This window comes from Vipera berus, assembly GCF_964194415.1.
Source record: "Vipera berus genome assembly, chromosome: 4".
NCBI classification, from domain to species: domain Eukaryota; kingdom Metazoa; phylum Chordata; class Lepidosauria; order Squamata; family Viperidae; genus Vipera; species Vipera berus.
In genome coordinates, this window is record NC_138206.1 from 50,612,321 (window position 1) to 50,900,678 (window position 288,358).

At 39.1% G+C, this 288,358-nt stretch overlaps 5 protein-coding genes across 15 annotated transcripts; 2 read left to right on the forward strand and 3 right to left on the reverse strand.

Moving 5' to 3' along the window:
- Positions 1-2,778: 2,778 nt before the first annotated feature.
- On the reverse strand, positions 2,779-17,614 carry MRPL39 (mitochondrial ribosomal protein L39). 2 transcript variants are annotated; one of them, XM_081327930.1, is made up of 10 exons: positions 17,515-17,614; positions 15,681-15,887; positions 14,626-14,765; positions 13,497-13,596; positions 12,287-12,354; positions 10,936-11,048; positions 10,212-10,274; positions 9,063-9,216; positions 4,813-4,860; positions 2,779-2,905 (listed from the first exon to the last, which is right to left on the reverse strand). In XM_081327930.1, the coding sequence occupies exons 1-10, from the start codon at positions 17,561-17,563 to the stop codon at positions 2,840-2,842; spliced, it is 1,008 nt and encodes a 335-aa protein (XP_081184056.1). In that variant the 5' UTR covers positions 17,564-17,614; the 3' UTR covers positions 2,779-2,839. The 2 variants fall into 2 exon arrangements, with proteins under 2 accessions (XP_081184056.1, XP_081184057.1); XM_081327931.1 differs by lacking the exons at positions 2,779-2,905; positions 4,813-4,860 and adding an exon at positions 5,406-5,603.
- Positions 17,615-33,464: 15,850 nt separating this feature from the next.
- JAM2 (junctional adhesion molecule 2) lies at positions 33,465-69,617 on the forward strand. Of its 3 annotated transcripts, XM_081327404.1 has the most exons (10): positions 33,465-33,548; positions 43,300-43,365; positions 46,982-47,095; positions 48,157-48,309; positions 49,672-49,877; positions 50,309-50,411; positions 63,287-63,394; positions 65,630-65,645; positions 66,327-66,366; positions 67,539-69,617. In XM_081327404.1, exons 1-10 carry the CDS (start codon positions 33,488-33,490, stop codon positions 67,569-67,571), a joined length of 900 nt encoding a protein of 299 aa, XP_081183530.1. In that variant the 5' UTR covers positions 33,465-33,487; the 3' UTR covers positions 67,572-69,617. The 3 variants fall into 3 exon arrangements, 2 of the variants coding, with proteins under 2 accessions (XP_081183530.1, XP_081183529.1); XM_081327403.1 differs by lacking the exons at positions 63,287-63,394; positions 65,630-65,645; positions 66,327-66,366; positions 67,539-69,617 and adding an exon at positions 59,672-63,137; XR_014026393.1 differs by lacking the exons at positions 33,465-33,548; positions 43,300-43,365; positions 46,982-47,095; ... (5 more) ...; positions 66,327-66,366; positions 67,539-69,617 and adding exons at positions 52,579-56,377; positions 59,672-59,772.
- Positions 69,618-70,539: 922 nt separating this feature from the next.
- Positions 70,540-84,638, reverse strand: ATP5PF (ATP synthase peripheral stalk subunit F6). 5 transcript variants are annotated; one of them, XM_081327411.1, is made up of 4 exons: positions 84,522-84,638; positions 79,384-79,575; positions 72,407-72,531; positions 70,540-70,651 (listed from the first exon to the last, which is right to left on the reverse strand). In XM_081327411.1, the coding sequence occupies exons 2-4, from the start codon at positions 79,551-79,553 to the stop codon at positions 70,623-70,625; spliced, it is 324 nt and encodes a 107-aa protein (XP_081183537.1). In that variant the 5' UTR covers positions 79,554-79,575; positions 84,522-84,638; the 3' UTR covers positions 70,540-70,622. The 5 variants fall into 5 exon arrangements, with proteins under 5 accessions (XP_081183537.1, XP_081183534.1, XP_081183538.1 ...); XM_081327408.1 differs by lacking the exon at positions 84,522-84,638 and adding an exon at positions 84,297-84,514; XM_081327412.1 differs by lacking the exon at positions 84,522-84,638 and adding an exon at positions 84,154-84,212.
- Positions 84,639-84,670: 32 nt separating this feature from the next.
- GABPA (GA binding protein transcription factor subunit alpha) lies at positions 84,671-105,805 on the forward strand. Of its 3 annotated transcripts, none has more exons than XM_081327405.1 (10): positions 84,671-85,056; positions 88,221-88,321; positions 91,594-91,738; positions 93,054-93,138; positions 93,544-93,789; positions 95,930-96,124; positions 98,062-98,118; positions 99,671-99,811; positions 101,377-101,569; positions 103,286-105,805. In XM_081327405.1, exons 2-10 carry the CDS (start codon positions 88,245-88,247, stop codon positions 103,512-103,514), a joined length of 1,368 nt encoding a protein of 455 aa, XP_081183531.1. In that variant the 5' UTR covers positions 84,671-85,056; positions 88,221-88,244; the 3' UTR covers positions 103,515-105,805. The 3 variants fall into 3 exon arrangements, with proteins under 3 accessions (XP_081183531.1, XP_081183532.1, XP_081183533.1); XM_081327406.1 differs by having other exon boundaries at positions 84,783-86,032; XM_081327407.1 differs by lacking the exon at positions 84,671-85,056 and adding an exon at positions 87,523-87,541.
- Positions 105,806-107,224: 1,419 nt separating this feature from the next.
- On the reverse strand, positions 107,225-221,661 carry APP (amyloid beta precursor protein). 2 transcript variants are annotated; one of them, XM_081327413.1, is made up of 17 exons: positions 221,412-221,661; positions 190,490-190,657; positions 173,777-173,906; positions 162,282-162,394; positions 158,401-158,594; positions 154,503-154,699; positions 144,335-144,502; positions 136,602-136,735; positions 132,062-132,136; positions 130,155-130,313; positions 128,454-128,582; positions 124,705-124,804; positions 124,035-124,256; positions 117,208-117,261; positions 111,744-111,844; positions 109,976-110,122; positions 107,227-108,543 (listed from the first exon to the last, which is right to left on the reverse strand). In XM_081327413.1, the coding sequence occupies exons 1-17, from the start codon at positions 221,469-221,471 to the stop codon at positions 108,442-108,444; spliced, it is 2,253 nt and encodes a 750-aa protein (XP_081183539.1). In that variant the 5' UTR covers positions 221,472-221,661; the 3' UTR covers positions 107,227-108,441. The 2 variants fall into 2 exon arrangements, with proteins under 2 accessions (XP_081183540.1, XP_081183539.1); XM_081327414.1 differs by lacking the exon at positions 117,208-117,261 and having other exon boundaries at positions 107,225-108,543.
- Positions 221,662-288,358: the final 66,697 nt, after the last annotated feature.

The following is a 288,358-nucleotide window of genomic DNA, read 5'->3' on the forward strand; positions in this document are numbered from 1 at the left end:
ACAGCAGGATAGTTTAAGTTTCCTTTTAAAAAAGAGACACATTTCAAAATTTCCATACTCCCACCTATCCTTTTGCATAGAACCACTTTTTCTCCTTTCACTGTTTCAATGTTTCCAGAAACTTCATGTTACCTAACTCACTTCCCACAGTCTGAGTTTCAGAAGCATGAAAGTTCTGCTATTTCAAGAAGACAATAAAGGAAACTTCAGTACTGTATAGTGCAGGGGTCTTCAAACTTGGCCCTTTTATGACATGTGGACTTCAACTCGCAGAATTCCTCAGCCAGCATGCAGAGCTGAGGAATTCTGGGAGTTGAAGTCCACAAGTCATAAAAGGGCCAAGTTTGAAGACCCCTGGTATAGTGGATCAGAGATCACCGAGATTCAATAAAAATGTTTCAATTGCAGCCATCATACGCGTAGATTAATTCCCTCATACACTAACATGATTTTGCCTATATAAAGAAGAGCCTTATTATCTGCAATCCACACAACATATTACAGAAATGTAGGGGTATGTGGTTAGAAACTATGACTGGTATCAATTCTTGAAAGCAATGGATATTTGATTTGGCTTCAGGATATTTCCAAGAATTAAGGATTAATACAGATAATTCAGGCTACTCTTTCTGAACAAGGGGACCATGGCAATACAGACTGCATTATGATAACCCCCCACACACTAAAAAGCCAAATATTAACATAAAAAAGGTAAAAGCCAGGCCCATACACAATTAAAGTGGAATAATCTGAAATACATTTCAGGCTGATGAATTACAAGATTGCAAACTACAAATTAGAAATTCCTTTTCGATAGCCTCATTGCGTCCTCAGTTAATTGGTGTTTCTCTTATATTTACCAGCATTTAAATAATTGTCACTAGTAGATGGAAATTTCAACTTTGAACTTCAGAAAATTCCTGTACAAGCTACAATGCCCTCATGTGTACATGCAATAGTGGTACAAACCCAAATTAAAATACGCTTGTAAAATATCATCTTGGTACAAAGTATGTCCACTGTAGCTACTACTGAAACAGTACCAGCATTTACCAATACACAAATGTCAATTTGAGCACTGCAATCTAAATACAAAGATTAGATCTGATCATGCAACTTGGTGGCATTGCTCTAATTAATACCCAATTTTTCCTATTTTATTCCTCCCAAATATTTGGACTGGGCAACCCCTGGAATTCAGTCAGACTCTTGCAAGTTGAAATGTTTAGGAATGGACAGTTCAGCACATCTGAGAACATTAGAGACTAAGGAGGTCTGGTCTAAAGCTTTGGTTTTTAATTAGAGGAAGGTTCTGTAAAATAATCACATCGAAGCACATTCAGGAATCAATGCAGGGAACCACTTGAAAGCAGCAAATCAAACTAGATGACTGTGAAGCACACTTTGTTAGGCTGGTAAAAACACTCTAGATTTTAAAAGGTCAGTAGCCAGTCCAAATTCTACCAAATGTTTAACCTCTTATTACCAGAGCTCTTTTGAACTGGTAAGCACTTCATTCCCTCAGCTCTTAGCTTCTTTAATGTGGTCAGTTTCAAAACTAACCTTTGTTCTCTCTCTCATGCTGAGGTATTAAACTTTGATACTAGTTCTGCCTACACAACTGGTTCAACTCAATTCTCAGCATTCTGAATATGGTCTCAAGGCTGGCCAGTCAGATTATGTATTAATGGCTGAAAGCTAATGTTTACATTCAGTGTTCTTTGGAAAAATTTAATTCTTTGTTAAGAACTAAAAGGGGACCATGGTAATAGAGACATCCAAACATTTACTGATTTTTTTTGAATAAAGATTATAAGCATATTAAATAAGTTTTTCTGTGCCAGCCTCTTTCTTCTCAACTGCCTACCTCTATAGAGTTGCATTTCACCAACTTAGCCTATGTCTGTTGCCTCCACCAACAGTTGCCAAAAAGACACAATTGAGTCCCACTAAGGAGGAAAGGATTCTTCCCCAAAAGCGGCAAGGTCATGCTGATATATCTATTTTTCTAGCACTCCTGCAGATAAAGAGGTAGAATCAGCATTTTTTTAGTGTCCTGGGCAAAACTTGGCACTCCAGAAAACAAGCATGTATCTTAAAATATTTTCTGAACATGTTTATTTTTAAACTGGACTAGGGCACTTGCTGCATTGGTTCAGTAAGCACAAGTGAAGCTCTCTTTGCCTTCAAAGAGGTTCAAGAATATTATTTCAAAAATATTTTGTAACATCCAGCTGAAGCATGACAGGGTTAGTCTATTGAACCTGCTATTTTCATCTCATTCAAGAATGAACATCTGTGGGTATTTCAATGCTTTGCTCTTATAGCCCATGGATAAATGTGTTGTTGTTTTTCCTAATCTCTATCCCAATTATTTAAGTAGTTCAAATCAATTTGGCTCCAAATTGTGAGGACAAATTCAATCACGCCCTCTTTGAATCTTCCACTCAAACTGAATTGGAGTGATGTGTATGGGCTTGTTGCTCATATTCATTAATTGTGAACTGTAGAGGTATTAAAGCTGTGAGGAGAATCCTCATTTGCCAGGATTAGTATCTGAACTCCTCTCTCATTTTGCAACAGGCTTTGAGTGCCTGCAGATACTGTAAAACACCCCTAGATATGCAACCTTTTCTATGTACATCTATTCTATTATGTCTACATTCTGTTTCTATGTACATCTATGTTCTAATCTGACAGAGCAAGGGTGATGTTCTGTGAGTCTCTGGAAACCTTCTCTCGAAGAATTTTTCAAGGTATTGATCTGAACAATGAATCGGTACTTTAAAACAGTCTCAATTTAATTCTTAGCATTTCCACACATACAGATTAGAAAGGGTCAGGCTGGTTCAATGTTTGTAATTTCATTTCCATCATTTGTTTCTTTTGGTCTTCTTTCACTGATCTGTAAAACACAATAGATTCTTGAGGTAAAATATGAACTTTCATATACCTTTTGCTCAATCCCCAAATCCATTCCAATTCGTCCCCCTTATTCACTGTTCGTACTGATCACCCTGCATGTTGGCAGCCACCCTCTGATTTTCTGAATGAGAACTCCACGGATAAACTGCAAAATCTAGGCAGACATGGTCACATTAAAGTGGTGGTTTAAGCCTCGTGGGAAAAATATAATTCATTTCTCATTAATTTTTGCTTCAGAATACTACTGAAAAAAACACACATGGAATGTGATTTGGTTTAATATTCAGACAAGCTGGAAAGAAAGAGGATCCAGAAATGCTTTAGAATTATGCTTACTAGTAGATCTTCTAAGAGATGTATTAATATACAGGATATTACTGAGCATTTAGGAAATGCATATACATATATAATTTTATACATACATAAAAATTGTATACATACATAAAAACATGAAAGTAGTACTAAAATTTGAAATCTTAGTTTTTTGGCAATAGTTTAAATTATCTGATAACATTTGTCTGACAATGCCATGAATCTTAAACCCAATTCCTACTACTACTTTTATACAATCAAATCAAAAATTAGTTTTCCAATTCAGTACTCTCCCTATTCCATCCATGGGCAAACTAAAGCTTCAAGACTCTTCAAATCATATATGTGCAGCTCTCACTGCTGCTTTTGGTCACAATTGTCAAATTTGCCATCCAAAGATGAAAATCCCATGTAAACTATAAATACAAGAAAAATAGACACTCTCACAGCCCCAAACCCACTGGCAGATGGGTAAGAATAAGTCTCTGCTTTTTATAAACAGCAAAATGACAACAATAATTTTCATTTCATTTGTATACATACATAAAAACATGAAAGCAGTACTAAACTTTGAAATCTTAGTTTTTTGTCAATAGTTTAAATTAGCTGATAACATTTGTCTGACAATGCCATGAATCTTAAAACCCAATTCCTACTACTACTTTTATACAATCAAACCAAAAATTAATTTTTCCAATTCAGTACTCTCCCTATTCCATCCATGGGCAAACTAAAGCTTCAAGACTCTTCAAATCATATATTGTATGTGCAGCTCTCACTGCTGCTTTTGGCCACAATTGTCAAATTTGCCATCCAAAGATGAAAATCCCATGTAAACTATAAATACAAGAAAAATAGACACTCTCACAGCCCCAAACCCACTGGCAGATGGGTAAGAATAAGTCTCTGCTTTTTATAAACAGCAAAATGACAACAATAATTTTCATTTCCAATGTCAAAAAAAGAAGTGTGTACACAATATAAAAAGTGGTTCGATATAACATAGAAAGAATAACAAAATAGTGCTATGCTATTGCCATTCCTTCCAGGCCCAGGAACATAAAAAATAGTTTTGTCCCTTCCATATTATGAACATCTTATGAAATGCTCTTCTTCACACATCGGTACATACTAGGTAGTCCTCAATTTATGACCATTAGTTTAACAACTGTTTGAAGTTACAATGGGACTGAAAAAAGTGCCTTAGAACTGGCCCTCACATTTACATCAGCGTCCCCATGGTCAAGTGATCACCATTTGCAACTTTCCCAGGCTATAATCAATGAGAGAAGCCAGATTCGCTTAATGACTGTGGCAAAAAATGTCATAAAATTGGATGCCACTTAATGACTACATTATTTAGCAATGGACGTTCCAGTCACAATTATGATCACAATTATGCTAGGAAAAAATCTAGAGTAGCAGAGCAAAACAATGATTATAATTTCTGGTGCATTTTTATCTGAAATATTGACATTTTACATTACATTTCTATTACAGGATTGTGCTTCTTCATAGCTTTAGGAAAAATAAGTCATGCAAATATAGTGATTATTCTTTGAGGTTTAAACTTACTAGTTTCTGCGATCTTTTCCGCAATCTGTGCCATATAGTATGATAAAGCTGTAATGAAACAGAATCAGTCAACCTATAAATCATTATTACTATTTTGCAATGAAAATGTGCTTGTGTGTTGTGTATTTATGGACAAAATGTCATGAGAGGATCAAATAACCACATTTCATAATCTTTTAGCTTTTCTATATAAAACCTCTCAAAAGTTAAAGAGGAAAAGTCAAGTTGTATTTCTTAAGAATAAACATTATATTCCATTATTTTGGGCACTAGTAGGATGTGTGTGTCATTAAAATTTAATGTTTCTCTGGAAGACATTTCTTTTCTCAAATATATCAAGCAGATGAAACCGTTTGGGTGAAAGTCTCCTCCAAGCACATCCCAGCACTATAATTTTGAATATTGGATGGGCTTGGAAGTTATCTTAGAAGATATATCTATATTGTACCCTCAGTCCATAATGGTATTATTAGGAGATCTGAACGCTAGACTGGGTCCCTCTCTGTATGAGCTTGCCCAGAAGAAGGGAATCCCAGGGGAGTTCTTTGATAACCATCCTCAGTGGCTCTCAAGAGACTGTAAAAGTAATGCCGCTGGCCTGCTCCTAGTCTTCTTAATTTTTAAGGGTAATCTCCAAATTTTGGGAGGTAAGGACAAGAATTATACATACCCTTATACATACCACTCAGCCAATTCAAGTAGTGTACTGGATCTCTTTTGTGTGTCTAGAGATAAGGCTGACCTCTTCTCAGAGGTCACAGTACACCTTAGCGACAATAGCGACCATCAGCCTGTAAGTGTGACATTGCGAGGCCGCTCAGATTTAAGACCATATAACATGGCTGACAGATGGCTCACCAAAAAGGTAGAGGTGACCCAAAATAAAAGGTTAATTTGGGCCAAAGTTGATAATAAGGCAATATTAGAATGCCTTAAAACAGAGAATGCTACTAAGTGGGCTAGAACAATACAGTCATCTACTACTGACTGGATGTCAGCCTTCAATGCATTCTCCAATCTGCGTAACATACTGAAGAAACACCTAACAGCTAAACCTACTACAAAAAGAGCCCAAGTGGGTAGACCTCGCTGGTTTGATCCTGATTGCCAGCGACAGAAAAAGAAATTGAAGGCAGCCATGAGGCTTGCCCAGAGGAATCCTACTGCCCATATACAAGCTAAGATGCTGCACACAAGAAGGGAATATAAAAAAAACTATAACATTAAAGAAAAAATGTTTTGCCATTTCAATCTGGTCAGAACTTGAGTTGGCTGCCAGAAGTCATAATTCAGTATTATTTTGGCACTCAGTAGCAGGTATTCTGAAGGAACGGAGATTTGCATTTGACATACCAATCTCTGCTGCGGACTGGGAGAATTATTATCAGTGCTTGTTTGCCCCCACCGAACCGGTAAAGAAATTATTTTTAAACAGTGATTTGGTAAATCCTAGAACTCTCCCCCCTTGGCCACCAGTCTCAGAAAAGGAGATACAGTCCATCATTAAAAGCTTAAAGAGCAATAAAGCCCCAGGCGAGGATTTTTTACCAGCAGAATTATTTAAGAAATTTCCCAACTGGTGGGGCCCTGTATTAGCAGGTCTTTTTACACACATAAATAACACCTGCCATATACCAGACGGGTGGAAGATGGCAATAGTTGTCCCCATATATAAAAAAGGGAATAAAAAGGATCCTAGTAATTATAGGCCCATCAGCCTGATTGACATTGTAGCAAAAATATATGCTAGGTACCTTTTGAACAGAATTGAAATCTGGGTAGAGGAAAACAACATCCTCACAGAAGAACAAGCAGGTTTTAGACAGAACAGATCTACTATTGATAACTGCTTTGTTTTGAACCATCTAATTGCCAAATATGCCTATAAGAGGAGACCCCTGTTTGCTGCTTTTATAGACCTTACAGCAGCATTTGATATGGTAAATAGAGACGTACTATGGAGTAAATTGACATCTCTTAAAATAGAACCCAGACTTCTGGCTTTGATTAAAGCCCTTTACACAAGTACCTGTTTGAGGGTGCGGTATGGGGTTAATGGGGCCCTGACTAACAGGATTCACACAAATAAAGGGATAAGGCAAGGGTGTATCCTGGCCCCATTATTATTTAATTTATACATCAATGACTTGCCAGGGTTAATGAAGGATACCATGGTACACATGCCGATGATCCTAAATACTTACTGTAACAGCTTGCTTTATGCTGATGATATGATTTTATTATCATACTCACAAGTAGGATTACGTAGGCTATTAAGAAGATTCAGCTCTTATTGCCAGGATAACTCCCTAATTATTAGCAAATCCAAATCAAAAATAATGGTGTTTGGAAGAAACCATCAGAGACATAAGTGGCAATTAGACGGTGAACCAATTGAGCAGGTTAATACCTTTGTATATTTGGGAGTAACTTTTTCCAAGACTGGATCTTGGGCCTGCCATCATCAACAAAGTACATTTAGAGCAAAAGCCCGTTTGAATTTATTGCTCAAACTAAAGAACCATAGTTACCCAGGGTCCCTAGCTCCACTACTCAAAATTTATAAGGCTAAGGTTACGACAATGCTCTTGTATGGAGCAGAAATTTGGGGTCTTTATTCAACCACAGCTTTAGAACGAACACAGTCCCAGCATCTGAGATGTATTTTGGGTGTAGATCCAAGAACATCTGCTGCAGCAGTTAGAGCTGAATTGGGAATTCATACAATTCAGGCATTATCTAAAATTAGAGCTTATAACTACTGGTGCAAAGTTAATGAAATGGAGACTGATAGAGTCCCCAAATTATGCCTACTAGAGCAAATAAAACTGCAATCACAAATCTCCTGGATCACCAAACTAACAAATTTTGTAATAAGCTGTGGCCTTCCTGTTTCTTGCGTAACAGGAGAACAATCTAAAAAAAGAGTTGCCCAAAGAATTAAGGATATAGAAGCACAAACTGATATAGCTATCCTTAGTAAGGTGGGTAACTTGAAATGGCTGAGTAAATACAAATGTACTTTTCAAGTGGACAGTTATTTGAAGTCACAACTCCCAAAACATCTTAGGGAGATATTTACGAGAGCGAGATTTGAACAGCTGGACACAATGGTCAGATATGGGAGATTTCATGCTATACCGTACAATGAGCGTCTCTGCATTTGCGGAGCGGCAGAGGTAGAGGACCTGGCTCACATCCTATTTGACTGTTGTTTGTATAAGAGGGTGAGAGACAGGTATCTTGGTCTATATACCAAACGAATGACCCATTGGGATCCCCATATCAAAATAACTTACCTTATGTCCGGCCAGAACTTGAAAATAACATCCAACGTAGCACAGTATTTGAACAAAATGATCCAGTTAAGATCTGCATATGTGGGACTGATTGGGGTAGATTATAAGGGCGACTCCGAAATATAATGTTTCCATATTTTATCTATATCTTAAATTTGTATTTTATTACTATTTTAACTTAAATTGTATTTTAATTCCATTTTAAATTGTATTTTATCAAATTCCATTTCGGATTGCTTTTATCTAGTTTTGGTGACGGTTTGTTGCTGGAACTTTGTACTTTGATATGGCCCAAGGGCTAATCAATAAAGTTGTTGTTGTATATTGTATTTGTATACAATATATAATATTTTGTTTGGGTGAAAGTGATGTCACATTTTGTAAACAAATTTGAAAAGTTTGGCGGAATCACTTCCACTAAAGTTGAAAACTCTAAGATGCTGGCTTTGTACTATTTATTTCTAGTAAAAGGAGGAACAAGAGATGGTTTCCAATTCCCCATCATTTTTTCTTTAATTCTCCTTATAGATTCTAAGCTATGGAGTACGGACTAGTTAATAATTACCTTTCCTTATAATTCTTACATTAATTGTTGCTGGTGGTTGTGCGGCATAAACCCATATGTAGCCCTTGCTTTTTTTTTTTTTACTGGCCCTGAAACTCTTCAGTATTGCACTACAAAATTGAAAGCATGCTGTTTTTCATTCTTTAAAAAAAACTGCCAAAAACATGGTTAATTTTTCAAAACATTTAATGTACTTATTTTATATTTTAAAAAGACCTCAAAAATTCCCCAGTTTTAAAAAGGGCAAAAGATTTTCTCCTGCCTCATGAGAGATGTTAGTGAATTTAGGATGAGGAATTTGAAAGATATTTACTGCTCACCACCCTAAGTCTATATTCTCTTTCTTATCCTAAACAAAAATACTGGTAAATAAATAGATTACTAACCTTTAAATGATATGGTATAGAGATACCTTGGAATCTTCTTCTTAATTCAGACTGGCTGCTTTGAAGATTATGAGCTGCTGTTACTTCGTACTGATCACACAAGCTAGTTCTTGAAATATGAGGTCCTTCGCTAATGTCTACAAAATCACCAAATCTGGTTGAAAACAAAACACAGAAAGCTTAAGCAACCCCAAAATGTGTTAATAATAGCTTGAAAAAAATGCATCTGTTAACTATCGGGTGGGGTGATAAGCTTCCATTTACTGCATGTGTTGATGTGAAACTGGATAGATAACTGGAAGACAGACTAAATTTCTTAAGTGTTCCTTTATTTGGATTTTTGCATAAGCATGGCTTGGAATCATGGCCTAAATTACTGCTCTTCTGACAAAACTCAAAGCTTCTTGAGTGACTGTCTTTAAGGATGTAAATGAAGTTCTCTCCGGCTGAAAATATAATGCAACATTAAACCTGTATTTTTTTTATTTTTCTACATATTTTGCCTTTTAGACGTGCTAAAATAAAATCTTTTAATGCCAGTTAATCAACATTTCTAAAATATATTATAGCTTATGAGTGGTGATAGACTTCTCTACTGAGATAACAGGCCAAACACTGCATTGAATTGCACATGCCAATATAGTAAAATATAAACAGAATAAAAATATATTAAATGTAACATCAACATTTAGATGCATATGTGAATTAAGATTTCCTTCACACCATGTAATTTTCAACTAGAGGCTTCCAGTACAAAGGATTGAGGCCTTATCTATCCTTTGGAACTTGTAAAATATTTGCCCTGGTCACAAAAGATAATTCCACGAGTTCTGAAAGTGGATTGGGTCACTGAACATAATGCATTTTTAGTATATTTTCATTATAATTTTGATGACAAACCACGAACCCCAATGAGTCAGGAATAACCAGTCTCTTCTTTGACATAACTTTAAAGAAAGAGGGAGAGAGAGAGAGAGTGCAAAAACATGACTTTCTTCTCACTGAAGCCTTAAAACATTGCTCATTTCCTTACCTCTTCATTTATTCTCCCTGTGGCTATGAAGAATATTTCACTTCTGGTTCAATAAGAAGACCATAAAGGGAAAGAATTCTAGCTATAAAAATAAGGCTGGTTTATGTTTTGCTCACCTATGCAGTGTTACCACTCCTTTGGAATTTTGAGCTCTTTCTTCAACCATATCCTGTTTGTACCTAAAACACAAAGAAATACATCTATACCTAAATTTCCTATAGTATGTAATGTAAAACAATGGTAAATTCATCTAGAAAAGTATATACACGCTATTTCGTTTTTTTTAAATCACATGTCAATTTTCCTTCCTACATGCCAATTCTAGTAACAATGGGCTAAGGAATATTTTTCTTTCTTTTAAAAAACTGAGAAAACCTCTTCCCTTTATTCTCACCATTAAAGCCTTTACTACGGCTGCTAGTATTGCTTCTAGTGGAGTTGTTCCTAAAACTTCAAAACCCTATTCTCATAGGATACACGTTGATGAATTTAAACATATTCCATTTTATTCATACTTTACTCTTCAAAGTAGAATGATGTGCATTAACTATCATACAATAAAGAATATACAACCTATGTTAAGTATAGCTGCAACATATGGCTATTTATTTTAACAGGAGTTATACATTGTTCAGCCATATTCCCTTTCATTATCAGTGGCATACTAATAGACAGGAAAACCAAAAGTAAATGAATAAGGAGCTCTTTATTTTTTTAATCTCAAATTATAGATCTTCTTAATGAAACACTGATTTCAGATTGTATACATGTGAGCACAGATAGATACACATCTTTTCTGAATGACATTTTAACTCTGGCATATAGATTGCTAATACTAACTTGTTATACTCAAATATTTCAAGTGCCACTTTTGCATCGACATCCAGCACTTCAAACGGCAAATCTTTCTGAATTAATCTGAAAGCATCTTTTGAAAGAGAATGGAGATTTTCCTTCAAAAATGAGAAAAAAGAAATACTGAGCTTATACAGACTGACATGATAAACAAGAAGGTTCAAATAATTTAAGTACCTTAAATTCTTGGTGTGCAATATTTAATCGTTATTTTGGAGACTTTTCAAGCTGTAGCTATTTAAGGTAGCTCTGTCTCTGCAGGAATATAGTTAAGCATAAAAAACTGGAACTTGTTTCATATTTACTATTCCTCCTTTCGTCTAAGCTTAAAAAAAAACTCAATATCCTCCATCTGCCCAGCAGTCTGGAAAATTATTTGGCTTAATCGAATTAAATATATCCATATAGGGATATCCCTTTATTTCATCCACAATACAGAAGGAAGTTTATGAATTAACCATTTTAGCATTTACAGCAAATATTATAACAAATATTTGAGGAATAAAAGGGCAAGCTTGTAAGGCCATCCAAATCCAATTGCTACAGGTTGAAACACCATACTTTTCAAAAGGCTATTATATTAAGGCAAGAGTGAGCTTAAAACTAACCTGTCTCCTTGCATTTTTCTACATGTTACTGATTTGTTGCACAGTCAGCCAACTGGATTAGGTATTTTATCCGCCTATTTAGTCCTGGGATAGGCAGATGTGGATGTTTAATGGTATTATTATTGTTGTTGTTTATTAAATTTATATGCTCCCATCTTGCCTGTTCCAGAGGGTGGAGCAACAGCAGAAAAAAATGTTTTATAATAAAAATATGACCAGACTAAATCCAGAGCTGAAGAAGTTCCAGATTTGGTTTTATACCTTTAACATTATATGAATTAAGGTCTGAATCCAGAACAGAATCTAATATTGGCTCTATCATTATAGGAGGATTGATCAATCAATTTCTGGTCTGCTAATTCTGCATACATTCGTTCACAGGTTTGTTGTTTTCAGATCAATTTGTACAAAATATTTAAATATTTTCTCACAATATACACATTTTAAACATATTTTATCCAAAAATTAAACATTTGAAACCCAAATAAGTATTAGGCTTGATCCAGCGTCTAGGAAGTGCAGTTTAACATCTACATTTATAAAAAAAAAAACTGAGGTTCTCAAGTAGTTCAAAACAAGTTTTATTACATAAGAGCAAAGGAAACATAGGGCAGAAACACATAAAGTTTTGTGTGAATACGAATGCCCATTGCAATTTTTACATTTAGCCATTATTCTTTTCATATATTGGATGTATTGAGTTGTCCATTAAACCAGCTTGATCTTACCTCGGTTGGTGTCCATGCATCAAGTTTGCTATCCAAGATTACATCATAGCAAAATGCTCCAGATGTCACTATATAGCAAGACAACATTTTGAAATATTGCTATGAATAGATTTTTCAAAGTAAGATATTTAAGAAATCCAATGAGAACCAGCATATAGTTACGGCATCAGAAATTTGGCTGTACAATTAATTCTAAATTCATAATTAGGCATTTTTTTAATTAAGACCAAGCAAAATGTCAAACACAGGATACAAGTTTTTGGGTTATCCGGAATTCTTCATTAGACAAGATATTATCAAAACAAATAAACCCAGGATGAAGAAATCTAAATATTAGTCTAGATAGTTAATTATTGGGTTCTAGACATCCCACTTTTAAACAACCTGCCTGATGAAAATAATGAATTGTGTGCAAATATCAATATAGGCTTTTAGGTCTTCCTCCACCATTGACACTTGCCCTGACAGAAAACTGAAGAAAGGTCTTTGTGAATGACTGAATGTCTTTGGAACTTTTTCACAAAAAAGTTCACCTAACACTGTTTTAACTTCTCTTTTTAGTCAAGTTGCAAACCCTTTTTGAGGGGTGGGGTGGGGTGGGGTGGGGGTGTTATAATGCAACTCTTTATATACACATACATAAGTAAATTTCTTCTAGTTCAATGGGGTAAAATCTTTCAGATAAATTTGACCAGAACTGCAGACTTAATTTGAATATTAAAAGTAATATTCAAATTATATCTCCAATTCTGTTCTATTTAAACAAGAATTTTACCTGTTCTGCTATAGTATGCAACTGAGAATTGAACACTGGTTAATAAATCATTTTAAGAAGTATGCTTTCTCCAGCATTTGGTTGTTAGCATGGCAGTTTTGAATATGGCCAATTCTAAATAAGGACCAACTGAAAATAACATGTATACTATCTTCAGAGAAAAAAGTAAATAGAGTAAGTATTTACCATCATAAGAACTTTAATATTAGATGAACAAAAGATAGTTGACAGTGATGTAATGAAACTGGTAGTTTAGTAAATTGTCTATTATAATTTTCTTCAGCTTTGTAACCTTCCAGTGGGTTCAGACTATAATTCAAAGTATTTCGCATGCACTTTGTCTCCAAATGCTACAATACCTACATTTTTTAAAAGAGTAAATTACAGAGATTTTTCCTATGTTTATCCTAGTATTCTTCCAGAGAGTTATATTACCTGGTACTTCTGGAGCTTTAACAAGAGTAACTGAATATTCATCTTTAAATGCTTGTTCTAAAATACAGCCCAGAATCATGGCACAAGAACGCCAATAAGCCTGCAATAGATTATTAATTCAAATTATCTCAAGATAGTTCAATGTAAGCTTCAAAAGCAAATTTTAAATGACTCAAGGCATAATTTATGAAGTTTCATGTTTGATAGCAAATGGTATTTAAAAATGCAGCCAGACATAAAAGATATTTGCCTTGTATTCTGTTTCTGAGGAATGTCACTTATTTGATGAGTCAAAAATACTCCACTTGTATTTAAATCTGTAATTAATAGAAAGCCAGAAAGATGAAATTCTGTACTAAGAGAAACAGAACATCATTATATTCAAATCATTTTTGAATTAACTTCTCTACAAGTTGTTCTTGGGTTATGACCATGATGGTCCTGAATGAATGGTATACGTACTCGGTTACTGAATTTCCAGCTGCCACAAGAATCACAATTGTGATTCAAGCATTGGCAATTGCCTCATTCTTATGACAGTTACAATATTCTAGTTTTTCTCCTGAGGAGCCCTGCTACAGAGTTAAAAGATCTGGAAAATCTCACGTTCTGTAGCACATGCCCACTTGCAGCGATCACTGTATCTTTACTCCACAGTATATGCATACCTGACTGGGCCATAGGCCCCCTGCAACTGTGCCAGGAATGCAAGACTTCTGCCTGGCTGCACTCCCACCACAGCACCCTAAACCCTTTCCCACCTGCCCACTGGCCTGCCTGCAAGCTACCAAAAGAAAAGTTAGTAACAACTAGGACTTGCAACTTCCTGCCTGCTTCCCCTTTGGCTTTGCTTGCAGGAAGTCACAAGTTACAGTCACGGGATGTCCTTGCGTAATAACCCACGATCCTCACCTAACGACTACAACCACAATTGCCATCACTAAATGATGTGGTCACATGATGTTGCGCTTTACAACCGCATTGCTCAGTGACAGACATTCCAGTCCCAATTATCAAAGTTAAGCAAGAGCTACCTGTATTTACATTCAAACAAATTTAAACCACGCATCCTTTTATCTCTCAGGTTTAATACAAACAACATAAAGCAAGAAACCCAGAATTGTTATACTTTGTTCACTTCTTCTGCGTCTTCATCTTTGAAAGTAAGAAACTGAATTTCACAAGAATGAGTCAATGGTCTGTACATATCCCAGTACTGCCCATCTACAAGGGCAAGCACAGATCTCTTAGTATACCATTCACTTAAATCTGGAAAAGATAAACAAAATAAAATAAAAATTAAACTTCAAAAATTATTACACCGTGCTAAAATCAGATTTTATTAGTGAAATAACAGTCTAAAACAACCACCTATATATTACCTAAGGTAAAAATTGTTTTTAAGAGAGGCAGCAAGGTTTCACCCATGGTTTTCTTGAACGATCTGCTATTTTTACTTATTTTCCTGTTTTAATCCTACTATGAGACACTATCAGAATCTTTTTTGGTTAACAAGAAGAAGCCAGGATTTTTAACCCCTGTTTTTGATCAAGTTATAAATTATTGCTAAAGAGCATGATGACTTGGAATATTTTTCTCCTTTAATAAAGCTTCATGGGGAGTTAATAAGGACAAGTGAAACTGATTTAACAAAACTGAAAGTTCCATATTGCTAGAGATTAGGTAGAAACCAAGAAATACATTAGGGAAGCAAAATGACTGGTGATCCCAAGTGAACACTTACTAGAGTGAGGAAATTTAACATTATGTATTTGTAGAAGCACAACTAACTAAACCAAAGTTCTTCTTACATGAAGCATATTTGCCTTGGTGGAGCAGTGGGCTAATGCCTCCTTAAGTAACACCAGCTGCCTGCAATCAGTGCAGGTTCGCATCCCACCAGGCTCAAGGTTGACTCAGCCTTCCATCCTTCCAAGGTAGGTAAAATGAGGACCCAGATTGTTGGGGGCAATTAAGCTGACTTTGTAATAATGCCGCTTGGGGGGTGTATGAAAGCCCTAATAAGCAGGCATATACATAGAATGAAGGCTACTGCTAAGCTTGTAAGCCGCCCTGAGTCTTCGGAGAAGGGCGGGATATACGGTAAATGGAATAAAAAAAAATAATAAATAAAAAATATTTCAATTTGTTACTCAACCTAACAACACCATTTCAATTACTTACGCATAGCACAACTGTATGGAGTGGAAAGTCCTTTGTTCATTACAAATAAGGTGCCAGGATGTGATTTACCCACATGTTTTACTTCAATTTTCTCAATCCGTGGATTAAGAGACAGTTGTCTTTCTTTCTCTTTTGTGAACAGATCATTGCGCCTTTGAGCAATTTCTGCTGTTGAAAGTTGAGGAGTAGATGCAATGGAAATAAACCCTGAGAAAAAAGAATTTTTTTTTGTTAAAATACATTGTTTTAATTGTCCAGTATCTTCTTTGCTAATACATTTATATGAAAGTAAGTTCTATGAATTGTGATTAAAATTAATGAAGGAAAATATTCCTTACTGCAGGACCTATAAATAATATCTGAGGAACATCTCTGGAATCTGTGAAAGTGCATTTCCTTTACTCAAAACCTAACCAAAATAATCTTTTAAGAGAAGTAAGTTCCTGTGAATTTGAGGTAGGTATGTATATGGGGTAATGATAATATCACATGCCATTAATATCTATCATATTACATAATAAAATAATTATTTGAGTCTTAATAAAATATGCACAATGATGCTATGAACTTCACTGTGCAAACACCTTACCATACACAATGCACACTGCTCCTCCAATATATCAGACCTGTCAACCCTGCTTTTCTTACCACCAACAATTATCAAGAAAATATTCTTCAACTTAAGGAGCATTGAATTTGAAATGTCAGGGTACAAAATCTCCAAGGTCGAAAAGAAAGGCACCAGAATCACATAAAACAAACTGAAGTCAATCTTCACAGTCCTGGAATCCATTATTAAATTCCAGGTTAAACTTGGAAATGCAAGTCTTTTTCTCGATACTATGCAAGTGGTTATCTGACTTTCACTAATTATTTAAAGCAAACAGTCATCTCCATGCTCAGAAAGCTGTTCTTGCAAAATTTAAGAAGGACATGAGGAGTCCTTGATGCTCTCTGAGATTGTTTTCTTGCACACATTTTGTTACCAAACTAGGCAACATCATCAGTCCTAGTAGGGAGTGGGGTTTGCTCTCATTTTATATTCCAGTGGCTTGACCTGTCAGTGTTGGTGGGAGTGATCTTGATTGTTTTTTGGTCCCAACCAAATGTTAATCTTGTTAATCTAATGTTAATCTTGGTGTTAATCTCTACTCAGCTGGGTGTTGATTGCTGGTGAGGAGGTGCTCTAGTCTTTTTGTTCCCTTTTGGGCTGGTTGATTGTCTATTTTGAATGGTATATCAATGTTCTCTGTGCCTGCCGATGGCCAATTTGTCAGATTTAGGGCCATCAAAAGGCACACAGATATAAACAACATCTACATACCAGTCAAAAGAGACAATCAATGAGCCAAAAGGGGAACATTAACATTCAGATTAATATTAGACCAATAATCCAGACGCAAACAATACCCCAATCAAGGAATTGCCAAACAAGCTAACAGCAAACAGGCCAACCAAAGAACCACAAAGACCATCCCCACTAACATTGACAGGGCTAGTCACTAGAATACAAACTGAGAGCCAATTTGTATTCTACACCATAACCAGCAATGATGATGCTGCTGCCTGGTTTGGGTAATGAAACGTCTGCAAGAAAACAATCCAACTCAAAAGAGCACAAAGGGCGCCACATTTCAATTCTGAGCAGATATTCTGCTCTTATCGTTAAGCAGGGCAGGCAGGCAGGCAGGCAGGCAGGCACTGCAGTATTTTAATCTAAGCAATACCGCAGCTAAGACCCATCGAAGTCAACGGCAATGTAACCCTTCCTTAGTTGTATCCCTTGAACCCAGAGCTTAAACCAGCCACCCCCCGGGTTCCTCTGTAGGCTTACTTTTGCTGCAACCCCGCCACAGTCCGCCAGCCAACCAAACTGAAGCCATCGCGGGTTCGCCTTCCCTCGTCCTCCTCTACCTTCTCTGAGCGGTCCGACGCACTTCGCGTCCTCCGGAAACACCGATCGCGACAAAAGCGTTCCGTCTCTCGCGGTTCCTGTCTCGCGCCTTCGCTTCAGCGATAATCGACGCTGTCTGGATCCTGATGCTTTTTATTTATTTTTTTGGCATAGCTACGAGAAAAGAACTTATTTTGAGGAGGGGGGGAGGGGAGACTTATCTCCTAGCTGTAAAGCCTTCTTTTCTAAGGCTACCTTATCGATGCTACGAAGACCCGAATAGCCACTCAATAAGAGCCAAGGAGTAGCGATGATTTTGTTGCGGAAAGAAAGAGAGGGACCTCTTGGTGAGATAGACTCCGCTCAATCAGAAGAGACGTGCGAGAGAGAAGCTAAGGCGACCGGTGGAAACGAGGCATTGACACCGAGGAATAAAGTTGCACTAGTGGAATTTTTGCTTGGAGGCACAGCTAGAAGGAGATTTGTCAGGAGGCCGGTGGAAAGCAGCCACTTTCCTATCTGTTTGAACTGTGTGATCTTGAACCATAGACAAACGTTCTTTTATTTATGACATGGATATGCAGCACTGCACCGTCTGGAGCCTGTATAGTTTGCTTTGAAATCCTGGGTAGTTTCTCGTTACTTGGAGACGCAAATAGGCTACCTTGCACCAAATTCTGCTTGTTTCCTATACGGAACTAAGGGTGAGATGGAAAACTGTGGAGTGTGCGTAAAACTGGCTCCAATTAAATTATGATGGTGATGATTCATATTCGTGTTCATTCTGAAACTGCAATCGTAAAACCCTTTACTGCGAAGTAACTCCAATTAAAATAAACGCAATTTATTTCTTCTCGATAAATATAAATGAACAGGAAGGGTCCCAAAGGAGGGAGGTTGTCTTCAAAGATAGATGCGTGCCTTATACTTTACGGATTTGTCATCCTAAACATAGGGTTTTCATGGCAAAGATACTGGAGTGGGTTGCCATTTCCTTCTCCAGTGGATCACGAGAACTACCAGAAGTACAGGCAGGATTTCGAAGAGGCAGAGGAACTAGAGATCAAATTTCCAACATACGCTGGATCATGGAGAAACCTAGAGAGTTCCAGAAAAAACATCTACTTCTGCTTCATTGACTATGCTAAAGCCTTTGTGTGGATCATAACAAACTGTGGCAAGTTCTTAAAGAGATGGGCATACCAGACCATCTTATTTGTCTCTTGAGAAACCTATATGTGGGCCAAGAAGCAACAGTGAGAACTGGACACAGAACCACCGATTGGTTCAAAATTGGGAAAGGAGTCCGGCAAGGCTGTATACTGTCGCCCTGTCTATTTAACTTATATGCAGAGCACATCATGAGAAAGGCAGGGCTAGATGAATCAAAAGTTGGAATTAAGATTGCTGGAAGAAATATCAACAACCTAAGATATGCAGATGATACCACTCTAATGGCAGAAAGTGAAGAAGAACTAAAGAGCCTCTTGTTGCGGGTGAAGAAGGAGAGTGCAAAAGTTGAGCTGAAACTTAATAAGAAAATCAAGATCATGGCATCCGGCCCTCTCAATTTCTGGCAAATAGATGGGGAAGAAATGGAGGTAGTGACAGATTTTATTTTCCTGGGCTCCAAGATCACTGCAGATGGAGACTGTAGCCAAGAAATTAAAAGACGCTTGCTCCTCAGGAGGAAAGCCATGACAAATCTAGACAGCACACTAAAAAGCAGAGACATCACCCTGTCAACAAAAGTGTGTATAGTCAAGGCTATGGTCTTCCCAGTTGCAATGTATGGCAGTGAAAGTTGGACCATAAGAAAGGCCGAGCGCCAAAGAATTGAGGCCTTTGAGCTATGGTGCTGGAGAAGACTCCTGCGAGTCCCTTGGACTGCAAGGCGATCAAACCAGTCAGTCCTAGAGATCAACCCCGACTGCTCTTTAGAAGGCCAGATCCTGAAGTTGAAACTCAAAAACTTTGGCCACCTAATGAGAAGGAAGGACTCACTGGAGAAGAGCCTAATGCTGGGAAAGATTGAGGGCAAAAGAAGAAGGGGACGACAGAGAATGAGGTGGCTGGATGGAGTCACTGAAGCAGTAGGCGTGAGCTTAAATGGACTCCAGAAGATGGTAGAGGACAGGAAGGCCTGGAGGAACATTGTCCATAGGGTCGCAATGGGTCGGACACGACTTCGCAGCTAACAACAACGTCCTAAACAGAAATTAATTCTACCCTTTTTAGGGCTGCAAACTCAAAAATGACCACCAGATGGCAGCGATGTGTTTCCTGTATCTCTTCTTTGGTCTCTTGTATCTAGAGATTTGTAATTAAGACATGACAGCCCTAACCTACTACAGTATGTCTAAATAAAAGACAAAAGGAATTTTTATTTTTATTTTACATATAATTGTGTTTTACAGCATTGACAGTGGTAAGCAGCAGTGATATTTTCAGGATAGTTTTCAACTTTCTAAAACAAAGTGGTATGAAATAAACAGTCTTCATCTGATCGCCTATCTTATTATAGTTTTCAGTTACACTTTAGTGGGGATGGTATTCAAAGACTAGGATACCACAATTGAAAAAGCTCATTTGTCAGCCACTTGCAAGACCCTGCTTGGAAGGCCTCAGCAGAAGATTTGATAGTCCAAATAAAAGAATTTTTTCTGACATTGTGGCTCAAGCTTTTACAACTTTCAGAAATTAAAACCAATGACAGTCGCCAGGCAGGTCTTCAGTTCAATGACACAGGCGTACAAGAAGACAATAAGTGACAGCATGTGCATTAAAATCTTGTCCTCAGGTTGGCATTGGTGCCTCCTTGTGGATTATGGTTTCTGATGTTTTCATCCTTTGGTTGAACTTGGTACATGAAGCTCATTTGGCTTTGGTCTGTGTTCTGTTTAATGTATATTTTTGATGATATCATAATAGCTGCCATAGATACCTGCTTTATCTTATCATGTCTAATAGAATACAAAATAGAAGGGTGGCCATCACTTGGTTGTGATGAATTTGTATCCACGACAAACCTTGCCTGGCCCTGGCCATCCAAAATAATGTTAGTGTGAACTTTAGCTTCCCATATTAAAATAGAAGCACATACAGATTGTGACTACTGCTGTTTTGAAGTTTAATTTTTGTTTCCCATACCCTGCAACCTTCTTTCATAGAATGCATAGAAAACCTCTTGTGTGTGCAAGTTTTCTTTAAAAAAAAAGTATATTATCCAAGGAAGATTCCAAGTATACACATACAGCAAGACATAACATTTGAATTTTATGAAAAATATGTGGACAGAGGATGTGTCCACTCAGACTAATCTGTATATGCCATTGTGTGCTTAATCTTGGGTAGAGGAATGTGAAACACTTTCATTTTTAAACTTTACTAACTGGAATGTCCCATTTCATACCCAAACTGCATTGTGCTGCTATTAATACATTCTCCAGGTTACCAAAACAGATCATTTTGCATTCAAGACAACTCTTTCACATGCACAACATGGTGTTTTAAATTCAAAAATGGTTCAAACATTAGATGCTTTGCACATTCTTCTGTAAATAAAACAAAATTGGAAGAGCACTGGAATGCCACATATTTAATATATTGCACACACTGTGAAAATAAGCTTTATATCATGGCTGTCATAACTTTTGGCTTGCCCGGCCCACACTGAGTGGAGGAATTATAAATATATAATATAATTAATGTGTATAAATATCTATCTTATCTTGTGGGGCTGCATTACTCTCAGGGCCACATGCATCCTATGGGCCGTGGATTGGACATACCTGTTTACCTGCTTTATATGGATTTATTCAAGCAGAGATCACATTGGAGATAACGTTCTATAAAGTCACAGAATCTAATACATGGAACAATCCAATACTTCACTTGAAATATCTACTGAAGTCCAAGCAACTATGAATGCAACTTTCTTCCAATTTCCCTGCTTAGTGTGGCAGTTTAGAACTGAATGCTGTAGATTTAAAAAAAAACTTGGCTTTTTAGCACGAGGGGCCAGGATTTCTGCTTTGAAACCTGTTTGTGGTAATCTTCAGAATTTCCTTATTGGAGATAGAACAATTTTCCATTTTTGGATTCCATGATTGTTTCTCTGACGCTGCAGATCTTGAATCACCATTGTGGCTCCTGAGGGCAACGGTGGGCCTGCCAACTTCTACTTCCTTGACGTTTAGCAGATTTCCTGTTCCTTAGTTGTGTTTTGTTTTGATTATTTTTAAATTATCAGATTGCAAAAACGGTGTTTATCCTGAAGCATAATGCGTTATTGAGCAATACCTCTGGGCCCCACAAAGTCCTTAAGAGGCCCTTTTAGTAAATTAAATGGGGGGGTCACTGTAGTTCAGTGCTTTAGGTTCCTAGATAGAAGGGGAATGTGGGAGAGATTATTATTATTCCTTGAAGGATGACACCCTCTTATTGAAGGTCATGGACTCTAATCCACCATGCTGGTCCACTGCAGGTTACAGTAAAATGTTTTTTGACCTCGCAATCTAGAGTTGAAAGTGGCTCTTCCCTAGGACTGGCAGAACACTGGATAAGAAAAGCCTCAACCCAATGAAATCTGAGTTAGGGATTAGGAAATTATGCAGCAAAACTAACAACTATTGGACATACATCCAGTATATATTTGTTTTCTATGAGCTGCTGGGATTTTTGCTGTATGTGGGTATGTGTGTGTGTGCACATGCGCTAAGTGCACTTTTGTGTGTCCTGAAACTGGCTGAATTAAATCTGTTTTGAAGTACTTGTTCGATCATCTTTTGCTACTTGTTTTTTTTTCAGCTCCTTCTTTGACTTTGATACATACAATAATAAACATCTGAATTATAAATGAACTAGCAACACTCAATTTGAAAGAAGAAGAAAAAGATATTACCCTCACCCCCATCAGCTACTGGAGAAAAGGCAGGGAGATGGTTACTTATCTGCTGCTGAATGAACCGGTCCAGAGAAACATTTCCCCAAAGTAAAGTGGTTGGTGGCAATACTGCAAAATAGTACTTGTGGAAGATGTAGTAAGATTGTGAGTAAAAGTTTCAAAGCCCCTGCTTGGCAGCCAATACACAGTCTACAGCCCATACGTACTGTATGTTTATGTCTTAAGTCTGTTCCTACTGTACACTAAATTACAAAGTAGCAGTTAGGCATATATCGAGACTCATTTAAGAATATTTGTTTTATTTACAAAACAGAACCTACAATGAGACCTTATTTAAGTCTTCTTCATCTTGTTATTATAGTTCTTGTTGGTGATAATGCAAATCTTGGCCGATGTCAAACAAAATTAAGAAAAGTCAGACCTGTACGTGATGACTAGGTAATCTCAGGATGTAGACTAGGAGATCAAAAGAACACCCTGGAGAACAGCAAGGGCAAAGACTTCTATATTGTGGCCATTTAAAAAAAAGAAAGAAATTCAGCAAGTAAATGTTCAGCTCTATCCAAGAGAGACTTTTCTTATATACTTTAATACATTAAGAAACCCATAATTTATATTTAAATTTAGTTGGAAATTTTAGTTATTTTTGCATGCGTCTGAGATTTTATGTTCTCTCTTTCATACAGATACAGCCCAAGCAAATATTGATACGATTTTTAATTATTTGCACATACCCTAAACTGAGCGTCACATTTCAGTAAGCACTTACAAACTTTGGCTACATCAGCTAGTCATGTGGATAGCAATTTGACTAACCTAATAATAAAAGCAGCCAATGATGATATGGTGATGACCTCAGAAAGAACCATGATTATATGGTTGGATATCTCATTACATAGCCAGAGCAGTAGTGAAACTCAGTGAGTTTGCATTGCTCTTTCTTACAAGCGTATGTATTACTATTCTGTAGTCTCAAGACTGAGGATGTTGTTTAATTTTACCTCTTAATATAGCACATTAGGTAAACCTTGGGTACAAAAGTGTATTTATTTAATGTATTTATTTATATTATTCCACCTTTATTATTGCATAAATAACTGGGTGAACATACCTAAAGCCCCCTATTTTCTCCATAACAAGAATCCTGTGAGATGGGTTGTGCTGAGAGATAGTGACTGATACTGTATATACATAAAACACTTCTGGAGTCTTCTAGAATCACTTCTAAGCAAAAGTGTTCATTTATCCCAGGGTGCAAAAACAGGACACCGCACCACGTGGTGCAAAAATGGGCCACCACTGTACCTCAGGGTGAGAAAATGGGATGCCGCCACGCCTCGGTGCGCCTCGGTGCACAAAAACAGGCTGACGCCATGCCTTGGGCCGCAGAAACGGCGCTGTGCACAAGAATGGGACAGGACTAGTGAGAATCACACAAGCACTAGCCCCACCCCAGGGGCTACCACAAAGAAGAGGGAGTCAAGCTATTCTCCAAAGCACCTGAAAGCAGGACAAGAAGCAACGGATGGAAACTAGTCAAGGAGAGAAGCAACCTAGAACTAAGGAGAAACTTCCTGACAGTTAGAACAATTAACCAGTGGAACAACCTGCCTCCAGAGGTGGTGAATGCTCCAACACTGGAGGTTTTTAAGAAGAGACTGGACAGCCATTTGTCTGAAATGGTATAAGGTTTCCTGCCTGAGCAAGGGGGTTGGACTAGATGACCTCCAAGGTCCTTTCCAACTTTATTATTATTATTATTATTATTATTATTATTATTATTATTATTATTATTATTATTATTATTGTCACCCGCATGGTTGTGGCCCTGTGCGCACACGCACATGCATGTGTAAAATGCATCCCCCTCCCTTTCCCTCTGGACCACCAACCAAGAAAGGTTGGTGACCTCTGATTTATCTAATGGTACAAGACATGCTGATGGTACAAGAAAACACATAGCCAAAGGGCAAGGTCATGCAGTCCCACCACAAAATATGTGAGTGTTCTTACCCACAGTTTTCACTTTCCATAAAAGCAGTATAAATCTGTGCAGGTCACTGACATTTAAACTTATGAGATAAAGCATGTATTATTGAGATAGACTACATAAACATTTTAGTCAAAATCTCAATCATAGGAACTAAAAGGGGGGGAGATAAAGGGAACAAGGGATGTGAAGCAAATATGAATTGATAAAAATAAAAAAAATGGGCATAGAAAAGGATCAGACAAGAATCAGCAGCTCATTCCTTTTTCTCACCTGTCACAGCCCTTTTGGTGGGACAATCCTTGAAGAGTGGCTGGTGTTAGATGGGAGATTCCAAAAGCAGTGGGGGGAAACTTAACTTAGAGTATCCAGAAAAAAACTTCACCTGGAAATTTTTTCTAGATATTTTCTTAGAATAACTTGGTTGATGACTTTTGGACATATATTGATTATGTTATTAGAATGTTGTACTTCCCTTGGTACTGCCTCTGATCTCTTGCCGTATGAACTGATTACCGTATATGTTATAAAAACTGAGTCATCTATGGAATGTTAATAAGGATAGCATGAGATTACATCCTTAAACTAAATGATTTTTACAAAAAAAAGTTTAGTTACTTTAGTAAATTATCAGATTATATACATATTTTTCATATTTTTTGGTTAATTAGATTGAGGGTTTGTTTTTGTTTGTGTAGTAGAGGTTTTTTGGGTACAGCTGTTGACCTAGTATAATTAGACTAAATATAAACATTATATTTATATGTCATTCATTGAGTACAAACAAGGTATCTTAAAATATTCAGAGTCTAATCCAGACATGTCAAACACAAGGCCCGGGGGCCGGATCCGGCCCGCGAAGTGGTTTCATGTGGCCCGCAAAGCCATCCTGGAAACAGTGAGGGAACGGCCCCCACTGCCTTGGCACTTGCCCCGGTCCCATCTCCTTCTGCCAGAGACCCTCAGATCTGTCCCACTCCTGCCCAAGCCCCCATAGGCACCCTTGATGTGAACGATGTAGAGCTGGCCATGCCCACCCAGTAGGCCATACGCACTCTAGCCACGCCTACCCAGTAGGCCATACCCACCCGGCCCCCTGAGGGCAACTGCAATGCTGATGCGGCCCTCAAGGAAATTGAGTTTGACACCCCTGGTCTAATCACTGGCAATATGTATTTTCACGCATTTGGTTAATAAACATATTTTTATTAGGACATTAGAGCTAGTTTCAGGATATGTCTGTTCGATTGTTTGATGTAACTAATCAGAGTACACAGTGCTGATTTTATGACATCACCTTTGGCTTTCCAGTTGGTCTCTGTGCCTAAAAGAGTTCAATTTTAAAGCCTCATTTGCACAGTATTGGTTGTCCTCAAATCACAACCATAATGGACCTTAGACTGTTGTTGAGTGAATTTCACCCCATTTTACAACCTTTCTTGCCAAAGTTGTTAAGTAAATCGCTGCATGTTAAGTTAATAATAGCATTATAAAGTAAATTTAGCTTCCATCTTGACTTTATCAGAAGTCACAAAAGGTGATCACATGACCCCGATACTGCAACCATCATAAATACATGCCAGTTGCCAAGCGTCTGAATTTTGATCTCATGACCAAAGGAATGCTGCAATGGTCATAATGTGGAAAGTGGTCATAAGTCACTTTTGTTTAGTACCATTGTAAATAAATAAATGGTTATGAGTTGAGGGTTAACTGTACACTGGTGGAAATAACACTGCACAGTGGTCCTCAACCTTACACATAGCCCCTTTCTACTGAAAGCCACCAAGTACTGTCAAAAAGTCATTCGACATTGGCCAGCTACAAGATTTAGACCAAGTTTAATACACTCAATAAGGAACTCTCAGGAAATTTAACCCTTGTGGGAATCTGTTTTGAAAAGTGGGCAGAGTTTAAAGATGTCATCAAATAGACTTCAACAACTGTACTTGAACTGAAAACCAAGGGCAACAAGATTGGTTTAATGAAAACTACAAAACCACTTCAACATCCCTCTGGGCCAAGAACAAGGCCTACGCAGACTGGCAGAGCAACCCATCATCTGTTTCAAAGAAAGACAAGTTTAAGCACCTGCAATCGAAAGTACAGATGGAACCACAAGAAATGCAGAATGAATGGTAGCAGAAGACAGCTGAGCAGATATTCGTGCCATCAGGGTGTTCTTCAGTTTGTGGTCTTCTAAATTAGAGTACAGCAGGAAAGGATGGCATTCCTGCTGAGTTCCATAAAGCACTAGATCCAAATGCCGGTAGACCTTACAAGACATCTTGGAAGACATCTGATCCAGAGAGGAGAGGCCTGATGACTTCTGGGATGTTCTCAAGAGCTGCTGTATAAAAATAAGGAAAGCAAGAAACGTGGAAACTACAAAAGTGTCTCAATCAGTGCTTTTTTTTGTAAAAAAAAAATGGTGCCGGAACTCATGCACAGCTCCGGCTCCAGTCGAAAGCCCTTTACGAAGCGGTGGGGGAGAGAAGAAACCACTTTAGGGAGCTTCTGAGGCACAGATCACATGAGCAGCATCAGCTGATGGACGCCATTGCCACGGCTTTTGAGAGGGTGCTTGTTTGGAGCCGGCATGTCTTCTGCCCCTTGTCCTCCTCCACCTCTGATGACACAGAGGCTTCCTCCGGAGCCCGAGTGACCAAGGCGGCGGCAGCACTGCTGCTTTGGGACTGTGCCTGGTCCCTCAGAGATTCGCTCCAAGAGTCAGTCCTGGTCGCTGGTGGCCAACATGGGGGTGAGGACAGGCAGCAGTAGCGGCAGGGGGAGCCCCATGAACCAAGGCAGAGAAAAGGGTCTGTTTTCATGGCTGTGGAAGTGTTTCTGGGTCAACATTTGATGCCCCCGATTTCCCCAGGAATCTTCCTTTCACCGAGCCAGAGCTTTACAAGTAGTCCTCAAATTACGAGTGTAATGGACCCTGCCCATTCCACTCGTAAGTCAAAAACTCGTAGAGTGAATCTCGTTCCTTTAGCGAGATAACTCTCTTGCTCATTAAAACGCATGCAGCTCATTAAGTCAAGGACTACCTGTACTTCATCACTTTTTTCCTTTTGGGGGGGTCATCATGTAAGCCGCCCTGAGTCTTCGGAGAAGGGCGGGATATAAATGGAATTAAAATAAATAAATAAATAATAAATGTTTGTGACACCTTGCTAGGTGACTGGTGGTACTCGGAGGTTGCCATATCCTAAAAGTGGTACAATGGGTGAAAAGGTTGAAAAGCCCTGGTGTATATCACACTAAAGGCAGAAATCATGTATTGTATATATCAGACATGTCAAACACAAGGCCCGGGGGCCGGATCCGGCCCGCGAAGTGGTTTCATGCGGCCCGTGAAGCCATCCTGGAAACAGTGAGGAAACGGCCCCCACTGCCTTGGCCCTGGCCCAGAGACCCTCCTCCTGCCAGAGACCCTCAGATCTCTCCCACTCCTGCCCAGGCCCCCATAGGAACCCTTGATGCGAACGATGTAGAGCTGGCCACGCCCACCCAGTAGGCCATACGCATTCTAGCCATGCCCACCCAGTAGGCCACGCCCACCCTGGCCACACCCACCTGGCCCCCTGAGGGCAACCGCAATGCTCATGCGGCCCTCAATGAAATTGAGTTTGACACCCCTGGTATATATTGTAGACTGCTGTAAAATAAATGTAGGCCTAAAAATCAAGTCATACGGAACTTAAAAGATAAATGTTGAAAACAATAATCAAAATAATTCTACATGGTTTGCTGACCTTGCATTCATTTGCTATACTCAACTGGCCTGTATTCAACTGGAACTAAATTTAGCTGGAGCCCATCTGAGTATGTTTGTTTTGGTGGAGAACATGTTGTATATATTTTCTTTTCTTTTTTATACACATTCTATAATACCTAATATGCCTTCCATTTTGCAATTTGTCTTTATTTTAATAAATGTATTTTAATTCTATTGTACATGACACAGAATTGCTTTTTGAGTGAAATGCGTGATCTCTAAATTTGATAGATAAATAATAAATTTCAGGTTATTCAAACAAAATATTTTCTAATGTGGCTTACATGAATAGGAAACTTATGTCATGAATTGATTATTTTTGTTCATGATTTTATTGACATTTTAAATGGAAAAAACTAGATAAAACAAACAAGGTAACAAAATTTTGCTACAATATTAAAATGAACAAAGGAGCAAAGTAATTCATGTTTTACTCATGCATGCACTGACAAATACAATTATCTTCAGCACAAACAGAAAAGTTGAGAGTGATATGGTTAAAACAGATGAAACTGAGCAGCTATGTGGGTTCTTGTTACTTTTTTGCCTGCCACTACTGTTCTCATGTCCAAAAGGTTTTAACCCACCATGCATATAATCAATTGGTGCAAAATGCTTCTTGCGATTACATCACGGGTACATAAATTCACAGAGGTAATCACCAATCAATCCTGACCCAACTCACCCATTTAGGGGAGGGGTGGTGGTCAGAGCACTAGATAACCAAAATAAACAGACATAATCAAATGATTTATGAAACTCACTGCCAGGCAAAAAAAACTTGTTTGGCAGGCAAAAAAGTAACAAGAACCATTACTTGGATTTCATCCTTTATCTGAAATAGGGCTTCACTTCCTAATCTCCTTCATCCACCTATCTCATGAGCCTCAGCCCTCTTTTAGAGGATTTCAATGTTATCCAGCATGTTTAGAGGAAGAAAGAAGAAATGTTCCTCTAGTTAGTTAGGCAACTTGGTGCCTTGCAAACATTTTGGATTAGCATATCCAAGGTCATCAGTGGCAATGCTGGAAGAAAGCATCCAAAAATATGAAACTCTTATTCTAGCTGAGGCTATTACGCCAGTGGCATGATACCACCAAATACAATGCACAGGTGTTGGAAGGCAGAAATGAATTGGAATTTTTCTTAGCTTGTTACACTCCCTGATTCTTATCCTTAGCTGTTCTCCTGATGCCTGGAAGAGACCAGCAGAAAGAATGAGAATTAAAGATCATAGGAAGAAGTGAAAGATGGGACTTTTTTGCCTGTGAAAGAGCAGGTGTTCGACTCTTGAGAAAATACAAAACTCCAAAATCACACAGTCCAAAGGCAAAAGCTGGCTGTGATATAAATAGGAAGGAGGACACTGTCTTGATCCCACAAGTGTTTAATTATACATACTTACATACACACACAAAAGCAATTTCTACTTTTATGGGCACAAAAATTATGGGCTACTAAAGGAGCCGTTTGTAAAGTATAGTGAGTAAAGTATTTGATATGCAAGAGTTACGGAAATAAAGCAGAAGACATTATAAAGACACCTGATATCAACAATCAACAAGGAATTAACAGGGAATTTAGAGCTGAACCTACTAAATCTACTAAGAGAGAAAGAAATACTGCTGAGGGTTTAACTCCCAAGAAGAAAAAGGGCAGGGGTGAGATATGTGCAGATCAGTCAGATTACTTTGCAGATTTTTAATAATTGAGTAAACAGAGGGTGATAAGACCTTCAAAAAGATAGTTATTCTGCCCTAGAGGAAGCTGCCCCACCAAGACAGCTCTTTGATACATCTATTACCGGTACATATCAAATGGCTGTCATTCAGAAAAAGCTGCATGTGAATTTTGCTAACTTTTAAGCAATCTACAGTCTCTAGCATGCTTTTCAGAATGAAGCCCTTTCTAATCACGTTCTTATATTGCCAGTATAAGACTTCTGATCAGAGAAAGCTACCCCATTTTTAGATCAGTTTACCCAAGAGGACATTACTACTTTAAAATCTAAGTGTAACATATTGAATCCAGATAATTTCAGGGATTTCACTAGCAGTCTTGTGCTGGTTAATTACTGCAATAAACTTAAGTAGTAAAGTTTGCTCGGCAACAATTTTGAGAAAGAAGAGCTCTAATCAGCAAACTGCATTACCTACAGCTGAAGATTCTGCTAAGGACTTACAAGCGGTAAAGTTGATTGGCTTATTTGGTGCATTGCCAGATTCAGAGCAAGCAGACACCACGCAGAGATTGGATAAATTAGGACAAACATTGGTAATAGCACATTCCAGAAAGGCACGATTAATTAATTTGGTCCTACTATGTACTCAGGATTGCAGCAATAAACTCCAGCAGCATATTGCTAAGGCTGCCAGAGCGACAAATAGCCCAGAACACAGATCACCCTTAATGTCTATCTAACCCAGTCCCTTTGTAGCTTGACAAAATGCTACATTACTCAGGGAATCTAAAGTACACAGACTCCAAGAAAAAGGCACATTTCTTGCCTCATATGATTCCAGGCATTGTTTTAACACCAATATGCTCCTATAGTGGAACTACCCGGTTGTATTTTGCCTCAACTACTTGTTAAATCATTGTAGGGGTAGATGGGAATGCTGAAAATTAAACTGAAAAAAGGAAAATCTTATTCCAGCATATAACCACTCAGAAACAGAAGTCTGGCTTTGGGTTTCATGCCATCCCTGGAAGTGTTTTTTTTAATAGATTTTTTTTAATCCCACCTTATTTTTTTTATAAATAACTCAATTTATAAATAGCCTTATAAATAACTTTTATAAATAACTCAACACGCCTGATATGCCTTCTTCCTCCTTCTATCTTCCCCACACCAATCACCCTGTGACTTCAATTGGGCTGAGAGAGATGCTGGTACAAGGTTACCCAACTGGCCTTCATGCCTAAGGCAATCACAACTCCTAGTTTTCTGCTTTCCAGCCTGGCGTTTTAACCATTAAGACCAAACTGCCTCTTCTGATATGGATATCATTTCCTCTGAAATCCAAAACATACCAATTTTGTCAACACCTATTCTTAACACCAAACCAAGTTGAAAAGGCTAGGATATGTAGCTTGGTGCAACACCAAGTATCAGCGGATAACTGCCCTCTCTCTGCTATAGAAAAATCTTTGGAATCCTTCCAGTAACTGAAAGCTCTGTTTGGTCTGAGTGCCATTAGGAATCTGCTACAACTTTTCATCTTCAAACCAAGGGGGGTCTAAGCTGGGAATTAAAACTTTGACCTTCATTTTATCAGTACACAGATTAGCTAAACTGATCGACTATTAAAAAGCAGAGACATCACCCTGTCAACAAAAGTGCGTATAGTCAAGGCAATGGTCTTCCCAGTTGCAATGTATGGCAGTGAAAGCTGGACCATAAGAAAGGCCGAGCGCCAAAGAATTGAAGCCTTTGAACTATGGTGCTGGAGAAGACTCCTGCGAGTCCCTTGGACTGCAAGGCGATCAAACCAGTCAGTCCTAGAGGAGATCAACCCCGACTGCTCTTTAGAAGGCCAGATCCGGAAGCTGAAACTCAAATACTTTGGCCACCTAATGAGACGGAAGGACTCACTGGAGAAGAGCCTAATGCTGGGAAAGGTTGAGGGCAAGAGAAGAAGGGGACGACAGAGAATGAGGTGGCTGGATGGAGTCCCTGAAGCAGTAGGTGTGAGCTTAAATGGACTCCAGAAGATGATAAGAGGACAGGAAGGCCTGGATGAACTGTTGTCCATAGGGTCGTGATGGGTCGGACACGACTTCGCAGCTAACAACAAGGTTTTCTCTAAGACAAACCATCCACCTAACCTGATTTTTTAAACCTCATTACTCACCACTCCTGTAACTGAGTCCAACCCACTTTTCCTGTTGGTCAACCTCTCTCTCCTCCTCTTTCCTTCCACCTTTCCCAGCATTAGACCCTCCTCCAGAGAGCTGGGCCTCCCTACTCCTGCTTATTGGCCATTGACTTCAATGAGGAAGAACAAAAAGCTACAGATAAGGCTAGCCAGCAATATACAATTTGGCTGGTGTTACAATGAAAAGGGATGCGGTGGCTCAGTGGGTTAGGACGCTGATCTTGTCGATCGGAAGGTCGGCAGTTTGGCGGGTCGAATCCCGAGTGCCGCGTAACAGAGTGAGCACCTGTTACTCGTCCCAGCTTCTGCCAACCTAGCAGTTCGAAAGCACGTAAAAATGCAAGTAGAAAAATAGGGGCCACTACAGTGGGAAGGTAACAGCGTTCCGTGCGCCTTTGGCGTCTAGTCATGCTGGCCACATGACCACGGAGACGTCCTCGGACAAGCGCTGGCTCTTCGGCTTTGAAACGGAGATGAGCACCGGCCCCTAGAGTCGGAAACGACTAGCACGCATGTGCGGGGGAACCTTTACCTTTACCTTTACAATGAAAAAGGACATCACAAAAAGGCAGAAGCCCAAGGAATGTATATGACAGATGCAAAAAAAAACCAACCCAAAAAACCAAAACCAGATGTTGAATCAACTTCATTTGAAATATCAGTAACAATTACGACAATTATACCTACAAAGGCACTTTTTTGGCACGGCAGGTTAAAATGAGGCTGGCTAGCCAGAGCTTTGGGTTAGCCCAGGGGGTAGGCAGGAGTTCTGGGAGTTGAAGCCCAAAAGTCATAAAAGAGCCAAGGTTGCCTACCCCTGGGTTAACTTAACCCAAAGCTGGGCACAGCATCTTCCATGGAGCATTTCCACACCGATGCTTTATAGCGCCTTCATACCACCACCTAACCCCCAGTTGGAATGGCATAAAACCTGGACGCAACCTCGCTGCTTTTGGGGGGGGGCTTCCCCCAAAGCGGTGGAGGGGGTGGGGGGGGTCAGCTCAGAGGCTCCTCCGGTTCCCGCTCGCCCCACTTGGCTTACAAGGATCCGGCCCGCCGCTCCCTTCACTCTCGCTTTCTTACACGCTCCCAAACCCTGGCCTACTAAAGCAAGGCTCTCCCCCCCCCCCCGGCTCCCATTCCCTCCCCTCCGCGAGGTGCGCAAGCGGAGGAAAGGAGGAGCCGCGGGGAAGCTGGAGCCAAGGCTTCCAGCTGCATCTATTTTTCTCTCCCCCCTCCCCTCCCCTCCCCACGTCCGAGGGAGCCGCCGCCACCCGCCAGCCACTTTTCTCGTTTGTCTTTCGGGGGTGGGGGGGGGTGTGGAGGGGAAAAAAAAGCAGCTGTTGCTTTGGAAGATGGCGAGCTGCCGTCCCCTCATCGGCTGGCTTCTCTTCTCCCACTTGGGGTCCCTCGGCTGTAAGTCTCCCGCGGCTTCTCCCCTCTCTTCTTGGGGTGTGGGTGGGTGTAGGGGGGTGTCACTTGATTTCCAACGTCCGAGCGGTCAGCTCTGGGCTGCGAGGGACGAGGGTTGGCCGGGCTGGGGGTGGGATGGTGGAGAAGAGGAGTCTGGGCTTAGAGAGAGCTGCCAAATTCGACGCCGCCTGAAATCTGCCCCTTTCGGCGAGGAGCATCTTGTGGCGGCGCGGAGGCGCTCGGCGAGGCCGTTTATTCCTTCGCGGCTTTCCGGGCTGTTGTTTTTTTTTCCTCTCCCTTTTGGAGGACGGAGGAGCAAACGCAGCCCGCTCCCTCGGCTCTCCCCACTAGGCGAGAGCGCCGCTTGCGAAGGCGAAAAGGGGTAAAAGGGCTCCCTCCCTCCCAACCCCCGGCTCGCTTTGATTTGATTATTAGCGCAGCGTTTTCCAACCTTAGGAACTTGAAGATGCGTGGACTTCAACTCCCAGAATTCCCCAGCCAGCATAGCTGGCTGGGGAATTCTGGGAGTTGAAGTCCACGCATCTTCAAGTTCCTAAGGTTGGAAAACGCTGTATTAGCGAGCTTGGCCGTTGCTGCCGAGAGACCTTCGCTTCTCCCGGCAACGACGGGAGGGGGGGGGGAGCTGCGCCGGCCGGGTTTGGGCTCCGGACGGTGTGCGGGCAGCCGGCGGGTGGGGGTGGGGTGGGGTGGAAACGAGGGCACTTTCCGAGGCGTCACAAAACAAAACAAAAAAGTTCCTTGGCTTGGCTTGGCTGGAAAGCTGCAAAGGTTTCCTTCTCTCCCCCCCCCCCGCCAGCCGCCCGATTCGGTGGGGCGTTTGTGTCTGCTAAGGCTGGCCCAAAGAAGTCGAACTGGGAGCGAAGCTTTTTCTCAACGTGTTGATGAGGCTTCTTCATCCTCCCGCCGGGCTTTGAAGTTGGCAAGGTACCTTCTTCACCAGGCAGGCTGCAGCAGGATTTGTCTTGGCTGCCAGAGGGGATCTTGCTCCTTCTGCCCCCGTCCCCCCAAAAAAGGCTGACCGTGTTAGCCAACTATCTAAGAGAGGAGCTCTTAGGCAGGCTTGCGATGAAGTTAGGAGACCCTAGAATTCGGGAGCAGGATTTGTTACACCTGGCTTTAAAAAAAAATCGACTTATGTTTGGTACACTTCTAAGAAATAAAAACCTTTCAAATGCTAAGCACATTGATTTGTGCTTCTTAGATTGTAAGCCGCCCTGAGTCTTCGGAGAAGGGCAGGATATAAATGGGATTTTTAAAAAAAATGGGTTTCTGAGTGAAAGTGAGGTAGAGGAACCCTTACCTATAGTTCTTACCCATGATCCCAACTCATTGGGATGGATTGGTGAGGAAGTATTTGTAGAAATTGGCAGTAAAATGGTTTGGGTTGCCTGATCCAGTCTGTTTCTTATTCTAATGTAACTTCTGGTGCATGTAGTAATGCTGCTTCCCAAATAAAGGAATTTATATCTTGGGATTCTGACAGAAATTCCTTTATTTCCAAATAAATTGTGTCTGCTGGATTTAATGGGATCGCTGGATTTCTAATTAGCTTGCCTTAGGCTTGGAAGTACAAATGGAATATAGTCCGTTGCATGTTTATGCTCTGAATCCATGCATATTTATTAGAATTAAATGATTGTACGTACAATTGTCATTTGTATTATTGGCTATCAGGTATCCATTTGCTTTTGTGTGTCCCTGAGAGATGCTACAAGATCGTGCAGCTAACATAGAGTAGCAACCTGTCAAAATACGACCATATGATTTGCTTATTCATAAAATAAAGGGGGAAAAAGCAAACATGGGATTGACTTAATACACTATTATAATTTTTTTTCAGAATCCAAAATTTTTGGCTCCATACTTTCCAATGCTGTAATTGTATTAGCACCATCTCATTGTGGCAGCCAAATACCAAATGTGCATGTGTTTTAATTGCCTCCATTGCAAAGATATATGTTTATTCACAGGAAAATTTTCAGATAGGCTTAAAGAGATTTGCATTCTCAGTAGGGCTGCAGTCTTGCTTAGAAGCCTCTACTTAAAACTGTGTAATCAGGATAACCCAATCACTTCCAAGCCTTTTTTCCCACTTTCGAATGGTTCCTACCATCAGAAGATTTTTCCAAATGTTTAGGACTTTTTTATCCCTCCCCCTTTATTGCACAAGATATCACACTAAAAAGAACAACATTTAAAGTAATAAGTAGAACAGAGCCAAAACTAACAAAATGAATTTCTATTGGGAAAAGTATACAATTCTGCGTTTTAGTGGGGTATCACTAAACCTGTTGATCTGTCCATCAACCAAGTGATGATCCATCAGATATTTTTTAAAGTTTTTACCATTTCCTCTCAACTGCCCCCTTTTCCACTGTAGATTATTGCTATTCAAGAATGTGTCTTAATAATGCCAGTCAGTACAAAATAGAATGTTACCTATCCTATTAATGATTAGCAGAAATTCTTATATTTTGTTGCTGCTGCTCTGAATTAATATTTAGTTTGTGCTTTCTCAATTCCTTAATTGTCTTCTTATGGACTACAGTACAACCAATCAACAAATCTGCCAATATCATGCATGTGATACCTCACTAAAATGCAGAATTTTATACTTTTCCCAGTAGAAATTCATTTTGTTCGTTTTGGCTCTGTTCTACTTATTGTTTTAAATGTTGTTCCTTTCAATGTGAAGTGTGTGCAAACTTGATAAGCTTTATCTGTACTTCTTCGTCTATGTTGTTTGTAAAGATGTTGGAGACATGAGCACAAGATGGTCCTTTTGTACTTTATATGAAATATCTGCTAGTCATAGATACATGTAAAATTAACTTTGTTTAGTTTACATTTGGTAATTTTTTTAAGTGTGGGTGTGGATATCATTGAAAATGTTGTTGTAAAACCCACTGTAAATTTCTGAGCAAGTCTGGTTAAATAGTCACAGAATTCTCCTAGAAACAAATTACATCAGATGTTTCAAAATATTGGTTTGTAGTATTTTGATGTTCATAAAAAATGGATATAACTGCTGAAAACTAAAAAAAAATCACAATAATAGAATAGAAATCACCACACCCAAGCAATGTGTTGATCATAGATAAGTGAAGCTGGAATGCACAGCTGTCAAAATAGTTTACAATGAAATATGCTGGTTCATAGTTCCATGCTAAACTGTAGCATATATGATATGTTATAACCATGCTAAAATTATATATTACACTTTGTCTGCTTAACATTGATGTGATTATGTGAGAGGTACCAACTAAGATGATCAAAGGCCTGGAGACTAAAACATACGAAGAATGGCTACCGGACTTGGGTTTGGCTAGTCCAGGGGTAGGCAACCTTGGCTCTTTTATGACTCGTGGACTTCAACTCCCAGAATTCCTGAGCCAGCCATGCTGAGGAGAAATGGAGAGGTTTCCAAGCTGAGCCATGTTGGCTCAGGAATTCTGGGAGTTGAAGTCCACGAGTCATAAAAGAGTCAAGGTTGCCTACCCCTGGGCTAGTCTAAAGAAAAGAAGAAATAGGGGAGACATGATAGCAGTATTCCAGTATCTGAGGGGCTGCCACAGTGCAGAGGGGGCCAGATTGTTCACCAAAGCACCAGAGGGAAGGACGAGCAACAATGATTGGAAACTGATCAAAGAGAGAAGCAACCTGGAATTAAGGAGAAACTTCCTGACAGTGAGGATAATCAACTAGTGGAACAGCTTACCCACCGAAATTGTGGGCACTCCATCACTGGAGATTTTTAAGAAGAGACTAAACATTCACCTGTCTGAAACAGTATAGGTTCTCCTGCTTGAGCAGGGGGCTGGACTAGAAGACCTCCAAGGTCCCTTCCAGCTCTATTCTATTCTGTTCTGTTCTGTTCTGTTCTGTTGTATTCTATTCTATTCATATTAGAAGGATTGAAATCATGGCGTACAAACACACAGAAAAAGAAGGGCAGAGAGCAATTACAAGTTTTCCACCAGTTAAACATGTTTAATTCTTGCAGTTACCTTAGTTACAAAATAGTCAAGAAATGTGCAAGTGTCTTGACTTTCACTTTACTGTCATTTTGTAAAGTGGCAAGGTAACATAAAGTCCATTTTTGAATAATGTCTATGTAGTAATTCTTCTGTTTTAATAGAAGTCTAAATAAAAATCGAAAAGTTCTACTATATATTTACTGTTTCAAAAATGTGTAGTTGCCTGAAAATTGTCTTCTCTGTGATTTGGTTCTTTAAAAATTTTTTAGAATGTCTTGTTGCTATTTGTTTGTAATTTCAGTCTAAGAAGGAGGCAGGTGCCATAGTTCTGTTGTCCATCTATAAGTCCTCTGCAGGCTTTCAGTTGCTTAGGTTTTAGTAAAGGCCTATAGGAAGGAACTATCTCATGATGGAGGTATACCTTTGGAATTGTATTAAAATAAATCCAGGTACATTGCCACTTTATAAAATGATTGCAAAGTGAACATCAGGATACCTGCACGTTTCTTTTGACTATTTTATAACTGCAAGAATTCCTCTGAACTTTCTTTAGTTTTGAAAAAAGTAGTTTCATTTTTTCTTTAAAAAAATATGCTCATTTTGCTAGCAGTTTAAGAAGCAAAACGCTAACCTCGAAGTAAAAGCCTGCCCTAACTTTCTAAACATGGCCAAGGCAGGCTTATACTTTGGGGAGCTGGTAAGCATTGGGAAGAGAACTTCATTTTCAGAAATTAAATGTGTTGCGATTAAAAGACAAGCAGCTTTGGTAGTATCACCAAAGAACAGGGTGGGGGAAGACCTGGAAATGCTCACCACTGCTGGCATTGGTGAAAATGTCTAGACTCTAGAGCAGGGGTCTGCAACCTTGAAGCTCTGCTGGCTGAGGAATTCTGGGAGCTGAAGTCCACAAGTCTTAAAGTTGTCAAGGTTGTAGACCCCTGCTCTAGAGAATAGCAACAAGTGCTGCTGAAATAATTTCTGGATGCTTTTTGGTTCTCAAGACTGCAAGCTGCATTGGAAGACAGCACTGCAGCTGGAGTGATGACAACATGTTCAAATAAGGGACACTGGGCCTCTGTGGAAGCATTTGTAGTCTTTATTATGAAGTGCGTGTATGTTTAAGTAGGAGTCTGCTTGTGCTATGATGTGACAAATTCTTCATCAAGGATTTCTGCAAGTCCCCATTCCCTGACTTATCCTTGTCTGAAATACTCATGGTTTGTGCTAGATCAATCCTACTTAAAATATGCCGGGTCTGATGATTAAATCACACTTCCGAGGCACATTTTATCTAGTAAAAAATGCAATAGAAACAATAATACGTGAGAAAAGACTATGGAACTAAAGAGCCACACTAGGCATGACAATTTTTATGTAGTTTGATTCTGTGAACATCTGTTTTGAAACAGATATCTATCTGTACAAAGCATTTTCCTAACATAAGTTATGAAACAGATATCTGTACAAAATAGGGCAATCATTAAATACTATATAAAGTCTTTGTGCCTTTTGATTCATAAAGTAAAATTTCTGTTGATAGAATAGCTATGCTACCCTTTGCACAAGATACCATGTATAAACGAGGAAAATTCTACACTCTGGTCCTTTTTGGATAATAGTAACACTGTAATTTGCAAAGTAAAAGTGAGAAAGCAATTACAGACCTATTTAGCATTTGTATTCACTCTACTGATAAAAATAATTATTTCATTCTGCCTGACATAATCGGGAACAAATTTATGTATCCAATATTTAGATATGTTTATATCTTTATACTGTATGTGTTTGTGTTGATATGAGTATGATCTGTCTACTGCATTGGATTCACTTCCATAAAGGTGCTTCAAAGTATTTGGAACGATATATTTTTCTGGGATTGCTTAACAACTCCTTTCAGAAGTTTCAGATCTGTTCTACTTTGATGCTCCCACATGTTCCAGAATATCTTTTTTGGAATGGAATTTGAACCATTGCACAAACCCATGTGATATAGATGTAGATGCAGATATGGTATACAGCAGGGGTGTCAAACTCAATTTCATTGAGGGCCGCATCAGCATTGCGGTTGCCCTCAGGGGGCCGGGTGGGTGTGGCCTGGGTGGGCGTGGCCTACTGGGTGGGCGTGGCTAAAGTGCATATGGCCTACTGGGTGGGCATGGCCAGCTCTACATCGTTCGCATCAAGGGTGCCTATGGGGGCCTGGGCAGGAGTGGGACAGATCTGAGGGTCTCTGGCAGGAGGAGGGTCTCTGGGCCAGGGCCAAGGCAGTGGGGGCCGTTCCCTCACTGTTTCCAGGATGGCTTCGCGGGCCGCATGAAACCACTTCGCAGGCCGGATCTGGCCCCTGGGCCTTGTGTTTGACATGTCTGGTATACAGAGACATATATACAGTATTCTCACACATATTATTGGATGCAATTTATGTGAGACTTGTTCTAAAACTATCTTAAGATGTATCTACTTCTTCACCTTAAAATGAAAAATGCATACTTTTAGGCATTTTAAACTTGTATTTTAAAACTATGTGTGTATCTGTGTAGATTTATTTAGCTGTTCATCAGAAAAGAAAACTATGACATACAGTATATCTCCCCGTGTCAAGGATAAACAATAACCCCACTCCCCCAAAACATAGAACAATAGAATTCATCTACTCACTTTGAATGAAATGCTGGGAAAAGAAACTTTGATATATATGTTTTATCAACTAGTAACCTTTCCAACAATCTTGTCATTTTAGTCCTAGACTATATACAGTATAACATTATCTATCCTTTTCTAATGCTAAACCAATTAGCTTATTTTCCTGTTTATTTTCAGGAAAACAGTATTGGCAGAAAAATTCTCAGTTTAAAAAAAATAACTATCAACATATTTACCCATTACATTTGTCAAAATAATTTTTTGGAAACTGTTTAAAACTGTTACAATATCTATAAAGAGACATGGAAGACATAGCATTAAAGCTTCTCAAGAAATATTCTAATTGTTTTTGGTTACTAAAAGAAATAGCCTATAGTTCTCAATTTTTGAGGATATTTGTGTAGGTGATGCTCACTGAAATTTAAAACTATTTTCATTCTTTCCACTAATTTTAATCGGAGGATTGAGCATTGAACTCCTTTTTTCTAGTCACAGTTTTGTAAGTGATTCTGGTTAGATATTTTGGAACTTGTCCATAGTTATGAAAGATCTTTCCAAATAAAACAAGGTGAAAGGGTTTATATAAATATTTTTTTCTTTGGAAAAAAAGGAAACAAGGAACAAAAGTGTTCACAAAATGTACCACATTTATATGGGTAGGCATTTTTATACTATATTTTATTATACTTTCTCTATTGTAGTATGGGGGGGGGGACCAGACTTAGCTGGTTTGACATAAGAATCTTAAATTAAAACAGAATAATAAATGTGTAAATGGATGCCATAAGACTGCTTCAAATATTTTTTTAAAAAAATGCATATATGTTGTCTAGATAAGTTTGAATCTTCTCTTAATTTGTCAAAATTAAATTTGTGTGTGTGTGTGTAAATGAATCTAAGATCTCACTAATCTACATACCGAATGTAATAGAGGAGGTTAAAATATCATATCTAGTGTATATGTCTTATATAACTCAATGTTTGTTTATTTGTTAAAAATACATGTATAGCAGCCCAAGTTACAAACAAGTTACTGTGGGTGGCAAACAACAGAACTAAAAACAATAAATATGTATAAAACTATTGTTATGGGTTAGATTGACATTTTTGTCCACCTTTGAGTCCTTCCAAACAACTGGGATAGGCTGTTGTGATTCAGGGTCAGCCTGTGGGTTCGGCAGTTGGGTCGGACGACTCAGAGGAGGAGGAGGGGGGTGTTGAAGACCTTGCTGAGGGGGTTGAAGATCTTGCTGATGATAGCCCTCAGCCAGGCCCCTCCCACTTGGTCACCACGGAGACCCAGCTGTGTGAGCCTGACAGCGTGGATGAAGATGACCCACAGCTGGCCCTGTTCAAGGACGCCCGACGCAGGAGGCAGTCAATTAGGAGTAAACAGAGGAAGGCAATGGGGCTTCTCGGAAGGAGGCAGAGAGAAGCCACGCCCTGAACTCTATATAAGGGGAATGTGTGGGGAGGGCTGGTTTGCTGAAGGCAACCGCTTGGATAGTTCGTGTTCCTTAAAGCTCCTGTTTCTTGGTTCGTGTCTTGTTTGTTTTTGTAGCTATAAATTTGGCAGGCGTAATTCCAGCCTCTTGCCGTTTGTAAAGGGGTTGTCCCTGCCTTTTCTGCAGGGCCGGTAGCAGGCTGGTACAGAACATAGGCAAATGATGTTGTTTTATGGTATTAAAGGTATCGTCACACCATATAAGCTGTTTCAAGTAAAGCTGCTGTCTGCAAATGACTGATAGGGATTTTGTCAATACCAGTGGTGTTCAAGTGATGCCCTGGATGTTTTGGAATTGCACGCAAAGTGCCTATTGCCACTGATGCTGTCTTTGCTTTCTTCTGTCACAGTCATTCTACTTTTATTTGCAGGTCTTTGTATTTTATTATTTTATCAGTTTTCTCTATTCTTTCTCTTCTGCTGCCTCCAGGTATTTTTTTTCTCTTTCTTATCAACAACTGTTAAGTCTGGGGTGTTGTGTGCAGATGCTTGTCTGTGAATTCTAAAGTCTCATATTTTGTTTGTCTATTTTGTGGTCCCTCCAGTTGTTTCTTGTAGGCAAGTGGCATTTCTTGTAGGTACTCCTATGCACCAAAAACAATGTTGATTGTATCCAATTAATTTTCGGAATCCATCCATTTATTTCATAGTAATTGAAAGGGGAGAAGGGGGTTGATTTATTCTCCATAGGACAAGAAGCAATGAGTGGAATCTTACCAGAGAGAGAGAAATCCAATCTAGAAATAAGGAGGAATTTCTGACATTGAGAATGAGTAATAAATTTAACAGTTTGCCTCCCGGAGTTGTGGGTGCTCCTTTGCTGGAGGTTTTAAAGAAAAGATTTGACAACCATTTGTCCCAGATGATATAACGAGGTTGTTCCAGAAGACCTCCAAGACCTCCTTAATGGGCACAGAGGAAGCAACTGCATCCAACTAGTTGGGTTCTGTTCATGTTCCTTGCATTTTTGTCTTAATATCCAAGAAGTTAAGTGAGGTTGTTTTTTTGATCTTTCACAACAATCCCCCGTGAATTGATATGGGCTCCCTGTGATCAAACAGAAATATCTTCTGTATCATACACATTGTCTCAGTTTGGGCAATGGTTTTTGAGAAGAGCGGCTATTTGACTTTAAAAATTGTTTGGAAGCTATGCCATTAGAAATAAACAAAGCTCTATCTCTGTATACTCTGTCTCTTGTATGTTTATCAGTTCTTCTTTTGTGTTTCCTAATAATAAAAATAATGTGATTTTTTAAAATCTAAAGTATTTAAAATAATTATGCAAAATGAAGCCTAGTTATTCTGACATAGAGCAAGTTCAACATCTTAAAATGAAAGAAGAAAATTGATGTAATTGCAAATAATAGGGTTGCCTTGTAACATAACAAGAAAAACCTTTCTATACAACATGAAACCTAGTTTCAAAAAAGAACAAGATACATTTTAGAAATCTAAACCCTTGATTCCACACAGGAAGCCATAAATTTACCATAAATGACACCAAGCAGTCTTGATAGTATGATTGCAAAGAAAGGGAAGGGTTTTTTGTGTTTTTCAGTATAAAAAAATAACGAACATTTTAATGTAACCCTTTTCTTTCTTTTCAGACTATAAAACATATGGAATCACTGTGTACTCAGACAATGAACGTGTTACAGCAAGAGAATTTGAAGGTAGAGTATGTCTAGTATTTAGATATATAGAGAGAACTGTTCTGAGAAAAAATATTTACAGTATATTGAAAGCATAGAAATGCAGAAACAAGATCAGGAGTCAGGAAGGCTCATATCATTAAAGTATAGTAGGTTGTAGAAACATAAAATATCCATCAAGATTCATTTAGTTACTTGATTAATATACTTGTTTCAAATGTTCTTTGGCTTTTTTCAAAGGTGACCAGCCAAACTCAAAAATGTATTATGTCATATTTATTTAATAGAAGAAATTAAAAATATGCTTAAATCTAGTTGAAAGCATTCATAGCACTAACCTTGGATATATCTTTTTAATTATTATTCACAGTTACTATCAGTAGATAAATTATGTTACTGCTTGTTCAAATCCTTATAAAACAGGGGTGTCAAACTGCCGGCCCATGGGCCAGATGCGTCATCCCAAAACCGCCCCCGCCCCATTGCCGGCAATGGAGAAAAAGCACTGATACGTTGTACGACGTCACATGACGTTGCACGTTTGACATATCTGTTCTGAAAAAATGAAAATGTTTTGATTCAGGGTCAGCCTGTGGGTTCGGCAGTTGGGTCGGACGACTCAGAGGAGGAGGAGGGGGGTGTTGAAGACCTTGCTGAGGGGGTTGAAGATCTTGCTGATGATAGCCCTCAGCCAGGCCCCTCCCACTTGGTCACCATGGAGACCCAGCTGTGTGAGCCTGACAGCGTGGATGAAGATGACCCACAGCTGGCCCTGTTCAAGGACGTCCGACGCAGGAGGCAGTCAATTAGGAGTAAACAGAGGAAGGCAATGGGGCTTCTCAGAAGGAGGCAGAGAGAAGCCACGCCCTGAACTCTATATAAGGGGAATGTGTGGGGAGGGCTGGTTTGCTGAAGGCAACCGCTTGGATAGTTTGTGTTCCTTAAAGCTCCTGTTTCTTGGTTCGTGTCTTGTTTGTTTTTGTAGCTATAAATTTGGCAGGCATAATTCCAGCCTCTTGCCGTTTGTAAAGGGGTTGTCCCTGCCTTTTCTGCAGGGCCGGTAGCAGGCTGGTACAGAACAGAAAATAAATGTATTATACATAATCCCATACATTGCAGTGGGTGAGTTATTATTTGGGAAAGTCACCTGCAACTTCCTCTCCATCTTCCAGACTTCCATTCTGTCATTCCTATTATGTCTGTTTTTTTTCCTCAATTTCATTGAATGTATATGCTTTACCTTTTGGAAGTTGGTATTCATTTGTTCACATTACAAAATTTAGATAGGAATGTGTTTCCTAAACTGATTTTTTTTCTGTTCCATCCTAGCTTTGTATGATATTCATGTTTTAGTTTGATTTTTAAATCTGACATTGTTAGCTCTTCTAATTCACAGGTAACAAAAAATGTCATTGATGGAGATCTCTCCTCCGTCAATGTGGAATCTATGGGAAGTATTTTCTCAATTCTTTAAAGTCTTCCTCTTACCTCCATGGGTTAGAGAGGTTCTTTAAATATTTTCTTTTCTACTTGGGTTTCAAGTTATCTAATCTCACAATAAACCTACATTTTTACTACAGTCTTTCTCCTTCAGGAACATGGACAGATTTCTAACATTTGAAAATGTGTCTGTTTTCACCAATTTTTGTGAATTTGCTTAATTTGGGATTATTGCTATAATCTGTGTGGTATATTTTGGCACGTAACTTCTGAATAAGTATCTGACCTGTCTTGCACATGTGTTTAGGGTTGCTTCCAGTAGTGTGGACTGTCAAGAAGGATTAGTAGAAATCATTTATGTAGTTATCCCATTTCATCCCATTTCACCTTGGTGAATTGCTATTAGAACAAAGAAGAAATTAGCATATGACAAATTCTTTGCGGAAGAATTGCTATTCTTTGTTTATGATCCATCTCTATCTTTAAAAAAAATAGTTTGCCATTTGATAAATATTTCATAAAATTTCCTACATCAGGTTTTTCCTTTCAGATCCAAGACAGAAACAATATTGGCTTCTCTGTAAGATTTCTGTTGAAGCCCTGTCTTTCTAACACAAGCTCTTATCCTTACCTTTGTCTATGCCCATCATGGTTTGCTGTGGGCTTCTGATTAACAAATCACAGTTTGGACATACATTCCATCTTGTTACATGATAGTTCAAGCAGCAATACCTTGAAAGGGAATATATAAATGGAAGATTTATAAGGAGCTTCAATCTATATCTGCAGAACAATGGAATAAATGGAATTTTAGACAATGCATACTTTAAAAAATATTTCAAGTATTTTTTCATTAATTTGGGAAACCTTAGCATTTTGAAAGCTTGGACCTAGAATCACTTTATTCTTTTTTAAAGAACAGATTTAAGGAGTCTGTTTTCTCAAAAATGTCTCCATCTTTCCTTCTTGAAATTTTTGTTGTGAATTCTCCATTCCAATATTCACTTTTTAAAATGTTTATTTTGCTTTTTTTATCCTTGCATATTTCAGAAACATTTTTGCTTGGTTTTTAATATTATATAATACTGCATAATTTTCATTAAATTGTTTAATTCCGTTTATTTTTCCTTAAGAAATGCCACTGAGAAATTCAATTTGAAAACACATTTTTTGTGTGAAGATATGTAAAAGAAATTAAGGGAGGTTTTTCCTTTGTGCATGTTAAATGATAGATTTTATATTGTCTATTTCATCAGTCCTCATTAAAATACACATACACAATACAATCATTTTTTGTTAAAAAGACTAAAGGAATAAGAAAAAAAGAACACTGTGAAAATAAAAATGTTTTGATTAATAACCTTTATTCTTGAAAGAATAAAAATACTCTGACCTCATGGTAACTAGATTTCAGGAAAGGCACCCACCTGGCCGTTTCCACTATTTGGCTCTAGAAGTCTGCTGTAGTAACATTGTTTATATTTTCTAAGACTATAACATCTCATCAGTAAACCTTCTTTAAAAGAATGCCTTTTGAAAACAATGTTTGAAAGAGTGTTCCTGAAAAATGACAGCATGGGTATTCCTAGTGATCTGAAGTGCAGGAGCTCTAATATTCAAAAACAGACATAACTGCAAGATGAAAACTTTAATTTCCTGGGTAGCCAGAGTTTCCCCCACATGTTGCATAGTAAATCCCATATTAGTACACTTCAGATGCAACGGACAAAATTTGTCCCATTCCACCATTTTATAGTATATATGCATAAAAATTTGTAAAACTTGACAGACTTCTACTTTTAATGGACACCATCCCCTACTTGAATTAAAGTTAGGGTTTGCTTATACTTCGAGATTTATATTCTTACCCTGTCCACCATTGTAAGTAGACATTGTTTTGATTACTAAAAGTTCTGACTAATGTATTAATTTAAAAAAAGGTCTAAGAAAGAATGAACCCACCATTTTTAAAGGACTTACAATAAATTACGTGGTATTTCAGACGTTATGAGTATGAAGGTATGTTACATTCAGGTAACTAATCTCTGTTCAAAATATAACTTGTGAAATGGCATTCAGAATAACCTGATTGAAATCAGTTTTTATGTTATGCCGGTTGTTTGCATTGCATAACTTTAATAAAAGCTATACCAGAACAAACAAACAAAAAACCGTCTTTTTCTCCTCTTCCTTGTAGGGGTGTATCTGAGTTGTAAGCACAATGTAAAGAAGGAAATTGGTGCAAGGGTTGAATGGAAAAAGATTAAAGGCACCAGTGTCTCATATGTCTACTTGAATGGTTTCTTTGTAGGTAAGCAAATACGTTGTGTTTGTTTATTCTTCAACTAGCTGTTTGTAGCACATTAATGATCCCAAATATAGGATCACATAAAAGTCAAATAAAGGCTATCTATAGATTTTATTTCCTATATTTCATCATCCTCCCAAGATTTTCAAGAAAATACATTCTTTCCCCATTTTATCCTCACCATATCCTGTGAGAGGTTGGGCTGAGAGATAACTATTGGTCACTCAATAAGTGACGTATCTGTCTGTCTGGAAATCTGAATTTGACTGACCTGGATTGAGCTTGGGCTTTAGGAGCTATTTTGATAAAACTATCACCATGATTATTTGGAGAAATGACTGCTGACTAATGTGAGCTTAACCAGATATAACCTTTTTTATTTGCATGCTTTCAGGTGCTTAGAGGAATACACAGAAAAGATAAGTATTGCGGCTTACATACGTGAAGCCAACTTCAGTCCAGTTAAAGCTTGGCTAGGATGCTCTGCCACTGTTTTTGTGGGTCCTGATTTAAGCAATTCTGTTTGGGGAAGGGGCTTTACTAGAGTGGGGGAAATGCAGAAGATTTGGTAATGAAGGCAGAAATACGTGTCTGGATACATTGGAGAAAGATTATGATATAATATTCACCTTAAGAGAATTTTAGTGAAAATATAAAATGCAGTCCTGATCCTATCCTACCCCCCCTCCCCACTTAGAATATGGTTTGAAAAGACAATACTAACTTTATGGGAAGAACTGTGGAGAGGTGCAAACAAAAAAATTTTTTACAGCCACTGCTTCATCTGCAGGCAGCAGGAAAAGAAAAACAGAAATGTAGTTTCATCTGTGTTGTCTGAAAACTCTAATTTTGATTTTTTTAAAAGCTAATCCAAAATGCAAAAACTGTAAAATAATTTATAAGAAAACCTCCTTTGGAGAATGGAAAGCAAGTGTGTGTTATACACTGGAAAAGTAAGCCACTTTCGTATCAATCTTTTACACAGAAAACAGTTATCAAAGAGTATCTAGCTGACTGCCATCATCTCCTCCTCCACCCCTCTCATTTCTTTCAATGTTTTACAGGTAATTTTAAAGATCGAGCTGAAATATTGCACTCAAGCATTCAAATTAAAAATGTGACTAGAAAGGATTCTGGAAAGTATCGTTGTGAAATTAGTGCACCTACAGAACAAGGACAAGAAGCAGGGGAAGTTGAAGTCTCTCTCTTAGTCTTGGGTAAGAAATCTAAAGGTCCTTATCAGCAGTTTAAATTAAATTTCAATTTTAATTCTGAAGGGCAGCTTCATTGATACAGATGAAATACGGGAATATTGCAATTTTATGACAAAAACCTTGTAAGCCAAATAAAGGCATCTATTTGACTGAAGATAATTAAATTAATGACTGTAAATGAGAAAGGTATGAAAAATTAGGGAAAAGTGTTAGACACTTTTAAACATTAGCTATAATTTGTTTAAGAGGTGTGGTGGCACAGTGGTTAGAATGAAGTATTGCAGGCTTGAAGGGAAAAAAAAATCAGACGAAGGGAAAGGAATTCAGACCTGGGTCGATAGAGTTGTCCTGAACCAGCCAGGCAGCCTCGTCTCCAAAAATAACTCCCCCGAGCACTGCCCGCTGAACTTTTATTCACCTCCATCATTACAAAAAGTTACATCAGTCTCACACAAAAAAGGATAGATAGAAATAATTGGATTACTCAGGTGCTGATGAGATCACACAAAACAAGGTACCATAAGATGTATGTGAAGGCTTTATCATAGCATTTCCCAAACCTCCCACATGCCAGGCTCCCCGCCAGCCAGGAGAGTGTGCCCTCATTGAAGCTAACAGAGAGGCCCAACTAGGGGGGAACGGAAAGGCTGAAAGGTGAAAAACCAAATTCTTGAGAGACCAAATTCTGGCCGTTCTCACATAGGCTAATTCTGCCAACTGCCAGCAGTTTGATTCTCACTGGCTCAAGATTGACTTAGCCTTCCATCCTTCTGAGGTTAGTAAAATGAGGATCCAGATTGTTGGGGGAAATATGCTGACTCTGTAAACTACTTAGAGAAGGCTGTAAAGCATTATGGAGTGGTGTATAAATCTAAGTGCTATTGCTATAAAAATAAACAAGTTTAGATGGCAAAGCATCCTATGGAAGATTTTAGTCTCTAAAAGGTTCTAGAAGATGATTTCTGAGCATGCCAGCCTAATTTTTAGAGGGAATCTATTCCACAATGCAGGTGTCATAACAGGGAAATAATGCTTTCTAGCCTCAGCATCGCTTGCTCCCCTTCTGCTTACTTGAGACAAGTATGGTACCATGAGCAGCTTTCCCTTGTATTATTTAATGCTGTGAAAGAAAATGCATGTGGAAAATACAACTGATACACTGGTATTTTGTTATTAACTGATTTCAGATTATAATCAGCAAAGTAGCAGATGTAATACAAATTGTTAAGCGATTATGTATGTATGTATGTTCTCTATATAAACACCCATGCATACCATTCAAACTTTCATTTGATTAATTTGTGAACAAATATTCAGATTTAGAAATACGGGGATTTGTCTTAGATATATGACATAATTTTCTAGTGCCATCATCTGCTCCTGTTTGTGAAGTGCCCATTTCAGCTCTGAGTGGGACAGTAGTAGAATTGCGATGCAAAGAAAGTGAAGGTGTGCCAGCTTCAAAATACAGATGGTATCGGAATGGTGCTATTTTACCTGAGAGCCCATTTTTTTGGAGGTTCAAAAAAAGGAACATTTCTTATACTTTGAATACTACGACAGGAACCTTGGTAAGTTTACATTTCTTTAGTGACACTTAGTGTGTGACTTTCCAGTCCACAAAACAATTCAAACTATATTATAGCAACGCTGAGGAAATGCAAAATGGAATTGTAGAAATAACCAAAAAAAAAGAGGAAAGCCAACTGCCAAAACATTCACATCATGAATATTTTTTTAATTGCAAGTTCAGTTATGAGGAAAAAAATGCATTTTGAATTAAATAATTGGGAATAAATTGATGCAAAAATGGGAACAACACTGAGGAATTTAGTTATTTTAGAAAGGTTTTACATATTGATGAATTAAGCATTTTCAGTACTGGAAAATGTTGACATTGTAAATATTTAAATATTTTTAAATAATGCAAAGGAATACCGGTATATAGGAAATTTATGGACTAATTGTTCATGAATACATGCTTTATTTTCTTTTAAACTAGCTGTTCAATCCTGTTTCAAAGAATGACACTGGGGAATACTACTGTGAAGCTTACAATAAAGTAGGACGGCCTCAAAGGTGTCCTGTGAAGAAGATGCAAGTTGGTAAATATCAAATGCAAATAAGGCCAGAAAATGTTTCTATGAAATTGTCATCATTATAAGACAAAGAGGATTTATTGTCCAGAATCAGTTTAATTTTTTTTAAAGGCACTATTTTAACAAGCTTATCATTTACATTTTGTAGGTACCAATCTTATTTTAAGTCTGAGGCTTGTACACAGAATTTCTATCAACTAAATTTTAGGGTAATGAATCCTAATCTTAACACATTACAAGTAGTCCTCTAGTTAAAACTGTTCATTTACTGACATTTTGAAGTTAGAATGACATTGGAAAAAATGACTTATGACCAGTTTATAATCTTCGAAAGGTTAGTGCTGGTCCACTTGAAAACCATCACGGATCTGCTAATAGACCCCTTTCAATTTGCCTACTGAACAAATAGATCAGCAGATGTTGCTGTTAGTAGGGCACTGTGCTTCATCTTACAATGTATTGAATTTCCAAGAACCTATGCAAGGGTCCTTTTTGTAGACTTCAGCTCATTATTCAATACCATTATTCCAGATATTATTCTTACTAAATTGACTCTGCTAGCTGTTTCTGACCATACTTGTAAGTGGATCATAAGCTTTCTAACACATAGGAAGTAGCAGTTGAAGCTAGGCAAAATCATATCAGTTACTGTGGTGATTCAGTATCAGCCTGTGCTCCCAACACCTGAGTCCGATGAATCTGAGGAGGAGGAGGAAGAGGGGTTTGGAGAGCCTTTGGTGTCAGAGGGAGGCTCTGATGCACTGCAGGACTCTCAGCCTGGCCCCTCCAGTCATGTTCCTCATGAGGCTCAGCTGTGTGAGTACGAGGTGTCGGACTCAGAAGAGTCACAGCTGAATCTGTTCAGAGACGTTAGAAGCAGAAGGCAATCCAGCAGAGCAGAGCAGAGAAAATCAATGAGGCAACTCAGTGAGAGGAGGAGGAGGCAGTGAGAAGCCACACCTTGGGACTGATAATAAAAGGGGAAGGTGTGGGAGGGCCTGGTTGCTGAAGGCAACCGTTTGGAGACATTCTAAGAGAATCCTGGTCTGTTCTGGCTACTTCTGTTTAACTCTTGTTTGTTGACTCTTGTTTGATATTTTGATTTATTTATTGAAGGAAATATTCTGTTGCTTTTTTGTTTGAACTGTAAATAAATTTGGATTGGGTTTTGCCAGCCTATTGACTGTAAAAAGGAAAAAGGGGTTGTCCCTGACACACAAACAGGGCCGGTTGTAGGCTGGAACAGAACAATTACCCAAACTGTTAGATGATTAGTGCCAGCCATTGGCAGTTCCCCAAAAGGGTCATCAGATGGAGGCAAAGAGGCTTCTTTGCCTCCACTGATGAGCCAAGGGTCTCGGACCCACAGCCCCATTGGCGAGAGAGTTTTATGGTCAGGGAGGGACCAAGACCCCCCATAAATACCTCTGCACGAGGGGCTGCTCTTTGTTCTAATTCTTGTTCCAGTTCTATTCTCCAGTTCTATCTCTACTCCTAACCTCTATTTTAGTCATGTAATGCTAGCTTGTTTTCTTTTATTTTATTTCTCTCTCACATGCAGGCATGAGTGCTTTCATGCCAAGTATTTCTTTCTCTTTGATCTATCATGAATAAAGCTAATATGATTGCATCTCTGCGTGATGCCTTTGCTTGGAAGCTCCTTTAACGATTCATTGTGAGAACACCTCACAAGTTGGTAGCAGAGAGGATGGTTTAAAGGAAAGCTTCCAAGCTTGCAGAAGATTTGAAACTGAAATGGATGGCCGCAGATCCCAGATCGTGACCAGGAGTCTTCAATCAAGATCAACAGCCCCAGCCCCTGAGGCAGTCTCGGCTACAGATGAAAGCGCAAATGGCCTTCATCCCGTCAGAGGATCCAGCAGAGCGTCTAGGACCCCTTCACATGCCTCTCTACAACTGAACGCCACAGAGGAGAGCATAGAAGGTTTGCAGACTGTCCAAGGCTGCTCAGATGCTGCAGAGACGGACCTGGCTGAAACCAAGCGCCGCGTGAGTAAGCTGACTGCACAGGAACGTGAAGAGCTGCTTAAAGAGATCTTTGCAATGCAGGAGGAGGGGGGGACAGCCCAGGGAACAGCTCAGGAAGCCTCCGAACACGCGGTGAGTCTTTCCCTAGCGGCCACGAGGCCTCCAAATATGGCGCCCGCCACCCTTAGTGACCCCGGGACCCCAGAGCTTTTGGCGCGAACCCCCCCTCCCAGCTGTGAGCTACAGCTTCCTGGGGCAAGCGGAAACAAGATGGCTCCACCCACATGGTCTGGCACAGGAAACAAGATGGCGGCCCCCTATAACCCCACACGGTCTAACAGAGACAAAGACTTTTTAAGCCTGGAAAGCCAGCAGTCCCTGGCATCCAACCAGAATAGCCAGCAGTCCCTGGCATACAGCAGAAATGACATGCAATTCCTGACACCCGACCAAGGCAGCATGCATATTCCTGATTTCTCCCCCCCACAAAGCCTAAAATGCTATGATGACAATGAGGTCTGTCCAGCCAAAACTGTTACAACGGCTCTCCAGACAGCCATGCAAGCCCTGGCCACTGCCTTAGAGGCCAGCAAGACAGCGGCGCCAGCATCAGGGGTGCCCAGCCCCCCCCCAAGGCCCAACTGCCGGGGGGAATCCAGCCTGCAGCCTCCCAACAATCAACCCCCGCGGCCTCCCACCTTCTCTTCAGGTCTTCAGGACCAGCCAGGCAAGCCAGGCAATGCTGAAAATCCATGTGCTTTTGATTCTCGGGAGGATCCATTGCGGCAACTACGAACTGGCAAATCTGGGCTCCGCCCCCCCAATGCCTCATGGGAAGAAGGGAGAAATCCTGAACAACGCCCTCCCCCGGATCACATGGTTTCCGGGCACGCCCATCTGGAGTTAATAAATAGTCAAGAAAGGATTCCCTCCTCGACCACTAGAGGGACCCCTTTCACTGTGGAAACCACTTTCCCACTCCCATTCATGTCAATGGACACTTCAAAAATTTTTGAAAGTGGGTCTGATAAGGACTATATTCCGGCAGCCAATCTGCCAAATGATTTTAAAAAACTACAACTAGGAGGGGAAAATTATAGCAGTTGGAGTAAAGATATACAGCTATATCTCTTAAAGAATGGGACTCTACAAATGGTCCAGAAACCACCCCCTCCTCCATGGGGACGTCAAGAAGAGTGGCGACATTTGCAGGCTTATTCGACTCTGCTCAGTTCTCTGGATAATAACCTGTTCTCCAGCATACCAGCGGGGCTCAGAGCTGATGAAGTGTGGCGGCTATTATACAATTTATTCAACAGCGATACCATTGGTTCCATCACCAGACTTACAACTGAGCTTTATTCAACCAGACTGAGGTTTGGTGCCAGCATGCCTGAACATCTTGCAAAATTAAAGGCACTCAGGTCAGAATTAATATCCAGAGGCTTTCCTGTAAATGATGTGAGCATGGTTGCGGTCATTTTCGCTTCCCTGGACAGGAGTTGGAGCAATTTCATTGTTTCACTCGAAGCGGTCAAGAGGGAAAACATAAATCTGTCCTACCTCACAGGAAGACTGATCGAAGAGGATAGAAGGAGAAGAGATGCCGGAGAATACGCCAGAGTCACCACTCAGCAGGCCAGAAAGGGGCGCCACAACTCAGAGCAAATTAATGCTCTGCTTAAGTGTTTCATCTGTGGCTCTGAGGAGCACCTCAAGAAAGACTGCCCCCATCAACATCAAGCCCCTAAACGTGGTCCCAATCAAGTAAAAGGCAAGGGGCAAGGAAGGGGGCGTGGCAGGGGCAAGGGAAATTCTCTGCATACTTGTTCCCTCTCCCCCATAACAAAGGCTGATAGCTCCACTGACTTATGGTTACTGGACTCTGGAGCTTCTTCTCACATTACTAATATGAGTCAAGGTTTTAAAAGGTTAAAGAAAATTAACTCATCTGTCAAAGTGGCAAATGGAGATACTGCTTCAGTTGTTGGGGAGGGGTTTGTTTCTGTACCTGGTCTTGGGAAAGTTGAAGGTGTCTTACACGCCCCTTCCATAGCCAACAACCTTTTAAGCATTACCAAATTGTGTGACGATGACAAAGTGGAAGTCTTATTTCGCAAGGGGGGAGGTCATGTCACCCGGGACCAGAGGGTCATTGGAAATGTTACAATCATAAACGGCTTACCATATTTTTCTCCCAAGCCACCACAACCTGCCCCAAGACTTTCCAAGGGCAGTGTGGGCAAGGAGCCTGAATCTCAGCAGGCACCTACAGCACCACTCAAAGCAACTAGAGCCAAGAGGGTGTCAATGGGGAAGCCAATTCACGATAAGTGCGCCCACTTATTGCACAGAAGGCTAGGACATGCAAGCTTCCCTGTGGTTAAAAAGATGGGAGAATTTGCTGAGGGAGTTCAGCTCAAGGACTGTGACGTGTTTCTGGACTGTGCCATTTGCAAGAAAACAAAGAGGAAGGCTGCACCTATCTCAAAGGTGTCATTACGCAAGACTCAGTACCCGTACCAACTAGTACATGTTGACCTAGTTGGGCCTTTTACACCTTCCCTAGGAAAGAAAAAATATTTCCTCACTGCCGTTGATGATTTTTCAAGATACGGCCACGTGTATACTCTCACAGAAAAATCTGAAGCCTTTGACGCCATAAAGTCACTGTACAACTTCGTAGAGACCCAGTACAAGACCAAGATCGCACAATTGCAGAGCGATCGTGGGGCTGAGTTCATGTCTCAGAAGTTTCAGGACTGGGTAAGGCGTAAGGGCATCCGCCATTTTCTAACTGCACCGTTCACCCCTTCGCAGAATGGTGTAGCTGAGAAAAGGAATGGAATCCTGCAAACCATGATGCGTAGTCTGATTGCAGACGCGGGTGTCACAGAATGATACTGGGGAGAGGCAGTCCATTACGCAAATTACACCTTGAACCGCACCTGGAGCAGTGTTGTGAACCAGACCCCATATTTCCTGGATCACGGTAGGAAACCAAATCTGGCACATTTGTGTGTGTTTGGTTCCTATGCATGGGTGCACATCCCCAAGCAGCTGCGGAAGAAGGGGAGATCTGTTTCCCAGAGACTAAGGTTCTTGGGCTATGCTCATGGCTCCAAGGCCTATCGTTTCCTGGGAGAAGGGGGCAGGCCTGTGACTTCCCAATCTGCCTCTTTCGAAGAGGATTCCAATTGGACCCAGATCCACTCAAATGATCTGAGCCCATGTGTCAACCGACCCAGCAGAGGCACACCGACCACGACATCACCTGAGACGACCACATACCCTGCCACCGACGAAAGTGAGGAACAAGACGAAGATGCGTCCAGTCCCATGGAAGAAGACACGCCGTCTTCACCCCCAGCGACACCTCAGAGACCCGCGGAAGAAAAGAGCGGTGAGTGGCAGAAGGTAAGGAGGTCAAAGCGGTCCAACAAAGGGGTCCTGCCAAAGAGAATTGACATTGGCCACATCGCGTCTGTCAACAGCGTTGTGGTCACCCCAAAATCCTTCTCTGACATCCAGGAGCTGCCCATCGAGGAGCAGGAGAGATGGCAGCTCGCGATGGAGAAGGAAATGCAGAGCTTAAAACAACTTAAGGTCTTCACCCCCCAGCAACCTCCAAAGGAGAGGAAAGTCATTGGCACAAGGTGGGTTTACAAGGCCAAACCACTTGCCAATGGTCTCTACCTGTATAAGGCCCGTTTGGTAGCCCAGGGCTTCGCTCAACGTTATATGGAGGACTACTCGGAGACTTACTCTCCAACCGTCCGGGCAGAGAGCGTCAAGGCCGCCCTCGTGACTGCAGCCGCTCTGGGAGAAGAAGTCTTCCAATTTGACATCCAGACGGCTTACCTCCACGCCAACTTGGACCGGCAGATCTACGTGAGAGCTCCTCCTGGCTACCAACAAGAAGGGGGAAATACATGGTTGCTTCACAAAGGGTTATATGGTCTTAAGCAGTCAGGGAAATTATGGTATGACTGTCTTAGAAAGAGTTTAGAACGAGTTGGTTTCTCAGAATCTCATGCAGATCAATGTGTTTTCACACGCAATTCCAAGGGAACCACAGAACGGGTGTTAGTTTATGTGGATGACCTATTATATGTAGGGCCTAACAAGGAAAGGTGTGATGAATTTGCCAAGGCCCTGGAAGAAAAGTTTACTCTGAAGTCTTTAGGGCGGGTTGACAAGTACTTGGGTGTGCATATTTTGGCCACTAAAGGGGGGTTCGCTCTATCTCAAAAAGAAAAGATAGAGGAATTACTGGCCAAATGCAAAATGACAGAATCTAATCCTACGCATAGCCCAATGCAAAGCGACTTTTACAACCACACCCATAAGGACGGTCCTGAGTTCACAGATAACACGCTTTACAGATCTGTGATTGGCTCCTTGCTATACATCAGCAATTGGAGCAGACCTGACAGAGCTTTAGCTGTGAATCTATTGTCCAGGCACGTGGAACACCCAAAGGAATTCCACTGGACTGCTGTTAAAAGGGTGCTTAGATACCTAAAGGGCACAGCTGATGCTCTCCTTATGCTAGAACCAGAGAAAAGGAAGACGGCCCAGCTCTCCGCTTACTCAGACGCAGACTGGGCTGGTGACACCAAAACTAGACGGAGCACTTCTGGTTTCCTCATATTGCTAAATGGCTGCCCAATACATTGGCATGTTAGGCAGCAAAAATTTATTTCTTGCTCCACGGCCGAGGCTGAGTATGCCAGCCTGTCAGACACGGCCAATGATTTGACTTGGTTCAATGAGCTGATAACAAGCATCTGGGCATCTCCCCCTCTGCCCATCCAAATTCTAGAGGACAACACAGCTGCCATTGCAATCTCGGAGGCTTATGCAGTAGGCTCCAGATCTCGCCATATAGACATACGCTATAAAAATGTCAGGCAACTTACCAAAAAGGGTTTTATACATGTTGAGCACTGTAATACAGCTGACCTGTTTACCAAGCCTGTTCCCATTGACCGGCACAACCTTCTGTGTAAGCGTTTGTGTTTGGCCTTCTGAATGTTTTTATGCATGTCTATGACACCTGCTCACCCCTCACATACATTCACTGGTCCCTGTCATTGGCTGGCAAGAAGGGGAATTGTTAGATGATTAGTGCCAGCCATTGGCAGTTCCCCAAAAGGGTCATCAGATGGAGGCAAAGAGGCTTCTTTGCCTCCACTGATGAGCCAAGGGTCTCGGACCCACAGCCCCATTGGCGAGAGAGTTTTATGGTCAGGGAGGGACCAAGACCCCCCATAAATACCTCTGCACGAGGGGCTGCTCTTTGTTCTAATTCTTGTTCCAGTTCTATTCTCCAGTTCTATCTCTACTCCTAACCTCTATTTTAGTCATGTAATGCTAGCTTGTTTTCTTTTCTTTTATTTCTCTCTCACATGCAGGCATGAATGCTTTCATGCCAAGTATTTCTTTCTCTTTGATCTATCATGAATAAAGCTAATATGATTGCATCTCTGCGTGATGCCTTTGCTTGGAAGCTCCTTTAACGATTCATTGTGAGAACACCTCACACAAACAATTAGCATAGGTGTCCCCAATGCGGTGTAATCTCTCCATTGCTCTTTTCTCTATATATTAACAATTGCATCTCAAAGGATCCCTCTGTTAAAGTACTGACGTTTGCAGATGATACAACAGTCATTGGTTTCATTTGAGATGATAATGAACCTGCATACAGACAGGAAGTTGAACAACTGGCCCTGTGAGGTGGCCGGAACAACCTTGAACTGAATATACTCAAAACTGTAGAGACGATAGTAGTTTTTAAGAGAAGCCCTTCTATTCTGCCACCTGTTACAATACTAGACAATACAGTATCAACAGTAAAGACCTTCAGGTTTCTGGGTTCTATAATCTCTCAGGACTTGAAATGGACACCTAACATCAAACATGTCATTAAAAAAGCAACAAAGCAACAGCAAAGCATGTTCTTCCTACGCCAACTCAGAAAGCTCAGACTGCTCCAGAAGCTGTTGATACAGTTTTCCAGAGAAATTATTGAGTCTGTCATTTGTACTTCAATAAATGTCTGGTCACAAGCAGGACAGACACAGACTTCAATGGATAAATAGGACTGCAGAAAAACCAATTGCAACCAGCCTACCTTCCATTGAGGATCTGTATACTGCATGATCCAGAAAGATTGCTGTGAAAATATCTGCAGAAGACAGGGCCTCACATCCTGGACATAAACTGTTTCAACTTCTTCCCTCAAGAGGACGCTATAGGGCACTGCACACCAAAACAGCTAGACACAAGGACAGGTTTTTTTTACCCATGCCATTACTCTACTAAAACTAATTCTCACAACACTGTCTTATGCCCTTGGATATCAAACCATGTAGCAGAGCTGTATTATCCTTCTCATCTCTCCTATTACCTATGAAGTTACTATAACTTCATTGTTTGTATCTTATGACTTATCTTGATTGCTTTTATTTAGTATCCTATGACCAGTGGTGGGATTATAATAATAATAATAAAGTTGGAAGGGACCTTGGAGGTCATCTAGTCCAACCCCCTGCTCAGGCAGGGAACCCTATACTATTTTGGACAAATGGCTGTCCAGTCTCTTCTTAAAAACTTGCAGTGTTGGAGCATTCACAGCTTCTGGAGGCAGGTTGTTCCACTGGTTAATTGTTCTATCAGGAAGTTTCTCCTTAGTTCTAGGTTGCTTCTCTCCTTGATTAGTTTCCATCCATTGCTTCTTGTCCTGCCTTTGGGCGCTTTGGAGAATAGCTTGAGTCCCTCCTCTTTGTGGCAGCCCCTGTTATATTGGAACACTGCTATCATGTCCCCCCTCATCCTTCTCTTCATTAAACTAGACATACCCAATTCCAGCAGCCGTTCCTTATATGTTTTAGGCTCCAGTCCCCTAATCATCTTTGTTGCTCTTCTCTGTACTCTTTCTAGAGTCTCAACATCTTTTTTACATCGTGGTGACCAAAACTGGATGCAGTATTCCAAGTGTGGCCTTACCAAGGCATTGTAAAGTGGTATTAATACTTCATGTGATCTTGATTCTATTCCTCTGTTAATGCAACCTAGCACTGTGTTGGCCTTTTTGGCAGCTGCAGCACACTGCTGGCTCATATTTAAGTGATTGTCCACTAGGACTCCGAGATCCCTCTCACAGTTACTACGATTGAGCAAGGTACCCCCTATACTATACCTGTACATTTGGTTTTTCTTGCCTAAATGTAGAACCTTACTTTTTTCACCATTGAATTTCATTTTGTTAGATAGCGCCCAGTGTTCAAGTCTGTCCAGATCCTCCTGCATCTTAAGCCTGTCTTCTGGAGTGTTGGCTATTCCTGCCAGCTTGGTGTCGTCTGCAAATTTGATGGGTTCCCCATCTATCCCCTTGTCCAAATCGTTGATGAAGATGTTGAAGAGCACTGGGCCCAGAATAGAGCCCTGGGCCACCCCACTACATACTTCCCTCCATGTAGATGCAGTTCCATTGAGGACCACATGCTGAGTACGGCTGATCAGCCAGCTATGGTGGTGATTCTGTCTAACCCGCATTTTTCTAACTTATCAAGTGGAAGGTTGTGATCTACTTTATCAATTGACTTACTGAAGTCCAAGTAAATTATATCCACAGTATTCTTCTGCAGAACCGGCAGAACCGATAGCTAATTTTTTGTTGCCCAGGCCCAGAATGGACTTCTGGAAGTGGCATCCACATAGAGAACCAGTTGTTCACGTATTTGAATCCCACCACTGCCTATGGCTATCACTGAGTGTTGTATCTCATGATTTACGATGCTTGTATTTTATGATTATGATCATGATATATCACTTGTTGCTTGTATGTACGTTAATACCTTATGCACCGGAGACAAATTCCTTGTCCAATCACACTTGGCCAATAAAGAATTCAATTCAATTCAATTCAATTCAATTCTATTCTATTTTTATACTTATGACTGTTGTAGCATCCGCATGGTCATGTGATCAAAATTCAGGCACTTAGCAACTAACATGTGTTTATGGCAGTTGCTCTGTCCCAGGGACATGTGATCAGCATTTGTAACTTTTCCAGCTGGCTTCCAATAAGCAAAGACAGCGGGAGAAGCCAGATTAACTTAACAATCACATGATCAACTTAGCAACTGCAGTGATTCACTTATCAACTGGCAAAAGGTCATATAAAGCAGAACTCACTTAATAACTGCCTTGCTTAGCAATGGAAATTTGGGGCTCTGTTGTGATCGTAAGTCGAGAACTACCTGTACTATATTAATTTTTTTATTGAACATACCAATTGGTGCTAGAATGTGTGATCAAGTGAGCAAATGGTGTTTTTTTATTCTACATGTTCAAAACAAAGTTAAAATACAAAATACAAATCTAAAAAAAATCCAAAAGAAAAAAAACCAAAAGGGAAAACCCATAAAACAAAGCATTAAAAATCTGCATCAATAAAAAGACATTATACACACATTATCCCCTCTAGTTTAATATTGATTAATATATTACTACATTAGTTCCCATTCTTTGCAAAACAAGCCCTCCAAAATTTTTTAAACTACTAAATCTATTTGCAGCTTGTTGATCTTTTTTCTATTAATAACCAAATAATTAACAGGAAAAACAGTATTAGTGAAACAAAACAAATTAGAGTTACAAAAGGCTGCTTTTGTAATCTACTCTTAGAAAATTTACCACAGTTCCGATCAAAGTGTGAGCAGAAGTAATTGCCAATTAACTGTAATAAATCCGCCACTCTCCCTCAGACTTCGTCATGGTCTGGAATCTGTCTCTTTTCTTTTTAGTCAAAGCCATAACATTAAAAGAATGTGCAGTTTTAAACTTCAGAACAGCAGATGAAATCTACTTTGCTGGTTTTCCAGCCTTGAAACTATCCCTTTGATCTGGAACTGGATCCAACTCCTTTTCTGTATCCATCCCACATCCAAAGATAAAGCTTCAGATCTTAACATTCTTTTAACAATCATTAAAATTTGATCAAGTTTTCAAGAGAGGAACTCAGAAAGAAGTTTCACATCTCCCCACTCTTCTTTCTTAGATTTCAGAGACTGTTCAGCCCAGTGCTTTTTTGTAAAAGAAAAAGGTGCCGGAACTCACACATGTCATACAACCCGCCTTGCCTACCCTACAAGGTTCCATCCAAAAAAGGTGCCAGAACTCCGTTCTGAGCGTTCTATGACAAAAAAAGCCCTGGTTCAGCTGTCTTAATCTGTGAAACTTAGCCAGGGAATAAAGAACAAAAAAAATCCCCAATGTTTGCCTCTATATCTCAGTCCAAGATTATAAGAAAAGTTCAGTGAAAATAAACAGGTGTTTTACAAATTCAAAAAATACAGAATCCAGTGGTGAGAGTCTGAGAACTATTCACTCCCCTGCTGAACATTACTGTGCTTTCCATGTGGAAGGGTTATCCAAAACAGCATATATAAAAGAAAAAAAGAGAAAAAGCAATTAAGAGTCTACAAGGGGTTGAGATGAATCAGTTTATTTATTTTATTTATTTAATTAAATTTCTATACCGCCCTATTCCCGAAGGACTCAGGGCGGTTTACAGGGCAGCATAAAATACAATATAAAAATAATATAGAATTGAAATACATTAAATTAATTAAGCCCAATTAAAACAACATTTAAATAAAATAAATAAATAAATTGGAATCTTCAAGATTCCTCCCCCCTTGCTCACAAGGTACACAATCATCCAAAGGTTGTCTTGGGTCACTACTAAGTGCTCGCCTTCAAAACCAGGGAGCAGCACTGGCAAAGAACCAGCTTTAGCAGTGAAATCAGCAGATTGTCTCCAAGGGGGGGGGGGAAACTATCTTACCGTGCATCAGCCATCTTGAAAGGGGAGGACCTACATGTTGATAATTTTCAACATGGATCTGTATTCCTTTAAATCATAAAGTAAGAAATTCAAATACTTCAAAGGTACACAATTCATTTAGCAATGGGAAGAGGATATTAAAGTTTTTTCCCCATATGAAAATGTCTACATTGATCGCATTGTCAATATCTTTATTTGTACCCCTATAAGGACTAAAGGAAAATAGGCTCAAATTGTCAAATACTCTTTGTATATTGGGTTTGTGCTATATTTAAAGCAGCAAAATATATCCTGTACTTTCATGAATGTAATGACAGCTAAATCCTGTTTATTGCATGGTAGTTTCAATAGTATTTAGACCCAGGTATTCAGAAAAAAAGCATTTGGCAAAGGAAATAAATGCATATATGAGTACGTTATCCTATCTGCTAAGTTTTCAATCATGTATTCTAGATCTCATGGAAATATTGATTGGCTCCTGCCAGAAGAATCTATTATCTGTTTAGTATAGTGACCATTTAAATTCTATCTTTATTGTTGCAGCAGTTGTCTATTTTGGTCTCACATTATTTCCAACCACATTCACTTGGCATCTAACATTTAGAATGAAGCCTTTTTACAAGAAGTGAGAATATAAGGAGTCCTATGGTCTTCCTCTCTTCATAGCTAAATCCTACTGAACATAAGTTCTGTGAGATGTTCACAAGGGAAGAAAATTGGGGGAAAAAATTAAAGTGTTCTTCAAAATGATTTCACTGCAGACTTAAGACTTCACAGACCTCATTCCATTCATATTTGTAATAATTGTTTTCAATGGCTATAGTACTGAAGAATTTCAGTGATTAACTTATTCAAATAAGCTCATAACCATAGTGAAAATTGAACTGTCGTTGTTTACATGCAACAATATATGAGTAAAGTTTTTTATTTAATGTTCTCATTTAAGATTGAATGTTAGTCATTGTTGCCTTCTCTCAAGATGACTTACTTGAAATAACTACTCTGGGTATATTTATTTTGTTTTGAATTTTAGATGACCTTAATGTAAGTGCTATCATAGCTTCAGTGGTCATTGTGGCCTTAATAATGGCTTCCTGTGGTCTTGGGGTATATTATGCACAGAAGAAGGGTTATTTTTCAAGTAAGTAGAGTTTACCCTTTCTTTGAAGTATTAAAAATATTTCATGGCCAACATGTTTGTGAATTGTGGTTACAATTAGTGCAAGAGAAGTGGAAGCCTTCATGGAGAATAGGAGGGAATAAAAACTGGATGTTCAAAATCCCACCCATTTTTATGTGCACTGGATTCATTGGGTATACTAAAATAAGGACTAGATGATGACGTTGATAACCCATTCACCCCCAAACACACACACACACACACACACACACACACACACACACACACACACAAAGATAACTAACCCTTTCCTGGCTGGAGAATCAACAGAATTTATATCTTTTTTACTGATTAAGTACAATTAGATTTAATGTACCTTTGATAACTTGTGAGACACTTCCTTGTATTCCGGCAGACTCTGTGTTACTGCTATTATTGAGGAACTACATGACTAGAGAATAATGAGCTCCACAAAAATAAAGATTCCTTTAGGACTGTGACAGTATTCACATTGGAAAGAAATGGCTAAATTGCTATTGTAGTCTCTCTATATTTGAGGCTATCAGAATTATGAAAATCATAGAACTGTTTGGCAAATTTAGCTCTAAAAACAGCCCATGCACAGTATAGAAACTAGGACTGTGCAGTACTTTGAAAACAATTCTGAAATGTATGTATGTATGTATGTATGTATGTATGTAAATTTAATGTATTGGTATCCATCTTACCAGAGGGTAATTCTGGGTGGCTTACAATATTAAAAAGATAAAACTATACAAAACCTATGGACAATATAAATACTATAAAAATTCAAATGTCCAGCCCTAATTAAACGATGTGAAGGGAGGGAGTAAGATGAGAAGTGGGGAGGTGGGATATGTTATTAATCTATCAGTCATCTCCATTTGTGAAACCCCTCCATTAGACCCCAAGTCAATTATTAGAGCCAAGTTTTTAAACACTTGTGGAAATCCAGGAAGGTTGGACTGACACTTTGCATCTTTTAGCATGATTACAAAACCACACTGCAAATCTTTACAGCAGCTGCAATTTCCCCAAGATTATGTCTGCTAAATTGAATACTGTATCGGATTCTGCTACAGTTGTGCCCCCATGTATACCTAGATAGCTTTTTTGGAATTTCAGTCTGAATTAGAACTCTTAATAGGTACATTCTGTATTACAAAATACAATTATGCATATACAGTACTAGTAATTTAAAAACTGGTGCACTTTAATCTTTACGCAAAGATTGATGTTTAGACAGCAGGCTTAATCTTTGCAGAATTTGAATAGTTAACTCCCTCTGCCGGATTACAATAGAAGCACACTCATTTACAGAAGATTTTGCTGAAATAAAATGCACTTCACTTTTAGCAGAGCAGCTGGTCAGCTCTTGCGCTATGCATGCCTTATTACTTTTACAGGAACAATGAGCCACAAAACGAAGAGAACAGTTTGGACTCTTAGCAGTAAAACAGAGCCATTATTCTTTGAGAGAGCAGGCAGGAAAAATCTAACAATGTCTTAATTCCAGTGTTTGTGTGTGTGTAAATCTTTGTCCTAATCTTGTCTTCTTTCTCCACATATTTCTCTAGCTTCTGTCCATTTCTGAAAATATGTTCATTATTTTGTAATATTGTAGTTATTTCTAAGAAGTATTGCCCTATTGTGGGTTTGAATATTTTCATAATGGATCAAAAGAAGTTTGTAGTTTTTAGCATTTCCATAGCACAGCATACTTTTTAAAAAAAAAATCTTGTTTTTTCTACTCAGACACCTAAAACATCTTGCTAAGACCACTACCTACTTATAATTCCATGGCAAAGCAATCCATACTACATAAAGAGCAGATGCTCAATAAACTGCTAAGCTTGTAAGCCACCCTGAGTCTTCGGAGAAGGGCGGGATATAAATGTAATAAAAATAAATAAAATAAATAAATAAACTCCTTCAGATTATTAAGAGGATGTTCCAAGTCAACCTATCCCTTAGAAAGAAGATAAAAATCACCAATCTGCAAGGAAAATTCACACAGAGAAGTTCCTTAAGTCAGTTTATACTTTCAACCATGCAAGTCATGTTAATATGAAACTGCAGTCTGATAGGAAATACAAAAAATGTGTCCCAAAATCAATGAAAGAATACAATATCTGTTTCAGTGCAACTCTAGATGGTCTTGTACTAGTTAATTTTTCACAAACTTTGCAATTAACTTGTATTAGTCTTAATTGCATTTTTTCTTATTTTTTTTAGAAAGAAATTCTTCAATGTAAGTACAGTTACTTTTCTGTCTATTGTCATCCTTGAACCACCAAAATGTTAATCATAATTTCTACTGGGTTGTGGAAGCAATTGAGTAGAATGAGTAGATTCAGTTGCATTATTGCCTTTTGAAGAATGTAATCTTTAAATTTTGGTACAGCTGGAAAATATTTAAAGGATGGGGTGATTTCTAATACATCATTTAAAATATTTGGATACAGTAAAGTATCATTGGGCAATCTTTTTCTTTATGCATTATACAGTTTCATCACTGAACACGTGTAAATTTTTAAAGGTTTTTGGCCACTGGACTAAATATATAGTTCACTTTCATTAATGAAAGAATAGTAACTGTTGTTTTCATAATTAAAGTACATATATTTTTTATTTAGACAAATTCACTTAAATGCCAAATTAAATGTTTACTATAATATTTCAACATGAGGGTTTTGTACATATTGATATTATGGCCACAAAAATAAGATTTTAGGCCAAAATTTTAAAATTTGGTGATTGTTATAGCTTTATACATGAAAATATCTTCATCAGTACACTATCCAGGCAATTAATAAATAGTAATTTTAGTTCAGGGAAACTCAGTTGAAATATTTATGAAAAACTTTTATACACACAAGATATAAATATAGTTAATTGACCAGAAGTGCTCAGATGTAATTTTTTTTTGTAGGAATATGAGTTCCATGTACAGAGATACAGAAAGTGAAAGGGTGAGTATTGTGCATTCATCTGCATGTTTCACACAGCTATTATATAAAGTGCAGTTGCTAAAAACTGGACAAGTAAATTGAACCTAGTAATATATTCTTACTGAGTCTGGGGAAGGAATAGGTAGGGAAAGAAGATGGGACTTGATTTTAAATATTCCCCAACATAAAATGTTCCCTTTGTTTCTCAGCCTTTGGACTAAGATCAAGTGTGGTATCCCTTCAAATGAACACTAATATTTCAGGAGGGGGGAAAAAGGTCCAGATGGCTATTTTATGTTTAAACATAAATTTACCTTATATAATTTCCCACCTAAGGTGTAGAAATATATTTGTTGGTTTTGAAGGAGCCATAGCAGTTTTTGACCTGTCCTCTCATAAGATCGTTATCACACAGTACAGCGTAACAATATTGGCTATAGCAAACTTTTTTAGGTTTATAAGATGATATAAATGAAAAGTCTGCCTTTAAAAATGTACTTTTTTTGCTATGATCTATCATAAAAGATCACTGACAGAAAATGTAACATTAGGCAGATGTCCATGGAGATGCTAGTAATATTTATCATAATGGTTACCAGCTATGGATTAATGACAACGGATCTTGACTTTTTCATGTTAAATCAGATTTAAATCCATTCACATGCATGCATCAGATTACTATAAAAATGACCAGTGCTTCCAAATTAACTACCGGTAGTAACTTTCTGCAACATGAAAGGCATGATACTGCTCCTAATATTTGTTAAGCAGTAAAATATTTGCATCAGGTAAATTATTATATTTGGGGATTAAATACATATATATGTATATGCAGTGCTTTTTTTTGTAGAAGAAAAAGGTGCTGGAACTCACACGTCATACAACCCGCCTTGCCTACCCTACAAGGTTCCATCCAAAAAAGGTGCTGGAACTCCGTTCTGAGCATTCTATGACAAAAAAAGCTCTGTGTATATGTATATGTATGTATTATATATGTATGTATTTGGGAGAAGTGAGAAAGGCAGGTCAATAATCTTTTGTTTCACGTTGACATAAAAAAGCATACTTAGTATACTTGCATATAATTCTTCCAGTATGTTGAGTATATACATGACCACAGGTTGTTTACAAATAATACAGCATGAACTTCAATAAAATTTGTTTGAATTATGTTAATTATTTGATTCCTTTAGGATTTCAAGCACACCAAGTCCTTTATTATTTAAAAGAAAGTCGTTTTCTGAGGAGCACAGTTTGCTGCAGAAAATATCAGTGATGAACTCTTCTGTAAAAACAATGTTAGGAGCAACAACAAAAACCTGGTGGCAGATTCAAGATTCTATGGCTAAAAGGTGGTAAAAGCTGTCAAAAATGTTAGTCTGATGTTGCTTGTTTAAAAAAGGGGTGGGAATAATTGGCAGAATATAAATATATTATTGCTGTTTCACATATCTACATGTAAAGCAATTGTGAACTAATGGTATAGTTGAGATTACATCTCAAAATGGATCCAGTAGAAAAATGTATGTGAAAGAGCAAACAAATTTATGAAGACATCAAGACATTTCCTAAATAGGAACAGTGTTTTGAGGCCTATAGAATTAAAAAATAGGAAATCACTGGGACCATGACCAGGCTTTATAACATTATGTAATCTATGAAGAAGTGGATAGATTGGTGTTGTCTCACTCACAGCATTAGCTCCCATGGCATTTTGGTTACATATGGACAAAAATATTCCATACAGACAAAAAACAGTATTCACATTATTAATTTCTATGATTTTTCCTATAATTAATATGCACCCACTATCGGCTTGGATGGCATGGAATGAGAATTGGACAAAATCATTTAAGATAAGACTAAAAATGGCTACCAGTTGTAATATGTAAATACCATTTCCCGTTTTTTACATAGAATATTAGTTTGTGGAGACAAACTATAGGAGAAGGCTACTGCCTTTAACTTCTCACTTGAGGTTGATGGGAGCATTAGGCACTAGGGTCAGAAACTGGATTACATAGCACTTTGACCTAATTAAGGGGGGTAATTATAAAACCACTTTTCTGAATAGAACTCTGTGACTGGAATAGCCTTAAACAATTATCCATATTATTCCAAAACAGAGTTTGGGGCTTTGGCATTCACGGAGGACTTGCTCTTTCTCTAGAGGTCAACTGCTAAAGCTGCTGCTATAATTGCTAAGGAAGGAAAGTAAAATTGCAATCAGCCTGGTCTCAGTCTATAATAACCAGACGGTTATATGAAGCAGAAATATTTCTAAAAAATTGATTTGAAAATTACTATCAGTTTGAATCATTAATTTGGATTTGAGGGTAAATATGTTTTGTTGCTGTTGTAGGGCTAGGATCAAGACAATAACTGTCATCAAGAGTAGACTGAGGTAATGATAAAAGAATGTGTGTCCTTATTTAGTCTGAAACTTTATTCAGATATGTGTGTAATCTACTGTAGAACCGAATGGAGTTGGCAACCTCTCAGTGACGAAGGACTGCACTTTTCTTTTTTATTTGTATGACTGGACTTTCTACTTTTGAGGTGGGGACTGATTATCGAAATAAATGAATGAATAAATGAATAAATATAGCATTATATCTTTTAGTTGTTTTCCACCAAACACAGAAAAGATTGCCATACCATCCAATGGTATGATTTTGCGGGTGCTGAAAATATACAGAATTACCTGAGGATACATAGGCTGCTTCCTAACCCAAGTGACAAAAAATAAAAATTCACTCAGTCCATTATTTCAAGTTGGAGTTTTTCTTGCAGTAAAATGGAGCCAAAAATATTATTTAAAAGCATTTTTTAAGGTTTTTGGTGGCTTCCAATCATATATTTGATACTGAAATTATGGTAAAAGGTTCTCTACTACCATATTTTTATTTTATTATTTAATAGTCTAAGAAGGCTGTTTATATATTTTTGTCTGAGAAAAAACTTCAAGAAAATATTGTTGGTTTTTAATATATATGTATACATATACATACAAATAAATTGTTTTTGAAATGTTACTCAGGTGTTTGTATCTCCAACTGTTAAACAATGCAATAGATTTCAGTATATTTTGCACATATCCCAGTCTTTAAGAGCAAAATAGGGGCACCTAATAAAACAACAAATCATTTAGTACTACCAGCATTTTGCTAGAAAAAGAATGTTCAATTTTTAAAAGCACTAGGAACATTGTGATTCTTTTTCAATCACAAATAAAAACTGTAGCATAGATCTGAATTTAATCAAATTTATAACAAATGGAAAAAAACAAGCATATACTTAAATCACAAACTGTATTTGACAACTCTCTTTTATATTAAATCCTTCAAATATCTGATTTGACAGCCATATAATTTTCAAAAATAAATGATGTGATCATACTTCACAGTTCTCTAAATGAAGTCAGCATTTAAAGGGGAGGGGAATCACTTACTGTTCTCTTAAGATTTTTTTTTGTAAAAAATGTGGTCCTTTCTTAAACTGATAGTAAAGAATATTCAGTTTTCAACATCCTTGACATACTATAGACTTGCTTACTATCTTTAGAATAATTATTTACTAAAGACCAGTATCAGCAAGTTATGGACTTTGTGGTGAAATTATCTACAATCTTAATGGCTCGTTTATTCAAAACAAGTATTCCCTTAAAAGACTATAAAAATGTGGAGTCCTGAAAAGCAAGAGTAATCACTGATGAGTATAAAAATAACATTTTAATCATTTAAGTAACCCTATTGCGCATAGTTCACAATAGGATAAAAGCCATATTAGACCTCTAGAGTGGTGGGCCCCAACCTTTTGGGCACCAGGGACTGGTTCCATGGAGAGGGGTTTTTCCCTGAGGGGGGCATGGTTTTGCATGTTGTCTGCATCCCAGGATGAGGCTTCTCTTGTTCGTGTGGCCCAGTTTCTGGCATGCTGCGGCCCGGTGCTGGTCCAGGGACTGGGAATTGGGGACCCTGATCTAGAGTACTGTTGCATTCTAATTTCTCATGATTGAAATGTGGACTATTTAAATTATTTTCCAAAATTTTACTTTGTTTAATGAGTAACTAAGGCTTATCAGAAAAATAAAAAGATATTAATTTGTAATGAAATATTTAGTAACACGCTTTCACAAGCATATCGGGTGAATAAGAATCTATATAATTGAATTTAAAACACCAGTGCACACTGTTAGCATTGAACTGTTTATTTAAGTTATAACTGCAGACTAACTCAACATGTCCAACCTAACGCTTCGTATACATGTGATCACATCACTTCTGAACTTCTTCAAATTTGGGTTCTGTTGAGAGTAGAAAAAAAATCTCGTTAGTTTATTTTGAAAATACAGGTTTTTTTAAAACTTAATTCCCATTGCCATGTACCAGAAATACTGTTCAACACATTTTTTTTCCAGAGAAGAGCGAATAAATGCAGCATTTGCTTGTGATATACCATGGCATAAAAATGTTCAAGTAATCATCAAAAAGCAACATTGGATTCTGCTTTTTTTCATACTAGAGCAGAGGTGTCAAACTGCTGGCCCGCAGGCCGGATGCATCCTAACGAAACCACAGCCACCCCATTTCCAGCAATGGCAAAAGTCACGATACGTCGTGACACGTCACATGACATTGTGAGTTTGACACCCCTGTACTAGAGGTACGAATCACTGAAACTGAACTATGCAAAAATAAAGCTTGCTGAGTTATTTCTTAGTCAAGCTACAACTTGAAATAACGAAGGAATTTCAGGAAGTTCCATAAACTATCATAACAAACTAGAAAACCTTACATTGATTGTAGCTGATATAAAAATTAACACAAAGATGCCAAGTATGATTGTGTGTAGACATTGTTGGAAACGGAATAGATGATAATTATGCTAAGAATATGAAAACATGGGTTTCTACAACTTTATACTGAGTAGCAAACATGGAAGGAAGAAACCATGCGTAATATAAGAAAAGGTACAGGTGCTTTAAGTAGTAGCAGAAAAGTGCTTGCACCCTGAAGCACATTTTTGCCTCTAAATCAGAAATGCTGCATGTGATCTATTTCCTATAATTATATTGTAACCATCAGTAAACTATAACTTCAGTTTTATCACCTTTAAACATATTACTGTATATACAGGTAATCCTTGATTTAAAAGCACAAAGAACAACAGAATTTCTGTTGCTAAGCAAGGGATTGTTAAATGAGTCATGCCTGATTTTATGATCTTTTTTGCTTTGGTTAAGTGAATCACTGCAGTTAAGTGAATCACATGGATGTTAAGCAAATCCAGCTTTCCCCATTGACCTTACTTGTTGGAAGCCATCTGGGAAGGTCACAAATAGTAACTACATGACCCCAGGATGCTGCAACTGTTGTAAATACATGCTGGTTATAAGTGCCCAAATTCTGATCACGTGACCATGGGGATGCTGCAAGGTCATAAGTGTGATGACTGATCTTGGACTTTTTTCAGTGCTATTGTAACTTCAAATAGTTGTTGTGATTCAGGGTCAGCCTGTGGGTTCAGCAGTTGGGTCGGACGACTCAGAGGAGGAGGGGGGTGTTGAAGAGCTTGCTGAGGGGGTTGGAGAGCTTGCTGATGAGAGCCCTCAGCCAGGCCCCTCCCACCTGGTTACGACGCAGACCCAGCTGTGTGAGCCTGACAGCGTGGATGAAGATGACCCACAGCTGGCCCTGTTCAAGGACGCCCGACGCAGGAGGCAGTCAATCAGGAGTAAACAGAGGAAGGCAATGGGGCACCTCGGAAGGAGGCAGAGAGAAGCCACGCCCTGAACTGTATAAAAGGGGAATGCGTGGGAGGGCTGGTTTTCTGAAGGCAACCGCTTGAATAGCTCCTGTTTCATGGTTCGTGTCTTGTTCTGTTTGCTTTTGTATCCATAAATTTGGCAGGCTTAGTTCCAGCCTCTTGCCTTCTTGTAAAAGGGGTTGTCTCTGCCTTTTCTGCAGGGCCGGTAGCAGGCTGGTACAGAACAATAGTTACTAAACAAATAATTGTAAATCAAGGACTACCTGTAACGGGCACATTTCTAAAACCTTACCTTCAAATTTGAACTCCGGAAATTTGGTCATGTCTCCTCCACCATATGATAGAACGAGTTTCTCAGTCTGGTCATTCAGCTCTTTCTCATATTCTGGACCAACATCAACAGGGCCACCAGCTTTTCTAAAAATACAATAACTGGGTTTTGTTTTTCCCCCCAAAGGAATACAAAAAACTGGTAACATCTTTTTTTAAAGATCCATGTATGAGAATTCCAAATTAAATTTTTGGGGAATCTACAATTTATTTAAGAACTACCAGAATGACAACTGATTACCAGATTTATAATGCATAAACATATTCATAATAGCTTTTAGATCATTTGCTCCATAACTGCTAAATTATGAGAAGAAAACCATAGGAAAATGCCATTAACAAATTGACTAATCAGGAAATTCTAAATTGAATTCTCAGCCATATATATATATATATATATATATATATATATATATATATATATATATATATATATATATATATATATATATATATATATATATATATAATGTGGCTGAGAATTCAATTTAGAATTTCCTGATTAGTCAATTTGTTAATGGCATTTTCCTATGGTTTTCTTCTCATAAAGGTTTGATGGCAAACCTTTTAGAGACTGAGTGCCCCAAAACTGCCCTGGCCCTGCCCCCACTCTGCCTGCCCACCTTCGCCCTCAGGGCCGTACACGGCCCGCCGCAGATCGCCCAGGCGGCCCTGCAGTGCCATGGTGGCCACACCCTCCGCCCGCGCCCTGCAGCATCATCTGCTGCCCAGCTGCCATGTGCTTGGCTGCACTGCTCTCCGCAGGCTGCACCCGGGAGTGACTCTCCTCTGGGGGGGCTGCTGGTGAGGTGGGGGCTGTGGGGGGAGACTGGGCTGGGGCAATGGCGTGTGTGCCCCCAGAGAGGGATCCGAGTGCCGCCTCTGGCACTGGTGCCATAGCTTTGCCACCACTGATACAGGGTTTCCAACTTGTCTCCCATTGACACCTTAGGCACCTATCAGAATCAGTGTACATCTCTTAGGAGCAAATACGGACAATAATTTTCCCAAGGGGGCCACATAAGAAACTAGACCTGTTGTGGAGGGACCCTTCTTGCTTCCGCTGTTGCTGCAAGTTGGACAAGTACACTCAAAGGGCCAGATGTGGCCTGCAGGCCGTAAAATGCCCAGGCCTGCTTGGAATATAGCAGATTCCCTGCTCCCCAGTTTTAATTTTAAAACAGAAAAAAAAATGAAGCCTCCACCACTCTCCACTTTATTCTTAGACAACACTGGGTGGCTACTGATTTTTTTTGAAAGTATATGATATGCATCTATTCCAAAAAATGGGAACCTGACAGAAAGTTCACTGGCAGAGAGTATCCCTTACTAGTTTTGTCTTTTATTACATGGCATTTTGGGAGCAGCCATGTCCATCATAGAGCAACATATTGTGCCGTTCCACAGCAGATACCTTTTTGAATGGATAACCGGCTTCATTTGCTGCAGATACCCAGAACCTACTCAATTTGCCTGAAAACGGGAGATAACATTAGGGAAGAAAGCTTCTTGGAGGAAAGTTAGTAACTTTACAGCATAGGTTAACAGAAAATAAATCCAAGCTACAATGAATTGTTTACTAGTTGACAAAGCTTGCAGCTGATGCTAGAAACATTATAGAAGGTATAACCTGACTACAGCATTTACTTCCAACACTATTTGGGGGTAAAGATAACTTAAAATACAAGCTGACATTAGACCTAGTATTTCCTACTCAGTTGTTCCTGCTACCATTGTTGAGGCAGTCCATTAGAATGTTGTGTATGGAGAATCCCAGGATTTATCCTTCCTTCAGGAAGTGTGTTAATAACATACAGTATGCACCATCATATATTAATTCACTGGTGTTTTTGCCATTCTATTTTCTATTTTTTTTTGTGCAGTCTTAATATATTTGTTATATAGTAGAATGGGAATTCCAAAGAATAGCTAGAAGAGATAAGAATGCCTTCTTAAATGAACAGTGCAAAGAAATAGAAGAAAACAATAGAATAGGGAGGACCAGAGATCTCTTCAAGAAAATCGGAGAGATGAAGGGAACGCTTCATACAAAAATGGGCATGATAAAGGACCAAAATGGCAGGGACCTAACAGAGGCAGAAGAGATTAAGAAGAGGTGGCAAAATTACACAGAAGAACTATACAAGAATGAGCTTAAATGTCCCTGATAATCACAATGAGGTGGTCACTGACCTCGAGCCAGACATCCTTGAATGTGAAGTGAAGTGGGCCTTAGAAAAGCTGAGCAACAACAAAGCTAGTGGAGGTGACAGTATTCCAGCTGAGCTATTCAAAATCTTAAAAGATGATGCAGTAAAAGTGCTACACTCAATTTGCCAGCAAATTTGGAAAACTCAACAGTGGCCACAGGATTGGAAAAGATCAGTTTACATTCCAATTCCAAAGAAAAGCAGTGCCAAAGAATGTTCAAACTATCGCACCATTACACTCATTTCACATGCTAGTAAAGTTATGCTTAAAATCCTACAAGCTAGACTCCAGCAGTATGTGGATTGAGAACTACCAGAAGTACAGGCAGGATTTCAAAGAGGCAGAGGAACTAGAGATCAAATTGCCAACATACGCTGGATCGTGGAGAAAGCTAGGGAGTTCCAGAAAAACACTTACTTCTGCTCCATTGACTACGGTAAAGCCTTTGATTGTGTGGATCACAAAAAAATGTGGCAAGTTCTTAAAGAGATGGGAGTACCAGACCATCTTATTTGTCTCTTGAGAAACCTATATGCAGGTCAAGAAGCAAAAGTGAAAACTGGACACAGAACCACTGATTGGCTCAAAATTGGGAAGGAGTCTGGCAAGGCTGTATACTGTCACCCTGCCTATTTAACTTATATGCAGAGCACATCATGAGAAAGGCAGGGCTAGATGAATCAAAAGTTGGAATTAAGATTGCCGGGAGAAATATCAACAACCTAAGATATGCACATGATACCACTCTAATGGCAGAAAGTGAAGAAGAACTAAAGAGCCTCTTGTTGCGGGTGAAGAAGGAGAGTGCAAAAGTTGAGTTGAAACTTAACAATAAGAAAACCAAGATCATGGCATCCGGCCCTCTCAATTCCTGACAAATAGATGGAGAAGAAATGGAGATAGTGACAGATTTTATTTTTCTGGGCTCCAAGATCACTGCAGATGGGGACTGTAGCCAAGAAATTAAAAGACGCTTGTTCCTGGGGAGGAAAGCCATGGCAAATCTAGACAGCACACTAAAAAGCAGAGACATCACCCTGTCAACAAAAGTGTGTATGGTCAAGGCTATGGTCTTCCCAGTTGCAATGTATGGCAGTGAAAGTTGGACTATAAGAAAGGCTGAGTGCCAAAGAATTGAGGCCTTTGAACTGTGGTGCTGGAGAAGACTCCTGCGAGTCCCTTGGACTGCAAGGCAATCAAACAGGTCACTCCTAGAAGAAATCAACCCTGACTGCTCTTTAGAAGGCCAGATCTTGAACTTGAAACTCAAATACTTTGGCCACCTAATGAGAAGGAAGGACTCAATGGAGAAGAGCCTAATGCTGGGAAAGATTGAGGGCAATAGAAGGGGACGACAGAGACTGGAGTTACTGGATGGAGTCACTGAAGCAGTAGGCATGAGCTTAAATGGACTCCAGAAGATGGTAGAGGACAGGAAGGCCTGGAGGAACGTTGTCCATGGGGCCGCGATGGGTTGGACACGACTTCGCAGCTAACAACAACAAAGAATGGGCAACTCTATTAGCAGCTTATTACTGAACAACATGGCCATACACAGATATAATTATGATTTCTGTTTCTTTGTTACTGATAACATTACTTACTGATGACAGGGACTGACATAAGCTGCCTGATTAACTGTCTCTCCTAAAAATCCTGCTGCACATCAGTGCATTGGGCAAAAAATGTTATGAAAATTCACTGGAAGGAAATTTGTTGACACTGCTATTACAGATCTTGAAAATCATATTGTAAAACAAATATATTTAAAATATTTTGTTTTCATTTGTGGTCAATGACCCAACAAAGTAACTATATTGGGTATAGGAAGTCTACACACCCCTGTTAAATGTTAGAAATGTAAAAAAATCAGAACAAGATAAATCACTTCAGAATTTTTTTCACCTTTAATATAACACACTGTATAAGCTGTACAATTCAACTGAAAAACAAATTGAAATCTTTTACGGGGAAAATGATAATAAAAAACTTACAATGTGGTTGCATAGGTGTGCACATGTTTATACTTTATTGAAGCACTTGATTTTAGGTCAGCATTCAGACTTTTGGGGTAGCAGCCTATCAGCATGGCACATCTTGCCTTGGGAATCTTTGCCCATTCTCCCTTGAAAGAGTCCTCAAAATCTGGCAGATTGCAAGGGCATTTCCTGTGCACAGCCCTCTTCAGGTCACCTCCCAAATTTTCAATTGTATTCAGGTCTGGGCTCTTTTAATAACAATAGAAAATTTTTTGAAGTGATGTATCCCGGTCTGATTTAACCTCAAAAACCTGGCATTTCAACAGAGTCATGTAGACTTTGTATAAAAAAAAGGTAAAGGTTCCCCCGCACATGCGTGCTAGTCGTTTCCAACTCTAGGGGCCGATGCTCATCTCCGTTTCAAAGCTGAAGAGCCAGCGCTTGTCCGAGGACGTCTCCGTGGTCATGTGGCCAGCATGACTAGATGCCAAAGGCGCACGGAACGCTGTTACCTTCCCACCGTAGTGGTCCCTATTTTTCTACTTGCATTTTTACGTGCTTTCGAACTGCTAGGTTGGCAGAAGCTGGGACGAGTAATAGGCGCTCACTCTGCTACGCGGCACTTGGGATTCGACCCGCCAAACTGCCGACCATCTGGTCGACAAGCTCAGCATCCTAACCCACTGAGCCACCGCGTCCCTTAAACTGTATATCTACTCTCTAATCCAAAGCAACATATAAAAGCAGGCTCAAATATAGTAAGAACAATAAAAACATAAGTCTTGCCAGTTAAAATTTACATATAAGATTTAAACAAAAAAGAACAAAATATAATAAAGCAAAACAAAATTGATAAAAGTTAGGCAAGAGAAGAAAAGGACTTCTTGTAACATTTTCCAAGATTAGGATATCTTTAAGCCTTCTTGTGACAATAACGGCTGATAACAATTATCATACTACATAAGAACTCTGTTCATAGAAGCAGGATTATGGTTTGAGAATTAGAAAACAAACACCTCCTTCTTATTGATCTCTGCTAGGAGGTAGTATAGGTATTCTAAGACAGAGTTCCCCAACCTTTTGGGCACCAGGGACCGGTTCCGTGGAGAGAGGTTTTTCTGCAGACCGGAGGGGACGTGGTTTTGTTTGCTGCCTGCATCTTGCGGATGGGGTTTTGCTTGTTTGTGGGGACCACTTGCTGGAATGCCGCAGACTGGTACTGGTTCACGGACCAGGGGTTGGGGACCCAAAAGGGATAAAGAACTATGTGCACTAAGATTAGGCTGATTCTTGCCATGGAGACAATTTCTCTCATTAAATGGAATTTTATGAAACCCATTCAATACTGCTGAGGATGGAGCACTAAAGCAGGTAAAAAAAAAGCTGTAGAGGGTGTTGAGCAAACCAGGTTTGACAGATGGTTTGCAGGTTTCCAGGAAGGAACCCACCCTTGTAAGTTGCTTATAGTGCTCATCTGTCTGAAGACCAACATCAAAGACACTTTGGCAAACCTTAGGCCTACAAGTTGCAAAGAGTATATAGAAAGGCTATTAACAGCAGAGGTCAGCTATAATATTTACTTCAGATCTTGATGCAAAACCATAAGAATTAGTGGAGCTAGTGAGCCAATAAAAATAGAAGTTTAAACCAATAGGAAAGATAGCAAACTTAGACCCTTGATTCCAAAGGGATCATTCCTACTTCCCTATGAATTAGAACAGAGTTCCTCAAATTTTTTGGCTTTGCAAACTGACGGGCATGAGTGGTCGGCAAGCCCTTGCGCAGATCCATTTGCGCAAGTGGCGGGCATGTACGCCTGCCGCTCGTGCAAATAGAGCGCACGCACATGTGCTTGCCTGCTGCTCACAGAAGTGGACTCTGTGCACTCACCAGCCGCTTCCATGGCTCGGTTCTGAATGGCTCATGGCCTGGCAGTGGGCCACGGCCTGGGGGTTAGGGACCCCTGAATTATAACATGGAACCTGAAAGACCTTCCAAAATTGCATTGGACAGTATCCAGGAACTTTAGATCATTATGTTTGCATATATGTGCATTGCATTGCATTGGGATATAAAGGTAAAGGTAAAGGTTCCCCCGCACATGTGTGCTAGTCATTTCCGACTCTAGGGGCCGGTGCTCATCTCCGTTTCATAGCCGAAGAGCCAGCGCTTGTCCGAGGACGTCTCCGTGGTCATGTGGCCGGCATGACTAGACGCCAAAGGCGCACGGAACGCTGTTACCTTCCCACCGTAGTGGTCCCTATTTGTCTACTTGCATTTTTACGTGCTTTCGAACTGCTAGGTATTTAAAATGCAATCTGTTCTACACACAAGTCCTAAAATTAGGCAGAGAACCCAATTAAACAAAAGTCAAAAACACCTTTGTTCATTTATTGAAGGTAACGATCTAGATTTTCCATTTTTCAATTCATTTATTAGTCTCAGACTCTCTGGGTGGGAGGTCATAGAAGGATGCTATGCATTATGTAATTCGGGGCAACAGACAGAAAATAACTGTGAAGTGTATTATATAACTCTTGTATAACTTATATAAAATTACATCCATAATCCCAGGACCTTTCAATCCATGGGTTTCATCAAATAAAAATAGTAACCAATAAAAAAAATCTTTATATGATCCCATATTGAACTCATACAGCCGACATTTAAAAAATACTATAAAATAACTTGCAGGAAGTGTGAGTAGTAAAAGTAGTAGTTTGTATAAATGAACTGGTAATTAACTTACTGGCTCTTGGTCCTATAGTCTCTAATCTTGTCCAAGAAGAGCTTCTGTACAGGATCAAGTTCCTTCGCTTTATTAAATGCAATGGCAGAAAAGCCAATATTTCTACGCAACTGGACTGATAGGGCTGAACGGAATATGGAAGAAAATCTAAAGAGCTGTTGAAGAATCATGATAAATTTGCCAAATTTTCACCTAGAAAGACAAAAGATATTACATCTCAAATGAAAATTATTTACTTTCATGTGAGCACAATACTAGTCTGAGATACGTTGGGAAACCTGCTCCAAATTTAAACTTACTCCACAAGAAGCAGGAACTTCCAAGTTGCCACTTCAAAACTGTATTATGAATTTTGCTCCGCTAACAACAACATCTCAATATCTTCCTTTAGTATGCTAATGATTGGCATTTGATTTTTAATGTTTTGTTTCATTTTTATTATTATTATTATTATTATTTTTAATCCCATTTATATCCTGCCCTTCTCCGAAGACTCAGGGTGGCTTACAATCTAAAGCACAAATCAATGTGCTTACCAATAGCCTTCATTCTATGTATATGCCTGCTTATTAGGGCTTTTGCCCCCCCCCAGCAGCATTATTACAAAGTCAGCTTATTGCCCCCAACAATCTGGGTCCTCATTTTACCTACCTCGGAAGGATGGAAGGCTGAGTCAACCTTGAGCCTGGTGGGACTCGAACCTGCACTAATTGCAGGCAGCTGGTGTTACTTAAGGAAGCATTAGCCCACTGCTCCACCAAGGCTCTAATTGTTGACCATTTAAAACCCAAGTAGTAAAAAGCCATAGATAAATCTGGCAAATAATTTCAGACTGCCGCAATCCCATTAGACAGTATCCCATTCAATGGCAGCCATGGCCAGGATGGTCTTGTCCTATGTGCTACTGTGCCCTTTCCTGGACTGCTCATGGTCATTAGGTATCTCTTTCTTAGGTAATTGCAACATGCTGGATGCGGGGCCACTATTGAAGACCATTCTAAAACTTCAGCAGATCCAGAGTGTAGCATCACAATCAATTATGAAATTATGAATACACCTCAATATGTCCATGTGACAATTTTGCTTTGTGTTTCACAGTGACTGCGTTATATCTAGTGAGCTCCACTGGATATAAATGAATTTCTGGATGCAATTCATTGGGCTGGTTTTCATCTATCAAGCTCTATGTGACTCAAGGATTTATAAGATAATCTTTCTCCGCTTGTCTTAAATGATCTTACAGGATGGGTATCCCTGAACCCCTTCATTTAAGTAATGTCATCTTGTGATGCCCAGAGATAATGTGTCTTCTCTTTGACATTCATGTACTCTACAGTACTATTTCCCAGAGAGCCATTTGGTCCTATCCGTATTGGGTTTTACAAAGTAGTACAGGTAGTTCTTGACTTATGATGGTTCAAAGTTACAATGGCCTTGGAAAAGGTGATATATGACCATCACAACACTGCAGTCGTGTGACTGCAACCAGCTTGCATTTATGACAAGTTGCAGCATCCCGCAGTCACATGATCACAATTTCTGGGCTTTTTTGTTATTGCTACTTTCCATAAAAAAAAACCACCCATTGAGAACCTGGATTTGTTTAACAGCTAGTGATTCACTTAATGACAGCAAAGGAAATTGTTGTAAAATCAGATCCAATTCAACTTACGACTACAACTTACAATAGAAATTCTAGTCCCCATTGTGGTCATAAGTCAAGGACTATTTGTATAAACCTGACTTTTTGAATAGGTCATTAGCCACGTTATTTGGGATACAGCCCAGTGATACTAAAGCTGTGGCTGTGGATATCGGCATCTCGTACTGTCCAACAGGTTCCATCTCTTCTGATGTGGGGGGAGCTATTGCCCCCTTCAGAAAGGACCCGCAACTTGGGTGTCCTCCTGTATTCACAGCTTAATTTGGAAGATCATCTAACTGCCGTGACCAGGGGGGCTTTTGCACAGGTTCGCCTGGTACGCCAGTTGTGCCCCTTTTTGGACCGAGATGCCCTATGCACGGTCACCCATGCCCTTGTCACCTCTCGCCTGGATTACTGCAATGCTCTCTACATGGGGCTGCCCTTGAAGTGCACCCGGAGGCTTCAACTGGTGCAAAATGCAGCCGCGCAGGTGCTTATGGGATTATCTCGGTATTCCCATGTTACACCACTCCTGTGCGAGCTGCATTGGCTTCTGGTTGCCCTCCGGGTGCAATTCAAGGTGCTGATAATCACCTTTAAAGCCCTACATGGCTTAGGCCCAGGGTACTTGCGAGACCATCTGCTGCCAATGTCAACCTTTCATCGCCCGGTTCGCTCTCACAGAGTCGGCCTCCTCAGGGTGCCGTTGGCTAGGCAATGCCGGCAGGCAACCCCCAGGGGGAGAGCCTTCTCTGTGGGCGCACTGACCCTCTGGAACGAACTGCCCCTGGAGCTGCGGATGGCCCCTGACCTTCAGTTCTTCCACCGTGACCTAAAGACCTGGTTATTCCAACAAGCGGGCCTGGACTGATCATAGTTTTTAAATTTGGTTTTTTATTGGTTTAAATTGTTCTTATTTCTTATATTGTTTAATCCTCTTTTAATTTCTGTATTTGTATCTTTTAACTTTTTATTGTTGTGAGCCGCCCTGAGTCCTCAGGGAGAAGGGCGGCATATAAATTTAATAAACCTTAACCTTATTCATTCAATGTACATGTTGCCTGTCTCTAACACATGACTCTGGGCACCTAACAATCTTAAAAAACAGAAAACAAGGGAAACAAATAGACAATCAACTGCAGAAATAAAAATATCACCAACAAAAAGAACACCATCACTACAAATACAATTCAAATATTTCAATAAAACTAATTGGGTGAAGCTCAGGATGAAGAGGATACTTCCCACTGACTCATTTCGTTTTTGTATCTTTTGCATTCTGATGATTTTGCTGAGTTTTATATTAAGTCACCTTAAATTATTCTAATTTATGGCATACAAGTCAGGTAAATAAATATTCCCAATGGCAACAGAAAAGATTAAGGCAATAATATGCTACTTTGCCAATTAAGTTCTTAACTTTTAAAACAAAAATCAATGGGATGTCCAGTTTGGGCAATTCCACTAGGCTGCAGATGGAGAGGAAAAAAACCCCAATCCCCCTCTCCAAATTATTCAATCACATCAACTGGCAGATTAGTTGCCTCTCCTCCATTCTAGAGGCATCTCCATCAGACATCATCTTATGAAAAAATATTTCTGTCCTGACTCATTTCAAGACTACCATTTTATTATTGATAGAATAATTAATAATGTTTTCATTTTCCTTAAAGGTAAAGGTAAAGGTTCCCCCGCACATGCGTGCTAGTCGTTTCCGACTCTAGGGGCCGGTGCTCATCTCCGTTTCAAAGCCGAAGAGCCAGCGCTTGCCCAAGGACGTCTCCGTGGTCATGTGGCCGGCATGACTAGACGCCAAAGGGACACGAAACGCTGTTACCTTCCCACCATAGTGGTCCCTATTTTTCTACTTGCATTTTTAATGTGCTTTCGAACTGCTAGGTTGGCAGAAGCTGGGACGAGTAACAGGCGCTCACTCTGCTACGCGGCACTCGGGATTCGACCCGCCAAACTGCCGACCTCGACAAGCTCAGCGTCCTAAACCACTGAGCCACCGTGTCCCTCTTCATTTTCCTTAGTCATTTGTAATTCTTTTTCCGAAATACTGAAGGAGAAGCTTTCTTATTTATCATTTATCAAGCATCTATGAGAATGTTAAAGGCTTAAAGGTTTGGGTAAATATAATAATTTTTATTTTTATTTTATTTTTATTTTAATTCCATTTATATCCCGCCCTTCTCCGAAGACTCAGGGCGGCTTACAAGCTTAGCAGTAGCCTTCATTCTATGTATATGCCTGCTTATTAGGGCTTTCACACACACCCCAAGCGGAATAATAATAATAATAATAATAATAATAATAATAATAATAATAATAATAATAATAAATAATAATAATAATAATAATAATAATAATAATAATAATAATAATAATAATAATAAAATTTGCTTAAAGAAACTGAAGTCCAGCATTAAACTCAAAACTATACTGATTTTAAATATTTAAGTGCTCTGGAAGACTGCTTATTACAGAAGCATTAAATACTTTAGACTTGAAGCTGTTTGAGGCCCTTGGATTAGGAGGCAAGATCAAGCAAGGATTTACAGGGGAGCTAATAAAATTCCCACCAATGAACAGCTTTTCCGGCCCCTTCCAAATACTTACTGTCCAGATTAGAGTACTGATACTATAGTAGTCGGGTTGTTGTTTTTTGTTGTTGTTGTTGGCACCCATTCATTTGTCTCTCCCGAGTAAATAAATAAATAAATGAAAAAAATAAATAAAAAGCAGCAGTCGCACTCACTTCATCCTCCTCCGCCGAATTAAAAACCAACCAACCAACAAACCAACGGGTCCGGTAAAGGTAGGAAGGGCAGCAGCTGCGATTATTACGTCAGAAGAAACGCCACCGAGGGCATAATGCCCAAGCCTCCGGCCTCCACCACCTCAGCTGGCCCTGGCCATTTCTGCCAAGGAAAGTTGCCGTTCAGAAAACTCCTGCCCGGCTCTCTGGAGGTTTCACCCACCACAGCAACCTTCGCAGTCCTAAATCCCACTTTCCTTCACGCCATCTCCCCCCACTCCACCCCACCCCACCTCACCCCCTTTTGATGCACCGGACACTCATTTCCCCGCCACCTTGGGAATCGACGACTTGGCGGTTTTACCTGTCACTAACTGCAGCCAGTCGCTTCAAGCCCAGAAGCCTCGTTCTAAGGACTAGATGGAAGCCAGAATATGGAAGAAAACGGGGGGAGAGAGACGACTGTGAGCCACGTGACCGAAAAAGGAGAAATGGGATTCAACTTACCTAAAGCCGAAATCCTTCAGAGACGGCCGCGCTTTCAAAAAAACTTCCTTTTTTTAACCCGTCTCCTCTCCTCTCAAAGGAGCACCGCCACCGGTCACCTTTCTCGAGCCTGGAGTCAAAAGGCCCCGCCCCGCCGCCGAAAGTCGCAATGGGTTTCGGGAATTTTGCTTTTTGACACACACGGACACCCGTTCCCGATCACTTGCTATCTAAAACACGGGTCACCTATACACCTTCTCTCTCTTATTAGCTACCCGAAATTGCTTTCCGGCTCTTTTCTGATCAGGAAAGGTCATTCAAAACTCGGAAAAATTCTTTTAACCGGCGGGCCGTAGGCCGACCGGAAAGAGAAGAATTCACTTCCGACTTATAAAAGGGGCGCTTGTTAAAAAAAAAAAACAGCTTTGAATTTTTACTATAGCGGCCCAAGAGGGCTCGCAAAGGGCGCTGGGAGTCGTAGTTTTTGCCCTGGCGCGCGGGAGCTGGGGACGGGGGGGGGCATCGTGTATCTGCGCTTTTCCCCCGCCAGGGCCCCGCGCGCAGGCCTAGCCGAGCGACCGCCAGAGTTGGAGTCCGCTTAAAGGTTCCTCCTCCACCCGCCTTCCCCGCCACAGGACTGTCAGGGGGAAAACAGGAGCTGCCACGGCGGAAGAGAGAGAAAACAGCGGCGCTGCTCCACTCGCGGTGGGGCTGGATTGGCTTTTTTTTTTTCCTGTGTGACGGGAGAGTGTGAGGCGGCGGCGGCCGGCGACGGCGGCTGGTGAGTCTTCCAGCGGGAACTCCGGAACGCGCGGCTGGAAGGAAAGCGTGAGCAGGAGGGGGGGGGGGGGGAAGAGGAAAGCGCCTCGCGCTGTATCCGGGCGGGAGGGGGGTCTCGTGGCCTCCTCACTTCTTGTGTTTTGTTTCCGTTTCTGCTCCGCGCGGCGCGAGTCTCATTTCCGTTTCGAGTTCAAACGACAAGGAGGCGCCGCCGCGGGTGACGGAGGAAGGCCTAGGACCGGGCGGGGGAGGGGGAGGGAGGGAAAGGATTTTTCACTTGGTGCCTCTTCGTCTTGGCAAGCTTTTGCCTTTTTTCCCCCCTCCCCCTCCCTCGAATCATGGATGGGGCAAGGAAAGGTCCCTGCGGTCCTCTTCGTCTCCTCTTTTGCAGCGTTTCCCAACCTTAGGAACTTGAAGATGCGTGGACTTCAACTCCCAGAATTCCCCAGCCAGCATAGCTGGCTGGGGAATTCTGGGAGTTGAAGTCCACGCATCTTCAAGTTCCTAAGGTTGGAAAACGCTGCTCTTTTGGGCATGGAAAAAGAGGCCTCGGGACTCCAGGCGAAAGCCAAGTCCCTTTGGCAGGCGCCCTTTTCTCTCTCTCTCTCTCTCTCTCTCTCTCTCTCTCTCTCTCTCCCCACACAGGGATGGGTTGATACGGTTTTTTTTTCCTTTCTGACGACGTCGTGCCCCGCAGACGGCAGCCTTTTTCCTTTTTTTAAAAAAATAATAATTTTTTTTATATCACGTTCTCGCCCTCTCCGTGTTTGAAACGGTCTGCTACGTCGTGGTAGAAGTCAACACGCTGCTTCGCAGTTGTCTTTTAAGTCTCGACTTGTCGGCTTAGTTAAGTTTACGCTCAGCTCGCTGCAGCCGTATATTCTGTCGAGTTGTGTGTAATTCTTTCAAGAGTGAGGAACAAGGGCCTGCCTTCTCGTGGCCGGCCGTTAATTGGTAGCAAAAGTTCACTTTGTTAAGTAAGTATATCGGCACTGCACACGTCCTGTTTAAAGTGCAGTAAGGCTGCTTGGAAAACGAGAACTGTCTGAGGAGAAACGAAATGTATTTATTATCACGACAAATAGCGGTTTATATTTGTTTTTTTTTGTAATGTTTTATAGACGAGGAACATGTAGCATTGGTGGTTTTTTTCCCCCCAGTGCAGCTGTTACTTGTAATTTCGATCAGGCGGGCTAGAAATAAACTTTACTCTTTTTGTGGAATTTCTTACTGCGTGTGCATGTAGGATGAATCTTTTTTTTTTTTAAGAAAACCTCAATTTAATAAAGAACCAAGAAAGAGAACCGGTTTGGGGGCAATTAATCATTACTTTTATTTCTCTCTACAAATACTAAGTAAAACAGGATATAGATATAGAGGGAAGAAAGAATGTCGGGCTTTGAATATTACGCTTTTTTACTATTTCTAAATCAGCGTGATTACAATAATTAATCAACCAATAATTCTTCATTGTAAGGAGCAAAGTAACATCCCCTTGTTTTTAATTTAAAATGTTGAACTTTTCAAGTCCAAAGCTTCCAATTTCATTAGGCTTCCAAGAGCATCTTCCAGATGTCAGTAGTGAAATAATCCCACCCTGTGGCTTAAAATGTTTGAGTTCTCATGGTAGACTGAATTATAAACTAGCCAGTTATATTTTAGCCAGCATCTTATGTACATTGAGAGAGGTTGATTATTTTATGATTCACTGTATTTTGTGAACCTCTTGATTGATTCAGTAAATTCATGGCTAAATTAAGTAGTGGTAAGAGTGTTGTGAGCACAGCCAGTGATACTCAAAAGAAAATGATACCACAGGAGGAGAAAAATTAAAGGTCTGGTATTTATTAAATTAATAATTCTTGTAAGGACTAGCTGAGCTGTACATTATTTGATAGCCTAATTATATCATATCCAATAGAGTTCCGTAAATGCTTGGTCTTGTTTCTCTAACCTGCCTTTGCTCTATATCTGGTTCTCTGTAGCTTGGATTCTTGGAAATTATTTTTTTCCCCATTTGGGGGAAGCAAAACAATATTTTGAAATGGAAAGTAGTGTAAAATCACATTAATGTAGGACTGTGCAACATTTCCAACATGAAGGCAATAAGCTGGTAGGGTGGGAGGAATCCTTCTCTGTCATGCCTTTTCCATGATTGCTTGGCCACCTTCTAAAACTGCCATGAGAGCTAAGGAAAAGATATATTTGGTTTAAACAACTGCAGACAATATTGTACCTTAATGTTCTAAAGTACCATTTTGCCTATGAGACTGAAGGAGATAGCCCTAACTTTTAAAACGCATATTTTAGTTGGCAAGTGTATGCAGAGTAAAGATAACACTTTCAAGTTATAACATTCTAGTAAGTTGTATGGATTTCTTGGGCTAGAGTGACTATAACATACTGCATGTTTCAGAAACTGATAGAAAAAAGATGGAAAATAACTTCAGTAAAGGTGTGGTTAACATCAGCTGTTGGGATTACAGGTAATCCTCGATTTACAACAGTTCATTTACTGACGATTTAAAGTTACAAAGGCACTGAAAAAAGTGAGTTATGACCATTTTTCACACATTGTAGTGTCCCCATGGTCACATGATCGAAAATCTGTGGGAGAAAAGGTTGTAAAATGAGGCAAAATCCACTTAGTAATGTCTTGCTTAGCAACAAATTTTCGGTTCAATTGTGGTCGTAACTTGACTACCTGTACAAGATTTCTAGAAGAGCCCGTGCTATATTATCTTAAAAATAAATCCAGAATATATGAGGTTATTAAAATATTGTGTATCAAAACAGTTTTAACACAGAAGTGATTTGTTTACTAAGTAATTTTCAAGACACTTCAGGTTTGAAAGGCAAAAAAGTACTTTAAAAATGCTTAAGTGCGTTTATGTAGCACTTGTCAACAACTTAAAGCAGCATTTTTACTTGTAATGGAATACTAGAATTATTATTATGAAGCAATAATGGTTAATAAATACTTGAATTATTATTCTAGTATTATTAATAACTATATTAATAATAGTACTCAACAAAATATTCCTAACATGCATTTTTTATGCTACTACGTATCTTTTTTTCAATTGTATGGAATAGTAAAAATGCATGTTACATAAAAGTATTTTAATTTTAACGTGTGTGGACTATTTGTGTTTGAATTTGCAGGCTGCCTCTTAAAATATTTCAACCATGACTAAAAGAGAAGCAGAAGAACTAATAGAAATAGAAATTGATGGAACTGAAAAACAAGAGTGCACTGAAGAAAGGTATGTAGAAAAATTTAGTGGGACCCCTTACATGGTTATTTTTATAGTTGTCTTTCTGATTAAAGGAAGGTTAAATCCATTTGAACAATTCTTTTCATTTAAATTCTATGGAAATAATATTTTTCTTGACTTTAAGGATGAAAATATATGAGGTTTTTTTGATGAAGGATAGAAAGCATAAGTTTGTTTTTACCGTTCAAAGAACTTTTACTGCTTGCAACAAGTTGAAGCAACAGATATTGCTTCCACCTCATCACTTACTACTTTAGAGTACCATAGAAGTTAAGTGGTTTATAAAATTGAAATAAAAATATCACATGAACAGCATTTTCTTTAAAGCCACAGCCCATATTACTTACAAAATAATTAATAAAAATATTTAATTGATAAGGTAACTATTGTTTTATAGTTGTCAGTACAGATTTACAGATTTAAGTTCAGTGGTGGGATTTTTATTGAGTTCGATGAACTGGTTATGATCTGAGTCTCCACTCCTGGCCTTCCCGTCTCCAGTTTTTCCAAGTTTCTTTTCAATCCCATGCTGAGGTATTTTTCTCTTGGCTCCTCCCTTCAGCCATTTGGGTCTTGCCACTCTCAAGCTCCTCAGGGTGATAGAGTAGGTTCTCCAAAGCACCAACTGAAGCTGACGCCCTGTTCCGTGCCCAAGGGAGACGACCTCCGTCACTCTGCAAGAGGAGGCAGGAGTGAAGGCTCCCCCCCGCCTCTGCTTGCTGCCGCCATGCAACAAGCTCTCCCTTGGGCATGGAACAGGGCGTCAGCTTCAGTCGTTGCTTGCAGGGTGACGGAGGCGGTCTCCCTTGGGTTTCTACTTTCTCCCTCCTTCTTTGAACAACCTTTCACTCCCATTGCTGCTTTTTCAGTCCGGGACTTGATGCAGAATGCGGATCCTTCCTGTTGTGCATCAAGTAAACTTTAAAGAAAGTTAAACAGTATGGCAGCGAAAATCCAGCACGGGGGAAAAAATCCCATTCTTTTGAGATGTCAGACTAGCGTGCATTCATGTGCCTCCAATCCCCTTGGTTGCTGCAAAGCCAGATTGGAGTCCTCAGGCCACTCCTTCCAGCCCATTTCGGAGCCAGTCCAAAAGCGAAGGGAATGGTTCCCACCCCACCCGATTGCTGCGGGGCTTCACTTCCAAAGACCCTCTGCACAGGCTCCAGACAAACTCTGGGACTGAAAAAGCAGCAACGGGGGTGAAGGGCTGTTCAAAGGAGGAGGAAGAAGGAGAAAGTGAGAGAAGTGACTACCAAACAGGCGAGGCGTGACAGGTGTCGGGGCATGGTAGGTCTGGTTGCGGGGCCCCATTGGCATGGTAAGTGGTTCCATGGGGCAGCTCCCCCCTGCCTTGTGGCAGCGGCCCCCCACCTACCTCCCTGCAGAGAACTGGTTGTCAAATTATTTGTATCCCACCACTGGTTGAGTTGATCTTTGATTCCAGTTCTTCATTAGTATTACATTATTAATCAAGAGTTTTGTGGAATACTGCTGCTAACCAATTTGATTTTTGCAATGTATGTAATGTGCTTGTGTCTTACTGTGTTTCCCTGAAATTAAGACCCGGTCTTATATATTTTTTTCTCCAAAAGAGGCACTAGGTCTTAATTTCAGAGCATGTCTTACCTTAGGACCACCACAGCCAGGCCTCCCATATCCGACATCTGTTGCGCCGCTGCATGACTTCTTCTGTGGCTGCTTGCTGCCACTTGTGGCCAGACACCATGTGGCCCATTGCACCATTGCCGCTACTCATGGCAGGAGGCCACACGGTGCTTTGCAACATTTCTGCTGCTTGCAGCAGGACACTGCGTAGCTCTTTGGGCTGTTTCAGCAGTGGAAACAGCCCTAAGCACCACGTGTCCTGCTGTGAGCAACTGAAGCAGCGTGAAGCGCGTGAACAGCAGAAGCAACCCGAAGTGCTGCGCAAGTAGCGGAAGCGTCCCAAAGCACGCAAGCAGCGGAAGTGGCCTGAAGCACCATGCGGCATCGTGCCGCGAGCAGCGGAAATAGCGCAGTGAGCCACATAGCATCCGGCTGCAAGTGGCGGCAAGCAGCCGCAGAAGAAGTCAAGTAGTGGCGCAACAGGTGTCAGAGTGTGGGAGGCCTGGCTGTGGTGGTCCTACTGGTAAGGTAAGCTGGTGCAGGGCGCGTGCGGCAGCTTTATCCCTCCCCTAACCCACCCTAGCTTGATTTTTAGGGGTGCACCTCACCCCAAAAGTAGGGCTTAGTTTTGGAGTAGGGCTTCCATTAGGCTCTCCCCCAAAAATCATGCTAGGGCTTACTATTGGGCTGGGTCTAACTTTCGGGGAAACACGGTAATATTCTCTTGTTCCTTCTTATGTGACACTTAAAATAGCTGTTGCCTTAATCACATCCTTGTCCATCTTGAAGATTCTTTATAGGGATGTAGAAAGAACAGAAACATTTGATGATATCACGCTAAGTATAAAAATCATGCTAAAAATGTGATGATATCTTTGGGTAATTTGCCAAAAGATTGCACCCATTTCCCAAATTATCGAATTCCAAAATCTTGCAATTAATTAAAAATGCATTTTATATGAAAAAGCTCCATTCAGGTCTGGTACTCAAAAAGGAAATTCTTGTTGTAGTTTTTGCCTCATACCTAGTTTAATGGATTTCAGAATTTAATTTAAAAATAAAATAGTTCCATTAAATAAATATCCATCTATGACCTTCATGTCATCAGTCATTTAATATTTGAAAGTGACATTGATTTATGTATTTACATATGAATTACCTATCTGTACATCTCAATGTTCAATATTACTGAACTATTTAAAAATGTTCAAATCATGTTTAAAAAGTAAAGGTAAAGGTTCCCCCGCACATGTGTGCTAGTCGTTTCCGACTCTAGGGGCCGGTGCTCATCTCCGTTTCAAAGCCGAAGAGCCAACGCTTGTCCGAGGACGTCTCCGTGGTCATGTGGCCGGCATGACTAGACACCAAAGGCGCACGGAGCGCTGTTACCTTCCCACCGTAGTGGTCCCTATTTTTCTAGTTGCATTTTTACGTGCTTTCGAACTGCTAGGTTGGCAGAAGCTGGGACGAGTAACAGGCGCTCACTCTGCTACGCGGCACTCGGGATTCGACCCGCCAAACTGCCGACCTTCTGATCGACAAGCTCAGCGTCCTAACCCACTGAGCCACCGCGTCCCTTCAAATCATGTTTAGGCCCACACATTAAAATTCTATTCTAGAAACTGGATTATTTTTTAATTCTTTCATTTCAGCATTGTTGAACAGACTTACACTACTGCAGAATTTGTAAGTCAGGCTATTGATATCAATGAACCAGTTGGAAATCTAAAGAAACTGCTGGAACCAAGACTTCAGTGTTCCTTAGAAGCCCATGAAATCTGTTTGCAAGATATACAGGTATAAACAAATTTTTAAAGAGTTGTAAATAAGTATCAGTTTTAGAGCTAGTTTGATTTAGTAGTAAATCAATATAGATTTAGTCTAATATACACCAGTCAAACATAGATTAATGTACACTTCTTTTGTACAATGCTTTTTTCAACCATTCTACTTACATTTTCCCTCATATCTGATACATTTATCAAACTAGTTGCTACCTTTTATATAATAGTTTTTGAAGTACTTAAGGGAAAGTAAAATTAATATTTATTTAGGAAAACAGAATATAATGTCAGATATGATTATGAGAAAGCTAAAAAATGAGAGCAAGTAATTTAGCTTACTTTAAATGTGAAATGCTAAAGTTTGGAATATAGTAGTGCACGTAGAGGAAAGTTCTGGCTTGGATGGTGGAAACAGATTGTTCTAGGATGCAAAACAACCTTTGGTTATGAATACATCAGAAAAAAACAATAGAATTTTGATTTATTCTGATGAATCACATATTTTTGTGTATCTAAATGGGAGCAGAAAGTTGTATTTTTATTTAAATGAAAATGCAGGAATATCTAGTTTATAGAAAATAACAGTACAATGCTGTTCAGTATAAATGCTATTTTCAACAAACTTCCCAAAACAAAAATTATTCCATCCTGGGGTGATGGGAGGCAGGGAACTATTTTGATCTGCAACAATTTTGACATGTTAAACATGATACTAACTGTGATTCTTGAGATATTCCCATATAATATAGAAGGATGTGTATGTACACATACAAACATCTTCAAAAGAATATATTGATAGCTTTGTTATTTGTGATTGGGAAATAATGGTTTCACATGCTTACAGGTAGTCCTCAACTTATGACCACAGTTAAGCCTAAAATTTATGTTGCTAAGTGAGACAATTAAGTAAATTTTGCCCCATTTTATGACCTTTCTCGCTACAGCTTTTATGTGAATCACTACAGTTATTACGTTAGTAACACGATTAATAAGTGAATCTGGCTTCCCCATTGATTTTGCTTGTCAGAAGGTTGCAAAATATGATCACATGATCCAAGGCACTGCAACCATCATAAGTATGAACCATTTGCCATAGTGTCTAAATTTTGATCATATACCATGGGGATGCTGCAATGGTTGTAAGTGTGAAAAACAGTCATAAATAACTTTTTTCAGTGTTGTAATTTTGAATAGTCACTAAACGAATGGATGTAAGTTGAAGACTTTGTGTTTGAAAGTCAATACCTTTTTAAATTTATAAAATGTTCACATTGATAGTTATGAATTGTTGACTTCAACATTTTTCTGAATTTCCTTTAATTATCAAGCTGGATCCAGACCGTAGTTTGTTTGATCAAGGTGTCAAAACAGATGGAACTGTGCAGCTTAGTGTCCAAGTAATATCGAGGCAAGGTAAATTATTAATCAAAAATAGGTTTTTTATGTGAAATGATATAAATAAAAAGACAAAGTGGTGGAGGGAACAGGAGAATACCATTGAAAGAATCCTGGTGCATCATTGCTTTCTCAGTTGCTTTACCTTGTTTCATGAGAGATATAATATAACTTTGAAAAGACTGAAATGAAATCCTTTGCTAATTAGTTCGTATAGGAATATTTTATTTTTTAAATGAAGCTTACTGTTGTGGAGAATAATGGCTAATAACTTTTTCAGCACATGATTTTTAAAACTACATTTAAAAAGGCAATCTTACTAACAATCCTGTTCATTATGTTAATATGTTTAGATACCATACTGTTTCATTATTTATAAATACTATATTTGTATATTTATTCATTTTCCTTTTCTGCATACAGGAATGGACCCAAAGTTAAACATCCTTGAAATTGTAAAACCGGTTGAAACAGTTGAGGTTGTGATTGATCCAGATGCACATCACACAGAAACTGAAGCACACCTTGTTGAAGAAACCCAAGTAATAACATTAGATGGAACTAAACATATTACCACCATATCTGATGAAACATCAGAACAAGTAACTCGATGGGCTGCAGCATTAGAAGGGTACCGTAAAGAACAAGAACGCTTAGGAATACCGTATGGTAAGACATTGTATCATTAAATGATAAGAATTAGGGGTATATAAAATCCATTGAGGACACGGATAAGGCTCCAGGTAGCATTAATGACTTGCTAAAAGAATGCAATTGAACAGCTGTCTGCAAGGAGTATAAATCTTTCCATTCCACACCATCCAGTCAGAGCTGAAGAAGCTTCTTGGATGAGAAACGAAAAGTCTTCAGAGAAAAACAAGAAAAGCCAGTTGCCTCGTGAAAAAAAAACATCTTTGGTATAACTATGACCTAGATGACTGAGAATCTCCATAGACAAAATCCATTGCTTTGTACATCTCATTTCTCAGTATATGATACGATCATCTGTGTTTATTAGTTATCTAGAAGTAAACTTTCTAGAACGGGTCCCTAACCCCCGGTCCGTGGACCAGTCCTGGGCCGCATCATGCCAGCAACCTGTCCACACAAACAAAGCCCCATCCGTGGGATGTAAGCAGCACATAAAACCACGCACCTTCTGGTCAGCCGAAAAACCTCTCTTCACAGAACCAGTCCCTGTTGCCCAAAAGGTTGGGGACCTCTGTTCTAGAACATGCCATTTTAGACCACACCTAAATCACAAACCATTTGTGTTATGGGAAATTTATTTCTATAAAATTACTCAACCACTCCTTCGAAATCCAGGTTGGTAATGTTCTGTTCCAGCCTACGGCCGGCCCTGTTTGAATGCCAGAGACAACCCCTTTTAATAACCAACGAGCTGGAAAAACCCAACCAGATTTATTTACAAAGAAATCAAAAGTTCAAACGAGTTAAACTAAAAGTTCAAACGAGTTAAACAGGAATAACAGACCAGGACTCTAGCGGAAGATCTTCAAACGGTTGCCTTCAGCAACCAGCACCTCCCACACCTTCCCCTTTTATCAGCAGTCCCAAGGCGTGGCTTCTCATTGCCTTCTCCTCCTCTCACCAAGTTGCCTCATTGCCTTTCTCTGTTCTGCTCTGCTGGATTACCTCTTGCTCCTAGCGTCCCTGAATAGATCCAGCTGTGAATCATCTACGTCCAATACCTCGTGGTCACATGGCTGAGTCTGATGAGGAACATGATGGGAGGGGCCAGGCTGAGAGTCCTGCAGTGCATCAGAGCCTCCCTCTGACACCAAAGGCTCTCCAAACTCCTCCTCCTCCTCCTCTTCAGAATCATCAGACTCAGCTGCCGGTATCACAGGCTGATGCTGAATCACAACAGGTATACATTATGTTAAAAGAGTGGAACATTCTGCGGAATACTTTAAATGCTATCACTTTGATCTTCCCGTTTTATCCTTTGCAAGTACTGTTTACTTTTATGTATTTTATAACTTTAAAAATGAAGTTCAGTTATTGGATAACAAGTTACCACAGGCAGAATCAAACATTGTTTTGTGTCTTTAGTTACTATCAACAGACAGGAGTTTTAATAGCCTATCTGGATATGCAACAATTAAATTTGGGGCTTGCAAATTAAAAAATGTGTCATGATACTGAATTTTATTTACTATCAGCTACAATATCTATTAAAAACATATAGTAAACAGCATTACAAGTAGTCCTTGACTTACGACTATTTGTTCAGTGACCATTCAAAGATATAATGGTACTGAACAAAGATTTAGAACTGGTTGTTAAAGTTGTGGTTGTTACAGCACCCACGCCGTCATGAGATCACAATTTGGGCACTTGGCAAACTTTTTATGACTGGTTGCCTAGTACCATGCAATCACTTGATTGCCATTTGCAACCTTTCCTGCTGACTCCTCCTGAAAGTTAGTGGGGAAGCCAGGAGGGAAGTTTGCAAGTTGCTAGGTAAGTGTTCCTCACCTGTAAACCCACCCCAGTACCTCAGACTCACACTGTTCTGGATCACTCGCACAATTTTGTTGTAAAGTTTTTCTTTCCTAAAGCTGATAATTCCGGTGATAAATTCCAAACGATTCTGAAAGACATTGCAATTGTAATTAATAACGTATAATAATAATTGAGCCTACTAATTCTCAGTTACTTCTGCTCATGACAACATTGCTGGAATTTTATGATGACTTAAATTATTTTTGCAGAATATACACAATATATATAGAATATGTCATATTTCAGCATTGGGAAAAATGAATTTTTTGTATTTTCCTAGATCCAGTACAGTGGTCAACTGACCAGGTACTGCACTGGGTTGTATGGGTGATGAAGGAATTCAGCATGACGGACATTGACCTCAATACTCTTAGCATTCCGGGAAGAGAGCTGTGTAGCCTCAGCCAAGAAGATTTCTTCCAAAGAGTCCCTCGGGGAGAAATCCTCTGGAGCCATCTGGAACTTCTTCGAAAATGTACGTGCGTTTTCTTAGCATGTGTATTTTTTAAAAAAATAATAAATAAAATGTTTAACATTGTGGATGTTCTACTCTTCACACAGTGTATGCATGAAATGTGAATTTAAATGCTATATGGTTATGTGAAATTATAATCCATTTCTATCCTTGCAGTTTTTAGCAGGAAAAAAAATCTTAGTATCATTTGAAAGATACGATGCTGTAAAACAGTACAAATATTACGGTTGAAATGTCAATGCTTACGTTTTTCCTATTTAACGAAACAATTTTGTACAAATTTTAAAAGATTTCAGTCTGCCTCTGAAAGATAAGCAGATGTTTCAAATGCACAATTTTCTATAACATTACGGATAACCAATATTATTTTATATATTTTTATTTATGTATTAGTTGCTCCAGGTGAAATTGACTTTTAAGCAGCATATATCCAGCCCTCGTAAATTAAATTCAAAACATTCAGTAAGCGATACAATAACATGGCTACCACAGTTCATAAAATAGCAACATATAGCAACAGGACCTGTGAATCTAAGCCATTCACATCCACCAAACATAAAACAGCTGTTGCAAAAAGAGTAGATCATACAGTACCACTTTCCAAGGCCTGGTGAAAAGGTCATTTTTGCGTGGTCTTCCCCAAAGTCATTGTGTGTGTGGAATGTCAAGTGATCTTCTGCTCTTCATCCAGTCAAGTGCTCTTCTGCAGAGGAAGGTCGGTGACTGAGAACGCGTGTCTCTGTGATGCCTAAAGATGGTTGTCCTGTATCAAATAAACTTTAAATTAGCCACCTGACTAAATATTGTTTGACAGGGAAACCAGCTAATATCCCCTTCCTCAACCGTACAAAGTTAAATAAATCCGTCTCACCCCTCAGGGTCGCTCTTAACAAAAACATATCCATTCATAATGAAACATTGTCAACAGCAGAAGTTAACTGGTGAAAAAGGCTGGGGATTTAAAGAAAAAGTATGAAATGAAATTGGCCTATAGAATTTATAATGTAATTAACATAATACCTAAGTGAAAAATACCTTTGTTTCCAGCTTATATTTATAGTAGGGTGTAAAAAAAATGTTCCAGATATAAAACAGCTGGTTTCGGGTTATTTGATCCATGCGTAGAAGGAAGAGGTTGCCTTATCCTCAAGTAAAATGGAGTTTATTCAGGTAGAAGTGGTGGTGATGGTGGAATCAAGAAAAAAAAAAGCCCAGGTCACTGTTAGGTTGAGGAAGGAAAGGCCCTGAAAAAATGGATGGGCAAATTGGCTGGTAAGATATACTCTCCTGGGATATCGGTAGCAGCTGAAGGGAGAGAGGAAAGGCACTGTGATACAGCGGGATGGTCAGGCCTGTAGAATATGTATTATGGAGTATCAGCAGTAATAATAGCCATGAGAAGATGCTGGTAGGATGGAAGGGCAGGTAGAGCACTGGGATATCCTGTGCTGGCACCTTGGCTATGGCTATGGTGATAGCTGAGAGCATGAGCAAAAGTACTGAAAATAAGGGGGGCAGAGATATGGTGGGATATGCGTCCTGGTACATTGCCTGAGAAAATAGGGAAGGGAAAGTTGAGAAGGATTTGCCACTCTGAGAGCTTTTAGAGGGGGTGAAGGGAGAAATGCTTCCCAGCCTTGCTCTGTTTACTTTACCTAGATTTTCTTTTTTCTTTTTTTTTTGTCTAAAACTCGGAATAATAAAAGCATTGGGGTTTCAGTCCTGCCAAACTATGGCTGATCTGAAACAGTTTTTCAGGACACACAGAATATAATGAATTCTTCTGGCTTCAAACAAAACAAAATCCATTTTGTCCTACCTTCAGTTTTTAATAACTGTACCTAAAATTCTCGCATCCTTTTTATATCTTTCCTTGTTTATCAAACTGCAACGACGTTTTCTTATAGCAGAACTTTGTCTTTTGTTATGTATTGCAGATGTACTAGCTAGCCAGGAACACGCTGGAGAAATAGCGACAGTTACTATTGATCAACGTAAGTTGTCGTTCTTTGAATACTTATGAAAGAAAAATACTTTAATCAGAGACTTAAACTGTAAAAACAGAAACAACTTTTATAAAAGTGAAAACTGCAGTTTAAAGTATCTATAATTAAATTAAATTGATTTTTTTTTTTACTGAGAAAAGACCATTCTTTCTAGATATATTCAGGTTTTTAAACTTGGGCTAAAATCATATTACTGCTGAACAACCTAGTTAATACTTGATTTATATCCCCCTTCCAAAAATAACTTAATTGTAAAGAGTATTTTCTGAGCCTATTGCCAGATCCAGAACCAACAGCCTCCAGGCATAGGTTCAGGCTTTTGTTTAGATCTCTGGTTTCACCTTGGGTGTTATCAGCTCATTTGAAGTAATGGATGACTTCTCCAAGAAGCTTACTATAGATGTTAATGAATTAACATCTGTGAGTTGCTGGGAAAAGAGTTTACCACCTTGAGTTATTTGTAAAAATAATAAAGGCAGGAAATAAATAGACAAATAAAGATACATAAATATTGAGGGAGCTAGGAAAAGCTATGGGCTCATATCGGAGTAAGGCCTTTAGTTCTGTTTCTCCTTAAATACAAAACTGAAACTACCTACTCAGGAGCAGAACCGCTACAAAACAATGTCTCCAACTCCCATTCACTTCAGGCAGCCCCCAGTAATAACATCAATAATAGAGGTTCAGTAGGACCAAGAGCTTCATGCTGACCCTGACGGCCATCATCAAGAATGACAAACTCCATTTTCATCCCATGATAGAATTTTAACTGACAGAAATACAGAAAATCCATTTTTCTAGGACTGCAGGAACAGCCGTGATTGCTTTCTCAAAAAGTTTCTCCAAAAAGGCAAAGTTGAAGCAAGGTGGAAGTTATCAAGCTGAGTCCAGAGAGGGCTTCTTCAAAAGAGAATTCAACATTATTTTCAAAGAAACATTTATAATTTCCCTGATCCAACAGTTCCCACTCTGTCTACCCAAAGGAACCAAGCAAAGCATGGAAATAGGCCATAGTGGTAGAACTCGTTCTCAGAGAACTCTATCTGCTTCCTCAGTTAAGTTCAAAAGAATCTTGTCTGAGTGAGAGTGAACAAGGATCAAGTCTGGCTAGTATTTGGATGGGACACAACAAGGGATTAACAGGGTTGTAGGCTGGACTGAGAAGTTGGAAAAACTTCCGCAAAGTGTTTTGTGGCAAATGGCTTTGTTACTGTTTCTAAGAAGAGTACATGGATATGCCCATAAAGTCATCAGGAGTTAAGCTCTATTTGAAATCCACTTTGTATTTTCTCATAAATGTTTCGATTTAAGTTCCATTTTTAGTTTACATGTAGAATACAGGTTACAGATATAAGGGTTAGGAAAAATGCTTTAGTATAAAACATTAGTTCGGTTGCTGATTCATTATAGATTCCGTTTTTCATTATAGCATATTATGCATTGCTCATTAAAATTTCTAATATCCTGAGAGGTCTCTGTTACTGATGGAAATGTGTTTTGTTATTTGTAAATTTATTGTCTCATGCCTTGTCCTCTATAGCTGTACAAATTATTCCAGCTTCAGTTCAACCTTCTACTCCAACCACCATTAAAGTAATCAATAGTAGTGCGAAGACAGCAAAAGTACAAAGAGCTCCAAGGATTTCAGGGGAAGATAGAAGTTCACCTGGTAACAGAACAGGTAGTTTTTTTCTAAAAGCAAATCTTTTAATTATTATTCTAAAGAAAGACAATGATTTTAAAGTTAAACAGAAAGTACGTTGCCAAGCATTTGTGAAAACAAATCTAAAAAATGAAGTATAATTTCTGAAAATATAAAGGTATATAAAGACACACTTATATTTCATTGCTCTTGTATTTAAAGGTTTTCCATGTGTATTTGTTTGAGAAATTAGATTATTTACCCCAGTAAAGAGAAAGCATCAGTTTAAGGACGGAATTATTTATGAATTATGATTTTTTTTATTTTTAGTTTAATGGTTTCCCCCAAAATTGTTGTTTGAAATAATTTTGCCACCTTTATTTTTTAAAAAAATAATGTTAGTGACTCTCAGAAGGTTTTAATCCCAAGGATGTTTAATCATATCTCATTAAATTGATGTTTATATTTTGATGCAAGACTCTTCCAAGAATTTTCTTGATACCCGTATACCAAAGAAAATGTAGGAGAGCCATGTTAATCTATGGCAACAAAAAAATCAGGAGTCTGGTGGCACCTTCCCAACTAACACATTTTATTAAAATGTATAAACTTTCATGAAGTGATTGGTTACAAACAGCACTAAGCACTTTTCTTAAGAAACTTTGTCAATTGGGATTAGAATGCAACACTTCACAAATAGTATACATTAGCCTTAACTAAAATGAATTAGAATTAACTAAAATATTAAAATACAAGCTTTTGAATTATGAAATATTTTAATTGAGTCTTCTTCAAGCTGCCTGATATCCAGAAATGTGAGTATCTATGTATTCCTATGATTTTTAGCAATGGTGATGTCAGAGAAGTTAGTTCTAACTTGTGGAGCATGCCCAAATTATGGAAGGCTTATATAAATTGTAAAAGTATTTAGGCATATTTTATACTTGAGTTCTAACCTGTAGAATTTTAATAAGTAGAAAGCTTGGTCTCTTCTTCCACATTTTAGTTGATCTTCAATCTTGATGAAGATTTCCTATTGTTACATTAATTTCTTCTTTTTAAATTGATTACAGATAGTCTTTGCTTGCTGACTGCTCTTTCAGCGGCTGTTCAAAATTGTGATGGTGCAAAAAAGGAGATATGTGCCTGGTCCTCAAAGATGTAGTTAGCATCGCATCCTCACAGACATGTGATTGTGATTTAAGCACTTGGCAACCAGTATACTTTATGATGGTCACAGTGTTCCACAGTGACATGATTGCTATTTGCAACCTTCACAGCTGGCTTCCAACAAGCAAAGTCAGTGGGAAAGCTGGAAGGAAGCAATCACAATCACATGATATTATGTTTAATAACTATAGGTGCTTTGCTTAATGACTGCAGCCAGAACTGATGAAATTTTGAAGTGGTCACATGACATTTCACTGATTGCATTGCTTAGCAACAGAGTTGCCAGTTCCAGCTGTGGTGGGTAAGCAAGGATTACGTATACACAGTTACCTAAATTTTATGTCTTTACTATTTTATTCCGCTCTTCTGCTTGCTTTAACTTTATAGATAGATGAAAATACTTAATAGATATATTTGCATATTAATCATAATAGGAAACAATGGTCAGATCCAGTTATGGCAATTCTTGCTTGAGCTTCTGACTGATAAAGATGCCCGAGATTGCATTTCATGGGTTGGTGACGAAGGAGAGTTTAAACTAAATCAACCAGAACTAGTTGCCCAGAAATGGGGACAACGTAAAAATAAACCTACAATGAATTATGAAAAACTCAGTCGTGCTTTACGGTAAGTTAAAAACTCTTGATTGATTTTATAGCATTATTACATTGCTTTTCAGCTGAAAGTTCTAGAATAATAGACATGATCCATAAAAGCTTTACAGCCCCCATCTATAATCTTATAAGCAGCAACATAAAATGAAGAAAAATGAAAGTTGGATTCAGTTTTCAAAATTAAATGATTAACATCAAAATGGTTAAAGTAGAGGAAGAGTCTGTTGGAGCTGACTTTTCAGCAAAGCTTTCTTTGCTACTTTCCATCTCTTATCTTCATGAGAATTATGAGGAGTGCATTGTTAGGCATTTTCACAAATTCCTTTCTAGGGTTGGGCTCGAGCTTTCATCTGATTCTTGCCTTGATAGTGGATCTTCCTCTGACCTTCACGACTTTCCTTTTTAGTCACTGGAGTAGTTTATAAAATACAAATACTGTAATTAGCATTAAAATAAAAACCACGGAAAGAGAAATCATAGAAATAACAGTGAAGTTATCAATACCCAAGTTGAGAAACAGAAAATCAGTTAAACATAATACAGCAGGGGTGTCAAACTGCCAGCCGGCGGGCTGGTTTCATCATACCAAAGCTGCACCCACCCCATTGCCGGCAATGGAAAAAGTTGCGATATACATTGCGTTACATGACGTGGCAAGTTTAACACCTGTGCTATACAGCAAAAAGTACATCATAAGCCACCCTGCCATACAGCCTCCTTAAAAAACAGCTTTCCTAAAGCCCAACACAGTGTAGGAAAACTCTTCGGACTTCAGGAGAAAAGTGGTTCCAGAAGGCAGAGGTGTCCACATAAAAAATTCGTGGTACAGCCTATGCGTAAACCATGTATTCTGTAATAAAGTACTTCTTTCCATTTTTAGTGGAGTTTTCAGTGTTCCATTTTCAATTGGTGTGATTTATATTTTCAAATTACGCTATAATGACACATGGAAAATGTTTTTCTAATATTGCAAAATCCTTTTATGTTTCTTTCAACTAAAAAGCTTCAAATTCTGTTGCTCGTTATGAAGATACTCCTAATATGTGGCTTGTTTGTTTCAGATATTTATTTACTTGTCTGCAAACTTGCTTACAGGCTGCTTCAATCAAAATTAACTCCGACATGATTTCCCTCTCAGTTAAGACGAAGTAGTTTATAGAAATGCCACATTTTTTTTTTAAAAAAATAGTGTTTTGGATCAATCTTTCTTTTCGCTAACTTAACATTTAGTTGTGCTAAATGCTTTAAGGAGGCCTTTTTTTCCTATCAGATTTTATACATCCACGTTTTCTGTTTCTCCCAAATATTCTCCAGTCCGAACACTGGATATTTCATGATGCCAGTACATGTGAGGATGCACAGAAATATCATAGATGATTTGAATCATGCAGCCTGTGCTTTGTTGTATGTTTTAGCTGCAGCATTTAACAATTCGATCGCGATATGCAGGAAATCATAGTTCTGGCAGCTATAAAGGCTGGTTAAGCTCCAATTTAAATGAAATAGAGATTACCTAACGTGATATGGGTGAGCTTCTCTTTAATGTTTTGTATCACATGCATCTCTGCTTTATAGTTTCTGAATTGGCCCAGGTTTTGTAGGAATTAAGGAAAAAAAGATAATCCATTCTATTGCAAAAGCCTAGATTTCACAATTTTTTTTAAAAAAATGGGCCAGGTTCAGTTACTTTTCATTGTCTTCTTGTTGCATTTCCTTTCCTCAATTGAAGGTATTACTACGATGGTGACATGATCTGCAAAGTACAAGGAAAAAGGTTTGTATACAAGTTTGTGTGTGACTTGAAGACTCTAATTGGGTACAGTGCAGCAGAACTGAATCGGTTGGTGACAGAATGCGAACAAAAGAAACTGGCAAAGATGCAACTGCATGGGATTACACAACCGGTCACAGCAGTTGCGTTGGCTACAGCATCTCTGCAAACAGAAAAAGAGAACTGAGGACTGGGACCTAAAAGCTTGAAAGCATTCTTTTACACTTAGCAGTTTCTGGTTTTAAAATTAGAACTGCATCTATTAATTGGCAATTCAATACCATGCATGATTTTCTACAAGAACGCTCATAAATTTGGGTCTTTTTCACTTAAAGATGTATTTCGTGAATGTTAAGGGCACTCCACAAATTCTACAATGTGAAGACATACTGGTTCTAGTAAAGAGTTTGGGAATTATAAGGACATTGAAGATCTGTTGGTATTATGTTGTGCTCCATTGCTTATTTTTTTTAGAGCTTAAAGTGAAGCATTCACATAATAGAACAGTCAGATTTTTTAAAATTTTGTTCTCTGCACCTCTTCAGATACTATGTTAATAAATTTCTAAAATTACAAGTTTCTGTTAGCTATCCTCATAACTTTTAAGCATGACAGGTTGTAAGGAAAACATTAATATAAAGGTGATTTCTTTGCCCCTTAGCAAGAAAAAAGGTAACTGCTGAAAGGAGAAATCCAAATTTAACTCCAATAAGCCAATTATGAATATTTTGATATCTGTAGATAAATGTGAGGAAAATGCTTAGCTATCTTGAGAAAATTTGTTAAGCTTAATATTTGGCACAAAAAGATTTCCACATTTTTATTGTAGGAATTAAACACTTGAAATTTGTCTCTCATCCAAAGAATAAGTTTGCTTTCTTTAATCTACACTGCAGAGTATATCAGCTGTTTTCTGCTTTTATACTTGCAGAGTAATTGTTTTTCAACTGAAGACTTAAGTTAATCACAGAAAGAAACCCCCTTGTTGAGTAACAGAATTAAAGAATGGAGTTTAAACAGTCATATAAATGGCTGTGTTAAAAAAAATTAAAAATACTTCCTTTAAATTACTTGGTTTCCAAGCTTTGTTTTAATGCTTTGGAAATAAAATAATTATAGAATTATTGAAAAAAGCAATAGTCCTGGAATTTGAAAATATTTTTTAAAATTATACCCCGGTTGAAATCCAGAAATGCTGACAATAGTGCACTGTTTGCACCTGTGTTTTATTTTTTTTTTACTTATAAAACCTGGGAATCACATTCATAGGTATATTTACTCTTGGTTTATTTGGTATCAATATTATGAATTAAGGCCATTAAAAGTTATGGTTCACTTAATCCAAAATGTAGTTAACTTAAATAGGATCTTTATCCTTTATCAACAGTTCACTCAGTTGAATCTCATGTTTCCATAAGAAGCAGTGGTCATTACAATATGGCTTAGTTCTAAGAACCCTAGTCTTAAGAGATGCTGTTACTTTGACAAGTCCACTAGTTTCTGAAGTACATTTCATGGTTTTATTTACTCATTTTCAAGTTACTAAAAATTTATAAAGGAATATATTGTAGTGTTTAAGGATCATTTTGGGCAAAGAAAGCATGTAGTAATCTTGTGGCCAGTTAAATCCATTCATGTGTAGCGAATACAAAATATTTTAAATTCTATCAATATTTTGTTGCTTTTCCTTTTTCTTCCCCAATCTGTACAATAATTATAAAGAATTGTTCATTTGAAATATATATCAAGAATTCATGTTTTGTTTTAATAAGAACAAAAAAAATGATAAGTGTCACTCTTTCTATGCCAAAATAAGCTTTGGGATTGTTACTGCATAACAAGCAACATAGCTCAGATTATTCATATTTATAAGTCTGTTCATTTTGACTCAAGATTACTCTGATGATCACAAGTTAGTTAATGCTATTATAGCTATTCTCTCAGCTATGCATATACTAGAATAAGCCATAGTAAGGAACATGGCATATGGCCTCTTTTTTATATATATTGATTTTTTCCCCCAGAATTTTAAGTTTTCATTGTATTTCTTTTAAAAAAGTTTGCTGCACTTGTTACATTTGTTCCAGTTTATAGTGCTGATGTATGTTAAGCCTTGCTTATAACAGAGCCAAGGAAGGGATAATACAAGTTAAAAATATTTTGTTGTATTTCTTGTGAGGGACAATCTGTGACTAATTTGAGGTCTTCAGTACAAGGGTATGGAATATATGTGAAATGGCATTGTGTGGCTGTCAGAAGAATAATATAGATCGTATATTCCCAAATTTTTGTAAAATAGAGGGTTTGCATACATTTTTACTCTTCAAGGACATGTGCTCTAAAATTATGTATTTCCTTTTGTGTTGAATGTTTTGGTAATTTTACATGAAACAATTATTTTCTATTTTTACGCTAAAATATTTGTGCATAAAATTGTCAATATAGTAAAAGTAAAAAATAAAATAAAATTTTACACAGTTTTGGTTTTATGTCCAAATATGAATTATTCATAGTTTTTGTAGATCTGCACCCTAAACATTCTGGAACTATGATACTGATTGCTTTAGATCTTTTGTCACATAATCAAGAGATTTGGGCTCTTGAACTATACTAGTTCAAAACTAGTAGATTTTTCTTATGATTGTTTTAATTGGAAACTTTCTTTTGCAAAACAATATTCTTCTTTAAACAATAAATGTACTAGATTAAAAATATGAAACTCATTACATATTTAAACTTTTTTTTACAAAAACATGTGCTTAAAACAATTCCTTGTTGGACAAATTAATATAATAGCCTTTTTTATAAAATGCATTTTTTAGTTAATGTGATAAAATGTTCTTACTGCACTACTTGTGTGCTGAGTGATTAGTATTAATCCAAACAGTAAGCTCTTACTATTAACTTCTGTCCCCACAGGGGAATCAATGTATAGAAATGTACATTAATAATATAAGTTTAGTCTTTTGTAATTGTAATAGAACTGAGAGATACAGAATAGACAACTTTCATGAAATTATGAAAGTGCTGAATCTTTGCAAATAGAGGCTATAATCACAATCAAACCACTTTAGGAGAAATTTCCTCCAGTTGATTCTGCTGTGAAGCATGGTTAGGTAGCTACTTACATTTAGTAAAATAAAGAAACAGGAATAGAATACTTAATTTTCAGACTCCTGGTCTGGAAGCAAAAGGTTATCAAAAATTTTAACTAATATGCATCCTTCTAAAAAAAGTAGTGCCCGTTCCAATTATGTTTGTGAGCAATCCTCAAATTAACAGTGAGCAATTTTGGCTCAAAGGCTGAAAATTGAATTAATTTCCTTCCATTGCCTTTGATGCCACAATGCTGAGTAGCTTGAGAATTGTACTTGTTTATACATGTAAGGAAAATAAAATTTACAAATCCTGTATTTGCCTGACTATACAGAAGAAAATAACATGATGCAAGCTAGGTAAAAATTACTCTTTGGGTTTTCTTCCTGGACTGCTCAGTGGCAGGGATAGGTGGCTGTAAAGCAGCAGGGGCTGAGCATAGATGACTACTTTGTCATTATTACCATAGCATGGAAGATATGGTATAATCTTAGCGAGCCAGGAGTTTTTTTGACTAAAAATATATCCTTTCCTGCTTACCAGAATGCAGTCACTTCTTTTGTCAGTTATTTACAAAAATCAAAGTGTGTTTCTTGAAATGTTAATTCCCCCCCCACTTCCTCAAATATCCTCATTAGCAGATTATCATCAACCTTGAAAGTTTTGATAAGGTTTCAATAATCTATAACAACATTAAGGACGGCTTGTGAGGATCAGCTTCCCAAATGTGTTTACCAGGAAGGCCTGAGCATTCTTCAGGGAACCAAGCGTACAGTCAAGCAAGTGATGTAGGGCAGTGATCACAGAATCACACTAATATCATAAAACTCCTCCAGGAATGTATTTATTTACATTAAAACACTATTATACAAACTGAAAAAAGACATTTTTAGAGGGAAGGCATGCCAAGGCAAACACCCTCTCACCCACTGCTAGTTTTATCTATTGTATTTAAAGAAGAAATTCTATGAATCATGTCTTTTTCGCAGAAGAAAAAAAAAATAGCTCACCCTCCCTCCCCCCCCCCCCGCAACCCTCCCACTTGATGGTCATTATTAAAATTATTCCTCCCAAAATGTAATTTCTCCATCCAAGTAAAACTCTTGCCCAATAGTCTTATTTGTAATTTATTTATGTAACACAGTATAGAAAGCTATCAATTCATAAGCAACAGTACTGTATTATTAACCTGCAGAAACATTTGTAGGTTCCCTGTTATTTTTTAAACCAGCAGGCATTTCTCCCATCCTTCCCCTTCACCCTGCCCTGGTATAAAAGTACTCATGATTAACAGGGATGATGCTTTTTCTTTCTTCTTTCTTTTTTAGATGAAAAGATACATGGCAAAAAAAAAACCTTTACTCCCTCAATGCCTAAAGGTGTGCACATAAAACAGGCACAAAGAAACAAATGTGTATTCCCATGATTTTCTACATCACTAGTGCAGCAGAAGCAACAATCTGTACAATAAAATGCAACTGCAGAGGAAAATAACTCATCTGGAATACTTTCTTTAAAAAAAAAATTCCCAAAACATGTTTGTTTTTAAAATGCATAGTAAGCAGAAAAAGGAACTCAGCAAACAGAAGCAGCTCAATCCCACATACACAAAAAACATCCCCCATCAATTCTTAAAAGTATATTTCAATTAGGACTTATTTTTTTTTGTTCATCACAAATCACAAGAATAATATACAACTGGCTAAAGGAGCTGTATGATAAATAATCAAGAAATAATCTATTCATGCACTAGTTAAGTACAGCTAACTTTACAGTACACAAAAACATTCATTAATAATGTAGTGTAAAGACTGAAATGTCAAGAAAAAGAGTACATTACTGATTTTATAATTCAAGTTCAGGCATCTACTTGTGTTACAGCACAGCTGTCAAAAGGCGATAATGAGTAAATAATAAACATTGTTTTGTTTGCTTATTTCCATATTACTTTCAGCTGAACATCGATGGGCAGTGAAGCAATCACTTTGCTGTCCAATTCATGAGGTTGCTATGGTGTTCTAGTTCTGCATTTGCTCAAAGAACTTGTAGGTTGGGTTTTCGTAGCCATTTTGTTGCATCTTAGAAAGGTGACGTTCCTCTGGTGTCACTGCAGCATCCACCTGGAGAAGGACAAAGGAGAGTACAGTCAAAGCCCAACATGGACAGGCCACAATTGTTTGTGGGGTCTTTGGTGCTCTCTGAGCTTGCTTGTTTTCTTGCAGATATTTTGTTACCAAACTAGATAACATCATCAGTGCTAGGTGGGGTTTGCAGCTATTTTATATCTTAGTGGCCATTAATACATAAAATGATAGCAAACCCCCATTCCGTAGGAACAATATCCACAAGAAAACCATCAAGCTCAGAGATCACCAAGGACCTCACAGTTCAACCCTGAGCTACAAATATTCTTTTCTATCAGTAGAATCGGTTTGTTTATTTATTTATTCCCAGCATTGGTATCCCCCTTATTTGTACAACTCTAGCAATGCAAAGCTACATCATCCATAAAATAATTAAATATATTAAAATCTGTTATTGCCTTATTAAAACCATCACCGGCTGCTTGAAGGGCAAAAGGATGGGGTCCAGTCTGCATACAAGATACATAAATTTTGTCATATAATAGCTTACTTGTTATGGTAATAACACTGTAATACTAATACAGTTTAATCAATTTATTTATAGGATGGACTGGCATTATACTTTCTGAGTTTGATAAAGATATACTATAATTGGAAAATAGGGCAAGTTGAATCAAAATATTTTAGATGTGCCACTGATAAAATTTAGTTTAGTTAGTAGTTTCTTTTGAACTACTAATTTTCTTCTGAACATTACAAACACTGGGATTGTGTAATTATTACTGTTATTTTTGTGACCACTAACAATCATGACGGTATCTGAGTTTCTATTGGTTAATAGGCAATGTTGAATATGTCCTTCTCCCCAATTTTTATATGGAGATATTGGAATAACATTCCTAGATATAAGAAATACTGTATAAAATTCACTGTTCATTTAACATTTGTTTAAGCTGTTTAAAAAGTAGATGAATGTTCAGTCCTGAAATATAGTCATTCAAATCACTCAAATGAGGATTGGTCCTGGAAAACATCAGAGCTGTTGTTCACTGTCTTTTACTTCCCAACAGATGTTATGCAGAAAGAATGCCGTCAGTGCTTTGGTCCACCAGGTTAAACATTCTGTAATTTAATACCTTTAAAATGGTGAGATGTACCCTTTTTAATACCTTGAGACTATAGAGATAGGCAGTCTATTCCGTGCTATTATGTGGGTGATATAGAGAAACATAACTAAAATTTCAGTTTAAGCATTCTTTTGGAGCACAGGTCTACGTATCCAACATAGGAATATTAAGCTAGAGAAATTTGACCCATGCTAAAAAGAATATTAAGGATACAGATGACATATATCATACAATTAATCCCATTCTACTAAATACACAATTTACACAGATGGACTTAAATTTATTTAGTATTGTCTGCTTCTGAAATAATGTATGGAATAATATTTATCAGTTTCATTTACCTCCACTACACCATGATGGATAGAGGTATACTGTTTCTTCTTTAGCATCACTAAAGTGATAACAATGACTGTGGCAATGACGACACCCCCTACCATTAGTCCAATTATGGCACCTTTATTTGAGCCTACATCTTCAGCAAAGAATACCTAAACAAAAACAATAGGTTATCGTATAAGAAGATTAACATGATTTCCAATGTATTTTTTAGCTTTACAAAATGATGCATTTGCAATGTACAATCCAATAATTTCTCCAAAGTAAGCAAGTTTAAATACCTAAATACTGTTTCCTAAGGCAAATGGTTATGATCCGATTCTCTCTCTCTCTCTTTTTTTTTAAAAAGAGCACTTACTATTTATCATACAATGCTCTTGTAACCTAGGAAAGCAACTATCTGGCAATGAGTTTTGCAGGCTCTCACAAAGCTTCTGGGAAGCTCTGGCAAGACTTGTAAAAAGCTTCCCTGCAGGAGTTAACCAAATAGGCTAACTAGTAGAACATATGCTGAAGAATTCCAAATCATTTTTTTTTAAAAGTGGCATTTTAAGGCAAACAAATTGTATCATCAGGTTTAAAGGATAAAAAATACTGAGCCTTTTCAATACTCTTTTTAAGTGTTTCCTTGCCGTGTGACCAACAGTACAATTAAATTTTTCTCTGTTCACTTTGGCATCATAAAACAAATTTTCCCTCAGAATTTTTTACAAATGTATATTTTAATTCGTATGATTCTTGCAGATTACTCTCCAAAAGGAGATTCAAATTCAATGTACTTAAAATTTTCAAAAAAACTCGTATGCAGCAAACTAGAAGGAACAGCTGTAGACCTGTCTCATTCAAGTGGAGATCTATCCACTCACATACAATAAAGATGGGAAATATGATGGTGGCTAATTTAAGAAGCAAACAAATAATGGAGTGTACAGAATCCATCTGCTTGCTTCTTTTTATAGTACTTTTTTTTTAGCCATACACTATAAAAAACTTACAGGTAGCTCTCATTTACCTATGATATCTGGGACCCAGAACTTTGTCATTAAGCAAAGCAGCTGTATATTGAAAAATAACATATGACCATGCCACCTAGCAATAGCAATTCTGGCATCCTAGCTGCCTTTTTAAAGTAGGGATCACACGAGTTATTATGTGAGGAGCTCACATGATCACAACATCTAGCTTCCTGCCGCTTTCACCATGGATTTTGCTTGTGGGAAGCCAACAGTGAAAGTCACAAAGCACAATCATGGGACCATGGGACACTGTGAGGTCATAACTGCAAGCTAGGTTGCCAAGTGCCCAGATCATGTTCACATGACTGAAGGAGACTGTGCTGAAGGAGACTGAAGGAGACTGTGTAAGTACAAAGTCTGGTCATAATTACTACTCGTTAAACACCACTGTAAGTTTGAGTAGTTGCTGAGTGAGTGGTGATCAAAGAAAAATCACCCATGTTTATAATTTACCAAAAATTTATATACATGCATACATAAAAGTATAACATAGCATCATGTAACATGTAACATAATATAAAGAAGTGTTAGACTTTACTATAAAAATGTTATCTTGTTGTCAGAAAAAATGTTATCTTGTTGTCAGATAATATGGTTTCTCAAAATCCAGATTTCAATAATCGCAGGACAACGTCCTAAAGAAATTTATATGAAATGGGTTCATAAACAAATGTAGCAATGCAACAACAGTAGCAACTGCCAAATTGTTTACAGTAATTTTAACTAAATTAAATCTAAGAACGGAGACTGTACTTGCCAGTTTCTGATGATGTACTTCATATCCTGAATCATGTCTGTATTCTGCATCCATCTTTAATTCTGAGGTTTCTTCTGTCTTAACATTAGTTAATCCAGAGCCTGTGTTAACCCAAAAAACCCAAGAAATGACTAAGAAATTTGGAAAATACTTATAGGAACACCATCCACCACAGCTACCAACAGAAAAATATTAAGAAATGCAAATGAAAAATTAGACAATGAAAGGTAATTGGAGTTAAACAGGAAAAATGGTGAAACAAAGAAATAGATGAGACCACAAACAGTGTTCAGAAGAAAAGAGGCCAGGTAATTAAGTTGGAGCAAGCTTAAAAGCATGATTCTTATTCCTGGCACTAACTGAGAATGTGATGCCTGACTGAATTGGCTCACTGAGACATCTAACATTAACATCAAGTAGAGAATCTTGGTTGCAGTTACATTGTGATATTGTTTCATTTCTCAAAGTGCAAGTTCAAATAACGTTTGTGGCTCATTGCGAGAAAGGAAAGTGTTGGGACGATCAGGCCCTAAAGCTATAGATACATACTGTACAATTGTAAAATACTGGTTTATATGCACTCAGTCAAACGATCATTGCTAATGAATAATAAAATTTATATCCTGATATTTAATTCTGATTTAAATTAGAAATAGGTAACTCTTAACTCATGGCTGAATTTTAGCAAGGCTGCCATTTATTTATGTATTTTACTAGGCTAATATGAATCAAATCTGATGTATGCAATTTATGTTAAAGAATGTTAAAATAGCAAAAATAGCTGAGCAATGAATAGCATTGCTGCGGCTCCCAGCTGCCTGGTGCACGCGCACCTCTTCGAACGGGCAGTGGTGCGCGCGCACCTCTCCAAATGGAGAGTGGCACCGCCCGTTCCGAGAGGTGCGCGCGCACCTTTCCGAAGGGCGGAGGTGCGCGCGTACCTCTCCAAGCCGCCGCCATCCCGTCCGGAGACCTGCCGCGTTCATCAAACATTGACGAACACGGCAGCTGTGCAAACGGGATGGCGGCAGTTTGGAGAGTACACGCGCACTCGCCAAACCGCCGCCATCCCGTCCGGCACCTCTCCCAAGCCGCCGCCATCTGGAGACCTGCCGACGTTTGGGGAGGTTTGGGGAGGTGCGCGCGCACCTACGGTCATTCGGAGAGGTGCGCGTGCACCTCTCGGAATGGGTAGCGGCGCCGCTTCTTGGGAAAGCTGCCGCGGCCCGTCTGCAAAGCTGCCGCTTTCGGCAGCTTTGCAGATGGGCCGCGGCAGCTTTCCCAAGAAGCGGCGCCGCTGCCCGTTCGTGCGGAGGTACGCGCGCACCTCTCCAAAGGTTTGGGGAGGTGCGCGCGCACCTACGGTCATTCGGAGAGGTGCGCGCGCACCTCTCGGAATGGGCAGCGGCGCCGCTCTTTGAGAAAGCTGCCGCGGCACGTTTGCAGGCTGCCGAAAGCGGCAGCTTTGCAGACGGGCCGTCGCCGTCGCGCAACTGGGAACCCGTTCCATCACACATAAAAAAAATTGGCAACCGCGCACGTCCAAGAAAAACCGTTTTGCACATGCGCAAAGTTTTTTGCACATGCGCGTGCATGGACGCACGCACGCGGCTCCCACTTTTTTTTATGTGTGATGGAACCGGTTCCCAGTGGCTCTTTTCCTTTTTCAGGTTGCTGACCCCTGGTCTAGCCCAAGCTACAAGTAGCTGAAGCAAAAAAGCACTAAATTAAGCTTGATCGTAAACAACGTGTCTGGAACTGGGTAAGAATATTGATTGATTCTCTTCTACCTGATTGATTTCCTGGGGAACACCCCCCCAAAAAAACCCCAAAAATCCTCTGAAAGTGAGAGGAGGGGGATTTTTGCTCCACCCTCCTACAGACAGAAGCGGCAAATTAACTTCGTATGGGGGAACAAAACATATTTAAATGAAATAAATATAAGACTGGATAAGTGTGAAATTGGTGGAAATAGTTAAGATTTTCCTGGCAAAATTATTAATGAAAATAAATGGAAATTGCCTGTTTTGAACATTGAAGAATGAACTGGTGCTGACATCTAGTGGTGGATGAAAATACATAATTATGATTGAACTAAACATAGGAATTGGCAAGCCTAGGACAAGATAACTTATTATTGTGACCTTCAACTCTTTAACAAAGAACAGCCATAATAAAGAAAACATTTTGGGCTATCTATAAAATGAGAACTATAAAACTAAAAAAAATTGACCCTCCTGGATTATAAATACTTATTGAACTGTGATTTTAAAGCTGTTTGCAGAAAAGGAACTTTGATTTTTGGCTATCATGGAACATCAAAGGTCTGCAGAAAAAACATATCAAGAAAAGACAAATATACTTTCCAAGAGGAAATGTATGCTATGTTACAACTAATAGAAATCACAATGACTTCAAATCACTAGGAAATCAAAAATAATTTTGAAAATTTAAATGAACATATCCTCAATTTAACTTCACAGCAAACAAACTCAGAAAACAACAAAAGACAGCAATCAAGTAAAGCAGATAACTGAGCATAAACTAGAGAAAAGAGGCTTAAAGATGAAATTTAATAAGGAAGGAACTATTGATTTAACCCAGGTGGAGAAAAATCTGCAGGAAATATTGGACATGGAAAAGACAATTTATACTTCAAGATTGCAAAATAAATCTAAGGACAAGAAAAAAGATTTGATAAAATGCCTTACAGAGCTGTCAGGAGAACTACGAGAACTGGAGAGAGAAACAATGATAAGAGAAACAATGAGAGAAAGAAAAAGATTTTCAAGGAATATGATGGGGTGAAGCATCCCCACAAAAACACCTTACTTGACTCACCTCTCGAACCTACAACAATATTTACAAAACTGTGGGAAGATCCTTTGGTTCAGAGGAGCACACTGATTAAGAAAGATGCTTTGCAAAAAAAAAGACTAAAGTTAAAATTAAGAAATTAGATGATGGGATTTATCAGATGGAATATTTAAAGATTAAGCACTTATTTGAATATGGTTAAAGAAATAAAATTTTGGATATAAATGAATTTTAGTTTAAGAGGAATAGGCTTTTTAAGCAATATAGTATTTTTGTTTATGATATGAGAACAATAAAAATGTTGGGATGATTTATATGAGGCTAATGTTTTAGATACTTAAAAATAATGGATTTTGAGAAAATTTTAATTAATAATGTTTTGAATAGTTTTAAAAGATTAGCTGTGGATTTATTAGATGGAATACTTAGTTAAATATTGGTTTGAATATATTTAAAAAGAATAGAAATTTTTTTGGACATAAATGTATTTTAGCTTAAGAGGGACATGTTTTTCAAGTAGTATATTATTTCTTTTTTCTTCTCTCTTTTTTTTAAGATATGAGAAATGTAAAAGTTTTGGGGTGGCTTGTATGATGAAAAGATCTTAAATATTTAATTGTAATTAACTCTAAAAACTTAACAGGGAAAATGTTTTTTGAACATTGGGGAAAACAAATTTAAATGGGAACTTTAAAAACAGGATCTATGACAAGGTGATTAAGATGATTAATTAGAAAAGAAGATTTATATTGATGTGGTTGTTACTTGTAGAAATACTAGAAAAATGTCTATATTCAACTGTTATCTACTAAAATTACTAAGAAATGTACTAATTTAAGTTTGATAAAAAAGAATATTGTTGGAAGAAGAGAAAATCAAGGAAAACTATTATGTGGAGTATGAAATTATAGAAGTTAATTGTTATTGATTGTAAATATAAACCTAGACAACATGCTGTTTACCAAATATTAATGATGATTATGTTAAAAATAATAATAAAATATATTACAAAAAAAAGCCTTCAGTCTGAAACTTAATTATTCAGCAGCAGTGCTGACTGGGGGATTCTAATGAGCTAACTGAGATCACATTGCTGAGCTTGTTAAAGTAATCTCTCTGCCTTGAGAAAGAGTAAAAAAAGGAAAACAAAAAACACCAAGCACAGGGCACTGTAGGAGATAATCTAAATTACATGACAGTCTTGCCTCTCTCTCCCCCTCTTTCACTCACACGTTTAAAAACTATTTCACTTAATGACAAAATCACTGGAACAGATGGTGATAGCTAAACCAGGAGAGGACCTAGCTTTCATTGAAGATGGAAAGAGTCATTTATTTTTAAAATATTTGTAGTGTTAACAATTTTTTCCCCCAAGAATGGCAAAGATGTCACATTAATTCTAAAGTCCTGTAATTGGTGACTGGATATGGAAAAAGGGTCTGATAAGCAATTAAAAGCAATTATTTAAACTACTTGTTGACCTGAAGTCCCTCCTCCAAAACTGCACTATTACAGATGTTTTATTAAGACTTGTTGAAGATTTCAATAGGCCTATTTATGAAAGAAATAAAACACGCTTAACAAGTTCAACCCAATAATCTTTAGAAGAGATCTGTAAGCTGTCTTCTGTAAAGCAAGGGGAATATTTGGTAATTACTTATTTTGAACTGTAATTTTTTTTTTTTTAAGTGCTGTATTGTGCAGCACGATTAATATTAAACTTTGATTTGTTTTTGCTTCAAAAGATATTTATTACATTTTTCTTTCTTTATGGTCTTAATAATATACCCAACAAATGTCTTGGGAACTTGTGACCCGTAGAATAGTGTTATATGTTTATTTTATATGACAATGTGCCCAAATGACTTATTAGATAAAAAGTTATTTTAATGTTTATTATACCCCAAAAATAAATGCTTCCATAGCCCACTAATTTTATACGCATATATCCTCACTTGTGATATATTCCAGTTATGCTCCTGAAAGAAGTGGAAAGTGCTATTTACCATTGTTTAACTACTTTAACTATTTTTACTAAAATGGTATGGTAGGGTGAGTAAATTACATTACATAGTAATTGAAAGGAGAATTATGAGGCAGTCTGGACTGAATAGATGGCACATTTTAAAGCCCAAATATTTTATCAAATTTTTATGTTTCATGCATAAAACTGTATCATGAAATATTACATCTTTTGAGTATCAAATTGTTGCTGCTGAATGTTAAGTATATAAGGAAAAAAAACTAAATAGGAGCGATATATTAATGAAGACTCAATCATCCAGGCCAAAAGTATTTTAAAAAGTTAAATCAGGGCAACTGGACTAGTATAGAGTTAATATACTTTGGTCAAGTTGCCCTGATTTAACTTTTTTTAAATACATAGGAGTAACAATTTCCTAAACCATCCAGTCGCCCCACTTTTAAGTTCATCACATTCTTGATAACTATAATTCCTGGGTCAACGGAAATATTGAAGCAAGATTATTCTGCTTGTGTGTTACTGTTGTTAAATCATGCCTATGCAAAGACAGAAGAGCACAGCACAGAAATATGACAAAGAAAAGATGATTCCTTCAACTCAAGCCAAATACAGACATGCAGGACAGCACAGGTTAGGTAGGTAAAAGCCATGCCAATTATATACCTGGTCGTGTGGTGAGTCCTCTGTCTGCAGCTGGACGGGCATCAACTGGCTCAACTGGGTATAGGCAGCCAAAGAAATAAATAAAAAGGAAAGATAAAGAGCAAATAAAAAGAAATAAACCAAAAGTTCAAAAACAATTTGCCTGTGGTTTTGATTGGGACAGTGCAGGAAAGATATATGGCATAAATGAAGTTACAAAAGCATCAGCTGAGAAAAAGTATCTGCTTTAAGTTAATCCTGAAAACAAAAAGAAAGAAACAAGAACATTTGAAACTAAATGTATATATGCAACTGACGTCTTATTGTAATCAATTACTAGCTGTTACAATTTAGCTATCCTGAATCAAAATAATATACAAAATAAGTAATAGAAAAGAAAAAAAATATCTTTCAATGTAAAATAAATTATCCTGGGGTTTTTTTTTAAAAAAACCCCAAAACTGATAACACAAAGATCACAAATAAATACATACCAACTTATTTTAAAGTTAATTCTTACTCCATTAATTTTTCTTGCCCTTTATAAGTTATGCTGCTATTGTTACAATAATTATCATCAAATACTATCATAAATCTCAAAACAAATATCCAACAAAATAACTGAGTGAAGTTTTAAAAGTTTATCATCTTTTCAAAACCAATATTCTATATCACTACAAAAGAAAAAGGAATTATTTCTAAAACAAAGTTTTGGAAAACAATGTCTGTGCATGTTGGGTCACAAGTCCCATTATTTTTAAGCCAAATTAGAAATTACAAGAATTGACTTCCAATATATTTGAAAGGCACTAGATTAGAAAAGGTTGTTCTATAATGTCTTGATTATAACAGTTCTATAATTATAAAAGTTCTTTATAGAAAATTTTAGCTACAAATATTTGTCTTTGCCTTGAAATCCTGCCAAGCAGTCCACATGCATAGTAACCAAAATCAATATTTAGTTCATTAATGCCTACACTCTTATATTTGTAAGCTTCACTGGGTAATACTAGAGCACGTTTGACAATGTGAGCGCATGCAAATTTACTATTTTCAAAATAACAAGAGATATTTAATTAACCCAGAGTTCTCACTCAAGGCATAAACGCTCAGGCTCAAATTATTGTACTTCTGACACATTATGCAAAGACCTGCCTCTCTGAAGAAAGATTTAATGCTCGAAATGGTAGAAGGAAAGAGTAGAAGATAACTAGAAGCAAGCTAGATGAACTTAAGTTATAGCAAAAATATATTTGACTCTAGATCACCTGACGGGCCAAGTTAGAGATCTCCATGTTACGTCATGGAGAAAAATAATCTATGTGATTGCTCAGAATTGACACTAATGTTCTATGGCACATAGTAAAAAATGGTGGGTTTTTTTTGAAAAGTAGATGTTGTTGTTATTATTATTAAAAATCAAAAATACCAAGTAATAATTACAAAATTCAGAAATGTACAGGGAATGTAGAATATATCCATATGGAATATATGAATGAGAATCAAAGAACATGTCATTTGTTACTTTTAGTAGAAAATAATTTTTAAAACTGTGCCCCGCAGCAGGATTCAGGAGATGTATACATTTTCTATTGCAGAGGAACAGCCTACTCCACGGTCCCAAATTTGTTGGCCCTCCACAAAGCTTTAAAGACCTAGCCTTTCCACTGGGTACTGAGCCAGGATAAACGATGAGCCCATTTGTAACTCTCCAAAAACTGACAGGGTTGAAGCCTTGGCCTTGCTGTGCTTTTCTTATGTATGTGTATACAAGTAATCCTCGACTTATGATCACAATTGGGACCAGAATCGTTAAAGAATCGTTGTAGCTGTTAACTGAATCATACGGCTGTGAAATGAATCCAGCTTCCTCACTGGCTTAGCTTTGTTGGAAGCCGGTTGGGAAGGTTGTGAATGGCACTCACGGGACCCTGGTACACTGCAACCACTGTAAATAGATGTTGGTTGCCAAGCCCATTAATTCTGGTCACACGACTATGGGGAAGTTGCAATGGGCATAAATGTGAGGATTGGTCGTTAGTCATTTTTTCGGTACCATTGTAACTTCAAATGGTCACTAAATGAATGGTTGTAAGTTGAGCAGTACTTATGTGTGCTTTCATCTTGTTGGCCTAGTTTTTTATTTTCATTCCATATTGCTAGTTGGGCAGCAGTATCAACTGACAAGATAAATAAATAATCACAGAACGGTTAACATAAGTTTACTTACAACATGAAATTTGAATACAGAACCCTTCAAACCAGTGGTGACTTTATTATTCATCTGCAGGCTGAGAATTGGATAAGTAAGAAGAAAAGCTTCTTGCCCATGTGAATTGTGGGATTTATAGTCACAATCTGTGAAAGATTTTGTACTTGTGTTTTGTCTTTCTGAGGCGTCAACAGAAAAGATGTTTTTGACTGCCAGAGTTTAGGCAGTGCCACCCATTAAAAGCTTGACTGTATGGAAAAGATGATTTATTTATATTTTTGCCAAAGATTCAAAGGCTTGCATTCATTTATTTATAACATTTCTAATATTGCTACTCTAATTAGCTTTCTGATTTAAAACCCATACAATCACACCTCCTTAAAAAAATGGCATCAGAGTGACTTTTCTGCCCTTCTGTATCCTTCAGCAGATATAAATGCTACCCAAGCGGTCTGCTTTGCACCGGAAAACTGTAAGCAAGGATGCCATCTGGATCGCCACAGATAAGGCTTACATAAAACAGATGACCCTAATTTGAAAAGTAACACATTGTAGCTTTGTCCTCTAATCTCACGAGAGGGGACTCATACTGTTTTCTGGGCCAAATAATCTGGAATTGATTCTACCTGAAGCAAGTGCTCCCACAGATACTGAGGCACCGTGCCAAGAAGGGCTTTACAGATTATGTTATCCTGGCGGCTTTTGCACACTGTAAACAGGCTGCTGCATTCTGTGCCACATGCAGCTTCAAGAGAGCCTTCAAAGGAACACCCATACAAAGAACATTTCAGTAGTTCCAAGTCCATGAAATGGTGAGGATCTAGGATCTAGACTAGTTAAGGCAGTTGGCAGTTATCAAAATTATGAGCAAAATTATTTGACAAAAATGAAGACTTCATTAGAAAGTAAAAGAATAACTGGAATTCTTGCACTATAATCTTAACCTTTCTACTAAGTACACTAATCAGGACCTTGAGGTATGTTCCTTGGATTGTTTTCTGCTAGGATGTTGAGGGACCAGATGCATTCTAGGAGAATCCCCAAAACATGGATCTATACCTAGGAAAGTCTTCCTATCCAGCATATCACCTGATGTCACATCTCAAGCTATGTAAATTACCTATGAGATAATCTAATTTAAACCAAGTAGATTACTCAGTTAGCATCTTCATATAGATGTTATATATACAGGAGAGAAAAGATGACCCTGCAACATGACAAGTTGGTTACTGCTGGACAACCATACTACCGGTAGCTTTTAAGCAATGCTTAAAGCCTGTCCCATGTAAATGTATTACCATTGACTTGTACTGTTCAGACAGAAAGGAGAAAAACCAATATATTGCTCACAAGGTCCAATGTTTATCATGTAATCCAGAAGGATTTCATAGTAGATGATATCAAAGGAACTCAAGAGATCTAAAAGGACCAGAGGACCGCATTATACTTATCCATATTCTAATGCAAGCCATCCAGGAGGGAAATCAAGGTGGCTTCTGTCCATGCTCAGTTATGAATCCTGACTTCCATTCTAAATAAACTACTAGTCTTTTAACAACTTCTTAAAAAAATGTTGGAGCCACATTGTTATTTTCAAGAATTGTTGACTTTACAGAGGGGATGAATGACCACAAATTTTAAGGCAGCAGGCATAATGCCTTCCATAAGAGAATTGTATCCAATTCTTCATCCCTTTGTAGTTTCCTGAAAAAGCTAGACCAGGCCCAGGTTAAAGCACATATGTGACTACCTACTTTCCTGTATCCACAAGCCAAAGTTAAATCTCAGGTAATCCACTTGTGGTTGCAAAATCCTTACGTCATCTCCTCTATTTCTACCAATACAGGGTTCACTAGAGCAGATTTATTTTATGTGCCAAACATTTCTCCACGAGTTCATGGCACCTTTGTGAAAATCTTATCTCCCAACCTCAAAATGGGAGCATGTCACCAAAAATAGGCCATAAAGGCATAATGGATACCGTAAGGGTGGAAAAGTACACCTTTCAACAGTTGCTTCAACAACTTTTAAGTCTCTGTTTTATGTTGTGAATCACCAGTATTGACTTCTTAATTTTATTTAAATTTAAATCTTAAGTGAGACTATGGAGGATGAGGAAGATGGAAGATGTACTGCCACACATTTTCAGATAGAGAATAATAAATAATAATAATAATAATAATAATAATAATAATAATAATAATAATAATAATAATAATAATAATAATAATAATAATAATAATAATAATAATAATAATAATAATATTTATTTATATACCGCCCTTCTCCTGAAGGACTCAGGGCGGTGAATAGGGCAAACATATAAAAATACAAAGATACAAAAGTTAAAAAAGAATTAAACATAATGCCTAAGATAAAACAATAAATAGATATATTAAAAACAACAGTAAGATCCCAACCCATCCCCCATCAGGCCAGGCCGGCTTGTTCGAATAAGTGAGTCTTCAGATCGCGTCGGAAGGAGCGAAGGTCGGGCGCCATCCGGAGCTCGACCGGCAACTGATTCCATAAATCCGGGGCGCCCACAGAGAGGGACCTCCCCCTGGGGGCCACCAGACGACATTCTCTGACCAGTGGCACCCTAAGGAGGCCCTCTCTGTGGGAACGCACAGGGCGGAGGGAAGTTGATGCCGGCAGCAGGTGATCCCTGAGGTACTCCGGACCCATGCCATTTAGGGCCTTGAACACCATTACCAGTACCTTGAATCTCACCCGGAAGACAACTGGGAGCCAATGCAGCTCGCGGAGCAGAGGTGTAACATGGGAGTATCGGGAGACTCCCAACACAACTCTCGCGGCTGCATTCTGTACCAGTTGAAGCCTCCGAGTGGTCCTCAAGGGCAGCCCCATGTAGAGAGAGTTGCAGTAGTCTAAACAAGAGGTCATGAGCGCATGAGTGACCGTACACAGGGCATCCCGGTCTAGATAGGGCCGCAACTGGCGCACCAGGTGAACCTGGATGAAGGCCCCCCTAGTCACAGCCACTATGTGATCTTCCAAAGTAAGCCGTGAATCTAGGAGGACTCCCAAGTTGCGAGCCCTATCTACAGGGGGTAATAGCTCACCCCCCATAGAAAGAGATGGAATATTCTGAATATCCCGGTATGCCGGTATGCACAGCCACTCAGTCTTGTCGGGGTTGAGTTGAAGTCTGTTCCTCCCCATCCAGACCCGAACCGCTTCCAGGCAATGGGACATCACGTCGAGGGCATCACTGAGGTAGTTTGGGGTCAAAATAAAAAGCTGGGTATCATCAGCGTACTGATGATACCCAACTCCAAAACCACGAATGATCTCACCCAGCGGTTTCATGTAGATGTTGAACAGGAGTGGCGAGAGGACCGACCCCTGAGGAACTCACAAGCGAGAGGCCTCGAGGCCGACCTCTGCCCCCCTGCCAACACCGACTGCGAACGTCCCAGGAGATAGGAGGAGAACCACTGAAAAACTGTGCCTCCCACTCCCAATCCCCTGAGATGCCGCAGCAGGATACCATGGTTGTTGGTATCGAACGCCGCTGAGAGGTCTAATAGGACTAGGACAGAGGAATGTTAAGCTTGTTGAGTTTCCTTATTACCAGAATGAATGGAGATTGAATTCTACAACATGGTCAACAATAACCTATAAGACACTGGGGGAAAAAAAGACATTGGGAAAGTTGGGGTGAGGATGTCATGTTGAGACAATGACAATGGCTGAGAAGTGGATAAGGGGAGGGAAAGAAAAGACTGGAAAGATGTGTGAGTAGGCCAATGTGCTGTGCTGGGAGCTACTGAAAGGAAGAGAAGAAAAGGGAGTGATATGCTTTGCCTTCCTCTCAGCTGTCACTGATGGCCTTAGCTTTTCTTATAAACTTCATTCCTGCTGCTCCTTGGAGACATTTCTGCCTGGAATAGTCTGGTTTTGGTCCACAGACAGTCCAAAAGAGCCACATTTTGCCCATGGACCAAAATAATTAAAACTTACATGGTTTAGTTTGAGCACAGATCACCCCAAAACAGCTATTTCATCAACAGAATGGTCCACGCATGCAATATTTTGCATATCTCTATTTAATAGTAGCAGTTTTTTTATATATGACAATTAATGATATTAATTATTAATTAAGTGTATGATATTTCTTTAAATTTCATTTTCATTAAGTCTCCAAGTTAGTGATACTCATTAAGAACTCTGAGCACTTCTCTTAATCAAGTTTTATTATTTCAAGTGATAAACATTTCTGACACTTTCTCTGCATTAATACTCTAAAGCAGACATGTCAAACTCGCGACGTCATATGACGTCGCGCAACGTATCGGTACAGTTTTGCCACTGCCGGCAATGGGGTGGGCGCGGCTTCGGGATGACACATCCGGCCCGTGGGCTGGCAGTTTGACATCCCTGCTCTAAAGGCATCTCACTTCAATTTTTTACTGATTCTCAGTCCAATGGAGTACGTGAATGTCATCTCTGAAATTTCTCATCCTATCCACCAGGCAATCAAGTTGTTCTGACAGACCTTCCACCACTCAGAATGATTAAAAAAACCCTTACAAGTCAGAGAGATCAAGTCTTTCTCATAATGAATCTTATAATAAGCACACTATCTCCACCCAAGCTCTTATTACATTACCTTCATTTTCAGTATTTGCTGGGACTGGATCGACTACAAAGGGATGCCAAGGCTGAAGATTGTCTAGGCTGAATTCTCCATCTACTGGGAGACGTTCAACTGTTTTTTTAGTCTCTGTCAAGGAAGGCATGAGGGCATCCTTTCCATAGCTGATCCTGGGTTCACTGATCATATTAGCCAAGACATCATCAGAGTAGTTTTGTTCTTTCTGAAGTAATTCATCTGAAGAAAGACACACACACACAAAAAAAAAAAAAACCAACCGTAACAAAAACATTTTAGACTATTACCCTAATAATTTACCTTGACACAACATTACACTGTATTTTTTAAACAATTCATTGAAAAGCATGTACAATTCTAGCAGTATTGATAAAAACAAGCATATCCTCCCGAGTAATACATTTTATTTGCCTTTTCCAGGTTTGTTGCCTGAAAAGCATGGAAAAATCCAATTTCTTATTAACATATAGTGGCTTTTCTCATCCCATGTTATTAGCCATGTGGTAACTCAACAACACTTCAGTTCTGTGTTTCCTTCCAATTGTATGAGAAACTGAAATCTCCTTTAATACCATGCATGTTACAATTTCTTTCCCCCCCCAATAGTTGAAAATTACTGCACTATTGCTAGAATAAAATTTTCAAATTAAAATGAGATTGTACTTACCAACTTCATCCTGAATCTCTTCAGCAACTGCTGGCACATTGTAAAGAAGAGAAAGAGACTGATTCATACGCTCGTATGTCACACGTAGATGTGTCATAACCTACAGAAATAAAATTACAACACCACTTACAAACGTCTTGAAGTTATAGCTGAGAAATTATAAAATGATTAATAAGAAATCCACTGATGTTATCCAAACCTCGAAAGGGCAAACTGCTATTGTGTTGATTTTATTTATAGGAAGGCCATGCCAATTTATTTTTTCTTAGAAAATGTTTAGTAAGGAAGAGAGCAGAATTATAGGACAGTATGAAGAGTTCTCCATCAAGGTCTTTTCTGAACAATTTGACGAGGAAAAGCTGTTTATTTTATTCACAATACCTACTAAGGGCTGAAAAGCCTTCATTCATAGTAGTGTTTCAAAATCTAGAAAAGCAATAATATTTAAGTGTTCCAGTTGAGGATTGATAAACTGCATGCTAAATAGACATGCCAAAGTCCTCACCCTGACATCTGTTCTTGCTTCTGACTGAGTTTCACCCAGGGATGGGAGGTGCTGGAGCATTACTGCTTTAATAGGTACAAGCCTCAAAAAGTTACAAGATTTTTTTTTTATAGCCAGCACAAGAATTCCTAAAATGACCAAAGTATCATTACTTTGAACTGTCATATTTCTTATACTGTCCCTCAAGGAAATATCCCAGTGACAAAGGAAGCACTTCCAGAACAATTTACTTTGCATTAAAACATCAGAATACAGAAAATCTCCGATGAAAAGCTTCTGGTCATGGGCAAATTGCAACAGAAGGATTCTGACAGGAAGAAGCTTACAGCATTTAATCTGACTGACAACATTCTACATTCCTTACACTGACTCTGTTGCTGGTGTCCGAAACTGGTAATAACAAGTGTCAGAGATAGGAAGGATTGTAGAGTGAGGGTTTTCCTCATAAACCCCTTTCTCCGCTGACTTCAGAAGATGAGAAGAGATTTTAAAAAGTAAAAATTTGCACAGATATTCCACATATCAGAAGTATCATTTCCAGAGAAGATGGATAGATTATATTCAGAATAAATATGGGACTAAAAAGTTTCATTTAGCTTACGAATAGATTTTATATTGTTATTTTTATTAGTAGTTTATTATAGTGAAATTTTTGATTACCGTAGTTTAATAATAAGGATGTTATTTGTTTATGTTATTGGTGTGTATATTCTAACTTGGTTTGTATTTTTAGTTTAAAGGGAGTTAAAGCGCATTAAGAACTTGGTTACTTACATAGTTGGTTAATCTTAGTTAGATTATGTTTATTTTATTTGTAACCCTGTATTCAACTCTGGGAAGCGAGGGAGGGGGAGGGTGGGGTGGGCTGGGTTTATATTGTAACTTTTATTTAACTTAACACAAGGGAGATTATTAAATCTTGAGGGTCATGATTTGTTATTTGGTTGGCATGCATATTTACTGTATGATAAGGTGGATAATGTGTTTAAGATACATATTTTAAGGTATGCTCTGTTGCGAGTTTGGAAAAAGTATAGACATAAGTTAAATTACAAGATACCAATTTGGGCAATACTTAAACATGCAATAGAAAATATAAATGTGGGATTTAAACATGATAAGACTACATATAAGGAAATCTTAAGTTTAGAAAGGAATGTATGGCAATTAAAGCCATATAATGTCTTAAAAGAAGAAAAGATTGTACAAACTTGGTTTCAGTATGGGCAATTACAGGCAAGATGGAAAGAGGATCAGAAAGTTGGTTTCTCGATGATTGATGAAAATTTGGTAAAACAAATTAGAGATCAAGGTCAAGCACATATAAAAAGGATATATAATGCATTGATAGAAATTGATTCAGAAATGGAACTTGTTAAAGATTGTATGATAAAGTGGGCCCAGAAGTTTCAAGAAGTTATTACAATGGACACTTGGGAAAAGATTTGGGTTAGAAATGTAAAATTTACACAGGCCCAAAACTTAAGAGATAATTTTTATAAAATGTTTTATAGGTGGCATTTAGATCCTAAAAAATTAGCAAGTATGTATCCGAACTGCCAGCCCAAATGTTGGAGGTGTGGTTGTGAGGATGCAACGTATTTTCATATATGGTGGACTTGTAAAAAGGTTAAAGCTATTTGGATTAAAATTTGGTGGAATATGCAAAAGATATTTAAGAAAAGGATAAAGTTCTCTCCGCAATTGTTTTTATTGGGTATTATTACAGATACTACTGTTATAGATACAAAGTTGATGTTGCATTTAATTACGGCAGCGAGACTTTTAGTAGCACAATATTGGAAGAAGGAAGAACTGCCGACTATAGAAGAGTGGACTTTGAAAGTTTCTAACTTGGCGGAAATGGCAAAGATTTCAGCATATTTGAAAGATCAATCGCAACAGAGATACATTGTGGAATGGAGAAGATGGATTGAATATATTCAGAATAAATATGGGACTAAAAAGTATCATTTAGCATTTGAATAAGTAGCGGATTTTTTATGACGTATAATTGGTTAATAGTTATTTTATTAATATTTTGATTATGGAGAGTTAAAGTGTGATAGAATTTAATGTTTTATTATTGTTGTTAGCATATTTTAGATTATACTTGTTTGTATTATTATACCCTGTATTCAGCTCTGGGAAGTCGGGGAGGGGGGAGGGTAGGGTAGGGGGGGTTGGGGAGGGGGGAGGCGGAGGAGGGGTTCTTTTGTATTTAAAATTGTATTGTAAAACTTTTCAATAAAAAAAATTAATTAAAAAAAGAAGTATCATTTCCCCTTTATTAATTTATCCCATAGAAAAGTTGATAAAGACGTTTAACTGAATAGATTATATTTTGGGAGAGAAGATTGTAGCCTATATTCTTGGTATTCCTTAGAGATCTCCCAGTCAAGTACTAACCACACTTGACCTTGCTTAGCAATTGAAGCTAGACAAGGCCAGAGAACTGTAAAAGGGAAACTTAAGACAAAGTCAGCTACATAAAATGGAAAGCTCGGCCCTTGTTTTCTTACTTGCATGTGAAACTGATTTATTAAGCATATACTTTACAAGCTTCATACAAGAATGTGTTCATGATTCAACTGTGAAAATCTACATCATGAAAACATGCATTTCTAATCTTTTCTTACAACTTTTGCCATCTTGTAATAAAATTGTGTTTTAATAAAAAAAGACAAGCACCTTTTGCATATTGTGCACTTAAAACCTCAGAGAGATATGTCCACAGGAAAATTTGAAACTTCAAAAATTCTACAAATATGCTTGCCGAAGCATTATACAGTATTAATACCTTAAGGAAAACAGGCAAGTTAAACAGCTTTTTAAATAGGAAGCTATCACTCACATCATCAGTAACGGCTGACATCAAAGTAGTAACTGCTATGTTTGATGAGCAATAATTTATTGCATAAGCATAACCATGTATCAAGAATAGTTTCCATATAAGAATAAATGGAAAATACACATAAATGAATTTAGTTCATGAAGGAGCGTTTGATAAAAAATGCAACCTATGCGGAAATCCAAAATTTATTTTAAAAATACTAAAATGGATGCAACAAAATGCTTAAAAGTATGACAACTTTAGTTTCTCTAGAAAACTAAATATAAAGAGAAACAATATTACTGTATTGGATCTTGTAGCTCTTTTAATTTATGCTTTCTATTCAACCGTTTTAGGCTGACATTCACACAATATTAAAACAAGAACTTCTATAATTTTCTGTCTCCTTACCTGAGATCTGATCTGTGCTGCTTTCTTAGGGTCCACCATCCGCACATGTTCAAAATGTTTCAGTGTATGCTGTCTGTCTTTCTGTTCCGCACGCACATACTTCTTTAGCATATTAAATACATGTCGAGGCTATAGAGATAAAATCCCACCACATAAATCACTTATGAAGTTGACAGTTCCATGAAATGTATGTAGCCTTTAAAAGACCAATAAAGCTTAGATTCTATGAAATAAAGTAGCGTACTTCTGTTAATAGGTCTGTTCATTTCCCAAAGTATAGTAATATGAAAAAAATACTAGGTAATATAAAGGACAATGTTAGTTTTCACATGTATATTTCAATATAGAAGCCACCTTCAAAGTTTCAAGTCCTATCCATTTCAGAGAAATACTCACAAAAATAATTATAGTAAAACTATCATTTACCCAAGGGCAGGAGATATGTTTCCATTAAATCCAAACTTCAATCAAGTGCATCAATTTAAGTCATTATAAAGATGAGATACATTCTAATCAACAAAACCAAGATGCATTATTCTCCAGTCTGTAAAAGCATTATCATAATCATACTTTTCATATTTTGCAAAAGCCAAGACCAAAATTTGTTAAGCTACTCAGAAGAGGTACAGCTTAACACAAGTACAGCTTAACACAAACTCCATACTTAAGGAATTTTAAATGCAAAAATCATGTCATTTCTAATAAATGCCTACGTAAAAATATATTGGATTAAAAAAATACAGAAGGTTGCAAAAACTGAAGCTTCTGCAGTCTTCGAAAGATACATTTACAAATCAATCATGCTCTAAAAATTGGTGAAGTCACACATTCAATTAAAAACTCCTAACATCAATTTTACCTTCTGCAAAACTATAATATACTTCTTAAATTAACAAACCTATTATTCACTTATTATAATTATTTAGCGACTTAAAGATCAATTCCATATTAGTCCTTTGTTATAAATATCCCACTAACGTATTTTCTATTATCGGTAACTTCCCTATTTGATTGTATTATTTCTCCAATACAATTGCTTTTGATATTGCCCAATTTGATACCATTAAGAAATATAATATGATGGATTATTCATGGATAACAAATATTTCAGACTTTTTTTAATTGTCTGGGACATTATAATCAATGATAAATTTTAAAATTGTATTTAAAGGGCAGTTAAGTTTACAAAGCTGATTAGATAAATAGCTTACTTTAACTAGGTAAAGGTAAAGGTTCCCCCACACGTGCGTGCTAGTCGTTTCCGACTCTAGGGGCCGGTGCTCATCTCCGTTTCAAAGCCCAAGAGCCAGCGCTTGTCCGAGGACGTCTCCGTGGTCATGTGGCCGGCATGACTAGACGCCAAAGGCGCACGGAACGCTGTTACCTTCCCACCGGAGTGGTCCCTATTTTTCTACTTGCATTTTTACGTGCTTTCGAACTGCTAGGTTGGCAGAAGCTGGGACGAGTAACAGGCGCTCACTCTGTTACGCGGCACTCAGGATTCGACCCGTCAAACTGCCGACCTTCTGATCGACAAGCTCAGCGTCCTAACCCACTGAGCCACCGCGTCCCTCTTTACTTTAACTAGAACAGTTTAAATTCTAGTGTATATTATTATTTGGAGATAATATGGAGCTATGCACCCCTAGGAATAAATTCCTAGTTGCATTCACATAATCTAGGCTTATTTGAATCCCTTACTTTAGGAGGCACAGCCTGTAAAGCGGTAATATAGTTTTCCAAAGCAACACGGCGACGGTCATTGAGCATGGCTTCAACTCGGGCCATGTGAGTTTCTACTAGCTGCTGTCTCTCATTTGCAGCTTCTTGTTCCAAGGATTCCACCTTCTCTTGGAAATGCTATTGGGGAAAAAAAGTATTACAACAAAAGCAACCATAATAGCATAAACGGCAATAAATTTGAAACATAAACATTCTGAAAATGACTTGGTATTGTATTGTCTTCACTGGGATTTTCTGGAATTTTTATTGTTTCTGGCCAATCTTTCCAATGTGGTTAGATGTCTCTCCTGATTTTTAAAACTGTAGCAAAAAGTGTTAGCGGCCAGCGATGATCCAAGTTTCAGTGTTCAACAAAATGTGACCGTATATATCAAGAAAGAACCTCAACTTTTAATATATTGATAAAATTACACTATGTTTTTTTTTCAAAAACAGAGGTTATACAACATGTCACATGTTCCAATAAACACGATAGGCTTCTGAGATCAGCAAACAACTTCGTGTCTTTGCAAAACTGAAGGCACACATGAAAGTGTACTGTACGTGTTTATTTCTGTCCCAATTACATCTCCCTCCTCATATTGTCTCCAAATTAACTTCAGGCATATTCCCCGGGGGGAAAAAACTGTGGTACTAACCAGGGCTTTTTTTGTCATAGAACGCCCAGAACAGAGTTCTGGCACCTTTTTTGGATGGAACCTTGTAGGGTAGGCAAGGCGGGTTGTATGACATGTGTGAGTTCCGGCACCTTTTTTTTTTAACAAAAAAAGCACTGGTACTAACTATACTCCAGTGATTTATATTTTCTCTGTATTCTATGGAGTTCAAAGCACAAGCACATACGGTGATGATTATGGTTATGGAGTTTATGTTTTAAAAATGTATTCTAAAACTTTTCATTAAAAAAAAAAGAGCTGCTACGGTATTATTAAAACTATGTACATAAAAAGAACACTAAATAATAGAAACTAAAACAATATTAAAGTTTTTTATTATTATTATTATTATTTATTATTATTATTATTATTATTATTATTATTATTATTATTATTATTATTATTATTATTATTATCATCATCATCATCATCATCATCATCATTATCATTATTATTGTAAAACACCTGATCACATGACACTGGGACACTACAACTGTCATAAATATGAACCAGTTGCCAAGTATCTGAATGTAAATCACATGACCATGGGGATGATGCAACAGTCGTAAGTGTGAAAAATGGTCATAAGTCACTTTTTTCAGTTCTGTTGTAACTTTGAACGATCACTAAATGAACTGTTGCAAAAACTACCTGTATGGGACCTTTCAGTATACAACCTGTTCTATGAAGGAATGCTTTCCAGATGCAAGTTCAGTCTAGCTTCTGTGATCTCTCTTACAAACTCTGGGCCATCAAGACATGTTAGTGTTGTACTGTAACATACCTGAAGATTAGGGATCGCAATTCCTCACTCCCTCCGCCACCCAGCAGCAGCCACATACCTGCCTGCTCGGAAGGGAAGGGAAGGGGAAGAGACGGAAGGGAGATTTTCAACGTTTCTACCGTTCTCATAAGAAAATTCAGTGGGGAAGCCGGCAGAAAAAGTCATTCCTGCTCCTTCTTTTTTTGCCTATCCATGATCATTCTGTGTCTCTGTTTAGGTAAGGAAATATCTCTGAAATGATCATCCAGTGGGGAATGAGTTATGTAGTGGTTATTAAGTGCATGTAAGCACACAATGTACACAATCTATTATAATAAGGTTTGTGGACAAAATAAAAGAGTAATGATGCTAAGACTATTACACAAAACTTAAATCATATCAGTCTTATTTTTTTTTCCCTATACAACCCTAAATTAGCATTTTACCTGAATGACAGCCTTTTTATCAGCTTTCGGCAAATTTTTTGCTTGATGTTCTGCCTCTTCCCATTCCCTCATGACCTGTGTAAATAAAACAGAAAATGAACAAATACTAAGTTAACAAATACTGAGTTAATTGATACAGAACATCACTGTCCCCGGCAATCTAAGAAAATAGGGGAACTCAGGCACCACACAAGTTATGCAGCAAGTAAACACAGGGTCAGTCATAAAGGACTCAAATGTCTATACAGTAATGCAGAGTATGAACAGTAAGCAGGGTGAATGTTCTATTCCAGCCTACGACCGGCCCTGTTTGAATGTCAGGGACAACCCCTTTTTATAGTCAACAGGCTGGAAAAACCCAACCAAATTTATTTACAAAGAAATCAAAAGTTCAAACAAGAGTTAAACCAAAAGTTCAAACAGGAGTTAAACAGGAATAACAGACCAGGACTCTAGCAGAAGATCTTCAAACGGTTGCCTTCAGCAACCAGCACCTCCCACACCTTCCGCTTTTATCAGCAGTCCCAAGGCGTGGCTTCTCATTGCCTTCTCCTCCTCTCACTGAGTTGTCTCATTGCCTTCCACTGTTCTGCTCTGCTGGATTACCTCCGGCTCCTAGCATTCCTGAATAGATCCAGCTGTGAATCATCTAGGTCCAATACCTCGTGCTCACACGGCTGAGTCTGAGGAGGAACATGATGGGAGGGGCCAGGCTGAGAGTCCTGCAGTGCATCAGAGCCTCCCTTCTGAAACCAAAGGCTCTCCAAACCCCTCCTCCTCCTCCTCTTCAGAATCATCAGACTCAGCTGCTGGTATCACAGGCTGACGTTGAATCACAACAGTGAACTAGAAATTCAGGTAAATGAGGGTGGATATGATATTGTTGCCATTACGGAAACATGGTGGGACGAAACCCACAAATGGAACACACAGCTAAGAGGAATTTAAATTATTTAAAAGAAAAAGACTAAACAAAAGAAAAAAGTTAAGGAAATGATTGGTCCATTAGTGGGGGAAAGTGGCAGAAGGTGAAAAGCAACAGGGAGAAAGCAGAACTATTTGACTCATTTTTTGTATCTGTCTTTAGAAAAAGAGAAAAAACAGTCCAACCTACCAAAAACAGTACCATAAAAAGCAGAATAGAAATGCAAGTTAGGATAGGCAAGAAAATGGTGAGCACCTGTCCAGCCTAGACGAGTTTAAATCACCAGGAGCAGATGGATTACACCCCAAGGTTCTCAAGGAACTGGTAGACGTGATTTCAGAACCACTGAACTATATTTTTCAAAGATCCTGGAGCACTGGGGAACTACCAGAGGACTGGAAGAGAGCTGATGTAGTTCCCATCTTCAAAGAAGGGAAAAAAATAGATCCAGGAAACTACAGACCTATCAGCCTGACCTCAATACCTAGGAGGATTCTGGAAAAGATAATCAAACAACACATCAGCGAACACCTTGATGCAAACAAAGTCATCACTAAAAGCCAACATGGGTTTGTCAAAAACAGATCATGCCAGACAAATCTTATTGCATTCTTTGACCAAAAATTAGTGGACCAGAGGAATGCTGTAGATATAATTTACTTGGATGTCAGTAAGGCATTTGATAAAGTAGATTACAACCTACTACTTGATAAGATAGAAAAATGTGGGTTAGACAGCATTACCACCAGATGGATTCGTAGCTGGCTGACCAGCCGTACTCAGCATGTGTTCCTCAATGGAACTGCATCTACGTGGAAGGAAGTGTGTAGTGGTGTACCCCAGGGCTCTGTTCTGGGCCCAGTGCTCCTCAACATCTTCAACAATTTGGATGAGGGGATAGATGGGGAACTCATCAAATTTGCAGGCAACACTAAGCTGGCAGGAATAGCCAATACTCCAGAAGATAGGCTTAAGATACAGGAGGGTCTGGGCAGACTTGAACACTGGGTGCTATCTAACAAAATGAAATTCAATGGTGAAAAAAGTAAGGTTCTACATTTAGGCAGGAAAAATCAAATGTACAGGTATAGTATAGGTGGTACCTTGCTCAATAGTAGTAACTGTGAGAGGGATCTCAGAGTCCTAGTGGACAATCATTTAAATATGAGCCAGCAGTGTGCTGCAGCTGCCAAAAAAGCCAAGACAGTGTTAGACTGCATTAACAGAGGGATAGAATCAAGATCACATGAAGTACTAATACCACTTTACAATGCCTTGGTAAGGCCACACCTGGAATACTGCATCCAGTTTTGGTCACCACGATGTAAAAAAGATGTTGAGACTCTAGAAAGAGTACAAAGAAGAGCAACAGACGATTAGGGGACTGGAGGCTAAAACATATAGGGAACGGTTGCTGGAATTGGGTATGTGTAGTTTAATGAAGAGAAGGGTGAGGGGTGACATGATAGCAGTGTTCCAATATCTCAGGGGCTGCCACAAAGAAGAGTGAGTCAAGCTATTCTCCAAAGCACCTGAAAGCCGGAGAAGAAGCGACGGATGGAAAGTAGTCAAGGAGAGAAGCAACCTAGAACTAAAGAGAAACTTCCTGGCAGTTAGAATAATTAACCAGTGGAACAACCTGCCTCCAGAAGTGGTGAATGCTCCAACACTGGAAGTTTTTAAGAAGAGACTGGACAGCCATTTGTCTGAAATGGTATAGGGTTTTCTGCCTGAGCAGGGGGTTGGACTAGATGACCTCCAAGGTCCCTTCCAACTACTTCTTCTTCTTCTTCTTCTTCTTCTTCTTCTTCTTCTTCTTCTTCTTCTTATTCTTATTATTATTATTATTATTATTATTATTATTATTATTATTATTATTATTATTACTGTTCTGTGTAAAATGGTTTCAAATATTTACTGTTTAGAACAGTTTTTTCTTCTTCAATTATAGTATGGTGTGTGCTCTTGGAAGTTGAATAGTGAAAATTATTCACCTTCCAAAGACACACTCAGTGTTCAGTCTGGGACAGTCCAGGTTTGCCATTAACATCAAGAAGTAAAGTCAATTCAAACTTAACAATGATTGTACACATACACAGATTGGAAGATAAACATTAGAACCATGGTCACTTTACAGTACTAATCACTACAAAAATATGGAAATTATTAGATTGTGAATATAGTTGATTAGTTAAATATACACAACAAAATGTGCTTCTTCATTGTCAAGAGATAACGTATTGTATGTTTGTGAAAATATTTATACACAAGACATTTCCAGTGCTTTTCTGAAAGTCTTATTAGAATTGTAGAGCAAGGCTGGACAAACTTTAGGCTTACGGGATGTGCATGTGCTCTGAATTAAAATACTGAAATCAACCAACCAAACAACTGAAAAGTACATAGGATGTTAATTAATATCTAACAATTAAGAAATATGTTTCCTCAACCCAGGGACTTTCTGGTATCAGAACCAAATACAAAAGTCCTTTGACTGAAAAATATACTTGTTTTCCTCTAATACTGAACTAAATACTATCTGTGTGTATTCAAATGGAACAATGTATATGCCACTTTTGCATATTTTAAACCAATAATCCAATTTACAAGTCAACATATCTGGCCAATCCCTGTAAACAAATTTACTCCATGTATACATTTACTATAAAAATAATTTAAAGCTAAATATTTTGTACCTTCACCCAACCCAGAAGAAAAAAAATCAGAAACAAATACTTTACTTCTGATATATACTTTTTATATCTCTAGCATACATCACAGCAGAAGAAAATATGGATCTTTTTCCTGTTTTGTCTGCCAAAACGTTATTGCCTGCCAATCAGTTTCATACATCAATTAATTACATCCACTTATTTTGGCTATTTCATGTTGTTTTTTTCCTTGCTGAACGGGCTCGAGTCATTGATGGATGGTTGACTGTTACCTCTGCAAATTTATATACCCATTTCATTACAATGGATTTTTTGGACATGAGATTTTAACATTAGCGGAAAGCAAAAAACAGACAAGAGATGAGAATATAATCCGTGAAATGGCTACATTAAATGTTTATCATAGCTATATTAAAATTTACAATGGTTCTTAAAAAAGTGTAAATCTTTAGCAGGACAGCTTCTCATTGAAAGTTATGAATGTTTATCTAAAGCTGAATTAAAACTACACAGATTATATTTTGAGTATATAAGCAACGGGGAAAAGGGTTGACGTACTATATCAGGGGTGTCAAACTGCCGGTCCACAGGCCAGATGCGTCATGCTGAAACCGCGCCCACCCCATTGCCGGCAATGGAAAAAAAGTCACGATACGTCGCGACACGTCACATGACGTTGCGAGTTTGACACCCCTGCACTATATCATCAACTTATGAAATAAAAAGTGAATGCTTCTTTAAATTCAAGAAAGGTGTACTGTTGCATGTATAGGCTTGCAGGTTTTTTTTAAAGGTTTGTTATGTGTGTGGAGAAGAAACCGAAGGAAAAAAATGAGAGGATAAATTAAATAGAGAAATTCATTAAGTTTTAGGAAATGGGAACGATTATAGTGGATAGCTAGTGCATTACAAAACCAGTTAATAAGACCCATCTGCTGTTTACCTGAGACATTCTTTCACGATGCTTTGCTTCTAATCTCTCTTTTGCTTTCTGGAAATGGGAGTGTTCATTCTCATCACCAGGTGTTTCCAGGTACCTATCAACAGCATCTGGAGTGCTGGCAGCTGTGGTAGGAACTAGACAAAGGAATTTACAAAAGAAAGCAAAGATTTCTTTTAAAACTAACTATGAAATTTTACATTGTAAGCAACCAGCTAGTAGAGGAACAAATACAGAAATAATGTATTTCAAGAAAATATGTCTGCAATTCAGAGAAGATGCATATAAACACAAGAGGAAAGCATGAAAGTGTCAGGTTATTTCAGAAGAAGCAATGAGAGGAAACTAGAATTTAAAACATTATTTTTTAAAAATTTGGGAAAGCAAACAAGTATATAATTACGTACGCAAATTTAATTCCTAGGCAAATTTGACTTGTACCTTGTTCCCACACACGACACATTTTAAAAATCCATCCATTTTATGACTACACTCGAACATTATTTTATTATTAGCTACAACTAACAAGACAGGAGGTATGAATAGCATATGAGACAAAGACAGGGAGAGAACACTAAACTTGATCTATGCAGCTATCCAAAGCTTTTGACTGCCAGAAAAAGCTCACAAACATATTGTAATAGCATATGTTAAAAATTCATCATTGTCCAAACATAAATCTTTCCTGCTAATTATTGCAGCCTTCCTTAACCTTGCCTTCAATTTGGAAACTGAAGAAATTATTATACAGGAAACTGTCATAAGCCAAGACAATTTATCTGTTCATCTAGACCAGAATTATTTTGACTCTCAATGGTTCTTCAGGTTTTCAGTTGAAGCCACCCAAATAACGTTATTTTTTTAAGTGGCATAATTGAAATAAAGCAAATTTTCCACTATTCACTTGAACTTTAACAGATTTAATGAAATGAAATGTACCGCATACAGAGATATATACTCAGAATTCTTGTCATTCATTTTATTCTCCCTATTTATCCAAAATTTGTATGAATATTGAATTAAACATTCAATTGTAAAACAAACTTTCTTTTGTAGAATTTCATTTTTTTATGTACCATCTAGACAACTTCTGAAAGCTAAAATATAAAAATAGGGCACACCGAATATCTCCTTGTAAACAAGCTTAACATTTTAATGTACAGGTAGACTTCATTTAGCAAACACAATTGGGACGAACAGTTCTGTCACTAAACAATGCAGTTGCTACGCAAAAGATTACATGACTGCAACAGATTGACAATGTCATTTACCATTTAGTCATAAAAGAAGTCACCATGACCATAACTTGAGATTTTACTGCTAGCTTCTCCATTGACTCTGCTTGTCAGAAGCCAACTCTGAGGTCTGCAAATATGACCGTGGGACTTTGGACAATCATAAACACCTGCCAGCTGTAAAGTGCTCAAATTTTGATCACATGACCAGTGGGATGTGGCATGATCATAAATGCAAGAACTGATTATAAAGTTACACTTTTGGTGATATAGGAATTTCGAACAGTTACTAAACACAGCAATTTTTAAGCGAGGTCTACCTGCACATTTGGACACAATCTCACAGCTTTATTTTAAATTACAATTTGGTGAAAAGAACTATATAGTTGAATACAAATTTGCAAGATACTTTATCATCTAAAATTGCACTGTAACCCAAATATCTATTAACAATGCTTAGGAAAGCTCACACAAACATATTGGATTTGCCATAATTACAGTGTTGATGTGGCCATTATAATATATTCAGCAAGAGTCAAAGGTTTTCTTTGGTAATTCTTGGCAAAAGTGTTGTAAAATTCTTTACTAAGGAAATAGCTAGCCTCAATTTAGAGTGCACACCAGAGAACAAATATAAATGCCAATTAATTAGTAGGATTACTAGAGCTGTGAGCAACAATATTGAATTTCTGCACATCATACAAAATGAATCATGCTGATTTAGGATCATTCAAGACCTTTCCTTATTTGTTTCAAGAAGGACAAAAAGAGAGTTGAAACTCCAACTGTTTAACAAGCATAGGAAGAAAAAAAGAAATATACGTGTCCAATGTCCTTGTAGTTCACTATTTAGAACTGGAATAAGATTCTATTTCCCTAAGTCCAAACTTCAGAATGCCCATCCAATAAGATCACACCGAGTAAGCACGTTCCATGTGCCCTCAATTAAAAAGTGTCCTCTCTTGGGACAAGGAAACAGGCTTTCTAAGTCATGATACCTGCCCCAGAGAATAGTATTTCCATACAGATCCATGTTGCTCCCACCCTAATAATGTTCTGAAAGTCTTTAAAAGCATGGCTGTTCTCACAAGCTTTACAGTAGGGTGGTTGCTAAGCCTTTATAAATTGTTTTTTTACTGTGATGTTTGTTTTTTCTGTTCTGGACATCTATGATTGGTTTCTTATTTTTTGCTTTTAAAATACCTTACCTTATTATGGTCAGTCACACAATCAGTCCGATATCTAGATTGGATTAGGCATTTTTTTTTAATCCACCTATTGAGTCTTTCCCAAAGACTTGAGATAGGAAGATGCTATTGTTTGATGGTCTGTTCCAAGTAAAGTTGCCTTGGTATTATTCTCTGTTCACAACAATATGAAGTTTATATGCATCGAGATTTTATTATACACACATATAAAATAAAATCTTAGTAATATCTGTGATCAGTTACTTTAATTGTTCCTGGTTTTAAGGTGTAAGATGCCCTAACGTAATTATATAGAGAGAGGTAAAAAAAATTTTTTAGTTCTAAGTCCTATAATATTAGGCTCTTCCAAGAAGGAAGCAATGTCCCACAGCTTAATAAAATTTTATTAACCTAGTGACTTTCTGACTTCCATAAGATTCAACAACTAAACATGTGTTTCAAGGCTTTATCTTGGTATCTTTCTTAGCATACTTAACATTAATGCTGTGTTACTTAGTACTAAACTGCTAAATAAAATATGATTTGTGATCAGTGCTACATTGCATCACTTTTAACAACTGTCTGTCCTAGAAAACTAATAGGAATCTTAAAAGCAGTTAAAAACCGAAATTACTATTTTATCACTATTTTATTAAGTGCACACACAACTCTAGATATTTACAGAAAATCAGACGTGAACTTTAAGCCAGCAGAATCCTTTTATAATCTGTGACTGGTTTACACTGGATGTGAACTAAAGAAATAATGAGGCCTGTACAGAATCTATTTTTAAGCCATCAATAATTATGAGGGCACTTTAGCATCTAGTGCAGAATCATATGACAAAAGGTATTAGGATTCTAAAATACTTATACATTTTAAAGTTTTAAAGTTCATTGTTCAAATTTTTTCTTTAAAAAAAAATCGCACCTAACTAGAAATGCTTGATGAATCTTCACCAGCAATATAACAAGGGATAAAAAGAGAAAAAGTTAACGAATTACAATTATGACCTCATTTGAAACTTTTTAGACTACTTGAAAAAATGTTAAACAAATTATCCAATTACAAAATTACCTAAGCTGATTTTTATTTAATCTTATTGAGAGCAGAACAAGTAATAGACATAGTCAGTATTAAAAAAAAAATAAAACAAAATCATATACCTCATTTAAAAATTATGCAACATAAAAAAATTATCTGATCACGGTAAGTTTAAAATTAAATTAATTTAGCTTGGGTTTAGAATTAAGCCAATTCAAGTCTCTTAGATAGTAAATTCTCTAAGTGGTTTCTGCAAAAAAAGGTTACCTCACATTATATATACATCATGGTATTTACCACAGCACACAATAATGGATCTATAGTGCTTTATATATAAACTAATTATAAATTTTATAAGGGACAGTATTCTGTTTTTGATAAGTGAGGGAAACTTTCAGAATGTACATGACCCTCAGATTGATTTTATGCAGAATCCAAATCTGAACCTTGCCTTCTTCTCAGTCTTGCTATTTATTTCCTACAACATTTTTACTTCTGCAATCTTATCAACCTTCTTCCTTGAGCTCCAATTTCAAGCACCATTTCCTTGTATATAGGAATGTCAGTGACAGAGCCAACGCATTACAGAACGGGCAAGCAATTTGGACCTTTGGAAATGGGAATACCGATAGTCCTCGACTACCTGTATTGGACAGAAGGAATAAACAGACTGGACCAGCCTATTTAACAACCAGAAAAATGAACAAAAAAAAAAAGGAAATAGACTGAAGCCCTTGATGAATAATCAGAAGCAATTCTCTAGTTTTTCATTTTAAAATGATGACTAAAAAGAAAATAGTTTCACTTACTCTGTCATGCAATTCTTGACAGCTTATCTGCAACATAATGTATCTTGAGTTTTAAAAAGTAAATAAATTTAACTTTTTAAAAAAGCAATAATTGCTGCTTTGTCAGATATGGCTATGGTATATGTTTAGTCTAGTTCAGTGGTGGTGAACCTATGGTATGCGTGACAGAGGCGGCATTCGGAGCCCTCTCTGTGGGCACGCATGCCGTCGCCCCAGCCCCGCCCCTCCTCACCAGCAGCCCCCCCGGAGAGTCACCCCCAGGCGTGGCCCACATGAAGCAACGCAGCCAAGGACATGGTAGCCAGGCAGCGGGGACAAGACTCTGCCCTTGTGCCCCATTACGTGCAGATGATGATGCGGGGCACGGGCGGAAGGCGTGGCCGCCATGGCACTGCTGGGCCGCTCGGGTGATCTGTGGCAGGCCACGAAGGTGGTGGTGGCCCGCCAGGCAGGGCAAAGCAGGGACAGGAGTGGAGTGGCAGTTTTAGGGCACTCGGTCTCTAAAAGGTTTGCCATCACTGGTCTAGTCTGATACAGAAAACATGCTGATTGTTTCATTGCAATTAACTTTTCTTTCCAAATCCAGTTTTCCTCCTTGCTGAACACTGGTGGTAAACTGAGAAATGGCATCTGATCCAATGAGCTATAATATTAAAAAGCAGTTGTAAATTTGATTTCCCTGTTCTTATCCTAATAATAAAGATTATTAAAGACAGATCCAATGTAGAATTAAGAAGAAATTTCCTGACACTGAGATCAATTACAGGTAGTCCTCGAGTTACAAGTGTAATGGACCCTGCCTAGTCCACTCGTAACTTAAAAACTCAGAGTGAATCTCGTACATCGAAAGAGATCACTCCCTTGCTCGTTAAGATGCATGCAGCTCGTTAAGTGAACATGAAGTATCTCAGGGTAGGGAAGGCCATGGAGGGCCTACTGATAGAACAGGCCCCCAAGGCCTCCCCGACCCATTAATATACCTCATGCTTTCCCCTCCCTTGCTGCCGCACCTGGAAAAGATTTGTCTCCTCTCTACCGCAGTTCCTGCTGCCACCCAGATCTGAGGCAGGGAATGCTTCCGTACCCCACCCCCAACTACCTGATCCAGGCTCCGGAGGCCTTTTCCAGGCTGCTGCCACCTGGAAACGGGCCACCGGAGAGCTACGTAAGTGTTCCCTGGCCTCAGATCCAGGCAGCAGTGGCCTGGAAAAGGCTTCTGGAGCCCGGATTGGGCCCGTGGGGGGGGAGCACTGAAGCATCTTTCAGCCTCAGATACAGGCGGCAGCGGCCTGGAAAAGGCCTCCAACGCCCCGATCTAGCCTCCGGAGGCACGTGGAAGCCTCACCCAGCTTTGGTTCTGTTTTCTGTTGCAGAGAACAGAGGCCTAAAGTACCATAAGATCACACAAGATCAGTAGCATGAGAACTCGCCCCACTGATCTTGCGTTACTTTAGGCCTCTATTCTCTGCAAATGCACCAAAGGCCTGGAGCAGCCAAGAAAGCAAAGGATCTCGATCTTCGCAAGGTGAGTATTGAAGGCCTGGTGCCTAGGGAGACCCGGTTGTGGGTAGGGAGGGAGGGAATAACCAGGGTGAATGTTGCAGTGCCATTGCGGTCGCTCATAAGGGTGAACGACTGCCGTAGTGTGGCAACATTCGTAATTTCGCGACTTGCTCATAAGCCCTAGGGGCGCTCACATCACATAACTTTGAACGAGTGTTAACTGAACGCTCGTAACTCAGGGATTACCTGTAATCAGTAGAATGGCTTGCCTCCAAAAGGTGTGGATGCTCCATTACTGGAAGTTTTCAACAAATTGGGAACTATTTGTTTAAAATGGTATAGGATCTCCTACTCAAGCAGGGGATTGGACTAGAAGACCTCCAAGGTCCCTTTCAACCCTGTTATTCTATATTCTATCCAATCTCTGAAACACATCACCAGTCAGATCTTTTCTCTGACAACACTTAAGTTGTTTTCTCTGAGAAGGGAAAAGAAAATACAAGGTAACAAATGAGGCCTCACTTGCAACAAGAAGATCAAAAACCTCTTGCATTAAACCCCTTTTGGAAATAGTTATCCTCTTGAAAAAGGAACAGCTTTGAGAAGAAAAGACATTTCTTCTGCTGTGCCCTGGCTTCAGAGTGCAAAGCAGTAAATTGGCAGCTATTAAACATACTTAATGGCTTGCAGAATGTTTTCCTAAGCATATTTTACTCTGAAATAACTCCAACTGGATATAATTCATTTGTACTCCCAATATGTGCATTTCAGACTGCAGTATAAGTACCTTAGAACTGTCACCATTGTATATTTATCTTTTGTATACGTGACTTAAATAATCAAATTCATATGTAAATATTTAACATCAGATGACTGTAAAATTAAATGAAAACATTATTGCACGAGTAGGATGAACTGAGGAGAAAATGCAATAATTTCATAAAATATTATTCAACTTTTGAGAATCTCAGTAACCATGTAAACTAAATCAAAATAAAGGAACAAGGTTTGTGTCCATCTCCCCTTTTGACTTAAGTCTTTTATCATCATTATTTGAAAGTGAAGAGTACCTGCTTATTAGTCAATAGTTTGTCATTTTATTCAACTCTGACAAAATGTAGATTATCCCAATTATCATTGTTTTGAAACATAATGTACCATAAAGCAAATGTATAACTGTAACCAGTCAAATTAGATAATAAATATTATATTGCATCCCCAGATGTATCAGAACGCTATGGAAACGTGTGAAATCAATAACTGGCACAAGCCCATTTTATAAAGATAAATTGTATTTTATCAGAACTAAATGTACAGTAATTATACAAATGTATGTGAGATTTAATCTGCACAGTCATCTGTAACAAATAAACAAATGTGTATGCAGTGTATATATTGCGTATGCATGTGTGTGAGTGCTTAGATCAATTTTTTTTCTAAAAAGGTAAGTTTATTTTGTGTGGACATGTGCTTGTATGTATGTTGCAAATTTTGTTGCATCACTACTATTTTACAAAACAAGATACAAACAAAATAATATAATGGTTTTACAAGCTTGCAGATCGTTTCTATTTTGATCATTCACCATACATGCATGAGAACAGTACACAGATGTACAACAGTGAGTTATGTTTGTATAACAAGCTTTTAGCAGCAATTTTAAATTCTAAAGTTTCTTATATCCCAGTTTCCACTATCCTGCTGCAAGGTAATTTGTGTCTACAACATAGATGACAAAACTCACTAATTGTCATGCCTGAATAGATAGAGAGCGAGAGAAAGAGACACACTAATGGCCAAACACATTCTACAAAGATGCGGGCAATTAGGAAAGCTGACAGAAATATGGTTAGTGATAGGCCCATTCCCAAAAATATTCACTACAGAACAGCAGAGGCAGGGTGGCACGGAGACAGAAAAGAGAAAGAAACTGCCACAGGCTGGAAAGATCCACTTACTGACGCTGCCACAGACTGCCATGCAGTATTCCTCAGTGTCAAAGTTGTTTCGGTTTCCACCACATCCGCCGTAAAAGAATGGGGCACATTTTCCTTCAGTCACATCAAAGTACCAGCGGGAGATCATTGCGCGGCAAGGACCAGTCTCGGCTTGTTCAGAGCACACTTCTAATTATAGGAGACGTGGAGGAACTACATTTAGCATGAAAGTGGAATCGTTAATTCTATTCTATAGCCTGTGTTTATTTGTATATGTAGGTATGTCTCTACGTATCTTCCCGGAAATGAAAAATTGGAAGTGGCTTTTCAGTGAGGAAGTTTTATACCTTTGTTACAGCATTAACAAAACTTTACTGCTTCAAGTTCCACCCTTTAAACCACATTTAAATTAAAACATGTTGTTCTTGTTTTAGGTCAATACTTGAAGTCAAGCATCCTTCCCCCAGAATGAAAAATGCTGAGATTCAAATTCAATTACTTATTAGTGTTACTCATTAGAGATGAGATCAAATCAACAGTGTTCCAAACCTGTGGGGGGAGGTAAAAGCAATAAACCTTTAAAAGAGAGAGAGAGAGAGAGAGAGAGAGAGAGAGAGAGAGACATACCCAACACCTAGTCATATTTACATTCTTTCTATTGTTGTTGTTGTTTTTAATTTTGGCCATCTATTTCAAAATACAGGGTCTGGGTAGCTTCCGTAATGCTTGCCACATTTCATAGCTGGGTTTTATTTAGATTTTCAATTTTTACACATTTTTAGGTTAGAAATAATTATTCCTTTCACTCCACCTGACTTCATAATCAATAATCAATAATGTTATTTGGATAACCTTTGCTATTTCTTCTTAATTGAAGTGACATTTTCTATTGCCAACAGTTAAAATTCTTAAAAAGGGTATTGTAAATTTTGTCACTTAAGCTGTTTATTCAAGTTGTTACCACAAAATACATTTTTGCCAACTGCAAAAATATATAAACGTATGAATAGTGCAAAAATACATTTTCTTCAAAATGTTCCCTTCCTTTTAATTTCTTAACAAAACCATATGGTTTTGAAACTTTGAAATGGAATATTATGAAAAACCAGTATGTTTATAAGGGCTATATGGATTGGTAAGTTATGTAAGAAAAAAGTAATGCTTTTTTGCTAACCTTTTCCCTAAAGAAAACAACTAAAGTGCTAGTTGTGGACTAAAACATTCTGATTTTGAAATATTTCAAATGTTTTAACATGCCAGAAATATGATCCAACGACCCTCCCTAAAAATGGAAATAAGCTTCACTTCAGTTTCCTCTGTTTAAAAGAATTGAAAGAACAAGGCCAGAGTGCATATTATTAGGTGGGAAGGGCTGCTGGTTGTTTAATATAGCTACATGTTAAACTGCACTTAGTATCTTCTCTAAATTGATCAAAATAAGTTTCATGCACACAGATATTGGAATATGTTATGTGGAGTAACATAAGTGAATAGTGCCGTTCAGTTCAATAAGGGTTATGCTACAGCTCAGCATTCAAAACTGAATTCCCAGGCTAAAGTTGTATCAGTAGGCTAACCCTAACCCTTAAAAATACAAACAAAAAATTATCTGTAATATTTAAAAAATAAAAAACACACTTTTTTCAAACTAAACTGTATCTGCAAAATTACATGTTTAGTTTTTAAGTATTTGAACCATACCGCTCATCTTATATTTGCTCCCATCAATTCCTTCTTTTCCTTTCCTTTTGTTTCTCCCACAAAATGTGTTAAGAGAAATGGCTAACAGCAACGCTGCTGCGGCAAGAGCTGCATATTAGCTTATAGGATATGGCATCCTGTAGACTCTTTTAGATGCTTCATTAGCAGTTGAGAGAGTTGATCAGCATGCCTCTTTTGCCTTTTTTCCTAATAATTTTATTGAGGCATGTATTAAACAAGTAAAGCTAATACAACAAATAAGAAATACTTTGTGTGTGTGTAGTGTAGAGAAAAATTAAAGCAAAAGGGGAAAAAAGAAAAGAACTTCCATCTTTATCGTCAGCAAGCATAGTCAATATTAACAACTTATCACTGTCTCTTAAAATATGTCCTCTTTCATTCTCCTGGCAAAGGGTTAAAAGAGGCAGTGCCCTTTGAAAGGGCAAAATTAGCCTCTTTGGAAAGAGCTCCAGAAGAGGCTACTTGCGCCCCCACAGCATTGGTTGAAGGACTCCAATATGGGCTGTTTGGGCTTAACACTGGGATTGTTTACACTATACACTAAGGTACCCATCCTAGATCTGCCTCAATAGGCACTCAAGGTTTTCTACACCTGGTAGCTATAGAAAACGCACTGTGGGTAATCCCCAAACTGATCAGCCTATAAAACTTTGGTCAGTGGTGCAAGAGAAGGCAGCTAAAAAGAACCTTCTCTTGTATTTCTAGAACAAACAGATTAGAGGATACCCAAATTAATGCAAAGGAGAGGTGGTCTTTTGGGTATGGCGAAGAAATCAAATAGCTTGCATGACTTGAATCACTTCACTTAAGCAAATCTAGGTTACTTTGCACAGGCCACTTTGTAGCGTATTAACAGATATGTTGTCACTAGACCAAAACTGGGAAAATAAAAACAGCAGAATGCAAGTCTGGCAGAATATTATTTAGAGAGTAGTGTATTAAGGCCAATAAAGTAATCCTTAAAAAAACTGCTCCATATTCTAAAAAAAGGGTTCTATCATTCAATTACAAATATTTCAGCATTAGGCAGATGCTTGAGGAGATGATATAAACGCAGCATCAGATATTTATAGAAAAAAATAATAGTTTTCAGATTTTTTTCCCCCAGGTTAAAACTCACCTTTTCTTCCTTATTTCATATCTACACCAATTTCAATATGACATGGGTACATGTTAAATACATTTTAACAGCAATGTGAAATAAAAGGTCTCTAATAATGTATCATACACACAAATGGATAACAAATGACTCAAGAGATATCATGCAGAACTACTTCATATTCAGTTGTTGATTTAAATATAAGGCTGAAATGAAAAAAATAATTTTTAAAAATGTAAACAAAACAAAATCACTTATTGCTTTATAACATATTGGGTTTTTAGAAAACTAGGCACATTCCATTTCTAACAAGAAATAAACATTTTCCATGACATGGTAACTCTACATGAGGTACAGAATTAAACATTGTGACTTCATGTCAAACCAAAGAGAAAAAATAACCCCTTTACATATTTTTCAAGAATTTTCTTAGTTTAAAAGCTTTTTTCCTCCTTAAGCTATATAGTGTAACAGATTACTTCATATAATTTAAGGACCCCAAACAGTTATCTCTGCATTGCAGCACTAGCAATGAATAAAGCATATGCAGTAAAGAATCTTGTGAGCCCAGGAATCATTTTCTACCTGCCATAATGTTTTATAGTTACTCATGAATACAAAACTGTTCAAACTAAATCAATGGCTCCCAGAAATATTATAGTTTTGTTTAATCTTTTTAATCATATTGACCATTGTGGAGAAGTCCTATACCTCCAAATAAATTTAATAAAGATATGATACCTAATTCAGTGCAGGTATGTATGTTTGTGTACATCCAGACTAAATATTAACTATTAAAAGAAACGATTTAAATAAATGAAGCGTATTAGAATTTGTGAACATTCCTGAATAATTTACAGGTATTCAATAAGTTTTAAAACAGTTCCTTATTATTTGCTCTTTAAGAAACAACTGAGTTTTAAAAGACTTATTTCTTAGTTTTTAATAAAACTAAAACTAAAAAATCAATAAATAAAGAAAGAAAAAACCCTTCTTTGTAGTACAACAAGGTAGCTTAAGGTGAAGAACCAATGACATTTCAATGCTGGCTCATATATAATTGGTTGTCCACTAGGCATCTAGATCTCTTTCACAATTACTGATGATGAGCAAGGTACCACCTATTCTATACCTGTGCATTTGTTTTTTCTTGCCTAAGTGTCAGAGCTTAATTTTTCTCACCACAGAATTTAACCTTATTGGATAAGGTCCAATGTTCAATCAAGTCTGTCAAGATCCTTCTGTATCTTGAGTCTATTCTTTTAAAGTGTTGGTTATTCGCTCTAGCTTGGTATCTGCAAATTTGAGCCCAAGACCTTGAGGTACCCCAATGCATGCAACCCTCCATGTACATGTAGTTCTGTTGAGGATTATATGTTGAGTGCAGATGATCAGCCAGTTGCAAATCTATTTGGTGGTGATGCTGTCTATCACAATTCCCATTTTTTTCTATCTTTGCAAGAAGTGGGCTGCAGTCTACTTTGTCAAATGTCTTACTGAAGTCTAAGTAAACGATGACCATGGTATTTTGCTGATCCACTAATTTAGTCACTTTGTCAAAAAATGTGGTAAGGTTTGCCTGGCGTGATCTGTTTTCACACTCCCATTTTCTTGTTTATAGATGTTTGCCTATTAATTGCTTGACTGTCTTTTCCAGGATTTTCCCAGGTATTGACATCAGACTGATTGGTCGTAGTTTCCTGGATCTATTTCCCCCCCTTTTCGAAGACTGCAACCACACCTGCTGTTTTCTAGGTCTCTGGCAGTTCCCTGGTGCTCCAGGAGCCTTGAAACATTCGGTTCAGTGGTTTTGAGTTCACATCTGCCAGCTCCCTCAGAACCCTGAGATGTAATCAATCTGATCCTGGTGATTTTTTTAAAAAATTCCCATTTATATCCCGCCCTTTCTCCGAAGACTCAGGGCAGCTTACAATCTAAAGCACAAATCAATGTGCTTAGCAATAGCCTTCATTCTATGTATATGCCTGCTTATTAGGGCTTTCCCCCCCCCCCCAGTGGCATTTTTACAAAGTCAGCTTACTGCCCCCCACAATCTGGGTCCTCATTTTACCTACCTCGGAAGGATGGAAGGCTGAGTCAACCTTGAGCCTGGTGGGACTCGAACCTGCACTAATTGCAGGCAGCTGGTGAACTTACCTACAGTGGATAGATGTTCTTTTATCATTTTCTTGCCTATTTTGACTTGTAGTCTTATTTTGTCTTTTATAGTACTGCTTTTTATAGATTGGACTATTTTTTTCCTTTTACGTAAAGACAGATGCAAAGAATTAATTAAGCAGTTCCACTTTCTCTCTGCTACCTGTCACCTCCTTTCCATCCTCTCCCATTAGTTGATCAATCATTTCCTTGACTTTAATCTTATTTTTTCCGTGCTGAAAGCAACTTCATTATTTCTGACATTTGTTGCGAGTCTTACTTCGTTCTGAACCTTAGCTTTCCTGACTTCAGACTTGTTGCAGATTTGGGCTATTTGCTAGTATTCTGTTTTAGTTATGTGTCCTTCTTTCCATTTTTTATTCTTGTCCTTTTTATCTCTGTTCATCAGAGGTTTTTTTATGCAAGCATGCTGGTTTCATCTGACGTCTCTTATTTTTCTTTCTCAGTGGTACTGTACTAGACTAGACTTTTATGATCTCAGTTTTCAGAGCTTCCCAAGCTTCTTGACTTATTTTTCTCTTTTAAGATTTCCATCTGTGTAATCCTTCCTAAACTCATCTCTAAGCTTATGGAAATCAGCTCACTTAAACTCTTAAGACATTCATTTGACTTTGTCCTATTACTTGTGCTTTCATTATGTTGAATTCCAAAATGACATAGTGATTCTCCACCAAAGCTTCCACAGCTTCAAATCCCTGTTTGGCAGGGTAGACTACAGTGTACACCTGTGGTAATCTCATTCCTTTTTCGTATTAACACAAATGCATTCAATGAGCTTTTCATCCTTGGTTTTTCACATTTCTGTAGAGATATATTCATTTCTTACATATTATGTGACATTAATTTATCTTCTGTTAAGTATATTTGTTTTGAACAATTTCAATCCTTCCAGCATTATTTTCCAGTCATGGGTTTCATTCCACTAAGTTTTAGTAAAGGCAACGTCATATCTGCCCTCATGTACTAAGACATCAAGTTCATTCTGTTTGTTCATCACACTTTGAGTGTTAATGTATAGGCGTGTGAGTCCAATTTGACTAATCCTGTGTTTGCTTCCTATGTCCCCCATTTTGTATCTGAGTTTCCCTTCTTTCTCACCACTTAGTTGATTGCTTTGAGGTTTATGCTTGGGATTAGGTTCAATTTTTTTATCCTATTTATGGATATTAGAAATCTTCAAAATGTCAAGTTCGAAAAGCTACCTGGAGAATTTTCCTTTGCTTTCGATTACAGAAAATTTAATTATTAGCTTGTGAAATTAAAACATTAAAAATAAACGACAAAAAGCTAAGTAAGAATCTTAGTTCAAGAAAGGTTATTAAGCAAATGAAGGGACTTAGGACATTTGCTACAAGATATTGGAAATAATTATATAAATAAATAGCACTTTCATGTGAACCAATTTGTTTAATCTATCCTAAATCAAAACTGAAATTTGACACTTTTTATAACTCCAGAAATGAATACTAGTGGGAACTAAAGATTCCAAGCAGAAAGGGTAAAAGAAAGAAAAGTGAAAAGCTTGTCTTTTGTCTTTGGTCAGTATTGGAACTTGCAAAATGGCAGAAAATGCTCAGGCATTGGAAATACTTGAAGACAGGGATGGGGAATTCATTTTCCCAATAGCTTAAGGGGCCATATGAGAAACTGGGACTGTTGTGGAAGGTTACCGCCCTGCCCTTACTGTTGCTGCCACCGCTGCATTGACATCACATTCTCTGTCGTTGCCGTGCCCACTGCTGCCAGTGTCCCACCTCCCATCACCAGACAAGGACCACTTTGCAGATCATAAAATGCCTTGATCTGCTTCAGGAGGTTCTTGAGTAATGGGGTCAAAAACAGCAGCTTCATTCTCAGCAATGATGCATGTTTTATGAATGGATTATGTCCAGCACTACTAAAGAAGTAATTATTAATGAAGAGAGAATATCTTGGAAGACATACAAGGTAACGAGACGAAACAAATTTTGCTTGATGGAGAAATATCAAAATGTAAAGAATGTGCAGAAATACTGGGAAATTGGAAAAAATATAGACTGTAAGACAGGGTCAACAACTGAAGTGGAAATACAAAGTACAAGCTAAGAGACTGACCTGGATAAACAGTTTTTAATAGACTAACAAAAGCCTTGAAAAAATCTTTGATATTGGAAAAAAAATTGAATTAGATCAAATCTTATTATAGCATTTGAAAGAAATAAAGAATGAGATTGCAAAAGAAAGGAGTAGAAAGGTTTTTTTACATTAAGGTTAAAATCAGACACATTTGTATAAATATGGGATCCCTTTATGAACTTTTTGCTGATATTAAGATTGAAACGTTAATGATTAAGGGATTAGCATTTGAATAAAGGAGGAGTTATGGGAAGAAGAGATACTTACATTTAATATTAAAGGGGCTGATGAATTATTATGTTTGTTCTTATGATGAAGATTGGAAGCTACTTCTTTATATATTATTTCTCTTATTCTTTTCCTTTATTTTTTGACACTTTTTATTCTTTTTGCTTTACTTCCGCTCTGTTTCGTTTGTATTTTTTACTAGTTATTAAAACCTTCAATAAAAGTTGTTAAAAACACTGAAATGTGATCTTCTTTCCTGAGTACTTAACTAGAAAAATATACAGAATTATTGAATTCAACATAAAGTAATCCAACATGAAATATAGTCTTTTATAAACCCATTTAAGTATAATACAAGCATAATTTACAATTTTAAATGTAGTGTGTTTCTCTTTGGTCCCTTTATTATCAGTTTGTTCTCAAACACCAGAATGTCACAGGCATCCTTATGAAGTCATAAGCAGTCAATAGAGGTAGTATAGCTCATTAATAATTACAGACCTCAAAGAGGCTCTGATTTGCTGATATTGCCCCCCCAAAAACCCATTTAACAAAGCTTTACATATCATACAGGGATATATCTGATTATAAAGTTGTACTAATTTAACAGGAATGAAAGCCAGCTAAGGTATTATGTTGCCTTCTTCCTCTATTCTTGTTTTTCTGAAAAAGAGTAATTGCTAAAAACAACTTTCATTTATTTCTTGCCAATGGGCACAACAGGCTGCCACCTGTCATCCTTCAGGCACAAGTAACACTGTTATGTTCTTTAAAATGGAAGCATATTTGTTCTATCAAGAATATTTTGGCTACCGCTTCCTAAATATTAATATTTCAAGCAATTATGATAAATAAAAATATGCCAAGCTTTTATTTCCCTGGATGATCACTCTACTCACTTGTGCCTAAGGGCACAAGTTCAAACCTAGGACTTTACATGGAATGAATCATCACCTTATAACCCATATTTTACAATTTACCAAAAAAATCTCAAATCATGTTATTCTTAGGGACAGTACTCAGGCTGTCCATGTCAGCCTGGTGAATTCAGAACCAATGCAAAGGGGAATGGGTTATTCCCTTTGTTATGACTATGATTACAGGTTTGGGATTATTCTGACAAGACTAATACTTCCAAAGTATTCTGCACATCTAGACTGTAGTTACTAGAGCAAGGTATGCTGGAAGAAGCAATGAGGGTAAAGACCATGGTTACTGTGGCATCAGTGGTTAATGATATTCAACCTCCAGGAAATTTATTGAGTGTTGATTGCCTTCCCTGTATGAATGATCAAACCCAAACAAAAGTTTTGTTCTAGTCACAAGGAGAGAAGAAATACAGAGTTCTCTTTCAAACAGAATTCCATAAAATATTCATCCACTGTTTGATCAATAGATGTGGAAATAATAAACCACCTTTTTTAAATACTGGGTACAAGAAATTCATTCTGTTTACTCTTGTGATGGTATATCACCAACTATGCTTTCCAAAAACTATTCTTGACTTAAATCCTGCTATTTTCTCTGTCTCATTGCATAGATTTTCATGGCTATATGATTACAAAACAAGAATCTATTCTGAATTTTTTCCAAATTAATAAAAAAAAATCAAAACCTGAATTTTTAAGAAATAGGACATAGCCCAGGGGTAGACAACCTTGGCTCTTTTATGATTCATGGACTTCAACTCCCAGAATTCCTGAGCCAGCTATGCTGGGTCAGGAATTCTGGGAGTTGAAATCCATGAGTCATTAAAGAGTCAAGGTTGCCTACCCCTGATATAGCCATTTTCACGAGGCAAAAAGGTAAAATAGATGTTAGGTAGGTATTTCAGTACATGTGTAGATATGAGAAACCATTAATTCATTTTTTGTGATAAAATACTAAAATTAACATTTTACAAAGCTTGATATTTCTATGTTTTTTAAAAATAGAACATATATATATATATATATATATATATATATATATATATATATATATATATATATATATATATATATATATATATACACACACACACACACACACACACACACACACACACACACATATATATATATATATATATATATATATATATATATTATAAATATATATATATATATATCTGCATTAACACCAAATTGAAAGTCCCAGAGTCTCCCTTGTATAAAATGAATGTATAAATAACAAGAATGCAGAATCTTGACTGAAGTCTTGCAAAACACACAGATTAAATATATTTTCCAGTACCACAAATCATACTTTCTAAGACTTCTTGAAAAGCAATCTCAATACATTCGAAGCAAATCAGACTAGGGAAACCTTAGTTTCCAAAGCATTGTTACAGAAGAAGCTTATGTAATATAATGGTCAAATCAGCCTATTTTAAAATTTTATTGAACTGACATTTGTATCCTATACTTTAACGGAGAATAAATCTACAGGAAAAAACGGCAATGTATTAAATCTCCTAGTCTATTCTTGTTACACACCTACCATTTTTTCAGCTTTATTTTAAACGATGACCCTACTGATATGAATCGTTCCCATTTCATACCTTACTAAATATGTTTGTCACATGCTTGATTCTATTTTGAATTAAAGGCTCACATCTATTTTAATTCTTCATATGCCAATGTACAGAAAGAGGAAAAAATCTTGATGATTCCGGTTTTCTTTGCTCTTGGAAAGTCTTGAGATGGCAAAAATATAAACGGAACACTCCATTTTCACATCATATAAGAAACACGTGATACAAATGACAACACAGAACACTTTGCTGCACACGTTTAGTACAGTAGTAAAGGACGAATGTGCACTGTGAAAAACAGTTTCTCAGACCCAATGCCTAAAACATCTTACCTCGAACAACCTCTTCCACAGACTCAGTAGTGGTAGTGGTAGTAGCAATGCTGGTTGTTCTTTCAGTGGCTTCCTGGTACTGATCTTCTGTAACATCTTCAGCCTCATCATCATCTTCATCATCATCCTCAGCATTTTCATCTTCTACATCTGTAGTATCCCCTTCTGCTAGCTGCTCTTCGGTTACTTTGTCATAACTGCAAACAACAGATATGGTCAATTTTTTGATATTGCTAATTCCATCACAATGCTGAACAAACATGTCCTTACTTCGTCAAAAGAAGGTCTGGACTTTTATGGATGTGGGTGTTTTCAAAAAGAAGAAAAGGAAATAGAATCAATTTGTTCCTGAATAAACAATGGTATGACATAAATATGCCATGATGTATGAAGTTTTATTCAAAGTTTAGTCTCCGACGTTTTGAATGTTTGACAAGCATCAATATCTAAGAATATATTGTTCTGCTTTTATATTGTACATTAACAGTTGATATTACAAAGGACAAGGTTTATACATAACTACTACAATGAGAGACAGCTGTCTACAGTATGGGGGGGAATTACATTTGTAATTTAAATTATTGTTTTACATCCATACTACTTTTTTTATTATAGTTCAATATGAGGTAAACTACTGGTAGGTGGAATATTGGTTAAGGATAGCATACGGTGTTATTCTTAGTAAAAAAAAACTTAACATCATTTAAAATGTGCCATTACAGGATATTTTTGTATGGTGCACTCAGTATCATATTAAAAATGCCTGTAATAAAATCCTGCTCATATACATAGCAGCAAACTACCTGGACATAATGGAATTTATTTCCAAGTATGAACAATACTGAGTTGCAAAACATCCAATTTAGTACTGTCTCAGAAGCATTTTAAAAGGATTTCTTCCTCTAGATTTAATTTTGAATTTCACAACAAATTCAGCAAATAGAATTACTTGTATATATTCTTCAGGATATTAGATAGTGGCGATATCTAAAGATTTAGGAGTATGAATATAGATCCTTCTGCACTGTAAGTTCTAACCTATGGCCTCCTTCCATCTTTCTTATAAGGACAGAACAAGCAATGTTGTGTTATCAAACTGAAACCACAATTCAGAAGGAGATCACATTTATAAATTTAAAAAAATTCACTTGAGCTACATATATTATTGCTACAAAAACAGATGCATGACTAAGTCCAGTGGCTTGATTTAAAAAAAGAGCTGTGCAAAATAATAACTGGATCTCAAACTGGACAAGGTACATTTTCAAGATCCTAAACGGTTTTTTTTAACATCCATCTCTCTCTCTCTCTCTCTCGTTTAGTTCTTTATATCCTACCATCAATTCCTTAGATCTTTGAAGTCCAGTAAATAACTTGGGTTCATTGCCAGCTTATCTCTAGTTCAAATAGTAGTGCATTATCTTCCTTAGTTTAACTTTTTTCTATGTAATCTTAATTAAGGATTTTAATTACAACAGTAAATTAAATAGTGAAACTTTAGAATATTGAACAATTTATTTCTCACTAATCTTATTCTTCAATTGAAATAATTTATGTTTGTAATAGATTAACAGCTTCACCCACATGAAAAATGTTTCTCCATTAAAATATACATATAATGAAGCCTTGCTCACAATGAAATAAATTCCCATTTCTTATTTTTTTTACAGAAATAATGTATTCTCTACCTGAAATTTATATACTCATTATACTCTTCCATTAAGAGGTAATAAAAAAGGTTTAAATTTACTCTCTCGTGTATTGGAGTTTACACTATTTGATTCCACTGGATGGACAGAACAAAGTCTTGAACTTAATGGGAATCACTTCATGATAAACTAGATAAACTAATAATTCAAAAAAGTTAAAAATTTCTCCAAACCGCAACTGGCAATTATGTTAATTAAAATTAGCTACTGTTCTGAAATATTCCACGTCTGGAAATACATTTCTTCCATGAATACAATTTTAACAACATTTTTAAATGAAATACAGGGAAATTGTATTTAATACTTTACTTTCTTTACAGAGGACTGAAGTGCTTTGGAAAACTCAGTGTCACTGTTTTCAGAGCATTTTCATTTGATACAGGCACAGACATCTCCAAACTTTATTTCATTGGCACTACTGTAACAAATCTTATCATCTGTGCCTACTCATATAGGATCAGAATACATGGGAAACTTCCAAAGTAGGTGAGCTAAACTTTCAAAAGTGCATGACCTCACAGTGCTTTGAGCTGTAAGTTCAGAAAGGATTTGTTGCCCCAATGTAAAAAAGATGCTGAGACTCTAGAAAGAGTGCAGAAAAGAGGGGAAGATGAAATGAGGACCCAGATTGTTGGGGGCAATAAGCTGACTTTGTAATAATGCCGCTTGGGGGGGGGGGGCGAAAGCCCTAATAAGCAGGCATATACCTAGAATGAAGGCTATTGCTAAGCACATTGATTTGTGCTTAGATTGTAAGCCGCCCTGAGTCTTCGGAGAAGGGCGGGATATAAATGGGATTAAAAATAAATAAATTAGGGGACTGGAGGCTAAAACACATAAAGAACGGTTGCTGGAATTGGGTATGTCTAGTTTAATGAAAAGAAGGTCCAGGGTGACATGACAGGAATGTTCCAATATCTCAGGGGTTGCCACAAAGAAGAGGGAGTCAAGCTATTCTCCAAAGCAACTGAACAAAGGTTGAAAACTAGTCAAGGAGAGAAGCAACCTAGAACTAAGGAGAAATTTCCTGACAGAACAATTAAAACAATTTGCCTCCAGAAGTTGTGAATGCTCCAATACTGGAAGTTTTTAAGAAGAGATTGGAAACATAGCCTCAAGCTAAATTTTATCTCTCATATCATCCGTTTATGATATGAGAGAGATTACATTGAAAAGTTATCTAGCTAACATTTCCATATGAATTTCAAATATGTGGACTTTTAAAAGAATTTTAGTCAAAAATGCAAAGAAACTTCTTATACCTTTATATTAAATGTGGAAATATCCCTAAAAACAGTTAGCTGCATATAAAATTTGGAACAAGTTTTAAAACTTAAATTTTTTTAAAAAACTTTTAAAAAATCTGCTCTTTCCTTGATTGTTCCACTGTATGTGTTTTCATACGATTGCTGTAAATTTCTAACACGTATTTTCTACTCAAATCTTCAGTAAACTCAACCATCAGTGTATCCTTATATGCTGCACGAAAGAACAATGCAACCAAATAAAGGTATTTCAATATGATACAACTGGCAACAGCAATTACTTAGCTGAAACCAGTGAATCAGTCATTCTACCTCCAAATACATAATACCATAGAAAACAGCTAACAAACAGAATAAAAATGTTTCCCTGCAACCTGTGGCTAAGCTGCTGGAAGGCTTCGTAAGTGGCATGTTATTTAAATTTACTTAAAAAGTAGCAGATGATGTAACTCTGAAGCTTTAGTCAGATATTTCTCCTTACATGCACCAGGAGTGTGAGTACAGGAGAGTAAAAGGACACAGCATATTTGTCAGCCCAGTAGATCTTTCATTGTCAAGGTTTTTAATAGAAATTGTGCTTCTAAAGCTCATAGGAAGCCTGTGGAAGAATTTCATTTGTAGAATTTATACAGCACTAGAGAGTCATACAATATGACTAAACAACCAAACATTCCCACTCACACCCAGTAGAGTTAGGTTAAGGGGATGAGTGGAAAGTTTCTGATTAGCAAATCCCCTGAATCTACTGGGATATACAGTACTTTTAAATAAAAATGGTCTTAACTAGACTATGTTTGTAACTGTTACAATATCACAACCTTCCTTCACTGCAGACTTTCACTGGGGGATACATATCTCCTGTTAAGTTTCTAACCCCTCCCTCTACCACCCCCCATCTAATGAAGGTGCGAAGATCAGCCTTACCTGCCATCTGCATAATCTGCATCTGCACCTCCCCACCAAACGTCGGAATCATCTTCCTCAGCCTCAGCCGAATCAGCATTGTCACTCTCATCTGCTACTAGGCAGCAAACAAACTCCACACCCCGGAACTTGTCAATTCCACAGGGCAAGAGCATCCCATAGTCGTGCAGGTTCATTCCCTTTTCACTGCAGAACTAAAAAAGGAAGCCAAACAACATGTACAGTCACCAAAAACAGGCTTTTAAAAACTGGCACAGACTGGGTTGGTGAGTCAATTGGTGTCTTTAACACTAATTCAAACTCTACATAGCATGGTCCCCAACCCCCAGCCCAAAGGGCTAATTCCAGGACACGGCCTGTTTGGAATTGGGACGCGGAAGTGAAGGGCAAGTGCGTTCGTGCGAGGGTGCATTTGTAAAATGGCACATCGCGCGCCACCATCCCCTCTCCTCCCCACCACTGCCTCCACCCGTATGCCGATGCAGAAAGATTGGGGACTGCTGCTATATGGCCAGAGCTCTTTGTAATAGTCTTCACAAGGTGGTAATTCAACATGAGAAAGAGTGAAATATACCATTATCTGCATGCAATCTTACTGTAGCATGATGAATGAGCTCTATTCAGAAATAACGTTAAGCGGATTTATTTTCTTCTCTTTTCTTTTCTAAAGATTTGGATTTCCTCATGAGGAAATGTTCCCTACCTTAGCCTGGGAGAAACTAAGATCATATTTGTAAGGATTAACCGTGATTTATTAACATGCAAAACACATTATGTCCTGTAGAGGCTGCTGTAGCATTAAGCTTGCTTTATTACTTTAGTTAGCATATTAATAAAAGAGAATAGTGTCATTTTTTTGTAAGAGCAAAATGAACACAATATAGTAGTTTAACGCTTAAAACAATTCTTTGAGATAGAAACCCTAAGATACAAATCTATCGAGGCAGGTTTGCCTAACAAAAGGCAATGTATCACTTGTCTCTGTAAGGCTGAATCTTAGGATTGCCTTAGGGCTGAGCTACAGTAAAACATATGTTTATAAATCATGCTGCATTTAGGTATACTATATAGCTATATATTATATTATATTTCTAGTCATTATGGTATGTAAATGTTCTAAATACATTCTACATTTTATCTTTCTTTTCTTTTACTTTCCTGTAATTCTGACTATTGAGGAAAAAAAGACAATCAATCCTCTGCGTATTAATTGGCAGAGCTATTTTTAACTATGAACAAATGAAAGCAAGATTATCCTCCTGGAGCGTACAGGCAGTGCTCAAATTAAAACTGGTACTTAACGAATGTTCAAACTTACAATAGGCATAGAACTTCCTGGCCAACATAAAATGTGTGCCGTATACATATTTGCGGTCACATGATCACATTTCGGGTGCTTAGCAACCAGCTTGCCTTTACAACCAGTTGCAGCATCCTGTGATCATACGACTGTGATTTGAAACATTTTTTTTGCCTGTTTAGGAAATGGGTGCACACTTACAACCTCAAAGTTTGCTTAGTGACCACAGATTTGCCTAATGACTGCGGTGATCTGCTTAATGACCACAAAAACTGTCATAAAATTGGATCCCAATTGCCAAATCCAGTCCCAATTGTGATCATAATTGAAGACAACCTGGATCTGACTTAGGTATTTTCAGCATTTGATCTATTAGGAACATAAGAGATACATTCTTAAAATGTTCCCCAGAGCATTTATCTCAGAACCCTTTTAAACATTTATAACAAACTCAAAACAGGGCTTGAATAACATTTAAATATTCATGATTGTAACTGTCCAGTGGCAATCGAGAAAACATTGCTTTGCTATGATTAGTTCCAGATTAAATTACTAATTTGAAAATGAAAATAATTTACATTATGGAAAAATGTATTTGCCAAAAACATATCATAGTCTGAAAAGAATCACAAATAAATTCAGGTAAGGTCACAACACAAAGCTTACTGAAAACCTGAAAACATTACAGTTATGCAAATAGCAAAATGGCACTGATGATGCTACCTGGTTTGGGTAATGAAACGTCTGCAAGAAAACAAAGCAGGCTCAGGGAGGACGAAAGACCCCTTATTTCAGTCCTAAGCTACTAATAATTCTCCCTTTAAATAGCAAAATATGCAAAATCCTAAAAATAAAACTTATGATAACCCAGACTAGGAAGGTGTGGCAGATACGTTTGCCACCTTGAATTAGTTGTAAAAATAATAAAGGTGGGACATAGATAAATAAAATAAAATAAAATAAAATAAAATAAAATAAAATAAAATAAAATAAAATAAAATAAAATAAAATACAATACAATAAAATACAATACAATACAATACAATAAAATAAAATAAAATAATAAAATAAAATAATAATAAAATAAAATAAAATAATAAAATAAAATAATAAAATAAAATAAATAAAATAAAATATTAGCAAAGTGGCTTAAAAGTCAAAAGGTGACTAGGTAGACCTTGGTATACATTAGTAAAATCACAAATAACATAGAGGAAGGTGACCATGACCAGGTGGACCGTAGTAGTATACATTAGTAAAATCACAAACAATATAAAGGAAGCAAGAAAATTAAATAACTTGATGTCTTGAAAATTAAATAACTTGATGTCTTGAAAATTAAATAACTTGGAAGAAACAGCAAAGAAAGCCTGCGTAAGCATATGTACATGTATTATTTTACATAATATATACATTTTAGAACTCACTTCTAGTGGCTTCAATGAATTAAATTTTTCTCCTGCATGTTCACAGAAGACCTGGGAAGTAGCTAGACCTACGCACGACAGTCAGAACTACTGCTAATAGTATCTTTGGGGCATAAGCTTAAAGAACAAGGAAATCTCTTATCTTGTGAATGTTAATGCAAACTGAAGCAATCATGAGCTTTATAAACTTCATTAGATAAAATTAGATATCTAATATAAATTGGGTATAATCAAGTAAGATATAAAATATTTTGCATTTTTATTTTCTGAACAATACATTTAGCTTTACCCATATAATTGTGCACTGTTGTTTACAGGTGTCATGGTCAGCTGCAAGACAGAGGATTCTAACACCAAGGAGCCCACACTGGCTCTACCTGAATGACCTCAGCCTGAGTAAGCTTTGAGAACTCAATCGCCTGAGGCTCAGTCATCACCAGAAGCAACTGCACCTACAGTAAAGAGAATAAGGAACTCTGCCCACTCTCAGAGTGCAACAGAACAGAGCAAACCATTCAGTGCATCTCCTTGTACACCAGGGGCAATCCCAGTCTTGATTACATTTACTGACTTTCTCTCTATTCAAGAGCCACTCCTAGCCTAGCATTCCTAGTTGGAGACTAGGGTGATGTCAGTGATATGCAAACTGTCACCGTAAACCTAGACCAGCTGAAAGATCCTTAGAGCTTTGGGTCAGATCTGAGTATACTTCTTCTTGCTGCTTTGGTTTTTGGCCATGAAAACTTCTTTCAGGCAAGCTTCCGGCAAATTTAGGGATGTTATAAACCATACATGTGTTTGCACACAAGTCCGGCCTGTTGCCGTTTATAATTGTTCATTTAAACGAAAGCCTTGTACTCCAGGCAAACAAGCATTTAAACAACATTAGGCTACATTATTTTTTTGAAAAAAAAATCTGTGCTTTACATATTCACAGAATAAGAAAATACACATTTATGAATGAAACTGAAAACAAAAATAAGTGCTGTTGGAATGAAGCTAATAATATTTCTGCTTTAATGAAATGGCAATAATTTGTTCTAAACGCAGAACTGAAAACGTTGCTGAAATTTTTCCTGGCTCAATGTTCTACTTATTTTTAAACATAACAAAACAAATATTCAGTTTAAAGAGGGTTAAGAACTTCAACATACCTCCTTAGCAACTGTGTGCCAATGCAGGTGAGTCTCACACATATCCATCCTTTCCTGATGAAGGAATTTACACTTATCTGGCACTAGAAGGGCATCACTCACAAATTCTCCAACTGAAAGAAAAAATATTTGCACACTCCCATTTTATTATAAGCTTGAATAATGGATTTATAAGCAACCACATTTGGAAATCCCTAGGGAATAATGTTATTTTTAATGAATTAAACAGCTACCTCATATATGAATACCTGATATTGAAAACTAGACTTTATTAACCCACATTGGTTATGCTACTTCAGCAATAGCATCAGACAAAATCTGTTCATTTACAAACTTTTGAAGTCAAACTATTGGAAATACAAGGTGATATCTAATGAAATTTTCTAAAATACATTCAGTCCACTTATTTCTTCCTGTGAGGACATATGTAGCTATATACAAACTAAGATAAATTATCAGGGATTTTGAAAATCTAGTACGGAACTCAAGATCCTGTGAAGGACCCATTTTCTCAAACCTCTTTTATTACATGAAAGAGATCTTGGAAGGGGAGAAATATAAATGACTAGGTTTGTAATGCTGGTAATAAAAGAGATTTTGTTCAAAAGTCTGAGTTATCTGAAGAACTGAGTATTGGATTGATTAAAATGCTATTGGCTAAAACACACCCAGTTTGATCATGAAGTCTTTTAAAAAGATTCCTCTGAGGAACTGAAGATGAAAAATTTAAAGAATGTCAGATCAAGATTTGTGGGTTGTAAAACAAAAGAAAAGAAAGGAATATTCTGTATTGAACTGCTCAAAGATCAGAATATTTGTTCAAAAAGTTCATAACATTGCCTATAAATTAAAGTTTATAACAGGAAAACTGAACTTGAACGTTTATTACAATGAATAAAATATGACTTCAAGGATATGGTGGTAGGATGATTTTCATAATTAGAATATAGCAATATAGAGCCTTGGTGGAGCAGTGGGCTAATGCCTCCTTAAGTAACACCAGCTGCCTGCAATTAGTGCAGGTTCGCATCCCACCAGGCTCAAGGTTGACTCAGCCTTCCATCCTTCCGAGGTAGGTAAAATGAGGACCTAGATTGTTGGGGGCAATTAAGCTGACTTTGTAATAATGCCGCTTGGGGGTGTGTGTGAAAGCCCTAATAAGCAGGCATATACATAGAATGAAGGCTACTGCTAAGCTTGTAAGCTGCCCTGAGTCTTCGGAGAAGGGCGGGATATAAATGGAATTAAAATAAATAAATAAATAAATAAATGATAGAATTTGTTTAACAGAAAGGGAATAGGTATTGCAAGTCACATTTGCACAGAAATCCATATTGCATAGAAAAACTGCAGGTTTTTCAATGAAGAATGAAACTGATGACTGAATCCCAACATTTGTTGAGAAACACAGTCACGCATTGTCCTGCTGGAAAATTTCTAGTTTGTACTATCAACAACTTTATTATTTAGAAAGTGGGAGAAGGCACAAGAAAATTAGTCCTTCCTGCCTGGATGGTAACCAAAAACAAAAACTGATGAAGAGCCACTAGCAAGAGCAGAGAGGAATAGTGGCTATGTAATAGAATTTTAATTATTTATTTTAAGGAAAACTAATAGTAGTGTATCTTGGACTTCAAAAGCCTCAACTTTCACAATAGCAGGGAAGTGAATGGCAAGAAATTCTTTTAAAAAAGATACTGAAAGCACAATTGCAACCAACTCTGAAAAAAGAAAAATGTTCCATGTGGCTATACAAAGTATTTAGCAAAAATCTGAAAAAAGGAAACATAGGTTATCAGGGAAGTATGAAGTCAATTAAGTATAGAAATACAGAGATGATGTTTAAAAAGCTAAAGTTCAGAATGAAATGAAATTGGCATCTGGCACACTAAAACATTTTTTTTTAAAAAGGAAGCCAATGGAGGCAGTGGCAGCTAAGAGAAGGCAGAGAAGCCACCAAGATGATTGGGATGGGTACCATGGTGGGATACGTTGTGATAGAAGCAGTTCAAGGAAAGCAGGGAAGGTGCTGGAGGATGGGCAGGCAGAGGACAATGCCCCCTTGGATCATGAAGGGAGGATGGGGAGGGGATATTGAAAAGACTGTGAGAAGACAGGTTGCTAAGTAAGAGGAGAGAGAACTGTATTCACTAGCCTTACAGAAGCCCCATCAAATCACCTAGACAGTTCTGTTTTGGCCAGACCCTAGAACAAACAAAGTTCCAGGTTTTGTATCTGCCAAATCACTGTTATTCAGAATGTTTCAGCAGAACTTCCAATGTGTGGCCTGTTTGAAGCAGTAGACAATTCTTCATTCCATGTCATTTCAAGGTACAAGATATGGAATGGAAGTTACAATAAATTTACAGTTGACTATGCAGTCAACTAGTAAAGTGGAACTAAATAGCCATCTTTTGTCGATGATTTATTTTTGGAGTCCTGAATTCAGCAGTGGAATAAAACACTTGATAACTAAGGTGGCCACTTTCAACTCTGTGATTCTATAAAAAATATACCTTTGATTATGCAGCAAAACTTCTTTTGAACTTATTCCCCATACTTTCCCCAAATACATCCTGGAGTCCCCAAACCACTGTGCATAGTGAAACAAATTTGTGGATAGTAGGTAAAGAAAACGAAGCAGGAAAGGGCATATAGGAAAGTCCTAGTGAGCAAACTGAAGTTTCTACATATAACACTGAATGAAGTACCCAGTATTTTCTGGAAGGTTAAATTTTCCAGTAAATATGACAGTTGCAATGAAGAACATTTAACTGAAGCCATAGCAAAACAAATTTGAATAACGTGAGCATAGAGAAGGCAAAGAAATAAGAAATCAAGTAAATCCTCATGACATTCCAGATGAAACCTTCATAATCTGTTTTGTTCCTCATGCCAATACAGGCAGGCATCTTCATCATAATCCTAATAGTAAAGTTGGAAGGGACCTTGGAGGTCATCTAGTCCAACCCCCTGCTCAGGCAGGAAACCCTATATCATTTCAGACAAATGGTTGTCCAGTCTCTTCTTAAATACTTCCAGTGTTGGAGCATTCACAGCTTCTGGAGGCAGATTGTTCCACTGGTTAATTGTTCTAACTGTCAGGAAGTTTCTCCTTAGTTCTAGGTTACTTCTCTCCTTGATTAGTTTCCATCCATTGCTTTTTGTCCTGCCTTCAGGCGATTTGGAGAATAGCTAGACTCCCTCTTCTTTGTGGCAGCCCCTGAGATATTGGAACATTGCTATCATGTCACCCCTCACCCTTCTCTTCATTAAACTACACATACCCAATTCCAGCAGCCATTCCTTTTATGTTTTAGCCTCCAGTCCCCCAATCATCTTTGTTGCTATTCTCTGTACTCTTTCCAGTCTCAACGTCTTTTTTACATCGTGGTGACCAAAACTGGATGTAGTATTCCAAGTGTGGCCCTACCAAGGCATTGTAAAGTGGTATTAATACTTTATGTGATCTTGATTCTATCCCTCTGTTAATGCAGCCTAGCACTGTGTTCGCTTTTTTGGCAGCTGAAGTGATTGTCCACTAGGACTCTGAGATCTCTCTCACAGTTACTACTATTGAGCAAGGTACCACCTATACCAGGGGTCAGCAACCTGAAACAGTGAAAGAGCCACTCGGAACCAGTTCCCTCACAAAAGCAAAAACTGGGAGCCACAAAAAATCTGTGCACATGCACATAAATGCGCGCATGTGCAGAACAGGGTTTGACTGAAGAGTGGAGCCAAGGCGAGATATGCACCTACCCTGCATATTTGAATTGATTGGTTGAACTTTTTTAGTCCCACTTTTTTTTTTTTGGACTGCACATGGCAGAGGACTGGGAGCCACAGGAGACGGCTGAAGGAGCCGCTGGTTGCAGACCTGTGACCTATACTATACCTGTACATTTGGTTTTTCTTGCCTAAATGTAGAACCTTACTTTTTTCACCATTGAATTTCATTTTGTTAGATAGCGCCCAGAGTTCAAGTCTGTCCAGATCCCCCTGTATCTTAAGCCTGTCTTCTGGAGTGTTGGCTATTCCTGCCAGCTTGGTGTCATTTGCAAATTTGATGAGTTCCCCATCTATCCCCTTGTCCAAATTGTCCAAATTGTTGATGAAGATGTTGATGAAGATGTTGAAGAGCACTGGGTCAGAACAGAGCTCTGGGGCACAATTTCCTCCATGCAGATGCGGTTCCATTGAGGAACACATGCTGAGTACGGCTGGTCAGCCAGCTATGAATCCATCTGGTGGTGATGCTGTCTAACCCACATTTTTCTAGGTTGTGATCTACTTTATCAAATGCCTTACTGAAGTCCAAGTAAATTATATCCACAGCATTCCTCTGATTCACTAATTTTGTTACTTGGTCAAAGAATGCAATAAGATTTGTCTGGCATGATCTGTTTTTGACAAACCCATGTTAGCTTTTAGTAATGACTTTGTTTGCCTCTAGGTGCTCGCTGATTCGTTGTTTGATTATCTTTTCCAAGATCTTCCCAGCTATTGAGGTCAGGCTGATAGGTCTGTAGTTTCCTGGATCCATTTTTTCCCCTTTTTTGAAGATGGGAACTACATCAGCTCTTTTCCAGTCCTCTGGTGGTTCCCCAGTGCTCCAGGACCTTTGAAAAATATAGTTCAGTGGTTCTGAGATCACGTCTGCCAGTTCCTTGAGAACCTTGGGGTGTAATCCATCTGGTCCTGGTGATTTGAACTCTTCTAGGCTGGACAGGTGCTCATTTACCATTTTCTTGCCTATCTTAACTTGTGTTTCTATTCTGTTTTTTATGGCACTATTTTTGATAGGTTGGTCTGTTTTTCCCCTTTGTGTAAAGACAGATGCAAAAAACGCGTTAAAGAGTTCTGCTTTCTCCCTGTTGCTTGTCACCTTCTTGCCACTTTCACACACAAATGGATCAATCATTTCCTTCACTTTTTTCTTGTTTTTTACATGTTGAAAGAAGCTTTTTTTGTTATTTTTGACTTTGGTCGCAAGCCTAGTTCATTTTGAGCCTTAGCTTTCCTCACTTCGTCTTTGCAGGCTCGGGCTATTTGCTGATATTCTATCTTATTTATGTGCCCCTCTTTCCACTTTCTATACTTGTCCTTTTTAATCTTTCAATTCAAATCTTATATAAGATTTGAGAAATAATTTTCAAACAAATAAAAAAATACTGGGTTGGATCCAAATTTTTGTTTCAGGAACACAAGGTCTTCAATTAATTTAAGGAGACAGCACTTTATGGAGCAGATCTTTCCACTAGTAGGCTTTCTTCTGTCAAGGGAATGAATGTTTTTTTGGGGGGGAAACAGATCTCTAAAGAAGACTACAAACCCTTTCCTTTGTGATATACATAGTGCAGTACTTCAAACAGGAAAAGCTTAAGGTTCCCAGCTCTGTATTGTGTAAAAAGATGGCCCAAAGAGATACATTTTCTCAATTAGAATAAAATAGCAATGCTAATGTATTACATGGGAATATCCGTTTCACTTATGGTTGCTTGATAAGCAAATGAGTTATTGCCTCCAGCTGTTAACATACTTTGGCACTCACAATTCATCTTAATTAAGAAATGATGACTAATGAAAAATGTATGTAAAATAATACAAAGAAATAAAATAATTCTGTATTATTCACAGGCAGCAGTAACATGATGAATTCAAGTTCATACTTCTAAAGTTGTTGATACAATTGTAAAAATTGTGAAAATCGGTAATAGGCTTTCTTATTTCAATTCTGTGACCTTCCACTTAAATCAAACTTGTCTGAAACTTAATTGTAAAATAAGCCCAGCATTATACAACTATAGCACTGCCCTCTTTAGAGGAAGAGGAAGAACTTCCTGAGTTGGAAGTGCACAAGAAGCAAAATAGGAGAACTGAAACTGGAAAGATGGGAAGCAAAGAGCTACATCCTAAAAAAAAGAGCAGCAAAAGTCAAGACTTCCAAAGGATGGACAATAGGCACTAAGGATTCAAACCAGAGGCTGATACAAAAGAAATAAACCAGAGGCTGATATAAAGAAATATGCATAGACACCCATATGGATTCCTATATTCTGTAACTGCTTACAGTATCTTCCGTATAAATATGACTTCAGTAAAGCTTTTATCTAAATATGCTAAACCCAAAGGTAAAATGAAACCTAAACATTTTGTATTTAAAAAGTGAAATGGTGACTACGAAATAAATCCATTATTAAGTTAAGAGAACAGAAGGGGAAAAAAGCAACTATAGGGGGAAAAAACTAGTATAAACTAAGCTGGTTACAGGATATGAGGAAATAAAGTATTTAAAAAACAGTGACTCAAGCCTCGCTTATTTGAAATCTGATACAGAACATGGAGTTTTTCTGATTCCCAAGCTGTGTTATATCTTTGGATAGTCTAGACCACACATGTCAAACACAAGGCCTGCGAGTCAAATCCGGCCCGCCATATGGTTAGATTTGGCCCACAGAGTCACCCTGGAAACAGGTGCCTCGGCCCAGGCCAACCGGGCACTGATCTACAACACAGTCAGCCTTAGATCCGCAGCACTGCCCTGGAACCAGCAAGGAACCACTCCCACTCCGCCCTCTGGGAGCATGCACAGGAAGCGGCGAACACGGGGGGGCATCCACGGGGACTGCATTCTGACCGTTTCCCTTCCTTTTTTTAATAAGAGTTTTATTGATTTTTTACAATAACAACCTTAGTACCTGGTGTTACAGCATGTTGTCTTGGTTCATGATTTTTTTACAATCAATAATAGTTTATCAGTCAATAATAATTATTTTTTATATTTCCATAATTAGTATATCAATTGATAATATATTTCCTTGATCCTCTCTTCTCCCAATAGTATTCTTATCTTATCAAAAATACCATATTACTTATATCTCTTATCCCACTTATTCTAAAGCCCCTTTATAGCCAAAGTTTTTTATTTAGCCATATTCGAACAAGTGTTTGCTCATATAATATTTCATCTGGTAGGGTGAGTCAAGTCTCTTAAGCCCGTCTCTAATCTTCTTCCTTTGCCAAATTATTTTCCAAATTATTTTCAACTTGTCAAACAGTTCTTGTATTTTTGTAGTTGTTGTTAGCCGTAGAGGATACATAATACGTAAGATGTATGCTTTTTGTCTCACAAACAGTGATTCTCCTAGCAGTGTTCATTTTGTTAAGTCTTCTTTCTTCTCAGGTTTATTTTGAAGTTCTAATGCATAAGTATCTTTTCCATATTTATTGTTGTATCCAAATCTTGCAAGATTTTTCTTTTTTTATTAAGCTATAATTCCCTTCATTTGTGACTTCACCAATTATTTTTTTCTAGTTGACATTCTATTATCTGATTTGTTTGTTCATTCTTTACCATCATTCTTTGAATGTTTTTGATTGTAAATTTAAATGAGAAGTGTATTCATTTATATTATCAAAGTTATGTTTAATCTCCTCGTGGTTTATAGCTATTGTGATTTGTGTCTGTTGTAATATTGCATAAATTTATTCTTGGAAAGTATTTGTCTTATTTGAAATGTTGCTTCTAGAGGTCTTTGATCTTTCTTGATGAATCCTTCAAGAGTAGATATTAAGTGTGGCTTTCTGTCATTTTTTGATGAATATGTCATATCCATGTTGGCTCCCCCTTTCCAGTAATCTGTCACAAGTGCCACAGTCTCTGTAATTAGCCTTGTCAAGCTGGCCAGAACTCAAAATCCAAACAGTCCAATTTTGTATAGTTCTTGTCTTTATATACATTTTTTATAATCCACTGTAATTTTCAATTGTCATGGTTTCAGTAAAGTCAATGTTTTATAACAATTCTTTCTTTCAGGAGTCAATTGACAACCAGTCAGAACATTTAGCCACCTTAAATCCTCCCTGTAACTTTCCCTCTCAAAAAGTAGTCATAGATCATAAATTTAGATCACAATCAAAGTATTTTGTTTTTCTTCAAACACTTTCCAATCTTATAGCTGGCCCAATATGCAATCTCTTCTTTGTTCCCTGGCAACTATCTTCTTAAAGGTTATTAGAGTTCATGGGAACAGATTTTTCTTTGTTTCTGGGCATTGTCTTTAATGTGCTATATTCTAATTGTTCACTAGATGTCAGCAAATATTTGTTTTCCAGATCTTTCAGACAAGAAGTTCTTATTGTTTTTCTCTTTTTTTAATTTCCTCAACATCCTTTAGAATATAATCTTAGCAGTTTGTTTTAGTTTCTAAGTTTGATCAGGTTGTAGTATTTTAAATTTAATTTCAATATGTTTCTTTCCTCCTTAAAGATTAATTCACCGCTTCCGTCTATGGGGGAATGGGAATGTAGTCCCTTCACTTTCAGAGATTTTTTGCTTTGGGGATCTTTCCTAGGGACTTAGTTGCAAAATAAGAGAGAGAAGCTAAAATACTTTCACCAATTCCAAGCACGCTGTTCACCATTGTTCTGGTTAGTGCTCTTGGACTTCAGCTGCAGGTAGCTTGGGCTAGATACTGATCTCACGCTAGCCTTTCTCCTGTCAGGTTCGGAGGGCTTCCCCTGGATCAAATGAAGCAACTGCCGTCGCTTCATGATCAATGGGGCACTCCTCCTTCACGGTCACCTCTTCAGGGCAATTTCGGATCCATCTAGGGTCCCCCTGGCAGGACGAAACTAGCCGTGGGGAGTGGAGGTCCGCTCTCATGCGGCCATGCGCTACAGGTGCAAAACGAAGTTGCCTGAGTGTTTCCCTTCCACCCAGGACAGCCCTCGCTGGCTCCAGACAGTGCCATGGATCTAAGGCTGACTGCATTCCACACCAAGTAGTAGATCAGCACTAGCGCCTCCATGCATGTGTGCATGGGGGTGGGTGGGAATCTGACCTCTTGCAGCCCCACGCTGTGATATTGGGGAGGAAAAGAACGGGAGAGATAAGAGAAGCTGTGATGGGAGCTTCTTGCAGCCTTCCATGGGGCTCGGAGTGGGAGCTGAGGGGGGCAAGGCACAATGCGATCAGTGGCACATTGAGAAAAAGAAACAAGTACTCCAAAAAACCAGCTTAGTTTCCAGCCTGCCATCGCAGAAGGTATCTGTTGAGGGCGTGAGGCTGCAAGAGGTGAGACACACAAACACACACACAACAGGAGGGAGGGAGGTAAAGAGGAAGGAAGGAGAGGCAACTTGGTTGGAGATGCTCCATTTCAAAGGAGAAAGCAATTTTATGTTCTGTTTTGTCACAGACAGAACTTTGTTGGCAATTGAAGTTAATATTCTTGAACTGTGAGCTCTTAGGAAAGTATCCCTTCCTTGTATGTTGCAAGCAGGGGAAAAGAGGACAAAGCAGAGTGGGGAAAGTATTTTCCTTTGATATATTTCCAGTCTGAATTAGACCAAGGCAGGGTCTCTACAGGAGAGCCTTTTAAGGGTTATGTATTAATAGGAAAGCAACTAACCTACCTCTGCTCATAAAAGCTAAAGCTTTTGCACATTTAAAAAAGGAGTTTTGATCAACTATCATAGCCACCATTTTGATAGCTTTGCTCTACTGTTGTCTGTGGACGCCCCCACTAAATGCAAGCATGGGATAAACTGAGCCTGGTTTGTTCCCAGTCTTTTAAGTGGCCACAGACTACTAGCAAAAATGGCATTTGAATTAGTGGTTGCAGAATGAATCTGCACTGAGTACAAATTTGAGTGACTGGGATAATATATATTGAGTATTTTGATATGCAAAGACTATGAGAATAAAATTGCAAAAATAAATATGAGTTGTTTGACAGTGTTTTGGGTGGCATATTATTTAGTAAATATTTATTTAGGTTAGGGGTTAGGTTGAGAGGAAAGAAACTTAGAAGGGTCATAATTGATACAGTTGATGAAACCCTTGTTTTGTTTTGTTTTTTTACTGCCTGGAACAAGATGAAACAAATCCTGTCACTTTAAGTCAGTTAAGTGAAAAAGGAAATTTCTAAAATAGCACCAATTGTTATACTGACTGTAACAGTAAGCTCTATTTTGCACATCAAGTTAATTGAGTATAATAGAGTTGACAATTTAAGTGACCAGTGAAGCTTTACTAACGGCTTTGGAAATCTCACACAAAAAAGCTATTCTTTTTCCTTAATATATAAATAAAAATAATATATAATACTATTTTGAATCAGTAAGAAAATGGGTTGAATTAATTCATATTAGCTCAAAGTTTTCTGTTTATTTACCGTATTTTTCGGACCATAAGACGCACTTTTTTCCCCAAAAGTGGGGGGGAAAACGAGGGTGCGTCTTATGGTCCGAAGGTGATCCGTATGGCCAGCCCCAACCTCCGCAAGTGGAAAGCAAGGGAGATTGCCAGGAGCACGAATCGGCACGTGCTGAGAAACGCCGATCTCACACTCCTGCACTCTCCCTCGCTCGGTTTCAGCTTCCCTTGCTACAAGAGAAAGCAGGCTGAAACGGAGTGAGGGAGATTGCCAGGAATGCAAATTGGCTGATCTCGCGCTGCTGCAATCTGCCTCGTTTCAGCCTGCTTTCTCTTGTAGCAAGGGAAGCTGAAACCGAGCGAGGGAGTTTGCAGGAGTGCGAGATCGGCCGATTCGCATTTCTGGCAATCTCCCTCACTCTGTTTCAGCTTGCTTTCTGCAAGAGAAAGCCGGGCTGCAGGGCCGCCTCCGCGGGTACTGCTCTAATGCAGAGAGGGAAGGACAAAGAGGAAGGGAAGGGAAGGGAAGGGAAGGGAAGGGAAGGAAGGAAGGAAGGAAGGAAGGAAGGAAGGAAGGAAGGAAGGAAGGAAGGACAATGGGAGAGGGAGGGAGAGAAAGAGAGAGAGAGAGAGGGAGAGAGAGAGAAGGAGAAAGAATTTTTTTTCTTGTTTTCCTGCTCTAAAAACTGGGTGCGTCTTATGGTCCGGTGCGTCTTATGGTCCGAAAAATACAGTATATATAAAGTATAGCAAGTGATTTTTTTCCTATTTAGGCTTTAAAAAAAACATTGCTTAATTTCCTTAAAATGTCATAATACAGGTAGTCCTCGACTTGCAACAGTTCATTTAGTGACCCAAGTTATAACTGCACTGAAAAAAGTGACTTATGACTATTGCAGCATCCTAATGGCCACTTGATCAAAATTCAGGTACTTTGCAACTGGCTGATATTTATGACGGTTGCAGCATCCAGGGTCACGTGATCATCTTTTGCAACTTCTGACAAGCAAAGTCAATGGGGAAGCCTGGTTCACTTAACATCTGTGTTACTAATTTCACTTAACAAATGTGGCAAGAAAAGTCGTAAAATGGAGCAAAACTCACTTAATAAATTTCTCACTTAGCAACATAAATTTTGGGCTGAGTTGTGGTCATCCTATTAAGTGTACATACTTAATAGGAAAAGAATACATGATATTAGGATACAGACATTTTTAGAATAAAATTAATTTTAAGTGTAACTATACATATTTATGTAGATAATATAAACATACATAAATTATGTATAGTTACATTCACAGACTATCTTGCCGAAATTTATAATTATACTTACCCAAGCACCTATAGGGAACAACAATATAAGGGTGACTCCTACATTGCTTCCTTCCCTGCTTGCACCAGTTCTCAATTGTTACTGGTTGATTAGCTTCAACAACATTTGTGATTTGCAGTTCAGGATAAACCTATTATTGAAAACATAAAATAGTGAAATAGAGATATCAAATACTACTGTGGATGCATATGACATTCATAACATGACTGGAGAGCTCCATAAAATATATATAATGAGCAGAAACCTATCTGAAATTTTGATTGTGCAGGCCAATTTTTATATATAAACATTAGAAATCAGGCTTGTAGTTAATGAAATTATCATTAGCTGTTTTTCTGCCATTGATCATGTATTAAAAATGACTAGAGGGAATAATCATAAAATATACATTCAGAAATTGCAAATGGCACCCTACTGTATAATGAAAACAGAATATCTGATTCTAATCTACTGTTCTCAAATTTCATTGTGCTTGAAGATCTAGCATCCCAATTCTTGACACAAATGAATTATAAAAGAGCTTGAAAATATGCATAAATTATTCTACGGTTTTTTAACCTAACTCCAATAACTGTTATTAAGTTGAAAAGTCCTGAACTGCTTTGTTTCCAGATAGATGAAAACACTCTTTCTTAAATATAGAAAGAGTGTTTTCATCTATCCTGGAACAAAGCAGTTCAGGACTTTTCAACTTAATACCAGCCATTGGAGTTATGGTGAAAAAAACCCGTAGAATAATTTATGCACATTTTCAAGTTCTTTTATAATTCATTTGTGTCAAGAATTGGGATGCTAGATCTTCAAGCACAATGAAGTTTGAGAACAGTAGATTAGAATCAGATATTCTATTTTCCTTATACAGCATATTTTTTCCTCTTAAAATCTTTAATTTTTAAACAAAATCTGTGAAATTCAGTCATCAAATACTAAAGGTTAATTTGTATTAAAGCACAACAATCTCTCAGGCTGGCAAAAGTAAATAAGCATCTATTTAAATGACTGTCTTGCATTGTTTGTAAAATTCTGGATTTGTAAAATTCTCTTAAAATTTGTATTATAATATGATATAGAAAGTTAAATAAGATCTACTGAGGAATATTGCTCTTCCAATCTTGTTTCTGATGTTTAAATTAGTCTTCATGTGTAAATTAGCCTTCCTGTGTAATCTTACCATTTACATGGTTTCTACATCCTAGTATTGTACATTAGATTAGATAAATGTTCATTTTTTAATTTAACTTGCTGAATAGAAAGAAAGCAAATGACTGCCATTTTACAGTATCTGCATTGTGCTTCCTAAGAATTTTAAGTGATTTGTGGGTAGGGAGAAATAGGGAAAGTGGAGAGAGAAAAATGTATCATCAATGAGATTGTTTTTTGGGGTACATGCTCAAGAGTAAATGCTTTCAAACATTATAATTCAAATTATAGCACACAACACATCAGGTAAATGCCTTCAACTGTAGCAAGCAATTGTCACCCGGCAGCCATATATTATAGCTTTGATAGGTAATGCAAAGTATTCAATGGAACAAGCAAAAATAAAATTGTTGGCAGACATCCACATGGCAAGTACCACCATTTTGCAACATGTTCTCCATATTAATTTGACCAAAGCTTCTATTATCCCTAGATGTCCTGATCAATAGTTACTGCAATGTGTGAAAATAGAGACTAGAGTCCAATGCCTTAAAAGAACCAATTTGGAGAAGTCTGCTCTATAAAATAATAGCAAAAAGGCTTTTATAATTCATTACAGGAGAAATAATTTTGCTAGGGACCCTAAAGCAACTGTTAAAATCTACTCTAAAATCAGAGAGTTGCATTTGATTTTAGTCAGAGTAAAATGATCCACAGTGACAGTGTGATCCTTAATAGTTGTGGCATATTTTAAATAAATAAAATCTTTCCCCCTCCCCCAACATTTATTAGCTTTGCATTTTTCCACAAGAGACCAGACAGCACCTGGAATATTGCCAATCTGAATACAAATCCCTGCAGAATGCTTATCCCAGTGCTTCCAGCATTTACTTTTCATATTACCATGAATCAGAAACCTTGCATGATGCAAGGTAAGTGAAACACATGATCTCATGGTGGCAGTTTTCTTTGAATGCTATTCAATTAATAATTAAATCAATAAAGAGAGGCTGTCAGAGTACTGAAATATATACTGTACAATGAAACAAACAGGAAACTATTTCACCGCACATCTGCTGTGGAAATAAAACTTTATACACTAGCTTCATTCAAATTGGATGGAATGAAGGCAGGAGTACAACAAACAAAATTATTGTGTCTCATCAACCACCTTACTATTGACCTATTTATCTATTTATTTATTTTTATTTATTTTATTTTATTAAGTTTATATTTAATATTTATAGAACTTATTATTTATTTACAAGTAATTGGCTAGGAATGTAGGCAGTGTAACAAAAAATAATGAACCATCATTACAACAGCATACAGTATAATTATATAGCACATTCAATGTTGCTTTAATGAACTTGTTCATCTTGATTATTTGGAATAGGTGTTAACTACATACAACTACTCTTTCTCCTTATAATGCAAGATATTTTAAAAATAATTATATTGAAATATATCCTGTACTGACTTAAATATTTTAGCAAGTGTTGCTTAAGTTACCCGACACATCAGTTCATGTTGTTTTGCTGGAGATTCAGTCACCCATGTATTCACCATAGAAATTCAAATAAATGGAGTGAGTTTCCTCATTAATTGATGAAATCTTGCTAAGTCACAGTATGATTTATAAGGGTTTTGATTACAGAGCCCTAAAGGCTTATAAATAGTGACTGACTGATTATGTGCCATAAGTCAGTGTTGATTCTTAATTATCCCCCGCCTGGTTCTTCAAGTCTTCCAAAAGTGAACCCACTGCCATTGTAATTAAACCCATCCACTTTGCTCTTGGTCATTCTCTTCATCTCCTTCCTTTCAAATTTTCCCAAATTTGTAAACTTTTCAAAAAAGCTACAATTTTGTTTTCTTGCTAAGCTTTGGCATTCTCAGAGTCTTGTCTAACACCAAAGGTCAAAAAGCATCAATTCTCTTTCTATTCTACTTCTTCAAAGTCCACGTTATCAATGCAAAAACACTACATGACATTTCTGTGGCATTTATTTATTTATTTATTTATTTATTTATTTATTTATTTATTTATTTATTCTTATATACCACCCTTCTCCCGAGGGACTCGGGGCGGTGTACAGAGTAAGGTAGGTATACAGATTTTACAATAGTGAAAAACAATAGTAAAAACAACTGAGACCCCAAGAGCTATCAGGCCAGGCCGGACTGCTGGAACAGGTAAGTTTTTAAATCGCGCCGGAAGGTGCGGAGGTCGGGGGCCATCCGGATTTCGGTAGGCAAGCAGTTCCAGAGGGCTAATGCACCCTCTGAGAATGCCCTCCCCCTGGGGGCCACCAGCCGACATTCCTTGAGCGGTGGCACCCTGAGGAGGCCCTCTCTGTGGGAGCGCACAGGACGGAGGGGTGTTGACGTTGGCAGAAGGTGTTCCCGTAGGTAGTCCGGACCCATGCCATTTAGGGCTTTGTATGTCATTGTTAGCACCTTGAATTTCACTCGGAAGGCAACCGGAAGCCAGTGCAGCTCACGGAGGAGAGGTGTGATATGGGAGTATCGGGAGGCCCCCAAAAGTGTCCGTGCAGCTGCACTTTGCACCAGTTGAAGCTTCCGAGTGGCTCTCAAGGGCAGCCCCATGTAGAGAGCATTACAGTAGTCTAGGCGAGAGGTCACAAGTGCATGGGTGACTGTACGTAAGGCATCCAGGTCCAGATAAGGTCGTAGTTGGCGCACTAGTCGAACCCGGGAGAAGGCCCCCTTGGTCACAGCTCCTATGTGATCTTCCAGGGATAGCTGCGAGTCTAGGAGGACACCCAGGTTGCGGGCCCTATCAACAGGGGGTAATAACTCATCCCCGATGTTAAGGGATGGAATGATCTGAGTATCCTGGCTTGCCGGTACGTACAGCCATTCAGTCTTGTCCGGGTTGAGTTGAAGCCTGTTCCTCCCCATCCTAGTCTGCAAGGTATTTCTTGACTGCTGGTTCTCTTGCAGTTGATAAGTTAATCCTAAAAGGCAGAAGCTATCAGCCATTTCAGCATTTTCACTGTCAGTGCTATGGCTGCTTGAGGCACCTGTTCATTAATTCAACCTTATTAATATTAGTTTCCTTTTTTCACTGTGCTCCTTGACTCTCATTACTAGAGCATCCGGATCATTTGTATTTTCAGTTATCAGAACAATGTCATCAGCATAATGCACGTCATTGATGTTTCTGCCTCCAGTTTTAAAATTGTGTTCATTTTTTTGCAATCCAGCTCTTCAATATATATTCAGCATATAAGCTGAATAAATAAGAAGAGAATACATAACCTTGTATCATTCCTTGTAGAGGTGTGCTTAGAAAAGGGAAATGTTCTGGTATTCCTATTTTCTTAAAGATATTATATAACTTGACATGGTCAACATAACTAAAGGGCTTTGTATAAACAATTACGAACATAATTACTTTTGTTATTCTTTGGCTTTCTCAATTTTACAGCATGAATCAGCAATAATATATTTTGCTACATCTTTTATAAAACCAGCTTGAACATCAGGCATATCCTTATCCATACAAAACTCTAATCCGCACTGAAGTGTCATTTTGCTGGCATGTGCATTTATGAATATTATACAACAGCTTGCACACATTGTAATGTTAGGGTCTCACAAAGCTTTGTATTTCATACAAGACTGATGAAAATCAATGAAGTGGCTGATTTGATGAAGTACAGAAGCTCAGATGCAAATCTCTAAGTGGAGTGCTATGTCAAAGAAGTATTTCATCAAAGCATAACTAAGACAACATATTCCTATGAAGCACTGAAAGTGCTTGCAAAGTCGATTATGTGAACTCAGTCAATTATGGCTTGTTAAATAAGCTATAAACTGTGTCTTAGCAAGGTGCCTGGGGATGTTTGGTGGCTACAGGATGCTCCATCCATCTTTTAAACTCTGTTTTTAATTTCTTTTTTATTTTATCTTTTCACCTTTGTCTCTTTTTATATAGATTGTATAGTTTTTAGTTGTAAACCACCTACAGTCAGTCACTGCAATAGTGAGATGATTGGTATATAAATTTTATTAATTAATAAAATGTAAGAGCTAGGTCAATTTTCCAGCAACTTATTTATGTTATACATAAATAATTTTATGCTAATTTAGTCTATGAGCCTTATAAGCAGAAAGATCGATACAAATATTTTAAAATTAAAATTAAAAATAATTTTATTTTAATATAATTTTGAATATAATTTTCAAACTTACATATCCCGTAATCACTCAAAGTGGTTTACAATAATATAATGCAGTTTTCTCATAACATGTCATAACACGTCGATAGCAATTCAAAGTAGTAGTGCCAATGATGATCACATCAGCTCCATCCAGCTATAATATTTTCAGTCTCCCTCCTCCCCTCTACCTGTATATTCTTGCTTTGCATATTTTTAATTGTTCTTGTTCATTTTCTCTGTTTAAATCCTCACCAACACACTAATAGTTTCATATTGATCACTCACTTTTGTATTCAATCCATATTCATTCACTATCCATTCACCATATGGATAATGAATTCATATTCATTCAGTTGTTTCACTGCACACTTAAATAATCAATTCTTATTATATTTGTCTTATTTTTAATGTTTCACCTTATATCTGATTCATACTTACATTTAACAAAGATGCTTACACACAACCATTTTGATTTCTTTTAAGTGCAACAGATCCTGCAAATACTAATTTTTTCTTAGCATTTGCACATCTTAGCCACCTTTAATCAACATTTTTCAAAATACAAAATACAAAAATTATTCTAGCAGATCTAATCTTTAATGCATAATTTGATCTCATTCAATTTTCTTCTTCATATCCATCAAGTTTGTTCTTTGATACATTAATTCTGTGATAGATAGTGGGAGCCCCCAATCTCCTGTAGTGGACTGGCACCGGTTCACGACATGCCAGAAACTGGTCCACACAAACAAGCAAAGCCCACATGAAACCACGCCTCCTCCCTGGTCCACGGAAAAACCTCTCTCCATAAAACCGGTCCTTGGTGCCTAAAAGGTTGGGGGCCGCTGATATATACAACTAATTGCATTATATAAACAAATATATTTGTTTTATACTAGTCATATACTAGTCTTCCTACCTTCCCCAACCAACCTTCAACCATATTAGTATAACATTAATGATTCAAACCTATCTCTTTTCTCATGCACTTCTTGTAAACCAGTCAATGCACAATAGACTTTATTTTTTGTTACATTACACTTTGCAAATGATGCTTATAGTCACCTTTTGTGCTGTTTAATTAGACTGCTGCCACATGCCTTGCAAGGCATAGTTACCTCACCAATCCTTCTTTTGTTTTTTCAGTCGTTCTTAGTTATTTTTTAATTTGTACAGAGAAACAACATTCTTCTGATTGTCATGCACAGATTCAGTCTTCACAAAGTTAAAAAACATTTGTGCATGCATATACCGTGGTTTATTCAAAAATAAGACCTACCCCGGAAATAAGACTTAGCTTAATTTTGGGGGTTGGGCCTAATATAAGCCCTACCCCCCAAAATTAGCCCTACTTGAGAGACTGCACAGCTGGCCACGCATTCCATCACACCGTCTGCTTGCTAGACATGAGGTGGGGCAGGGGGAGGCTAGGGGAGCTTCCCCACGCACCCTGGTTTGCAGCTAGGCCTACCATGCCCCCACATCTGTCACATTTTGCCTGTTTGGTAGTGACTTCTCCCACTTTCTCCTTCTCCTTTGAACAGCCCTTCGCTCCCACTGCTGCTTTTTCAGTCCTGGATCTCAGTTTTTATGGAGTCTGTGCAGAGGGTCTTTAGAAACGAAGCCCCGCAGTGATCAGGTATGTGGTGGGAACCATTCCCTTCGCTTTTGGACCGGCTCCAAAATTGGCTGGAAGGAGCGACCCCAGGGCTCAAATCTGGCTTTGCAGCAAGCAAGGGGATTGGAGGCACATGAATGCACGCTAGTCTGGCATCTCAAAAAAAGGGGGGGTTTCCCCCCACTGCCAGATTTTCGCTGCTATACTGTATAACTTTCTTTAAAGTTTACTTGATACAGAATGCGGATCCTTCCCGTTCTGCATCAATTAAACGCTAAAGAAAGTTTAACAGTATGGCAGTGAAAATCTGGCAGTGGGGGGGAACCACGGTATCACGTACGGGGAATCTGTACCACCCACCTCCCCCCATGCCCCTGTCTGCATGCTCAGCCTGCTACCGTAAACGTCACTTCTAGATCAATTTAGCAAAGTGAAGGCATGGGGAGGGAGGCAGGTGGTGCAGATTCCGCATATATGAGATCGGGCTTTGTTTCCCACTGCTGGGGAGGGAGGGAGGGAGGGAGGGAGGGAGGGAGGGAGGGAGGGAGGAAGGAAGGAAGGAAGGAAGGAAGGAAGGAAGGAAGGAAGGAAGGAAGGAAGGAAGGGGTATATTTATGTGTATACGTTCTCACCCATAGACCCCACCTACAGAAACAGAGACACATTTGAAAGAATCCCTTGTCTGTCAGCAATTTTATTAAAACTTCTTCACCAAAGTAGCAACACAACAGTTGTAGAACTGCTTCAGAGGCAAAAGGCTAAATCAATACAAGAACAGCTAGCCAGAAGCTGGACAGAAGGAAATGTTGTCCTAGCAACTGCATACTTTTATTACTCATTCTGTTGTCTATATCCTTCCAAGATATTGCTAAACCCACACTGCTACCAGTAGCGGTTGCCTATTAATCACATAGAGTTTTAACCTGGGAGGTTGGGGGGCGGGCTTTCATGCTGAGAAGTAAATTTTGTGTCTCTGGCCTGGATTTTTGCTAAGGCTTATAAATATCTCTAACATCTGGATAAAGGAAGAGAGTGACACTAAAGAGCTAGAGACTGAAAATGTATAGTAGAGTCGAAAAAGATACAGGAATTCTAAATTCTTCACTCTTCTCTACAAACCTGATGCACAAAGAACTGGAAAATAAAGATCCTGCAGAACAGAAGTTATTTTATAAACTACCTCAAAGGAATTTAGAGAAATGCAAAGTAATTGGCAAACTGTAATTCAAAAGCTTCTTCTCCCATTCAGGACTATGGCAATATATACAGAGCTACATCAGATTTCAACAGAAATACACTGAAGTAATATTTATCAGTCTGTGTAACTATTTGGACAGGTAGACAGTCTTCTGTGCATCCATATGCAAACTACCTCAGAAAGCCCTCAAACTGATTGAATTGAGTCTTCAGAAAGCCTTCATCACTAATACTTGAAAGAGCAATCTGGAAAGGCATTCTCAGGAGTGAAGCGTTCCTCTGAATAGTTTAAAGAGCTGTAATATTTAATATGTCATTAACATATAAATGTGCTATTTGATTTGAGTAGCTATCCACAGCCATCAAAATGGCATTTTTTTCTTTTAAAAAAATCTGTATTTTTTACACTGCAGAGTGTACTTATGTAGTGTTTTGCAACTAGAACAGACATCTAGAATAATTTAGAAATAATTTAGAAACACACACACACACACACACACACACACACACACACACACACACACACATATATATATATATATATATATATATATATATATATATATATATATATATATATATATATATATATATATATATATATATATATTCTTCTATTACTTAAACAGGACAATAAAAATTATTCTTCTCTCAGCCCACTTTTTACCTCATAGGCTTGAGAAATAAATTTATCAGTGTACTATGCGCTGCTGATGTTATCTAGTTTGGTGATGAAACATCTACAAGAAAACAACCAAGCTCAGAGAGCACCAAGGACCTCACAGTTCAACACTAAGCTACAATATTACCTTCTAAATAAAGTTAATTTATAAAATATTGTGCCGAGTAATTAAGGTGATTTTCATGTTTCACCTTAATTTTTATATTTCACCTTTGTTTCATGCTTTTCAATCAGTATTCTTGCCTTCTTCTTATATCTTACCAAAAGATAGGTTATTTGAAAACTCCAATCTTAATTTTCTAGGTTTTGATCTTTCTGTTTCAATATGGTGCACTGTTACATAATTGCATAATAAAGCATCTGCAAACAAACTACCAACTCAGAGAGCACTAAGAACTCCAAAGTACCATATTTATTCCTACCTGGAAATTATTTCCTATGTAGGATTGAAATAAGATAGTTTTGGTTCAAGCACTAATCCACACTACCACAATATTTCACAATATTCCATCTATTACAGATACCTATGCAATTATTTTTGTCGATGTCAGGTTATTCTTTATCTGTTCCATTGGAATAGCAAGAGAAAAATATCTACATTAATATTTTTGATCATACTGCACATCAGTATATTTATGCAATAAAGAATCAAGAACAAAAACAAAAAAGGGAGGGAATGTTTTGTTTATGATTTATGGAAAGGAATGGCACAATATAGCCCCAAATACCTGTATGTATTTGCATACCCTTTTATTTATTTATTTTTATTTAATTAGATTTATATACCGCCCCTCTCCAAAAGGACTCGGGGCGGTGTACAGGGCAATTAAAACACAATATACAGCACATAATATACAAAAATTAAAATAAATCAAACCAAATAGCCCAAGCAATAAAACACGTTCTAAAATTTAAAATTTGGAATTTAAAATCTAAAACCCCAATCCCTCAGTCCAGGCCGGCAAGTTCAAATAACCAAGTCTTTAGGTCGCGGCGAAAAGAGCAAAGGTCGGGAGCCATCCGGAGCTCAACAGGAAGCTGGTTCCAAAGGGCAGGCGCGCCCACAGAGAATGCTCTCCCCCTGGGGGCCGCCAGTCGACATTCCCTGACCGAAGGCACCCTGAGGAGGCCCTCTCTATGGGAGCGCACAGGACGATGGGAAGTTAACGCCGGCAAAAGGTACTCCTGTAAATAATCTGGACCCATGCCATTTAGGGCTTTATAGGTCATCACCAGCACCTTGAATCTCACCCGGAAGACAACTGGAAGCCAATGCAGCTCGCGGAGCAGAGGTGTTACATGGGAGTATGGGAGACCCCCATCACAACTCGCGCGGCCGTATTCTGCACCAGTTGGAGCCTCCGAGTGGTATTCAAGGGCAGCCCCATGTAGAGAGCATTGCAGTAGTCTATCCGAGAGGTCATGAGCGCATGAGTGACTGTGCATAGGGCATTTTGGTCTAAATAGGGCCGCAACTGGCGCACCAGACGAACCTGGGCAAAAGCCCCCCTGGTCACTTATCCTTAAGGATAATATGAAACAATGATTGTTAAATGATAAGAAATTTAATATAGATAGATATTAAATATGATTTAAAATTATGAAATAGAAATTGCTAATGATGATTTACGATGAAACGCAGATAGGGGGGACTTGAGGAAGTCACCTGAAAATGATTAGAAAGATTAGGAATAACGGAAGTTAAGTATTCTTTTTGTATTTTTGTTGATTGTATTGTTTATGTTATGTCTTGTTTTTTATATGTATTTTTTTGTTTAAATATATGTTTTCATAAAAGCAATAAAAAAACCATAAAAAGCCCCCCTGGTCACAGCTCCTATATGATCTTCTAAACAGAGCTGTGAGTCAAGGAGGGCACCCAAGTTGCGAGCCCTATCAACGGGGGGTAACACCTCACCCCCTATAGTTAAAGATGGAATAGAGTGGACAACCCGAGATGCCGGTATGCACAGCCACTCGGTCTTGTCGGGATTTAGACGAAGCCTGTTCCTCCCCATCCAGACCCTCACCGCCTCCAGGCAACGGGACATCACAGCGAGGGCATCACTGGGTTGATTTGGGGTGGAAATAAAAAGCTGGGTATCATCAGCGTACTGATGATACCCCACCCCAAAACCACGAATGATCTCACCCAGCGGCTTCATATAGATGTTGAACAGAAGGGGTGAGAGGACCGACCCCAGGGACTCCACAAACAAGAGGCCTCGAGGCCGACCTCTGCCCCCCTGTCAACACCGACTGCAAACGACCCAGGAGGTAGGAGGAGAACCACTGTAAAACAGTGCCACCCACTCCCAACCCCCTGAGGCGCCACAGTAGGATACCATGGTCGATGGTATCAAAAGGTGCTGAGAGATCTAATAGGACTAGGACAGAGGAGCAACCCCTGTCCCGAGCAACCCCTGTTATTGTGTAAAAACAGAAACTTTCTATAATACGGTATGTGGTAGATTAAATTACAAGTTATTTTCATGATTAGAGCCAAAAATCTATATTGTTCAGGAAGCAAAATCTTTATTGTCCAGTGACATCAGAAAAAAGAAACAGGCCATCTATGTATTTTCCAATGGACACCCACTTTATCAAAAAAGTGTCTGGCCACTCAACTCTCTACAGCACGGCTAACACAAGCTATGAAAAAGATAACAATGCCATACATCAAAAATATCTCAGAGCATGTATGTATCCAAATCAACCACCTAAGTGTTGGAGATGTGGTAGTGAAGAGGCAACTTATTATCATATATGGTGGACATGTAAAAATGTTAAAGCCTTTTGGATAAAAATATGGTGGATTTTTCAGAAAGTTTTTAAGAAAAAAATAAGATTTACTCCGCAGCTATTCTTATTGGGGATTATTTCGAATTGTACTGTTATAGAAACTAAATTAATGTTACACCTAGAATACTGTATTTCAGAAACTGAAATCGTAACATTAACTTAATAGAACTGTATTTATTTAATTAGTTTTTTTAATTCCACCTTCTTCTTCCTATTTTCCCCATAACAACAACCCTGTGAGGTGAGTTGGACTGGCCCAAAGTGACCTTATGACTAAGGCAAACTGGCTCTCTTGCAAGTCCATGAAATGAAGAGGCTGTAATGATTTCAGAATGTTACTATGTGCACATATATCATAAAACAGTGCAAATTTTAAGCTCCCAATTAGACACATAAATTTTAAGATTATAAATATACAACAGATGTATTAATGCAAGCTGAAATATGAATCAAAATTGTAAAAAATGACTACAGCTGAATGTAGCCAATAGCACTTAGATACATGTTTAACGTTTCAGTATAATTAAATGCCTCCAACTTCTGAACATTTTCCGTTAATAAAAGCAACAGAATACAGCAGGGTTATTTTGCCGGTGGATTTCCATATATTTCTTGGTCATATTTGCTTCACTGGGATTATTGACAATATGTAATCATGTAAATTCATCCGGTTATTGTTGAACTTCCGTTCTAAAAGAATCTTCCCCTATTTTGCTTTCTCCAGAGAATAGGATCATATATCCCATCCAGTCTGCAGTGTGACTTTTTATTTCGGGATTATAATCTACTAAATTTAGATTATTGGCAGAGGATGTTCTCAGAAATCCCCAAAGATGTCATATAGTCTGATTAGAAATGCATAGAAGAGAGAAGATTAACTAACCTCTATCAACAATACATTACCAGTGGATAAAAAGTATAAATCAAGGACTCTTCAACAAGCCTCGCATTTTCACTTTCCCAGCCTACTGCTTATTCCAGCCTGACCGTGAGGCAGAAATTGGATATCTTCTCTTCTATCTTAAATTAGGTAAAGGTAAAGGTTCCCCCGCACATGCGTGCTAGTTGTTTCCGACTCTAGGGGCCGGTGCTCATCTCTGTTTCAAAGCCAAAGACCAAGCGCTTGTCCGAGGACGTCTCCATGGTCATGTGGCCGGCATGACTAGACGCCAAGGGCGCACGGAACACTGTTACCTTCCCACCGTAGTGGTCTCTATTTTTCTACTTCCATTTTTACGTGCTTTTGAACTGCTAGGTTGGCAGAAGCTGGGACGAGTAACAGGCGCTCACTCTGTTACGCGGCACTTGGGATTCGACCCGCCAAACTGTCGATCTTCTGATCGACAGGCTCAGCGTCCTAACCCACTAAGCCACTGCGTCCCTTACTATCTTAAATTAAGCCGTTAATAACTAAATTCTAGCTAACAAAGCAAGTTACACTAATGAACATAGAAACCAATACTTCTGAACTCTTCCTCATGGCTTTTACTAGCAGCTAACACAGCTTTGAACAGTAGGATTAACATCAAACATAGCTCGCTCTGTAACAGTAATTAACACAATACTACCAAGTAATTTGTTGAGTTTATGGTGCTTTAAACAGTTCCCATTAGTCATACAGTGCTCTCCTGTGTACAATGTTAATTATAACCATCGGTAATAAAATGCACAGAAGTTATAGAAGTGGTCTGAACACATACAAATATACTATTCAATATTTTGTTTTTCAGCATTAATTTTCAACATTTCGCTTTTAGTTGTAATCAGTTCTAATGGGCCAATGTTTGTATTATGTTAATACCTTGCTTATATTATGGAAATACATTGATCATACAATGAATAAAATGAAAGGATGTGCTTTGTTTTCAATTTGACTGGAAAGCAATACCCTGGAATACACAGGTGTGCAACACAGCATGTGCCTATAACTCCTTCACCATCTGGCTGTATAAAGTTGATACTAATGAGGTCTGGGACTCTTAATGTGGTTTCTCCCTTTAAATCTCCAGGTCATATGCACAACCCAATTTTATTATTATTTTTTAATTATGTTTGTCCATGACATTGTGTCAGCTATTTTAGGAATGGGCAGAAGTATACAAACCTACTACACAGGTTTAGTTCCTATTATATGGCTCAAAATTTCAAATGAAACATTGGGAAGACCCTCGATTAAAATTATATAAATTGTTTTTGGTAAAGGAGGAGGAAACACAGCGTACTGTATAAATTTATCTTTTCAATTAATATTTTATTATTAGTTTATTTAAATACTCATACTTTTTGTTTTTTTCTTAAATTGCTTTGTTCCTCCTCTGTGCGTATTTAGAATTAATAATAACACTAATGATCCATTTTTCCCCATGGTTATAAATGAAGTATTAGAATGCAACAATGTATGTATAATTATTTATGAATGTATAATATATGTATAATGTAACATGTATGTATAATGCATAATATAATTATGTATGTATACTTTATGTATAATATATGTATATATTGATCTTCATGTATGTATTGTATACATAATGTGTACATATTCATACATTAGATAATCTGTATACAAAATGCAGTATATTTTTATAAATATATTATCAATATATACACACTTCAACTTTTTATTATTCAGACCTCCTCCAGAGATTTTTGAAGAAAGAGTTTCTACCACTACAATTGAGGTTATGTTTACAAACAGTTCTAAATATCTCCAGCCTGACCCCACTCAATCTACTCTGGTCATGTATAGTACATGTATAATGTATATAATTATAACGTATGTATATTTACATATAATTTATGGATAATATTATATGTATGTATTGACCTTCATGTATGCATTGTATCACTGAACTTCCTGAGAATAAAAATGATTTAGGTAGTGAGGCTGTGCGTACGTCCACTTTCTACGACTCTCAGAATTGCTTCTGATCCTAATTGCTGAAACTGATAGGAGTTTCTTCCATCTCTAAGTATGGAGCTATCAGACTTCACACTGGGCTTAACTGCAAATCTTGGCTCTCCAGACACATAATCCCGGTTTAGAAACTGGCTTGTTTGTAAGTTCTCCAGCAATAATGAGGCCACAAACCATGGAGTACTTGCCACTGTGCTGCCCAGAAGTCAAAACCTGATAGAGGCTGATATTCAAAATTTAATCTCTGGACTTTTCTGAGTTAAAAAATGTTTGGCCGTTCTCCTAATGGCCATGGAAAATGCTTGTTCTATATTAATATAATGGTCCCCTTTAACTGGATCCTACTGCTCCTTATTAATTCCTCGTGGGAATACCTGACAAGTGTATTGTAAGATCTAAAACAATTGAAAGAAAATCCTGAAAATCCCTCACTTTCCAAACATATAAAGTGACCTCTGACACCTACCTACACCTGCCCACAGATGTTGTATGACTCCCAACCCCAAAAGCTGTCTTCCTCTGCTTTTTCTACTCTGATAGTAAAGAGAAGCTTGCTTTTAAATATTTAACCAGAAATTGCATTATACTTCTATTGTTTACCAAATTCCCATTATTTGCAACTGTGTGGCTATTAATAATACTGGAATGTCTATTCAATTTGGGAACCCAGGGATTAATTTTAGAGCCATTTTACACTATAACACACTCACTGTCATGTGACCCTGCTTACCAGAAAGAAAAAAAGTAGTCTGTTCCAACATTTCTAACTCTATCCAATAAAGCTGTAACTTATATTAGAATAGTTTATCCATATTAGAAAGTTAAGTTAATCTCTCAACAGACAATATAGTGTCATGTAAAGTTAGGGATTTTTCTGCTGATAATAAAGAGCAGACTTTTTTTTCTCCTGAAGTTAAACTCAGCTTTGTTGTTCTAGCTTTTATAGCTTCTGACAAACAGGAAATATGAAGGCTTGTACTAATCTGCAGTATAAATTTTGTTTGGCAGAATCAACTTGCTAAATTAATAATAAAGTAGGGTTTAACATATCATTCTAGGTGCCATAGGCCCCCGGAATAATCAGATATCGGTTGAAAGGTCTAACTTACTTCTAAGTCACCAAATTGGAGACTGCTCTGCAAAATAACCATACTGATGCTTTCTAAATTTATCCATTTTCACTATTTGACATATCATTTTGCTTTAAAATGGAACACACAACATTTTTTTAGATTTCCAGTATACTTGGCCTCTTGAGTGTCTTCTCCACACACACACACACCCACACCCAAAAAAGGAGAAAAGAGATCAGAAGGAATGAAACAAAAATGAATCACAGATTGATCTGCAACAAAAGATAACACTGTATTTCTTTTTCCAGCCAATACTGCATCAATTAAAGACAGTTTATCTCTGACGAGTTCTAAGCAGGCCTTTAAACTATGCCACATCTCCGGCATCATCTGTATTTATAAGATGATTTGGGCATGGAAAGGGAAAGGATTAAGCTATGTGAATTTTGAAGTCAATAGTAACATACTCAACTCCCATTCTGCCTATTGGGCAAGGCTGGAAACATCTTGCTGTTTTCCAGCTTTACTTTTAAGAAGCATTCATCAAATACTTTGACTGCTTCATATAATCAAGAGTCTGGATGTATGTTATGACAAAAGCCATGTTAAAACAATGATCTGAATATCAGAATTATTCTTAAGGGGAATCATTTTAACATTCTAATAAGCCAAACAGCTATTTATATTCCATTTCATATGACAAAATACCTGCTCTTGTTTGAAAGTGGCTGTTTCAATGCCATAACCAAGCATCACAGATACATATGTGACAATAATTCACTTTTTCTTTTATCTTTTCTATCAAACTTAAGTTTTGCAGAAAGCCAATCAACTGTTCGCACAGAGAAACCGAGGACATGCTGCATCTATTATAATAATGAGAAATGTTTTCTCCCTGTCCCTTAGTGATTCAGGACATAATGTGGAAACGAGATTAAAGAAGAAAGAAATCTTTAGAAGAGACACGAATACCATTAGCGTCAAATCTTATTCTGAGACAAGATTTCAGAATATTTCACTTTAAAAGCTGGAGGAAGACTTGGTATCCAATACTAAAAATGTTTTTAAAAGTGCATGTTAAAAAAGAAACTTACTTGCTGGCAATACTGTAAAATCCCTTCTTTTGTCGCGATGCAGCTCTTAGTTCCAGAAGGATCAGATTCCCATTTTCCATTTTGAACATTCATATGCATATTCAATTTGTCACAAAACATGGCTACTTGAGGCTCTGCCAACAGACCAGCATTTCCATCAGTAGGCACCTGGAAGCAGATACAGATAATATTATTATTATTTTTTTTCAATCACAATCTTAAGAACACAATTGGTAGGGTATAAAATTCACATTATTAAGGGATTTCAAGCAAGAGCAAATTTCAGATTGTTTGTTAATTGTGGAGTGTATTTGCTGTGAAGCATATTATCCACCTTCCGAGTTACATTGTAAAGATAATTTCCTAGTATAATTTACACAGCAGAGGAAGCTAGATTATTAGACTTGAGAAAAAGAAGCTGTGGGTTCACACCAAACAGCACTTCCACATAACTGAAACATTCAGTGTTCTTTGTTTAAAACGCAAAGAAAAAATATTATTCCCTTTGTATATAGGGAGTTAAAATATAACCTCATAACCTCCAGACTATTACTATTTGCCTGCTCTAGTTGATAAGGGCACACAAGCATATTGTTTATCTAGTTGATAAGGGTACACCAACAGTAGTATCCTTATAGTTTGTTTATTGTTTGATTAAGCATGTAGTGTGGAAAAAACCACCAGGCTGTAATTGGTTTTGTAATTGCATCTTTAAAATATTTCAAATGGTATGTTTACTGGCAGAAGGGCAGGAAAAACATAAATTTCATTAATACTTGACTGGAATCAAACTGCAGTATACATATGAAAAGCAAACTTTTATAGCCTACTTTCCTTATAATTTCTTTCAATGTGCCTTTCATTATTATTTTACACTGTGAATCAAAAATGTGTTTTGTTTTCAAAAATCAAAATACAAAAAGCACTTCTACTTCACATCAAGTCCATTTTTTGTATTTTTGTTTACATATCATTTATCAATTATCCAAATTAATATCACATTTTAAAATGTTATTTTTTTAATTCTGGTTCCACATCAATTTGCTTAATCAGAATTGATCCATGACACTTAGACCTTTATCAAATTCTTTAATCTTCTTAAAAGATTGATTACTCCCAAGATGTCCAGTATATAATACCTTCAAGCATTTAAAAGGAAGCATTTTGTTGTTTTTGTTTTTATTTTTACACTGTATCTTATCCTGTCAGGAAACCTTCAGGAGTCCTGGGAATATTATAAAAGTTCATCCATTTATAACTTAGTAAAAGAAAACATGTTTATATAAACAGAATCAAATTGGCTCTCCAAACATGAACACTATGTTCCGATGTTATAGAATTTGTGGGAAAGGGCATTCTAGCAACTAATGAAGGGTAGAAAAGTCTTTCTCTGCTAACAACCTTGTTTTAAAATTGTTACATTAAGTCAGGAAATGCAAACAATCTTTCTGCCTTTTTGGATATTGTACAGAAAATAAAACAAAAAGTATGTTTAAGCATCTCTAAATTCTTTCCTAAAGAACCATATTTATTTACACAGGGATAAATAGCTGGGGCTAAGCTGTTCTACAGTTGGGAGTCCCATCGCTGAGAAAGAATGACCTATGCATATGCTAAACACATGCCATATGAAAACAATGAAATGGGACATCAAAAAAGGGAAGTGTTTAATGTACATAAACATCTTTCTTTGATTAACTACTACACCATCCCAAAAGACTGCAGTGTGCATGGAGGGCCTATATTAAATTGCTCTGTCATAAAAAAGTAATTATTGATTGGAAACAATTTCTATAATATGTAAATTTATTCTACACTGTATCTAATTATACACGTGTGTGCATATTATTAACAATAAAACTGTCAGTGCACAAATATGTCTGCATGCCCCAAATAGTTAGTACACATACATCTGCAATTTTATTTGTTAAGATTTCTTTCTCTAAAACTGAACCCAGAGGCGAGGTTAACTCCGTCCCTGTTATGTCTTGGAAAGTCTATGCAATCCTTGTATTGTATTTAGATTAGAATTCTCCCACAATCTTATTTGAATTATCTTGTTAATACCTATTTTTTAAAGTATTTTAATACTTGCGATATTGTTTTAATTGTTGATTGTAAGCTGCCCACATTTAGTTTGATAGGCAGCTATAGAAATATGATATAATATAGATAGATAAAACAAAGAATAATCAGACTACTTTAATATTATCCCTATGCTATCTCAAATTCCTAATATTTTAAAAGCAGCTACAAAATACCCCTTAGAGCAGGCATGTCAAACATGCGACGTCATGCGATGTCGCATGACGTATTGCGACTTTTTCCCCCTTGCTGGCAATGGGGTGGGCACAGTTTTAGTATGATGCATCTGGCCCGTGGGCCAGCAGTTTGACATGCCTACCTTGATATATTTTAGATATTTTGGTCTCCATTGCCCTTACTACATCACTGGTAGCTCTACTGACTGAAGCTCATTCAGATTGTAGCTTGAAACATTCAGAAGACACTCGCCCCCACCCCCGCAACAAGTCATGCTTTGTCTTGTATCCATTAATACAGCAATACATTGAAAATAATAGATTTGTATGATTAGTTCTTGTCAGTCCTCCAGATAAACCAAACAGGAAGTATGACTAGGTGAGCTAATTCTACTTTATTGAACGGCTACATTAACAGAACATTGAAAGACTGAAAGTATAAATCTCCAACTATCTCTTTTATCAGTGTAAATATTTAGGGGCAGGCCCTTTCTAAGCTTTTTTCTCTGACAGTTAAGCAAGTTCAGGCTCCTCCCCCTTTTGTCTGATTGTTGCCTAAGCAGAATCTCCTCCCCTCCTTCCTCAAGGCCTTTCCCACATACTATTAATTTGGATCTATGTCAAAAATGCACAGAACAGATATTAAAACATCACTTTGATTTTAAAAATGAAAAACCTGACATAACTTTTTATCTCATATACACAGTTAATGAGTGATAATTAATTACGTATTAGTGGAAGGCACTAATATACCTGATATCACTGTTTTCTTATACATACATCATATCAAAGATTAAATTCCAGTAAACACCAAATATACAAGGACACATGTGATTAAATACAACTAATTCAGGATATCTACTTATGTGGTTTGACAGAGAAATCAAATAAGAGAATGACTGCCAAACTATTATTAAAAATATAATAAGAAAAAATGCTTATATCTACAATCCATTCAGAATAAGAGAATAGCAAGTTCAGCATATAAACTAGAGAGTGATATATGGCCATGAGAAAACATTTCTATTAATTTACAGAGTTAGGCCTTCTTTAAAGAGAGCAGCTAATGTGGTTTTCTGCATGACATAGAAATGCTGATAGTGAAATGCGGTTTCATGCTGTGATTACATTAAAACTCCCATGTTACAGTGTCATTGGTTATCACTAATTGTAAATACAGAAAACTAACTGGAATATAAGAGTCACAAAAGGAAATATTTGCACATTAATCAGTATTATGTTTTACACCTTTTCTGCACAACTTAAAATATCCAACAATTCCATCTAGGTAATACATGACAGCCAACATTTAACTTAACACAACTGATAACTAATGTGGAATACTAACTATACTGAATACTTAAATTAGGACATTCCAGCCAGTTCTTAGTGCTATGAAAGAGCCATTGTATGTTCAAGACTTGTTTTAATAATTTATCAAAAGAAAAAAAATTATCAAAAAGAAAAATAATACTGCCGTTATAACAAGTAACCATTTAGCTGTCAAATCAATGATTATTTGATTATTAACATCCAAATTGAGAAGTATGTACCCTTATAATTGTTATACTTCCATCTAAAATGTGTAATTTTGTGATGTTTACTTGAAAGTAATTGCCAATGAGTTTAATAGCCTCATTCCTACCTGCTTCGGTTTTCAGCATAAATAAGTTACATACCAATTTCCCCAAGCAGTATATTAACTATAAAGTACATTAAAAATAAGCAAAATGATAAAGGTTGACTTTCTCCCAATATTATTACCAGAGAACAAGATATATAAATTGGAGAACAATGAATACAATGAATGTATTCATATCTGTTCCAGCTGAAGAACTGTGTATCGTGTAAGAATTTCTTATCCTTATCCCCTTGAGCAAGATTGCTAAAGATAGCAATTCCATTACAGAACAGATTATTTAAAAGAATGGTTATGAAGATTTAAAAACTGGTTTGTATTCCACCTGCAAACAATCTGTAAGGCTGCTTTAAAACAGATCAGTTGTGTACTTCTTAACATAACAGTATTAGAGTAGCAAAAGTAAATAATAACACTTGCTTCCTATGCAGCAACAACAGAATCAAGAGAAAGTCAAAATCTTGTCTTCCAGATAACTTGTTAAAAGGAGTTCAAACAGATTTTTCACAAGAAGACAAATGAAGATACCAAAACAATATGTAAATAAATGATGTAGGGCAGGGCTTTTCAACCTTTTCACCCATTGTACCACTTTTAGAATACGGCAACATCCGAGTACCACCAGTCGCCTAGCAAGGTGTCAAAAATTTGATGACCAAAAAGAGAGAAAAAGGTGAGGAAGTACAGGTAGTCCTCGACTTACAACAGTTCACTTAGTGACTGTTCAAAGTTACAATGGCACTGAGCAAAGTGCCCCCCCGAGCCACAGCCGAGCAAGACACCCGCCTGCCCGTCCGGTGGCACTCTTCTTCCTGTCCGAGGTTTTCAATATTGTGAGCATTTCTGTTGAGGATTGGCAGCGGGGGTGGGGTGGGGAGGTGTCTGGTTTTTATTCCCCCCGTCTGCTGGGTGGTTGCAGCAGGTTTTGGTCACTTCACATGACCCTGGGACACCGTGACCATCACAAATATGAATCAGTTGCCAAGCATCTGAATGTAAATCACAAGACCCTGGAGATGCTGCAACATTCTAGCTCAGGGATCTTCAAACTTGGCCCTTTTATGACTTGTGGACTTCAACTCCCAGAATTCCTCAGCCAGGCACATTGGCTGAGGAATTCTGGGAGTTGAAGTCCACAAGTCATAAAAGGGCCAAGTTTGAAGACCCCTGTTCTAGCTGATTGGTGCTTCTGGGCTCAGCAGAAGCGCCAAGATCAGCACCGAGCTCCAACTGGAGCCTGGTGCTGATTGTGGCACTTCCACTGAGCCCTGACAGCCCCAAAGAAGCGCTGATTCTGGCCCTTTCACTGAGCCCTGACAGCCCTGCAGCTCCAGCCATCTCTCGCTCAGGTTTGTGCAGTGCTGCCACCGGTTCAGCTCATTCGCCTCCCCCACTAACTTTTCTAGAATGGTCACATACCACCTGCCAGGTGCCAATGTACCACAGGTGGTACCCATACCACTGGTTGAAAAGCCCTGATGTAGGATGCAAATGAAGATGATTTTTGCAACCCTGAAAGCAGCATTCCAAGAACCAAACCAAGAGACTTTGATGTACATACAGAATAAAAACAATTATTGCAAGCCACAATGGTTGGTTTCACACAAGTTTTTAATCCAAGACAAAACAAAACCAATTGCATTATTACTTAGAACAATGTGTAAAACCAGCCAGGAACAATAAGCTATTTCGTACATGGAACTACGAATGTTGGGTTACAACTCTCTAGTCCAGAGGTCTCCAACCTTTCTAGTCTCACAGACCGGAGGGAAGGAGAGTAGCTTCAAAATTGGTGCGTGTGTATGCTCGCACGCACAGGGCCACTGGTGCAGCACTAGCAGCCCCATTCACGCATGCTGCATGCGCTGGCACCGTGCACATGCATGAATGGCCGTGCATCCCCACAGCAGCTAGCAGCCCATTCGCGCATATGCGTATGGGCTACGCAAATCACCCGGGCTAGCAACACATGTGCAAATGGGCTGCAGACACCCATTCCGCACTAGCATCCCCATTCACACCATGCATGTGCACAAACGGGGCCATGGGCGCTAGTGTGAGTAGAGTGATGCACACCCATACGTGCGTGCACCGGCCAGCCATTTCCGCAGCCTGCTGGCCAAGAGCCCAGAGCCTGGGACCGGGCTACAGACCATAGGTTGGGGACCCCTACTCTAGTCTAATGATACAAAATTTAACATGGAAAGAACAATGAATTTCTACAACTGGTTCTGGAAGTAGTATTGAACAGCCAGTCTTCAGTAATAGAATACTGAATAGTAGAATAATAGTAGAACACTCTCTGAGCCAGTCTTCAATAGTAGGATTACTCTCTGTACTAGGATGGATTTATATACTGTATGTGCAAAGACTCCCTGCCATAGTCAACTGCGTTATGGATAGTCCTTAACTTTTGACCAAAATTGGAACTGGGATTTTTGTTGCTAAGAAATGCAATCATAAAATCCAGCTGTTTTGCTAGACTTTTTTTTTCTAGCCAGCCCCTGAGACTAGAGGGTATTTTTTTTGGCAGGCGGTAGAAACTTGCAACCTTCCCCGTGACCATTAACTTTCTGGGGAAGTTGGTAGGAAAGATTCCAAATGGTGGTCCCATAATTACAGGGCACCTGCCAACCAGCTGCAAGTAAAATGTGCCCAGATCTCAATAAATACCTGTGGGGGCACTACAACAGGGTAACTTTGGTCATGGGTTGTATGTCTTTCGTTCAACGTCATAACTTCAAATGGTCGCTCAAAAAATTATCATAAGTTGAGGACTATCTGTATACCTATGGGTGATGAGCTATTAATACCAGCATGCCTCAGAGACATTGAATTGTATATGGATTATCATGATCTATATTGTGTAGATGGAAAAAGCCTCAAATCTGTGCAATGTATGTTGGACTTCATATATCTAACATTTTTTTCCCCGAACTACTCCCCAAAATGAGACCTTTGCCCATAGAAATTAGCGTGTTACAAACATTAAATATTCTATAAAGAAGCGATATTGAGATTCCCGTAAACAAAACGTTAAGGTTGATGCCTTTTAATTCTGACAAGTACTCATGTAAAATACTTTCTTTCCAGCATCTTCCTCCTCTTCCCAGCGCCTCTCCTTCCCTCGCTATCATCCTTAGCTGGTTGACTTTTCTTGCTGCCTGAAGTGAATGATTAATCAACTCATTCTGAAATGCAGCCAACATTGTCCTATCCCCGGGGTAGGCAACCTCGGCTCTTTTATGAGTCATGGACTTCAACTCCCAGAATTCCTGAGTCAGCTATGCTGACTCAGGAATTCTGGGAGTTGAAGTCCATGACTCATAAAAGAGCCGAGGTTGACCTATCCCCAATGCAGGAGGGACACCAGGTGGGCTGATGGGATATCCTGCACTCTAGGACATCACCTGTAGCCACTGAGGGAAGAGAGATAAGGGATGCATTAGAAGATGAGTGCATCCTTTTTCTCAGAAGAGAAGCTGGTGAGTCAATGCAGTATGTTCGTACTGGGAGATGCTGAAAAAAGGAGGGGAAAAATGGTGCAGCATGCTTACAATGTCTGAATTTTGTCTCACCCAAAACCCATCAATAACAAAAAAATGTTCCAAGTTTCAATTCTGCAAAACAATGGTTGATCTGAAACAGCCCAGCAGGTTTCCGGAATGTTTCCCCCCCCCCAAGCTCAAATAAATAGTTCCATAGTTGTGCACATTGCTAGCAAGGAATCCAGTAACAATAGAGTTTTTGATATTCTATCTGGTATAGGATCCTTTCCTATTTTAACCTTTTCTATGGTTTTAGAAACTTCCTTTATTGTTACAGGTCTGTTCATATTCTGTCTCTGCTCCTCTGTAATCCTTGGTGAATTTTGTTTCTTTAGATGTTCATCTATTTTCTCTGGAGAGATTTCACTTCCTTACCATTGTTTGCTTTTCATACCTTATCTGTCAAAACATGTAGTTACATTTCCTCAGCTTAAGACGCTGAAAGGATGTAGCCGCACCACCATTCATTTAATATGCAGAAGAAAACCCACGGAGTTCAGCAGCATGTAGAGAATATCGTAATATAGCCTAGGCTGATAAAATGCCTTTATTGAAATAGACCAATTCCAATTATAAAAGAAAAGGACAAGTGGGAAAAGAGAATACACAGAAGAAATTAAGAAAGAGTTGTTACTGAAACGTGTTTGATGAAAATACGTAATGTTCCATTGGAACTTTTCATAGCGAAGATATGAACAGAAAAAGCTTCCTTTAGTGCCTATGTCACCAATCATGTTTTGTTATGCTCATTAGGATCTAATAAGAAAGCAGTCATAGTCCAAAAGGAACCACTTGATCCAGTTATTGCTGAAGGAAAGAAAATGCCTGTTTTAGCTCCAGGGCTCATCATACAAAACCCAGGTCCATTATAATACAGGTCCAGGAAAACGCATATGATACACATTGCTTAGCAGAACTTCACAACTCATGGTTTTAAAAAATGCAAACTTCTGTTGCATATAGACACTTCTGACTTGGATATCAGAATGTTCAAATGGTGCATTTTCACAGTCCCTTTAACTAATTATTTATTTTTTATTTTATTTATTTTAATTCCATTTATATCCCGCCCTTCTCCGAAGACTCAGGGCGGCTTACAAGCTTAGCAGTAATTAACTGTTAACATTCTTTAATTTTTTATATGGAACCCTTTTTTTGCTTTTTCTTGGTCTTTCTAATTGCATGAATCAGTCAGTATTGATATAGTAAGTAGTGATACAATTTTACTGAAGAAGCAAAAATAACAAGTGATATTTTTTTAGGCAATCTCTCCTGTTCCTAGTTCCCCCCCCCTTGCCCCCTGCAGAGCAGAGAGATTGCAGAAGGCATTATAAGAGAGTGCATTGTTAGAGCCAGTGCATTGTTTTCAATGTGTATTCTCCAATGGGTGCTTGCTTACTCTCTTGTAGTTCCTTCTTTAATAAATATAAATACAAACATTGATTTCCTTGTTAATTATCCCAGCATCTGCGTGTAACTGTTGCAAAGAGAGGGAGAGTAGTTTGGAGGCAAACAAAAGGAAGTGTGCAACTGATTAGTCTTGTCAATTTTAAGACGGCTATCTTAGCCCTGCTGGGATGAGCAACCCAAAGGATGGGGGAGTAGAGAAAAGGAAAGCACAGTCACAGTCAGGTTTTCCCACTTAGCAATCACTTTTCTTAGCAATGGAATTGCCAGTCCCAATTATCAACACTAAACAAAGACCACCTGTAAATCTCCAAATATCCAATAGCTAGTTCCTAGAAATTCTGTTCATTATAGTAACTTTAATTAAACCACATAATTTCCAAATTGGATTTGTAATTCTTCTTAGAACAGCTGTAGCATCAGTTGAAATAATATAAATTTATTGTACATGGCTTAAATTTGGCTCAGGTTCTTTCTGTCCAAAGATTAAAGAAATGCAAGGAAAAGCAGCAAACATACTCTTCTATTCTCTTCAGAATAACAGAATAGAAACAAACTTCCCATCTGATGTGCACTATTGGAAGGTGGAAGAGTTGACTGCTACTGACTCATGGATAGAAGTTTAATATTAACATCATTCTCATGCAACACTCTTCTCATTCAACAGGTTTTTAGTATTTTTCTAAGGCTACTATATTAACAGTCTGAAGACTTGCTGAGGTCCTGTTGATGACATGGATACATCCAGATCAGATGTTGAGCTGCATGATCATTTAACACACACATCCTGTAGCTTGTGCCAAATATTTTGTTGCCCATTTGATACAACACATTTAAACAGCTGTTTCTAGTTTTGCTTATGATAGACCAATAAAATGGTGGGCAGTTTTTAGAAAGATTGCCTCCTGCCTAAAATCAGGCAGCACGCTTTGACATACTGGATTTGACCGTTATTTTGAGGAAAAAATGTGTTACATTACATTTAAGTTTCTAGACCAGGAATAGCCTTTTTCTTTATTAAATGTATAGTGCCACTGATTACCACAATCCACATGCTAACACTGGAGAAGGTTACATAATTTTAAGCTATTTCTCACAAAACACTATCCAAGTGAGCTTATTTTGCTACATCCATGGTTGTCTTTTTATTACTCATATTTCTCTTTGGAACACAATGAATATTTAACTCTCCCTACTGGTGAGTGTGGTTTTGATTAATTAAACCCAGTTCCAGTAAAAGAAGGGAAAATGAAATGTTAAAAGCTTGGAGTTGTACTATGTCAGCCTACAGGAGGCAGGAAAGATTAGCTTGTATGTTCACAGTGGGTTTTTCTTTCAACATACGTCCAGTTGCCTCTTAGAATTGTTATTTCTATAATCTTTATAAATCAGAGTCCATACTTAAAAATGGAGAACATAGATGGTAGGAAGAATATACTTGGTTTTCTGAGCTCCTTACTTAAGTTCTCCATGTGTTTCTAGGGATTTAATTCAAAACCATATATAGTATAGCATTTATACTGTGATCTTGGAATTCTGCCCCATCTTAAATAAAGAATGAGATCAGTCATCTGAAAAATGAGGGATACATACATGTGTGTGCAAGGGCACACATGCATTTGTGTATTGTTAAATCAAATTTCCTGAATTCTCTTAGATAATGCTATTCAGTTAACTAAATAGAATTTGACTATATTGCTGTTACCTTCTCTCAAGTCTCATAAATTTGCCTGTACAAAGTTAGGATAATAAAATTTACTTTTACCCTGAAATAAGCATACTTTTGCAGATTGTAATTATTTTCACTTGGGCCGTTTACTGAAATAATTGCTGTAAAAAAAGGAACCATTATGCATTCATTTTGTGTGTTTTAGGAAGATGAAATCATTTTCCCCCAAAATATGCTTCCCTTCTAGATGAGGAAGAAAAGAGAAAATAAAGGCTTTCTAGTGGAGATTTTTGATCTTTCTTTCTTTTATTCATTCATTCATTCATTCATTTAATTTTTGACAATAAAAAACCACATCAGTTTTCAGCTTTCATATATAATTCAGCCATTCTTTAACTTTATAAGAATAATGCTGTCTGGGGAATTCTAGGAATTAAAGACTTAAAGAATGTTAAAGCTGCTAGATTGAGAAATATTGGCTTAACGTGTTATTAACTGTAGATACTGTTTAGTAGAAAAATAATGTTCCATTTTTATAGCTTTAAGTAGATATTTCAAAAATCAACCAGGAACAATTAAATCCATCCTCGAGCAATAATTTCTTTCAACAAATGTAAATTATCTTATTACTTATTATTAAACATATTTCTATATTGCCATAATCAAAATTATTCCTAGTGGCTTACATGGAGAAAATCCAATTTAAAACATGCAGAGTACAAAGATAAAAAATACAATAAAATAATAATAATAATAATAAACATAGTAAAGATTAAGGTGACAATAACAAATCAGAAGAAGTTTATCTGAAACAGCTCAGACATTATTATTACTATTTTTTTAAAAAAAAATAAACTCAACAAAACATATCTAGGGTGATTGTCCCACAGTATTGGCAAAGATACAGAAAAGCAGCATTTCCTCACTTCTGACCCCTGAATCTCTCCGAAGTGGTGGATTAATATCATTTTTTCCCTTGGTTGATCAACTTGATTAGCTGATAGTGACTGAATTAATCAGTCCTGAAGGCATTCAAGTATCAAAAAAATGGCTTTACAAAACAAATCCAGTAACTTAAATTAGACCTAGAAAACAATCAGCAACTACTCGAAATAATATGTTTACAATGTTGGGAACCCAGATGTAGTTTCTAAGTAGTGTTTAACTGCAATTTCAAGTAAAGTGCAATACAATACTCTAGCTGGGTAGTGTTCCAAAGATAGGTAAATCCTGGTCTAGGTAAATCCACAACTGCTACACCAGCCTAAGCCAAATTTTGGCCCTTTGGCTAGGGCTTAGAAACAAAAACTATGAAGGAACCCCCCCACCCACCCCCAAAGAAACCTGCTCCTTGATGTGTAGTGCTTGCCCATCAAGGAGTAACTCTGAAGGCAACAGAATCTTAATGAATCAACAGTAACATCAACCTATCAGGGTTCAAGTTCAGCAGTCCAACAGCCATGAGGTCCTAGGAAGGCATCAACACCATCTCCCACACAGCCTGGGGGAGCAATGTAGCAATGTACAAATGTATAATTAAATACAAATAACCACTTCTATTTAATTATTTTCTACATTACACTATAATTTAATTCCAATGCTACGTTTGTTCTGAATATGCCTTATTGTCAGTGGTATCCAATTTACAACTCAAAATCCAACATAACCCTCTGCCTAATAGTAGTTATGCACTTCTGCTTTAGAGATGTCTTAAGGAGATAGCAGAATTACTTTATACGACATTGCTGCATAACTTTCATTGTTGCAAGTAAGTATAAGGCTTATCTGCATTTTGGGTTTTGTATTAAAATAATTGATGAGCAGACTTAATATGATATCCATGTATTGGTTTTACACCCCTCCCATTTATGTAAAGCCCCTACCTGCCCTCTCTTATTCCCACTGACTAGAACCACTTAATTAGGAAAACTGGAACCACCACAAAACACTTTTTACTTTCAACCTGATATCTGCAAGAAAAATATCACGATTGAAAGACGCCCAGAGATAACTAGAGGGACAAAGAGAGTTACACATCCTTTGTCTAAACTCTACCATAAGCCAACCAGTAAAATGTTATATGTAGTTTCAGTTCCCTGTTTGGGGCTGAATGCTAACTAAAAAGATTCCAGATAACCCACAATTTCCACAGCCATTTGTAGCCAATACCTATCACCATTTTGATCATCTCCCCCCTTCCCACAAAAGATATATGTAGACAGGGTAATGATCATCTAGGACTGGTCTAAGACTAGCTTCTTAATATAGGAAACATACCAGTGCCTCTTTAAAGGATACTTTCATCCCTTTCACAAAGAAATGCTCACTACAGCATAGTTCAGTGATGGCAAACCTTTGAGACCAAGTGCCTAAAAACTACCCCCCCACCTGCCTCTGGAGCCACCCACCGTCTCCACGGCCCACCGCAGATCACCCATGCGGCCCAGCAGTGCCATGGCAGCCACGCCCTCTGCCCGCGCCCCGCAACATCAACTGCATGCGATGGATATGAGGGTGAAGTCTTGTCCCCGCTGTTCAGCTGCCATGTCCTTGACTGTGCTGCTCCACGTGGGCTGCACTCAGGGGCGACTCTCCTCTGGGGGGGCTGTTGGTGAGGGGGCCATGGGGGGAGGCAGCTCTGGGGCAATGGCGTGCGTGCCCACAGAGAGGGCTCTGAGTGCCGCCTCTGGCACCCGTGCCATAGGTTCGCCACCACTGGCATAGTTCACGCCACCTGTTTCCTTCTCTTTTAAAGCTGTCCTCCACATTCTGTTTCTCTTCCTAACACTGTTTTGTCACTCCCAAGTAGCATGTTGCATAGAAGAAACAACTGTTGCCAGTGGTCTGAATTTACCTGCCTGCACAGGCCTTATGAAATTAGGCCATGTTCTTAACAAATTAAACTAAGGGCAGCAGCCCACCCTTGCACGAAAGTGTGATTACCGGTAATTTAAAATGTAACATTTTCAGTCTTTTTTTCAGAAACCTGCCTTCCTTCAGCTCATTCTTATAATGGTGAACAATAGCTTAATATTTTCTCCTGTTATTATTTCAAAAGATATCTGCATTGCAGATAAACTGGCATTATTGAACGCAACAATAAATGTTATGTCCAGCTATGCAAGCTTGGTGATGTTGAAACCCTTGTAAGATTAGATAAAAAGAAAGGATCAGAAAGAATATTAGAGCAGTTTAATTCATATGTAGAACATGATTCCGGAGGGAGTTGGGGCTATGTGATACATGCAGCTACAAGTTCAAATTTATTTATTCAAAAGACTTATATCCATACCCATATCCATACTTGGCAACTAACAACAATTTAAAGCACCAGCAATAATAAAAAGCAAAATTAGATAACTATAATTACCCTCAAAAAATTAAGCAATAGAAAGTATAATAAACGCAACTGATTTTTAACTTTTATTTTTATTGAACTGCTTGCTTAATTCCACATAACGCATGTTTAATCTGAAACCCTTCTCTTTTTATAGGCGTGCTATATCTAGGTCACATTTTGGATTAATATCATAATAAAATATCAAGTCAACAGAAGTACCTGCAAATGGTTTTCCCCTGTTTGATATATAAGATTAAAAAGATAAAGATTCTCTTGACTGAAACACAACTCCTGATGATTATGTGGAAGTGGACATTTTCTTGATAGCAATACAAAAGCTGCTTGACATTTCTTTCATTCAGGATATGTTGTTGCTTAATTTCCATCATAGAAGACTTATGCATTTTATTAAATATGAATAACCTGAAGATATAAAAAGATGAATATCATATATTTTCTGACAATTGAAAGTGATGAAATATCATGACCAATTATAATGAATTCATAGAATCCGATTTTAATTCAGTCTATATCCAATCCAAAGCATATACCTCCAGTCCAAACATACTATCTTCCATAAAATAATCCTAACTGCAACACAGCTCCTTCCTCCACAGTCACTCACACATGACACTTGTTTTTTACCATGTAGAAACCTAAAAATATGCATTATTTAATTCTACTTTTTAAAGAAAACTAAGCATTCTGCAGAAACTAAGATTTAAATACCAAAACATAAGAAATGCATTAAGAAACCTTTAACCCCTTTAATATAGTAAGCATTACCATACAAAGTGGATTTTCCCCCCCTCAAGATAATGCTAATTATCAATCTGCACCATCATCATAGAATTCCTTTTCTTCCCAAGGAGAAATTCAGACAAGAATGGCTATTAAGTTTAGGATAGCAATAATTGTGCATGTAAGTATTAACATACAAGTATTAAATGTATTTTACTATGAGAATTCTTTTGTGCATAAAAAAGTAAGTACAAGAAACAGCTTCTTTCAGGTCTGTATCTGACCTGAAAATGTAAGCTGAAGATGCTTTACAGTAAAATTATACCTGAGCAGGTGCAGAAACAGCAGGAAGAATTTTTTTCTCCATTCAAGTGCCATTCTCAAACAGATGGTTTCTTAGAGGCATTACTATATACTGTAATAAAAACAACTATGCATATGCCTCCACTTGCAATATTCTTTTTATTTCCAGTGGAGGATACTTTATTGTATTAACAATATATTTGCAAGTTTAATCAAGTAATTTGTTCAGACATTGCAAATCTGGGCTAAGCAATTTATGTATCTAAAGAGTATAGACTTTATGCACCTCAGATATAAAAAGAGGACAAATTTTCCTATATTCACTGAGCAGAGCTATCATCTTTCAACAGATCAACATTTTTATAATGCATCTCAAGAATGATTCAATGCCTGTATTATCTTCATAAATTATTTTGAAATTATGGCATCAACAAAATGAAAAACAGCAGCTTTTTAAATGGCATACAATGCTGCACTACCTTTTTATGTTTCTGTGTTCATAAAGAAATAATTAGATACAATATATGTGCTTGAATGAAGCCTACACTTGAAGAAAACCCTCATTTCTTGGCTAGCCAAAAGGATCTAAGAGATACTGCAAATCATTATTACATTTTTGTAATAACACATCATACTATTTTTTTCATTGGGCAAATTTATCTTAAAATCAGAAACCAGTGTCACCTACAAAGTGATCCACATGCCAAACTATGCTGAAAAGTATTTTGAAATGTTCCCTCATAGATACTGCACACTATTCAAGAAGGAAATGGATACCTGATACCATACTATGAGTGGAGACTGAAATAAGACTAGGGGAGCAAACAACAATTTATTGGTCATGCTGGGCATTTACAAGAATATCCATCTATTCAAAGAGGGGAAGATGCACATATGTATGCACACTTAGTGGACATTCCAATTTTGGCAATCATACCTTGGTGAAATGGCAATCACTTTTAACAAAGAAAAAAGAGAAGCACAATCTATACAGAAGATATTCTGAGAAGCATTCACTTGTAAGCTATCTAGAAAGAAGTCAAAAACTAGATAGAGCCAAATGCCGACACATTTAAATATGCTGATCATTAGCTTGTGAACTACATTCTCATAGGATTTTCTGAAAGCAAAGATAGTAACAGAATAACAGAGTTGGAAGGGACCTTGGAGGTCTTCTAGTCCAACCCCCTGCTCAAGCAGGAAACCCTGTATCACTTCGGACAAATTGTTTTCTAGTCTCTTCTTAAAAACTTCCAGTGTTGAAGCATTCAAAACTTCTTGAGCCAAGTTGTTCCGCTGATTAATTGTTCTAACTGTCAGGAAATTTTTCCTTAGTTCTAGCTTGATTCTCTTTTTGATTAGTTTCCATCTGTTGCTTCTTGTCCTGCCTTCAGGTGGTTTGGAGAATAGCTTGACTCCCTCTTCTTTTTGGCAACTCCTGAGATATTGGAACACTGCTATCATGTCACTCCTAGTCCTTCTCTTCATTAAACTAGACCACAGGTCGGCAACCTGCGGCTCCGGAGCCGCATGCGGCTCTTTGAGCCGTCTCTTGCGGCTCCCAGCCGCACGGTGCGCGCGCACCTCTTCCAACGGGCAGTGGTGCGCGCGCACCTCTCCAAATGGAGAGTGGCACCGCCCGTTTGGAGAGGTGCACGCGCACCTCCCCGAATGGGCGGAGGTGCGCGCGCACCTCCCCAAACGGGCAGCGGTGCCGCTCTTTGAGGAAGCTGCCGCGGCCCGTCTGTGAAGCTGCCGAAAGCGGCAGCTTAGCAGACGGGCCGCGACAGCTTCCTCAAAGAGCGGCGCCCCTGCCCATTCCGAGAGGTGCGCGCGCACCTCTCCGAACGACCGGAGGTGCGCGCGTACCTCCGCGCGAATGGGCAGCGGTGCCGCTCTTTCAGGAAGCCCGCCGCGGCCCGTCTGTGAAGCTGCCGAAAGCGGCAGCTTAGCAGACGGGCCGCGGCAGCTTCCTCAAAGAGCGGCGCCCCTGCCCATTCCGAGAGGTGCGCGCGCACCTCTCCGAACGACCGGAGGTGCGCGCGTACCTCTGCGCGAATGGGCAGCGGTGCCGCTCTTTCAGGAAGCCCGCCGCGGCCCGTCTGTGAAGCTGCCGAAAGCGGCAGCTTAGCAGACGGGCCGCAGCAGCTTCCTCAAAGAGCGGCGCCCCTGCCCATTCCGAGAGGTGCGCGCGCACCTCTCCGAACGACCGGAGGTGCGCGCGTACCTCCGCGCGAATGGGCAGCGGTGCCGCTCTTTCAGGAAGCCCGCCGCGGCCCGTCTGTGAAGCTGCCGAAAGCAGCAGCTTAGCAGACGGGCCGCGGCAGCTTCCTCAAAGAGCGGCGCCCCTGCCCATTCCGAGAGGTGCGCGCGCACCTCTCCGAACGACCGGAGGTGCGCGCGTACCTCCGCGCGAATGGGCAGCGGTGCCGCTCTTTCAGGAAGCCCGCCGCGGCCCGTCTGTGAAGCTGCCGAAAGCGGCAGCTTAGCAGACGGGCCGCGGCAGCTTCCTCAAAGAGCGGTGCCCCTGCCCATTCCGAGAGGTGCGCGCGCACCTCTCCGAACGACCGGAGGTGCGCGCGTACCTCCGCGCAAACGGGCAGCGGTGCCGCTCTTTCAGGAAGCTGCCGCTTTCGGCAGCTTCCTCAAAGAGCGGCGCCGCTGCCCCTTCGCACGGAGGTACGCGCGCACCTCCCCAAAGGTTTGGGGAGGTGCGCGCGCAACTCCGGTCGTTCGGAGAGGTGCGCGCGCACCTCTCGGAATGGGCAGGGGCGCCGCTCTTTGAGGAAGCTGCCACGGCCCGTCTGCAAAGCTGCCGAAAGCGGCAGCTTTGCAGACGGGCCGTCGCCATCGGGCAACCGGGAACCGGTTCCATCTCATTTTTAAAAAAATGGCAGCCGTGTGCGTCCGCGCATGCGCAAAAAAACCTTTTTGCGCATGCGCGTGCATGGACACACGCACGCGGCTCCCTCTTTTTTTAATTTGTGATGGAACCGGTTCCCAGTGGCTCTTTTTCTTTTTTAGGTTGCCGACCCCTGAACTAGACATACTCAATTCCAGCAACCGTTCCTTATATGTTTTAGTCTCCCGTCCCCTAATCATCTTTGTTGCTCTTCTCTGTATTCTTTCTACAGTCTCAGCATCTTTTTTACATTGTGGTATCCAAAACTGGATGCAGTATTCCAAGTGTGGTTTTACCAAGGCATTGTAAAGTGGTATTAACATTTCATGTGATCTTGATTCTATCCAATACCTTGGCACAGATTTGTTATAGGTCAGTAGCACTTGCAGAAGGCTTGGAGCCCACCTACCTGCCCTCCAGCAAACTGTTTCTATTGCTAGCTCAAGCCTTCTGAAATAACCAGCTTTGACTCATAGATGAACACAACATAAGAGTTTGTAAAGGTAAAGGTAAAGGTTCCCCCGCACATGCGTGCTAGTCGTTTCCGACTCTAGGGGCCGGTGCGCATCTCCGTTTCAAAGCCGAAGAGCCAGCGCTTGTCCGAGGACGTCTCCGTGGTCATGTGGCCGGCATGACTAGACGCCAAAGGCGCACGGAATGCTGTTACCTTCCCACCGTAGTGGTCCCTATTTTTCTACTTGCATTTTTTACGTGCTTTCGAACTGCTAGGTTGGCAGAAGCTGGGACGAGTAACAGGCGCTCACTCTGTTACGCGACACTCGGGATTCGACCTGCCAAACTGCCGACCTTCTGATCGACAAGCTCAGCGTCCTAACCCACTGAGCCACCGCGTCCCTTTAAGAGTTTGTACAAAGAAGAAATAGAAAGAATTCCAAGCCTGATCAAGTCCACTTCACGGGGGCTGAACTGGAATAAAAAAATGAGTTCTGGATTACATACCTACATAGTTCTGTATTGGTAAGGAGAAGCAAATATTCTGTATGTTTCTGTTTATCATTTCCATATCCGCCCCACTTCTCCTTTACTATTAATTGTACCATAGCATTGCTTTTTCGACTAGGATTATACAAATACTGTGAAAAGTTTATAAACCACTACTTTTCAACTCATTAAAGTAGTACTGTCTTTTCTCAGGCTTGCACAGCTGCTTTAGAAGTTGCTTGTAGCTAGTTCTACTTACACATGCATGTACAGCCACCTTATCTGGCTGTTAATGTGGTCATTTTTTTTATTACACACACACACACGAACAGTTGAAAGTAGCATCTAAAGCAGCTATGCTAGCCTGAAAAAGAAAACAAGCACTATAATAAAATAAAAAGAGGTGCTTCATCCATGCTATTATATTGTATGTTGTACATGATCTTAATTTCTTTACTTTGCTTTATTTTCCAGTGTTTTTCCATAATGTACAGTAAGAGGATTCAATTATACCCAGATTTAAAACCAGATGCAATACAGAAGCTGTTTCTGTAATGATCCTAAGCCATAGAAAAATAGAAGAGCCAACAGGAAGAAAAAAATCTGTGAAACTTTAACATACTTCTCGTCCTAGCTATGACTGAGAGATAGAGCTGAAGAAGCTTCTTGGATGAGAAACGAAACATCTTCAAAGAAAACAAGAAAGCCCAGTTAACGCTTGAAAAAAGCACCTTTGGGACAATCATGACCTGGATGACTAAGAATCCCCACTGACTTGGGAGATAAGGAACATCATACACCAAATTTTGTGGGCATCAAGTAATGAAGGATATCCAGTTCTTAATATGGAATATACATGATACAAATGTCACAGGGAGCAGCAGCCATTCAACAATCTTAGGCAGTGTTTGGATTCAGCAGCTCTGACACAGAAAGGAGACAAATAAATGGCTTACAGGGGATAAATAGTTTATAGGATAACGTGTAAGCATCAGACCATGTGGGCTTGTTAACAAATTAAGACTGTTCTTGCACACAGATGATAATTGAAGACTTCCTTGGCTAATGCAATTACTTCACTTTCATAAATTTCTCTGTTCTATTTATATAACTTCTCTTTGTATCTTCAGCTAAAGTAATTTTGCAATAAACACGATGAAACATTTTTACTAATTTGCTGAAAAGTAGATGCCTTATAACACATACCCCAAGCCTCTTTTCTTTTCTAGAAACGACCCGCTGAACAAGTCTGCCTACTAACATTCATTAAATAAAATGTTCAATTAAATGCAAATTTATATTCTTGAAGCAAGATCCAGTAAAACAATTCTGGTTTTAACAGAGGAAACAGATTTTGATTGTGCCAAAATCTTACCATCAGGGTAATTCTAATGTATACCAACCGAGTAGAGTTCAGCTAAAAACAATACTGATCATTACTCCAGCATGCAAGGTGACAAAAGATGTTGGCTATTAAGGAAATTATAAGATAAAATTTCTAGTAGGGAAAAGATCACACTACAAATAGTGTTTTCTGTATGACATTTCCTTATAAAACAATTTAAATTTACAATGCATTTTCTCTTTTGGCTTTCTAGTCCTTGGAGTAAAGTTACTGCATTTTTAAGTAGTTATTCCACATTCCTCAGAAAGTACATCTTGTCCCGCCTTTACCTCACTCAGCCATCTCTGTAGCGGTGAACACCTTACCAAGTTTTTTTTATCACACACTGTGTTATACCAGGATTTCTACCTTTCACTCTTTTTGATACCTCCATTTATTTTGTTATTTTGAATTCTGTAAAAATATCCTACATCTGTAGTTAAAAGTCACAGGTTCAGTTCTACCATAATTCTGCTTTGTGTAAAGGCTAGTACCTGAGCCGGTGGCAACATAAGAAAACTTAGACAATGAGCAACAGATACTAGACAGACCAATATAAACATTTCTGTAGTCGAGATCTTTTAATGCAGGGGTGTCAAACTGCCAGCCCGGGGGGCTGGACGCGTCACCAGGAAACCACGCCCACCCCATTGCTGGCAATGGGGGAAAAGCTCGGATATGTTGCACGATGTCACGTGACATCGCAAGCTTCACGTCTGTTTTAATGAATCAAGACAATTTCATGTCAGTTTAATTATGATGTTTAAGTGATTATGTAAGGAAATATTCTGTGTAACCCAGATGAGCAATAGTCCTTGAGGGTATCAGTGTGGAAACCAAATATGTTATTTCAGGGCTGCTAATCTCTAGAAACAAAGTTTGGTGTCATTGGTTCATAGCCTTCAAAATGCCTGAACTGGGCAATCAATTATTCCAATAAACCAGTATTTGTCTTAGCAAAAGATGTGAGTTGGATTGTTCCCCAGGACTCCTTCAGCAAGCCATACTTTCCATAAACAACTATCCAGTTCCCATTGTATACTTTTCTTAAGAACATATCAGGGCTTCAGAAGGAAGGCATTGACTAGAGGGGTCATTAGCAGGTCAGAATAAATCCACATTAACACCACTCATAAAGTAAGTCTATAACTGGGAATATGGGAGTACACTTTGAAGAAAAAAGACATCTGCTTTTCATAAAGAAATCCATCCACACAATTGATCGGAATGCTACACTTTTCAACTATCATAGTTAGAGCAGAGTCTTACAGTTAACAGAATATGATATGGTACAATTCACAGATTCTTCTTCACTGGTAAGAGAATGTATATTTGGTAGGACTTCACTGAGCTATAGATTTTCTACAGTCAACTCTTTCTCAATGAGAAGTTGTGGAGGGAATAGGAGATGACCTTGAGAGGCATGAGGAAGAGTTGCTAGCCACTAAGACAATAGTCAGATAAGCAGGGCTTGAACCCAAGCCAAGAAAATAATGCCTCCGGCTGTGTGGAACTTTCTTGGGGAAAGAGGGAAATAGATGCTGCCTAGGAAACAATCAGGAAAGAGAGGCCCCAATGGCTTAACAGTCAGAGAAGCAAACTTAGAAAGGGACCAAGCAGTTCAAAGTGACAGGGAGATGTTTGTACTTTCAGACTTACAAGATTCTGTTAATGTAGCCTGACAATAAAGTGGAATTAGCTCATCTAGTTGGTTTTTGGGTCTGATTTACCTAGTCCTAGAAGGTAATGACACAGACAAGTTCTCCCTAGTTCACAGAAAAATAAAGTGAGGGAGGGGGGAAAGCATGTTCAGAATTGCAAGGCTTGTTGCAATTTATTTATTTAATTTGTTAAATTTATTTGCCACCCATTTTGTTTCAAAGCAACTCTAAGTAGCTTAAAGCAAAGCACTACATCAAAAAGATAAATATTTCTAAAACAAAAATGGAAATTACAATGAAAAAATAAAATATTTAACTGATGGAGAGAGAGAGAGAGAGAGAGAGAGAGAGAGAGAGGGAGCAGGATAAGCGGAGGAGGGAGGTGGAATTTTCTCTTCATTCACCACCTCCAGTGTGATTCTCACCAGTTGGAGCCCCAAGGCATCTGCCAAAGCCTTATCTTTTGGCCCTTTTGGATGGTCAGAAGGGTGGAAGCCAATCTCACCTCAAGGGGGAAGAGATTCCAAAGGGCAGGCACCATGGTAGAGAAGCCCTTCCCTTGGACCCCACCAACTGCAATTCCTTGACTAGCGGGGCCAGCAGCATATCTCCTCTGCCAATGCAGATGGAGCAGGCCAGACCCAGTGAGGGCAGACTGTTCCTCAAAGTAACCTTGACCTATGCCATGCAAAGCTTTAAAGGTAATAACCAACACCCTGAATTGTACCTGGAAGCAAACTAGCTCGCAGAGCAGTATGTTGTGATTCAGCGTCAGCCTGTGGTTTCGGCAGCTGAGTCAGACAATTCTGAAGAGGAGGAGGAGGGGTTTGGAGAGCCTTTGGTGTCAGAGGAAGGTTCTGATGCACCGCAGAACTCTCAGCCAGGCCCCTCCCGTCTTGTTCCTCCTCAGACCCAGCTGTGTGAGCCTGAAAGATTGGAAGAAGACGATCCACAGCTGGCTCTGTTCAGGGACGCTAGGAGCAGGAGGCAATCTAGTAGAACTGAGCAAAGGAAAGCAATGAGGCAACTCGGGAGAAGGCAATGAGAAGCCATGCCTTGAGACTGCTGTTTGAAAGGGGAACGTGTGGGAGGTGCTGGTTGCTGAAGGCAACCGTTTGAAGAGCTTCTGATAAAGTCTTGGTCTGTATTTGTTTAACTTTTGTTTGAACTTTTTTGTTTAGCTTTTGCAAATAAATTTGGTTGGATTAGTTCCAGCCTATTGAATATAAAAAGGGGTTGTCCCTGACATTCCAACAGGGCCGGTCGTAGGCTGGAACAGAACACAGTAGTGTAACATGGGCCACCTTAGGGGACCCAACAACTGCCTGTGTCACCACACTCTGCACCCATTGAAGCAATAAAAATAGTCCCGACTGATATCATATTTCTTAGACTGGTCTACCTTGTAGAACTCACAGAAGTACTCATACAGTTCTAAAAAACTATTTTGAAGTTTTAGGCATTAATGGCAACCTACAATTATGGAGTTAATGAAAAAAGGCCTAGTATACGGAATACAGACCCATCAAGAAACTGGACCTCACTTATGTATGAGGTGCCATATTTGTAGGTTTTATACTTCATTTAATTGTCTGCCATTTCAATTACTTCAGGTCTCACATCCAGACACATGCAAAATCAAGCTGCCAATTTAATCCCTGGGAGTTCGATTAACCATAAAACTGGAGTCAACTGGAATGAAAGAGTTTATAATTCAATTCAAGCTTATAACTCCTAAATATTAAAATTTATTTTAATATTTATTTCCAATGTTTTAGGGCATTTAAAAAAAAACCTAAACACTTGTATAGTCTTTAAACAAAGTGAAAAAAATAACTGATGCCCAATTTTTACTGTATTCATTTCATACTGACAAAATTAATTCCTTACATATCAGATCATCAGTTTAGCCTAAAAATAAAAAATAAAATAAAATCAGTAAGTGGAAATATGTTTGGGAAACGAACCTCATTTTATTCAACAAACTAATACCAGTACAGTATTTATCTTCTCAATTGGAATTGCAAAAAACACTCTAAAGAATAGTTAGAAACTTCAAATAGAAATTTTGATTCTGGGATTCCCAAATTATCAACTCTGATTTATTTTGAAACATAAACATGGCATTCATGGCAACTCTGAAATGACACGCTTCATAACAGTGTTACCTACTTAAGTAGAAGAATCATTAGGGACATTTAGTATATTTTTAACTAGGAAAAGGCATATATTAAAACATGCTGGGAGGCAGCACAGCTATTTTGAAACACATATTAAATAACCTAACCTTCCTCAGTGATATTTTAGTTATCTTAGCAGTAGTTCATACGCTTCTCTTTCTCCATAAAGATGGTCCTCAAATATGCATGTTAGTCTGATGCAACATATCCATTCAGACACCACTTTCTCTATTTCAACATTAGTGTAGTGCCTGGAGGTAAGCTTCACATGTGAAGATTACTGTTAGGAAGAACAGGCAGCTATTATCTTTGAATATATCATATCAATTTGCACTGCAACATGCAGAGCTAAAGACAGAAAGTAGTTTTCCTATGAAGTACTTTAAACTTATATTTGTTTTAACATATTTATGTGGCCACACGTCTATCAAAGCTACTTTGGGCAGCAAACATAAATAGAGAAGAAAATCACAATTCATGGTGCTGGGGTTTTTTGAGTTTTGTTTTTTTTTTTGCTGCTTCTAGTCAGTGTTGACTCCTGGTTCCTGCCATTTTCTTGGTAAGATTTCAGAAGTGCATTGTTTGCTTTCTAGGGCTGAGAACAATTAGCCCAAGGTCATCCAGTTGGCTTTGTGCCTAAGATGTGACTAGAACACAGTTTCCCACTTTCTATTCTGACGCCTTAACCATTAACCAAACTGGCTGTCAAATAGAAAAATACAGGTCGCTAAAAAGCCCTCTCTATTAGAGTTCAATTAGCATCCTGATCTCAAGTTCTGGAAGGCTGGCAGTGTCACGGTCATCTATGATTTAAACTTGAGTCTCTTCCATAAGACAGGCATCGTATCACAGAAGGCCTGCTTTCCAGGACCTATCAAGTGACACTACTTCACCAATGGGACCTACAGCATGCCTACTTGACCCGGTCAGGTGATCTGGACATAAACCAGTGGGGAGAGGTAGTTTACAGGAAACCCAACCCCATGCCAACAAAGGTGACAACCAGCATCTGAAACTGAGAAACTGGACGAAAGCCTGCAGCTGAGGGAGCAGCAGTCTTACTCGGGCACAATATTGTCCATATTACTACATTCTGAATCATCTGAAGCTTCTCAATTCTCTTCAAAGATAATCCTACGTAGAGTATGTTGTAATAAGTCAAACAGGAAGTGATTAAGGCATTATTTAATGCATTATTCACTTGTAATGCTGTCACAACAGGTAGAAGCATCATGTATTTCTTGACACATGTGCACTGGGATGAGATGGCGCTTACCCATTTCAGTACTTTTTTTAGGAAGAGGAAAAACTCATTTAATGAATAAATCAAACTGGTGGTTCACACAACATGCTAAGCCACAAACAAGTGGCTTAGAAGTCCAACCTTTGGACTTTTAAATGTGTAGCATAATGGGTTACTTCTCTGCTAAAACTGTCATTCAGTACTACTGTGGCCAAGTCTGTGACAGACCCTACTTTCTGGTTATGTTAAAGGCCTTTTATGATTAACTGCTAATTATGTTTTATTTTTAAAGTTTCTTTTAGTAACAATTATGTTTTTATTTATATTAAATTGTGTACATCCCAGAGTGAGATGTGTGGCCATATAAATTGAATAAATAATGAAATATTGTTGAGAATTATTGCTGTTGTTTGCAAAAGAAGCTGTATGAAAACGACTACATTAGTGGAAAGGTGAATTTGGGATTAATTTCCCTTTTTCATACAACATATAGTGGGATGAAAAACTGCTCTGCTAAAAGCAGAAGACATACAGCAGAGTGACACTTGTGAATTTATAATGATAAAGAACAGTCATTCATATTCTTAAGCATATAAATATTATGTCATATTCATGCAGTATAAATCCTCAAGAAAAAAGAGCAAGAATGGATTTATTTCAAAAGAGTGAGAAAAGGTCATTTATGCACAGATGGCTAAGCACTATTATAACCAATATTCACTAGATCATAGCTCAAACTTTTCAATAATTTCCCCATTGAACGCAGTAGTTGCTGTTACTAGGTTAAAATTTTCACTTAATCCATAAGAATATGGATTTCATCCTTTTAAAATTAATGATCATAGGACGAATTTTATCTCTCAGAGTTTATACATATGGTGGAAACTATTTTTTCTAAACTAGAGAAAATGGAGGTCCAGAATTTCACTACACAACTAATACATAGCCTATTTATGTGGTTTACAATTATCACTAAAGCTATTTTTCCTTTAGGTAAGCGTGTACCATAAATGACACATAAAAATGTATTTTGAAAGGATATCAAAATAAAATGATGGACTTTCTTAGACTTATTTGCTAGCTGACTTGAATAGGAAAGGGATACATACACATGTAAAGTGATTTAAGAATTGATGCATTTCTTAACACACACTTTTGTTTAACAATTGTAGAACAGTATTTCAGTGCTATCATCATTAGCAAAAGCAATCCTGAAATGAGAAATTAATATAAAATCCAATCATTTGCTAAGTAAATATATTATCACATATTGAACAAGTTTAATGCATCACAAAATGAAGCATATCAGCTAACCAGAGTTTGAAAACTGACATGTTATAATACTAGTATTAAAGGTATTTTCATAAAGCAAGTAGATTGCCCAGCACCCTTCCTAGATTTAAATTCCTTCTGTTATCATAAAATATCTTTGTAACATATACCAATTCAAACTCTCTAGTCCAGTGGTTCCCAACCTTTTCTATACCCTACACCCCTAGAACTCGATATATTCTCGCACCCCTTACAAAAGTTCAAAATAACGGCAATGAATTATACAGTATAATTTTGAAAACCCAAGTTTTTGCATCCTTGGAATATCGTCTCGCACCCCTGGTTGGGAACCCCTGTGTCTAGTCCTCAGCCGTCTCCTGCGGCTCCCAGTCCTCTGCCATGTGCAGTCCAAAAAAAAAAGTGGGACTAAAAAAGTTCAGCCAATCAATTCAAATATGCAGGGTAGGTGCATATCTCGCATTGGCTCCACTCTTCAGTCAAACCCTGTTCTGCGCATGCGCGCATGTACGCGCATTTTTTGTGGCTCCCAGTTTTTCCTTTTGTGAGGGAACCGGTTCTGAGTGGCTCTTTCACTGTTTTAGGTTGCTGACCCCTGGTCTAGTCCATAAACAATCTAATTTATAGGCAGGACCTGTCAAGTATGAACAACAAAACTATTTAAAGGATGTATTTTCAAGCAGAAGAATGCAATTTTCACCATCACCTGCAGGTAATATACCCCACACCAATATATGTCATAAATAGGTTGACATATATTGGTATGGGATATCTAAACTATTATTTAAGCTTTTATATATAAAACTATATTTAATTCTCTAAAAAGACAGCTCAGACTAAGATAGTAAACACATTTTTATTTTTCAAGTCTTTACTTTCAAAAAGCTAAAACTTCCTTTCTCAATACCAGTCTTGGAATTATTTCAATGTTTAACAAAAATCAAAGTGTCACAGAAAGTTGTAATTAATTTTTTTGTATTTTTTTTCTTTATAAAATAAATCTCTTTGTCAAAACATTGCAAAGATAATGAAATCAAACCATAATTTCCAGCAATACTCAGAAAAAGAGGGAACAGGGTAGAGGAAGGAAGAAATGCATATCTATTGAAAGGTAAATTACATTTTCATAAAAGAATGGTTTTATTCATAAAACTACAAAAAGATGGTCATACAAAGTTATATATGTATTTGTACACCGGCAAGTGTGCTCCTTTACAAGGTACAGCTAAACAGTCCTGTCTTTCTCATGAAGTGGGTATATAAACGGTATCCCACTCATTTCCAATCTGTTGTATTCCAGGTGCTTTGACTATAACTTCTACTATATTCGGCTAAGGAGAGAACAAACAGTATACAGATCTTATACCTTAAATGCTAACTTCACATACCACACAAAACAACAATGAAATCAACCACACGATGATTGAATATATGTGAACCAACACATGGCTTAATACATGTAAAATTGACTAAGTCTGCTCCATGGTATGACACCTGTGACTTAACTCCTGTAAATTTTATTAACATATAAAATAGACTTAATCTTCTCTGAAGAGTTGTCGGGTGTGAAGTGCAGGAGTTGGGAGAGATATCACGAAAATCAACATAAATTCATTGGACAAGGTGAAATAAAAAAGCACCATTTTTTAAAAATTGAACAAAAATTTAATTCCTAGCCTTTTACAGACTTCATAGGCAGGTCTGAACACATTTTTCAGCAAGTATTAGGTCTATTAATAAATTTCACCACTATAGAAAAGACACTCAAGCCTCAAATACAAACAATTTGAAAAGCATTTCTATTAGATAATTGGCATGTGAAACTAAATCTAATGCTTAACAAACAGATCTAGTTGTTCTTTTGAAGATTGTTTTCTTTAGATTGTCCACCCACACAATATTAGTTAAGTATCCTATATCACCACTGTATGCATTGTGACTTCAAAATGAATCATTCATTTAATTGGGATTTCTAGAACAAGTGTGCATAAAATAGAATTATAACCTCAATATGCCATCCTATACTCACCTACTAAGGAATTAAACTTAATGAAACTCATTTGCATCAACAAATTCAAGACCTAATGCACTGATGGAAAGACAACTCAGCCTGAAAGCAAGGATGCAAAATAGGTAGAGATTGCTTTTCTTCCTTCTGCTCTTCTGAGAGTTAAAAAATAATTCAAGTGAATCAGCCTTCACAAATTTAAAAATTCACATTTTACATCCATACCTATCACAATATTCCTTTAAAAGGTAACTAGTATTATGCAAAAAATGGAAAAAAATAGTTATGGAAAATAAATGTAAGGCCTATGTGTACTTTTGATCTGTCACTCATCAAGGATTGGGTCAATTTCACACGTTTTTTATCCACAGAGCCTTGTCTCAATTTTCTGTAACTAGCAAGGAGGAAAGGCTAGTCAGTTTCAGCTCATTGGGGGGGCAGTATGTCAGAAGGAGAACCAAATTTTATTTCAAGCTCACACTATTCAATGCAAGCTAAGATCTTGAACCTACCTTTTGCAGGCCAACACACAGGATACCCATCCCATCAAATGCCTTAACCTTTAGGCTCAAGAAATTAAATTCCAAGCCTCTCCATTTTTATTTTTATTTTTAGAGTTTTCAAAGCGGGTGTGGCAGATTTAGATCCTCTTTTGCCAATGCCAGCAAAAGCGAACCAGTCTACCTGGAGCGGTTTCAGCCCAACGGTTTGAGTATAAACTGATTCTGCAAAAATTACAGCAACAAGGAAGATCGGGGGCGGGGGGGGGCGGGGGGGGAAAGAAGGGGTGTAAGAGAGAGAACTAAACGCCAAGTCAACTCGCGGGAAAACAGTCTCCTGTTTCTCTGGCGTTTCCTCTCTTTCTCACCCATCCATACCCTTCTTTCTACTCCGGATGCTGAAGCCGAAAAAAAACATTCCACAAGGGCCAGGCATTCGCCACCTGATGGGGAGCTGACTGAGAGGAAGAGTCGAGTTGTTCAAACACCTAGCGGTGGGAGGGCTGCCTCGGTCTGCAGCTTTCATTACAGCGTTTCCTTACTGCACTGCAGAGGCGCCATCTTCTCGCTCTCCAGCTTCGCTCCAACCCATTTCTCTTTCGTCTGGTTTTCCCAAACTCTCCTCCTTAAGAGGAAAGCCTCTAGGGTGTACGAAGCGCGTTCTCTCCACACCGAAGGAAAACCCCTCGTGGGATTTGGACAGATTTCTTAAAACACCCCCCCCAAACCCCCGCATCCTCCCAGTCCCGCCGCCCAAGTCTGCAACCCACCCGGGGATAAACTGGACGACCTTATTAAACGGGGGGGGGAAACCCATCATAACGCCCCTTTTCTCCCTGACGGGGAAGCACGGAGGGACAGAGAGGTCGCAGCTGGTGGGAGCAAAGCCCCCCCCCCGTGCTGCCCGAAGGCGAGGAGGGGAGCTGCTCCGCAGGAGCCGCAACGCATTAATGCCTTACTACCGAAGTTGGTCCGAGCCAACGGGCGCCTGAGCCGAGAACTTACTCCTCCTCCCCCCCCCCACAACTACGGGAGTGAGGGACAATCCCCAAACGAGCGCCTCTTGTTTGCATTCCCTGTGAGGAGGAGGAGGAGGAACGAGGGAAAGCAGTGAGGAGCTGACAGTAACGAAACGCCTGGCCGGAGAATCGGGTTTCCCGGTCCCCAGCATTAAGGCGACGGCCACCACCACCACCAACAACAACACACACACACACACACACACCTTCCCGATTTCCTCCTCCCCCCCCTCCAGCTCGGCCACACCGGACAACCCCAGAAGAAGCGTGAAGGCAACAAAAGCCGCCCGGCGGGCCGGCGACAAGCCTGAAACTCATCTCTGCTCCCGTTCCCTCCTCCTCCTCCCCTTCCTTCGTTCTTTGCAAAGCCAAGCGTTCGAACCCACCGCTGCCAAGTTGGCGCATTCCCGAAAAGGAGGGATGCGAGGCACAAACAAGGGGCCTCGCCCTCCCTCCTCGCGCCCCCCTTTTCTTTCTCATCCTATGGACCGCCCGCTCCCTAAGTAGCCGAAAAGAGGCAAGACGCCCTTCTTCTTCCCCCCCTCCTCCCTTTCGCTTCGGAAGCGCCCCAGAGTCGACGGACGCTCGCCCGAAAGGGCTGCCCGAGGCTAGCCGCAAGTGAGGCAAGAGGCATTTTCCGAAGCCGCTCGCGTCCCCAGCCCGCCCCAGCCTCCTCTCTCCATTGTTCAGGCTGAAAGCAGGGATTTTTCAGGAGAGGCGCGGATCGAGGAACACACCCTTTCTTCTCGAGCCTTCAAGCAGGCCCGCTTTTCATCGGCTAGTTTCGGGGCGAAGCCCCAGCTTAAAGCCGCCGGAACCTCACGGCGAACAAAGACTTTCTTGCCGTAGCAACAGGGGAGAAGGTAAAATTGCCGAGCCGCTTACCTCCAAAGCTCCCGCTGTCCAAGAGGCTACGAGCAGCAGAAAAGCTAAATGCGGCAGCATCGCGGGCAAAGCGGCAGCTTAGGACGCTGGAGCTCAGGCACTAATTTTTAATATATATATATATATATATATATATATATAGGGAGACAGTCGAAAGATATCCGCCCAGCCGCCTTGCTTCGCCTCCCCGCTCTGCTGAGGAATGAAAACCGAGCTGCAAGAGCAGCAGCAGCAGCAGCGCTAGCGGAGCTTCGGAAAGGAGAAGGAGAGTCAGCTGATACTCCAACCCGCCCAAAGCGGCGGCGGCGGCGACAGTAGCAGCAGGCCGGTCCTTCGCAGAGTCCCCTAGCGACCGAACTGCGCAACTGCAGCTTCCATCGTTTGATTCGCGAAAGCCCCGGCCGGGAAAAGCCAAAACAGACGAGCCGGAAGGTTCCCTGCGTGAGACTGTATCGGCGACGGTCTGATGTTTGCTTCTGGCACAACAGGCGATGGAGGGGTCGGGATGTAGAACTAGGTCTGAGCGATTGCGAACATTATTCAGTGTAATCACAGTTTACGCCGTTCAGAGTTGTCCCCTGCCCCAAATCGGAAACCAAAATCGATTTTAAGATGGAGGGTTCCTAAAATGAACTCTGCTTCGTTCTGAGGTCATATAATTAGTTCCAGAGATCAAGAGTTCTTTAATATATTTCTCAGACTGGTAAATTTTGGGTTCTTAAAAAAACAACAACAAGGCAGACCGACAAGCCAAAAGTTGAGCTCTTTCTGGTACAATTCAGCAGGATGAGCAGTAAATGTTGCTAAAAGCAGTGCTTTTTTTGTAAAAGAAAAAGGTGCCGGAACTCACACATGTCATACAACCTGCCTTGCCTACCCTACAAGGTTCCATCCAAAAAAGGTGCCGGAACTCCATTCTGAGCGTTCTATGACAAAAAAAGCCCTAGCTAAAAGCATAGGTTAAAAGTTCCCACACACATGCGTGCTAGTCGTTTCCAACTCATCTCCTTTTCAAAGCCGAAGAGCCAGCGCTTGCATGGCTCTTCCTATTTTTCTACTTGCATTTTTACATGCTTTCGAACTGCTAGGTTGGCAGAAGCTGGGACGAGTAACAGGCACTCACTCTGTTACACGGCACTTGGGATTTGACCCGCCAAACTGCTGACTTTCTGATTGACAAGCTCAGTGTCTTAACCCACTGAGCCACCGCATCCCTTAAAGCATAGTGTGTCATAATTAAACTGCTCTGGGTAGCTGTTCCTCCTGCTTCTTACTAGTGCAAGTAAATCAACAGATGTACTTAATGCATCTCTTGATTTTATTAGAAACTGGTAAAAGTAATGTTTAAATACTAAATAGCTAAAAAAAGTGCCATGAGAACAGCCTCATTTATACTAGTGATATATCCAAAATCACGCATTGTCCCATAATGTTGTGTGTTTCATATGTTTAGAACTGAAAGTGAGATCAGATGATTAGCAATGGCAGTGTAGAGAGGTAGATTTGGGAAGGAATTTGCAGTTATACCCCCTCCCTCTCTGTGGTGACCAGCCAATCTTGGTCTTAGCTATTTTTCTGCCAACTCAGCTCCTTTCCATCTGCACTTCATTTCTCAAATTTCTTTGATTCCCTTTACTCTCCCACCCCACCCACTCATTTTCCTTTTTGTGACTCCAGCTTCTCTCCAGAGTTCCCAAAAGAAAAAAGAAAAAGAACAGCCAATATCACTATTTCTTCTGAGGAAGAAATGGCTTTGAGTTTGTGTTTATTTGGCCACCTTCCTGTATTCATCGTGTTCAGTTAACTTCCACCTTTCTGACTCCGTGTATATTTATTTAGAAGGATTTATTTCCATTTATAAATTGTAGGTAGCATATAATATCTGTAAAAATAGAAGATAGCCACCTAAATTGAACATCAACAGAACCAATAATCAGTCACCAATGCCTGCTAAAACAGGATTGTTCTGATAGCTCTAGAGAACAATTGTTCTTTTGGCTATGCAGAAGGATGCTTTGCAAAACTGTGAGAATAGGGGTTTCAAAGTGATGGTAAGGTTGCTACAGATAAGGATTCTCTTTGGATCCATGTCCCTTAGAATTGCTTTAAATAGAACATTGAACATGAATTCCCAGTTCTTTGTTCAAATTAACCAGAATGTCAGAATATCTAACAATTTGAAGTCAAAGGCAGTTAGTAATGCACTTTCCCAAGACTGAAAAAAGTACAAGAGATTTAAAATCTGTAAGTAAAATTTGATTCCAACACAAAAAATGCTACAAGAAAAATGCTTCTACAAACTGACTAGTAGAACCAGATGATCAAGATGTGACTACAGTTAAGCAATAGAATAGAAATGTCAGCTCGGTGCCAGAAGAACAATTGGTAACTTCTAAAAGTGAACACAAAAATGTGCAAACTGGTTAAATAGTAGGGCCAAACTTCTATCCCAGGGGTAGGCAACCTTGGCTCTTTTATGACTCATGGACTTCAACTCCCAGAATTCCTGAGCATTCTGGGAGTTGAAGTCCATGAGTCATAAAAGAACCAAGGTTGCCTACCCCTGTTCTATCCCATCATGAATGTAGTGTATTGGGCCTTTTACTTGAACTGTTTTCACATGTCTTTGAATGCTGTTTGAGATTGCTTAATCAGGGTGTCTGTGTAATAGTCGCTGGCTGCCCAGACATGCAGTCTCCAGGACGATCATTGGTTGGCTCTGGGGCGGGAATAGGTTCCTTTAAACCTATTGGCTGCCACCTAGTGGCCAACCGTATAAGTAGCTGCGTAGAAGCCTCTGTTCTCAGTTCTGTTCCTGTTACTACAATAAAGCAATGTTCCTGTTTGAACTCTCTCGTTTCGCCTCCTGCTTCCAAGAAACCCACTACACAATAATGACAGTTAAAGATCCTGCATTATTAGAATTTATTCTGGGAAAAGCTACAACTAACACAGTGGCATTGTGGCTTGATGAAGTTTGGGTGACAGCGGCAAACAAAACAAATTCTTCATTTAAATAATCAGAAAAATCTTAATTAAGTAAGTATCCATAACAAACAATCAAAAGAAATTTTAAATATTCTGAACAAGTTTTGATTGGTGCTAAACCTTTTTGCAGACTAATGGGTAGCCGCTTATTTTTCCAGTCAAATAGTAACCTACCAACTAGATAATAACCTCTCAGACTCTGGATAAGAATTCCATGTTATTTTCAACAAGTACTTCAATAAATCTAAAAGCCACAGCACTAACTTTACTATGACAATACAAAACACAAAAAGTGATATAATTAAGATGGTGCAGCTTGAGTTAAAAAAACCTTTAGTAAAATAAACATAATTAGGCAAGGGTATGAGTGCAGGTTAAGTGCAATAATTAAGGCAAAAGGCTAGAAACCATGTGATTGTGAGTTGTAGTCTTGCCTTAGACCAGACATGTCAAACTCGCGACATCATGTGATGTCGCGCGATGTATCAGAGCTTTTTCCCCATTGCCGGCAATGGGGTGGGCGCGGTTTCGTTGTGACGCATCCGGCCTACGGGCCGGCAGTTTGACACCCCTGCCTTAGACACAAAGGCAGCTGGATAATCGTGGGGCAGCCCTTTGCAGCCCTATGAAGAAGGCAAAGACTACCTCAAAGGCCTAACTCATCCATAGAGCATTGCTGGGAAGATTATGGTGTTGGAGGTGTTTGCTCCTGTCTTAAGGTTGCCAATTTGTTGGAGACTTCTTTTTATGTGACTAAAACTGACTCATGCTGCTTTTCTTTTCTGTGATATTTCTCAATCAACTGTGTTGACTATTGTTGAGTTCTTGGCAAAGATCTATGTGTCACCGCTTCTTGTTTCTCATTTCATGGTATTGGCAGAATGGGTTGAGTATATATTTTGCTTTGTTTCTCTTGTTCTTTCCTTTACTTAAGTATCACATGCATGAAGGATGTAGAAAGGTGACAGATTGGGCAATAGTTTGTAAACTTTTGGAATACTCTGTTTTGATGAATACATTGTTTTTGAAGATTTCCATAGTTTATGGATACTTTTTACATCTAAGCAGCCATTGAAAAGCTTGTTTATTAGTTTTGTGGGTATTTCTCCATATGTTTTGTAAACTTCTGAAACGGTCGAGTCTGGTCCTGAAATTTTGTTCGATGTATCTAATTGTATTGTTTTCACTTTTGGCATTAATGACTAGCCCTATGCACAGTAGTATTTTGGGATAGCTACCTTTGAGGCCAAAAGATCATTATAGAAGTACCTGTATTCTTTTTAAATTTATCTTTGATTGATTGTAGGATATTAGCTTTCTTGAGAACTTTCAAGAGCCTTCTTTTCTGTTGCGTTTCCTTCTAGCACTTTATGATGCTGCTTTTCCCTTCTCTGTTTTATGAGTTATTGTAGTTGATAATTTTTATAATCTTCCTGTAGTTGTCATGTTATGGTTTAGCTCACAGAGATTAAAATACATACACTATACACACACACACACACACACACACACACACACACACACCTGTTAAATAGTAATGGGCAAAAAGTTGAATCCGGAGCATCTCCTACTGGAATAAACACAAGGCTCAATTTCTAATCCTTGATTATTACAACTCCTCTTTGCTCAATGCAGCCCAGCCAAGCCAAAAGGTTTAAATCCATCAGGTACCTGGAGCAGACCAAGTTCCATTAACTTTTGCAGAGGTTAAGAATGGCAGCAATGTACATTTTGACTGGAAAGTGATCATATAACAAGGGATTAATGACTATGCAGTGTATCATCAGATCACATGCCATCTTCATTAAAGTGAACACTGGGTCTATTGCCTAGCCACTCATCTGAGTTGGGACTGAGGTAATCTGTACAAGTTCAGTCATTTTCTGGTAGTAATCATTGTAAATCTGAATACCTCTGGACCTCATCCAAAAGCACAGAAATTAAAGTCCTTTGGTGATAACAGCTTGAGATATTCGGCCATCATCCAGACAAGTATGATCAAGGACTAGTCACCCTGCAGTTGTGTGTCATATAAAGGCACATGTCCCAGGAATTATCAGAGCATCTTCTGGAAATTTGGAAGAGCAACTCTCCAGCAAGCCTACATTCCCTTCATCACTGAATTAGTTTTAGTTACACACATGAAGTTAGAATAGTGATTGCCTATCATCTTGTTATTTGCAGATATTATGTTTTTAGCACTTAGATAACTGCATATTTATGGCATGATACTTCTCTTATTTCTGAGCTTATTTTTGCTGTGGCATTTTCCTAAATTTTATTTTGTATTATTTCACAAGATTTAAGATATTTGGAGATGTCCTAATGAGATGTGGGAGATGAATATTTTTTTGCATTTTTACACTAGTAGAAAATAGGCAGAGGCTTTTCCCAAATTGATTTTAAATTGCTGGAGAGGCAAGTTCTGATATACATTTCTATATAGCTTGTTTTGCCCTTCAAGAATTGACTTTAATGATTTGCATTAATAATTTATTTTTCATATAAGTAAACTAGAAAAATGTTTATTATAATGTGCATCTTACTATGTTTTGTTTGTTTTCTTATCTTTCCTTTAATTTTTCTTCTTACCAGTACTTTCTCTTATTTTTCTTCTTTTTTCCTAACTTTACAATTTCTAGAATAAAGGTTATTTTCAATAGATTGAATAGAAATTTACAAGTACTGTATTTATTTATGATTACTGGTACTATAAAATACAACTTAATCTGAATTATGAAGGGAAAAAAGGCAGACTCCTGAAATGAGATCTACCTGTCTCTGTTGCAATGCCAGGTTATGGAGGTTTTCTTCACTGGCTGGTGACATGCCATAATAGTAAAGCAGCAACTACTTATTCGTTAATCTGGACATTACAATTGTCAGTGTCATGGATCAGACACAATGGAGGCAGGATACGAATTGGCAATGGGGTCAGCAAATTTACAGTGAGATTGCTTTGTGTTGACTTAGAGATGTGTGGAGAGCCCTTTAATTTCCTACTTGGTCCATAGTATCGCTTTATTGAAATCACTACACTTCTATTTATATAAAGTAGTGCCTCGTTACCAAAAATCTGTTAATCAGATATATAACAACTGCAAACAAACTGTCTGCGCTATCTCTGTTCATATAACACACTAACCCATGTTTAACTGGGATTCATTTAACATAGTATTTATTTTATGTATGTATGTGTGTATGTACGTATGTAATAAAGTTATATAGCCACCCAACTCACACATAGGTGATTCCCTACATTCACACAACATGCTGTACTAAAAGGCTAATATGACTAGCTAGTTTGTAGTTCAGTGCATTGTATGAATACGGGTCTCATCATATTCCCCAGCTGAAAGAAAAATAAATCAGAATCAATTTATACATGCACACACACACACACAAACACACACACTTGAGTTTAATTACTTCATTTCAATATAGGTTTTTCAAACCTTTAATGCTTTCTCTGATGATGCTGGCAGAAGACCAGCGAAAGCTTAGATTAGGTAGATATGCTTTAAACGGTTACTTTTTATTGCTTATTATGATCTTTTAGCAATAAACGACTGTTTTTTATCCATCCCAGTGTTCGAAGATTTTATACTTTAAGTAAATATATATATATATACTGTATGTTGTTGTTAGCTGCGAAGTCCTGTCCGACCCATCACGACCCCATGGACAACGTTCCTCCAGGCCTTCCTGTCCTCTACCATCTTCTGGAGTCCATTTAAGCTCACGCCTACTGCTTCAGTGACTCCATCCAGTCACCTCATTCTCTGTCATCCCCTTCTTCTCTTGCCCTCAACCTTTCCCAGCATTAGGCTCTTCTCCAGTGAGTCCTTCCTTCTCATTAGGTGGCCAAAGTATACTGCTCAAAAAAATAAAGGGAACACTTAAACAACACAATGTACTGTATTTAATAGTAGGATGTCTTGTGTTCCCTTTATTTTTTTGAGCAGTATATTTGAGTTTCAACTTCAGGATCTGGCCTTCTAAAGAGCAGTCAGGGTTGATTTCCTCTAGGACTGACCGGTTTGATCACCTTGCAGTCCAAGGGACTCACAGGAGTCTTCTCCAGCACCATAGTTCAAAGGCCTCAATTCTTTGACACTCAGCCTTTCTTATGGTCCAACTTTCACTGCCATACATTGCAACTGGGAAGACCATAGCCTTGACTATATGCACTTTTGTTGACAGGGTGATGTCTCTCTGTGTGTGTATACAGACAGACAGACAGACAGACAGACAGACAGACAGACAGACAGACAGACAGACAGACACACACACACACACACACACACACACACACACACACACATATATATATATATATATATATATATATATATATATATATATATATATATATATAGCTTTACTCCTGAGAAGAAATTTAACATTTGTATTCTCCTTCTATGATATTGCAATGCAGTGGCATTAATGGAGTAGGAGGAAAGGAGGCTGCAGAAATTGTTTTTAAAGTGAATTCAGTGGTTCGATTCAACATACAAAGCACCTTGTTTGAAGGTGAAACTGTTCTTTATGCTGCTTATTTTATTTGCTGCATAACCTGCCCTCCTAAAGAATCTCCCAAACTACGTATGTCTTTTATCTTATCCTATCTGCAATTGACAAGATTAGCTGTGAAAGAACTACTGTTTGAACTTCTGGAATTGCTTTTTGAATTTTAGAGGTTTCTAATGAACCATTCCAAAGTCAGCATTCTGTAATTGCAAACTGAAGACATTTGAATGTTAGTCATGCTTTTAATCAGGAAGAGTAGGCAATCTCTGAGTCCCACCGAAACAATGCTATCTTGTGGGCCATGAGCCCTCTGTTACTACCCCGTTCTTGGGAGTATCTTCACCCTGGAAATTCATCTGGGTCTAACCTTGCTATCTGGTAAAAAAGCTGTAAAACCTTTGCTTTTCAAACAGGCAAAAAGTCAGGATGAATTTGTGATTCCAACTAGTGAAGAATAGAAGATTGATATCTGAGTGCTATTGTCCCCAATATGCTATATTTGCCTACATGGTTTCTTACTGGTTTCATTTTCATTGGTTTTATTCTTTATGCCAGATACAGAATATGTGCTTTTACTGGTTTTATTCTGTATGCCACGTAGTGCATTCAGGTTTGATGGCCAACAAATCTAAAAAAAAATGCGATCATATTATAGTAACTGTACACAATCTTTTCAGCTTGTTGTTTGATTGTGCCCTGTTCATTCTGCCTGGCTATTCAATCTGCCTTTGCTATTTTTTTCATAGCAGCTATTTCAGCTGACTCAGATCTCTGAGCTAGGGATTGGCTTAGTCTCCTGGCAGGTGAAGAGCTTCTTCTCCTCCTTTCCTGTCAGTTTTTCCTGCTTCGGCATCACCTCTCCACGCTGGAGAGAGAAAAGCGAAGAAGTAGCAAGATTGGACAGATGGCTAAATTTTTGATTTCAACTATATGTTAAAAACATCAGCAATAACACTGGTGATCTGACTCTTCCCCCCCTTCCCCCCCCCCTTAGCCCAGCTAAGATATTGAAAATGTTTGGCAAAACTACATTTTAGCTACCGGTATTTGAAATGGAACAAAAAAAAATCCTACATCTGCAAACTGGAACAGAGGAAGTTTGAAATAACGGAGAGAGGAAAATGTGTGCCAATTTAATTTTCTGCTGGTTCACAGATAGGAAGAGAATACTTCATTGAGCTGTGAAGAGTACTGATAAAACTCTCCTCCGCTAGGACTGAAAACACAATGTTGACACAACAACAGCTAGCAGGTCTACCAAGAAAATTAATGTTGGCACAAGTCAGGAAGAACTTGCACTCTCTCCAATATAGCCTTTCACTTTAGACTTCAGCAGGGGAAGAAGTACCCAGAACAGGGTCTCTGAAAATACCTATAGATTATCTTATCCTATGTATTCCTGTAGATAGCTTAGACTCTCTAAGTCTATAGGAATACATGAGAAGAACCATTTTGTCAGATACTGTATCGAAGCCAGAAAATGAATACCAATGCCTTCAAATTTGGACATCAGAGACTTTCTGTTTCTGCCTCTCTTCAGCTTTCTGTCATATTTACCCAAAAGTAGAGGTGGGGAAAAGAGAAAAAGTGGATGGGTTTATGTCTGTGTAGTAGTTTTGACTTTTATCATCCCATCATGGATTTTTCTTTCCCATTCCCAGAGGACAAAAATAATAGAAACAGCAGAAAACAGGGTGGAAAAAAGACATATTTTCGACAGCAGCTGGGAAAAGTATAAATATGTCCACTTGAAACAGCAACTGACCTCATGAGCTGCCAGCATATAAAGATGACTCATTTGCCTGAGAAAAGGATTCTGGCATGAAGAGAGACCTTGGGTCACCGAGTTGCTTTGGGGAGATTGGTGTACAGCACCTACTACTGTCCACAACAAGACATCTATTTGTGAACCTTGGGAAAACTCTTCAAGATGAGGTCAGTTCAATTTATCAGCAGGTTAACAGTTGACCAGCTTTCTTCCTTGGATGCTTGCTTGATGTCACCGTCTCTTTCTTACATAGTCTGTCTCTACCTTATGTAATCTTATGCAGCACACTGTTCCTAGGTTAATCATCACATTATGCCTGCACAGTCCTGGAAATTAGCACATTTCACAGATGATTTGCCACTAAGGCCTACTGATCAGTTAACTTACTTTAGTCACGCTTAGCGTTAAACTGGTTGCTGTCAATAAATTCAGAAGGAGCAGGAGGTGAAAATGATCAGAGAAAAATACCCGAATCCAAATCATACTGGCTCTTCAGCCAAGAAATAGAAGCATTTCCCTCATTTAATTTTTTAAAAGATTAATGAAGAATTTGTAGCATTTATAAATTCTTGGTAGATTTTATGATAATTAGAGAAATTATGAAATTATCATATCATAGTGCAAACTATCCACTGGGTAATATGAAATGGAGATTATTTTTCATTCCAGTTAGGCTGTAATATAGTTGAATCAAAATCTTATCAAATTCTTTTAATATGAGTTAAGGAGACTGCTCAAAATACTGGTTTTTATATGAACTACATCCTGTACAGGTAGTCATTTATGCAGTGATCATTTGAATGCACACACACACACACACACACACACACACACAGAGAGAGAGAGAGAGAGAGAGAGAGAGAGAGAGAGAGAGAGAGACAACCAATCCACAAACTTAACGACCATTGCGGGATCGCCACAAGTCATGTGATCAGAATTCCAAATGGCATGTATTTACAATGGTTGCGGCGTCCTGGGGTCACGTGATCACCATTTTGTGACTTTCCCAGCTGGCTTCTGAGAAGCAAAGCCAATGGGGGGGAAGCCAGATTCACTTAACAGTTGCATGGTTCACTTTTTCATTTTATTCATTTCATCTTTCTAGACTGCCTATCTCCCTCATGGCAGAAGTTGCAAAATAGGGTGCAAGTCACTTAACAACTTCTTCACTTAGCAGTGGAAATCCTGGTCCCAACTGTGGCCCTAAGTCAAGGTGCTCAACTTCTCTCTTTCTGTTCAAACACAACTTATATACTGTACTCACATATCTCACATTTACACGCACACCTACATGTCAGTGGATTAAGAGAGCTCATACTGAGATTTGCAGTATCTAAAGATTTAATTTTATTGGGCGTTGCATGAAGGACTTTTGATCTGCATGCAGACTTTATTCCCCTTCCTAAATTCTGCATGAGAGTGTGCTGTATTTTGAACCAAGAAATATATGAATTGTATTAGCTACTACCCCCTCTCATTATGGTGAAGGAAAAGGGTGGGAGTTATTCCTGACCTGAGACAAGAATGGCTGGAGCTTATGTGAATATATAATTTTAGCAGGGTCACCTAAAGAGCAAAGGTCATCCCCTCTGCCCAACTAAAGCAAACAATATAGGAAGATACTGGAGGGGGATGTAGTTAGTCCTGGATGTTAAGTCCGGATTGACGAACAGAGACAGCGAGGTTTAGCAAGGAACATTTATTGAACTCACATATGTCAACTGACTAACTAACGGTTAAACACTACCTTATATACTAACTGCTATTTCAAACGTAACCAATCCCTGGCTTGGAATCTGTCACCGAGGGTAACAGCCAATGGCTGCTCTGAGTCTTCCCTCTGAAGGAGAACCCTCCGTAACTAAGGACACAACACCCCTTCCCCCCTGGATGAAATTTACCATTGGATATAGTCCTTCAAGTACCCAGGAGGCTTATGCTTCCTGACTGGGTATCTGCTGACCATACTAGCTGCTGAATGGGTTTCAGTTCCACCATCGCCAATTGCCTCTGACCCAGGTGTGTGTATTGGTGTTTCAGATGGTGAATCCCTATCGGGCTGTTGTTGTTGATGCTGTTGTTGTTGGGGTTCACTGGACTGACTGGACGACTCTGTTGGGCTGTCAGGGAACGCAATTTCTGTTTCAGCATTGCGAATCTGGGGGGTTGCTTCTATTGACCTGAATTGTATTTCCCTCCCATTACCCCCTGGTGCTGTGTTTACCCTGGCTGGGGAAGGAACAGTGTCTGCTGTGGTGTTCTCACCTACTTTGTTGGCTAGTACACATTCGGGGCCCCTTTTCCTTAACTGATCAATGTGTCTCCTAAGCAGTTGCCTCCCTTCCCCCTCAATTAAATATGACAGTGGTCCAGTTTTGTCAATTACTACCCCAGGAACCCATTTGTCCCCTTGTCCATAATTCCTAGCCCACACCATATCCCCAATGTTCAGAGACCGGGTTGAAGCGTCCAGCTCTTGTTCAGCAGGTAGCCTGTCAGGGTGCAGCCTGTCCAGTTTTGTTGTTAAACGTCTGCCCCACCTCATTTCAGCTGGGCTCTTTCCTGTGGCCGTGCAGGGTGTGGTATGTTGGGCCAACAGGAACTGAGCCAGTCTCTGATGCCAGTTGCCATGGATGAGTCTTCGAAGGGCGTCCTTGGCTGTCCTGACGTTTCGTTCTGCCAATCCGTTGGAGGAGGGGTGGAAGGGTGCCGATGTCGCGTGCCTAATCCAGTTGGCCTTGAGGAAGTCCTGAAATTCATTAGATGTGAATTGGGGCCCATTGTCAGAAACAATCACGTCAGGTAACCCATGAGTGGCAAAGAGTCCCCTTAAGACCTGTTTGGTTTTGGCTGATGTCATGGACTTAACAGGCACGACCTCCAACCAGCGGGAGTAGCTGTCCACTACTACAAGGAATGTGAGGCCCTGGAATGGGCCAGCGAAGTCAATATGGATCCTAGACCACGGGTTTCTTGCCTCTTCCCATTTATGTACTGTTGTATGTGCTAGCTCTGGTCTGGATCTCTGGCACTGATAGCACCCCGCAACTTTGACCTCAATGGCGTTGTCCAACCCTGGCCACCATAAATGGCTTCTAGCAAGAGCTTTCATACGCACAATACCTGGGTGCCCTTCATGAAGTTCCCCAATCACTGTGTTCCTATGATACTCTGGAATCACAACCCTGTTTCCCCATAAGATACACCCTAAGTGAGATGACAATTCATCCTTCCTTCTAAAGTACGGTGTGAACTTGGGGTCAGGATTTTTGTTGGGCCATCCCCCTTGTACCCATGCTGCTATCCTGCTGAGTATGGGGTCTCTTCTGGTAGCTGCTGCAATGTCTCTAGCCGTCAGGGGGCACTCAGGAAGTTCTTGTAGGGACATGATCTGTCCCACAGGTGCAGGGTCTGTGTCACTATCCTCTAATGGTAGCCTGCTGAGGGCATCAGCGTGCCCCATCTCTTTGCCTGGCCTGTGTTTAATTGAGAATGTATAAGCCGATAGGAAGATTGACCATCTGAGCATTCTTGGAGACATAATTTGTGGTGTTTGTCTATCAGTAGTGAATAATCCTAGCAGGGGTTTGTGGTCAGTGTAAATGGTGAAGTCCCTACCGTACAGGTAATCGTGGAACTTTTTTACGCCTGCCACGATGGCCAATGCTTCCCGGTCAATCTGTGCATAATTCCGTTCTGCCTTTGTTAAGGTTCGGGAATAGTAAGCTATAGGCCTCTGTTGACCCAGATCATCCATGTGACTGATGACAGCTCCCACGCCATAAGGGGAAGCATCACAGGCTAAGAATATGGGTTTATTTTCTATAAAGTGAGTGACAGTGGAGTTACTGGACAATATGTCTTTTAGTGTTTGAAAACTGGTCCTGTGTTTTGTTTTGTTTTTTAATTTATTTATTCATTTACCCCTGGCTCCTTTGCTGATCTGCCGTCAGATCCCACCTTCGTCGCCACTGTTAAGTCCGGATTGACGAACAGAGACAGCAAGGTTTAGCAAGGAACATTTATTGAACTCACATATGTCAACTGACTAACTAACGGTTAAACACTACCTTATATACTAACTGCTATTTCAAACGTAACCAATCCCTGGCTTGGAATCTGTCACCGAGGGTAACAGCCAATGGCTGCTCTGAGTCTTCCCTCTGAAGGAGAACCCTCCATAACTAAGGACACAACACTGGACTTATGACAGAAGTTGTGACTGGAATTTCCATTACTAAGCGATGCAGTCATAAAGCTTGACTGCACCGCTTAGTGATAACAATCCTTGCAGACTCACTTGAATCCCACGATTGCTAGGTGAGGCAATTTCCTGCCAGTTTCCCATAACCAAGTCAGTAGAGAAGCCATCAGGAAGTTGCAAATTCCAGGCAGCTTGCAAGCAGGCCAACAGGCAGAGAAGTGGTTGCTGCTGGATGGAGGAGGGTGTGAGGGAGGCACACTGAGGCTCAGGAAGGGTTCGTGGTGGGAGGGGGTGAGCAAGAATATGAAGGAGATGTGGCAAGGCTCTGTGTGTGTGAGGTATGCAACAAGGCTTGGGGAGGGTGCACAAGGGGATGTGATGGGGTGCCTGAAGGTGTGAGAAAAGTGCAGCACAGCTGAGGAAGGGTGCATGAGGGTGTGAGGCAGGGGCAAGGAAGATTGGGGAGGACACATTAGGGTGTCAAGGTGCAAGGGAAGCACAGCTGAGGTTGGGGTGGAGACACAAGGGTAATGTGATGAGGCCCAGAGACGGCACCCAATACATGGATATAATAGAACAGTGATGGCGAACCTTTTAGAGACTGAGTGCCCAAACTGCAACCCAAAACCCACTTATGTATTGTTGGGTGCTGAGTGGGCATGGCCCATTGGGTGGGTATGGCCATTTGGGTGGGCGTGGCTCATTGGGTGGGTGTGGCTGCGGTGGTAACGGCAGATGGATGGAACTAAAAAGTTCAATCAATTCCAACTTTGCGAGATCTTTTTTTCCCCGCGAGAAGTTGAAATTGATTGAGTGAACCTTTTTTTTTTGCACATGGCAGCGGAGGCCTAAAGTGAAAAGGTTTCATAAAACCCAGCTGAAGGCCTAGGACTGGGGTGATGGCGCGCGTGCCCACAGAGAGCGCTCTGCCTGCCACCTGTGGCACCCGTGCCATAGGTTCGCCACCACGGTAATAGAATGTGTAAATTACCTTAGAGAAAGAGGGAAAGAGATACTGCATAGGAAACAATCAAATGAGAGAGGCAGGAATCCCCAATGGCTTAATGGTCAGGAAAACAAGCTTAGGAAGGCCCTGGCCTAATGGAACAAGTAGTTAAAAGTGGCAGTGGAACATTTGTACCTTCAAACTTGAAAGATTCTGTTAACGTGGCTTTAAAATAAAGTAGAATTAGTTCATCTAGTCTTGCTTCCTGCCTGGTTTACCTGGGAAAGCTGACAGAGGGAAGCAAGGTAAGGGTCAAGGGTGTGTGAGTGGCTGGCACAGCACAAGTGCAAAGAAAAGTTTTCGGTAGGGGAGACTTACCCCAGTTACTTACAGTCTTCTCTGCCAGCTTCCGCATTAACTTTCTGAGGAAGCTGGCAGGGAAAGTCACAAAGGACGATCATGATTGTGGTGCACTGTAAACAGACATGAGTGTGAGCTGGTTGACAAACACACAGATTGGGATGCTGTGACGTCTGGAACTCTGAGGAGCAGTCATAGGCACCATTTGTTCAGCTCTATCCTAACTTCAGACAGTTGCTGAACGAATAGCTGTGAGTTGAGAACTACCTGTAATCACTTTAGTAACAATCATCCTTCCTCTGCAGATGAAGGCAATGGTAAACCATAATTTCCAATTAATACTTTACAAATACCACTGTACTGAACTAATATGCATTATTTATGTGTTTATTATGCTATAATAAAACTAATTGTTAACAATATTATTGTGACTGTCTGCTCCAATACTATAACAGATGGAGCTGTTTTCATTTCATTTTGAAAGGAGTATCACAATTGGTATTCTAGACAGGGGAAAACAAAACTGTGTTATTTTCTCACCTAACAAACTATTTTTTGTTGATAGAATACATATATACATACATACATACATCATACACAAACACACACACACACACACACACACACACACACACACACATATATATATATATATATATATATATATATATATATATATATATATATATATATATATATATATATATATATATATATATATATATATATATATATATATATATATATATATATATAGAGAGAGAGAGAGAGAGAGAGAGAGAGAGAGAGAGAGAGAGAGAGAGAAAACATCCGTTGCTTCAGGCACTTTGGAGAATAGCTTGACTCCCTCTTCCTTGTGGCAGCCCCTGAGATATTGGAACACTGATATATATATATGTATGTATGTATGTATGTATGTGTGTATATATATGCATGTATATGTGTGTATGTAATGTATGTATATGTATACATATACATACATATATATTTATATGTATATATGTATACATACACATAGGGACTTGGTGGCTCAGTGGGTTAGGATGCTGAGCTTGTCGATCAGAAGGCGGCAGTTTGGCGGGTCGAATTCCAAGTGCCGCGTAGCAGAGTGAGCGCCTGTTACTCGTCCCAGCTTCTGCCAACCTAGCAGTTCGAAAGCACGTAAAAAATGCAAGTAGAAAAATAGGGACCACTATGGTGGGAAGGTAACAGCGTTCCGTGCGCCTTTGGCATCTAGTCATGCTGGCCACATGAGCACGGAGACAAGCGCTGGCTCTTCGGCTTTGAAACGGAGATGAGCACCGGCCCCTAGAGTTGGAAATGACTAGCATGCATGTGCGGGGGAACCTTTACCTTACCTTTATACATATACATACACACACACATATATGTATATGTATATATTCATACACACACACACACACACCACATATATACAGGTACACACACACACACACGTGTGTGTGTGTGTGTGTGTGTGTGTGTTTGTTTGTCAGGGCTTCTGGAGATGGTTTCAAATGACTGAAAAGGTCACGTAGGAACAGACATTAAGATGTGTAGGCCCTAAACTGATACACAAACCTTTTTATAGCATGGGTAACATGTTTTTATTTGTTTACTTTAAGGTGGATTTTCAGAACAGTTTAATGATGTCCTATAAGTAGACAGGGTTTGTTTTGGAAGATTACAACTCGATCTTTTTTATCTTTCCAAAGCCACCCAAAAGCATGTGAATTTTTAATATTATTAAGATATGATACCTTTGCATTTATTTTATTTTATTTTTTGGAGGCAAAAATAGCTGTATAGGATCTACTTGTGGTCTTACACTGTGGGTTCTCTATTCCAGCTTGGGGTTGGGGAATTTCACACAATTTATCAAAATTAGCACTTTAAACTGAACCTGGAAGTGAATTGGAAGCCAGTTGAATTAATATTTTTCTATGTGCCTTTTTAAAAATACAAGGGGTGGTGATGGTGGTGCAATTTCAAAATACTTTCCAAGGGTAACTAATCATTTGTCAGTGGAGATTCTCAATCATCCAGGTCATGTTTGTCCAGAAAGTCCAGGTGCCTTGTGAAAAATCACTTTTGGGACAACTAATCATAGTACACAATTCTGAAATCTAACTGGGATAAAGTTCGAATTGAGGTGGTTAATCAAAAAGAGCCTTGGTGGAGCAGTGGGCTAATGCCTCCTTAAGTAACACCAGCTGCCTGCAATTAGTGCAGGTTCGAGTCCCACCAGGCTCAAGGTTGACTCAGCCTTCCATCGTTCCGAGGTAGGTAAAATGAGGACCCAGATTGTTGGGGGCAATAAGCTGACTTTGTAAAAATGCCGGTTGGGGGGGGGGGGCGAAAGCCGTAATAAGCAGGTATATACATAGAATGAAGGCTATTGCTAAGCACATTGTGCTTTAATTTAATTTTAATTTAATTTAATTTAATTTAATTTAATTTAATTTAATTTAATTTTAATTTAATTTAATAATATTTATATACCGCCCTTCTCCCTGAGGACTCAGGGCGGTTCACAGGGCAGAATAAAATACCAAATACAAACATTAAAAAGAGATTAAATGATTGCCCAAGTTAAAACAATAGGAATACAATTCTAAAAACCCCAAGATAAAATTAAGACACCAAAAATAAAACAACCCCACCGATCCCCATCAGGCTAGGCCGGCTTGTACAAACAAAAACGTCTTGAGATCGCGACGAAAGGAGCGAAGATCGGGCGCCATCCGGAGCTCTACCGGTAGCTGATTCCACAGCTCCGGAGCGCCCACAGAGAAGGATCTCCCCCTGGGGGCCACCAATCGACATTCTCTGATCGGTGGCACCCTGAGGAGGCCCTCTCTATGGGAACGCACAAGGCGCAGGGAGCTTGATGCCGGCAGCAGATGTTCCCTAAGGTACTCCGGCCCCATGCCATGAAGGGCTTTGAACACCGTTACCAGTACCTTGAATCTCACCCGGAAGACAACTGGCAACCAATGCAGCTCACGGAGCAGAGGTGTAACGTGGGAGTATCGGGAGACTCCCAACACAACTCTCGCGGCTGCATTCTGTACCAGTTGGAGCTTCCGGGTGGTCCTCAAGGGCAGCCCCATGTAGAGAGCGTTGCAGTAGTCCAGACGAGAGGACACGAGCGCATGAGTGACCGTGCACAAATCATCCCGGCTAAGATAGGGCCGCAACTGGCGCACCAGGCGAACCTGGGCGAAGGCCCCCCTAGTCACAGCTCCTATATGGTCTTCCAAGGTGAGCCGTGAATCTAGGAGGACTCCCAAGTTGCGAGCCCTATCTACGGGGGGGTAATAGTTCACCCCCCATAGCCAGAGGTGGAATGTCCGAATAAACCCGGGATGAAGGTATGCAAAGCCACTCAGTCTTGTCGGGGTTGAGTTGAAGTCTGTTCCTCCCCATCCAGACCCGAACCGCCTCCAGGCAACGGGACATCACGTTGAGGGCATCACTGGGGTGGTTTGGGGTCGAAAGGAAAAGTTGGGTATCATCAGCGTACTGATGATACCCAACTCCAAAGCCACGAATGATCTCACCCAGCGGTTTCATGTAGATGTTGAACAGGAGAGGCGAGAGGACCGACCCCTGAGGAACTCCACAAATGAGAGACCTCGCGGTCGACCTCTGCCCTCCTTTAGATTGTAAGCCACCCTGAGTCTTCGGAGAAGGGCGGGATATAAATGGGATTAAAAAAAATTTAGGTCAACCATATCTCAATCCTTTGCAAAACCAGAATGCTTTATTTCCATAATACAACCATTCCTCCAGAAACTGAGCACTGTGCCTAAGCCAAGCAAAGTCCCTCTACAGTTTTAAAACTGTAATTACAACACTTCAGCACCAGTCTGCTTGTACACAGGGTAACATGTAATTCTGCCTCTTTTAAAAGTATGTGCCTTTAGAGCAGACAAATGAAGGTGTCATTTTCTTTCAAAAGAAGTAGAAAAAGAGAGTGGCTACATCACAGGCCTATTATATGATATTCAGGAAAATATAAGTGTTCTCTATCCTCTTTTCTAAATGGACATACAATGTATATTGTCTTCCTCCTTAATGCATTCTAAATGTGTTCACCATTTTCACTAATGTGTTCTGAAAATGGAAAAGTATTGTAATAACATGAAGAACAATCCACCTCTCAGTGAAACTAATGGCAAATTCCAAGTGATCCATAATATGCTCATTTTCTTAGTTCCAGAATCTACAAAGGATGTCTTAACATATCTCTTCACTATTTACTGTATTTCAGTAAAGCACATAGTATTTTAAAGTAAAAGCAACAATATTATGGTTTGCCTCGTTAGAATGAGGTAGTAATTTCTCCTTTGCTAGAAGTCTTCAGACGAGGGATGGATGGTCATCTGCCAGAGAACCATCTGTCTAGTGAATCCTGCATGGGCCACTGAGTTGGACTCTATGATAACTTCCAATTCTATGATCCTCTGTTGCATTTGGAAGAATGTTAATAATGTAAGTATAATATAGTGTCAGATAGGAATAGTTTATTTCAGGTTAGGACAATTAAGATGTTCTAAATGATGATATATTTTCTTTCAAATGGCGCAGCTTGTCACATAACTGCAACCTTTCCCATTGCATCAAAATAGTTTCATTAAAGATGAATCTGAGGACAGGTATAGAAAATGCTGACCAGACACACTGTAAAATTTGATTCCTAGAAATCCAGGAAAACAGGTAATGTAATTAGAGAAAGAAAGAGGAAATCTACAGTAAAGGGGAAAAACACACCTGATATTTATAATCCCCAACACTATAAAATGTACAGTTATTTGTTATTAGTCTGACTCTTTATTAAGCAAAATATTAAGCTGAAGTAATTTGATTTACAATGAAATGTTATTTCATCTGTCCTCTTTGTAAATGTATCCCCAAATCTGCATAGCCCTGCCAGTAAATATGAAAAGGGACAAAATGATCAAAGGATCATCCTTTTTTCGTCTCATGTTCCTGTATTAACAGTTTAACAAGTCCCCGAACAAATAAGCACCTTCTTACTTCTGCAGTCTTTTCCCGAGGTTTTCCTCTGGTTCATTAAATTTCTCTTGGCTTTTTCATTGCCTTAGCTTCAGCCTTCATGCAATTGATTTTGCCAGCCTTGGCTGATAGTATCTGCTTGACACAGATTTCTGACAAGAGTGAATATGGAATACCAAAACCTTGCTATGAAGACTAACTTGCAACAAATTAATTATATTTTATGGAAGCTGGACGTAGTTTCAAGGTCTTCTTTTGTATTATGCAAAATGTGACAGCCGTATTCAGTGCAGGTGGTCCTGGATCTACCACCACACTTGAGCCCAAAATTTCTGTTCTTTTGTTAAGTGACTTTGTCCCGTTTTACGACCTTTCTTCCCACAGTTGTTAAGTGTATCACAGTAGTTGTTCAATTAGTTACACTGTTGTTAAATGAATCTGGTTTCCCCACTGTCTTTGCTTGTCCGAAGATTGCAAAAGGGGATCATGTGAGCTCAGGACACTGCAACCATCATAAATATGAGTCAATTGCCAAGCATCTGAATATTGATCACATGGTCATGGGGATGCCACAACAATTGGTGAAAAATGGTCATAAGTGACTTTTTCAGTGTGATTGTAACTTTGAATGGTCACTAAATGAACTGTTGTAAGTCAAGAACTATCTGTATTACAACTGACATCCATGCTGTGTTGAAACATACTTTACAATTCCATTTTTTAGCTTCCCATCCTCCAACTCCTCTCAACCAAGAGTTTAAATTGGTATGTAGATATCTGAGCCCCGCTTGTCCCATCAGTCTTTCCATAATTTTGTCTGCAAAATCTGGATTTTCCATGATTATAGCAGAAATAGTAATAACTTCCTTTTGAGCTGTGTCATTTCAGTAAAACAGTCCAATCAGTTCTTTCAAGAAGAAAGAAATCAAAATTACATCTACATGATCTTCCACAGTACAGGTGGAGAATTGTGTTTAACATTTTTATGGATAGACTTCCTTGAAGCAACATTTGAAAAAGGACACTATTCTGTTATAGACACAAAGCTGTAATTAGAAAAATAATAAAATTAAGATGTACTGTATAACATTAAAGTGTTTAAAGTAACCTCAAGAAAATGATGTAATTTTGACCAGCACCAGTCTTATTGATGCAGCAATTCTATCTGAGTCATTTCTTCTTGGTAGACCAGACTAGACAATCAATGTTATGTAGACCAATACTATCTTTGTTATTGGTCTACATAACATTGGTATCCTAGTCTGGTCTTTCCTAGTTATTGTAGACTCTCAGCTGGGCCTTTATGACTCTTCCAACTCTATTTCTTCTGCGCTAGTTGGGAGGCTATAAACTTTGATTTCAAAGTCCAGCTCCACAATTGATCTCGATGTTTAGTTATATCAAATATTATAAATTAATTCTATTTCCCCAAAAGTTGGAAAGCTGGCCTTTTGTGTGTTTGGGTGTATGTGTGTGTGGGGGTGGGGTGGGGTGTTTGAACAACTGCTATTTGTCCAGCCAAACAACATATAACTCCTGCATGGTTCTCAGAAAATGTAAATAACTTTGTGTATTGAGTTTGACTGCTATACAACCATATGTTTGGGGGCTTGTGGGAGAATAGTATGGAAGTAGTTAACCATTGCCTTCTGCCTGGATATTTTTCAATTTACCAATCTAGTTTACAGTCATGGTATTTCCTGGTGTTATTGCATCCCAGTACTAACCTGGCCAATCTGGCTTAGCTTCCAAATCTAGAATATTAGGCAAAGATCATCACTTGCTAATATGAAAAAAATAATAATTTAATTTTATCCTTTCCAAAGAGTCTGAGAAGTTTTTATTTCATTTTATGATTCGTAATACTTTATCTGTTGCAACAATAGAAAAAATAAGAATTTTTTTTGTAAAATCCTGAAAGTTTTTGCAAATGTTGATCATGCTAAATTTGGAAGTGAAAACCCAATAAATCTTCACTAATAAAAAGTAATCAAAAAAGAATTCCATACACAGAATGGTGCCAAGATAGTAGTTGGACAACAAGGCTTAAATGGATAACAAATACCTAGTAGTAAAATATAAAAAGAAGTTATTGACCTTACAAAATGTCTATGGAGATTCTGTCATCCAGGTCATGGTTATCCCCAAAGTGTTTTTTCAAGAGGCTTGTTTTTTTTTGAAGACGTTTCACTCCTCATTCAAGAAGCTTCTTCAGTTCTGATTGGATGGTGGGGAATGGAAGGATTTATATTCCTTGCAGACAGCTGGTCATTTGCATTCTTTCCGAGAGCCGTTGAGGCCACTTGGAGATTTATCTGGGTCCTCAGGTTTACCTGAGTCATTGAGAAGTTGGAGCTATGCCCTCTGCACGATGTTTCATTGTTGTTGCTACTTGAATCTCTTTCTACTATTGTATTTATAACATGTGGGATTTTATATGAATATGCTGATCTAAGATTGTAATAAAGTCTTATTACATATCTTTGGTAACACTATACACTCTTTCTTATCTAAATAGCGACAAAGTTTGCCAGGACAAAAATGGTAAAATATTATCCTAGAAGAATTATTTTGATATGTATATCTTTAGAATCAGTTACTGTAGCAAAGTATGTATCTTCCCTGGGAATTTCAGAAATGAAAAAGTTGCTTTGTAAAATTTATTGTGATAGCATATTCATTTTTAAAAAGAGAATATCCAAACAACTACAGACCTGGAAATTAATTTGGGAAAGCAAACCAGATTAATCAATTATGTATATGTGGGAATACTTTCACTAGCATGTGGTTAGAACTAAAGTAGACACTTTGACATCAAACCAATATATCCAAGGGTCATAAATGAGCACATCCGAAAGTAGGGTAATAAAAACTAAATACAAAGGGTATAAAATGTTTTTGTCCTTCACAAATGCATTACTCTGCACATAATTTTATGTGGGGGAAAAGTTATTTTGTCTTTTCAAATATAAAGGTAGACCTGGGATATATCTGAAAATCTATAATTGTTAGTGATGGCAGTGATAATATTAGTGACATAATTGATCATGGAGAGCATCATTCTCGTTTATATGTCACAATATTAAAATATTCTAACAAGGAAAGATCATTACTATCGAGATAAGGCAGTTGGGTCTCTCTCTATTAAACATCAAATATACCTATGATGCAACATTCCCATCCTAATACTCCCTGGAGTATTGGGACTATGCGTCTTGAAATTCTCCATCCACCATTTTAGTTGGCAGCATAAGGAGATGTAATCTGAACACACCCGGAAGTCACCTGTTTGAGTCTACTGAAAGGCTATCTTCTGATTTGTAAGGAGAACAATTGTCATTTCATTTTTTTTTATTACTGTCAATTGATGCTATGTGGGATCCTTGGTGCTTTATTAGGTTGCTTGTTTTCTCTGAGGTATTTCATTACCAAAGCATTTCATTAGATGTTATCTAATTAGGTAATGAAATGTCTGCAAGGAAACAACCAAACAATTACCCGCGGAAGAGAATATTTGTAACTCAGTTTGAACTGTAGAGTTCTTCATGCTCTCTGAGCTTGGTTATCTTCTGCATTATTATCTTCTGCACTGTTGGCTACTTTGGTAATGAATTGTCTGCAAGAAAACAGTCAAGCTCAGAGAGCACCAAGGATCCCCAAGTTCAACCTGGAGATACAAATATTGTCTTCCATAGGTAATTGATGCTGTGTTCAGATCTGCCAGTTTCCCAGTTCAAACTGCAACTCCAGTTACAACTTTTCTCCAGCCATTCTAACAGGAGAGCTAACAGGGTTGAATACTTCAGTTATATTATAGTTCAGATGTGGAGGAAACCTGACTCTGCTACTGTAACAGATTTAAATTTACTTAAGGTAGAAAAGATGGCTTTGATTTCTCTTCTGCTGTTCAAAAATCCTCGTCCTCATCTGTTGCATCGGTATACTTCAGATACAAGAGGGAGGTGAAACGTGTTTTGGCAAAATGCCATGACAGGCAATATTAGATTCAGTCATTTAAAAAGTTTTGCTTTGAAAATATTTGCTTTCAGTGGTATGACTGATTTTGGGTTTTCTGAATCCCATTTGATTAGTGGAATTAATTCACAAATATTCCAGCATTGCAGCTCATTGGAGCAAGCCCCCTGACAACTATGTGAGCCCATGACAGGGGTTGGTTTATATATTTATTTAATTTTTATCCTACCATTATTACTTTATACATAACTCAAGGGAGAAATGTTCCTTCCTGCTATTTTCCCCACAACAACAAACTTGTCGGGTGGGTTGGACTGAGACAGAGTGACGGGTCTAAAGTCACCCAGCCAGCTTTCATGTCTAAGGCAGGACTAGAACTCAGTCTTCCAGGTTGCAGGATGTTTTCATTTGTCATTTTATTTTCTTTTTAGTTGCTCTTTGGGTTAACAATCAGCTTTACTGTAGTCACATTTTTTTTAAAAAAAATACTCAGTAAAAATAGACACAACAGCATAAACATTAATGCTAGACTAAAGGCATGAGTCAACAAAAAGAAAGAAAAACAAAGGCACAGGGAAGCCTTTTTTGGAGGAAAAAAAAGAATTCCAGGAAATTCCAGGAATTATTGATTAAGAACTGGGAAGGGGGGATGGGTGGCAGGAATGTAGCTGGTATTTAAGCCATATCTACAATGCTCTTATTTACGGGGATGAAATTCGTTTTGGCTATACCAGCTGGATTTTGTATTTTTAAAAATGGAGAAACAATAATGATGTGTATGTGTATGTGTGCACATGCTCATTCTTGAAAAGCTTTGGGTTTATTTTGGTGGAACCCAACACATTTTTAGAAGACGATAAAGAACACATACATAGATTTCCTGATGCTTCATGTGTCAGCCTTCCCAGGTAAATAGACATGACCAGATGAGCTAATTTTACCTTATTGTAAAGGGCTACATTAACAAAAGTTTGCAAATCTGACAGTACAAATCTCCCAGTATCTCCTTTACAGCTTGAGATATTAGGAAGGGTCCCTTCTGAGCCTCTTTCTCAGCCCATTATGCAGCTGCAGGCTATGGCCTCTCTTATCTAATGTTCCCTAGGCAGAATCTCTTTACTGTACAGTATCTCATTGGCCTCTTAAAGTTTTTCTAACATACCATTACACCATCCAAGTCTAAAGTTTGAGCAGACACAACCCAAATGCCAATCATATCTTTTATCTTCCTGTCTTCTTTAAAGAGACTTGTAGCTTTTTTATAAATCTTCCATTGGCGTCATAAAATCCATTGATTGGGGATTTTTCCTCTGAAAATAGCATTCCACTGAAGGGGTGGGATGGCAGAAAAGCGTCTGTTAAACTCCAAATAGCTGAGTGAAAAGCAAAAGAACCTCCTTGAAACTGCTTAACAGCTCAAGCAAATTCCTGTGAAAGAGCTGATTCTTGGGACTGGATCCAGAAGCAATCACTTAGCCTGAAAAAAGTCAGTTTAAGATTATATGTCTTGCTGTTTTGGCATATAATTTACATGTCTTTCTCTTTATTTCTTTTTCCTGTATTATTAGTTTTTGAACTGATACTGTGTCTGATTATTTGAAATGCAGATTGTAAGTCATAGAGTAAAACATATTTGGTTGTCATTTAGATTAATCTTTCCTGTAATAGAATGGCTTATTATACCATTAGCTATTTTGCTGGACAGTCCTGAGATGATAATTGTATGTGTGAAGCTGAATATCAATCAACCCAAATTACTCATTTTCAATCTGATCAAGCTTTTAGGATCATATAGGGAATGATTGCATCATTGTTTGCTGTGAATTGCAGAGATTCCACAGATGAGAGGCACACTTAATAGGCATTAATATGCAGTGAAGTATTAAGGCATTCAAATCTTCCAAATATTTCATTTCTTTGATTTGCTCTGGATTCCCAGTCAGCAAAAACTGTTGTTCCAGTATTACAATTAACATGAAGTAGTTGGTTTTATGAGGTGCCATAATGATGAGCCCCTTCATGGATTACTGCCTTGTCGTGGCGAAGGGGCTTGCGTAATTCAATGAAGCTATGAGTTATGCCGTGCAGGGCCACCCAAGATGGAAAGGTCATAGCAGAGAGTTCTGACAAAACGTGATCCACTGGAGAAGGAAATGGCAACCCACTCCAGTATCTTTGCCATGAAAACCCTATGGACAGTACCAAAAGGCAAAACGATATGATGCTGGAAGATGAGTCCCTCAGGTTGGAAGGCGTCCAATATGCTACTGGGGAAGAGCAGAGGGCTAGTACTAGTAGCACCAGAAAGAATGAAGCGACTGGGCCAAAGCCGAAAGGACGCTCAGCTGTGGATGTGTCTGGTGGTGAAAGGAAAGTCCGATGCTGTAAAGATTTTTTCTCCATAGGAACCTGGAATGTAAGATCCATGAATCAAGGAAAGCTGGACGTGGTCAAACAAGAGATGACAAGACTGAACATTGACATCTTAGGTATCAGCGAATTAAAATGGACAGGAATGGGTGAATTTAATTCAGATGACCATCAGGTATACTACTGCGGGCAAGAATCCCTCAGAAGAAATGGAGTAGCCTTCATAGTCAATAAAAGAGTAGGAAAAGCAATACTGGGATACAATCCTCAAAATGACAGAATGATCTCAGTTCGAATCCAAGGCAAACCATTCAATATCACAGTAGTCCAAGTCTATGCCCTAACCACCAGTGCTGAAGAGGATGAAATTGACCAGTTCTATGAAGCCCTACAGCACCTTATATAACTAACACCAAAAAATGATGTCCTTATCATCATGGGGGATTGGAATGCTAAAGTAGGAAGCCAAAAGATAACCGGAATAACAGGCAAGTTTGGCCTTGGAGTACAAAATGAAGCAGGGCACAGGCTGATAGAATTTTGTCAAGAGAATACGATGGTCATAGCAAACACTCTTTTCCAACAACCCAAGAGACGGCTCTACACATGGACATCACCAGACGGTCAACACAGAAATCAGATTGACTATATGCTCTGCAGCCAAAGATGGAGAAGCTCTATACAGTCAGTAAAAACAAGACCAGGAGCTGACTGTGGTTCAGACCATGAGCTCATTGCAAAGTTTAGGCTTAACCCAGGGGTGTCAAACTCAATTTCATTGAGGGCTGCATCAGCATTGTGGTTGCCCTCAAGGGGCTGGGTGGGTATGGCCAGGGTGGGCATGGCTAGAGTAGGTGTGGCCTACTGGGTGGGCGTGGCCAGCTCTAAATCGTTTGCATCAAGGGTGCCTATGGGGGCCTGGTCAGGAGTGGGACAGATCGGAGGGTCTCTGGCAGGAGGAGGGTCTCTGGGCCAGGGCCAAGGCAGTGGGGGCCGTTCCCTCACTGTTTCCAGGATGGCTTCGAGGGCCACATGAAACCTGTCGGGCCTGGCACGCCCGACATTCAGAGGGGCCGCGGAGCGACTCGCCAGGCCCCGAAAACTACCGCCAGCATCCGCGGAGTGCCCCGCCAGGCCCCGAAACCAACCGCCAGCACCCGCGGCTTCCTGGAGGGCCGGGAGCACGCCCGGCCGTCGCCACACCCCAGCAGCCGCCTGCCCAACTCCAGGGGAAGCCACGGAGTGTCCTACCAGCCTCCAGGGACCTCCGTCAGCCTCTTCATCTCCCGGACGAGCTGCCGCGCTCTGGAGGTGGTTGCCGGCCTCCACGACGTCCTAGTGGGCGGGGGAAAGGAGCGGCCGGGTTGACAGCGCAGCGGCAGGCCGCCTACCAGCTGGGGAGGGGGCGGACCAGCTTGCCGGCTCCCGGAAGTAACCGACAAGTCTGGAAGGAGTGCGGCTGCCGTTTACAGGCATGGAGCGGCCAGCTGGCTTTCGGAAACTGCACGGGAGACCATGAGTGTCAACGCGGCCTGACAGCCTCCGGGGCCGACCAGAGGGCCAGGGAGCGGCCATCCGGTGGAGCGGCCGGTCGAGACCCAGCGCTCATGCGGCAGGACACAAACGGACGCCGGGGTGACTCGGGGTGGTGGAGGCTGCCGGCGGGACGGGGAGGGGCTCAGGGCACAACCTACAGCGGAGTGGAGAGCTGAGGGGAGAGATGTAAATATGCAGAGCTCTGGGGAAAAGGAGGGTGGTTTAGGCTGGGGGGTGGCTTACCGGTTGCAATGGTGGTGGGCGGGTGCAAAAGGGTGGGAACCGTGGGAGGCAGTAGTTAAGTAGGGTGTGGGCGTGGTGGAATAATTAGGGGTGTGGTGGAGGGTGTTGGCTTGGCTGGCTATTTAACAGCGTTGATGATTCTGTAGAATCAACGCTGACTTCATCAGTCTTCGAGCATTTGTTTATGAAGCTAATAAACGTGGCTTAGAAGAACCAGCTCCCGTTCCGGTTTCATTTGTTTGGTGACTCGTCGGACGGGCCCTGAAAGTAAGTCAGCGTTCCTTTAACCTTTGTGGAGAGTTCTCTCTGGGTGTTTGCTATGGCAGAAGGTACGGAGGATTCTGTGCTGCTGGCTGAGGAGCAGGAGGAAGCTGGAGCTGCGGCTGGGCTCTTGGAGTCGGTGGAAGTGGGGGAGGAGGCGTTGCCCTCGGTGCGGCGGAAGGAAAGGCCTCCCCCACTCGACGGCCCTGGTCCGGGGCCTCAGGAGGCTGGAGTGAGGGGTCGCAGCAGTGATCAGTGGCTACACTCTGATGGGGATTATGGAGGACTCGGCCAAGGCCAGGCGGGCCGGCCTAAAGGTGCGTCTACAGAGTGGAGGGAGCGGTGTTACATGGAGGACAGCGGTGAAGAATGGAGCTACTCCACCGCCCCGGGCAACCGTACTATGGAGGTTCTCAGAGAGCGGTTCGGGGAGGTGAGGGGTCGGGAGCCTGAGTTTTGGACTGTTCCAGATGAGTCAGACCAGGGGCAGTGGTCCCTCCCAAGGGCCCCTGCCCGGCGGTCTAGTCCGCCCCGCTTCCGTATGGACAGCCCAAGGTACCAGGGGCCAGTCCGTCAGCCTGAGGTTCGTAGAGGTCCTGGGGTCCCGGCCCCCCCAACGGCAGTACCGAGTGGCACGGCTCCTTGGGATAGCGTGACTGGAAGACCGAGACAACAACCGCCACGACCAGTTGGGGGGGTTCCGATCCAGGGGGTGCCGCTGGGTCCTTGGGGTCCAGGGCTGCCGTGGGGCCCTCCGCCCCTGACTGCGGTCTATGATGGACATAGGCCTGATGGGGGAGCTGTGTTTTAAATTGTCATTTTAGATTGCATTATTGTTTTTTAATTGGGCATTGATTTAATCTTTGTTTTAACTTTTGTATAGTATTGTATTTTTATTTATATGCCCTGTGAACCGCCCTGAGTCCCCAGGGAGAAGGGCGGTATATAAATTAAATAAAACATAAACATAAACATCCAGACCGTCTGGCAATGTTTCTGGGCCAGGTGATAAACCATATGGACCAGTACGGGCCAGCCTATACGTCCCAGTGGGCAATGGTAGTGGCCGTGACGGCGTGTCTTCAAGGAGAGGCCGCGGCCTGGGCGGCCGACCTATACGGCGAACATGCCCGTGAGCTTGGGGACCTTGGTCTTTTCCTGGAGGCTCTACGGGCCCGTTTTGAAGATATCTCACGGGTGCTCCGCGCCGAGGCCGAAGTGTTGGATCTGCGCCAGCAAGGAAAACCAGCGGTGCGTTACGTTGGGGAGTTCCGGAAAGTGGCCGGGAGGCTACGGTCATGGCCTGAACGCCTTCTTGTGCACCACTTCAAGGCTGGACTGGACAGTGCCCTGCGGCGAGCTTGTGTGGTAAGGGGGGTGCCGGCCCGTCTGCAGGACTGGTTCCGGGTGGCTGTTGAGTTGGACATTGGCTTGCAGGATACTCGAGGACGGTCTGAGGGGGCGACCGGAGCCCGGCGGCCGGCCGAAAAGGTGAAGGTGGAGGAGCGGCCTGGCTTGTCGGCGTCCAAAGCTCCCTCTGTACAGCCACCACGGCCTGGTATCAGGTGTTTCCGGTGCGACCAGCCGGGTCATCGGGCGGCTGAATGCCCGCTCCCGCCAGCCCGGATGGTTCCCCCTGCGACCTCGACACGGGCTTTGTCCGCTAGGAAGACCTCGGAGCGGTCCCGAACTGCTTATCAGGCAGTTGATGACAGCCGGCGGGCGACTACTCCCTTGGCGACCGGACCCGAAACCACCCAGCCCACACCAACAGAGGACCTTGAGGATCTGGAGCTGGAGGAGGATCCGATGGTAAGCGCCCCGGTGTGTCCCTTCGTGTTCCCGGTGGTATTGGTGAGCCCAGTGTCTGGGCAAAGGCGGGCAGTTAGGGCTTTGGTCGATTCTGGGAGCACCCGGTGTCTTATCAACCGGAAAACAGCGGCTGCAGTGGGTATCCGGTTGCAACGCCTGGTAACCCCCCTTCGCTTCCAGCAAGTGGATGGGTCGCTCCTCGGGGGAGCTCCTATCACCCATGTTACCGAACCAGTCCGGCTGGAGTTGGGGGACCACTGGGAGACATTGCGTTTCGTTGTGGTGCCCTCTATGACTGAAGCTGTTATCCTGGGCCTTACGTGGCTTGATAAATGGGGTCCCACGATTTGGTGGGAGGGGGGTTGTCATCATCTCCGGGTGGGACTGGGCCCCGAGCCCCCTCTCCACCATTCTTTTCTGGGGCCGGAGGTCACGGGGTCGCGGGAGAAGGTTTGCGGGGTCAAGGATGACTCGAAAGTGCATGTACCCCGAGTTTACTCCGACTTAATGGACGTCTTCGATGAGCGGGAGTGCGATTCGTTATCACCCCACCGGCCGACGGATTGTGCCATCGAGTTTGAACCTGGTGCCAGACTGCCTAAACCCCGTATGTACGCCATGTCCCCGAAGGAGATGCAGGAGTTACGGCGGTACATAGATAAGAACTTGGAGAGAGGGTTTATCCAACCAGCCCGATCTCGGGTGGCGGCGCCAGTGCTCTTTCGCGAGAAGAAGGATGGGGGCTTGCGCTTGTGTGTGGACTACCGGGGGGTTAACGCGGTGTGCGTGGAGCACCTCTATCCCCTTCCTTTGATGAAGGACCTGCTGGCCCATTTGGCAACAGGCCGGGTATTTACTAAATTGGACCTGAGGGAAGCCTACTACCGGGTGAGGGTCAAAGCAGGGGACGAGTGGAAGACTGCGTTCAATTGTCCCCTTGGTAGCTTCCAGTTCCGAGTGATGCCGTTTGGCCTACAGGGAGCTCCGGCTGTATTCATGCAATTGATCAATCAGGTCTTGCATGAGTTCCTGTATCAGGGAGTTTTGGTGTACTTAGACGACATCCTAATTTACTCCGACACATTGGAGGAGCATGTACTCCTAGTGCGCCAGGTGTTGACTAGACTGTTGGAAGCGCAGCTCTATGTTAAACTGTCCAAGTGTGAGTTCCATAGGGCCCAGCTGGACTACCTTGGGTATCGTATATCGGCGGCAGGAGTGGAGATGGATCCTAGAAAGGTACACGCCATTCAACAGTGGCAGCCTCCGCGAACTCGTCGACAGTTGCAAAGTTTCCTTGGCTTTGCCAACTTCTACAGACAGTTCATCCCACGTTTCGCGGCCATCGCCCTGCCGTTAACAGATCTTCTGCGCACACGACAATTAAAGACACGTCCACGTCCAGGGCTTAAGTTGGAGTGGACCACAGCGTGTCAGCGGGCGTTTGAGGAACTGAAGTCCCTCTTCGCTAGAGAACCCGTTTTGCGACACCCCGACCCCGAACTGGCCTATGTTGTACAGGCGGATGCGAGCGATGTTGCTCTTGGGGCCGTCCTTCTTCAGCGGAGTAGTGCCGGGGTCCTGCAGCCGTGTGCTTACGCGTCCAAGAAACTGACTCCCACTGAACGGGCCTGGGCAGTGTGGGAGAAGGAGGCTTTTGCGGTCCGTTGGGCCTTAGAGACTTGGCGACACCTCCTGGAAGGGGCCTCCCGTCCCTTTGAACTGTGGACGGACCATAAAAACCTGGAGGCCCTACAAACCCCTCGCCGCCTGTCGCCTAAGCATGTCAGGTGGGCTCTATACTTCCGTCGCTTCAGGTTTGTGCTGAAGTATGTGCCGGGGGGTCGAAATTTTCTGGCGGATGCTTTATCCCGCATGCCACAGTTTGACAGCAAGAGGGAGGAGGTGGTGCAGGCACTCATCCCGACACTGGTGGAGGAGGGGAATGCTTCGGAGAGTGCTGGACGGGTGATGGAGGAGAATTTGAACCAGGCCATCCAAGGGGCCCTACAGGAGGACGCCTGGTTACGGGGTAATCCGGGACTATTGACTATGCGGGACGGCCTGGCGTGGCATGGAACACGATTGTATGTACCTGAAACTGTGCGGCCACGTGTTCTGCATGGGTGTCATGACACCAAACAGGCGGGACATTTCGGGTTTGTGAAAACCTTGCATCTGGCACGTCGTCAATTTTGGTGGCCCCGCATGAAGAGTGACATCGAGGAGTATGTGCGGCGTTGTCATGTCTGTGCTACTACAAAACCCCAGGTTGGGAAGCCTTTGGGGCTTTTGCAACAAGTAGCTGACCTGTCTCGGCCGTGGCAAGACATCGCCATGGACTTCGTTGTGGACCTCCCAGAGAGCAAGGGTCACACCGTTATTTGGACAGTGGTCGACCTGTTTTCCAAACAGGCACACTTTGTTCCGTGTAAGGGGTTACCATCAGCTCGTCGACTAGCTTGGTTGTTTCTCACGCAAATATACCGACTGCATGGAGTGCCGCGATGTGTAATCTCAGACAGAGGGGTGCAGTTCACGGCTCGATTTTGGAGAGACTTCTTGCGTCATATCGGCTCGTCGCAGGGACTGAGTACGGCCTATCACCCCAGCACCAACGGGCCCGCAGAACGAGCCAACGTGGCCGTTGAACGTTATCTGCGAAGCTACGTCTCTTTTCGGCAGACGGATTGGGTAGACCTGTTGGCGCTTGCTGAAGTGGCGTACAATAACGCCGTCCATAGTAGCACTGGCTTCTCTCCATATCGGGTGGTCACAGGTCATGAATTTGTTCCCTTTGCTGAATGCCTCCAGGAGGAGGGGTCTTCGTGTTCACCGCAGGACTGGATGCGTCAGATCACGGCCGTCTGGGGGGCGGCGAAGGAAGCATTGGACCGGTCTGCCGTGGCGGCCAAAGCACAGGCAGACAAGAAGCGGAAACCCTTTGTTACGCCGCGGGTGGGGGACCTAGTTTACTTGTCCACCAAGTACTTACGGTTACAGGTCCCGTGCCGTAAGTTAGGACCCAAGTACCTCGGGCCGTTCCGGGTGGTGCAGGTGGTAAACCCGGTGACGGTGCGACTGCGGTTGCCAAGGTTCTTGGGTAAGATCCACCCGGTGTTCCATAGTAGCCTGCTGAAACCTGCTCCAGCGACTACCGCAGCGGCAGGGGAGGGGGGGCCCGGACCGGTTCACGCTGATCAGTACGAGGTGCAGGAGGTGTTGGACTCCAGGGCACGGAGGGGCACCATACAGTATCTCCTTCGGTGGAAGGGGTATCCAGTGGAGGAGGCTACGTGGGTGTCGCGGAAAGACGTCCATGCTCCACGATTAGTCCGGGCATTCCACCGTACCCACCCTAGCAGACCGGGAGGAAGGGGACAAGGAGGGGTATGCGGAGTGAATGATTCTGTAACCTTGTTCTCTACCTCTGCAGGAGGACCCTTGGTAGGGGGGGCGGCATGTCGGGCCTGGCACGCCCGACATTCAGAGGGGCCGCGGAGCGACTCGCCAAGCCCCAAACACTACCGCCAGCATCCGCGGAGCGCCCCGCCAGGCCCCGAAACCAACCGCCAGCACCCGCGGCTTCCTGGAGGGCCGGGAGCACGCCCGGCCATCGCCACACCCCAGCAGCCGCCTGCCCAACTCCAGGGGAAGCCACGGAGTGTCCTACCAGCCTCCAGGGACCTCCGTCAGCCTCTTCGTCTCCCGGACGAGCTGCCGCGCTCTGGAGGTGGTTGCCGGCCTCCACGATGTCCTAGTGGGCGGGGGAAAGGAGCGGCCGGGTTGACAGCGCAGCGGCAGGCCGCCTACCAGCTGGGGAGGCCGCGGACCAGCTTGCCAGCTCCCGGAAGTAACCGACAAGTCTGGAAGGAGTGCGGCTGCCGTTTACAGTAGTTAAGTAGGGTGTGGGCGTGGTGGAATAATTAGGGGTGTGGTGGAGGGTGTTGGCTTGGCTGGCTATTTAACAGCGTTGATGATTCTGTAGAATCAACGCTGACTTCATCAGTCTTCGAGCATTTGTTTATGAAGCTAATAAACGTGGCTTAGAAGAACCAGCTCCCGTTCCGGTTTCATTTGTTTGGTGACTCGTCGGACGGGCCCTGAAAAAACCACTTCGCGGGCCGGATCCGGCCCCCAGGCCTTGTGTTTGACATGTCTGGCTTAACCTGAAGAAAATAGGGAAAAGCGCTAGGCCACTCAGGTATGAATTAAATCATATCCCTGTTGAATATACAGTAGAGGTGACAAATAGATTTAAGGAATTAGATCTGATAGACAGAGTGCCTGAAGAACTATGGACAGAGGTTCGCAACATTGTACAAGAGGTAGCAACTAAAACCATCCCAAAGAAAAAGAAATGCAAGAAAGCAAAATGGCTGTCTGAGGAAGCTTTGCAAATAGCTGAGGAAAGGAGGGAAGCGAAAGGCAAGGGAGAAAAAGAAAGATACGCCCAATTGAATGCAGAATTCCAGAGAATTACTAGAAGAGATAAGAATGTCTTCTTAAATGAACAGTGCAAAGAAATAGAAGAAAACAATAGAATAGGGAGGACCAGAGATCTTTTCAAGAAAATTGGAGAGATGAAGGGAACGTTTAATGCAAAAATGGGCATGATAAAGGACCAAAATGGCAGGGACCTAACAGAGGCAGAAGAGATTAAGAAGAAATGGCAAAATTACACAGAAGAACTATACAAGAATGAGCTTAACGTCCCTGATAATCACAATGAGATGGTCACTGATCTCGAGCCAGACATCCTAGAATGTGACGTGAAGTGGGCCTTAGAAAAACTGAGCAACACCAAAGCTAGTGGAAGTGACAGTATTCCAGCTGAGCTATTCAAAATCTTAAAAGACGATGCAGTAAAAGTGCTACACTCAATTTGCCAGCAAATTTGGAAAACTCAGCAGTGGCCACAGGATTGGGAAAGATCAGTTTACATTCCAATTCCAAAGAAAGGCAGTGCCAAAGAATGTTCAAACTATCGCACCATTGCACTCATTTCTCATGCTAGTAAAGTTATGCTTAAAATCCTACAAGCTAGACTCCAGCAGTATGTGGATCGAGAACTATCAGAAGTACAGGCAGGATTTTGAAGAGGCAGAGGAACTAGAGATCAAATTGCCAAAATATGCTGGATCATGGAGAAAGCTAGAGAGTTCCAGAAAAACATCTACTTTTGCTTCATTGACTATGCTAAAGCCTTTGATTGTGTGGATCATAACAAACTGTGGCAAGTTCTTAAAGAGACGGGCGTACCAGACCATCTTATTTGTCTCTTGAGAAACCTATATGTGGGCCAAGAAGCAACAGTGAGAACTGGACACGGAACCACTGATTGGCTCAAAATTGGGAAAGGAGTCCGGCAAGGCTGTATACTGTCGCCCTGCCTATTTAACTTATATGCAGAGCACATCATGAGAAAGGCAGGGCTAGATGAATCAAAAGTTGGAATTAAGATTGCCGAAAGAAATATCAACAACCTAAGATATGCAGATGATACCACTCTAATGGCAGAAAGTGAAGAAGAACTAAAGAGCCTCGTGTTGCAGGTGAAGAAGGAGAGTGCAAAACTCAGGTTGAAACTAAACATTAAGAAAACCAAGATCATGGCATCCGGCCCTCTCAATTCCTGGCAAATAGATGGGGAAGAAATGGAGGTAGTGACAGATTTTATTTTCCTGGGCTCCAAGACCACTGCAGATGGGGACTGTAGCCAAGAAATTAAAAGACGCTTGCTCCTCAGGAGGAAAGCCATGGCAAATCTAGACAGCACACTAAAAAGCAGAGACATCACCCTGTCAACAAAAGTGCGTATAGTCAAGGCTATGGTCTTCCCAGTTGCAATGTATGGCAGTGAGAGTTGGACCATAAGAAAGGCTGAGCGCCAAAGAATTGAGGCCTTTGAACTATGGTGCTGGAGAAGACTCCTGCAAGTCCCTTGGACTGCAAAGTGATCAAACCAGTCAGTCCTAGAGGAGATCAACCCTGACTGCACTTTAGAAGGCCAGATCCTGAAGCTAAAACTCAAATACTTTGGCCACTTAATGAGAAGGAAGAACTCACTGGAGAAGAGCCTAGTGCTGGGAAAGATTGAGGGCAATAGAAGAAGGGGACGACAGAGAATGAGGTGGTTGGATGGAGTCATTGAAGCAGTAGGCATGAGCTTAAATGGACTCCAGATGATGGTAGAGGACAGGAAGGCCTGGAGGAACGTTGTCCATAGGGTCACGATGGGTCGGACACGACTTCGCAGCTAACAACAACAATAATGATTAGATAATTACCAATAGAAGCTCATGAAACAGAAACAATCAGAAGGTCAGGGAAAAAGAGAGAGTTACCCACTGTGTGTGAATAAGTAAAATTACCCACCTTTGTTGGCTGATTCAGCAAAAGTAACAGAAAAAGTAACAACTGAATGTGCCATTCAAATAATAATGACATAGTCACGATAATAGAATAACCTTAAGAGAGTCATTAGTACAGGTTAAAAGAAGTTAAAGTTAAAGAAAAATTTCCATCTACTTATTTTCAGGTTCAGTTTTCCAAAGAGTTGTGGCCTTTCTTCAAGAATAATAGACTTCGGTGAAACTTGGATCTGCTGGTACCATAACTAGCGATATCAAGATTAAAATACTCATCTAAAATACTCAAATTTAGTTCATTGGACAGAAACGATCTTACATTTAAAAATGTAATATAAAACTACTTATAGGACATCATTAAACTGTTCTGAAAATCCACCTTAAAGTAAACAAATAAAAACATGTTACCCATGCTATAAAAAGGTTTGTGTATTGGTTTAGGGCCTACACATCTTAATGTCTGTTCCTATGTGACCTTTTCAGTAATTTGAAACCATCTCCAGAAGCCCTGATACACACACACACACACACACACACACACACACACGTGTGTGTGTGTGTATATGTATGTATGTATGTATGTATGTATGTGTATATATATATATATATATATATATATATATATATATATATATATATATACGTGGTATATATGTATGTGTGTGTATATATATGATATGATGTCCCGTTGCCTGGAGGCGGTTCAGGTCTGGATGGGGAGAAACAGGCTCCGACTCAATCCTGCCAAGACTGAGTGGCTGTGCATACCGGCATCTCGGGAAAACCAGTTTTGTCCATCGTTAACTATGGGGGGTGAGGTGTTACCCCCCGTTGATAGGGCTCACAACTTGGGCATCCTCCTGGATTCACGGCTCAGTTTAGAAGATCATATAGGAGCCGTGACCAGGGGGGCTTTTGCCCAGGTTCGCCTGTTGCGCCAGTTGCGATCCTATCTGGACCGAGATGCCCTACGCACAGTCATTCATGCGCTCGTGACCTCCCGTTTAGACTACTGCAACGCTCTCTACATGGGGCTGCCCCTGAGGACCACTCGGAGGTTTCAACTGGTGCAGAATGCGGCTGCGCGAGTTGTGATGGGGGCTTCCCGATACTCCCATGTAACACCTCTACTCCGCGAGCTGCATTGGCTTCCGGTTGCCCTTCGGGTGAGATTCAAGGTGCTGGTGATGACCTATAAAGCCCTTAATGGCTTGGGTCCGGGTTATCTGAGGGAACACCTGCTGCCGGCATCAAGCTCCCTTTGTCCCGTGCACTCCCACAGGAAGGGCCTTCTCAGGATACCGCCGGTTAAGGAATGCTGGCGGGTTATTCCTAGGGGAAGAGCGTTCTCTGTGGGCGCGCCTGCCCTCTGGAATGATTTACCTGTGGAACTTAGGACCGCCCCCGATCTGTGTTCATTTTGCCGGGACCTGAAATCCTGGTTTTTCGATCTATCAGGCCTGGACTGAAGGGGTTTTAGCTTTTTAAATATTGTTTTAATTGGGCTTAATTAATTTAATGTATTTTAATTCTATATTATTTTTATATTGTATTTTATGTAAACTGCCCTGAGTCCTTCGGGAATAGGGCGGTATAGAAATCTAAATAAATAAATAAATAAATAAATAAAATATATGTGGTATTTATATATGTGTGTGTCTATATGTATATGAATATGTACATATACATATATGTGTGTGTGTATGTATATGTATAAAGGTAAGGTAAAGGTTCCCCTGCGCATGCGTGCTAGTCATTTCCAATGCTAGGGGCCGGTGCTCATCTCTGTTTCAAAGCCGAAGAGCCAGCGCTTCTCTGAGGATGTCTCCATAGTCATGTGGCCAGTATGACTAGACGCCAAAGGCACACAGAACGCTGTTACCTCTCCACCATAGTGGTCCCTATTTTTCTACTTGCATTTTTACGTGCTTTTGAACTGCTAGGTTGGCAGAAGCTGGGATGACTAACAGGCGCTCACTCTGCTACCCGGCACTTGGGATTCGACCCGCCAAACTGCCAACCTTCTGATCGACAAGCTCAGTGTCCTAACCCACTGAGCCACCGTGTCCCTTACCTGTGACTAGCAGTGTATAATTATTTCCCTTCTCATCCTAAATGATGAACTCTGGAAAGTGTAGCATGTGTTCTAGTTATCTGTGTTAACTGAAATAATGTGTGCTTTGTGTTTGTTGATCATTTTTTGTACACTGTTCAAAGTACCGTTGCTTTAAGTTAGTTTATTTTAAACCAATATATCAGAACTCATTAAATTAAGATATTTCTGCATCCATCTGATCTCCTGTTTATTTCTGCCATTTACAACATTCCATGGAAGAAAACTGCTTGGAGAAAAAACAAAATCACAATTACTTGTTTTGGCCAAAATGGGAAACAGTCATCACAAACTATTTTGATTTGGTTTTAGAACCTGGTTTCTTCTGAACATGATAATGTTACTGTCCAAGTATTCAGGTAAAAGAAAACTTCAGATAGGTAATCAAGGAAATATTCAATCATGGTTTGTGTGAATGGAGTTTAAGAAATGCAGACAGTCATTACACTGAATCAAGCCACTAGCTGGATTCACATGACATATCAATTTGCAAATTAGCCAGATATTTAAGTCACCGAACTAATACATAAGTCACCCAACTAATGTAGTTAGCTTCAGCTTAGTATCCTGTCAAATATGGTAAGAAAATCAATTAACTATTTATTTATTTGTAACATTTCTACTCTGTCCCACTCCTAAGGCACTCTGGGTAGTGAATGGGATAGTAAAATTAATGCATTTTATTTATATAAAACCTTATATCTCACAATCAGTTCAGGTTAAAGGCAGTCTTTTCTTACCTTTTTTCACCAATAAGGATATGATTACTTACATAAGACGTACATATTGCTTTCAATTTATCACAGTATAAATAACATGGAAATCCAATAACTATGATGTAGTCAAAATATCTGCTTATGTTGCACTGAGTATAATAAGTGTATCCAAGCTATAAAAACAATGACTTTGTATTCCTTGGAGAAGGTGAAACAAGCAAAGAGATCTGAACAAATCAGCAGATTGATTCAAAGAAACATGTCCACAGCCGGTAGAATATCACAAAAATATTTAATTAAATGATTGATTTCCACTGAATGTTGTTCCAGTTCTGCCTTGAAAATGTAACTGACAGTTTCTGGATCATTTAGTACAGAAGTCCCCAACCTTTTGGGCACCTGGGACCGGTTATGTGGAGAGAGGTTTTTCTACAGACCAGAGGGTGCGTGGTTTTGTGTGCTGCCTGCATCTGACAGATAGGGCTTTGCTTGTTTGTGCGAACCAGTTGCTAGCATGCCGCGGCCTGGTACCAGTCCATGGACTGGGGGTTGGGGACCCCTGGTTTAGTACTTTAAATAAAAAAAATTTGGAAACTGCAGTGAGAATTCTAGAAGTACTCTGACTACACAAAAAAGCTCTCAAAATGTCTAATAATTCAGAACATAAATTATAAATAGTAGTAATTCCTTTGTGACAGTCCTAGATTGATCGGCCAACTTTTTTTTAATTGGCAAACACTGATATGGGTGTTTCAGGAAAGAGGAGTAGTGCTTACTCTGAACATATATGCCAGTTCTATACTAGGCAAGCCATATCTTGTCTACAAAGATATTTCTTCAATGAAGACAAGCACTTGGTTGCAGCAAAGAGATGCAGAAAATTTTCTCCTACCCTTCAAAAATCATCTTGATTTTTACAACTCAGTTATAGTTATCCCTATAGTTATCCCTGCCCAGAAGCCTACAATGATAACTAAAACTCAAGAAAATAGACATGAAAAATATCAAATTCAAGGCCTAAATATAAAAGTAGAGATAGACTGATTGCTCTAAGCTTCAATTCTGCAGTATGTCCACCAAGATCCACATGCAAATGCAGCCATTCTTGTAACTGAGCCATTACTTTATGGAGTATGGCCGTGCAATGATTTGGAACCAATTTAGAATAGGTCCTTTGGAGCATGCGGCAGTGTGAATGCAGAACATGTCTGCAGCCTATTAAACATCTGGTTGTTTTCAGAATTGCTTGGTTGCAATGGAAAGTCCCCATGTTATTGAAAATCATATCTGAAGCATTCTCACAGCTTTTTTATGCAGACTATTCCATGTGACAAGGTGTTGTTTTGACAGCATTGTAGGTGCCAGTAAATTACTCAGCTTCTGCCCATTGTAGTTCTTGGATTATGCTTCTGTAGAACAAAATCTGCCATTGCTTGTCTCATTTATGCTCATTTTCTTTCTTACTTTTGGGCACACTTCTGTTTGACCACTGGTTTAGTGAAATGCCTCCAGGATATTGTTGCCAACCCCACTTCACTCTATACAGTCAACAAATCAGCAAACACCTAGAGGCAAACAAAGTCATTACCAAAAGCCAACAAGGGTTTGTCAAAAACAGATCATGCCAGACAAATCTTTGACCAGGTAACAAACTTAGTGGACCAGAGGAATGCTGTGGATATAATGCTGTGGACTTCAGTTGTTGTGATTCAGGGTCAGCCTGTGGGTTCGGCATTTGGGTCAGATGATTCAGAGGATGAGGAGGGGGGTGTTGGAGAGGTTGCTGAGGGGGTTGGAAAGCTTGCTAATGAGAGCCCTCAGCCAGGCCCCTCCCACCTGGTCATGACGCAGACCCAGCTGTGTGAGCCTGACAGCGTGGATGAAGATGACCCACAGCTGGCCCTGTTCAAGGACACCCGACGCAGGAGGCAGTCAATCAGGAGTAAACAGAGGAAGGCAATGGGGCACCTCGGAAGGAGGCAGAGAGAAGCCACGCCCTGAACTGTATAAAAGGGGAATGCGTGGGAGGGCTGGTTTGCTGAAGGCAACCGTTTGAATAGTTCCTGTTTCATGGTTCGTGTTTGCTCTCTTTGCTCTCTTTGCTCTGTTTATGTTTTTATGTTAATAAATTTGGCAGGCTTAGTTCCAGCCTCTTGCCTTCTTGTAAAAAGGGTTGTCCCTGCCTTATCTGCAGGGCCGGTAGCAGGCTGGTACAGAACATCAGTAAGGCATTTGATGAAGTAGATCACAACCTACTACTTGATAAGATAGAAAAATGTGGGTTAGACAGCATCACCACCAGATGGATTCGTAGCTGGCTGACTGGCCGTACTCAGTGTGTGGTCCTCAATGGAACTGCATCTACATGGAGGGAAGTGTGCAGAGGGGTGCCCCAGGGCTCTGTTGTGGGCCCAGTGCTCTTCAACATCTTCATCAACAATTTGAATGAGGGGATAAATGGGGAACTCATCAAATTTGCAGACAACACCAAGTTGGCAGGAATAGCCAACACTCCAGAAGACAGTCTTAAGATACAGAAGGATCTCGACAGACTTGAACATTGGGCTGTATCTAACAAAATGAAATTCAATGGTGAAAAAAAAGTAAGGTTCTACGTTTAGGGAAGAAAAACCAAATTCACAGGTATAGCATAGGTGGTACCTTGCTCAATAGTAGCAATTGTGAGAGGGATCTTGGAGTCCTAGTGAAGAATCACTTAAATATGAGCCAGCAGTGTGCTGCAGCTGCCAAAAAAGCCAACACAGTGCTAGGCTGCATTAACAAAGGGATAGAATCAAGATCACATGAAGTGTTAATAACACTTTACAATGCCTTGGTAAGGCCACACTTGGAATACTGCATCCAGTTTTGGTCAACACAATGTAAAAAAGATGTTGAGACTCTAGAAAGAGTACAGAGGGGACTGGAGGCTAAAACATATAAGGAACAGTTGCTGGAATTGGGTATGCCTATTTTAAAGAAAAGAAGGACTAGTGGTGACATGATAGCAGTGTTCCAATATCTCGGGCTGCCAAAAAGAAGAGGGAGTCAAGCTATTCTCCAAAGCACCTGAGAGCAGGACAAGAAGCAATGGATGGAAACTAACCGAAAAAAGAAGCAACCTAGAACTAAGGAGAAATTTCCTGACAGAACAATTAATCAGCGGAACAACCTGCCTCCAGAAGCTGTGAATGCTCCAACACTGGAGGTTTTTAAGAAAAGACTAGACAGCCATTTGTCTGAAATGGTATAGGGTTTCCTGCCTGAGCAGAGGATTGGACTAGATGACCTCCAAGTGTCCCTTCCAACGTCGTTGTCATTGTTGTTGTTATTATTATTGTTGTTGTTGTTGTTATTGTTGTTATTGTTGTTGTTGTTATTATTGTTATTGTTGTTGTTGTTGTTGTTATTATTATTATTATTATTATTATTATTATTATTATTATTATTATTATTATTATTATTATTATTATTATTATATCTTGCCTGAGAACAGAACAATTGTAGAGAATTGAGGATGGGGATCAACCTGGAGCCCCTTTTGATGACTCTTAAAGTTAGTAGATCATTCCATAATATTATCAGATATAACATTCCTGTTGTAAAGATCACTGTTTTATGACATTGCTTTCCTTATCACTCTTATTTAATATTTCTTGGAGGATGTAATCTATAACCTTGCTGGGTACAAGCTCTTTTGCATTCTTTTGAGTAGGAGCTCAGTTGCCTGTGTAGCTCTGCATGATAATAAAAGATTCTTTGTTGCATTTATCTCCAAATGCTTTGTTTTCTTATGTAAGTGGACACCTTTCCTACAACAGATCATCCCACAAATGATTTTAAACTAAGCAAAGCCTTTCAAGGAGAATAGGCACTCAAAGCAAGCCAGTTTCTGATTGAGATTCCAGATTTCGGGCTGATTTTAGATTTAATCATTTAATTTATTTAAAATCATTGTAGCCTCAAAAGTCATTTTGTAGAAGTTGTGCAAAAGTTGTGTTTCTGTGTGAATGCATACCAGCCAACAATTGAACAATCTTCTAAGTGCAGACATTTTTGATATTAGGAATGTTTTGTGCTCAAAAAACTCCTCAATGTGTTCAAGTGTTTGTTCATATTGTAAAAATGAGATATCTAAGGGACATATTACTAAAGTTTAAAACAGCTCACAATGCAATTTATCAATTGCATTGTATTACCATACTGAATAATAATTGGATACAGGGGCAGAACTTTAAAACATATTGTATTAATATTTCTAAACCCACAGATAAGATGAATTGCCTTTTAAGACTTTGTTCAAGAAAACAAATGCTTTAGGGAGATACAGCCCCATTTTCTCTAGATATAAATCCAAATTGTGACAGATTTTTCCCAATAGGTCACAGTAATGGAAATGCTGAAAGCCTTGTGAAGTAAAAATGAGTAAAATTTGTTTATGCAATCAGCTATAATAAAATAATAGAGTAGTTAACAGAGTGAAAGATTGGTTTTATTGACATACCATTTTTTCCTGCTTTTATTATATTGATTAATATAAAGGCCAATTTTTGCAGTTAATGGTACAAAATTGCCAGGACTCATTAAAAATATTTTTAAATTTTTCTCAGCATTACAAAGAAATTGAAACAGCAATGATCAAAAAAATATTGAAAATTTTAAAAGCCCCTTCTCCATCCTTAACCGCCAAAATAGGAGCTAAACGTAAAGGTAAAGGTTCCAGCGCACAAGCGTGCTAGTCATTTCCAACTCTAGGGGCCGGTGCTCATCTCCGTTTCAAAGTCGAAGAGCCAGCGCTTGTCCGAGGACGTCTCCGTGGTCATGTGGCCGGCATGACTAGATGGCAAAGGCGCACGGAACGCTGTTACCTTCCCACTGTAGTGGTCCCTATTTTTCTACTTGCATTTTTATGTGCTTTCGAACTGCTAGGTTGGCAGAAGCTGGGACGAGTAACAGGCGCTCACTCTGTTACGCGGCACTTGGGATTCGACCCGCCAAACTGCCGACCTTCTGATCGACAAGCTCAGCGTCCTAACCCACTGAGCCACTGCGTCCCATAAAATAGGAGCTATACAGCAGTAAAACAAAATGCATAGCTTGAATATACAACTTTGATATACTGTACATCTGAATATAACATTTTTGATGTGGTACAGAATTTAAAATGTCTATATTATACATTTCTATTCAGAATGTCTTTTTAAATCTAAAGTAACCTACTGAAAATTACATTATTGATTTAACTCTAAAGGAGAAATCAAATGTGAATGTAACAATCTTTAATTAAAAGTTTCTTCACAACTGTATTAATTTTTAAACCACTATTATTTTCCATATTTTTAAACTCTATTGATCTGAAGAAAGATATTGGTTTCCAGTCTGTCATACTAAAGTAAATTTGACAGCTTACAACAAAACAACAAAATTAATTTGAAATTATTAAATTGAAAATTGTATATACAGTATCTATTCAGCATCATTTAAGATAAAAAGGACAAGTAGGCCATAACTTAAACCAGAAATGTTTGGATTCACATAATAAACTAAGCCAGGACACAATAATCTTCATTATGGCTAAACGTAATATATGATTACAGCCACTCTCTCAGCAATTAGGTTATTAATTGCTTAATTAATAAGCAATTAATAAACTCTTATTTTACAGTCACTATTCATAGTATGGTCATTTCTACCAATAACAGGGGTTATTCCTCTGTCCTGGTCCTATTAGACCTCTCAGCAGCTTTTGATACCATCGACCATGGTATCTTGCTGCGACGTCTTGAGGGGTTGGGAGTGGGAGGCACCGTTTTACGGTGGCTCTCCTCCTACCTCTCGGGCCATTTGCAGACGGTGTTGGCAGGAGGGCAGAGGTCAACCCCTAGGCCCCTTAGTTGTGGGGTGCCTGAGGGGTCGGTACTCTTGCCCCTCCTGTTCAACATCTATATGAAGCCACTGGGTGAGATCATCCGTGGTTTCGGGGTAAGGTATCATCAATATGCTGATGATACCCAGCTTTTCATCTCCACCCTGAACCAACCCAGTGATGCCCTCGACGTGATGTCCCATTGCCTGGAAGCGGTACGGATTTGGATGGGGAAGAACAGGCTCTAGCTCAACCTGGCCAAAACTGAGTGGCTTTACGTACCGGCATCTCGTTTAGTCCAAGAGGTTCCATCTTTGGTTATGGGAGGAGAGGTGTTACCTCCCGTTGATAGGGCACACAATTTAGGCATCCTCCTGGATTCACGACTCAGTTTTGAAGATCATATAGGAGTCGTGGCCAGGGGGGCATTTGCCCAGGTTTGCCTGGTGCGCCAGTTGCGCCCCTATCTGGACCGAGATGCCCTACGTACGGTCACTCACGCACTCGTTACCTCCCATATAGATTACTGCAATGCTCTCTACATGGGGCTGCCCTTGAAGACCACCCGGAGGCTCCAGCTGGTGCAGAATGCGGCCACGCAGGTAGTGATGGGAGCATCCCGATACTCCCATATTACACCCCTCCTGTGTGAGCTGCATTGGTTACAGGTTGTCCTCCGGGTGAGATTTAAGGTGCTGGTACTTACCTTTAAAGCCCTACATGGCCTAGGCCCGGGATATTTGCAGGACCGTCTGCTGCTGGGAACGACCTCCCATCGCCCAGTATGCTCACACAGAGAGGGCCTCCTCAGGGTGCCGTCGGCTAGACAATGTCGGCTGGCGACCCCCAGCTGGAGGGCCTTCTCTGTGGGAGCAACAGCCCTATGGAACCAACTTCCCCTTGAGCTCCGGATGGCCCCGGATCTCCGGTCCTTTCACCGCGGCCTTAAAACATTCCTTTTCCATCAGGCTGACCTGGACTGACGACAGGGATTTTAAAATGTTTTTTTTTTAATTTTTAATTTTAATTTATTTTATTGGGGCTGTTAATTTAATTGTTTTTAACTTTTGTATTGCTGTATTTTATTGTTGTTAGCCGCCCTGAGTGCTTCGGGAGATAGGGCGGCATATAAGTCCCAAAAATAAATAAAATAAATAAATAAACCCTCGAGGAGGAACTAAGCTAAGCTGCTTAATTGATCTCCCTTATTTATTTATTTTTTCCTGAGGAGCATGCAGAACTTTATCATTATCAGAATAATCACCTATAATTGTAAAATTTGATAGCTGGGACTCATGACACATCTTTCTTTTTTTCTATGTCAATTTTCCTTCAGCAAGATAGATAGATAGATAGATAGATAGATAGATAGATAGATAGATAGATAGATAGATAGATAGATAGATAGATAGATACTGTAGATAGAACATATGATGCACACAAATATAATTTAATTGATTCAGTTTAGGTACTACCTAACTAGACAATTCTGAGTGACTCAGAATAAATTATCAGAGACAAAAAACAAAAGAGGAAAGAAAAAAAGAACAAGAAACAAAAACAAGATAGCAGATCAACCCCAAGAAAATATGTCTCACAAGGGCTTCATTCATTTAGCCCACATTTAGAAGTCAACGGCTGGAGGAGGCTTGGCCAGCTCAATGTCGCTCAGGTTGTGGGGTGCCTCTGAGGGGTGGAGAGGCTGTGGGGTGAATCCAGGGGTCTCCGGTGGAGGGGGTGGGACTGGGGTGAGTGCCAGGACATGGTCCACAGGAGGAGCCTTGCTGTGGGCTACCTGGAGCCCTGGGCAGTAGAGGGCAAGCACCCAGCCTGCCTTTCAAGCTCCTGGGGCATCAGGACCTTTCATCCCAACCCAGTCCATCCCCAATTCCCCAAGCGGGCACCTGGATGCGCTTACCTCCTCTTCAAGGCTGCTGCTATGCTCTCTCTCCTTGGACAGGTTGCTCAGGGTGGGTGGAGGAGGGTAAAGTACTTGAGAGAGGCTGCCTCCCTCTCCATGCAAGGAGACCCAGTTTTGCAACCAAAGCATCTTTAGACCACCAGGATAGGCCAAGAGGAGGGGCAAGGGATGGTGAAAGGGCAGCAGGGCTACTGGTGGCCAAGTGCTTAGGTAGGACTTTCCTCAGACCCTCTCTCCCTCTCATTCTAATCTCCCTTCCTTCCTTCCTTCCTTCCTTCCTTCCTTCCTTCCTTCCTTCCTTCCTTCCTTCCTTCCTTCCTTCCCTCACTCCTTTCTTCTCATTCCCATCTGCTTCCATCCTTCTTTCCTTCCTTCCTGTTTTCCTCCCTTCTTCCCTGCCTCACTGCTTCTCATTCCCATTTTCCTTCCTTCCTTCCTTCCTTCCTTCCTTCCTTCCTTCCTTCCTTCCTTCCTTCCTTCCTTCCTTCCTTCCTTCCTTCCTTCTCTCCCTTTCTCTTTCCCTGCCTCCCCAGTGAAAGGGAAGTGCTCACAATGCAGTCAGCCTTGTGGGGCAAAATGGTCACCCAGAACATCAGGCCCTGCCCATTTACTGCTTTCTGTGTGCGTGTCCAGGCAAGTTTGGCTTCTCGCTAGCTTTGCCTCACCCAGCCCAGCCTCTCCATGTTGTGAGGAGAGCGCACCACTGCCTGCCAAAACTGGGTAGGCTGGGGGCTAGGAGGCATTGCGCAAGTAATGTGGACTCACACTGCTCATGGTGTCAACTCCCCCAGAGCCCACAGAGCCGGGTGTGTGAAGTGGGTAAGGGCCAATTGCTGGTCACCAGATGCTGCTTTTCTTCATTCCTAATGGACCGTGACCCCTCCCCAGCTGCATTTCTTCCCTGTTTTTCACTGCCCCCTGTGTGCATGCCTGGCACGGATGGCTGCCACAAAGTTGTAGATCAGCTCCTGGCCGGCTTGTTTTATATCCTCTCCTCACTCCACACCCCTCCTCCTTTTCTCTTCTGTGCAGGTCCAGCTGACTGCTCGTCCCAAGGCTGCATCTTTATTTCTTTCCCTCTCTCACCAAAAACTGCCTCCTTTTATATCGTCTCCTGTCTCTGCCCTCCTCCTCCTTTCTCTTCCGGATGACTCAGGGCAAGTCCTAGCTGTGCCACTTTAGCTTATTCCCCCCCCCCCGCTTCACTTGGCTAGGCTAGGCAGGGACACGTACCACCTGCCAGGTGCCAATGTACCACCGGTTGAAAAGCCCTGTCTTAGAAGTTATATAGAGATATGTACTTCTTTCCAACATCAAAATCAAGGGAAGCGCTGATTGGCCAAAATGTTCTACATTTCCTACATTTTTTTTGTGGGGAAACCCCCCCTCCTGGCTTTCTTTCAGTTATGAAACCCTTGATACATTTTTGAAATTAAGTGTTATTGTTAAAGAGGACAATCACTATGCACAGCGAGCTTTGATCTTATATATTTTATAGGGAGAAATGTAAGAAGAAATCTAGCACATCTACAATCTGTTTCTGTCATTTGTCTCTTTTCTCTCATTTGGTGGCCTTTCTGTGCCTTTCCTCATGCTTGTGCTATGTGCATATATGACAAGTGTCCACATTCCATTTCTAGATAAAATCATTCAAGGAGAAGTGGATTAGCTGAGCAGTTTGCTGAACTTTCTGTCTCTTTGCACACTTTTGTTTATCTTATGGAGAAATCTGTTTGAGTCATTTAGACTTCATACCAGCCAATTATAATCACAAAGTGTGAAAGGCGACAGTAAAGTCTTCCTTGGAACTCTACTTGCAGTTTGACCCAAGCAAAGGGACAGGCAGGATTACAAATCCCGTTGTCAACATACGTTTTGCTGCCAAACAGCAGAATATTCCCAATACAATTTTCTCATTTTAAACAGAATCATCCATGAAAGAGACATGCCTTTTTGGTCACATACACAGTCATATCACACTCTTTCTCCCTTTGCTTGTCGACTGGCGGCCCCCAGGGGGAGGGTGTTCTCTGTGGGCATGCCAGACCTTTGGAACCGTTTACCGGTGGAGCTCCGGATGGCTCCCGACCTTCGCTCCTTCCGACGTGACCTAAAAACATATTTATTTGAACAAGCCGGCCTGGTCTGATGGGTTTAGGGGTATTTTAACATTTTGTATTAATTTATTTAATTGGGCTACTGTATTTAATATTTCTTTTAATTTTTATATATTGTATTTTATTGTATTGCCCTGTACACCGCCCTGAGTCCTTCGGGAGAAGGGCGCTATAAAAATTAAATTATTATTATTATTATTATTATTATTATTATTATTATTATTATTATTATTATTATTATTATTATTATTTGCTGGAAATAGGATAAATTCAATCCTTTGGGGGAAAAAAAGTCAGAAGTTACTGGACTAAGTCTGTAGAAGATGGGCTTAATATAATTCCCATGGCCTGTTAACGTTTGAGAATTTGGGAAGCTCAACATTTCCTTTAACTGAAATGGGAAATACGTGTTTCAAGAATCTGTTCTCTGTAGGGGAAATTTAAAATATTCAACTGATAATTGTGTTAGGGTTAATTTTTGTTTCTTTGTGTTGTCAAATCTAATTTCATATATTTCTCTGAACAAGCTACTTTGTAATATCAATCTTTATCCATCCTTCAGGCTCAACATAAAGATATTAGTAGCATTTATAGTATAATCTTTGTGTAATCTGAAATAAGAGATCCCTGCAGAATCCTCTCAATGTTCTAGCACATTCTGTCTTGTAACATTTTTTGGTCTATTCTAAGCATTGTTTCTTTCTTTTATAATTTTTCTTTTAAAGCTGCTGTTTTTGCATCATCTGAATGGCTTTTGCAGTTTATTTTATTTTTTTTCATCTTTGAATGTCTGCATTTGAATCTCTGCTGCAAGGTTCTGTCTCTCAGTCCTCAGACGAGTCAGTCTCTCAGGCGCTCCTCTAAATTCAAAAATTTGCAGAGACGTGCGGCCTGCCTTAGGCCCGTGATAAATTCGGATGCTGTCTCACTGGGAAGCTGCACTCATTGGTCAAATTTAAACTGCCAGGCCATCTCCAACATTTTTGGCTGGAAATGCCCGGTCAGCTTCTTCTTCAGGTCAGCAAAAGATACTGCTTCGATAGGCGTTGGTGCGAAGAGGTTCTCAGCTAAATCGAAAGTCGCTGGCCCACATACACACAGCAACGTCGCAGCTTTTAGGCCTTCCTCTGCTACCTGGTTAGCTCGTAGGTAATTTTCTACCTGTGAGAGGTAAGACGGCCAATCTTCTGGATGTTTAATGTCGAATTCTCTGAGTTTGCTGACTTTTGGCATTTTTCCTCAATTCCTGCTCTGCTGTTGGATCCTGCTTCTAGTCTCAGGGAACGCTTCCTCTGAGCACGTGGCCGCTAGCGTAGTTTACTAGCTGGTTAGAGAGGGGGGGGAAAGATGCCTTCCCACCAGCAAGTAATGCCGTCCCCTCGTGACTTCAACCCTCAGGCAGAGAAGCAGGATCCCATCCTCGTCGCCACTATTATGTCGTGGGCTCTGATGAGCAGGAACGAGAACACCCAGAGGGGTACAGACAAACACATACTTTATTTAAGCAGAAACTGTACTGAGAGATTGGAGTCACCCTGCCACAATATATAGCCAGGCCCTATGATATTAACCAATTGGATTGAAGCTATACTTGCTGCCCAAAGTAGACCAATAGCAGGACTGGCGACCGTTGGTTCTCCAGCAAATCACATGGTGATATTCCAAAAGCCCAGTACATAACAGCCACCACTGCTATAGGTCTTTTAGCATCCTTCCCCATCTTCTGGATTCTCTATCTGATGCCGATTCTCAAGAAACACAACTATGACAGAGAAAATACAGTAGTCCTCTTTCTTTCCCTCCATCCTTGGGATCTATTATCTGTCTTAATATAAAGACTGACTTCTTAATGTTCTTTGTTTTCCACTCTAATTTATGTCTTATATGTAGATAGGTTGATTTTCAGTTCTTTATATATTTTTGCTTCCTCCTGTGCCTGAATTTTTGCCTTCCAAAGCTAAGGCATGTCCACTAACACCTTCTTATCAGAGTCATTTGAGAATTGGGCAGCATACAAGTTGCATGTATTATTATTAATATCCAAAACTAATCCTCTAAAAGCAAAGAAAAAAGGTTTATAGAGAACTTATACTGGTTTTCTCATTTCCCTAAAAACCTCACTATATTATCTCATTATTAGCCATCACAAATTGTGTCTTACTGGTCCCCAAAATGTTATTCTCCCATTGAATTCTATTTGTCCTTTGATTACTATTCTGTTCACTGTCCCTTTGGCATTTCCCTTTAACATGTTTTTATTGTACTGATCCTCTTTCTAAGATGTAGGTTGTTATGTACTGGGCTTTTGGTGCCACACCATGTGCGTTGCTGGAGAGCTAACAGCTCTCCAGCAACCCAGACAGGACGTCTCCGGTCCTGCAATTGGTCAGCCTTGGGCGGCAAGCACGGGTTCAATCTGATTGGTTGCTACCATAGGGCTTGGCTATATATTGGGGCTGGGAGCAGCCCAAGCTCTAGTACAGTTCCAGCTTGAATAAAGAATGAGTTCCTCTGTACTCAGCTGCATGTCTTCATTCCTGCTCACCAGAGCCCACGACTTAACATAGGTAATGCTTCCATTTTTGAAGTGCATGTTTGTGGAAGCCTTACTACTTAAATGCTTCTATCTTAAAAGAGATTAGTTGCATTCTTGTTCCTTCTGGACAGAACCATTGTTAACATACCAACAGGTAGGTAGCAAGGCAATGAGAAACCTAGACTATGTGTGCCTATAGTACAAAGGTAAGGTTTTACAGAATGGTTTCAAGTTGCTTAGCAATTCTGCACATAGGATAGATCAAAGAAACCAATAATCACATTTCTCTTTGGCATATAAATGAAAGAATCTGGTTTAAAAAAAACCCCAACCTACTAAAGATAAAAGGTGTCATTATGAATTATAACAGTCCAATGAACTCTTTTGTAATTGTCTAAAGTGAAGACTCTGGACTGATCAAGTTAAATGATGTCTGTATGGATTAATTTGGAGGATAATGGCTTGTCATTATACTGTATATTCCATACAAACATTACTGTCCGTGAGTAAATTCCTATCACTGTAATTTAATTAGTGAAGGTATTTTGGCAGAACTTTGTGTTAAACCAATAATTATAGTATTTTATTCCTGAAAAGGTTTATTGGATTTTCAAGCCTGAATACTTTACCCAGAATCAAACCACAAACAACACTGAAAGTCTGAGCCAAGGTTTTCTAGGTGATTAAAATATAACTGAGTTCCAATTTTATTTCAGACTTCTTAATATGGTTTTGATCAACTCACAGGTTTTCTACACTGATGTGGCAATCTTGTTAAATAGGAAAAGTTAGCTATTTAAGAAATAATGAAATTATTTGTATAAATGCTTATTGACATGGTTGCATTATGGAAATCCTCAAAATGCCAACTGTTATTTTTTCTCTAATTATTATTAATAAGGAAGATTTAGGTAATGGATTTTCAATGGATAATTTGCTATGGCATTCCTAACTTGATTGTATAAGATAGACAGACAAACAGACAAACAGTCATCCAATCTCTTCTTAAAACCTCCAATGATGGAGCACCCACATTTAAATATAAATCAACATTTATATTTTATATTATTTTAAACTTGTATTAGTATTTTACTTTATTTTTTTAAAAAAAATAATAAATTTGTAAAATATAATATGAAGCTTGTATATATTACACACACACACATTATACACACACACACACACACACACACACACAAGCTTCATATTTTACAAATTTATTATAAATTTACATCTATATAGAGTCGGAAACGACTAGCACGCATGTGCGGGGGAACCTTTACCTTTTTATCTATATATATCTATAGATAGATAGATAGATAATATGTATATAATGTATAATAAAATTAACCTGGAGAAAACTTCACTGAAGCACATATAAGTTAAATCTTATATATATATATATATATATATATATATATATATATATATATATATATATATATATATATATATATATATATATATATATATATATATATATATATATATATATATATATATATATATATATATATATATATATATATATATATATATATATATATATATATATATATATATATATATATATATATACATACACACACACAAGCTTCATATTATATTTTACAAATTTATAAATTTATCTATATCTATGACTAAGAGTGATAGATATTATATATATAATAAATATATAATAAAATTAAGTTATATAAAATGTTCATTTTGAAAAGGAAAGCATTTTTGAGCAACACATTGAAATATTTAATATATTTATATTAAATTAAATATAATTATATTTTAATTATGTTAACATAAACTTAATATCTAACAAACCTAGCATTCATAAGGGCTGACAAAATCCATAAATGCATATGATATCTCTTATAATCTGTGCTAATAACTATAGAAGGAAATGTAAACTGGCACATTTCATACACTAAACATGTTAAAGCATTTTAAATTGAGGATATTTTGCAGTTATTTAAATAATGTTCCCCAAAGCTTGAAGAATGGTTTATTTCAGTTTCTAAGAGTTGTCTAAATGGATCTCACATCGTGACATATTTCAGATAATATCTTTTCCCTAATTTTAAACCATCATATGTTGTAAGAAATAAACAAAGTATTTTTCAATGCAGCATCTCAAGAAATTACACTAAGTCAACTTTTTGATGGCTGCATGAAAATTTAGGGAAGAAACATGATTGATATGTGAAGAAGTTCAGTGGTGGCACTGAGTAAGCAAAAAATTCTTTTGTTCATACAATTTAATAATCCTTTTGAATTCAGTATAAACCTTTTATAAGATATCCCATGCTATTGTAAATGAAACATTAATCCTCAAAGGAATATTTTTTGGATATGTTAGGTACAGTGAATGGGGCAATTATTGAAAATCTGTTGCTCTATGTGGAAATATTTTCTGCCTATAAAATCATGCAATCTTTTATTTGTAAAGCATTTTCTTTCATCATTTTTTTTCCTGCTCCTGCAGGTGATAGCACTATGGCTAGAGAGAAAAATGTTTGGGCCCATATAAAGCACTTGTCTGCAGTTTCTTAAATTAATAAAGAATATAGTTTTCCAAACATGAAAATATAAATATCATTCTCCTACTCCACCCCCATTTGCATCTGCTGTGAACAAATCAATAATGATGTTTAATTTTTATACTATCAAGGCTGGAAAAATACTTGTATAGTATTACTAATTGTCAAAGGGAACTAAAAACTCAAAATATGATACGCTTGTTTAAATTGTCAAAAATAATTTTCCTCTGTATTAACATCTTATTTGGTGAAGAGTTCTGGAGAAATGAAAAGTTTCTACGTGCCTTTGTTTCATTTTATTGAAATGATTATGTTGTTATTGAACTCGTAGAAGTAATAAAAAAAGGTTAAGCTATTATACTGTAAGTTAAAATGAGGTGTGTGTGTGTGTTTATGTATGTTTAAGAATTTAACGAACTATGAATGCATATTATATTTTATGAATTGAGCAGATAACATGGTCATTCTGTCCTCACATAAGATACATTTCAATTAAATAGTGGTTTTATTTATTTAAAACTCTTATGCAGTTTCAATCATGAGAATCATATGACTTACAAATGCTTTATAACAATCATAGAAACAAGCAAAATACACTCACAAAACACATACACATAAATGCACCCAGTTGTCTAACATCAATAATATTAGATGAAATAAAATAAGCAGTACCTATACAAATCAACCCCTTCATGGATTACTGCCTTGTCGTGGCGAAGGGGCTTGCGTAATTCAATGAAGCTATGAGCTATGCCGTGCAGGGCCACCCAAGACGGACAGGTCATAGCAGAGAGTTCTGACAAAACGTGATCCACTGGAGAAGGAAATGGCAAACCACTCCAGTATCTTTGCCATGAAAACCCTATGGACAGTACCAAAAGGCAAAACGATATGACGCTGGAAGATGAGCCCCTCAGGTCGGAAGGCGTCCAATATGCTACTGGGGAAGAGCAGAGGGCTAGTACTAGTAGCGCCAGAAAGAATGAAGCGACTGGGCCAAAGCCGAAAGGACGCTCAGCTGTGGATGTGTCTGGTGGTGAAAGGAAAGTCCGATGCTGTAAAGATTTTTTCTCCATAGGAACCTGGAATGTAAGATCCATGAATCAAGGAAAGCTGGACGTGGTCAAACAAGAGATGACAAGACTGAACATCGACATCTTAGGTATCAGCGAACTAAAATGGACAGGAATGGGTGAATTTAATTCAGATGACCATCAGGTATACTACTGCGGGCAAGAATCCCTCAGAAGAAATGGAGTAGCCTTCATAGTCAATAAAAGAGTAGGAAAAGCAATACTGGGATACAATCCTCAAAATGACAGAATGATCTCAGTTCGAATCCAAGGCAAACCATTCAATATCACAGTAGTCCAAGTCTATGCCCCAACCACCAGTGCTGAAGAGGATGAAATTGACCAGTTCTATGAAGCTCTACAGCACCTTATAGAACTAACACCAAAAAATGATGTTCTTATCATCATGGGGGATTGGAATGCTAAAGTAGGAAGCCAAAAGATAACCGGAATAACAGGCAAGTTTGGCCTTGGAGTACAAAATGAAGCAGGGCACAGGCTGATAGAATTTTGTCAAGAGAATACGATGGTCATAGCAAACACTCTTTTCCAACAACCCAAGAGACGGCTCTACACATGGACATCACCAGACGGTCAACACAGAAATCAGATTGACTATATGCTCTGCAGCCAAAGATGGAGAAGCTCTATACAGTCGGTAAAAACAAGACCAGGAGCTGACTGTGGCTCAGACCATGAGCTTCTCCTTGCAAAGTTTAGGCTTAAACTGAAGAAAGTAGGGAAAAGCACTAGGCCAGTCAGGTATGAATTAAATCATATCCCTGTTGAATATACAGTAGAGGTGACAAATAGATTTAAGGAATTAGATCTGATAGACAGAGTGCCTGAAGAACTATGGACAGAGGTTCGCGACATTGTACAACAGGTAGCAACCAAAACCATCCCAAAGAAAAAGAAATGCAAGAAAGCAAAATGGCTGTCTGAGGAAGCTTTGCAAATAGCTGAGGAAAGGAGGGAAGCGAAAGGCAAGGGAGAAAAACATAGATATGCCCAATTGAATGCAGAATTCCAGAGAATAGCTAGAAGAGATAAGAATGCCTTCTTAAATGAACAGTGCAAAGAAATAGAAGAAAACAATAGAATAGGGAGGACCAGAGATCTTTTCAAGAAAATTGGAGAGATGAAGGGAACGTTTAATGCAAAAATGGGCATGATAAAGGACCAAAATGGCAGGGACCTAACAGAGGCAGAAGAGATTAAGAAGAGGTGGCAAAATTACACAGAAGAACTATACAAGAATGAGCTTAACGTCCCAGATAATCACAATGATGTGGTCACTGACCTCGAGCCAGACATCCTAGAATGTGAGGTGAAGTGGGCCTTAGAAAAGCTGAGCAACAACAAAGCTAGTGGAGGTGACAGTATTCCAGCTGAGCTATTCAAAATCTTAAAAGACAGTGCAGTAAAAGTGCTACACTCAATTTGCCAGCAAATTTGGAAAACTCAACAGTGGCCACAGGATTGGAAAAGATCAGTTTACATTCCAATTCCAAAGAAAGGCAGTGCCAAAGAATGTTCAAACTATCGCACCATTGCACTCATTTCTCATGCTAGTAAAGTCATGCTTAAAATCCTACAAGCTAGACTTCAGCAGTATGTGGATCGAGAACTACCAGAAGTACAGGCAGGATTTCGAAGAGGCAGAGGAACTAGAGATCAAATTGCCAACATACGCTGGATCATGGAGAAAGCTAGAGAGTTCCAGAAAAACATCTACTTCTGCTTCATTGACTATGCTAAAGCCTTTGATTGTGTGGATCATAACAAACTGTGGCAAGTTCTTAAAGTGATGGGAGTACCAGACCATCTTATTTGTCTCTTGAGAAACCTATATGCGGGTCAAGAAGCAACAGTGAGAACTGGACACGGAACCACTGATTGGTTCAAAATTGGGAAAGGAGTCCGGCAAGGCTGTATACTGTCGCCCTGCCTATTTAACTTATATGCAGAGCACATCATGAGAAAGGCAGGGCTAGATGAATCAAAAGTTGGAATTAAGATTGCCGGAAGAAATATCAACAACCTAAGATACGCAGATGATACCACTCTAATGGCAGAAAGTGAAGAAGAACTAAAGAGCCTCTTGTTGCGGGTGAAGAAGGAGAGTGCAAAACTTGGGTTGAAACTTAACATTAAGAAAACCAAGATCATGGCAACTGGCCCTCTCAATTCCTGGCAAATAGATGGGGAAGAAATGGAGGTAGTGACAGATTTTGTTTTCCTGGGCTCCAAGATCACTGCAAATGGGGACTGTAGCCAAGAAATTAAAAGACGCTTGCTCCTGGGGAGGAAAGCCATGGCAAATCTAGACAGCACACTAAAAAGCAGAGACATCACCCTGTCAACAAAAGTGCGTATAGTCAAGGCTATGGTCTTCCCAGTTGCAATGTATGGCAGTGAAAGTTGGACCATAAGAAAGGCTGAGCGCCAAAGAATTGAGGCCTTTGAACTGTGGTGCTGGAGAAGACTCCTGCGAGTCCCTTGGACTGCAAGGCGATCAAACCGGTCAGTCCTAGAGGAGATCAACCCTGACTGCTCTTTAGAAGGCCAGATCCTGAAGCTAAAACTCAAATACTTTGGCCACCTAATGAGAAGGAAGGACTCACTGGAGAAGAGCCTCATGCTGGGAAAGATGGAGGGCAAGAGAAGAAGGGGACGACGGAGAATGAGGTGGCTGGATGGAGTCATTGAAGCAGTAGGCGTGAGCTTAAATGGACTCCAGAATATGGTAGAGGACAGGAAGGCCTGGAGGAATGTTGTCCATAGGGTCGCGATGGGTCGGACACGACTTCGCAGCTAACAACAACAACAAATACAAATCAAGGGAATATTTCACCATATTCTCATTTTCCAAAGTTGTACGCTCATTGTCACTGCTGGTTATCAATTGTAATAAATAGTCCAACATCATTACAGTTTAAATTTTTTATAATATTTCCATATTTTGATTCAGAATTGTTTTTATTTATTTATTTATTTATTTATTTATTTATTTATTTATTTATTTATTTATTTATTTATTTATTTATTTATTTATTTATTTATTTATTTATTTGATTTGTATACCGCCCTTCTCCCTAAGGACTCAGGGCGGTGAACAGTGACATAAATAACAGAATGCACAAATACAGATATTGAAAACAAATTAAACCCTAATTTTGCCCAAATGCAGAAAATAGTTATCTTAAAACAATAATTAAAACAGAACCTGTCAGACCAGACTGGATTGCTCAAACAGATATGTTTTTAGGTCGCGTCGGAAGGAGCGAAGGTCGGGAGCCATCCGGAGCTCAACCGGTAAATGGTTCCATAGGTCAGGCGTGCTCACAGAGAACGCCCTCCCTCTGGGAGCCACCAGACGGCATTCTCCGAACGGCGGAACCCTTAGGAGGCCCTCTCTGTGGGAGCGCACTGGACGGAGGGACATTGACGCTGGCAGCAAGTGATTTCTAAGGTACTCCGGACCCATGCCATGTAGGGCTTTGAAAACCATTACCAGCACCTTGAATCTTACCTGGAGGACAACTGGGAGCCAATGCAGCTCACGGAGTAGAGGTGTAACATGGGAGTATCGGGAGACTCCCAACACAACTCTCGTGGCTGCATTCTGTACCAGTTGGAGCCTCCGAGTGGTCCTCAAGAGCAGCCCCATGTAAAGAGCATTGCAGTAGTCTAAACGAGACTACTCTACAAATATAATATCCTTTATAGAAGGCCAACCCGCCACCCCCCCCAGCTATTGAATGATATATTGATCAAATCCATTTTCTGCATATGCATCTTCTGAAAAGCAGTGTGTCATACCTGCCCCAGTCTGACCCCTTAGGGAAGTAAAATTCTCGACTCCATTTGGTTGAAGTGAAAAGACAGTTTTACTAAGAGATGCTGATTGCAGTAGTGTCAAGCAGAATCTAAAAATCCTGCACACCAATACAGAAAGAACCCCCTGGCTTCCCTTAGCCCTTCCCCCATGGTCCATCCACGTGTAGCCAATCCAGCAGTGCCCAGATGTTATGAGAAACACTGAGGTGTTTGGGCTGGTGAAATTCCACTCTCAGGGCAAAGGGCCTTGAAGATCCTGATGTGCCAGCAAGAACCAGATTCCAAAACACTCTGTTCTTTCTCAACTGTCAATTTTCCCTCCCAATTTTCCATCATAAAAGTATACAGCTTTCCCCCCCATTTGTTCCCCCCTCCCTTCACCAACTGATGACAGAACAACTGCAGGGCAGCAAGCCAAAGCTGTTGGATCTGACACAATGAATCCTTACATAAAGAAGCAAAAATACAAACCTTAATTTCATGATTTGAATTATGGAAATCAAATGACATTTCAAAATATTTTTCAGCTTGTCTTTTTTAAATATACATTTATTATGTTTTATCAATAGGAATAAAATATAAAAAAGGGAAAAAAGAAAAAGAAACGACCCAAACATTTTTTCAGCTTTTCTTAATTGATTGTAAAATATTTTTCTTTGTAAGCTATAAATAATAAAGTCAGTTCTTTTTACCATTGAAGATAGCAACATTTCCCTTTATTTATCCCTCTGCATTCAAGTGGAAAATCAATTATCATTTTGAAAGATCCATCTGTTAGGAACTGACATTTGGGTAATGTGAACCTCAGATAAACACAAAATGAATGTTTTACACATGCTGAGTAATATTCTTAAATGTCCACTTTTAAGAAGAAGTTATGTTTACGCACACACATAACAACATTGTTTTTTGAATATACAGTATAGCCTGCTCTTATTCTGTTGGCAAGGCTAAACAGCATGCTGATCATTAACCCTGTCTTTCTTAATCTCTTAGCCCCTTATAACATCTACATTAAGACAGTTAGTTATACTTCAGTTCAATTAAACTGTTTTTAGAAAGGATTTCTACTGAAGTTAATGTTTCAATCGTAAAGTAAGAAATAAAAGAATGATCTTGTTGAAATTAATAATTTTAGGGCAATGTTACATATTTCCTGCATATCGTTCCAAATGCTTTATTTACAACCTTAAAACAATAATTGTAACCAACTTTTAAAATCACAAAGCCAATGAACTGGAAACCAGGGCAAGATTTATATCTTGGGAACTCTTTTAGCAATGTTGTTTGTTAAACTTATTAGTTAGCAAATAAAGGCTGATGTTTGATCTAAATAAAAGGATTGGGTAGAAAAAAAAGTCCTGCTGTATTAATAAAAAGTATTATTACATTAATGAAAAGGATTTTCAGTGTACAGGTAGTCCTCCACTCACAACAGTTCATTTAGTGATCAGTCAAACTTACAATGGCACTGAGAAAAGTGACTTATGACCATTTTTCACACTTACGACCATTGCAGCATCCTCATAGTCACATGATCAAAATTCAGATGCTGGGCAACTGGTACATATTTATGACTGTTGCGATGTCCCGGGGTTATGTGATCACCTTTTGTGAACTTCTGACAAGCAAAGTCAAAGGGGAAGCCATAGCCACTTAACAAGTATGTTACTAACTTAACATCTGCAGTGATTCACTTAACAACTGTGACAAGTAAGGTCATAAAATGGGGCAAAATTCACTTAACAAATGTCTCACTTAGCAACAGAAATTTTGGGCTTAATTGTGGTCATAAGTTGAAAACTACCTGTACTTTATTCACAGGAGAGTTTTCTTCCTAACACTATCCACCGAATACAACCTGGAGCTTCAGGCTAAAAACTAAGAATGTTTTAAAAATGTCTCATATTAAACATTTTAGTACAAAATAAAAGTAATTGTTCTTACAAAACACTATGCTTTTTAGCTAAAAAAAACAATTCAGAGATTATTAGTTTATTCCTTTTTATAAACCAACTACCAGACCTGGAATATGAAAGATTAGATAATTTATTTTGTCCCATAAATTATTTTTTTCTTGAGACTTATCTCAATTATCATTGACATCAAGGGTTGTATAATTTATGATCCAATCTGAGACACAGCTGAAATATTGAACATGTTCTTGTGGGTCCACAAATAAAATATCAATTTTAATCACAATTACTAGATATACTATCAAAGCAAATGTATGTACTAGATAATTTTTCTCAGTAAAAAGAGAATACTCTATGGGTCGTCTGTCCAATGCAGTATAGCAAGGAACGTCACTGTGGTTTTAATTGCAGGTGCATCACACTTTTGATCTATGTTCACTTTATGGTCTATCAAGCTATTCATGCCTTTTTAACATGTGTTGCTACCCTATATAGATTTCCCTTTTTGGTACTTTTTTTTTCCTATGCAAATGAAGGATTTGGCATTTGTTCCAATTTAAAATTGTCATGTATGTTGCTGCCCATTGTTCCAGCTTGTCAAGAACCTCCTGAATCTTGATGCTGTCCCTTAAGGGTTTATGACAATTTTCCACAGTCAACTCACCACAGCCAATTCACCATGGCCAGCTCCCCACAGCCACCTTGCTGTGGCCAACTTGCCACGAGACAATTCACTGTGGGGCAAGAGTTACACTAATATCAAAGAAATAGTGGAATATAGACTCATTTTAAAAAGGATGCGAAAGGAGGGACAGAATGAAATGTGAATGACAAAAATTAAAATAATTGTTACTTATTTTAAATAATTCAATTGAATTGTTAAATTGTCCCGTGGTGAGTTGTCCTGTGGCGAGTGGGCCATAGCGAGTTGTTCCACGGCAAGTTGGCCATGGTGAGTTGGCTCTGGTGAATTGGCCACAGAGACTTGGCCACAGTGAGTTGGCTGTGGCAAGTTGTCCTATTCTGGTCTCTTAAGGTTTTTGCTGTCATCCTATCTATGTGTCATTCACAGGCTTGATAATCCTATTTTCTAATCCCTCATTTAAACATCACAGTCTAGCCCAGGGGTAGGCAACGGCTTTTTTATGACTTGTGGACTTCAACTCCCAGAATTCCTGAGCCAGCCAGGTTCAGCCAAGGTTGCCTACCTCTGGACTCTAGCCCATATTTTGTCATGTTCTTTGTTGGTATCAAGGGACGCGGTGGCTCAGTGGGTTAGGATGCTGAGCTTGTCGATCAGAAGGTCGGCAGTTTGGCGGGTCAAATCCCGAGTTCCATGTAACAGAGTGAGTGGCTGTTACTCGTCCCAGCTTCTGCCAACCTAGCAGTTCGAAAGCACGTAAAAATGAAAGTAGAAAAATAGGGACCACTACGGTGGGAAGATAACAGCATTCCGTGCGCCTTTGGCGTCTAGTCATGCCAGCCACATGACCACGGAGACGTCCTCGGACAAGCACTGGCTCTTCGGCTTTGAAACGGAGATGAGCAACGGCCCCTACTGTCGGAAACGACTAGCACGCATATGCAGGGGAACCTTTACCTTTACCTTATCGGTATTATGTGGGAAACATGCACAAATGTTTTGTTGGAAATCAGATAAAAGATTGGTTCCAGTACTATGTGAAATTGCAAGGGCAAGCTATGGTTTTGTTTACCAAGTAACAAGATATATGAAGAAGTAAAATTACTTTATGCTGATTCCGGTTTTTGGTTCTTTAAGTCCAATACTATCTATTTGAATATTCAAAAAATACGGGGAGAAAATTTTCCAAAAGATTTGCTGCCCATTGTTCCAGAACAAAAGCTCTGGTTTTTTGAGAAAGAGAACATAAATTTATTTCTATCTTTTATGTAAATAATGCAATTACTGGAATTAACTTGTGGCTAGAGGGAAGGCCATTTAAAATGCTCTTTCAGATTGGCTATTTGTTTCATGATCACTGGTTTTATTTTATTTTGCTTCCTAGGAGAAATACAAGGAAAGGAAGGAAAATGTAAGAAAAGAGCATATGGGAAAATATTACTTTAGCCTCTAGTTAATTAAATAATTAAAGGCTTTAATAAACTTGGTGCTTATTGTTGTTTTTTTAAAAAAATGATTCATTCTTAGAAAGCCCCTGAGCCGCTTAACAAAAAATAGTTTGGGATTATTTTTTTTGAAGAAGCTGAAGAGCAGTCTTTGTTGCAATGTCAACCTACATTCCTAAAATTGACAGCTACCTCCCAGACATGAAATACACAAATTTCTCGAACAAGTTTACTGAACGCGACATGCTCCAACTCAAATAGGCAGGAAGATATTCTGTCAGACTCAGAAACTGAAGAGAGAAACCTGATGGATTGTAGACCAAAGAAACACTAGATAATCATATGGCTGAAGCAGCTGCCAGACACAATAAATCAGAACTTATGAGTGTGGATCAAATAGTGAACACGTACTGACAGTATACCAAGCCCAAGAACATGCCAGCAACTAAGTAGGACAGAGCAGAGCCTGTTTCCTCAAGAAGAGAAGGCAGGAAGTCCCTAATTCATTCTGGTAACCTTGGCTATGTGGGGAAAAAACTTCTAAATTCTTTTCTTTTTGTTGGAAACAGCTCTTCTGTTTTGGAACTTTATTCCTCTGGCATTTTATTCCAAGTTCCTCTTGGCTTGGATCCCCAACTAGACTCTAGGACCAATTTGTGTAACTCTTTGGTTATAGACTTTTGGACTGCCTCAGACTGTTCTCATTTCTCTATCTCTGAAAAGTCCTGTTAGCGATTTGGGTACTGCTTAAGCTACAAAGTAGCAACTAACTCCTTAAAATTAATATCCTTAGTGACTTTCTGTATATTAATCTGTCTCTGAAATTTATTTTCTCTGCATTAGCTCAGTTATGGGGTTTCACTTGAAATTTCTTAGTAACATCACTTTCTTTAATTAATATAAGCCTGCCAAAATCTTATTACCTGCCTCAAAATTTTAATTTTCCTTTATATTTTTCCATTGGAGGGTCTTTTAAAATGAAGATTGCAATTTGAATGACTGCATATGTTTTATTAGTTTCAAACATTTGTTGCATAATCTACATTCTATTAAAACTCTTGTTGTCATGACCTTTAATCATAGGGCAACAATTTTTGAACCAAGGGAACTCAAATGGGATAACTTATAGCATAGATCGTCAACCTTTCTCGTTTGGCGGACCGGAGGGAAAGAGAGGGGCAGCATTTTATGCATGCGCATGCATGCATGCGTGAACAGGGCCACAAGCACACGCATGATGCAAACGGCAATGCTAGCACACACGTGATACACACGTGATACCCCACAGTACAGCAGCATCCCATTTTCACGGCCCAAGGTGCAGTGGTGCCCCATTTTTGCATCCCGTGGCCACGGCGCTAGCACGAGTGGGGGATGCACGTACACACATGCACGCACTGGCCAGCCTGTCCCTTGTTCCAGTAGCCAGCAGGCCATGGACTGGTAGTGGGCCATGGCCTACAGGTTGGGGACCCCTGACTTACAGAATGTGTCCGAAATCCAGTATTCATGTCTCCGAAAGAAATGAAATTTGAGGAAGTTGTAGCTGCTTCAGTGCTACTCCTGTTGTGTTTCTGAGCTGCTGAGCTGTCATATGATCTTCATTTTCAACATTTTGTGACAGTTTCCCAGGAACAGGGAAGAAAGAACGCCCATGAAAAATAACTACCAACATTCATGACAGGAAGCAGAACTGGAACACAGAGAATATAGAGATGCCGGGTGAGGAGTATTAAACCTCCAACTTGTTGCCCTTTGGGCAAGCAGCTGTGCTATTACTGTATATGTAATAATCCACTGCATTTTATAGAATGACAGAGATGGAAGGGACCTCTGAGGTCTTCTAGTCCAGCCCCCTCCTCAAGCAGAAGGACCTATACCATCTCAGACAAAGTGACTGTCTAGCCTCTTCTTAAAAATCTTGTGAAGGAGCACCCACGATTTCTGGAGGCAAGTTGTTCCACTGGTTAATTGTCCTCACTATTAGGAACTTTCTCCTTAATTCCAGGTTTCTTCTCTCTTTGATCAGTTTCCAACCATTGTTTCTTTTCCTGCCTTCTGGTGCTTTGGAGAATAACGTGGCCCCCTCTTCTTGGTGGCAGCCCAGCTTGATGGTAAATGGGATTCTTCAATAAGTGTGGTCCATCCTCATCTACTTGGTGATGCATAATTTAGCAGGACAGTTTTTCTCCTCCTTATCAAGTTTTGTTGAGTTTTGTTTTGGTTTACTTGTCAGATGCATTGCTTCACATCATACGGTAGCATCTGAAAAGAACTTAAGCACCCTAAAATACCTCTGGAAAACATGTTCTTGTTGAAAAAGGTTTAGTATGCAAGGAGGGGGGGGGGTTCTTGGTTATCTAATAAGATGCTATTTGTTTAAGGCAGACATGTCAAACACAAGGCCTGGGGGCCAGATCCGGCCCGCGAAGTGGTTTCATGTGGCCCGCGAAGCCATCCTGGAAACAGTGAGGGAACGGCCCCCACTGACTTGGCCCTGGCCCAGAGACCCTCCTTCTGCCAGAGACCCTCAGATCTGTCCCACTCCTGCCCAGGCCCCCATAGGCACCTTTGATGCGAACGATGTAGACCTGGCCATGCCCACCCAGTAGGCCATACACACTCTAGCCATGCCCACCCAGTAGGCCATGCCCACCCAGGCCATACCCACCCGGCCTCTTGAGGGCAACCTCAATGCTGATGTGGCCCTCAATGACATTGAGTTTGACACCCCTGGTTTAAGGTGAGGCTGACTGACAGAAAAGGCTAAATAAAGATGACCCCAATTAAATCTTTGGTAGAGAAGCAGGAAAAAAGAGCTGGCTGGAAAGCTGGTAGCAGAGCTAGAGGCAGCTATAAATGCATAATCTAGAGCAGACATGTCAAACTCACGACGTCATGTGACATCATGCAACGTATCGGGACGGTTTTGCCATTGCCAGCAATGGGGTGGGCGTGGCTTCCGCATGACACATCTGGCCTGCGAGCCGGCAGTTTGACACCCCTGATCTAGAGGGAGGACCATAATTGGCCTGAAGAAGTTCTAGTCAGCAATCCAGAATATGATGACACTGAGACCGATTACCAAAGTGACAAGCAGAGAATAGGCAGTGATGGAAAAAAACTTGTCATGGTTCTGAGCAGGAAAAAAATTGTAGAAAGCAGCCAGCTGCAGACTTTTGAACAGGAAGATCTTTAGAAGAAAGCCAAGCCAGAAACATTATTTTAGGGCAAGCAAATAAGTTATCTTCCTTTTTTCCTTTCTTTCTCTTCTGTGTTCGGAACAAAGAAATAGTCCTAATGAAAGTGCAAATGTAGTAAAAAGAGAAACGAAAGGCTAACAGGTAAAACAATATAAAGGAAAGTATAAGCAAGACAGTTAATTGTTATAAATCACAGCGATAGTTAGCAGGTTGAGATGGATCAGTGTGAATTTATGTTGAGGTTTGGCTCTCAAAAGGATGATCATTACAGAATTATTTATTGGATAAGGAAGGGACCCAACTCCAAGATAACAGGCTTACAATTTAAATGAGAAAAACAAAACAAAGAATTTAAATCCCACATAACAAAACTGATGGGGCTCCACAGGGACCCTACTCAAAGGCTTGGAAGAAAAGTCAGTTTTTCAAAGACCATACATCATTAGGGTAAATCCCAAACTTCAATTATTTATTACCTTTTGATAACAAAATAGAACAATAGTATTGTTATTGACATCATTTCTTCCTGTTACATTTTAAATTAGTTCCCCAGAAAGAAAACACCTGCTCTGATGTTGAAATTGGTCAAAACTATGGCCACTTATCTCTGTTCTTCTCTCCCTCAGAGCCATAGT

Bases quoted from the DNA above. Each gene is read 5' to 3' on its own strand.
- JAM2 (XM_081327403.1), top strand. From the start codon at position 33,488: ATGGCGAGCTGCCGTCCCCTCATCGGCTGGCTTCTCTTCTCCCACTTG. The intron at 33,549-43,299 runs GTAAGTCTCCCG...CTTTCTTTTCAG, and splicing joins CCACTTGGGGTCCCTCGGCT to ACTATAAAACATATGGAATC. The intron at 43,366-46,981 runs GTAGAGTATGTC...TCTTCCTTGTAG, and splicing joins TACAGCAAGAGAATTTGAAG to GGGTGTATCTGAGTTGTAAG.
- MRPL39 (XM_081327930.1), bottom strand. From the start codon at position 17,563: ATGGCTTCAGTTTGGTTGGCTGGCGGACTGTGGCGGGGTTGCAGCAAA. The intron at 14,766-15,680 runs GTAAGTAATTGA...TATCTTTTCCAG, and splicing joins TCCATACAGTTGTGCTATGC to ATTTAAGTGAATGGTATACT. The intron at 10,275-10,935 runs GTTAGTATTAGC...TTTGTGTTTTAG, and splicing joins GAAATATTTGAGTATAACAA to GTACAAACAGGATATGGTTG.
- APP (XM_081327413.1), bottom strand. From the start codon at position 221,471: ATGCTGCCGCATTTAGCTTTTCTGCTGCTCGTAGCCTCTTGGACAGCG. The intron at 158,595-162,281 runs GTATGTTGAAGT...TTCCTTTTTTAG, and splicing joins GGCACACAGTTGCTAAGGAG to TTCTGCAGTGAAAAGGGAAT. The intron at 154,700-158,400 runs GTAAGGCTGATC...TGTTGTTTGCAG, and splicing joins GCAGATTATGCAGATGGCAG to TTATGACAAAGTAACCGAAG.
- ATP5PF (XM_081327411.1), bottom strand. From the start codon at position 79,553: ATGATTCTTCAACAGCTCTTTAGATTTTCTTCCATATTCCGTTCAGCC. The intron at 72,532-79,383 runs GTAAGTTAATTA...TTGTATTTTTAG, and splicing joins GACTATAGGACCAAGAGCCA to AAAAGCTGGTGGCCCTGTTG. The intron at 70,652-72,406 runs GTAAGGTTTTAG...TACTCTCAACAG, and splicing joins TCCGGAGTTCAAATTTGAAG to AACCCAAATTTGAAGAAGTT.
- GABPA (XM_081327405.1), top strand. From the start codon at position 88,245: ATGACTAAAAGAGAAGCAGAAGAACTAATAGAAATAGAAATTGATGGA. The intron at 93,139-93,543 runs GTAAATTATTAA...TTCTGCATACAG, and splicing joins CCAAGTAATATCGAGGCAAG to GAATGGACCCAAAGTTAAAC. The intron at 96,125-98,061 runs GTACGTGCGTTT...TATGTATTGCAG, and splicing joins TCTGGAACTTCTTCGAAAAT to ATGTACTAGCTAGCCAGGAA.